Source organism: Tamandua tetradactyla, chromosome 18 (assembly GCF_023851605.1).
Source record: "Tamandua tetradactyla isolate mTamTet1 chromosome 18, mTamTet1.pri, whole genome shotgun sequence".
Taxonomy (NCBI): domain Eukaryota; kingdom Metazoa; phylum Chordata; class Mammalia; order Pilosa; family Myrmecophagidae; genus Tamandua; species Tamandua tetradactyla.
The window spans coordinates 59,985,429-60,259,921 of NC_135344.1; the positions used below are offsets into that span (position 1 = coordinate 59,985,429).

Here is a 274,493-nt window from a genome sequence, read left to right on the forward strand (position 1 = left end):
CCTCTTTTATAGGACTCCAGAAACTAATCAAGACCCACCCAAATGGGTGGACACATGTCATCACCTAATCCAGCTTAACAACCACTCTTGATTAAATCACATCTCCAGGAAGATGATCTGATTACAATTTCAAACACACAGTATTGAATAGGGATTATTCTGCCTTTATGAAATGGGATTTAGATTAAAACATGGCTTTTCTAGGGGACATACATCCTTTCAAACCAGCATAGTATACCACACTATAATGGTGGGCATGTATACCACACTATAAATACACTTTTCAGACTACATGGGACTCTCACTTTAAGATTTGAAAATTGCTGCAATATTTAAATTCAAAGGAGGAGATCTTACCTTTGTAAACAGAAAAAAAAAGTTTTGTTTTTTTTTTTTAAGAAAAAGTGGCAATGAATTATCTCATTGAAGTAAAAATTCTCTCAGAAAGCCACCTTTAATTCTGGTATCTTAGAGTTGTACATATATATACTTTCATAAAATGAGGCAAAACATCCCTGTATTAGTTAGGGTTCTCTAGAGAAACAGAATCAACAGGGAACACTTGCAAATATAAAATTTATGAACGTGTCTCACGTGACCGTAGGAACTCAGAGTCCAAAATCCACAGGGCAGGCTGCGAAGCCGATGACTCCGATGAATGGCCTGGATGAACTCCACAGGAGAGGCTCACCAGCCAAAGCAGGAATGGAACCTGTCTCCTCTGAGTCCTCCTTAAAAGGCTTCCCATGATTGGATTTAGCATCACTAATTGCAGAAGACACTCCCCTTTGGCTGATTACAACAAATGGAATCAGCTGTGGATGTAGCTGATGTGATCATGACCTAATCCTATGAAATGTCCTCATTGCAACAGACAGGCCAGCGCTTGCCCAATCAGATGAACAGGTACACAACTTGGCCAAGTTGACACCTGTCCCTAACCATGACAATCCCTATTTCCACATTTCATGTATTTTTATTTATATTTGATTCTTTATGTAACAAACTAGTATTTTCCAATTTCCTTTCCATTATATGAATAATTTACTCTGATCTATAAGTGAGGAAAACCTGTTTGTAATGTAAAGTAGTACATTTAAGAGTAAAATCTAAATATGAAAAGTTGAGGGAAATAACTGCTTAATATAGTGTGGTAGTTAGGTACAGGTATCTACTTGGCAAGGTGACGAAGCCTATTCTGTTTCTATGGACTTAAATCATCAATCAGTATGTGAAATTTCATCTGTGGTTAACTGGATTTGGGGTGGGCTAGGGGGAGTATCTTCCACAATGAGTAAGGTTTAATTAAATTAGCTGGAAGCTTAAAAGAGAGAGGTCAGAAGAGAGTGTAAAAGCTCAGCATACATACCTCATTTCAGCGTTCACAAACTCAGCACAGACATTTGGAGATGCAGAAAGGAATCACCCTGGGGAGGGCTCTTGGAACCCAGAAGCCAGGAGACAGGGCCAGCAGACATTGCAGTGTGCCTTCTTTGTAACAGAGAGCCTCAGATGAAAGCTAGTTGCCTTTCCTCGGAAAAAAATATAAACTTTTAACTAAGTAAATCCCCTTATTAAAAGCCAGTTCATCTCTGGTGTGTTACATTCTGGCAGCTCTAGCAGACTAAAACAAACAGTCTTGTTCAGTTTTACGCAAATAAAGTGACTTGGTTCTAGGACTTAGTTAATATAAGGAGCAAAAAGAAACCACACAATTCTAAAATGATCTCTTAATTTTTAATTATTTAAAAAGCATGTTCATAGCACACTCCAAGAATGCTGCGCAGCAAGGACTTGCTGCTCTGTCAAACAGAGTATGTTAGAAAACAAAACAAAATTTTAAATAGTTAACGGTTTTAAAATTAGATAGTTCTTTGAAATTTCTCTGCCAATAATCACCCATCATCTAATCTTTGTTTCAGAATAGTAAGCATTTCAGAAATGTAATGAATATCTACCCCAAATTACACTTCTGTGAAATGAAGTTAAAATCTTACAACACAAAAATAAATATTTCTCTAGGAAGAACATATTTGGCATTTTAAAATAATGTTACAGGAGAAGCTTTCAAATCTAAGTGATGTTTAGGTTTTTACTTCCCATTATCAGACATCAAGTTTTGGTTTTAGTGGTTCCAATCTGATTTCAGTAATAGGAAGAGCCATGAAATTGTGGTTAATGGGCTTCAGTCCTAATAAAGCTAGTGGGAAAAGTAAAGTACTTGCTTTTTTCTTAGAAGTAGAGTCCAGCCAGTACTGAAATTATAAAAAATGAGGTCAGATAATTCAAATTAGTTGGTTAATTTGATGCCCAAGTTGCTTTATATAAACTTTTCCTCATTTTTTATTTAATATTTTTTATTAGCTTGCCATATTTCTCTCAAAAATCAATAAATATATAGTCTGAATGAGAAGTAAACTGAACTTTGTTTCTTTGATTTTTCACAAAGATTTATCAAACATGGTTAAGTCTTAAATTCCGTGCTTCCAGAAAAGTTACATTTTCATTATAAATGTAGAGCAACTACATCATGATTTACATCCTAACCATTTTACATAATGTAGAAAAGTTGAACGTTAAATAAAAAAAAATTTGGCTAGTTAGGAATTTCTTACATATTTATCTTTCACAAGCCCATGAAGGCTTTCTTGGATTTAAGTATGAAAAAAGCAGAATTCAGTTCATTTTCACGATGTCCCAATACAACATTGCTTAGCTCTATTTCTGCCTGCTTTTCTGAAATCAAATTTCCATTTATAATACCCACTTAAAGAGAAGAAATTTTTGTCCGGAAAAAGAATTCAGAAGGGCTAACTTTAGGCCAACAAAATATCGGAGGAAAGATGTATTGCAAAACAGGGAGGTGAAATAAGCATATAATTTATAATAAAAACCCTCTCTCATAAACACCTCTGTCCCTTCTTTCCACTTTTGAAAATGTTACCCAAGTTTTAAAAATCTCATCAAAACACTTTATTCCATAAATCATGTAAAATCAGGTCTATTTTAGCTAGATAACCTTTAGCTATTAAAGAATTATATTATTCTGTTCATTAAGATGAGAGGTAGTAACATTCTATTTTCTCAATGTTGAGCTAAAAATTCCACACATCTGGCACATGGGTTTCAAGAAAAAAAAAACACAGAAGCACCACTGTACAGTCTTCATGTTTCCTTTTTTTTGGTATTTCAAGTCACCCATAACTTCATTTGCAATTGGCAGTTGGCAATCTCCATTGTGTTAACATTTAAAGGCAGTGGGGGCTGGTGTTATTCATCATACAGTATTGGCGGACCTCCATCATCTTTCAAAAATGAAGCAGTCTTTCTTCCATTCTTCTGAACATGATCTTCATTCATTTTCTCCAAAGCTTCTATCTACAACATTAATACATTGAATCCATTTGTGAAAATCCTACTGCACAGAAATCACACTTCAGATTGAGCCAGTGCTTCTCTTAAAAACTAGGTCATTCCTAATGATGTTGGCCTTAAATTAGAATTATAGAAGTGTGTGTGTGTGTGTGTGTGTGTGTGTGTGTGTGTGTGTGTAAGAGTATATGTGCTTGATTCTTTCACTAAGGTCAATATCTAGTACAGGCATAGCTGTTATTATTGTGCTTGGCTTTGCCAATATTGCAGCTTTCACAAATTGAAGTTCTGCGGCAACCCTGCGTCAATCAATTCATTGGCGCCATATTCCCAACAGTATGTATACACTTCGTGTCTCTGTATCATATTTTGGGAATTCTCACAATATTTCAAACTTTTTCACTATTATTATATCTGGTACAGTGATCTGTGATCAATGGCTTTTGATGTTACTATTATAATTGCTTTGGGAACTACAACCCATGCCAATACAAGATGACAAATTAACTGATAAATGTGTGTGTGCTGACTGCTCCATCAATCAGATATTCTGTCTCTCTCCCTCTCCTCAGGCCTTCCTACTCCCTGAGATACAACAATATTGAAATTAGGCCAGTTGGTAATCCTATCGTGGCCTCTAAGTATTCAAGTAAAAGGAACAGTCACATGTCTCTCACTTTAAATCAAAAGTTAGAAATGACAACCTTAGTGAGGACAACATGTTGAAAGCTGACAGGCAAAAAGCTAGGCTGGTTAGTCAGGTATTGAATGCAAAGGAAAAAAAGGTTTTTGAAATAAATTAAAAGTGCTAGTCCAGTGAACAAATGAATGATAAGAAAGCAAAACAGGGCGCGCCACGGTGGCTCAGCAGGCAAGAATGCTCGCCTGCCATGCCAGAGGACCCAGGTTCAATTTCCGGTGCCTGCCCATGTAAAAAAAAAAAACAAAAAAGAAAGCAAAACATCTTTATTGCTGATATGGAGAAAGTTTCAGTGATCTGTGCAGAAGATCTAACCAGCTACAACATTCCCTTAAGCCAAAGCTTAATCCAGAGCAAGGCCCTAACTGTCTTAAATTCTGTGAAGGCTGAGAGAGGTGAGAAAGCTGCAGAAGAAAAGTTTGATGCTAGCAAAGGTTGGTTCATGAAATTTTAAGGAAAAAAGATATCTCCATAATATAAAAGTGCTGTTAGAGAAGCTGCAAGTTATCCAGAAGATCTAGCTAAGATAATTAAAGGTGGCTACACTAAAAATAGATTTCCAATGTAGACAAAACAGCCCTCTGTTGGAATAAGATGCCATCTAGGATTTTCATAGCTAGTGAATGCCTGGCTTCAAAGCTTCAAAGCATAGGCTGACTCTCCTGTTAGAGGTTAATGCATTTGGTGACTTTAAGTTGAAGCCAATGCTCACGTACCATTCTGAAAACTCTAGGGCCCTTAAGAATTATGCTACGTTGATTCTGTCTCTGCTTAAGAAATGGAACAGCAAAGCCTGGATGACAGTACATCTGTTTACAACATAGTTTACTGAATATTTAAAGCCCATTGTTGAGACCTACTGCTCAGAAAAAAAAGATTCCTTTTGAAATGACTGCTCATTGACAATGACCCTGTTACCCAAAAGTTCTGATGGAGATGCACAATGAGATGAATGTTGATTTCATGCCTGCTAACACAAAATCCATCCTATTGATTAAGCAGTGATTTCAACTTTCAAATCTTACTATTTAAGAAATATGTTTTGTAAGGCTATAGCAGTCATGGATAGTGATTCCTCTGACGGATGGAGGCAAAGTCAATTAAAAGCCTTCAGAAAGGACTCACCAATATGAATGCCACAAAGAATATCTGTGATTCATGGGACGAGGTCAAGATATCAACACTAATCGGAATCTGGAAGAAGTTGATTCAAATCTTAATGGCTAACTTGAAAGGGTTCAAGCCTTCAGTAGAGGAAGTAACTGAAGATGTTGTAGAAATAGCAAGAGAACTAGAATTAAAAGTGGAGCCTGAATATGTGACTGCATTACTGTAATCTCATGATAAAACTTGAAAGGATGAGGAATTGTTTCTTATGGATAAGCAAAGAAAGTGGTTTCTTGAGATGGAATCTACTCCTGGTAAAGATGCGATGAACACTGTTGAAATTACAATAAAGGCTTTAGATTACATAAATTTAGTTGATAAAGCATCTGTAGAGTATGAGAGAACTGCAATTTTGAAAGAAGTTCTATGGTGGATAATGTTATCAAATAGCATTGCATGCTACAGAGAAATCTTTCATGAAAGGAAGAGTCAATCAATGTGGCAAACTTCATCGTCTCATTTTAAGAAACTGCCACAGCCACCCCAATCATCAGTAACTATCACTCTGACTATCAGCAGCTACCAACATCAAGGCAAAACCTCCATTAGCAAAAAGATTATGACTTGCTGAAGGCTCAGATGATAATCAGCATTTTTTAGCAATAAAGTATTTTTAAATTAGGGTATGTACACTTTTTTTTAGACATAATGCTATTGCACACATAAAAGACTACACTATAGTATAAACATAACTTTTATATGCCCTGGGAACCAAAAAATTCATGACTCGCTTTATGGCAATATTTCTTTATTGCAGTGATCTGAAACTGAACCTGCAATATCCTAAAGCATGCCTCTATCTATTCAAGGTGGCAATTGGAATCAGATATGTATGTGTACTTTATAAAACTTACAAAGAATGGAAAAAAGGAAATTCCAAACATCTATTCAACAACAGAAACACTTATTTACTGAACAACTGTACTGTCCTAGAAGCTGGATTTACCATCTTGCTATTGTGTTTCCTCTGGCCTTAGGTACAGTTGGCCAAATGAGTCATGTTTGGGGAGTTCTGGAACAGATCTTCATAATCATTCTCTGAAGCTACTTGATATAACATTGGGGTTACTTAGCTACTGTTTCAGTGTTTGGTTTTTGTTTCATTTTAAGAGAGCTTCTCTAGAGGAGGAATCTTTTATGCTCTGTAGAATCAATATTGTATCAACTGGACATTTCTAAGGATAACAATTTCTAACTTTCTATGTTCACTTAAAGGCAAGTGTTACTGCTTTTTTTTTTGCATCAACTAGATAGTTCACCAGTCAACTCTGTCATGTATAAAATAGGGAAAATAAAGAGTATATTGGAAATGTTATTTGTCCATCTTAAACTATAAAAGGTTTGCAGATACTGAAAACAAAATCTCAAGAGAAGAAAAATCTCAAATGAATTTTGTTTTTGAAGAGAAGAGAGAATAAAATTATCTCTGGGTTTCAGTTGTCTGCTCTATCTGGTTCCCCATTACCAAAAAGGTGAAAAATGGTTGTACAACACTTACTTCAGCTAAGAAATCAACTTCATTATCTGCTGAGATGTTTAAGCCTGAAACAGCATTGAAGAGTTCTCTTTCACCAAGGGCTTCCTTTACTCCTCCTTTCTGGAAAAACTAGTAAAGAAATACAAGGAAGTCAGTAATAGGTATTAACTAAAACTAAAAATAGGACAGTATATTTGTAAGACTCCACCGAATTCCGTCTATAAGTTTTTAGACCATAGTAATGCCCAGTTCTAGTTAAACTCTGATCAGATTCTACCTGCTTTTTGTCCTCTCTTACACATCACTTTGGTCTTCTGGATGTAGTCTGTCACACTACACTTTCTATATGTATAAAATGAATGGTATGTATAAAGTTACTTGGTATGCTTTGAATTTGTAGAGGCAACACATTCACTAATCTAAGAATTAAAATTTTCAAACAGGTTCAGAGGTTATTTCCAATAGGAAGTTATTTTATCATTTAACAAGATCATACCTATTTGAATCTGTTGCTAACAATTTACTTCCCTTACAGAATTAAAAATGACAAACAAATATGACCCAACACTATGACTACTGAGCTTCAACTCTCCTCATTTCTTTACTCTGCCTCACAGTAACAGTAAACAGACACTGCCTCATTAAGAAGGCTAAACTCTCCCTCCCTTTTTTTAAGACTCACTTCCATTTTGGGTGCATGGCCCAGGAATCAAACCCGGGTCTCCCACATGAAAGGCAGGCATTCTAACCATTGAACTACCCAGGCACCCTAGACTCATTTCCTTTTAATGATAATAACAGTAGCAATGAGTATGCAGGCTTATTCTATATGAGCTGCAGTTTAAGCACTTTGCACAAATTAAAAGTCTACTTGCTTGAATAAATGTTTGGAGTTAAAATGAAAATTTAGTCACCGGGAAACTTAATGCTAGGCATGGAATCAAATTCTTGCTGAAAATGAAATCTAACAAACTGATCTCTGTATCACTATCTTGATAGTAGCTGATGTCCTTTTCTTCAATTTCTAAGAACATGGTCAAGTAAGATGATTAAGGACTGAAAAATATTTGAACCTATTACATCCCACAAAAAAAAGAACAAATTAGTTTGCATGCCTACCTGTGAGACATTCCTACAGTCTCGGAATAAGAACTCCAGGCCGTGGGGATGGGTTGGTTCTACAGACTGACTGACATCAATCAACCACACCTATTAAAAGATAAAGCATAGATTAATTTATTTACATTCAATTCACATTCAAGAAATTTAATGTGAACATTAACAAAATATGCCCCTCACCTTTCCAGCATGCCACAGCATGTTATACTCACTGAGGTCAGCATGTACAAGAGTACATTCATTATATAACTGCTGCATCATCTGGGAAGAAGTAAAATATTAAGGATATGAAGGAACAATTACAATTTAGCTATACAACTTAAAATATATATATATTTTCCAGGAAAAGCAAAACAAAGTTCAACAACTTATTTCCTCTTTACTTTGCACAGTTTAAGACTATGCTTTTTTTTCTTTTTTCTTTTAGGTAGGGTGGGGGAACAATGACACAATGGAGAAAAAAAGCAAATGAGTGCGTGCAACTCAACTTCCTTTCCCCTGTGTCAGGAAGGAAAGTGGGAGGCTAAGGGGGTGGATCTAGAATTCAGCATGGGTAAGATAGCATCTCTGTCTATGGTGATGTCATTCATTCTCATTAGTGGTTTTACAATTCTGAGTCACTAAAAATGGGACCAAGGTAAGCAACTTTCTTTCATAAAAGGACATATGTCCCACTGAGACCTCTATGTGATATAGATACATACTGGGAAAGAGATATTCTTATGAATTAGGTGGCATTATGTATTCATTAGTGATAGTGATTCCTAGCCTTACAGTACTAATCAACACTAATGCATTTCTTTCCCAGCCTTATTAGAGCCTTATAGGAAAGGTACTTCACTACTTCATGTCTTTCCCAGTCGTAACCCCTTCCCAAAGAAGTCATAAAAAGGGACACGAATTTACTTTTAATGTTTTTCTATTAGAGGCAGATAAAGTTGGATTATCTCTCTAGCTATATTTTTTAAAATTAGTTTGTATAACACTTTTATATTCACATCAGCTGCTACATGAAAACTCCATGCAGAGATTACACAAAAAGCATGTTAAGTTTCTTCACTGTTCAATTACAACAATATAGAGGAATAAGAACAAGTATTAGGAGCATTTTCTTAGGCTTGAAAGACTTCAGACTGAAATTCAACTGCAGTTCCAAAGCATGAATAACTTCCTCAAGATCCTGACGCATGCTTTCCAACTCTAATACCTGAACAGATAGAGAAACCATTTCCCAATATCTTTAGTTTTTATCACCACTTTCTCATAAGACCAAATCTACTTCCCCCTAATTTTCCAACAATAATATTAGGTACTTCCTTTGTTGTTACAGCCATCGCATTCAAGGCTGCAAACAAAGTAATGAGTTACTATAGCTGCTAAATGAAGTTTAGTGAATAATAGCCTCGTGCTTCTTTGTCTCTAATGCTAACAATGGAGCCTTCATTTGCCTTGTAAGTCTAAAATTTTTCTAAAACTACTCAAGACATCTACATATTCATATAAAGACAACTTTTCAATATTTACATCCTTCCACAAATTTCAGTTAGTCCTTGTCATATCACCTCAAAATGGTACTATTTTTAGGAAGTTTAAAAAAATTTAGGAAATATTTTTTTTAATTTTGTATGTATGCTTTCAAAGGCACAACTTACATGAAGAGTTTGATAGTAGGCTTCTTTCATTTCTTCACTACTGAGTTTTACTTCTTTTAATTTAGGAGCTGGAACTTGATCATGGCCAATAAAAGACATAACTAAAATGTGTTTCTTGAGCATTACAACTGTTGGGCATGGAATTCCAGCTCTCTGCATTCTATACAGAAAGAAATGATTAAGAATATAGAGATTAGAGGAGAAAATATTTTACTTAGCAAATATCTAGCCAGGGCCTGCAACGAACTGGCAATATGCTCCATCCTTGAGATATGGAAATTCATATGACACAGCCTTTGACCTTGCCCTTAAGGAACCTATGATCTGATGGAAATAACAGACAAGTGCGGGGACAATTCCAGTGTAGTATGGGCACTTACAGAGATGTGGGCAGGAGTTAGGACAGCATACATCAAGAAAAACTTAGCAGGAAAAGAGATTGGAGAACAGGAATTGGCTAGATTAAGAAGGTATGAGGAAAGGTTGGTTAGAGGAAGAGCAGTAAATTCTCTTGAGAAAGACAATTTTAAAAATAGTGTTTAGATACATGAAGAAATTTCTTAGTCAGAAAATGCCTTAATTTTCCTCAGTTTTTTACTTACTAAGGAAAGAAAATAGTCTTTTCATCCTAAAAAGTTAAGAATTTCAAGGATTTTCATTATTTTTATACGTGAATTTAAAAGAAATGGATTTTTTTTTCCTGGCTAGGACTCCTATGACAGAAAAATAATTACCCAGGATTGTTTCTAGCTCAATAATTTACTGTACCTTGTGAGATTGTGCATTTCTTTTTCTGCCCACATGCGGATGATCTTACGTGGATTTAATTTGCTGAAGCGATCTTTAAACCTGAAATCATCTTTAATATACTTGTCACGATTCTTAAACTCATTGAGAGTGGTTTTAAATACCTTGATGGCACATTCTGTAGGTATAACTTTACTATCTTCCTTTGTATCTTCCATGCTGAGTAAAAGAAAAAAAAATTAAGTCAGTATAAGTAGTTAGCTCACAAATAAAACAATATCAAAATTAAAGAGTCATTCTACCTTCTCTGAGAACATCAAGCCATGTGTTTTTTAAGTCTTCAAGTTTTGGATCTTAATAAAGCTTTAGGTTTTTGTTTTTTTTTTAAAAAAAAAACAGTTTCAAATAAAGTACAACCAATTTTCAACAACCCATAATTTAATGTTCTTCATTTAATGGCTCTGGAACCAAACTTGAGAAGAAATAAAAGCATATGAACTTTAAAACGGCCTAGAGTCTACCTGGGATGTCTCAGGTACAAGGTTCAACAAAAGCAACAAAACAGAGCAGCTTTTTATAATTCCTTCGCTCCTAGCAGATATGAAGATTAGTAAAAGGGTCTCTGCCCTGTGTGCATGCATGCAGAGGCAGGGGAGAACAAACCAGCACATGAATAGGCCAGGCCACTTTTTTATTAGAAAGGTCAGGCAAGGCTTCATGGCACAGGTGGCCTCTGAAACAGAATCAGAACAATGAGCAGTATTTGAACATGTGCCTTCAAACAGTAGTAACTAAAGCAGAGGTGGGGTGTGCATGGGTAGTTCAGTAGTAGAATTCTCACCTGCCATGTTGGAGACCCTGCTTCGATTCCGGACCATGCACTCCAAAAACAAACAAAACATTCAACAAATGGTGCTACAATAGGGTTATTCATATGGAAAAACAGAATGAAACGTGACCCTCACCACACAGTATACAAAAAAAAAAAAAGGCAGAGGTGGGAAACAACAGGACATGTCTATGGAACAATGAATACTACAGATTAAGACTTGACTAGAGAGGAAATGAAAGAAGTTCAGAGTGAAGGAATTGGATGGAGGCAGATTTGTGAAGAACCCTGAATGCCTGAGTTAGAAGCCTGGACAGATCTCTAAAAGACAGTGAGGAATCACTCAGGGCTTCTAAGCACAGTGCTTTCAAAGACAAACTTCATGAATATCAAGTGAATGATAAGTGGGGAGAGGCTAGAGGTGTGGAGCCTACTTATGATGCTACTGCAATAGTCCTGTGATAGTGAGACGTTAAAAGGGCTTAAATCATGGTGGTGACAATGGGAACAAAAAGGAGGTGGATGGAATGAGACAGTATTTATCTTTAAATATCAGAAGGAATGTTAATATGGAAAAGAAAGGAACAGAGGGCAGAATTTGAATCAAACTACCAGCCTACCTCCTTCTGTACCATATTCTCCCAGCTGACTCATACTCCTTGGTTTAGTCTTAAAAAGCCAGAGTACTACAACTGGTTCTATTTAATCCCTCTTCTCTTTCTAGAGAAATTTCTCTTCCTGGGAAATTTCATTTAGCCCCATGGGTTTGAATATCATCCATTACTGATCCTCCCACATTTCTATCCCTGGACCTGACTCTCACCAGAACTTTAGGTTCATTTATCAACTGCCTATTGGACACCAACTTGGAGGCACCTTAAATGTAATATGTTCAAAACAAAACTCTTGATAAATGCCCCCTGAAGCCATCCTACTCCAGGCACTGACGCCTGGCTTCCCTAAGCAAGAATCTATCCTCTCATACCCCACAATCAGTCCAACAGCATGTACCACTGAATCTACCTTCAAAACTAACCAAAAGTCTCTATCCTCTGCCTCACTACTACCTCCTTAATCCAAACTTTCATCATCTTCCAGTTAAACCACTGCACAACTTTCTAACTGATCTGGCTGCTTCTCTTGCCTTCTTAGACTTCATTTTCCACAAAGCAGTCTTGAGTAATCTTTTGAAAACAAAAATAAAATGACAGCTTTGCTTCTCGCTGCACATGAATGAACGGCAGATTCCTCCCCTAGCTTACAAAATCCTACATGGCCCAAAACCTGCTCATTCTCCAGTCTCCTCCCTTCATTTTGCACACTAAGCTCTAGGCATACTGGCTTTCTTACTGTCCCTCAAACACATCAAGCTTGGACATGTTTTAAGGCATTAGCAACAGCTGTTCTCTTGTCCCAGAAGGCCCTTCTACCTGATTTTGATACTGATCCTACATGTTATTCAAATCTTAGTTTAAATATCACTTCATCAGAGAAGCCTTTCCTGTCTACCTAATTAAAGGTACTTAATTGGTTACTACATCATCACCTTATTTTAACTATCTGCATAGCACTTACCTGATAAATTTTCTTACTTAATTTACTATTGTCTTGGAGGGGTTTGGGATGGATAGGGTTAGTACATTCTTTAAGAGAGCAGGGACTTTCCTGTACCATTCATTACCGTATTCCCAATACCTAAAAGAGTATCTGGTGCATAGTAGCTGCTCAAATATTTGGTAAATGATGAATCAGTTTTTAGGAAAACAGATGAGAAACTCAATACTAGGAAGGAATTTCCAGTAATTTAAAGATATTATAGACAGAACAGGTTGGATTTTGAAATAAGCTCCCTGTCACTGGAATGGTTTAAGCATAAGGTAGATGAACCCCTATGAAAAACACCAGAAAAGAGATTCCCTAATTGGAAGGTCACCAGGATAAAGTCCAGCTTATCTTATTTTCTACCACAAAACTTCCTTGTTTCTTAGCAAATTATATATCTGTGCTAGTTTGAAACCGTTACATACCCTCAAAAAAGCCATTTTCTTTCAATCCTGATCCAATATTGTGGGACCAGACCTATTGTTTAGCATGAAATCTTTGATTAGACTGTTTCCATGGAGACTGATTCACTCAATTGTGGGTAAGACCTTTTGTTAAGATGGAGATCTGACTCCATCCATTCAAGGTGGGTCTTGATTAGTTTACTGGAGTCCTTTAAAAGGGAAAACATTTTGGAGAAACCTCAGAAGTGGCACAGATGCAGAAATTGGGAGATGTTTGGCATGTTGACACAGAGAGCAGATGCTTAGACGCAGATGTGTGGAGATGCAAAACCCAGCAGACATCACCATGTGCCTTCCCATGAGATGCTAAGCAAGCCAGAAGCCAGAGGATCCCCAGGGTCTAAGAGAGCCATTTGAAACCAGAAGCCAGGAAGAGAAGGCAGATCCCAGCTGCATGCCTTTTCATGTGATAGACATCAGTCTTTCATCTTTCTCTGGATGCCTTAGTTTAGACACTTTTATGGCATTAGAACCGGAAACTTGTAACTTAATAAATCCCCTTTATAAAAGCCATTCTATTTGCTGTATATTGGATTCCGGTTGCTTTAACAAACTAAAATAACATCCTTCTACATAATTTTGAAGACCTTCCTTCAATTCGTCCATACTGCTTTATTTCTTATTACCTTTAAAACACACACTTTCTAATCTCCTTATCATCAATCTCCTCATTGCCTAAACTTTAATCCTCCCATTCTCAATCTCTTTTTTTTTTTAATTAAATATTATAAAGCTGAGGTCCCCTGACTGATACCCCAAGGAGTTTCACTCCCCGCCCCACTTCTCCAGAGGCAATCATTATTATAAGTTTAGTTGTATCTTTTGGTCCGATTAGAAAGATACATACTTAAGTAGCCATATATAGAAGCATGTATAATACATATAATTTTTTATATAACTTTAAAAATGTAAGTAGATGGTACATTATAAATATTCTGCACCTAGCATTTATCACTCAACATTGGTATTTTGACTATTTTAAAACCCAAGTTCAGATCTAACTTCCTCATGACAGTTTCCCTGAATGTGCCTATCAATGACCTTTTTCAGTTCTCTATTCCTATACTGTACAAGGACTCACTTGCATAACCTGTGTATTCCTTAATGTTGACTGCTTGGCAAACCTGAGAGTGAAAGAAACCAGAACAGCTTTGTGGTATCAGGACTCTTTTTTTTTTTGCATGGGAAGGCACCAGGAATCGAACCCGGGTCTCTGGCATGGCAGGCAAGAACTCTGCCTGCTGAGCCACTGTGGCCTGCCCAGTATCAGGACTCTTAAGATGGCTTCCAGGATTCCCATCCCTTTCCCTGAGTAGGATAGGACAGCTACTCCCTTGATTACACGGCAAAAGGGATGGAACAGTCACTCCCATAATTATGTTTCATTATATAAGTCTCAGCCAATTGCAATAAGAGCTTCTCCTACTAGCTCTGAAAAGTAAGCTGCTACGCTAGGAGAGGTCCTGTGAGAGGGCTACCTAATAAGACTTTGCGGGGGCCTCCCTCCAAGTGAAGAGGATCCTGAGCTCCAAATGGGAAAGCATCCTGGGAGGCCCCTCAATCACAGCCTGGTAGAACCTGTGCAGAGAACTCAGCTAAGTCATGCCAGGACTTTTGACCTATAGAAACTATGAGATAAGGTGTTGTTAAAAGTTGCTAAGTTTGAAGCAATTTTTTATGCAGCAAGAGAAAATTAACACAAGCTTTTAAAAGCATTTACTCTCTGAAGAAAATGGAATGTTCTATAGTTTTGCTAACTTTCAAATGCCAACATAGAGATTACGATACCAATTCCACCAAAAGGAAAGAGAGATCATTCATTATTATCCAGGTACCATTAAGTATAACAGTATATGGACAAAAATAAATGAGGTAGTTGGCAAGAAAAGGAAATATAAATGGCCAATAAAGCACCCTTAATCATAATTTTAAAATGCACAATATTAAGATGTTAATTTTTCATCTTTCATGTTGACAAAAAAAAAACAAAACAATAAGTTTGATAATACGAAACCCTGATGAGGATGAGGGAGATAGGCTCACTACTGGTGATAGTGTAAATTGGTTAACCTTCTGAGAAGGTAATTTGGCAATGTCTACTGACATTCAGAATGTACACAATCTGCAGATTTGACTAGTTCAAAGGGAAAACTGCATTGCATTTGCTCTACCATTACAAGATAAATGATTACAAGATAAAAGTAAATTCAAAATTTCTGGCCTTTCAAGCAAACTCACTGCCCTCCCCCATCTACGTGGGACATGACTCCCAGGGGTATAAACCTCCCTGGCAACGTGGGACAGAAATTCTAGCATCAAGGGACTGAGAAAACCTTCTCGACCAAAAGGGGGAAGAGAGAAATGAGAGAAAATAAAGTGTCCGTGGCTGACAGATTTCAGAGTCGAGAGGTTATTCTGGAGGTTTTTCTTATGCACTATATAGATATTCACTTTTTAGTTTAAAGTGTATTAGAGTGACTAGAGGGAAGTGCCTAAAACTGTAGAGCCATGTCCAGTAGCCACGTTCTTGAAGATGATTGTATAATGATGTAGTTTTTGACTGTGTGACGTGAAAATCTTGTTCTCATCCTCCTTTTATCTATGGTATGGACAGATGAGTAAAAAATAAACAAAAATAGGGGGAACAAATGTCAAAATCAATTGAGTAGACGGAAATACTAGTGATCAATGAAAGGGAGTGGTAAGGGGTATAGGAAAAATAAATAGGGGGAACAAAGGTTAAAATATATTGGGAAGATGGAAATACTAGTAGTAAATGAGAGGGAGGGGTAAGGGTTATGGTATGTATGAGTTTTTTCTTTTTATTTCTTTTTCTGGAGTAATGCAAATGTTCTAAGAAATGATCGTGGTGATTAATATACAACTATGTGATGATATTGTGAGCCACTTATGGTACACCAAGTACGGAATATTCATATGTTAAGAATGTTTGTGTTTGTATGTTGTTTTGTCAAAAAAAAAAAAAAAAGATTTCTGATCTTTGTTGCGCTATACAAGGAAAAAAGTATTTTAATTTTATCTTAATAAATAAATAAACTACTGCTTATTAAAATGTCTAGCTCAGTGGCTCAAACAGCAAGCAAAATCTAGAAACTCTTCAATTAGAGTTTCTAATTAAAACTAATTAGAAAGAGGAAAATACATATAATCTTTGACCTCAGCAATTTCATTGTTAGGAATTCAGCTTAAGGATACATTTGTAAAAGCATGTCAAGATATAGGTAGAAGGATTTTTCTGTATATTCACACAGTGGAATGTACTACTATAAACAATGGGATAATACAAGTTAGTAATATGGAAAGATCTAAGATATATTATATGAGAAAACTATGATACTGAGTAAAGCATTTGTGTTCTAAAGTCTAAATGTTTTATATTAATCACAGTATTTATGAATCAGGAAAAATCCCATTTAAAAAAATATATATTACGTTAAGGTCTTTTATCCCTTTTCAAAATTAAAATTTAAACTGAGGCCAGACAAATATTAAAATTCCTTTAAAAATACAATGTTTAGAGAATAGGATTTCAATAATGTCAAAGATAGTATGTTCATAGAAAAAAAAACTGGAAGAGATTACAACAAACTACTAATGTTTACCTCTGAGTAGTAGAATTAAGATGATAGTGTTTTTCTTTATACATCCCTATACTGCCTAGATTTTCAACAATAACATTTTCAAAATTACTCTGATTGCCATGCAGTGCTAATTTAAATTCTGTGTAAATCCATTAACATTGGGGAGAAGAAGCTAAGCTTCTGTTCACATAATGATATTGTATTTTGCTCATTTACCTTCCGCCATATGCATGAAAGACAACAGATTCCTTTCCTGTACTAATACAGCCAGTGATTGTCTCCAACATTCCAGAGTTGATCATTTTATACATAAGTAAACGGGTCTTAGGATCAACTGCTTTTTCCTACAAAAGACAGAGCACTGTAAGTAAAACTGTGTTAACCACAAAACACTTTCTAAATCATTACAAAATCTTATGTTCAAAATAAGTATTTGTTTTCTTTTTTACTTTTATTAGTTAATTTACCTAGAAATATATATAACAGGCCCTTAAAAGAGTGCTGTCAAGATACAATTAATTTCTACAAACTATAACTGATGTCTCTGAAAGAGGGTATCTAAAAGAAGTGTAAAAAGTCAGATTTTAGCTTAATCAAAATCTTATCTCCCCAATTAAAAGAGCTCTTGTATACTTATTCCTTTTTTTTCTGAAGGTTTAGTACGTTAGGCTATTCTTGAGATATTAGGCACTATTTTTTTTAACGTAAAATAGACTACTTACTGTATTATAATTGTACCTATAATGTAACAGGGAACAAATTTTTAAATAAATTCTGGAATTCAATTGCAAAGCAAACGTAACAGTCCGACTTAATTACGATCACGAAGATGTTAGTTTTGATTAAGTGATTAACGGCCATTACGTTAAATCTGGTAAGTCAAATTGTAAATTAGGTTTTATTTACATCTTTGATTTCAAAAGCCAATTTTATGAAAAGATATCAAACATGAAGACTTTTTGAATTTCTCAAACATGAAGTTTTCTAACAAGAATCCAATAAAGAAAAAAAATTAATACTTACAGCAGTTGAATGCTCCTTTTTCTCATGGAGGCGGGCACTTCGACGTTCTTCTGAATAGGCATGTTGTTTTAAAGCATTGAAAACATGGTTTGATAGTTTTAAATCCATTCCAATTCCATCTCCTACCTGAAACCCAGGTGCAAACTACCAAAGGAAAAAAAAAGGAAAATTAGCACTTGACTGCTATAAAACGGATATAGAAACTAAACAGAACAAAACAAACAATGAGAATTACTTGGAACAGATTTCCTATTCGATACATAATCATGCTATAAAAGCAGAACACATGAGTATTAAAGAGAAAAATAACTCACTAATAAACTAAATAAAAAAAGAGCAATACCATCCAAGAAACTGTAAACCAAAGGAAGGCGTTTTCCATAGGACATAAAATTGAACAATTTAACACATTAATTTAACACATTAATCTTATGCCTTGCATAGAAAACATCTAATCATATCTAAAATCTTATGTCTTTTTAGCATATGCTTTCTACCTTGCTTCTACATCAGCCAAAGGATACAATATTATATTTTAAAAGCTACACCAAATCTCACCAAAGACATAAAATTTTAAAATTAATTATTTTTGAGAAGACGGTTATTATAGCTAGCTATGTCCACACCGTGACAATTATCTTACTAGAGCTGGAGTGTCCAATATTGTAGTCACTAGCCATATGTGGATATTTAATTTTAAATAAAATAAAAATAAAAATCAGTTCCTTAATCTTATCAGCCATATCTCAAGTACTTTGAACAGCCAAATATGGCTATTAGTAACCCTTTTGGAGAGTGTAGACACAGAACATTTCCATATCACAGGAAGTTTTATTGGACATCACTGGTCTGGAGTCAGATCTGGAATATTTCTAGAATTTATTTAATTTAATAACATGCTTACTTAACAAATATTTGTGTTCTAAAGTCTGTTTTATATTAATCACAATATTTATGAAGTAAGAAAATGCTTTTTAAAAATTACATTTTACTTCTGATTTTGCAGGAGCATTTTGTACACAGATAAAAAATTCAAAAGGTAGAGGTTTATTCTGAGATATTTTATATTTTCATTAGTAGGTGAGTTTTTGTGTTATTGATTTATTGTCCTCTAAACATTTTTAGAAAGAAAAAAGAATATTTTTAGAAATTGAAGGTACTGTATTAAGAATTCTATTTTATAGGTTTGGGTGGTTCAGTGGTAGAACGCTCACCTGTCATGCTGGAGACCTGGATTGGATTCCTGACCCATGCACCAGCCCCCCTCCAAAAACGATTAGGTTTGGGGTGTTTTTCCATTAGGATAAATCAATGTAAACTAATATAAGTAAGAAAATATAAAGAAATATAGTTTTGAAGACTAAAAAATATGTTTGGCAACGTTAGAACCTTCTAAAACTGGCTTATTATCTCTGTCTCCTCTCCCCCTCCCGTTCCTCCTCTTCTTTTTAATTGGTTCTTTATTGAGATCCTTAATGCTTTTATATGAAATGTCAGAGGAAAATAGAGCCTTTTATAAAAGATGAAAATGTTATTTTTTAGAATTTTGAGAGTTTCACTGATTAAAGGCTTTTAAAACCTAGGGAAAAAAAAAAGAATCCTATTTTAAACTTATTCAAACAAAACTCTAGATTTAGATATACATACTTTCTGAAACTTACATTTTCCATTCTTGCTGTATTCTTTCTCCCACATACTACTTCATCATGTTTGGTGGTGATGTCTTTTCCTTTTCCAATAAAACCCTTTTTTGGAGTAGGAACTGGTTTTGCTAAAAGCAATTAAAACAAGCCAAGAATATAAAAATAGAAAAGACTAAACACATTCAACATTGTCTAAAAAGACATTTGAATCTTGCAGAGTCAATTACCAAATGACAGATTCAAAGATAATATAAAATGAAAAAGGGTTCATAGGAAAATTAGTCTTCCTATATCCCCACCAAAATACAGACACACTGATACCTGGTATGTAGGGATCGTCACGAGTATCCTGCCAGTCAACCTCATCTTCAGAGCTATCACTGTCTTCATAAGGATGCACTTTTCGATAATTTTCAAAGGAAATGGAAACTTAAAAGGGAAAAATAGTTGAAAATCTATTTAGAGCACATTACAAGCATTCTCTACCACCCAATTGTCACAATAGGGTCATAGTACCTTTGCTATCTCCATTGAATTTTTTTTCTTCACGCCTAAGCTGTGCATCATATTCTCTGTCAAATTCCATCTGTAGCATCTGAGCCAGCATTAGGTCACTGGAAGTGTCAACGTTTTCTCCAGTAATAAATGGTCCTTCAGCAACACTATTCAAAATAAGGCGATATAAACTAATATAATGTGCTTATGTAAACAGATGCTACTGATTATGAGAGCAGGATGTGCCTTTTCAGTGTTAAAATTGCACTGAAGAAACAATGGGAAAGAATGCTACCAAACCATTCAGAGTCTCCTGCCCAGCTGCCCTGACCAATGGCACACACCTGTGAGAGCACCAATTAGGATTAAAAAAGCTAAAAGAGACTGCTCTAGTGATTATAACAAGATACAGACTGAGGTCCAGAATTCATTTGTTTGGTGTTCTAGTCAAAGGAGATAAAATCTTATTAAATGATAAACTACAAATACTGGATCAAAACTGTACTACACCTCAATATTTGCTAACTTGGAGATAAGTAATTTAACTGTTGCACTGACATGAAATAACTAAAACCCAGAGAAGTAAAAGTGGTTTGCCCACCGAAAAGCAGTCACAGAAACAGTGACTCAAATATCAATGGATGCTTAGTATGGTGCTTTTTCTCCTGCTCTGTTTTATTAAAAGTATTTCTTAATTATTTGTTATTACAATCATTAATCAAATTCTAAAGCTTTGTTATAATAAGCTGCCAGATAAACAGGTTGTTGGTGAATTTTACTTACGCAACTTCAGGAAAAGCAGCAGCTTCTTCTTCTAACTGCAATTCTTTAGCCAACTGTTCACTCATTACATCAGCCAAGGAACAAGATATTGTATTTTGAGGGATAGCCCATGGACACTGTATAAAAGGGAAGAAAAAAAACAGCTCAGTTATGGACTATACTTAACAGTAATATCTTAAAATTCTTTCATTCACAGTAACAAATGTATCACACCAATACTAGAGGTTCAAAATGGGAGGGGGGATAAGGGGTATGGGATGTTTTCAGTTTTCTTTTATATTTTTATTTTTTAGAGTAAAGAAAATATTCTAAAATTTGACTATAATGATGAATGCACAACTATGTGATGATACTGTGAGCCACTGATTGCATACTTAGGATGGATTGTATGGTGTGTGAATAAATCTCAATAACACAGCATTTTTTAAAAAAAGCTCAGTTAAGATAATAAAATATCTCTTAAACTTGGAAATAAAGTTATCTTTCGAGAATTTAAATGAGTTAAATAGACCCAAAAAGAATGATTAGCTATTTCTGAAAAGTGAAAATATCTCCCAGCACAGACTAATCAAGGATAAATGTAAATTAAACACTAACACAGCCAAAAGCTCTAGAAAGAGCCTGCTTGGTAGATATGTCCTTAGAGTTGAGGGGAAGCAACTAGGATTTCACAGCATGAAATGAATGAATCTAACTCCCATTGTTCTGATTCCATGCTAATTACCAAGCAACCTACTTATAACTTGGTGAACAGGTAGATTGTTTTATAGGAATAGATTATACCTATGAGCACAATTCAAAACCCACTTGGAAGTTATATCTCTTTTTTTCAAAACCTCATTTTAATTTAAGCATTATGGTTTCTATACCAGACTTCTAAATCTAAAAGTTATGTCAGCCCTCTTGTTATACCTTGGGATATGTTAAACCACAATTTTTGAGGGGGCAAGCATTACTTAGCAGCAGCAAATGATTACATTTTATATTCTAGTGTAAGATCATTAATATTGAATATCATGTCTAAGAATCTTGTGAATCTGCCCAGCTTTCTCCATCCTCCCTTCCATAAGTCTAACCCAAAATACCATAATCTTATTACCGGGTACTTTGACAGTCTACTAACTAATTTTTTTACTTTCAGTCTTGCTTGTCTCATTCTCCATACTACAACATGGTGGTTTTTCTAAAATGCAAAGCTGATTGGTTCAGTTACCTTGATTAAAACTCTTTGTTTCCCTTTGCCTTGAAGCCCAAATTCATTTCTTAACATGCTTACAAGGCATGATCTTGTGATCTGGCCTTATGTCTTGCTGTTGTCTCCCTCATTCTCCTCACTGTTTTACTCACTTTTTTACTGCTGAAGTTTGTCATCTCTCCCCAGCCTTTGGGTGTAGAGTCTGGAATACTCTTTCCTACTCTCTCTCCCACTTGGCTTACCTTTTTCTTTTCCTTAAACTTTTTATTTTTAAACAATGTCAAACTTATAAGACAGGTGCACAAATAATACAAAAGCTATACAAGAGAATTCCAACATACCCTCCCCCCAATACCCAGACCCACCCATTTTAACATTCTGCCATATTTGCTGTATGCAAATTAATCCATTAATCCATCAGTCTATATATCTTATTTATATATCAATTTTTTTAAACATGTGAAAGTAGGTAGTATACAGCATCCTCCTTGAACATATAATACTTTCATGTAAAGGGAAACTGCTCCACATGTATTACGAAACTGAGAATGTCACAAAACAAACTCTCATCTACCCCCTGAAACCATGACTTTCTTTTTCAAAAGTTAAAAAAACTTTTCCATTCTGTAACTAGCACTTAATTTATCTATTCCCCCAGGTAGAAGAAGCCTTAGAGCAATCTTTGACACCTCTCTCCTTCATCCCTACACACTCTCTTGATTCAACATTGAGAAATTCTTTTCCTTTCAGTCACACCTTGAACCCACAGAACACATCCTACTTCAAGCCCTTTTCACCTCACATTTATATTCCTATGATAGCCATTCATTTCTAGCTCATTTATTCCACATTTTGCTAAAATATTATTCTCCCTAAAACACCAAATTATATTCCATTACAATTCCCTACTCCAACCAGGACCATGATAGAAATATAACATATTTGTTGGGTTGCTTTAATTTGCAGGTAAAGCATTTTTTACCTGCTAATTAAAGGTAAAAATTAGCTGTCTCTGCCAAATTAGCTTCTTTCACAGACACATTATTAAAAGAAAATGTCTTAATAATATTAATCCTTTGTTTTTATGCAATTACCTCTGTAAAGTCTTCTCATTATACAGATGCATATCATTGTGTAACTTTTACCATAGCCACAAGTTATAAATCAATCTGCACCTTTTTTCTAATTCCTTTCTGAGAATTCTTTCAAGAAACTGAAAAAAAAAAAAAAAGGCCAGGAAGCCTATAGATTCTCTTGTTACATAAAACTGGATCAGTATACTGACTTAGCATAGAAAGTCTTGGTTTGCTCAGTTCTAAAGCCCAGGTTCCAATGAATGTGTATCCTCTACCTTGGAAGTCTCAATCATATTTTGCAATTACTAATAACAGACAACATTTGTATAAAATGTATATTTAAGTCACTTGGCTAAATATATTATCATTTATATAAATTAAGTCATACGACAACTGAGTAGTTGCATTATCACCTCCATTTTATAGGTTCAGAAACTGAGACACAGAGAGGTATTTGACCTGATATAACATTGTATGTGGAAGTGCTGAGGTTTAAATGAAGGCATTAGTACTGAAGAGGCTATACTCTTAGCCATGTTGCTACACTGCTTCCCTAACCATCTTACCCACAGTATAAAATCCAAATTCCTCAGCAAGGAATGCCCTTTACAACTTGTCCTAACCTATTGTTACAGTCTCAACCCTCATACATTTTAGGCACCAGGAATACTAATTAATTACATGTGAAATATGGCAAACTTTTACCCCTCCATCCCTTCACATGTGCTCTTCTCTCAATGGCTTTTCCCTTTTTTATCTTCCCCAATTAAATCCTCTATGAAGGCTTCTCCATTCCACTGTGTAAATACTGTTAACATACAACTAGTCACTGTATATTAGAGTTAATGCATCAGCCCCAACTAAATATGAACCCCTTCTCATCCCAGAGACCAACACAGAGCTGGGGACATAAAAAGATACTCAAGCATTGCTGAATAATATGTGCCTAAAGGAAACACTGGAGATGCTATTAATAGAACTGCCCTATTGTCCTAGGTTTTAGAAATGTGGTACCATTCTACTTCCTACTACTCAAAATTCCTTTCCTCCATCTTGAAGTCTGCCCCTTTGTTCACCCACTTCTAGACTTTTGACAGTGGTCAATTAATTCTAAGGTATAAAACAAAATAGTAGCAATCTGAATAGGCAACAATGACAAGACAATATTTTCTTATTTTGAGGCAGAGATTTACACACTCCAAAAATAGAAATCTAAAAGGGAAGCACAAAGAAATCACAGACAAACACTCCAATTTCCCACTTTCACTGATCTATTTTTCTCCTTAAAGCCTTAGGCTTTAGATGTGGCACTTTTGTTGACCAGTTCAGGAGGGCTGCTTCACGTTGAGGCAGTTTCCTGGGGTAAGGGTAAACAAATAAAGAGTTCAGAAAGTTTGCCAACTCCTGAGCCTTGGATTGAAATCCAAACTCTTCCAAACAGCATCCAAAAGCCCTCCATAGAGTTTATTGGGAGGAACCTTCAAAGACTGACCCATAACAGACAGCTGTCAAGCAGGGGTAAGACCACCCTCTGACTTCCCTGGCTGGTATGAGTGGTGCCCCGGGGGTTGTTTTACCCAAGAGGCTCCTCCAACAATCAGGCACCACAAGGTGCATTTAAGGGAACTCTCTGGCATCATTTGTGACTCTTCGTAAATCAAACATCCCTTGTGAATAAAGAAGGTTTATTAATTAATGTTAAAAGAATAAACCTGAGGAGATGGGGGAAGGGGGAAGCCCTTCATAATACTGCTCTATTCAAGCCATCCAACCTTATTTCCCTTCACTATTCCCTTCCCCCACAGCCTCAAGATCTGATGGGAAATCCCATACATTTCTTTTTAAAGCTTATAACCAGTTCAGGTAGTCCTTTCCTGCTTGCTGAAGAACCCCAAGGCCCACCCTATTTTCTTCTCTGTTGGGAAATCGCTACCACTGAACTGCTTTTTGGGGTTTTTCGCTACTACCATATTGCTCTAAACTTTGTAGAAGGCAGTAATCTCCCTTGTCTTCTAGCTTCTAAAGATGTGCCTCCGAGCTTTTCATCCCACTTTTTATTAAAGGCTTTACTGCTTTCCTTAATGGGGAAAGAATTATGTAAAATAAAAAAACAGCAAACATGAGGAGGCAAATAAACCATCTCACAGGAAGGTCCCCTTTCTAGTAATGCACCCTAAAAATATAATCCAAAGCACATTTAAGGGGGTAATTTTACATATCATGATACGAGCCTCTGAATAAAGTGATCCAGGTCTACACAATAATACTAGTCCATTAAAAAAATTTAATTTGATAATAGTTTTAGATTTATAGAAAAATTGCACAGAGAATTCCCATATATCTCTACCCAGTATCCCTTAATACTAACATCTTATATTAGTATGGCAAGTTTGTCACAATTAATGAACCAATAACACATTACTATCAGCTAAACTCCCTACTTTATTTAGATTTCTTTAGTTTTCTCTCAAAGTCTTTTTAACTTCCAGGATTCCACCCAAGATACCGCACTACATTTAGGTGTCATGGCTCCTTAGACTCCTCATGCTGTGAGCTTCTCAATTTTTCCTTGTTTTTGATGACTATGACAGTTGTGAGTACCTCTAATCCATTTTTTATTGGTCCCTTTCCTACAGAGCTACACTCTGCCGTGCTTTTACCTACAATGTTCCAATCCTCCCTACCTGGAATACTCCCTAAGACTTTTTGCCCATATTAGTACTTCTGCATTTTGTAACTAGCATCCTGGGGACCACCCAAAGACCCATTTAGAGGATCTGCAAGGTCAAATTTATTTTCATAATAGTATGAAGACACTTTCTTTTTTTTTTTAGGGTTTAAAAAAAAAATTTTTATTAATTAAAAAAAAATTACAAGAAACAAACATTCCCAACACATACACTCAGCAATACACAATATCATCACATAGTTGCATATTCATCATCATGATCATTTCCCAGAACATTAGCATCAATTCAGAAAAAGAAATAAAAAGGCAACAGAAAAATATAACAAACAGAAAAAAAAAATTTTACAGGCCATACCCCTTATTGATCCCTTTCATTGATCACTAGCATTTCAAACTAAATCTATTTTAACATTTGTTCCCCCTATAATTTATTTTTATTCCATATGTTCCTCTCATCTGTTGACAAAGTAGATAAAAGGAGCATCAGACACAAGGTTTTCACAATCACACAGTCACATTGTGAAAGCTATATCATTACACAATCATCATCAAGAAACATGGCTACTGGAACACAGCTCTACATTTTCAGGCAGTTCCCTCCAGTCTCTCCATTACATCTTGGATAACAAGGTGATATCTGCTTAATGCATAAGAATAACCTCCAGGATAACCTCTCCACTCTGTTTGGAATCTCTCAGCCATTGACACTTTGTCTCATTTCACTCTTCCCCCTTTTGGTCGAGGTTTTCTCAATCCCTTGATGCTGGGTCTCAGCCCATTCTAGAGTTTTTCTCAATCCCTTGATGCTGAATCTCAGCTCATTCTGGGATTTCTGTCCCATGCTGCCAGGAAGATCCACACCCCTGGTAGTCATGTCCCACGTAGACAGGGGGAGGGTGGTGAGTCTGCTTGCTGTGTTGGCTGGAGAGAGAGGCCACATCTGAGCAACAAAAGAGGTTCTCTTGGGGGTGACTCTTAGGCCTAATTTCAAGAGGGCTTGACCTATCCTTTGTGGGGTTAAGTTTCATATGAACAAACCCCAAGACTGGGGGCTCAGCCTATAGCTTTGGTTGTCCACACTGCTTGTGAGAATATCAAAAATTCAACTTGGGGAAGTTGAGTTTTCCCCCGTTCTTACCATTCCCCGAAGGGGACTTTGCAAATACTTTTCCACTCACTGATCAAATCACTCTGGGATTCATCAGGGCATCACCTGGACAAACCAACAAAATCTCATGTCCTATACAAAGTTCTATGTACTTAAGGTATTCAACCAACTATCTACATAAGTTATATTAGGAGATGCACTAGTCAAAGTATAGATTTGTACCAAATAAACATTTTTTGCTTTAGTCTCACACATTAGTTGAAATTTTAAAATATTAAGTACCATCTATTTTCAGCGCACTGCAGTAATGACATTCTTTTGTTCTTCCTCATGCAAAAACATTTTTTAAATTTGTACATTTAGTCATAGTCACTATCATTATACACTCTAGGCATTCCTAGATTACACCATTTCAATCTTTATTGTCTATCTTTCTTTGTGATTTCATTTATGCCCCATCTTTTCACTCTTATTCTCTTAAGAGGACAGAGTGAAGTTTTCCAGAGTCTAAATAATATATGATGTCAATATCACTCTGATGGACTAATAGAATATATGCTTGTGGAGTCTGTTTTCTAATAAATTTCTAATGTAGTAGGTCTAAGATGTAAATACATGTATTTTTACAGGTTAACTATTTGTTTTCAGTAATTCTACTATGCTTTTATTATCCATCTTTGATTACACTTGCTATAATCAACCTTTATATCATTGTGAGGATGGATGATTTTCTTCATATACTTTAACTAAAACATACTGCAACACTAAAAAGATGAGGGTCCAGCTGTCTTTTATTAAGGCAGACATTAAAGACATTTGCAGAAATACAAAACAAAATCATGACTCTCATTGCTAAATTTTTGTTTTGAAAAATAATTATATTTCATAAAAATGGTATTATGTTAACATATAATGACTAATTTTTATAATCTCTCAGTTTTAATTTCTAATATGATAAATATCAATAGCTATGTCTTACATAAACAAAAGTTATTTGGGGTTATCAATAATTTTAATAGTGCAAGGCCAGAAAATTTGAGAATAACTGGTAATATTCTCTCCATTTTTCAAGACCTTCCTCAAATCCCTACCTCCTCCATGCAGGCTTCGTTAATTACTTTGGTCTTCCTTTAATTCAGTGAAGGAAAGGATTAAGTGATACTTGCAGCCTCTAATTATTTTGCCTGTCAAAATGGTATCTTCCCAGTATGACATCAATAAACCCCAAGACCATCTTATTTGTTGAATGATGAAAATGGAATTTGACAGTTTTTATGCTGTATCCTTAAATGAGAATATAAATGATATCAAATATTATACTAATGAATTTGATTCTTAAGTGAAATTTGTTGTGTGTTTAGGAAGTATCCTGAGCAGTTTGTCCCATTTGACAATTTTATCAGACTTTATAGATGCTTAACTTGAGGAATTTTAAATGTAGAGTATATATTTACCAGTACCAGTCCTATGACTGTCAATCTTAACCTTAAAACAGGGCTTTCACAGAAAAAAATACACAAAAATCACTTGCAGATGAAAGTCCCTTGAGGGATGGGAGAAAGGATATGAAACAATTAAATTTTATCATCAGGGAATCCCCTGATACTATGTCAAACTTTAGGGATACCCAAATCAATAGGCCATACCCTCAATCCTGAGGCTTACTCTGGTGAAGCTTCTGTAGGTAGCAAAGAAGCTTAGACTACCTATAGACATGCCTAAGAGTTACTTCTGGAGGACCTCTTTTGTTGCTCAGATGTGGCCTCAGTCTCTCTAAGCCCAATTCTCCAAGTGAAATCATTGCTCTCCCCCCTTTGTGGGACATGATATCCCTGGCGACATGGGAGATGACTTCCAGGGATGAATCCAGCCCTGGCACCATGGATCAACAATTCCATCCTGACCAAAAGGAGGAAAAGAAGTGTAGCTAATATAGTATCAGTGGCAGAGAGAGGGCAAATGGAGTCAAGAGGCTACTCTGGAGGTTGCTCTTATGCAAGCTTCATTTAGACCTTGCTATCTATTCTAACCGGCCAAACCCCAACCAGGACCATCCCAGCCAATCCTAAAGAACACCTAGGGCAATATATAAGATCCCACAAGGGTTCCATGCACTACAGTAACTTTCCAGAAACCTACAACCTCCAGATGAGTCCCTGGTCCAGATAAGTCCTGAAACCTAGAGGGCCTAGCTTCTCCAGAACATCAGATAGTTCCATCTCCCTACCCCATATTAGTGAGACCCTTCCAACATGAGAAATTTAGAATGGCCATAGCCCAAACACCCCTAAAGAGAGGGATGGAAAGATCAAAGGTGATGGTTGAGTTATACAGTGAAGATAGAATTTAACAAATGAATTTGAATGCTGAATCACTAAATTGATATTTCTTTTAGTCTCCAGTGTCTTAGAGCAGCTAGAAGCAAAAACCTAAAACTGTGGAATTGTAACCCATGTCAAACTCTGAAGTATGTTCTACAACTAATTATGGTGCTGTGTTTTGAAATTTATAGCTTTTTTGTCCGTATGTTATTTTTCACAAAAAAAAAAAAAAAAAAAAAGGAAAAAAAGGTGACTGCGATGATAAAAAAAATTTAAGCCTTCTAGCCTCCTATATTCTGGAACAGCTAGAAAGAAAAAAAATATGAGAAGATTGTATGGTAGCCCATGACAAACTCTGGGATCTGTCCTGTAATTACTTGTTGAAGAGTGTTTTGAAAACTATTGCTTTTTTATTGCTTTGCTTTGTATAAATGTCATACCTTACAATAAAAGTTTTAAAAAAATCACTTGCAGATGCAACCAATTTGCCAATGGAACATCTTAGATTCTCCCTAAAGTTATCTACAGAATAAGAACTTATATAAAATTAATTTTCCTTTATTTAATAGTTAATTATCTCCCCCACACACATACCTTTTCTGTTAAGACCTAGCCTGAAGATCCAGTAAGATTAATTTCTGTGTTAGCACCTAAAGAACAATTACGAAGCGAAAAGAGTGATTCCTTCACAATCATAATTTAAGGAACACAAAATCCCAGTCAAAGTGCTTTTGGTCTCAAGCAAACCCTCAATAAAGTGGCAGAAGAGTCTTCATTTTTCCAACAAAAGTTCATGGAAAGGAGGAGCCTGAAAGCCACCGATCAAATGTAAAATAAATGTTTTCCTTTTGCCATTCTGGGAAAAAGTTTTAAATGTTAAAGCACAGGCAGATAACTGGATTCGTAACCGTTTCACAGTATTTAGTGAACGACTGAGAATTAGCGTGAGGGGAAGGGAGGGTGTGCCTGGTTTTATCTTTTACTACTTACAAAACAAATTACCAACAGGCATAACCACACTTGTCAAGTTAAGGAGACAGCTTCCTAAACCATCTTTCGCCCCAACTTTTTTTTTTTTTTTTTTTTTTTTTGTATTATTGCGCTGACTCATTTGGCCCGTGAAAAACAAGATATGCTTGTTTTTCCTCAAACATAAATATCTGTTGGCGAGGACTGCTTTATGTTGGCGAGGACTGCTCAACACATAGTACAGAGATTCAAAACGCAAGGTGTAGAACTAAAGAAGGATCAAGGACACCCAGAGTGGCCTGTGGGAGTTTCAGACCCCAGTCCTTCCCACTCCGACTTCAATGCTGGCCTGGCAGCCGCTTCTCCCCTCTCTAAGGTAGTCCGGGTCAGTCCTACAACTTCCCCAGTCGCCTGGGGAGCCCTTTCCAGGATCTGCGGCAAAGAACCATCCCAGGTGAATAGGGCAGGTACGTCAAACCCGACCCCACTCACCTTGCTGGGTCCCCAGGCCGCTGCGGGCCCGGGCTCAGGGGATGCCACTCCGACCAGATCCATGGGGGGAAGAAGCCAGCGACAAGAACCGGGCACAGAGGTGGAAGGGCGGGAAGCAGAGTCGGCCGAGGAGGAGACAGGCGGCGGGGCAGGGGCGAGGGGCTGCTGGTGCCGGAGCTGAGATGACAGATGGCGGCGCGAGCCGCGGCGTCCGGAACCAGACCACTTCCCTTCCGCCTTCACCGGTGGGACACTCGTTTCTGATTGGCTGCTTGACTCTCAAGTCACCTTTCCCCACCCCGGCGCGCCGCACTTCCGGCCACCCTTGCACTGCTCGGCAGGGGCCGGGGGGAAGGGGTGTGGCTTCTCTACCCGGGTCCCTGCCCTGTGTCCGGCCTCCTCCTCCTCCTCCCGGACAGCCCAGAGATAGCCGCTGGATCTAGTTCAACTAGATTAGACGACGTGGGCTATAAGCAAACAAATGAGCTCTGGTCATTCATTATTTCACTAGTTAATTCTAAGCTGGGATGATGTGGGAGACCGAAAATGGCAGGTTTGGAGAAGGGAAAGGGACTGAAGACGACTATCGGATTTTGTTGTTAGTGTAGTTGCCTTTTAGGGGCGAGGTCGGAAAGTGAAATTTATAAAACATGTCATATAACATTGAGTGAAAAAACGGACTGAACAATAATAAACGTTTTGATTCTGTATTTTATAGGGAGATTGTTGAGACAGTACGAAAACAGCCAAGACTTACATTTCCCTTGCTGTGTGCCAAGCACTGCTCAGAGTATTTTATTAACTCGTTTAATCCTCAGAATAACCCTGAGGGGTAAATTCTATCATTACCTCCACTTTACTGACAATGAAACCCAGGCAATGAGAGGGAATAAGTAGCAAACCCAGGCAGTCTGGGTCCCAGGACTGCCCATGTGCTGACTATTCAGACATTACAGGAATCGCACTGACCTCCCCAAATTGCAGTTCTCAGCCAGGGCCCTAACTGTCCATACTTGAGATCTCTGGGACAATGACCTTGATTTGCATTAGCTTACCACCCTGTCTCCTTCATATTCTAGATCAGACGTTCTGAATCCTTAAAAAAAAATCTAGATTAAAATAAAGCAAAACTATAGCTACATAATAGGCTACAGACTTACATTTGACAATTGATATCCATATATGGTGAGAAAGAGCTTGGGGAGTGTTATGAGGGGATGACCAGACACTCAAGAAGAGATGTATTTACCTGAGGGGTGGGAATATTATTTTGGGAGTTCCACTGGAGAGAAAGAGAAGAATACTGACCCTTATTCTCTGTCATGGAAACTGAAGGAAGATGAGTAGTCTCAAAGGAAACTACATTTTCCTTGGGGCAAGGAAGTAGAGACGGCAAGCTGTAGAGACAAGGGAAGTTTTATTCACCACAGGTCGAGGGTCCAGGTTGGCACAGTGTTTGTGGGTTAATAATTTTAGTGGTAATTTTCAAACACATGTTGAAAGTTATATATCTGATGCCATCAAATATACACATTTACAAATGTTATTAACAGAAAAAGTGTGGTTTATCACTAACAGCATTTAGTTGCATGTGATTTGACATTCAGTCCTTGAATGGAAAAAAATGGCCATTTGCTGTGATTTGAGATAAGAACAATGTTGAAAGGGTTTTGTTATGGCTTTTACTTCCTTTTTGATCAGCTCACTGGTACCTAGCAGAGACAAAAAAATTCTAGAATTTGCACTGCCCAAACACATAGAATCAGCCTCTATTTCAGTTTCTAAAGAGAACAGAAATAAGGCTCTTTAGTCTTTAAAATTGCAATTACTTAAGTCTATTTTGCAAGTAGTATTTCAGGCAATCCACAAATATGTATTGGCTGCCTCAGATGCCCCTAAAAATCTGTGGGAGAAACAAAAACTATGAGATTACAGTTGAAGAGGTAACATATTCATACAATAACTTTAAATAATAATACAACAATTCTGTCTCAAAACAGTGTATGATAAGTTGCCCAATGAAAGCTATAGACAATAAACCTTTCAGGTTTCACCCTGGGTTGGTGAGATGGAAAGGCTGCTGGAGGCAGTGCACTTGACTAGGCCATGAAAGTTGGAGAGAAGCTATAAAGCTACCTTAGGAGAAAGGAACTATGTAAGACTAAGAACAAAGGCAGGGAAATTCTTTGTTTAGTGATTACTAAGATTTTTCATAAAGTTTCTGTAGTGGAATGTTATGGATATGGTTGAATAAGTTTCAGTCTGGACTCGGGGTTCTTAACTCTATCCAACCTATTGCCATTTATTTTTTGAATTCCAATTTTTTAATTTGTCATTATGTCACATACATCTCCCATGCCATGACAAACTTTTCATAAACATTATTTAGAGTGGCCGAACAATATTCTAATGTATGGATGCACCAAAATTTACTTAAACAGTTTTTATTTCTAGGCTTTAATGTTCAAATATTTTTTAGCATTATAAAAATGCTAGTTATTATATTTTGACTTAAATCTTTGCCCATATTTTAGACCTTTTTCCCATTGCCATTTTTAATCACAAATATTTTGTTTTGCTTCCTTTACTGCATAAATACTTTACAAAATCAACATTATGCTCTAAACGTACTATAAAGGATAAATAAAAGGAAAATATTAGATTAAAAGTATATTTGAATATATAAATATGCCTGAGAATATATTTCTTTTCATTCAGTCTGCTCAGGATTTATTGGCCTTATTGTATCTGAGGATTCATGCCTTAAATTAGATAGGGAGGGGCGGCCCACAGTGGCTCAGCAGGCAAGAACGCTTGCCTGCCATCCCAGAGGACCCGGGTTCAATTCCTGGTGCCTGCCTATGTAAGAAAAAAAAGATTAGATAGGGAGGAAATTGCCTCTCATATTCTTTCTAGTCTTTTTTTATAAGGTCAAATTAGATGTCTGTTGGGCCTTCTTACGCTATCCTCCATGATCCTAAACTATTTTTTCATATTTTCCATGTATTTGTCTTTCTGTGCTGTGTGCTAGGTGTCAAATATAACTTCCAGCTCACTAATTATTTTGTCAGCTATTCTAGTATGCTCTTTAACTTGTCTATTAAATTTTTAACTGCAATTATTCTACTTTTTATCTCTATAAGTTCAAAATTTTCCTCTTTTAAAACTCTGACTCCTTTTCATGTCGTCTTGTCATTTTCTCATATTTTCAATTTCATATCTTTAAATAATTGAGATATACATATCTTTACTCTGTATCCAATAATTCCATGATCTAATGTTCTTGATATTTAATTCTCTGTTATCCATTGTTTCACAACATATCAAAACTTACAATTATATTATTGTGATGCCATCAGGTACTATTGTGCCATCCATTTCTGAATTTTTACAGTCAATTCTGTTATACAATCTGTATTCCTTCAGCACCAAATGCCCAATCTCTACCCTATTTCTATCTCCTGATAACCTGTGTTCTTAACTTCAACTCTCAAATTTCACTTATTAATATTAGTTCATATTAGTGACACCATACAGTATTTTTCCTTTTGTTTCTGGCCAATTTCACTCAGCATAATGTCCTCAAGGTCCATCCACATTGTTACATGCTTCATGACTTTATTCTGTCTTACAGCTGTGTGGTATTCCATTGTTTGTACATACCACAGCTTGTTTAGCCACTTGTTCTGCTAAAGGACATTTGGGCTATTTCCATCTCTTTGGCCAATTGATTTTTTTTTGGGTGGGGGGGCTGTTAGTTAGATTCAGTTGTCAACTTGGCCAGGTGAGCATACCTAATCTTGTTGCTGCGGACATAAGCCAACGGTAGGTGAACCTCATCTGTTGCCAATTACATCTGCAGTCAGCTAGGAGGCGTGTCTGCTGCAATAAGTGATGTTTGACTTAATTGGCTGGTGCTTAAATGAGAGAGCGCAATGTAGCACAGCCTAAGCAACTCGGCATTCCTCATCTCAGCACTTGCAGCTCAGCCCAAGCCTTTGGAGATGCAGAAAGAAGTCACCCCGGGGGAAAGTTGCTGAAACCCAGGGGCCTTGAGAAAAGACCAGCAGAGACCATCCTGTGCCTTCCAAATAAGAAAGAACCTCAGTGGAAAGTTAGCTGCCTTTCCTCTGAAGAACTAACAAAATAAATCCCCTTTTATTAAAAGCCAATCCGTCTCTGGTGTGTTGCATTCCGGCAGCTAGCAAACTAGAACAGGGTGTCTTTATTTAATCAAGGCGACATAAAAGTTTGAAAGTAAATAGAGGAGTTCACATAATTTTTAAAAGACTTTTTTTTTCAAGGGAGGAGGCATTGTCTAAAACAATAAGACAGGAGATGGTCAATATACATATGAATAAGTATATTGATGTGATAAGACATAGAATCTTAGTCATCTAGGCAGATTACTCAGATAGTTAAAAACCTTTTATAGATTCTCACTAAGAGCAAACAAATAATCCAAGAAAACGTTGTCATTTTAACAGAGTGAAAAACAAATTCTTGTTTTGCATGAAGATGTATCTCATAAAACTATGAAAAATTTTATAAAACTATAAAATCTTAGCCAACCTTAACCACAATCAATAAATTTCACTTCCAGCAAGATTTCTTCAACTTTCTATATCCATCCATCTTGTCCCGTACATTCCTGTTTCTCATTCTGCAACAATCAGTTATTTTACTTTAGGGAAAAAATGCTCTTTTTCTTCAAAAAAAACAATTCCTTAATCCTAAAGAGTGAGAAAAAGATCAAAGGTGATAGTGGAGTTATTCAGAGAAGGTCAGGTTTAACAAATGAGTATGAGTGATGAACCATCACACCGATATTTCTTTTAGTCTCCAGTACCTTAGAGCAGCTAGAAATAAAAACCTAAAATTGTGGAATTGTAACATACCAAACTCTGAAATATGTTCTACAGCAAATTATTGTGATGTACTTTGAGATTTATTGCTTTTATGTATATATATTATTTAGAGAGAAGGAGGAGTATAACAGACAAAATGGATTTAACAAATGAGTATGACTGCTGAATCATTATATGAATATTTCTGTTGGTCTCCAGTGTCTTGGAGCAGCTACAAGAAAAAACAAAAATTATGGAACTGTAACCCATACTAAATTTTAAAATTTGTTCTATAACTACTTGTTAAAAAATGTACTTGGAAATTTATTGCTTTTTTGTATGTATGTTATATTTCACAATAAAAAACTTAAACCACTTCCTACATACTTACATATTTAAATTACCAAAAAAAGATCTTGAAATCAATCTTCAAGCCAACATCCTACAAAACACACTTTTTTTCCTTTTTGTGAAAAATAACATATATGCAAAAAAGCAATAAATTTCAAAGCACATCACAACAGTAAGTTGTAGAACAAATTTCAGAGTTTGGTATGGGTTACAATTACATAATTTTAGGTTTTTACCTCTAGCTGCTCTAAGGCACTGGCGGCTAAAAGAGTTATCAATAAAATGATTCAGCAATCATACTAATCTGTTAATCCCAACCTTCTCTGTATAATTCTGCCGTCACCTTTGATCTTTCTCACACTTTTTAGGGATATTTGGGCTAGGCCCATTCTAGCTTTTTCGTATTGGAAGGGGCTGTCGATAATATGGGATGGGGGATGGAACTAGTTGATGTTCTAAAGAGGCTGGGCCCTTGGCATTTCAGGACTTATTTGGTCTGGGGACCCATCTGAAGGTTGTAAGTTTCTGGAAAGTTACCCTAGTGCATAGAACCCTTGTAGAATCATACATAATGCCCTAGGTGTTTTTTTAGGATCGACAGGAATGGTTTTGGATGGGATTTGGGAAGTTATGGTAAGTAGCAATGTCTAAGTGAGGCTTTTATAAGAGTGACCTCTAGAGGAGGCTCTGGACTCTATTTGAACTCTCTCAGCCACTGATGCCTTGTTACATTTCTTTTTCACCATTTTGGTCAGGATGGCACTGTTGATCCCACAGTACTGTGGCCAGACTCATCCCTGGGAGTCATCTCCTATGCCACCAAGAAAACTTTCACCCAAGGATGTCACATCCCACGTAGCAGGGGAGGGCAATGATTTCACTTGCAGGGTTGGGCTGGCCTGCTGACTTTTGACAAGTATGTCAATACTACTGAATGGTGAAATAACAGACTCTTGGTACTGGAAACACTGAATATCCACATGTAAATAATGAAATTTGACTATTAGACCATGTTCTAATTTGCAAGCTGTCAGAATATGTTATACCTGAAACAGAATGGCTTTTAAAAAGGGGAATTTATTAAGTTGTAAGTTTACAGTTCTAAGGCCATGAAAATGTCCAAATTAAGGCAAAGCTATACGAGTGTCCAAATGAAGGCATCCAGAGAAAGATACCTTGGTTCAAGAAGGCTGATGATGTTCAGGGTTTCTCAGCTGCAAAGGCACATGGCCACATCTGCTGGCTTTCTCTCCCTGCTTATTTCATGAAGCTCCCCCACAGGCATTTTCCTTCTTCATTTCCAAAGGTCTCAGGCTTCATGGGCTCTGTAGCTTTTTCCAAGATGGCTCCCTCTTAAACGGATCCAGTGAGTAACCCTACCTTGAATGGGTGGAGACATATGTGGGTGGAAACCATCTAATCAAAAGTTACCACCCACAATTGGGAGGGTCAAATCTCTGTAGAAACAATCGAAAAGGTCCCACCCAGCAATATTGAGTGAGGATTAAAGGACATGGCTTTTCTAGGGTACATAATAGCTTCAAACCGGCACAGACAATTTACAAAAATTAATTAAAAATGTATTAAAAAAAGAAAAAAGAAAGTGCATTAAAGTTGTTAATATAAGAACAAAAGTCATAAACTCTTAGAAGAAAAAAAATAGGTAAAACTTATCATGACTTTGAACTTGAAATGGATTCTTAGAGTTTATACCAAAAGCAGAAACAAGAAAAGAAAAATGGAATTCACCAAAATTAAAAACTTTGTACATTGAAGGACATTATCAAGAAAATGAAACAGCAGCCTACAGAATGGAATAAGATAGTTGCAAATCATAAATCTGATAAGGAAAATTCAGCACATTTAGCACCTCACTTCGTCTTTTCCTATACCGAATTTACCCTTTTTAATAACCCAATCCTCAGTAAAGAAAGTTATATCCACCTGCACAATCTGGACTGGTGGTTTGAAGGAGACTGAAGGGTCAGGACCTGGAGGGGAGGGGTGGCCAGGCCACCCTCCATCTGTCTGCTGGTCCCCTTGGCTGAAACCTGCTGAAAATTGAGCAGAGGCCGGCAGCTAGGAGGAACTGCTTCAAGGGCACTCGCCAACCCCTGTGCTTCCTCAGTTCTGGAGGGGACAGAGGCTTTGAAAAATATAAAGTCTTCCCAAGTGTAGGCATGCCATTTCCTGCTAGGAGGGCCTTAATGTAAACTTATGCTACCCCTTGAGTGACGGTTTCTTGGTATGTAGAATATGGAGGAAACACTTGCACCTTTAGTTACTGACAAAGTCATCAGCGTGTTTTTGTGGACATTTACCATTATTTGCCAGAAGCCTAATTAGGTCAGTTTTACACCTTAGAGACTAGGAATAGAAGTTGCGCTTGAAACTTTACTTTGGGAAGGATTTCTTATTTTATAGAAATTTCGACACAAAGTAATGACTTTTCCAAAAAGAAACAAAACTTCTCCCATTCCAGTACCTTCCCCCTCAGCCTTCTTTCTTTTAAAATAATATCTATTGATGTTGCAAAGATAATGCAGATTCGATGTAGAAAAGTGGAAATGTCAGTCAAGCACAAACCTTATTTTGGTCCCACCATTTAGAGATGACTATTAACAGTTTCATTTACACAGTCCTACGGTATTGGGAGCTGTTTTGTAAGCTGCTTTTTTTTCCTTCCACTACTTTTCAAAAAGACAAGGACTAATGTCCAACCTTTCTCCATCGGGAACTCTGACTTCCCACCAGCCATCCACTCCTGGCTGCAGGCACCCGGCAGCAACCCGCTTAGCTCTTCGGAAGGCTGCGGGGCTCTGGGTGGCGTGGCCCCTTTAAGGAAGCTGGCCTCGGGAGTGGTGCGCGGTGGATTGGCCGAGCTCGGAGTCACGTGGTCAGCCCGAAGCCGCAGCTGCCACGTGGCTCGGGTGGGCGGGTGCAGTAGCTCCCTGGGAAGGGGATCGAGTTGACAGATGTGTGTGAGCGGGTACCCGGTCGGCCCCACCTTTTGTGTCTGCTACTTGGCTTTTTACCTCACGAACAAGGTGAGGGGGACGGGCGTGGGGAGGGATTGCACGTGGGAGGTTGGAGTCAGGTAATCCTAAACGGAACAAATGTAGCCTCCAGCATTTTATGTTCTTTGCCTGGATGGTGAGGGACCAGAAACTGACTCTGTGATGCTCTTTTTAGAAATAAGATTTATTTGATTGTAGTGTCTCTGTTGCACATGCTGTATATCTCCTGGGAAACAGGATATTTTGACCAGCCGATTCTAGTGAACTTAATTTGGGGCTGTGTGGACTACGTTAAAGGAAAAAAAAAACAATTGCGTTCAGTTCCCTTGGGAAAGGAAGAGTGAGGGGAGAAATCAGACACATCCTTCTTTCTTTTGTAAACAAGCCCCTGCCTCAGAATCCCACAAGATTTCAGAAACCTTTAAATATAAGATTAATCCATCTTCCTTCACACCAACTGATTATCAAACTTATTATTTTTTTTAATCTGTCCCCACTCCAGGCACATCCAGTATAGTCAAGAGTTTTTTCAGGGACTTACTTTTAAAATGAAATATAAATTTAATTTTAATTTTACAATAAGTTTATCAACACCTTTTTATGAGGAGACAGAAAAAAAGAGGTGCCATGAAAAGACAGTGACTGAGAAATAGCCTGACAAAGGTTGGGAATCATTGGTAAACCAAAGGATTTTTTTTTTCTTCTTTAGGATGGGGAAGCTGACTTTGGATTTGGTACCCATGCAGGGAAATGCTGGTCTCCTGTCTGGGTGGGGCATTGCCTCCTTCCCTCCATTCAGGGCCCAAGACAAAGAGTGATACCAGACCCAGGACCACATTCCCCAGTGTGAGGTCTCTGCTGTCCCCCTCACCGTGCTCCTCACTAACCCCCCCCCAAAAAAAAGAATTAGAAAAATCCTCTTAATTTCTGCAAAGGAGCTATTAACAGTATTTCATTATACTTTGCATCTTAATATGAGTGTCTGCCCTGAGGATATTAACCCACTGTTTGCTGTTGGTTTTTAGAAATTGTCATAGGCCTTTGAAGATCCATTAATGTAGCCTTTCCGGGCAGAGGTGGTGATTTGTAGGTTGGCTCCAATTACTTGGCTTTGGGACCTGAATATCTCTCAACCTAAGCTTTTCAACCTTTAAAATGGGAGAAAAGTCTCCTTCAAAGAGTGTCGTGAAGATTAATGGAAATAATGTTCCTGAGATGGTGGGCCTGGCACCTCACCTCATAGTAAATGCTCAGTGCAATTAGTGATACCTACTCTGATAGAAAAGAAAGCAAGGTAGGAAGGAAAGACAGTCTTTTTGCTTCTGATATGACGCAGTAATTAGCTTTTAACATTTTTTTTTCCTCATGAGACAGGTGACATGAGGAAAATAAACTGAAAGAAGATAGATTCTTGGCCTTTTATAGTGCCGACTCAGGAATATGTGAATTTGTGAAACCTGGCTCTTTGATTGAACTATTCTCATTTGTCTCGCTATCAGTAAGCCAGTGACATCTTTCTGCATCTTTCATGGATGCTTGGAATGCTTTGACTGAAGGCTGCAACTCTTAGACTCTTCAATCTTCTGTTGCCATGGCTTTAGCTTACTTTGACAGTCAAGGCCCCATACTGCAGTTATCCCAAAAGGGAAATAAATTGAGCCCCAGAAAGAAGAGATCCTTGTGATAGGAACCCCATGAGCAGGTTCTCCCACCTCTGGCCTCTGCCAAATTAATTTTCTTTTGAATTAGTGAAGTTTTTTTTGTGTGTATGCCTACAGTAGAGGTACTTTCTTTCAGTTTTTAGAAGACTCTATGACGGTTTCTTTATTTCCGTATTTATCAGTGTGGTCTTCTTGAACTGTTCTCCTCTTTATTTGTAGAAAGCAAATTCAAAATTTTTTTTTTATCTTTGTGCGCTTTGCTTTCACCCCTTCTACTGTTTGAGGAATGGGTATGTTTTTTGTTTGAAGTCTGAAGCAACAAGGGTGCTGTCAAAGGATGGTTACTTTAGGTGGGGAGTAGAGAAAGCCCCTCACTCTTAAGTTCTGACTTTCGTAGTAGGAGTGACAGAGCCTCGGCTGCAAGCTCCTCCAAGCTGTTGGAGGGCTCAGCTGTTGAAAGGGGCCCATTAGTCCCTCTTCCCATCAGTTACAGCTGTTAAGTCTCCAGCCTTGGTGGCAAAGTCTGCTTCTGTTCTCCTTTCCTGGCTCTCAAGTTCTTCCTTCACTTTCCTTAGAAGTGCTCGCTGCAGGGAACTTGCTGTTCTACCAAATAGTGTGTTTTTTTCTGAGCAGCGCTTCTCAGTGACATAAGGACTTGCCGAGAGGAGACATTTTTAGGAGTTAGATTCAATTTACCTTGCCACCAATTTATTTTTTCATTCTTCTTTGGCAAGGTGAGGTCAGAGGTTCTTGAGTTTTCTATCTCCCTCAGCCTCTAGGACATGGCTAAGCACACAATAAACTAAATAAATATTTGCTATCTCAATCAAGGTTGTTATAGGACCCAGATGCTCACTTAATCTTTTCTTATTTTAGAGTGAAAATTTCAGGGAAAAGTGGAGAGGCATATTGAATTATGTGAGTAAATAGACTTCAGGGAAGAAAAGAAGTTCCATTTCTTAATAAATATGGAGCACAGCACAGGCAGGTAACCATAACTGTGGCATTTGGGACTCATGTAAGGGGAATTCTGAATATACCAACCCATGGAGGAAAAAACCCAGGTATGTAGACTTGTCCATCATGGATCAGCTTAATGCTTGCCTCAAACCGTTTAATGGTTTTAGACTTTTAAAAATTTCTTAAAGTGTTCAATAGTAGAGAAACTAGAAAAAGACACCCAGAAGGACATACAACACAGTTCCCACATTCATAAAAGTGCTGTAATTTGATTAAAAGACATAATAGAAATAAAAGTTGACCTTAGTTGAGTTGGTTTGAAAAGAATCCTTAAAATGCTAAAATATAGCAAAAATTACTGGACATCTAAGCAGAATTGGTGAGAAAATCCTTAGAATACAAAATGCAAATTAAACCCTACATGTTGAAGGGAAAGAAAGATGGAGATGTAGTTCTATTAGAAGAGAAGCAAAGAAGGGGGTTGGATTTTTAGGTAAACTGAACAATGGATCAAGTGGATAGCTTGAGAAAACAGACTATGTCCAGGGGTTACTCTAGGGTTCTCTGGAGTTGCTGGTCTGGTTAGAACACAATGTTTCTGGGGTCTGGTGAGGTGCCGAGTGTTTGAGCATCCATGACATTGGACCCAGCCTCTGTGCCCTCCAGTATCCTCATGATGCCAGCTCTATTCCCCAGCCATTTCCCTTAGGATAAAGCTGGCCAACTTGTCTCGTTGTCTGGTGTGTGATTTTTTTTTTTCCCAGTGGGAATTAAAGGCCTTTTTGAAATGTAAGTGTATTACATCATTCCTCAATAAGGATTTCTTTGATTATGTAATCTATCAATCTCTATAATTTGAAATATCCATTAATCTGATGTTTGTTTTTCAGTATGTCCTGTCTGTCTTGAAGTTTACCTACCCTACATTATTCCAAGGGTGAGTATCCTTTGTGCTCTTTATATGCATTTGTAGGAAATGTCCTATCAGTGTCATTGAAAGTTTTTAAAAATATATATATATTTAAATATTCTTAATTAGTACATAGAGTTTTTCATGAAGTAGGCATACTGTAATTTATTTTACTATTCTATTTGAAGTGATTCCTATTTTTTTACTGTAAAAACAATATTATTAGGCATTTTTGTATTCAAATTTGCCAAATTTCTATTTCTTTGAAATGCATTCCTACATGAGAAATTTGGTTTAAGAGCTTGAACTTCTTTAGTATTCTCCTTGAATATTCACAAAATCTTTTCCAAAATGTTAACCAATTTACATTGCCACCCAAAGCATATATGAAAGTATCTACAATATTGCATTTGAACTGTGACTGGTTTTTTTCCCTCCTTTTTTGTGCCTTCACGAGCAAAAGTGGTTATCTCATTGTTTTTTCTTACAATTCATGAAGTTGGACAGTTTTCTTATGTTAATTATCTACTTGTATCTGTTCTTCTGTGAATTGTCTGTTTTGCCTTTTACTCATTTATTTTTATTGAGGTTTAAGTATATTTTAAAATTGATTTTAATGAATCCTTCATATTTTCAGAATGTCAATCCCTTGTCTATCATGATTATTGAAAGTGTTTTTCCCAATTTGTTTAGTTACCTTTTAATTTTATTTATAATTGTTTTGATTATTTAAATGTCTTATTTTTATCTAGACAAGAGTATTGATGGTTTATTTTGTGATTCCCTCCCTTGCTTCTGTGGTTCTTCTTCCCATCATGAGATCATGTAGCTGTTCACAAAAATTTCATTAAAGCTTTTTTCACGTTCTAATCACTGTCAGTTTATTTTAGTATAGGGTTCAATGTGAGGAAATACTTCCCCCAATGATTACCTAATTTATACTAACCTTATTTATTGTTTTTTGTGTGGGTTTGCTTTTCACCTTTGAGTTGTTGATATCCTACATAAAATTATTTCTCCTAGTCTATTCGTGGGGTAGTTATTTGTCCTTTTTCTTTTTTTTTTGCATGGGCAGGCACTGGGAATCGAACCCAGGTCTCCGGCATGGCAGGCAAGAACTCTGCCTGCTGCGCCTCCGTGGCTTGCCCTATTTGCCCATTTTTAGTGAGGGAGCTAATGCTAAATTGTTTTACTTATTATAGCACTTAAATATGTGGTATTGCAAGTCATCCTTCATTCTTCTTTTTCTAAATGTTCTTTATGTTATGACCGATATGTTATTTCAGGTGAACTGTTTTTATTATTATTTTGGGGGAGGGTGGTGTCATTTGTTTATTTATTTTTTGAAATATTTTTCTTCACATAAGTACAATGCACTTGGTGTACAATCAGTGGCTCACAATATCATCATGTAGTTGTGTGTATTCATCACCATAATCATTTTTAGAATACCTGCATCACTCCAGAAAAAGAAATAAAAAGAAAAAACTCATACATCCCATATCCCTTACCTCTCCCTCTCATTGACCGCTAGTATTTCAATGCCCAATTTATTTCACCCCTTATCCCCCTATTATTAATTTATATCAGGTGAAATTTAGAATCACTTTGTCAGTCCCCCCGTTCCCCTCAATATTTCATAGCAAAACTTTAAAAATATATTTCAGTCACTAAAATTGGGATATTTTTTCTCTTTTGTAAATGGAAAGGCTTTTCTGATCTGAATCGTGCTCCTTTCTGTTAAGGTAGAGAAACCTGCTTATAGTGCTTGGTACTCTTCACGTTAGGACCTTATCACCTTTTATGATAATCATCAGCTAATTATCTTAACTTCCCTCTAGGTCAGGGTTTCCCACCCTCAGCTCTATTGACTTTTGGGTTGGATCATCCTTCGTGGTAGGGGCTGTCCAGTGCATTGTAGTTTAGCAGCATCCCTGGCTATGCCCCACACTAGATGCTGGTAGCACACACCCTTCCCCCCAGTTGTGACAATCCACAGTGTCTTTAGACATTGCCAGCCATCCCCTTGGGGGAAATCGCCCAGTTAAGAGCCACTGCTCTAGACCATACTGAGGGCCTGACCAATGTGTCTGAAAACTGTCATAGTACCAGAGCTAGCCACCTCCTAGGTACTCACTGCTCAATGAATATTGTTGTGAACGATGAATTCTTTACATATACCTTTACACGGCCTTAGAGCTGGTTTTGCTATTTGTAAAAAATAAGTTTGTGGAAAGCCATGGCTTGGAAGCACTTTTTAAAAGCATGTAGCTGGAACCCTGAAGGTCCCAAAGAACAGAATTAAGCCACGCTTGATAGGTTTGTGAACAAGGCTGTGGACTTTTTCTGGAGGCTAGGCAGAAAAAAAACAACAACAACAAAAAAGGTGAATTTAGAGATTCAGACAAACAAAATACTTAAAAAAATATTGCCCTGATCATGTAGCCTTAGGCAGTCTGCTAACTTCTTATAAAATATGAAACGACATATAAATGTTTGTCATTGTATTCTGCATGCAATTTTTAGTTGAACTTCCGTTCAGACCTTTTGTGGGTGAAACAGTTGGCCTTGTTATAAAATGCTTGGCTGTGAGTTTCAAAGCCCCAATATTTTCTTTAAGAGTTACAGACTGTAAAGAGCCCTAAGTAACTCCTAACCTAGTTCTGTAAAAGGCTAAGTTGTGCTTCAAGGTTAGAGACTCATCCAATTTATTCATCCGTTCATTCGTGCAACAGATATTTTTTGGAGTGCCTCCTCTGTTCTGTGTATAGGCACAGTCTTATTCTAATTCTGAGGAATTTTGCAATCCAATTGGCAGTGTATATAAAAATAAATTAATCAATGCAATACTGCATGAGAAGCACCATTGTCCAGATAATTCTGCTTGGCTGGGTCAGTGGCGGCTTCACGAGGGAGACATCGAAACTGGGTCTTAAAGGATGAGCAGGTGTTCACCAGCACCCGGTGGAGACAGGCAGGGCGTGATGGGTCAGAAGGACAAGGTGCAGTGTGCACATGCCTAGAGGCCTGACGCAGCCTGGCCGTTCCTGAGGCCGTGGGCAGGCAGGGAGGTTGGAATGTTGCCGCCTGCCCAGACGGATGGGGTGGCTTCTGCAGAGGGGTGGGTGCCCGCTCCATGTGTCACAGTGACTTCATCCTCTAGTCCAGGGTTCTCTGCTGTAATGACGCAGCAGGCAGGTGTGTGGCAATCACTTCTGGGATGAGGTGTTGCAAGTCATTTGTAAGTTTGTAGAGAGTTTGTTCCGTGTGCTAGATAGAAAAAAGAAAAAAGTGGGCTGGGGATGGGAATTATACACATTCAAAAAAACTACTAGCATAAAAATATCACCCTGACCATGTAGCTTAGCCTACTGGTGGCTTACAAAATATGAAATGGCACATAAATGTATATGATTATGAATGCAAGTTATAGCTGGACTTCCCTTTGCATTGCTTTTGGGTGACACAAGCCCAGATATTGTGAATGATTCACCTAAAATAAAAAAGCAATGAGAGTGGAACAGAATAAAGTTTGCCTAAGGAATGCTCTGATTCATTTGGTGTTTTGATTTGCTTTAATGCGTGGAGAGGAAGGGGCCTTTTTATCCTCTAAGTGTGAGTGTCCCCTAAGCTCCGGATGCTGATGGACACATGTCTCATTGCGCTTGGGATCCCAAGTGTGATGAGGCAGAAAAGAGGCTGAGCTGCTGCCTGTGGCAAAGGGAAGAAAGAAGCACGATTAAATTTGCATTTTAGAATGAGCCCTGTGGCTGCAGGGTGGAGAATGGATGGTGCAGGACAGCCCTGGAGAGGCTGTCCCTAACTATAGGCTCCCTACTGTTAGGGAGTAATGCTGTGACCAGGTGTGAGAGAGTGAGATGCAGGGGAGGGCTCGGATTTGAGAGCTGAGGCGGAAGGAGGGGCTAGGTTGACGTTAGGTGTCTGATTGGACTGATTAGGAATATTAAGAGGATAATCAGCGTGGGGAGGGGGAATTTCAAGTTTATGTTAAAATTGGGAGCCTGTGAGATTTTGGGATGGCGGTATGTGGAGGGCAGGGTTGTGGGAATCGTCAGTGCCCAGGCAGTGGGAGAAGCAGTGGCTGTGAGTAGGTGAGGAAAAGACTGCAGTAGGAAAAGATCATCAATGTCAGCACCCATCAGAACTGGATTCACAGGAATAATAGAGATCGAGAAGGAAGGTCTGAGAAATGGGCTGATAATTAGGAGAGCAGGAAACGGAGTTTTGGAAGGATGAAAGGTGTATGTTTGTGTCAGTCCACAAACCTGCTGGGGCTGGGTCGTGTTTGAGAACACAGCACCCTATTAAATTCACACTGGTACTTCTCCATTTCAGGTGGCAGACTTTAATTGGTGGACTTTTGCTTCATTTGTCATGGAAGCTGGGCTGGGTGGAGATCAACAGCAATTTCAGGTATAACTAACCCCTCCTGCATGATTGTGATTCATACCCTCCTTGTGTTTTATATTATTTACTTTGGTTTGCACAGGGAAACACAGATGGTTGAGTTGTTTGGTCTCCTAGTTCCTTTCTAACCTCAGATAAAGCTCAAGTAGTGTAATCCTGGTTAACAGTGCTACTAATATACTATTAAAATTAACTGGCATATAATTTAAAACACAATTAATTTGGCTTTGTTTTAGAATATAGGATCACTATGAATGAGTTATTAGATCAGCTTTAAAAGTTTTTGACATATTTGTAGTTTTGAAATTATTTCCAACTTTTAGAATAGTACAAAGGACTCCTATACATTCTTAGATTCCCCGGTTGTTATTATTTTACTATATTTTATCACTTATACATCCACATTATTTTTTTTCTAAATTACTTGAGAGTAAGTAGCAAATAAGATACCTCTTTACTTTTAAATGATTTTTATTTCCTAAGAGCAAGGACTTACTCTCACATGACTACAGTATAGTTATCAAAATCAGGAAATTAATATTGATACAATATTATCTACCTAACCCACAGACCATATTTATAGTTTTCCAATTGTGTCAGTAGTTTCCTTTATAGCCTTTCTGCCCCCTAAAAAATTCTGATCCATGGTCCAATCCAGGTCACATTACATCAGATGTTGTGATCCTCTTAAACCATCTTTTCATATAAGTTTAAAAGAAATCTCAAAGGCCATGAGGTTTTTCATCCAAAATTATACTTGAATTGCTTATCCACTCCTGCCTTTACTAGGTAGTTCTTCCTGATTCTTTGAAAACATCCTTCCTAGCCTCAAATGATGCGCAAAATGAAAACAAAATATAAGTCAAGGTTTATATGAAAAAGGTAAACATCCTGACTGAATGGTCAGGCCAAGTGGTTGATCTTGTGGTCCAAATTACTCTGCCCAACTGTTCTATTAATCAGATTGACTAGTTAAATTAGTAAATCACCACTCTGCTTCCACTCTGGAGACTCTTTGAAAATGCATCCAGTGTAAGCATTAATAGTTTTGGCTTTTTCTGAAAATATAAAATTGGGAGACAAAAATCGAGTACTAAGAGGTTTTACAAAGGGAACAGAGGTGTGAATTAAATTACTTGAGTCTTTTACATCATGGTCCATCTTGTGAAAACGCCAGTGTTCCAAGCTTACAATCCAAAGGAATGGTTCCTGTACAAGACTGTGTTTTCCAGAGAAACAACCAACAAGATGTATATATATATATATATATATATATATATATTGTTTGTTTGTTTGTTTGTTTTAAGAAATTTATCTTAAGGAATTGGTTCCCAAGATTGGGGGAGGGGTGCTATAAAGTTTGAAATTTATAGGACAAGCAGGCTGGAAATTGGTGAAGAATATCTTCTTTGGGAAACCTCAGTTCTTTTGTGCTTAAGCCTTCAACTGATTGGATGAGTCCCACCCCCTTTATAGAGAGTTCTCTCCTTTCCTTAAAGTCAACTGATTATAATGCTAATTCCATCTGTGAATTACCTTCATAGGAACACACAGACTAATGTTTAACCAAACAGCTGGACACCATAACCTAGCTAAGGTGACATATAAAATTAACCATCACACCCTCGCATCTGTGGCCAATTGATTTTTAAAAAAATTTTTTTAATTCTGTTCTACATATCCAATTGATTTTTTTTTTTTTTAACATGGGCAGGCACTGGGAATTGAACCCGGGTCCTCTGGCATGGCATGACAGGCAAGCATTCTTGCCTGCTGAGCCACTGTGGCTCGCCCTCCAACTGATTTTTTAAAAAAAATTTATTGGAGAAATTGTGGATTTACAGAACAATCATGCATAAAATACAGAATTCTCATGTACTTCCCCACCACCAACACTTGCGTTGGTAGTGGAAATTTGTTACAATTGATGATAGCACTTTTTTTTGTATTTGTTTTTCAGCAGTAGTTACATTTGTTACAATTGATGAAATGGTATTAAAATAGTACTTAACTATTGTCCGTAGTTTACGCAGAGGTATTTTCCTCATATTCCCAGCCTGTTATTATTACTATTATTTTTCATGTATATCTTTATTTTATTATTTGTCTACCCATACACTGGATAAAAGTTTTTTACAGTCACACAGTCACAAGATTTGATAGTTCTACAATCATTATCAAAGATTAAGGCTCCTGGCTATTCTAACATACTAGAAAGTAGAAAGAAATATCTGTATTAATGAGTCAGTAATCATAATCGTTTCTTAAATCCTAACTTCTCAGTTATACTTCCTCGCTTTCATTTGATCATTCTCTCAGTCTTCAAGGATATCTGGGCAATGACCATTCTAACTTATTCATGCTGAAAAGGGGTGTCAACAATATTGGGTAGAGGAATGAGGCTGGTTAATGTTCGCGGAGAGACTGTTACCTCTGGGTTTGAGGGCTTATCTGGCATAGGAACCATCTGGAAGCTATAAGTTTCTGAAAAAATAAACTTAATAGGTAAAATTTTACAGAGTCTTAGAAAGAGCACAGAGTATTCTTTAGGATTTTCAGGAATACTGTTGGTTGGGCCTTGGCATACTGTGGCAATTTGCAATGTCTGGCTGATGCTTGCATAAGAATTGCCTCCAGAATGACTTCTCAACTCTCTTTGAAATTGGTTTGCCATTGCAACTTTATTTTGTTTCATTTCTCTTTCCCCTTTTGGTTAAGAAGGCGCTCTCAGTCCCACAATGCCAGGGTGAGGCTCATCCCTGGGAGTCAGGTACCATGTTGCTAGGCAGACTTGCAGCCCTGGGAGTCATGGCCAGTTGATTTTTGACAAGGGTGTCAAATCCACTCAATGGGATAAAACTAGCCTCTTTAACAAATGGTGCTGGAAAAACTAGATATCCACATGCAAAAGAACAAAAGTGGACTCACACCTCGCACCACGTATAATATGAACTTTAAATGGATTGAGGACCTAGACACAGGAGTTATAAAATTTGTAGAAGAAAGCATGCAGGAACTTCTTCAGGACCTTGTATCATGTGGTAGATTCTTATCTTAGACTTTGCACAAATGCACAAGCAACAACAACACAATAAGCAAATTGGACTTCATCAAAACTAAAAACTTTATGTATCAGAGGACATTATCAAAACTGAAAAGACAACCTGAGAATGGGAGAAAATATTTGGAAACCATATATCTGATAAGGGTTTAATATCCAGGATATATTAAGTTTTCCTACAATTTAAAAACGAAAAGTCAAATAGCCCAATTTAAAAAGTGGGCAGAGGATTTGACTAGACATTTCTCCAAAGACAAGTGCCAAGAAACACATGAAAAGATATTCACCATCATTAGGCATTAGGGAAATGCAAATCAAAACATCAAGGTGGTACTATTTCATGCCCAATTGAATAGCTGTTACTTAAAAACTGGAAAATAACACATGTTGACTGTGGAGAAATAGAAATGCTCGTTCATTGTGGGAATGTGAAATGGAGCAGCAGCTATGGGAAACAGTTTGGCAGTTCCTTAGAAAGTTACATATAGAATTACTGTATGATTCAGCAATCCCGCTTCTTGATTTGCACCCAAAAGAATTTAAAGCAGGAACTTGAACACATTTTTGCACACTGATGTTTATGGTGACATTATTCAAAGTGCCAGAAGATGGAGGCAACTGAATCCACTAATTGATGAATAAATAAATAAAATGTGGTATATAGGCCATTAGAGAAATGCAAATCAAAACCACAATGAGATATCATCTCACACCCACCAGAATGGCCATTATCAACAAAACAGAAAATGACAAGTGCTGGAGAGGATGCGGTGAAAGAGGCACATTTATCTACTGTTGGTGGGAATGTCAAATGGTGCAACCACTGTGGAAGGCAGTTTGGTGGTTCCTCAAAAAGCTGAATATAGAATTGCCATATGACCCAGCAATACCATTGCTGGGAATCTACTCAAAGGAATTAAGGGCAAAAACTCAAACGGACATTTGCACACCAATGTTTATAGCAGCGTTATTTACAATTGCAAAGAGATGGAAACAGCCAAAATGTCCATCAACAGATGAGTGGCTAAACAAACTGTGGTATATACATACGATGGAATATTAATGCAGCTTTTAGACAGAATAAACTTATGAAGCATGTGATAACATGGATGGACCTAGAGAACATTATGCTGAGTGAGTCTAGCCAAAAACTAAAGGACAAATACTGTATGGTCCCACTGATGTGAACCGACATTCGAGAATAAACTTGGAATATGTCATTGGTAACAGAGACCAACAGGACTTAGAAACAGGGTAAGATAACGGGTAATTGGAGCTGAAGGGATACAGACTGTGCAACAGGACTAGATACAAAAACTCAAAAATGGACAGCACAATAATACCTAACTGTAAAGTAATCATGTTAAAACACTGAATGAAACTGCATCCGAGCTATAGGTTTTTGTTTTGTTTTGTTTTGTTTTTACTACTATTACTTTTATTTTTTTCTCTATATTAACATTCTATATCTTTTTCGGTTGTGTTGCTAGTTCTTCTAAACCGATGCAAATGTACTAAGAAACGATGATCATGCATCTATGTGATGATGTTAAGAATTACTGATTGCATATGTAGAATGGTATGATTTCTAAATGTTGGGTTAATTTCTTTTTTTCCGTTAATAAAAAAAAATGTGGTGTATATATATATATATATATATGCAATAGAATATTATTTCGCCTTAAAAAGAAATGTTGTTCTGATGCATGTGATGATATGGATGAACCTAGAAGACATGTTGAGTGACAAATATTGTGATAAAACTTGTATTTAAATAACTAGAATATGTGAATTCATCGAGTCAGAAATTAGAGTACAGGTTACCAGTGCAGAGATTGGTCTGCGGAATGAGGAGTTAATGTTTAATAGGTACAAAGTTTCTGTTTGAGATGATGGAAAAAGTTTGGTAATGAATGATGGTGACAGCAGTACAACATTATGAGCATAATTAACAGCACTGAATTGTATACTTAAAAATGGTTAAAAATGGAAAATTTTAGATTGTATGTATGTTGCCAGAATTTTTTTTAAAACCCATCGAACTGTACAACACAAAGAGTGAACTCTCATGTAAACTATATAAATATATATAAATATTACATATAAATATTTAAATAAAATATAATGATATTGGTTTATCAGTTGCAATAAATATACCACACCAATGCAAAATGTTGATAATAGGCAAAACTTTTGTGGGAAGTATATATGGGAACTCTGTACTTTCTGCATGATTTTTCTGTAAACCTTTAACTGCTCTAATAAAAAAATGAAATTAAAAAAATTAACCCTCACAGTTAAGTCATAGTTTTGTATTCCCATGGTTTATATTCCTCAGCTTGATAAAGTACAGATACCCTGGGGATTTTATATGTGATAGTAAGCACAGGTTTTACGTTAACTCTCTTGTACTGGACAGTTCAGTGAGAACTGGGGCTTCATTTAAACTAATAGGAACCTTTCAATCACAAGGCCTGTAATCCAGTTTTTACTGTCTTAAACTGACTAAATGTTAGTCCCCCACAGAAGCAGGAGGTTGAACTAGAAATGAGGGAAATGGTTGTCAGGTTTTGGACTGGGTCCACCAGTGCTGATCAGCGTGGGTCTTCCACTCTTAGAATGTCCGTAATTATTTTTATGTTAATAATTCACTTATTAACAATAGTCTTTTAAAAATCACTTTACTCGTATTTCCTTAAAAACAGTGTCATTCTTACTTTTATTGCCTTTTTTTGTTGTTAGTAATGACCAGTAGAACTGGGTGAAATCGGGTTCTCAAGATTGTTTCCCTAGAAGAAGTTTGAGAACCACTAGATGCTTTTGCCACTTGAACTGTTGTGACATGAGATCCCAACCATTCCGTAGGATCGGTGTGTACGTCCCCTTTCACTGTCCTTGAACTTAGAGCCCTTTTATCTCTATCTTCTGGACTTGCCGAGGTGGTTTCACAGCCCTGCATATGATGCCAGCTCTTTCAAGCTTCCTGTCAAAGATCTCAGTGTCTGGGTTTTTTGTGGATCTTGTGGTTAATACCTATTGGCACAGCTCAGGAATTCCGGTGACTACGGGTCCTTGGCAAAGGCATGTTCCAGATGGCCAACAGCAGGGAACCGGCACCGTGCCCTTTCATGTCTACCCAGGCTGGGGCAGTATTTGCTGTGGCTGCTGTTACCTGCTGGGCTTGCTTTCTGGTTACGTCATTAGGGAACTAATTAGCCCAGGCTCTACTAAACATTAAAGGACAGCAGGAAGAAGTTTGGAGTTCCAGAGGTCATTGTGGGGGGTGGAAGGAGGTGGGAACCCGAACTGGTACTGCATAGCTTGGGCCGTGGAGAACTCATTTAAACTGTGCTGATCTGTTGCACTGCAGAATCTTAGAGTCCCTCCCAAACAAGTCTCAGAACTTGGCAACACAGTTGTGAGTTGTGAAGAGGCCATATTTGCTGGGTCTCTAGACATATCAGGGTCCCCACCCCAGATTGTTTGCCCTGGCAATTGCTGGATACTACCTAGTCTTGGATCATGCCCTTGAACCTCTGTCTTGGGAAAGAAAGCATTGTTTTCCGCCACAAGTTGCTATTTATATGGTGGCTACTGCTATTGCCAAGCCATTGGAAAACACTAGAAGTGATTTTTCTAGCAGATGTAAGTCCTTTGCTGAAGTCTTCATGTATTTCCAGAATGTGATACTAACCAAACGTTGTGTCCTATTTTATCTCAGTGGAATCGCTTAGTCCAGTGAGCCCACAGCACTCTATTGGATTCTTTAACCATTCCTGAGGACAGACTCAGGAATGATTTCATTAGAGGTTTCTGACACAGTCCTACAGTTCCTGTATTGCCAGGAGATCGTTTAGATAAAAACACTTTGAAAGTCAATTTTAAACTACTTGCCACATTTTGTCCTTTATATATGAGAGCAAATTTTTAACTCTCAAGTATTCAAGTATGAGACTTTGTAAGTTTAAGATTCTGTGCCATGATGCCTTTGTGACCAGAGGTTTCTAATGTAGTAAATAGATACCCCACCCCTTAATTTTTCCACCGAGGATGTTTGCTGGAGAATATGATCAGTCTTTGATAAAACCACCTAATCAATTCAGTACTTTGCCTAAAGAAACAAACCCTGTAGCCATTTGGTTAGGGTCTATATTGTACTTCTTTTTAATGATTATTTCTTTGTTTTTAAGTGAGATAGCCCATCTTCTTCAAAGGTACTGGTGGGTGGCTTTTCCTTAACATGTTTTTATGAGTTGGATTTTCATTTTGAGTGACTCTTGTAGTTTTATAAACTCATCTTTGTTCACAGAGGAAAGTTAGGGCTCCTGCTCATGAATTTTTAAATACTCATCCCTGTTGTTTTCTCTGAAAAGGAATGCTCTAAGTATATATGTAGAAATGACTCTTCTGTGGATAATGAGACCAACTTTAAAACCTTCTGCAGGACACATATTGAGACCCATGATAGGGACACTGAATGAACTTGGATTGGTGTTGGGGTGGCGACCGTGGGAGTTTCTGGGAGAAGGGAATTAATGTTGCTGACCGATGATCTCACCCTACTGGACAGCAGACAGGGCTGGAATGCCATGTGTTGATCTTTATCGCTGCCAGCGATTCCTGCCTGTGACACCCAGTGCCTAGGAAACTGCAGGACATATACAAATCATAGACCACACCCACATAGCTGCTTCTGGGGGCCCATAAAGCCCATTTCTAAGTCAGCAGTGTTAAATCGAAAACTCCCCAGATCCAAGATCAAAGGCATTTTGTTTTACAGATTAGCTTGGATTTCTAGGCCCTTGTGAACTGTATACAGGCAAGCGCTTGGGCTGGGATTATCTTCTTTCTCATATTTATCAGAAACAAGGTGTACATCCCTTCTTTTTCATTCTGCTTCACTTATTATTCAGCGACCTGGGAGAACCAGGCTTCTTCTTCTTCTTCTTTTTTTTTTTTTTTACATGGGCAGGCACCGGGAATCGAACCCAGGTCCTCTGGCATGGCAGATGAGCATTCTTGCCTGCTGAGCCACCATGGCCTGCCCCCCAGGCTTCTTTTTATTTTTAATCTGTGTGACACTGATGTTACTTCTGTCTGCTGTGCTGTACCTGTCATCCATCTGCTAGTGCTCACCCAGGCCCACAGCCAGCCTTGTTCCTTCCAGGGGACAAGCAGGAGGCAGTGGTGGAGAGAGGCCCAACAGTGGAAGTCCCTACAGCTGCAGCTGGGTAGAGACCTGAGCTGCTGGAGGGAAGACAGCCACAGTCTTTCACACATGGTGGTGTTGGGGCCTGAGAACTGGGCTTCTTTGAGGCTCCTGTTGGCTTTCAGTGTTTGTCAGAAACCTTAATGAAGGTGACGAGATCTTTGTTACCGAATCAGTGGGATTATATGTTGAGAATCTCGGGCTAGTGAATGAAATGTAAAGTGGGAAGAAGAGGTGACTCTGCATGCTAAGAGACCAGGCAAGAACCAGTTAGGAATGCAGATGTTCTAAAAATGATTATGGTTATGAATACACAACTATGTGATGATATTGGGAGCCATTGATTGTATACATTGGATGGACTGTATGTGTGTGAAGACATCTCAAAAAAAAAATTTTTTTTTAAGAAAAGGCAATAGCAAATGAGAGTTTTTTAAAAAATGAGATGCTGGATCACAGAACCCAAGAGGCAGACTAAAAAGTCTGCAGTGCCCTGCAGTAAGTTTTGATGTCATTCAGCGTGAATTTGGATAGGGAGATAAGCTCTTTGGCACATCCATGAAGGACATCAGCCCCCAGGGTAGACACCTCTCTCCACAGAATACATCCCATCTTCCAAAACATTCCCTTAGCTCACTGCTCCTCTCCCCACCAGTGCTAGTTTGAATCTGTTATGTTCCCTTGAAAGCCTATGTTCTTTTTTTTTTTCCTAACATGGTCAGGCACTGGGAATCGAACCCAGGTCTCTGGCATGGCAGGTGAGAGCTCTGCTACTGAGCCACTGTCACACTGCCCTTGGCCTGTGTTCTTTTAATCCATCCCTGTGGGTGCAGACCTGTTGGGGTTGGGACTTTGTGCCTAGATTGTTCCCATGGAGATGCGACCCGGCCTATTTATAAAGGACTCCCTCACTGGAGTTCCTTATGAGAGAGTAAGAAGCAGGGAGGGACATTTTGGAGAGAACTCACAGAAGCTAAGAGAGAAAAATGCCCACAGATGCTCAGAGACATTTTGGAGAGAAGGACCAGCAGATGTCACTGTGTGCCTTCCCATGTGACAGAGGAATCCCGAATGCCATCAGCCTTTCCTTTTTGATGCCTCAATTTGTACATTTTCATTGCCTAAGAACTGTAAATTTGTAACCTAATAAATATGCACTGAAAAAGCCAAAAAAACAAAAAAAAGGAACCAGTTAGGAACCTGCCCTCAAAACAGGACTTTACAAAACCTGGTGGCAGCATGGCCCTTTGTGTATAGCTGGTCACCACCTCATGTGTGAAGACTTGGATACTGGTTGCTAAAAAGTTCCAGAGGGAGCCAAGCTGCCTTCTTCTAAGGGTCAGCAAGCTTTCTGTAAAGAGCCGGAGAGTAAATAGTTTAGCTTTTGTGGACCACACAGTCTCTGTCATAACAACTCAGCTCTGCTGTTACGGTACAAAAACAGCCATAGACAATATGTGAATGGATGAACTGGGCTGTGTTCTAATAAAAAGCTATTTTTGGAAATAAGCAACTGGTTGGATTTGGCCCGTGAGTCACAGTTTACTGACCCTTGCTCTAAATTACACTCTGTGGGAGACAGTATCTTCATAGATTCTTGGGTTCAAGTAATAACAGGGCTGGCCTTTTCAAGGAAATGCAATGCTCTCTGAGTCAGGAGGAAGACTAAAGAGTTAAGAGGAAGGTCTAAGAAAAGGAAGGAGGCTGGAAAAGGGGCTCTTATTCACCAGTAACAAGCCAAAAATAAAAAAGAAATCTGGGGAGCTTCTATAATTAGTGACTTACTATACATAGAAATTCTTTTATATGCAATATAAAGCAAATACTGGCTTTACAGTCGCAGGGTATTACAACTTTAGGCAATGTCTAAATTGTCAATATACAAAACCTCCTGTCCTGATCTCTTATTTTCATGTTTGAAAGTTGTCCCTTGGGTCCACTAGGTGTCAGCATAACACAGAATTCTCAAGAATTCCACTTAAGGAACCCAGCGGGCACTTAAGAGAGTTTTTTTGGGAGCAGATGTTCTCTCAATAATGCATGCTCTATTTGAAAAACAAGTGATTTAATTTAATTAGCTTTCCTCTCAGTAACAACAGTTTTATAATTCGTGCCTACAGACTTTCTTCCTCAGGGTTCTCAGGGACTGGTAGAAAGAATGTGCACAAATAAACAAACAAAAAAAACCAAACAACCCCACAATTCAAACAAGATGCAATATTTGTGCATATAAATCAATTAAGAAAAATGACTTATTACAGTGGTTTTCAAACCAGGAGGAATCCCGCAGCACAGGAGGCCCAGATCATGCCACCGATGAATTAAAGGGGGCGAAAGAGTGCATTAATAGTAGGTGCCTCGTTTTTTACCTAATTTCCAGGCCTCTGGCACACTTAAAATCACAGAGCTAAGTATGGCTAAGTCATTTTAACCTCTCTGGAAGGCGATTCTGGAACCAGTTGCAGATTTTAATGCATGCATCTTTGAACAACAGTTCCACTTCAGGGAACTTATCTTGATGAAAACATCGTGAATATGAGAAGAAAATATATTCAAGGATCATCATGGCATTATTAGAATAGTAAAAATTTAGGACTAATTTGAATGTCCAGCGATTATTAAAATACAATTATTGATAATATTGGGAATGACTTTTTGACATGGGAAGATACTCATAAGATTTAGTTAAGCAGGTTGTGAAACAATCTGTGCAGTCGGATCCCATTTTGTTGAAGGGCTCATATCTACTCATGGACAGAATGCCATTTGGATGGAGACACACCCCGATGTTAACAGAGCTTGTCTTTGGGTAGTGAGATTGTCATTTTAATGCTTTTCTTGATTTTTTTGTGTTTCCTAATCTAGCATGGGTAGGTATATCCATGCTGGAGAACAACTATTATAGAAAAGAAAATAACTGCCTCAACTACAAGTTTGTAACTTCATGGCTATTGCAGAAAAACATGTTAAATTTTTAATGAGTCAGTTTTTTGTTGTCACAGTGGTAAGCTACAGCATGATTGTTAATAAATGTTTACTGAATTTAAAATTGTTAGAATTTCCCATTAGAGCCATTTCGAAGAACAGATGGCAGAATAGAGATATTTTTTTGCTCTCATTTCTGCTTTCAAGAGCTGAGAAGCCATAGCATCAGCAGTCCTATTCCAAGTAAAGTCTCTGAAGGGCTTGAAAAAAGCAGATGAAGAAGTAGAAATTATGGTCAAGACTGCAGTTTTCTGATATATATAATTAAAAAATTTTTATCCAATTTGTTTCTTTGTTACATATTTATTTAAAACAACTACATGCAAATCACTATAGTTTCAACACCATTCTTTTACTTTTAGTGGAAGTTTATTTGAGATTGTTGTTACCTTGGCAAGTGGTGTTAAACTGCCACCAAAAAAAGGTATTGGTTCCAGGGGTGATAGCTAAACTATTAATATAAGATTTAAATACTCTTGCTTATGTATACACAAATACACAAAGTGAACTCCAAGAAGTAAATATTGTGACTGTTAAGTGTGTAGGCTCTGGGCCAGAGTACTCGAGTTTTTTTATTTTTGTTTTTTATTAGAGAAGTTGTGGGTTTACAGAAAGTCATGCAAATGATATAGGGCTTCCATGTATCACACTGTATTGTCAGGGTTCTCTTGGGAAACAGAATTGACAGGATATATATATATACTATAAGATTTTTAATAGGAATTGGCTCATGTGACTGTGGGAATAGGTGAGCCCAGATTTCAGTACGGGAAGCCACAAATTGGGAACTCTGATAAAGGTTTTTGATAGATTCCTCAGGAGAAGCTGGCTGGTTGAAGTAAAGATGTAAATTCTCCTTTCTGACTGCTGAAATCATCACTTCTACTTTTAAGGCTTTCAGTTGATTGGATGAGATTTCTCTCATTGTTGAAGACAATCTCCTCAGGTGATTATAGTTTTACTCGGACATAGATACAATCAACTGACTGATGATTTAAGTCCTCAAAATGTCCTCACAGTAATAATCAGACCCGTGCTTGTTTGACAAAACAACTGGACACCATACCCTGGCCAAGTTGACACATGAACTTAACCATCACAGTCCACCCCTTGTCAACTTGGCAGTTGTACATATCTCTTTAAACCATATTTAATATCGAAATAAAAGCAGTGACCATCATACTTTTGCTTAACAATGCTCAACTGTTCTGCATACGCACTAACTCTCCCCCAGAATAGGGTACAAGTCCTTGAGTGATCCTTAAGTGATGTTCATTCTTAAACTTGATATCCTATAGCTTAAATACTATGAAATGAAGGTAATACAAACCATGTGATAAGGGCATAAGATAGAAAAGAAAACAAAGATATATACTTATGTTTATATACACACATACTCATAACAAAACAGGGAAGACATTTTCATAACCATTACAGACCTCATTTCTGTAGCTGATCATGTGGTTATAGTTCATATTTATCACTGCCTTCTTCCACTGTGCATTCCATGTTCCCTTTACCCTCAGCAAGCACTTCAGCTGGCCTTGGTTCTTTGTCTGTGGGGGTGACCCAAAAGCTCATTCCTAAAGTTTCTGGACTGTTAGTAGTCCTGCCTGGATTTGTTTGTTGCAGTTTTCCATTGACTTTATACATTGGGCATGTAGTAGTAAGAGACGCCCTAGGGTATCTCCTGTAATCCAGGTAAATTCTTCTTTACCTTCATTGTATGATTGTAATTGGAGTCCTATTTCCCCTTGATAGTGAGGATCAATCACCCCAGCCAGTACGGATTCCCTTATTTGCCTGTTGATTCAGAGTCACTTGGAACCCAAAGTGTCCAAGTAGCAGTTTTAACTTCCAGTTCAGTTGAGTCATTTTTATATCTCCTGTTGGAAAGACTCCTCTTTTTGAAACTAAGACCTGTAGACCAGCAGAGCTTAAGGTTGCAGGGACAGGATGCAGAAATTTTCCTAGTGGGTCAGTAGGGGTAATAGTGAGTGGTGTCACTCGTGTTTCTACTCCTTGATTCTTGGATTCTTGAATCCTAGCTATAGGAGAAACAGCACCGTAGAGTGGATGCTGATCTAGAGCATATACAGATTCCTGGACATCATTGTCCCAGCCTTGCAAGATATTGCCACCCAGTTGGTGCTGCAATTGAGTCTTCAAAAGGCCATTCCACCTATTTATCAATCCAGCTGCTTCAGTATGATGGGAAACATGATAAGACCAGTGAATTCTATGAGTATATACACATTCTCACACCTCATTTGCTGTGAAGTGGGTTCCTTTATCAGAAGCAATGATGTGTGGAATACCATGATGGTGGATAAGGCATTCTGTAAGCCCATGAATGGTAGTTTTGGCAGAAGCAGTGCCTGTAGGCAAGGCAAACCCATATCCAGAGTTTATGTCTATTCCAGTTAAACAAAATGCTGCCCCTTCCATGATGGAAGTGGACAATGTAATCAACTTGCCACCAGATAGCAAGCTGATTACCTCAGGCATGGTACCATGTTGGGGACGAGTGTTGGTCTCTGCTGCTCAGCAGTGGCTGAGCCCATGCATAACTTCCATCCCTAACACCATGACCACTTTGTTCATGAGCCCACTGGGCGCTGAGAGGCATGGTTGGGGAAAGAGGTCAAATTGATCATTAAAATTTTCCCCTGCTGGAGTCACCCTCTGGTGAGCATTCACTTGTGACACATATATCATCATGTGTTTTTGGCCATTCAGAAAGGTCTGTCTACATGTTTCTCCCCCAGACCTCTTTGTAACAATTTTCCAGTCATGTTCCTTCCAAGTCCCTGACCATCCAGTCAAACATTTGGCCATTTCTCCTTCCAAGCAAAATGAACAACGTGGTATACTTCTCAAAGTCGGACTTCCTGTCACCATTGTCCTTCAGGGATGTCTCAGAAAGGGGCTGCAGATGTCCACTTTTGAGTGGTACTGCGTATTGTGCAGAACCATCTGTAAACCATTCTCTTCAACTGATTGTAAGGAACTCCTCAAGAGGAGACACAGACTTTGGAACAACTTATCAAAGATGTTCATATAGATTTACTAAATAAAATCAGTGGGACGGCTAATGACATAAGGAGAGCAAGAAGACTCTAGAAGAGCATAAAGAGGAATTTGAAAGAATAAGTAGAAAAATAGCAGATATCCCAGAGATTAAAGATGCTATGGACCAAATAAAAAACATGCTAGAAACACACAACAGCAGATTTGAAGAGATAGAAGCAAGAATAAACAAACTAGAGGATGGATAACTGATTTTGAACACACAAAAGACCAAATGACAAAACAGATGGAAAAATTTGAATTGGTCTCAGGGAAATGATGGACAGAACAAAATGCACAAATATGAGAATATGGCGACCCAAAAGGAGAAGAGAAGAGTAAAGGGCTAGGAAGATTAGTTGAGGATATAATGTGGGAGAACTTCCCCATTTCTATAAAAGACATAAATATGCAAATCAAAGAAGTCCAATGAACCGCAAATAGAATAAATACAAATAGACCTACCCCAAGACACATACTAATCAGTCTGTCAAATGGTGAAGAGAAGCAGAAAATCCTGAAAGCAGCAAGAAAAAACAATCTACTACATACAAGAGAAACCACATAAGATTAAGTTCTGAACTACTCCACTGGCACAATGGAGGTGAGAATGCATTGCTATGATATATTTAAGATGCTGACAAAAAGACTTCCAGCCAAGAATTCTGTACCCCGCCAAATTGTCCTTCGATACTGAGGGAGAGATTAAAATCTTCACAGATAAACAAAGGCTGAGAGAATATGTCAACAAGAGATCAGCTCTACAAGAAATACTAAAGGGAGTTCTGCCAGCTTAAAAAAAAAAAAAAGATAGGAAAGGGAGGTCTGGAGAAAGGCATAGAATTGAAGAGTACCAGTAAGGTTAATTTAAGGATAAAAAGAGAAAGAAGGAAAGAAAGAAAAGAACATGACATAAGGAGATCAAGAAGACACAAAAAGAACATATAGATCTGACAAATAAAATCCAGAGGTTGACATGGTAGATTCTTGAATGTTAACGGACTAAACTTACTAATTAAAAGATATAAGATTGGCAGAATGGATTAATATTCTTTACAAGAGATTCATCTTAGACAGAAGGATACAAATAGATTGAAAGTGAAAGGATAGAAAAAGATTTTCCGTACAAGCTATAACCAAAAGAAGACAAGAGTAGCTGTACTAATATCAGGCAAAATAGACTTAAAATGTAGAGACATCATAAGAGACAAAGAAGGATACTATATATTATTATTAGGGATAATTCACCAAGAAGAAATAACAATCATAAATGTCTGTGCTCCCAATCAAGGAGCTCCAAAGTATGAGACAGACATTGACAAAACTGAAGAGAGCAATAAATGTTTCAGCTATAATAGTAGGAGACTTCAATACACCACTCTCCTCTATGGATAGAACAACCAGACCGAGGATCAAAAAGGAAATAGAAAACTTAAATAATTGATAAGTGAATTAGACCTAACAGGCATATATAGGTCATTACACCCCAAAACATCAGAATATACATTCTTCTCTAGTCCTCATGAAACATTCTCCAGGATAGATCATATGCTGGGGCACAAAACAGGTCTTTATAAATTTAAACACGGTGAAATTATTCAAAGCACTTTTTCTGATCACAGTGGAATGAAGCTGGAAATCAATAACCACCAAAGTAGAAGGACTTTCACAAATATATGAAAATTAAATAACACACTCCTGAGCAATGAGTGGATTAAAGAAGAAATTGCTAGAGAAATCAGTAACTTCCTGGAGACAAATGAAAATGAGAATGCAGCATATCAGAACTTATGGGATGCAACAGAGGCTGTGCTGAGAGGGAAATTTATTGCCCTAAATGCCTGTATTAAAAAAGAAGAGGGTGGTGCAGTGGTGGCTCAGTGGCAGAATTCTCACCTGCCAGAGACCCGGGTTCAATTCTTGGTGCCTGCCCATGTAAAAAAAAAAATAAAAGAAGAAAAAGCAAAAATCGAGGACCCAAATGCTTGCCTGGAGGAACTTGAGAAAGAGCAGAAAACTAACCCCAAAGCAAAAAGAAGACAAGAAATAACAAAGATTAAAGCAGAGCTAAATGAACGGGAGAACAATAGAATCAATAAAACCAAACATTGGTTCTTTGGGAAAATCAATAAAATTGGTGGGCCACTAGCAAGTCTAGAAGAAAAGAGTGAGCATGCAAATAAACAAAATCAGAAATGAGACGGGGTCATAACCACAGACCCTGAAGAAAATAAAAATATCATAAGAGGATACTGTGAGCAGCTATATGCCAACACACTAGACAACTTAGATAAATGGGCAAATTCTTGGAAACACAAACAGGTTACACTGGCTCAAGAAGAAATAGAAGATCTTAACAAAGCAACCACAAGTAAAGAGATTCAAACAGTCTTCAGAAATCTTCCTACAAAGAAAAACCCAGGGCCAGATGGCTTCACAGGGGAATTTTATCAATCATTTCCAAAAGAACTAACATTAGTCCTGCTCAAACTTTTCCAAAAAACAGAGAAAAAAGGAAAACTACACAACTCATTTTATGAGGCTGATATCACTTTAATACCAAAGCCAGGTGAAGATCTATAAGAAAGAAAAACTACAGACCAATCTCTTTAATGAACATAGATGCAAAAATTCTCAACAAGATATCAGCGATTGAATCCAACAGCACATTAAAAAAAACTACACACCATGACCAAGTGGGTTTATACCATGCATGCAAGGATGGTTCAACACAAGAAAATCGGTTAATGTAATATAGCACATTAACAAATCGAAAGGGAAAAATCATATGACCATCTCAGTTGATACTGTAAAAGCATTTGACAAATGCTTTTCTGGTAAAAACACTTCAAAAGATAGGAATTAAAGGTAACTTCCTCAACATGATAAAAGGCATATGTGAAAAAATCATAGCCAGCATTATACTCAATGGTGAGAGGCTGAAAGCTTTCCACCTAAGATAGGGAATGAGACAAGGATGCCCTCTGTCACCAGTATTATTCAACATTGTACTAGAAGTTCTAACTAGAGCAATCAGGCAGAAAAAAGAGAACACATTCAAAGTGGAAAGGATGAAGTAAAACTTTCATTATTTGCAGATGACGTGATACTATACTTGGAAAATCTTGAGAAATCTACAACAAAGTTACTTGAAGAAATAAATTCAGCAAGGTGGCAGGTTGTAAAATTAACGTACAAAAATCAGTAATGTTCCTATACACAAGCAGTGACTTAACTGAGGAGTCAATTAAGGAAAAAATTCCATTGAAAATAACAACTAAAAGAATCAATTATCTAGGAATGAATTTAACTAGAGGCGTAAAAGACTTGTACACAGAGAACTACATTACATGGCTAAAAGAAATCAAAGTAGCTCTAAATAGATGGAAAGACATTCTCTGCTCAGAAATAGATAGGTTAGATGTAGTTAAGATGTCATTTCTACCCAAATTGACATACAGATCCAAACCAGTACCAATTAAAATTCCATCAATCTACCTTGAAGATTTGGAAAAGCTTGTTACCAAATTTATCTGGAAGGGAAGAGAACTTGAATAGCTAAAAGCATCTTAAAAAAAGAAAAATGATGTGGGAGGATTAACATGCCCCGATTTTAAAACTTATTATAAAGCCACAGTGGTCAAAACAGCATGGTACGGGCACAAAAATAGAAGTATTGACCAATGGAAACAAATTAAGAGTGCAGAAATAGACCACCAAATCTATGGTAAACTGATCTTTGACAAGGCCCCCAAACCCACTGAAGTGGGACAAAATAGTCTTTTCAATAAATGGACATGGGAGAACTGGATATCAATAGCCAGAAGAATGAAAGAGGACTCTTACCTTACACCCTATACACAAATAAACTTAAAGTGGATCAAACACCTAAACTTAAAAACCAGTGCCATAAAGCTCCTAGAAGAAAATATAGGGAAACATCTTCAAGACCTAGTAATAGGAGATAGCTTCCTAAATTTTATACCCAAGCACAAACAACAAAAGAAAACAATAGATGTGCTGGTTTGAAAGGATGTATTGTCCCCTAGAAAAGCCATGTTTTAATCAAAGTCCCATTTCATAAAGGCAGAATAATCCCTATTCAATACTGTATGTTTTGAAATTGTAATCAGATCATCTCCCTGGAGATGTGATTTAATCAAGAGTGGTTTTAAGCTGCATTAGGTGACGACATATCTCCACCTATTTGGGTGTGTCTTGATAAGTTTCTGGAGTTCTGTAGAAGAGGAAACATTTTGGAGAATGAAGGAGATTTGGAGAGAGCAGAGAATGCTGCAGCACCATGAAGCAGAGAGTCCATGAGCCAGCGACCCTTGGAAATGAGAAAGGAAAACACCTCCTGGGGAGCTTCAAGAAACCTTGGCCAGGAGAGAAAGCTAGCAGATGACACCGTACTCGCCATGTGCCCTTCCAGCCAAGACAGAAACCGTGACTGTGTTCACCATTTGCCTTCTCACTTGAGAGAGAAACCCTGAACTTCATCGACCTTCTTGAACCAAGGTATCTTTCCCTGGATGGATGCCTTTGATTGGACATTTCTATAGACTTGTTTTAATTGGGACATTTTCTCAGCCTTAGAACTGTAACCTAGCAACTTATCAAATTACCCCTTTTAGAAGCCATTCTGTTTCTGGTATATTGCATTCTGGCAGCTAGCAAACTAGAACAATAGATAAATGAGAACTCCTCAAAATCAAATGCTTCTGCACCTCAGAAAATTTTGTCAAAAAGGTGAAGAGGCAGTCAACTCAGTGGGAGAAAATATTTGGAAATCACACATCGGATAAAGGTTTGATATCCTGTATACATAAAGAAATCATACAACTCAACAACAAAAGAACAAACAACCTAATTATAAAATGTGTTAAAGATATGAATAGGCATTTTTCTGATGAGCCAGTACAGATGGCTCAAGAGCACATGAAAAGATGCTCATTTTTATTAGCTATAAGGGAAATGCAGACCAAGACTACAATGAGATATTACCTCACACCCGTAAAAATGTCTGCTCTTAAACCGGAAGCTATAGATGTTGGCAAGGATGTGGAGAAATTGGAATACTTATGCACTGCTGGTGAGAATGTAGACTATTATAGCTGTTATGGAAGACAGTCTGGCAGTTCCTCAGAAAACTAAATATCAGGTTGCCCTGTGACCCAGCAATAGCACTACTTGGTATATACTCAGAAGAGCTGAAAGCAGTGACACAAACATAGATTTGCATACTGATGATCATAACAGCACTATTGACAAGATGGAAACAGTCGAAGTGCCCATCAACAAATGAGTGGATTAACAAAATATGGTATATGTGTATATATATATATATGATGGAATATTGTGCAGCAGTAAGACAAAATGACGTCCTGAACCACATGACCAGATGGACGAACCTTGACATAATGCTGAGTGAAATAAGCCAGACACAAAAGGACAGATAGTGTATGATTCTACTTTTATAACCATGTTAAAGGTAAAATCAGAGGCTTATTGTGCAGAATATAGGGGACCTAGAGATGCACAGAAGCTTGAGATGGGTGAACAGTTTGCTGATGAGGCTGAACTTAATGGTAAGGGAATAGACAGATGTAAAGGTGGTTCAGTATAAGTGACCATCACTAAAGGTGGTCTATAAGTAATATTACCATATTGAAGTTGAACATGGTTGAAAGGGATTGTATAGAGACCCATGTGTCCCACCAATTAACAAAACAAATATAAATAAGTTTTTGCATGAGCTACTGCAAAGGAATGAATCTTGTACAAAGAGTGTATAATTTGGGGGAATGGGGGTAAATGATATTGCATGTTCTGAACTGTCATTAACAGAAAAACATCAACATTACCACAGCAATACCAGGGTACATAATGGGGGAAGGAACAAGAGTTAGGGGGAGGTTTGGATTTTCTATTTCCTGAGAGTGTGTTTATTGGCTATCTTCCTCTTGGGAACAATGAAATTATCTAAAATTGAGAGTGTTGATGGACTGTTGACTTTGGGCATTATACATGAGTCCCAGTACACAAAAATAGCTGAAAGATGCAATGACTGAGAAGTAGATTGAGGAACGATGGTGTAAACATATGGTTAAATACACTGCTGCTACAAAAAGGAATGAAGTTGTGAGGCATGCAACGATGTGAATGAACCTGTGGGACCTTTGATAAGACAAAATAAGGCAGAAACAAAAGAGCAGATACTGCATGAGCTCATTTAGAACATAATTATGAGAAAACTAGGGCCTAGATCGTAAGCTCTTATAGCAGTCACATGTAGTCCTGAGTGGTAATTGTTATTTTGGGGGACTGTTTTATATATGTATAACCTGATATTTAGAGAAAAGAATGAAGCCAATCGGGTCGGGATTAAGGTGATTCAAAATACAGGGATAAGGAAGACATTGCCTGTATAATAGACCCCCACATACTCCTTGAAACCAAAGGAAGAAAGTTTTATTAGGTCCAGAACCTAGGTTTTCTGTAGCACAAAATCTAACTCAGCCTCTCTCGATGAGAGCCTTTAAGCCTGTATGACTTGATGTAATGCTTGGATATATTCCAGAGTATTTTGGGCAGATAATCAAGAAGTGTTGGCAAAGCCCCTTGAGGAATAGAAGAAAGATTATGGAACTATTAAACTTTACCACCGGGGAAACCCTGGATACTGCACCAAACATTAGGGACACCCAAATCAATAGGCAAAGCTCTTGATCTTGAGGCTTGGTTTTGTGAAACTTATGTATGTAGTGGAGAAACTTAGCCTCCCTGTAGTGTACCTAAGTGTCACGTCCAGAGGACCTCTTTTGTTGCCAGATGTGCCACATCTCTCTCTCTCTAAGCCCAACTCTGCAAGTGAAACCATTGACCTCCTCTCTACGTGCGACATGACATCCAGGGGTGAAAGTCTCCCTCATGGTGTAGGAGTTGACTCCCAGGGATGAGCTTGGCGCTAGCACCGTGGGATCAGCAATGTCATCTTGACCAAAAGGGGGAAAAGAAGTGTAACAAATAAGGTATCAGTGACTGAGAGAGTACAAATAGAGTCAAGAGGCTGCTATGGAGGTTACTCTTACACATGTTCAATTAGACATCACTGTCTATCATAACTTGCCAAACCCCAACCAAAACCATTCCTGCCAATCCTAAAGAATACCTAGGGCATTATATAAGATTCTACAAAGGTTCCATGCACTAGGATAACCCTCCAAAACTTACCATCTCCAGATAGGTGCCTGGAGCAGATAAATCCTAAAATGCAGAGGGTCAACCCTTCCAGAACATCAACTAATTCCATCCCACTATCCCATATTATTAACAGCCCCTTCTAACAGGAAAAAGTTAGAATGGGTATAGCCCAAATACCCCTAAAGAGTGGAAGAAAGATCAAAGGTGATGGTGGAGTTATACAGAGGAGGTAAGGTTTAACAAAGAGTATGAGTGCTGAATCATTATATTGATATTTCTTTTAGCCTCCAGTACCTTAGAGCAGCTAGAAATAAAAACCTGAAATTGTGGACTCATAACCCATACCAAAGTCTGAAATCTGTTCTACAACTAATTGTTGTAATGTACTTTGAAAATTATTGCTTTTATGTATATATGTTTGTTAAAGAGAAGGAGGAGTATAACAGAGAAGATAGGATTTAAGAAATGAGTATGACTGCTGAATCATTATATTGAAATTTCTGTTGGTCTCCAGTGTCTTAGAGCAGCTAAAATTAAAACAAAAAATCGTGAAACTGTAACCTATATCAAACTTTAAAATCTGTTGTATAACTACTTGTTAAACTGTACTTGGAAATTTATTGCTTTTTTTGTGTATATATTTCATAATAAAAAAGTTAAGAAAATAAAAATAAAGGGGGTGCAAGGGTAAAGTGGTAGAATTCTCACCTGCCATACAGGAGAACCAGGTTCGATTCCTGGTCCATGCACTGGGGAAGATTTGGGGAAAAAACAAAGAAGCAAAGCAAACAAACAGACAAATGAAAAATTCAACAAATGGTGCTGCAATAATGAAATACTCACTTGGAAAAATAATGAAATGTGAGCCTGCCTTACAGCATACAAAAATAAAAAAATTAAAATTAAAGTAAAATAAAAAATTCCTTAATTCTGTGGTTTCAGGAAGCATCAAACAAACTGAAATAACATTCTGTATACTTTGTAAAGCAGGAACTAGATTCACATGGTCACCATCCGTGGAACACCCCAAGCAGCTCGTGCTCTGCCCCGCAGCCATAGCCTTGGGACCCTCAGTGGGGTTGGCACACTGAGGTCTGAGACCTCCCCTGAATGTGCCACCAGGGAGCTGGACTTGGGTTTAAGGCATTGTGTCCCCTACTGCTTAGGCCTGGAAAGTCAGGGAACCATTTTGCCAGTTGTTGAGTATGTCTATTCTGATTATATGTTCTGATACCAGGAAAATAACCACAAAATGCATTGGGTGGCCCACGGTAAGATGGACCTGAGTCAAAACTCTATTAATCATCTCACCTCCATAAGCCCCTCCTCTGACTGATGGACCACAATGACATTTTGTGTCTCTTTGAATTAATGTCACTTCTAAGCCAATGTTTATAATCCCTGAAAAGTCTGACCATTTCCTTTTCTCCAGTGCATAGTCAACCCTGGTAAAAGGCAGTAGGTCTCTTTGGGGATGTTTGGGAGGAAGAATAACAGTGTAAATTTTGGGCAGTGTACCAGGGTCCTTCCCCAAAGGAACCTGGTCTTCTATTTATTCAAGGGGTTCTAGGTCTATAAACTGTCTCCAGTCTGGGAATTGATTAAGGGACCATGACTTTCTGTTTTTGTAATTCAAATTAGGCTTTTGTTAACTTCTAAGTACCCCATGTTCTACTAGCCAACATCGTGGGTCTGTGCAAGTTAGACCATTATTTTTTCAGATATTATTGAGATATATTCATTTATCATATATTCCATCCAAATTATATAATTAACATCTCACAGTATCATCACTTAGTTGTGAAATCATCACATTCACTTTTAGACTATTTTCATTACTCCAAAAAGAATATTATCAATACGCATAAAAAAAGAATACCCAAAACACCCTGCATCCCTTCTCTCTCTATTAGTGACCCCTACTATTGGTATGATACACCAGTTACTGGTGATGAAAGAATTTTAAGGTATTAGTGCTAACTGTAGTCCTTAGCTTGCAATAGGTATTTCTCCCGTATGCCACTCTATTTTAACTCTTTGTACCAATGTCATACATTTGTACCAATTTATGCAAGTACTTATTTAAATTTGTAGTGTTAATCGGTGGCATATATGACTTTAAACCACCCCTTTCAGACAAAATCACCTATAATATAGCACTATTAACTTATTACCCACTAATGAGCTACCGTCACCCCATATGTATTTCCAAACATTTTAGGTTCAACCTCATACATTCTGAACAAATTAGGTTGCCACTCCCACTTCTCTAACTTCCGCTATTTCTAGGTATCATATATTCTACATTTTAAGACTTTGTATTTACATATTCTCGTTTAGTTCATATTAGTGAAATCATACAATATCTATCCATTTGTGTCTGACTTATTTCACTCAGCATTATGTCCTCAAGATTCTTCCATGTTGTCACTTGCTTCAGGACCTCATTTCTTCTTTCTGCTGCATAATATTCCATCGTGTGTGTGTGTGTGTATTTATATTTTGTTTATCCATTCATCTGTTGATGGGCATTTGGATTGTTTCCATCTTTTGGTAATTGTAAACAATGATGCTGTGAATATTGGTATGCAAATATCTGTTTGTGACCCTGCTTTCAGATCTTCTCGGTGAATACTGAGTAGTGGAATTGCTAGAATATGCAACCCATATTTAGTTTCCTGAGAAACCATTGAACTGTTCCATGTTTTTCATCACTCCCACCAGCACTGAAAGAGTGTTCCTGTTTTTCCACATCCTCTCCAATACTTGTAGTTTCCTATTTGTTTAATAGCAGCCATTCTTATAGGTATGAAAAGATATTGTGATTTTGATTTGCACTTCCCTGTTAGTGAAGATGAATATCTTTTCATGTGCTTTTTAGCCATTTGTATTTGGAGAAATGGTTATTCATATCTTTTGTCCATTTTATAAATGGTTTTTTTTTTGTCATTTTATTGTTGAGTTGTAGGATTTCTTTGTATATACTGAATATCAAACCATTACCAGATAAATTGTTACCAAATATTCTTCCCATTCAGTTGGCTGCCTTTTCACCTTTTTTGATAAAATCCTTTGAAGCACAAAAATGTACAGTCTTGAGGATTTCACATTTATTGATTTTTAAAAATTTTTAAATTAATTTTTGAATTTTTTTAAAAAGTATGACAAGAAAGAAAAACAAATATTTTTACCATATGATATTCCATTCTACATATATAATCAGTAATTCACAGTATCATCACATGGTTACATATTCATCATCATGATCATTTCTTAGAACATTTGCATCAGCCTATCACTAATTCTTGAAGATGTTTCCATACATTTTCTTCTAGGAGTTTTATAGTACTGGCTCTTATATTTAGGTCTTTGATCTACTTTGAGTTAATATTTGTATAGGGTATGAGATAGGGGTCCTCTTTCATTCATTTGTATGTGGATATCTAGTTCTCCCAGCACTATTTATTGAAGAGACTATTCTGTCCCAGTTCAGTGGATTTGTGGGCCTTGTCAAAAATCAAATGACCAAAAAAGAAAGAAAAAAAATCAAATGACCATAGATCTGAGGATCAATTTCTGACTTTTGATTATGTTGATCAATATGTCTATGTTTGTGCCATACCATGTTGTTTTGACCCCCTGTGGCTTTATAACGAGCTTTAAAGTAAGGAAGTGTAAGAGCTTCTACTTCATTCTTCTTTTTCAGGATATTTTTGGCTATTTGAGACTCCTTTCCCTTCCAAATAAATTTTATAATGAACTTTTTCAGTTCTGCAAAGTAGGTTGTTAGAATTTTGATTGGTACTGCATTCATTGTCTTTAGATCGATTTGGGTAGAATTGACATCTTAATGATATTTAGCCTTCCTATCCATGAACATGGGCTGTCTTTCTGCCTATTTAGGTCTTCTTTGATTTCTTTAAGCAGTGTTTTATAGTTTTCTGAGTACAGATCCTTATTTTCCTTGGTTAAGTTTATTCCTAGGTACTTGATTCTTTTAGTTGCTATTATGAACGAAATTTTTTCTTAATTTTTTCCTCAGTTAACTCATTCCTAGTGTATAGGAACACTACTGATAGTTGCACGTTGATCTTGTATCCCACCGCTTTGCTGAATTTGTTTATTACTCAGATAGTTTGTTATAGATTTCTTGGGATTTTCCAAGTATAGGATCATGTCATCTGCAAATAACGAGAGTTTTACTTCTTCATTTCCAATTTGGATACCTTTTATTTCTTTTTCTTGCTTAATTGCTCTTGCTGGAACCTCAAGCACAATTTTGAATAATAGTGGTGACAGTGGCCATCCTAGTCTTGTTCCTCATTTCAGAGGAGTGGTAACCATAACCTGACTAAGTTACCACATGAATTTAGTCATCACATACCTTATTATTAACACCACCCTGCATTTGTGGTATTTCTGTTACAATCTTGTAATAGGTTTGTTACGGTGGTGACAGTGGGCATCCATGTCTCATTCCCCATCTCAGAGGGAAGGCTTTCAGTCACTCCTCACTGAGTACAATGCTGGTTGTGGGTTTTCCATATATGCCCTTTATTATATTGAGGACGTTTCCTTTGATTCCTACTTTTTGGAGTGCTTTTTTTTTTCAAGAAAGGATGCTGGATCTTGTCAAATGTCTTTTCAGTATCAGTTGAGATGTTCACGTAATTTTCCCCTTTTGATTCGTTAATGTGGTGTATTACATTATGGTGTATTACAAGATGTGTTGAACCACCCTTGCATACCTGGAATAAACCCTGCTTGGTTTTGATGTGTAATTCTTTTGGTGTGCCATTGGATTCAATTTACAAGTATTTGAGAATTTTTGTATCTATATTCATTAGAGAGATTGACCTGTAGTTCTCCTTGTAATATCTTTATTAGGTTTTGGTATTAGAGTAATGTTAGCTTCATAGAATGAGTTAGGTAGTGTTCCATTTTCTTCAATTTTTTGGAAGCGTTTGAATAGAAATGGTGTTAATTCTTCTTGGAATGTTTGATAAAATTCTCCTGTGAAGTCATCTTGCCTTGGGCTTTTATTTGTGGAGAGGCTTTTTTTTTTTACATGGGCAGGCACCGGGAATCGAACCCTGGTCCTCTGGCATGTCAGGCAAGCATTTTGCCTGCTGAGCCACTATGGCCTGCCCTGTGGAGAGGTTTTTGATGACTGATTGATTCTCTTTACTTGTGATTAGTTTGTTGAGGCCTTCTGTTTCTTCTCAAGTCAGCGTAGTATGTTGTGTGTTTCTAAGAAATTGCCCAGTTTCTCTAAGCATTTGGATCCCCTCGTCTATCGTATACCAGGGCAGTTCTGGCATTTGGCCTCAGGCAGTATAAGCAGTCTTTTGGTCCATGCTTCAGCCAACCACCCGAACAAACTGTTAGAGCTCTTTCTAACCCTGCAAGTTTCAACATTGAATCCAGCATCTCTGTTTACCGGGCCCATATCAATAAATTCATCCTGATCTAACTTTATGTTCCTTCCACTGGTATTCCACACCCTTAATATCCCATTCCTGTACCAATTTCCCTGATTTCTGTCTATATAAATTGGAAAAATCAGGTAGTTCTTTTGGACTGTAGCACAACTCCTCATGGGTCACACTTTGCACCTCACCTTTTGAGGTCTGTTGGGATTTCAGTCTAGTTATAGTCTGGAAGAAAAGAGGGATGGTGGGGGTGGGTCATGAAAAGAATTAAATGTGTTTTGTAAGCTAGCTACCTTGGGGCATTCCATTGCAGTTTCATGTAATGAAACAGTATTAATATCTTTGGACAGAGCAATTAAGGCTGTTTCCTCAGGGGATATGTTACAAATTTATTAGGCACTGCAAAGTTAATTTCTTCAGGTGGTGGTTGGGCGGCTGATTCTTCAGGGCAGACTACTGCAGGTTTAGTTGGCAGAGTCTCAGAGGAATCTAGGGTTTCAGTGTCCCCACTGTTATTATTATTAGCCTGTATGACCCCATTCCAATTTTCAGGATCCTATTCCTTTCCAACCAATGCACTCACTTTAACAGCAGACACCTTGCAAGGTTGGGAATTCAGTTTATGTTGTAATTCAGCCACTTGCACAATGAGACTCAGTTGGTTTTTCAGAAATCTCAAGTCTGTGGCTATGTAAAATAAGATCTTCTTTCAAGGTGTATATAGAAACTTTCATGTCCTAAATGCAGTGCTTAAGTTGGAAATTTGAAGATTGAGCTTGTCACTTTCTTTTTTTTATTGTGAAAAATAAAATTTACAAAAAAGCAATAAATTTCAAAGCACACCACAACATTTAGTTATAGAACAGATTTCAGAATTTTGTATGGATTACAGTTCCACAATTTTAGGTTTTTACTTCTAGTTGCTCCAAGATGGAAGACTAAAAGGAATATCAATATAATGATTCAGCAATCATGCTCATTTGTTAAATCCTATTTTCTCTGTTATAACTCTACCTTCTCCTTTGAGCTCAGTCTTTAGAGGCATTTTGACTATGCTCATTCTAACTTTTTCATGTTGGAAAGGGCTGTTGATAACAAGAGATAGGGGAATGGAACTCGTTAATAATCTGGAGAGGCTGGCGCCTCTGAGTTTCAGGACTTATCTGGCCTAGGAACCCCTCTGGAGGCTGTAGGTTTCTGGAAAGTAATCATAGTGCATGGAACCTTTGTTGAATCTCCAGTAGAGCCCTGGGTATTCTTTAGGATCAGCAGGAATGGCTTTGGTTGGGGTTGGCAAACCATGATAAGTAGCAATGTCTAGCTGAAGCTTGGGTAAGAGTAGTCTCTCGACCCTATTTGAACTCTCCCAGACACTGGTATCTTACAATTCTTTCCCCCCTTTTGGTCAGGATGGAATTGTTAATCCCACGTGTCAAAAACGCTGTCATTGAGAGCTATACCTCTTAAAAGTATTTGAGTAGCCCTAATCTCTGGTGATATTTTGGTTATTTCTATTTCCAACTCACTACAACATGGGCTGTGAGTGCCATCTTAATAATTGGAAATAGAGTCATTAGTGCCTTTCCAATCTAATCAATTACAGAGCCAAGTACAAAAGCCTGAGAATGAACTCAGAAATCTCATCTGTAAGATGATTTCTCAAGAACCACTCTCAGCACCAAAATCTGTATTAGTCAGAGTTCATTAGGGAAGGATATATATTTATCTATATGTCTAAAACATTATGAGATTTTTAAAAATAGAAATTGGCTCACATGACTGTGAGGATGGGCATTTCCAAATTCTGGAGGGCAGGCAAACTGAGAATCCCAAAGGTTTTTAATGAATTACCCAGGAGAAGCTGACTGCTTGAAGCAGAGATGGAAAATTCTCCCTTCTGCCTGCTAAAGCCTTCAACTATTGGATGATATTTTTCTCATTGCTGCAGGCAGTCTTCTCAGTTGATTGTAGTTGTAATCAGCCGTAGATGTAGTCAATTTACTGATGATTTGAGCCCACGAAATATCCTCCAGTAACAACTGGGCCAGTGCCTGCTTGACTAAATGACTGGACACCATAACCTGGCCAAGTTGCCACATGAACTTAGTCATCACACACCTTATTATTAACACTACCTTGTATTTGTGTTATTTTTGTTGAAATTGATGAGAACGTATTTTTATAATTGTACTATTAACTATATTCCATGGTTTGACTTAGGATTCACTGTATTGTGCAGGATTTTTAAAATAATTTGTATTCTTGTAGCATATATATGACCTAAAGTTACCCCTTTTAACCACAATCTAATATATAATCAGCGCTGTTGATTCTGTTCATGATGTTGTGCTACCATCACCACTAACCCATTACCAAAACTTTTCCATTGTCCCAAATAGAATCTGTGTACATTTTTAGCCTTAAATCCCTATTCCCTCCTCATCCCCTGATAACCTATATTTTGGATTCTGACTCTGTGACTTTGCTTATTCTAATTATTTCTTATCAGGAGATCATACAATATTTGTCCTTTTGTGCCTGGCTTATTTCATTCAACACGATGTCTTCAAGATACATCCAAGAACTTTGTTACTTTTTAGAGCTGCATAATATTCCATTGTGTGTATGTACCATATTTTCTTTATCCTTTCATTGGTTATGGAACTTGGGTTGCTTCCATCTTTTGGCCATGTAAACAATGCTGCTACAAACAGCAGTGTATAATACCTGTCAGAATTCCTGCTTTCAGTTCTTTTGGGCATCTATCTAGAGGCAGGATTGCTGGGTCATATGGTAATTCTATAATTTTCTGAGGAACTAACAACTATCTTCCACTGTGACTATACTATTTTACAGTCCCACCAATAGTGAATGAGTGTTCCTGTTTCTCCACATCCTCTCCAATGCTTGCAATTTTCTGTTTTATTTTTTTTAATGGTAGCAATTCTAGTGGGTATGAAACGGTATCTCCTTGTGGTTTTGATGTGCATTTCCCTGATGGCTAGCAATGATGAGCATCTTTTCACATGCTTTCTGGCCATTTGTATATCTTCTTTGGAGAATTGTATATTCAAATATTTTGCCCATTTTAAAATTGATTTGTTTGTCTTTTTGTTGTTGAGTTGTAAGATTTCTTTATAAATTTTGAATATTAAATCCTTATCAGAAATGTGGTTTTCAAATATTTCTCCCATTGTGTCGGTTATCATTTTACTTTCATGATAAAACCCTTTGAAATTCAAAAGTTTTTAATTTTGATGAGGTCCCATTCATTTTTTCTTTTGTTACTTGTAATTTGGGTGTAAAATCTAAGAAACCATTGCCTAATACAGGGTCCTGAAGATGCTTCTCAATATTTTCTTCTGAGAGTTTTATAGTTTTGGCTCTTATATTTAGGTCTTTGATCCATTTTGAGTTGATTTTCGTAAATGTTGTGAGTTAGGGATCCATATTCTTTTGCATATGGAGATCCAATTTTCCCATTGCCATTTGTTGAAGAGGCTTTTTTTCCCAGGTGAGTGGTCTTTGCCCCCTTGTCGAAACTCAGTCATCTATAAAGGTGAGAGTAGATTTCTGAACTTTCAATTCAATTCCATTGGTCTTTGCACTTGTCCTTGTGCTGGTACCATACTGTTTTGGTTATTGTGGCTTTGTAATAAGTTTTAAAATCAAAACGTTTGTGTCCTCCCACTTCATTCTTCTTTTTTGAGATGGCTTTGGCTATTCAGGGCCTCTTATTCATCATGTAAATTCCATATAAATGATTGGCATTTCCATTTTTACAAAGAAGGCTGTTAGAATTTTGATTGGGATTGTGTTGAATCTTTAAATTGCTTTGGGTGGAATTGACACCTTGCAATAGTTTTCCTATCCATGAACATGGAATGTCCTTCCATTTATTTAGGTCTTTGATTTCTTTTAGCAATATTTTCTCTGTAAAAATCCTTTACATCCTTGTTTAGATTTATTATTAGATATTTTATTCTTTTAGTTTTTATTGCAAACACATTTGTTTTTAACTTGATTTTTTCTTCAAGTTGTAATTACTGGTGTATAGAAATGCTACTGAATTTTGGGTGTTGATTTTGTAGTTCACCACTTTACTGAATTCATTTATTAGTTCTAAGAGCTTTGTTTTGTGTATATCAGGATTTTCTGTATATAGGCTCATGTCACCTGCAAATAGGGAAAGTTTTACTTCTTCCTTTCCAATTTAGATGCCATTTACTTCTTTTACTTGCCTAATTGCTCTAGCCGGCACCTCCAGTACAATGTTGAATAACTATGTTGACAGTGGGCACCCTTGTCTTGTTCCTGATCACAGAGGGAAAGCTTTCAGCCTTTCACTATTGGCTGTGATGTTCGTTGTAGGTTTTCAACATATGTCCCTTATCATGTTGAGAAAGTTTCCTTCTATTCCTAGTTTTCTAAGTGTTTTACCAAGAAGGGGTGCTGGATTTTGTTAAATGCCTTATCTATGTCAATTAAGATGATCAGATGATTTTTCCCCCTCATTCTGTTATATGGTGTATTAAATTTATTGATTTTCTTTTTAAAAAAACTTTTTTATTGTATAGTATAACATATATACAAAGCAAAGAAATAAAAAAAGCAATAGTTTTCAAAGCACTCTTCAGCAAGTAGTTACAGGACAGATCCTGGAGTTTGTCATAGGCTACCATACAATCCTCTCATATTTTTTCCTTCTAGCTGCTCCAGAATATAGGAGGCTTGAGGGCTTAAATACTTTATCATCACAATCGACTTTTTTTTTTCCTTCTTTTTTGTGAACAATAACATATATACAAAAAAGCTATATATTTCAAAGCACAGCACCACAATTAGTTATAGAATATACTTCAGACTTTGACATGGTATATAATTTTACAAATTTAGGTTTGTTTTTTTTTTAATTTTTTTATTAATTAAAAAAAATTACAGAAAGAAACACAAACATTCCCAATATGTGATCATTCCATTCTACATATATAATCAGTAATTCACAATATCATCACATAGCTGCAGATTCATCATCCTGATCATTTCTTAGAACATTTGCATCAATTCAGAAAAAAACAAAAAGACAACAGAAAAATAAAATGAAAATGAAAAAAAAAACATACACACCATACCCCTTACTCCTCCCTTTCACTGATCACTAACATTTCAAACTAAATTTATTTTGACATTTGTTCCCCCTATTATTTATTTTTATTCCATATGTTTACTCATCTGTTGACAAGGTAAATAAAAGGAGCATAAGACACAAGGTTTTCACAATCACACAGTCACACTGTGAGAGCTACACCATTATACAATCATCATCAAGAAACATGGCTACTGGAACATAGCTCTACATTTTCAGGCAGTTCCCCAAGTCTCTCCATTTCCTCTTAGATAACAAGGTGATATCTACTTAATGCATAAGAATAACCTCCAGGATAACCTCTGGACTCTGTTTGGAATCTCTCAGCCATTGATACTTTGTTTCATTTCACTCTTCCCCCCTTTTGGTAGAGAGGGTTTTCTCAATCCCTTGATGCTGGGTCCCAGCTCATTCTCTGATTTCTGTCCCACATTGCCAGGGAGGTCAACACCCCTGGGAGTCATGTCCCACGTAGACATGGGGAGGGTGGTGAGTTTGCTTGTTGTGTTGGCTGGAGAGAGAGGCCACATCTGAGCAACAAAAGAGGTTCTCTTGGGGGTGACTCTTAGGCCTAATTTCAAGAGGGCTTGACCTATCCTTTGTGGGGTTAAGTTTCATATGAACAAACCCCAAGACTGGGGGCTTAGCCTATAGCTTTGGTTGTCCACACTGCTTGTGAGAATATCAAGAATTCAACTTGGGGAAGTTGAGTTTTCCCCCATTCTCACCATTCCCCGAAGGGGACTTTGCAAATACTTTTCCACCCACTAATCAAATCACTCTGGGATTCATTGGGGCATCACTCTGGACAAACCAACAAAATCTCATGTCTTACCCAAGGTTCCATGTACTTATGTTGTTCAACCAAGCTATCTACATAAGTTATATTAGGAAAAGCACTAGTCAAAATATAAATTTTGTAACAAATAAACATTTTTTGCTTTAGTCTCACACATAAGTCGAAATTTTAAAATATTAATTACCATATATTTCAGCACCCTGCGGTAATGATATTCCTTTGTTCTTCCTCATGCAAAAACATTTTTAAAATTTGTACATTTAGTTGCTGTCATTATACACTGTAGGCAATCCTAGATTATACCATCTCAATCTTTGTCTATCTTTCTTTCTGATTTCATTTGTGCCCCCAGCCCTCCTCCCTCTATCATTCTCACATTCAGCTTCGTTCAGTGTTTTAACATAATTGTATTACAATTAGGTAGTATTGTGCTGTCCATTTCTGAGTTTTTACATTCAGTCCTGTTGCACAATCTGTGTCCCTTCAGCTCCAATTACCCAATATCTTACCCTATTTCTATCTTCTGATGGTCTCTGTTACCAAAGAAATTCTCCAAGTTTATTCACTAATGTCAGTTCATATCAGTGAGACCATACAGTATTTTTCCTTTTGTTTCTGGCTAATCTCACTCAGCATAATGTCCTTAAGGTCCATCCATGTTGTTACATACTTCATAACTATATTCTGTCTTACAGCTGCATAATATTCCATCGTATGTATATTCCACAGTTTGTTTAGCCACCGGTCTGTTGATGGATATTTTGGCTGTTTCCATCTCTTGTTAATTGTAAATAATGCTGCTATAAACATTGGTGTGCAAATGTCCGTTTGTGTCCTCGCCCTCATGTCCTTTGAGTAGAGACAGCATATACATGGGTCCCGTTCCCTAATCCATTCTGCCAGTCCATGTCCCCTGACTGGGAAACTTAATCCATCAACATCAGTGTTCTTACTGCCCAGGCTTTTTGCCTTTTGGCTTTTATATGTCCTTCTAATTTTCCTTCTTTTTACCTTTACTCATAGTCTTCCTTTCTACACTCTTCTCCACACCTCTCTCTTTTGCCTTCATATCTGTCTCTAGTTCTCCCTTTAGTATTTCTTGCAGAGCTGGTCTCTTGGTCATGAATTCTCTCAGTGATTTTTTGTCTGAAAATGTTTTAATTTCTCCCTCATTTTTGGAGGACAATTTTCCTTCAAAATTGGAGGGAGAAATTAAAACATTTCTTAATGTTTTAGATATAGAATTCTTGGTTGGCAGTTTTCCTCTTTTAATAATTTAAATATATCATCCCACTGTCTTCTTGCCTCCATGGTTTCTGTTGAGAAATCTACGCATAGTCTTATTGGGCTTCCCTTGTATGTGATGGATTGCTTTTCTCTTGCTTTCAAGATTCTCTCTCTCTTTGACCTCTGACATTCTGATTAGTAAATGTCTTGGAGTACTTCTATTTGGATTTATTCTCTTTGGGGTACGCTGCACTTCTTGGATCTGAAATTTTAAGTCCTTCATAAGAGTTGGGAAATTTTTGGTGATAATTTCCTCCATTAGTTTTTCTCCTCCTTTTCCCTTCTCTTCTCCTTCTGGGACACCCACAACATGTATATTCGTGCACTTCATATTGTCCTTCAATTCCCTGAGTCCCTGCTCATGTTTTTCCATTTTTTCCCTGTATTTTCTTTTTCTTGCCAGATTTCAGATGTTCCATCCTCCAGTTCAGAAATCCTATGTTCTGTCTCTCAAAATCTACCATTGTAGGTTTCCATTGTTTTTTTCATCTCTTCTACCGTGCCTTTCATTCCCATAAGTTCTGTGATTTGTTTTTTCAAACTTCCCATTTCTTCTTTTTGTTCATTCCTTGCCTTCTTTATATCCTCCCTCAGTTCATTGATTTGGTTTTTGATGAGGTTTTCCATGTCTGTTCATATATTCCGAATTAAATGTTTCAGCTTCTGTATCTCATTTGAATTGTTGGTTTGTTCCTTTGACTGGGCCATATCTTCAATTTTCCTAGTGTGATTTGTTATTTTTTGCTGGTGTCTAGGCATTTAATTACCTTAATTAGTTTATTCTGGAGATTGCTTGCACTTCTTTTACCTAGGGTTTTCTTGCTGGATGAATTTGTTGTCTCTCTGTTCTTTGACATTCAGTTCAGCTTTTTCTGGACCTCTAGCTTAGGTTTTGTTTACCAGAGGAGAATTTTTCAGTTCTTGTTTTCATGGTTCTGCCCCTGCTTGTATGGTGCCTTTTTCCCCCCACCCTGAGGAGGGTCTACACAGGTATTATAGACCCCAGCTGGATTTTCCCAGACCAAACTGTCCTCCAATGAGGAAGAAAGGTTCACCTGTGTTGGTTTTCCCTGAGGGTGAGACCCAGCAGGTTGACAGACTTTCCTGTGAAGTCTCTGGGCTCTGTTTTTCTTATCCTGCCCAGTGTGTGGTGCTTGGTCCCACCAACATAAGATGATAAGGTACCTTTAACTTTGGCTGGGGGCATGGTAGAGACAGAGGAGAGGTTGTAGGCTGGTTTTAATTGCTTCAAATTACCAAGCCCTGGTGTTTGAATTCTTTGAGAGAGGGATTCCACCTGAGTTGGGCTTCACCCCTCCCCTGGGGAAGGCACAGGTTCTAGACAAGCCCTCAAAATGAGTTTGTTTCTGCCTATGCCTGGGTAGTTGCAGCCTGAGAAGCCCTGCTGCTGTATCCAAAGGCAGTCAATCCTTTGTAGAAACACAGCCACAAAGACCTCTGTTTCCTTCTCTTTTTTTCCTTTTTCTGTCAGCCCTGCCCCCTTGGCACCAGGGCAAAAATGAGTGACCTCCGCTTTGACCAGGTTCACCTGAGCTGGGGGCCTATTTTTAGTAGTCAGAATTTGTTAATTAATTCCACAATTGGCATTTGGTTTGGCTCAGCCCCTGCTGCTGGTAAAGTCTCTTTCCTTTCCCCTCTGGGAAGCAGCTGTGGGGGAGGGGCGCCGGCTGCTGGCCACTGCGGCTTGGGGAATTCATGGTTCTGGGGAAGGCTCGCAGTTGGTCCAGCTGGTCCAGACTGGGGTACGCTGTGTGTCCAGCCACTGACATGGCCCCAGGGGCTGTTCTGTATTGTTTCTGGTTATTTACTAGTTGTTCTGGAGGACGAACTAAAATGCACACATTGCTAAGCTGCCATCTTGGCCCGAAAGTGATTTTCTTATTTTAAACCAACCTTGCATACCTAGTATAAATCCCATTTGGTTGTGGTATAGAATTCTTTTAATGTGCTTTTAGATTCAGTTTGCTAGTGTTTTCTTGAGGATTTTTGCATTTATATTCATAAGGGATGTTAGTCTGTAGTTTTCCTTTCTTACAGTATTTTTATCTGGCTTTTATGAGGGTGATGTTGGCTTTGTAAAATGAATTACAAATGGGCGGGCCGCGGTGGCTCAGCGGGCAAAGTGCTTGCCTGCTATGCCGGAGGACCTCGGTTCGATTCCCGGCCCTAGCCCATGTAACAAAAAAACGGAAAAACAAAATACAATAAAACAAGAAAATGTTTAAAGATGTTTCCCTTTCTTCCTTCCTTCTATCCTTCCTTCCTTCTCTCTGTCTTTCCTTTAAAAAAAAAAAAAAAAAAAAAAAAAAAAAATGAATTACAAAGTATACACTCCTCTTCAGTTTTTTTTGAAGAATTTGAGCAGAGTTGAAGTTAAGTCTAGTAGAATTCACTGCTGTTTAGCAGAATTCCCTGCAAAGCCATTTGGTCATGGGCCTTCCTTTGTTGGGAGGTTTTTTTTTTAATTACTCATTCAGTCTCTTGACTAGTAATTCGTTTGCTACATTTCTGTTTCTTCTTGAGTCAATGTAGGTAGTTTGTATGTTTCTAAGAATTTGTCCATTTCATCTAGGTTATCTAAGTGGTTGTTCATAGAATCCACTTATATTCATTTTTTTTTTACAGTGGAGTTGGGAAACTTCCCCTTTTGATTTTTGATTTAATTTGTGTCCTCTCTCATTTTTTGTTCCATCAGTCTAGCTAAAGGTTTGTCAACGTTACTGATCTTTTCAAAGAACCAACTTTCGGTTTTGTTCATTCTCTCTATTGTTTTTTTTTGTTCTCTATTTCATTTATATCCAGTGTAATCTTTGTTATTTCCTTCGTTCTTCTTGCTTTGGGCTTAGTTTGCTTTTGTTTTACTAGTTCTTCCAGTTTTGAGGTTAGGTCTCTGATTTGAAATCTTTATTCTTTTTCAGGGTAAGAGTTTAGAATTATAAATTTCCTTCTCAGCACTCCCTTTGCGGCATCCCATGTGTTTTGGTAGGTTGTATTTTCATTATCCTTCACATCAAGATATTTTCTAGTTTTCCTTGTGATGTCCTCTTTGGCCCACTTGTTGTTTAAGAGTGAGTTAATTTCCACATATTAACGAATTTCCATTTCTCCCTCTGTTTTTGATATCTAGCTTCATTCTATTGTGGTTATAGAAATACATGATATGATTTCAGTATTTTTTAATTTATTGAGGCTTGTTTTGTGACCTAAGATATGATCTATTCTGGAGAATGATTTATATATACTTGAAAGGAATTTGTATTCTGTTATTAATCTTCTGTCTAGATGCTCTATCCATTGTTGAAAGTGGTGTATTAAAGTCTCCTACTGTTAATGTAGAACCATCTATTTCTCCCTTCAAATCTGTCAATATTTGCATCATATATTTAGGGGGCTCTTCTGTTAGGTACCCATGTATTTATAATTTTTATGTCTTATTGAAGTGATCCCTTTATCGTTATGTAATGATCATCATTGTTCTTTATTACAGTTTTTTACTTGAAGTTTGTTTTATCTGGTAATAGTGTAGTTACCCTAGCTCTCTTTTGCTTACTACTTGCATGGTATTTTTTCCCATCCTTTCACTTTCCACCTATTTATGTCTTTTGATTTAAAGTGAATCTCTTCTAAGCAGCATATACTTAGGCTATGCTTCTTTTATCCATTCTGCCAGTCTTTGTAATTTGACTGGTAAGTTTAATCCATTTATATTTAAACTCACAACTAATAATGTAGGATGTTCTTCTGTTTTATTACTTAGTATTTGTAAGTCTTATTCTTTTTTTTTTGCACCTCAATTGTTCTCTTATTACCTCCTTTCATATTTATTTGATATTTTTTGTACTGTACCATGATAAATCCCTTCACATTTCTATCTGGATATATGCTTTGTAAACTTTTCCTTGTGGTTACCATGGTTAGAATATAAAATCCTAAATATGTAATAATTGAATTTAATTTGATACCAACTTGACTTCAGCAACATATACATACACTGTCCTGTACCTCTCTATCCCCCCACTTTTTTTTCTGTTCTACACATAATTATTATAATTATTATAATTTCAATAATAAATTGAAATGATAATTCTCAATATCATCACTTAGTTGCATATTCATCAGTTTTTAGAACATTTGCATCAATTCAGAAAAAGAAATAAAAAGACAACAGAAAAAGAAATAAAACAATAACAGAAAAAAAGATTATACATACCATACCCCTTACCCCTCACGTTCATTTATCACTATCATTTCAAACTAAATTTATTTTAACATTTGTTCCCCCATTCCTTATTTTTTTAAAAATTTATTTATTAATTAAAAAATTAACAAACCAGATAAAACATCAACGTATATAATCAGTAATTTACGATATCATCACTTAGTTGCATATTCATCATTTCTTAACATTTGCATTAATTCAGAAAAAGAAATAAAAAGAAAAAAAAAATTATACCTACCATACCCCTTACCCCTCGCTTTCACTGATCATTAGCATTTCAAACTAAATTTATTTTAGCATTTGTTCCCCCATTATTTATTTTTATTCCATATGTTCTACTCATTTGTTGACAAGGTAGATAAAAAGAGCATCAGACACAAGGTTATTACAGTCACACAGTAACATTGTGACAGCTGTATCATTATTCAATCATCCTCAAGAAGCATGGCTACTGAAACACAGCTCTACGTTTTCAGGCAGTTCTACATCTTGAATAACAAGATGATATCTACTTAATGCATAAGAATAACCTCCAGGACAACCTCTTGACTCTGTTTGAAATTGCTCAGCCATTGACATCCTCCCACCTTTTTTGTTCCTGTTACAAATTATATCTTTTTGCATTGTATGCAAAACTGTAGATTGATTATTACTTCCTACACATACTCAAATGAATTTTCATTTAGCACGTGTAGGAAATAAGAAGTGGGGTTACATACCAAAGTATAATATAATACTGCTAGCATTTATAATTACCAAAATGATTACTTTTACCAGAAGTCTTTCTTTATGCCATTTGGAACTGCTATTTCACGTCCTTTCCTTTCTGTCTGAAGAACTCCCTTTAGCATTGCTTGTGGGGCAAGTCTACGGTAATGAACTCCTCCAGCTTTTCTTTATCTAGGAATGTCTTAATCTCTCTCTCATTTTTGAAAGTAAGTCTCTCCATATACAAAATTGTTGGTTAGCAGTTGTTTTCTCTGGGTGCTTTATTTATGTCATACCTTCATAGTTTCTAATGAGAAGTTGCACTTTAATGTAATTGGGATCTTCTTGTGCATAATGCGCTGCTTTTCTCTTGCAGTTTTCAGAACTCTCTCCTTGTCCTTTGCATTCAACAATTTGATCAGTTGTGAAGGGATGCATTTTTCTTTGCTTACCCTTTTTGGAGTTCTCTGGGTTTCTTGGGTGTACATATTCATGTCTTTTGCTAAGTTTGGGAAATTTTCTGTCATTTTTTCTTTGAATATCCCTTCTGCTCCTTTCTCTGTTCTCCTACTGGGACTCCCGTAATGAATACACTGGTACACTTGATGGTGTCTCAGAGATCTCTTAGGCTGTTTTTGATTTTTATATTTCTTTTCTCTTCCTGCTTTTCAGCTTGACTCACTTCAGTTGCAGGGTGAATGATCATAGTATATGTACTCTAGACCTTAAGTTGCTGTATGAGAACAAAGACAGAGGGGTTTATTATGTCCAGAACCTAAATTTTCTGTAACATACACTCTAAATTAACCTGAGTGGATAGCTCATTTAAACAGCAAAAATAAATAAGTAAATAAATAAATAAATATTTTTTATAGTTTAGCTATTCAGCTTTCCCGTTTGGGAGACCCTGGGTACCCTCTCCACTTTTGGGGACTCCCAAGAAATTTGACCAAGCCCTTGATTTTGAGGCTTGCTCTTATGAAACTTATTTTTGTACTGGAGAAGCTAAAACTACCTATAACAAGGCCTAAGAGTTACTTCTAGGAAACCTTGTTTTTTGCTCAGATGTGGCCTCTCTCGAAGCCCAACTCTGCAAGGAAAATCATTATCCTCCCCCCAACATGCATGGGATTTAACAAATGAGTATGGCTGATGAATCACTGTATTAATAATCCTTCTAGCCTCCAATGTTTTGGAGCAGCTAGCAGAAAAAATCTGAGATGTTGGAATGGTAGCCCATGACAAATTCTGGGATCTGTTCTGTAACTACTGCTTGAAGTGTGCTTTGACAATTATTGCTTTTTTCTTTTTTGCTTTGTATATATGTTATATTTTACAATAAAAAATGTCTTAAAAACTGAAAAAAGTTCTTGTGTGGTATATATGATACCAAACAGATGCAGAGTTCTCTACCTGATGCACACAACAGCCAATCTATGACACCAGGGTTTCAAAGAGAGGAAGAGTTTATTACTATTTGTCGAGCAGGAGATCAGATGGCCTATGAGATCAGCCCCCAAATCTGTCTCTCCTATTCTAAGGAGTTCAGGGTTTTTATGGATTTAGTCATTATGGAGATGGAGTCATTATCATTGCAATAGTAAGTATACACAGGGCTGAGACTAGTTAAGTTTCAGTAATAGCAGCTATTAACTTCTGCCTGTTCTACAATGTAGAAAGAAAGAACATGAGTTTAATGATTCAGTTATCACAATCATTGTAAATTCTTCATTTCTTGGTTGCAGTTCCTCCCTTTTGTTTTTGTTCATTCCTCAATCTTAAGGGATATCTGGGTGATGACCATTCTAACTTCTTGCTGAAAAGGTGTGTCACATTATGGGTAGATGAATGAAACTGAGTATCATTCTTGAAGAGACTGGTACCTCTGGATTTCAGGGCTTAACTGTCTTGGGAACTGTCCAGAGGTTTTAAGTCTCTGAAAAATAAACTTAATAAGTAAATTGAGAGTTATAGTATGCTGGTTTGAAAGAAAGTATGCCCCCTAGAAAATCCATGTTTTAATCAAAATATCATTTCATAAAGGTAGAATAATCCCTATTCAATATTGTATGTTTGAAACTGTAATCAGATCGTCTCCCTGGATGATGTGATTTAGTCAAGAGTGGTTGTTAAACGGGATTAGGTGATGACATGTCTCCACCCATTTGGGTAGGTCTTGATTGGTTTGTTGGAGTCCTATAAAAGAGGAAATATTTTGGAGAATGAGAGATTCAGAGAGAGCAGCACAATGAAGCAGAGTCCACCAGCCAGCGACCTTTGGAGATGAAGAAGGAAAACACCTCCCGGAGAGCTTCATGAGACAGGAAGCCAGGAGACAAAGCTAGCAGATGACACTGTGTTCACCATGTGCCCTTCCAGCCAAGAGAGAAGCCCTGACTGTGTTTGCCATGTGCCTTCTCACTTGAGAGAGAAACCCTGAACTTCATCGGCCTTCTTGAACCAAGGTATCTTTCCCTGGATAGATGTCTTAGATTGGACATTTCTATAGACTTGTTTTAATTGGGACATTTTCTCAGCCTTAGAACTATAAACTAGCAACTCATTAAATTCCCCCTTTTAAAGGCCATTCCGTTTCTGGTATATTGCATTCTGGCAGCTAGCAAACTAGAACATATAGGTTTAAATAGGAAGTGATTTATAACTATTTTACATTGGGGAAGTCACTTTTTATAGATTTTTGGTAGAACCTTGAGTGCTCCTTAGAGTTTTCAGTAATAGTGCTTGCAATATCTGACTGACACCTGCATGAGAGTAACCTCATAAGAGTGACTCTCTTTTCTGGGGGTGATTCTTTGGCAGTATGTCATATTAGACAGGATTCATATATTCTAGAGCAAATTTAGGGGTCCCTATTGCTTCAGAGAATAGTAGGAATTCCCCAAGTGGAGAACTTTTATAGTTCCGTGCTTTCTTTCCCCAGTTCCTCACAGGACCTTGCACATACTTTTTCATTCTATGCTCAGAACACCCTGAAATGCATTACAGTATTACATCAAGTTGTATAGTATACTGAGATCTCATTCCCTGTTCTAGGATCCATGCCACGTAATGCTGAATCAGGTTGTTTAAATAAATGGACCAGACAAGTTAAATTAAACAGTTGTGCCTCAGAAAATTTAAGTTTTGGACAAAATAAACCTCTTCTCCTTTGGTCTCACACAGAATTAAAGCCTTAAAATACAGACAATATAATCTTTTACCCTGTTTTCTGATTTACTTTAGTCCTAACCACATAAGCCTTATTTACATCCCTAATTGAAGTCTATTCTTTTTCAGCTTCTTTAGTGGTTGCTGTGTGGTGTAATGTTGCTCCTTTAATACTTCTAGAGATGGAGACCTCTCAATCTGAATCTCAGGTGTCATGCCAGTACCCAGAGTTCCAGGGAGCTAACAAATTATACACAAAGAGTAGAACATCTCAGAATTTAGAAATAACAGTTAAAGCTCAGGAATAAATTTGACTGCTATAAGAGCTTGTAACCTAGGCCCTAATTTTCTTATAAGCATTTTCTAAATGAAGTTATTTTCAGAAATAAAAACATTTGATAATTGACTTATATTGGGGTCAACCACAAACCATAGCAGATGTTCTGTTTAAGAGCAGACCAACAATCTGCATTATTTTAACAGCGAGAAAAAACAACTCCAATTTTGTACAAATGCACTGTTTGATGCAAAAAGCTCTTTAATAAGTATTATAAAATTTATTAAGCCAAGCCCTTGATCTTGATCATGAAATCTATTTCTGTAATGATGAAGCTAAGGCTACTTATAATTATGCTTCAGAGTCACCCCCCAGAGAACGTCTTCTTGCACAAATGTGGCCTCTCTAAGCCGAATTGTGTAAATAAACTAATTACCCTTCCCTCTACATTGGACATGACTCCGGGGGTGTAAGTCTCCCTGAAAACATGGAATGTGACTCCCAGGGATGAGCCTGGCCCTGGCATTCTTGACCAAAAAGGGGGAAGAGAACTGAAGCAAAATAAAGCTGCAGTGGCTAAGAGATTTCAAATTGAGTTGAGATGTCATTCTGGAGATTACTTATATGCAAGCTTCAGCCAGGTATTGCAAATTGCCACAGTATTTCCACTCCCAACCAACAGTGTTCCTGAAAACCCTAAAGAGTACCCTGGGCTCTTTCTAAGACTCTGTAAAAGTTTTTTTTCAGAAGTTTTTTTTTCTAAAAAAAAAAAAGATATTTTTTCAGAAACTTAAAGCCTCCAGATAGCTCCTTTGCCAGGTGAGCCCCGAAACCCACGGGTACCAGTCTCGCTAAGAATATCAACCAGTCTTATTCCTCTACCCAATAGTGTCGACACCCCTTTTCTGCATGAAGACATTAGAATGGTCTTTGCCCAGATATCCCTGAAGATTGAGAGAATGATCAAATGAGAGGGAGGAGGTATAACTGAGGAGTTAGGATTTAACGAAAGATTATGATTACTGACTCATAATATAGAAATTTCTTTTTAGTTTCTAGTGTATTAGAATAGCCAGAAGGAAACACTTGAAATTCTTGAACTGTAATCCAGTAGCCTTAATCTTTGACAGTGATTGTGTAACGATATAGCTTTTATCTTGTGACCAGGTGATTATAAAAACCTTATGACTGACAACCCCTTTATTCAGTGTATGGGTAGATGAGTAATAAAATAAAGACATACATGAAAATAATAATAATAGGCTGGGAATATTGGGAAGAAAACCCCTATTTAAACTATGGACAATAGTTAATAGTACTACTTTAACAATCTTTCATCAATAGTGACAAATGTAATTAGTGTTAAAAAAAATAGAATTACCAAAAAAAAAAAATGCTGTCATTAATTATAACATGGTTCCTGCAGCAATGCAAGTATTGGTGGTGGGGAGGTGTGTAGGAATCCTGTCTTTTATACATGATTGTTCTGTAAACCCACAATTTCTTTAATAAAAAATTTAAAAAGTATTATAAACAAGCCTGTCAAATTTTAGTCAGCATTGACTATGACAAACAAAATTTGCTTCCGCAGCTCCCTATATTCACCCAGACTTTGTCCTACACATTTGTGAGGACAAAACTATAAAGCACATTTGGTATATAAGTAATCTGGAGACTACTTTTACGCAAGCTTCAGCCAGATATTGCAGATTGCCGCAGTATTTTCACTCCCAACCAATAATATTCCTGAAAACCCTAAAGAATACCCTGGGCTCTTTCTAAGATTCTGTAAAAGTCTTCAAATTACCAGAAAATACTTTAAATTACCAGAAAGATCTTTGATAATGTCTTTAAACATCCTACAAAACATAATTTTTCACATGGTTTATCAAAATAATTTAATTTCATTTAAAGATCTAATAGATTTGCCATTGCAAAGGTGTTATTGGAAAATACATTTTTAATTGGAGAATTCTCTTAGAACATGGCTTATGCTACAATATTCATCTGTGCCACCGTTTCTAATCTCCAGACCCAGTCGAAGAGATTTTAAACCAATTCTACCCTCTCCCATCTTTCTGCCCCCAAGCCATGCGGCATAGCTGCCTTAGCTGGTTAGGTCTTGGGGTCAGGGAAAGGTGAGACAGAAAGAAAGAGCCCTGGTTTTAAAAGTTTTTAAATGAAGGTGGTGGGAGTTAAGACGCCTAAGGTTGCCTTAGTGTTGAGAGCGTGCCTGGGCCCTTCTTTGAATTGTTTTCAATGATTAGATCTGCTTTGCCTAAAGCTGTGACCTGGACAATTGGAAAAGTCTTTGCCATTTCCTTAGGGAGCCCTCTACTGCCTTGGGGAAATTTCAGAGGATGATTTCTTTGCAATGTCCAGGTTTGGTTACAGTAATTACAGGTACTAAGGCTTTGAACCCAGGTGCCTAGAAGGTACCCCCCCCTTTGTTTTTTCACTTTTTAGGCCTCCAGGAGTACTAATTTTATGTGTACACACACACACACACACACACACATAATAAGCTTACTTATCTTTAAGCAATTTGAATAGAACTTTTTAAAGAATTTTTGCTTGCCAGTTTGGTGTTACCAACCAGAGATAGGATAGTATACATTGCATAGACCCAAAAGAAAATTCAGACGCACAAAAAAACCCAGAAACGTGGAAATATAAAACTTACTAATTTGGACCCTACTTTTTCATCCCCTCTGCGTGCTTGAGTATTTGCCCAATTTGGATTATAGATTGAACTAAGCTTTCTGCTTTCTTTGGGCCTTCTCTATAGAGGGGTGTATTATTTTCCCAATTATATAAATCCAATGTGGAGAATGGGTCATGCACATGTCCACATCCTCTCGATCCTCCCTGTTTGTCTACTCCTCTAAGCACTTGCCAGAGGGTAGAAATTTTGCTGTTGTCTCTGCTGCTGGTTTCAGAGAGCAGCCACAGCCAAACTGCCTATGTGCGTAGGTATGGGCGGGTGTGCGGGTGGGGGAGACCATTTCCATCTCAGAATCTTCTCCCTTTTATAAGGAAGGATACAGAGGAGGAGGAAGAGGTGGGGAAGCTTCCTCCTTTTCTGATCTATTGGCCCTTCAGTTACATGGTCCAGGTGGAGTATATGAAGGAATTAATAAAGGGTCTATTAGATTGTTCAGATTGGAATCAGGGAGGACATTTTTCTTTTCCTCATTAATCTTTACAGGTAAAATTTTGAATTTTCTTATCAACATTGAATGTCAGGATCTAACAAAACCAGTCAGACCTAAGCAAAAAAAAAAGCCTTTTATCTTGTTTGCAAATTGATTTTGCATGGACGGGTGCTCTCTATCAGAGCTTAGCCCTCCTATCAGGAAGGTCAGGCCAAGGTAAAAATAAAGTGTGGGATCCCCCTGTCTTCTCTGGGCCTGTCTTTCCCTGGGCTTGTGCTTGCTGGTGACCTTAGGAATTCTTCTCTTTAGAGGTGTTTGATGGGCCCCTCTACTTCCCAGGAAGCAGAGCTTCTCCCTCTCCCAACTGTTCCACTGCGGATCTTAAAGCAGATAAGCCCTTGTCCTAGGCTGTCTGCCTCAGTGGTTTCTTACACTTTTCTCATTGTCTCCTGGAGCTTTTTCCAGGAGAGCAAACCCTGGGAGGGGCAGCACACTCTTAGAGAGGAGTTTCTGAATCCAGCCTTTCGCAGCCAGATAAGAGCAGGGACCTGCCAAGGAAGTTAATAAACTGCCTGGGGAGGGGATGAGGAAGAGGTCATGAAGGAGGCTGAGAGCATCTTCCACTGCTCCCCAAAGCCACATTTTCTTGACTTGGCACCTGCCCAGCAGATGCAGCCTTTCACCTGTCGGCCGTGGCGCCAAGGGCGCATTCTGTCTTGAAGTCTCCTCTGCCACCTTTGCCTGGGGCCGGTTGGAACAGCGTCTGCCCTCAGAGCCAGGCTTCCGGTGGTCAGTGATTGGACCACACCGCACCCCCCCCCCCCCCCCGGACCTTGTGAACTGGGTTTTTATATCCCTGTCTGTCACCCGCTGGCTATGCCAGGGGCCAGTCACCCCTGCTGCCTGCTGTGGCAGTGGGGGATGGGCAAGAGTAACCGCAATGCAGAGAGCAATTCACTGGGTATTTACTGTTATTTACCAGCTTCTTTCTCCTGCTGTTTCCTGGAGGCTGCACAAGTCTTCTGCTGGACTCCAGAGTTTCAAAATAGTTGATTCAGGCAGTTCCTGAGTGTTCTTACGGATAGGCTGGTTCGTGGAGCTTCCTCCTCTGCCATCTCCCCACCTTTCCTGCTTCATTTCCTGATACATTGTGTTGCTGGTATCAATCTAGAGAGAGATGGGAGACTTTTTAAAAAATTTTATTAAAATAGTATATATTTGGGGGTCTGCTATATGGCAGGCTTTGTACTAGGTGCTGGGGCTAGGCAGTGCACAAAACAGCAAATGTTACTGCCCTTAAGGAGCTTACATTCTAAACGAGGGAGACAGACAAGAAACCCCCAAAAAGTAAGTATGTAACGTTCTAGGCATGATAAATGTAGAGAATAATGCCAGGTACAGAATCGGGCATGCCTATTTGTGTGTCTGCATGGATGCCAGTTGGTGGGGGGGAGTTATTATTTATGTAGTATGAGAGAGGACAGGCTGATAGGGTGGCTTTTGAGCAGAGATTTAAACATGAGACAACAGACCCTGCACATATCTGGATAGAGACACTTCCAGGCAGAGGGGAAGATAGCAAGCCCCGAGCTGCTTGGCATATCCGATGAACAGCGAGACCAGTGGGCAGGTTTTGTCCCCACTTGTAAATGCCCACATCCAAGATGAATTTTCAAGGATAAAGCAGAAGTGGGTTTTTTTGGCTAAAGCATATGCCTATGTGTAAGCTTTTGATACACGTGGGGAAGCAGGTGCACACGCCCCCCAGAAAGCTACTCCTTACAGCTCACAGCGCTGCCAAGGCCCCTGTTCCATGATCCCCTATATTAGACAGGAACTTTAAAAAATGGTTGATTTCTTGGGAAAATTGGTATATCATTGTTTTCATTTGGAGTTCTTTTATTATTAGGGAGGTTGAATAACTTTTCTTGTTTATTGGCCATTTGTGTTGTGTGTGAGTGTGTATGTGTATGAGAGACAGAAAGAAAAAGTCAGGTGGGGAATAGAGAGAATCTGCATGAAAATCACCTTTTTTGTCCACTGGCTGTTTTTGTTGGGTATTTCATCTCTCACTGATTTGTAAACATCATTATGCCTTCAGGATATTAAACTCCTGCCTGTTTTATATATTGCTAATATTTTTGCATGGCTAATTTGTTCTCTCTTCGTGTTCTTTACGATGTTGTTGGGCCAGTGCATTGCATATTGGCAGGTCTGTCCATCTTTCCCTTACTGGCTTCAGTTCTTGTCCCTTAGAAGTATTGGTTGAATTTAGTCAGCCAATTGCTGGAAAGTTCCTCGCGGGTGAAGAGAATTGATTATAATTTTGAAGTATTTGGGTAGATTTCCAACCAGATGGCAGAATGGGAGAGGCTGAGTTCACCCCGGCTCCTTGCAATAGGAGTAAGGACTGATGAACGACTGGGACAGCAGTTCCAGGGTATGAATGACGAGAGAGGGTCTTCATTTCTACCTAGGGGGATGCCCACAGCTGGCCAGGGAGATTTTCCCTTATGGCTTCACAAGCTGGAGTTCCCGGGAGGAACTCAGAAGGTAACAGACTTGCTTTCCTTGCATGCAAAGACCAGTTAGTCAAGTCCAGTGTCTGCTTCCCACCCCTGAGACTGGCTATTCCAGGCTCCTGGTTTATTTCATTAGAGACTACAGGGCCTTCTCCCAGGGAGGAGGAAGTGATGCACTGGCCAGTGAGAGGGAATTGTTTTGGGTCCCAGTACCACTCCCTTACCCCCATGGAGGGCCAGAGACCTCTGGTATTCGTGGACAGAGAGGCAAGGTTGAGGAAACCCTTGAACTTTGCACCATGACCACCTGCTTGATCTTTCTGAATTGACTGTGAGCAGGGAAAGTTGAAATACCCACTCCCACAGCCCAAAATACTCTTAAGTGAGAGTTTTGCCCCAACCATTGGGCATGCAAATGATGGGCCCTGGCTGGAATTCATTGGGTTTTTAAATGAGTTTAGCCAGCATGTGTAGCCAGAGACAGGTGGGCCTGAGGGGAAGAGGTGGCTCAACAGCGCCATCTGCTGGGAAGTATTGGAAAGTGCACTCTGACAGATTGCCTATCTGCTTAGCTCTCTATAGAGCTTTAAGGAGAATTGCAATACCCACATGAGATCTGGGACTTGGTTTGGGGGGAAGAACTGACAAACCAAGTCCAAAAGGGGGTCTTCAATGTAAATATAAATACAAAACTATAGATGTGGGAAGAAAATTAACTTACAAAATGATCTCATTAAAACATTTAGATGCCCCATGAGCAACAGAAAACCATAAAGCACGTTAAGACTCATTCAGATAATGGCTCAGTCAAATGAGCTAATTAAATCACTGGAGGGGACACAGAATCTGGAACAACTAATTGAGGATAGTCATAGCAACATAAAAGGTATTAAAAAGACACTGAAAGAGGATCAAGAAGAATTTGAAAGAATAAATAGAAAAATAGCAGATGTCATAGAGATGGAAGATACTGTAGACCAAATTAAAAGTATACTAGAGACACACAACAGCAGATGTGAAGAGGCAGAAAATAGACTAAGTGAATTAGAAGATAGGACAATTGAACTTGAACACATATAAGAACAAATGGAAAGAAAGATGGAAAAAATGGAACTAGATCTCAAGGAAATGAAAGATAACATTGTGCTGGTTTGAAAGAAAGTATGCCCCCTAGAAAATCCATGTTTTAACCAAAATCCCATTTCATAAAGGTAAAATAACCCCTGTTCAATACTGTATGTTTGAAACTGTGATTGGATTGTCTCCCTGAATGATGTGATTTAGTCAAGAGTGGTTGTTAAATTGGATTAGGTGACGACATGTCTCCACCCATTTGGGTGGGTCTTGATTGGTTTATTGGAGTCCTATAAAAGAGGAAATATTTTGGAGAATGAGAGATTCAGAGAGAGCAGAGCAGAACGAGAAGCCACAAGAAGCAGAGAGTCCATCAACCAGCGACCTTTGGGGATGAAGAAGGAAAACGTCTCCCGGGGAGCTTCATGAAACAGGAAGCCATGAGAAAAAGCTAGCAGATGATGCCTTGCTCGCCATGTGCCCTTCCAACTGAGAGAGAAACGATGACTGTGTTCATCATGTGCCTTCTTGGATGAGAGAGAAACCCTGAACTTCATCGGCCTTCTTGAACCAAGGTATCTTTCCCTGGATGCCTTAGATTGGACATTTCTATAGACTTACTTTAACTGGGACATTTTCTCAGCCTTAGAACTGTAAACTAGCAACTCATTAAATTCCCCTATTTAAAAAGCCATTCTGTTTCTGGTATATTGCATCCCGGCAGCTAGCAAACTAGAACAAACATGAAGCGCACAAATGTAAGAATTATCAGTGTCCCAGAAGGAGAAGAGAAAAGCAAAGGGAAGGCTAGTTGAAGATATAATGGGAGAAAACTTCCCAATTCTTATAAAAGACATACATATACAAATCAAAGAAGTCCAACGAATCCCAAATAGAATAAATCCAAATAGGCTTACTCCAAGAAACATACTGATCAGAATGTCAAATATTGAAGAGAAGCAAAAAGCCATGAAAGCAGCAAGGGAAAACTGATTCACTATTTATAAGGGAAAGCACATAAGATTAAACTCAGACTACTCAACAGCCACCATGGATGTGAGAAGGCAGTGGTATGTATGATATGTTTAAGATCCTGAATGTGAATGATTTCCAACCAAGAATTCTTTATCCTGTTTAACTGTCCTTCATAATTGAGGGAGAGATTAAAGTTTTCACTGACAAACAAAGGCTAAGAGAATTTGCCAACAAGAGACCTGCCCTCCAAGAAACACTAAAGGAAGTTCTGTCGATGGGGGGAAAAAAAAGGCAGGAGAGGGAGGTCTGGAGGAGAGTACAGAATTGGAGAGTAATAGTAAGGGTAACTTAAAGGATTATGAGAAAGAGAGGGAAAAGAATATATAGATCTGATAAATAAATACTAAATTGATAAGATGGTACATTCAAGAGCTGCCTTTACAATAATTACTCTGAATGTTAATGGACTAAACTCTCTAGAAGATACAGATTGGCTGGATGGGTTAAAAATATGATCCATCTATATGTTACTTACAAGAGATACATCTTAGACTAAGAATATAAATAGATTGAAAGTGAAAGGATGGAAGAAGATGTTTTATGTAAGCTCTAACCAGAAAAAATCAGTAGCTATATTAATATAAAATAAAATTGACTTTAAATGTAAAGATAAGAGACAAGGAAGGATACTATATATTAATAAAAAAGGGCAGTTCACCAAGAATAAATAACAATCATAAATGTTTATGCTCCCAGTCAAGGAGCTCCAAAGCACATGAGGCAAATACTGGCTAAATTCAAGGTTGCAGTTGACATTTCAGCAATAATAGTGGGAGATTTCAACCCTATTGAAATCTCTCTCCTCTATTCATAGAACAACCAGACAGAGGAACAATAAGGAAATAGAGAACCTAAACAACGTGATAAATGAGTTAGGCCTAATTTGATAAATATATGCATCATTACACCTATATTAGCTAGGGTTCTCTAGAGAAACAGAACCAGCAAGAGATATCTATAGATATAAAATTTATAAAAGTGTCTCACGTAACCGTGGGAATGTAGAATCCAAGGTCTGTAGGGCAGGCTACAAGCTGGTAACTCCAATGAAGTTCCTCAGTGAACTCTCAGGAGAGGCTGGCTGGACAACCATGGAATTGGAAGAGTCCGAAATCTGTAGGGCAGGCTGTGAAGGTGGCAACTCCAATGAGGGGTCTGGATGAACTCCATAGGAGAGGCCCACCAGCTAAAGCAGGAAGAATGACTGCCTCTTCTGAATCCTCCTTAAAAGCCTTCAGGTGATTAGATTTAAGTGTCACTCATTGCAGAAGACATTCCCCTTAGCTTATTACAAACACAATCAGCTGTGGATGCAGCCAGCATAATCATTATTTAAGTCCCTAAAATGTGCTCATGGCAACAGACAGGCCAGCGCTTACCCGACCAGATGACTAGGCACCACCACCTGGCCAAGTTGACACATGAACCTGCCATATCAGAACTTGTGGGATACAGCAAAGGCAGTGCTAAGAGGGAAATTTATTGTCCTACATTGAAAAGAAGTATGAGCAAAATAGAGGGTCTAACTGCTCACCTGGAGCAACTAGAGAAAGAACAGCAAACTAACCCTAAGTAAATAGAGGAAGAGAAATAACAACGATTAAACCAGCATTAAATGGATGGGAGAACAACAACAGCAACAAAAAACAATAGGAAGAATCAACAAAACCAAAAGTTGGTTTTTTGAGAAAATCAATAAAATTGATGAAACCCTAGATAGACTAAGAAAAAAAAAAAAGAGAGGATGCAAATAAAATTTGAAATGAAAAGGGAGTCATTTCTATGGATCCTAAAGAAATTTTAAATATCATAAGAAGATATTATGAACAGCTATACACCAACAAACTAGACAACTTAAATGAAATGGACAAATTTTAAAAAACATATGAATTACCAACACTGTCTTAAGAAATAGAAGATCTTAACAAACCAATTACGAATAAAGAGATTCAATTAGTTATCAAAAATCTTCCTATAAAGAAAAGTCTAGGACTGGACAGCTTCACAGGGGAATTATATTAAATGTTGCAAAAAAGAACACCAATACTGTTCAAACTCTTTCAAAAAATTGAGGAAAAAAGGATAATTACCTAACTCATTTTATGAAGCTAATATAACTTTATTACCCAAACCAGAGAGAAATGTTACAAGAAAGGAAACTGACCAATTTCTCTAATGAACATGGATGCAAAAATTCTCAATAAAATTCTAGCAAACTGAATCCAGTGATACATTAAAAGAATTATACATGATAACTAAGTGGGATTTATACCAGAAATGCAAGGGTGGTTCAACATAGGAAAATCAATTAATGTAATACAGCATATTAATAAATTCAAAGGGGAAAATCATATCATACTGATTGATGCTTCATATTGATTGAGAATGCATTTGACAAAATTCAGCATCCTTTTCTGGTAAAAATGCTACAGAAGGCAAGAAGCATAGAAAACTTCCTCAGCATCATGAAGGGCATACATGAAAACCCTCAGCCAGCATTATTCTCAACACTGAGAGACTGAAAGCTTTCTCCTTCGGATCAGGATCGAGACAAGGTGCCCACTGTCACCAGTGCTGTCAGCATTGTGCTAGAAGCCCTAGCTAGGGTGGTTAGGCAGGAGAAAGAAAGAAAAGACATCCACATAGGTAAGGAAGAAGTAAAACTGTCATTATTCGCAAATGACATGATCCTATACTTGGAAGATCCTGAGAAATACATGAGAAAACATACTTGAGTTCAATAAACAAATTCAGTATAGTGGTGGGATACAAGATAGATGTACAAAAAAATCAGAAATATTTCCGTATACAAATAATTGCTTAAATATAGAAACAATTAGGTGAGCAATGGTGGCTCAGCAGGCAGAGTTCTTGCCTGCCATACTAGAGACCCGGCTTCGATTCCTGGTCCCTGGTCCCGCAAAAAAAAAAAAAATCTGTATCTATTTATCTATATCTATATCTATATCTATATCTATATCTATATCTATATCTATATCTATCTATCTATCTATCTATATATCTATATATATATATATATATAGATAGATAGAGAGAGAGAGAGAGAGAGAGAGAGAGAGACAATTGACGAAAAAATTTCATACAAAATACCCACTAAAACAATCAAGTGTTTAGGAATAAGCTTAACCAGAAATGTCAAGGACCTTTACACAGAAAACTACAAGATATTGTTTAAAAATACTGAGAAGTTCTAAAGATATTATGTGTTCGTGGATAGAAGGGTTGAATGTTGTTAAGATGCTGTTCTAGTTTGCTAGCTGCTGGAATGCAATATACCCGAAACGGAATGGCTTTTAAAAAAGGGAATTTGATAAGTGCTAGTTTACAGTTCTAGGGCCGAGAAAATGTCCTAATTAAAACAAGTCTATAGAAATGTCCAATCTAAGGCATCCATCCAGGGAAAGATACGTTGGTTCAGGAAGGCCGATGAAACTCAGGGTTTCTCTCTCAAGTGAGAAGGCAAATGATAAACACAGTCACGGTTTCTAAGGGCACATGGCGAGCACGGCGTCACCTGCTAGCTTTCTCTCCTGGCCGAGGTTTCTTGAAGCTCCCCGGGAGGTGTTTTCCTTCTTCATTTCCAAAGGTTGCTGGCTCGTGGACTCTCTGCTTTGTGGTGCTGCAGCATTCTCTGCCTTTCCAAATCTCCTTGATTCTCCAGAATGGTTCCTCTTTTATAGGACTCCAGAAACTTATCAAGACCCACCAAAATGGGTGGAGATATATCATCACCTAATCCAGCTTAACAGCCACTCTTGATTAAATCGCATCTCCAGGGAGATGATCTGATTACAGTTTCAAACATACATATTGAATAGGGATTAGAAGAGGTGGCTGCCTTTACAAAATGGGACTAGGATTAAAACATGGCTTTTCTAGGGTCCGTACATCATTTCAAACCAGCACAGATGCTGATCCTACCTAAATTGATCTATATAGTCAATGTAATACCAATAAAAATTCCAACAACCTATTTTGAAGACTTGGAAAAGCTAGTTATCATAATCATTTGGAAAGGAGAAAAATCTTGAATAGCTAAAGATGTTCTAAAAAAGAAGAGTGAGGTGGGAGGATTAATACTTCCCAACTTTAAAGCTTACTACAAAGCCACAGTTGTCAAAACAGCATAGTATTGGCACAAAGATAGGAACATTGATCAGTGGAACTGAGTCAAGAATGTGGAGATTGACCACTAAATTTACAGTCAGTTGATCTTCAACAGGGCTCCCAAATCTACTGAATTGGGACAGAATAGTCTTTTCAATAAAGGGCATTGGGAAAACTGGATATCAATAGTCAAAAGAATGAAAGAGGATCCATATCTTACACCTTATACAAAAATGAACTCAAAATGGATTAAAGACCTAAAGAGCCAATACTATAAAACTCCTGGAAGAAAACATAGGGAAACATCTTCAAGACCTAGTAATAGAAGGTAGTTTCCTGAACTTTACACCCAAAGCGCAAGCAATGGAAGAAAGAATAAATAAATGGGAGCTCCTCAGAATCGAAAGCTTCTGTGCCTCAAAGTATTTTGTCAAAAAGGTGAAGAGGCAGACAATTCAGTGGGGAAAAATATTTGGAAACCATATATAAGATAAAGGTTTGATATCCCATGTACATGAAGATATTATACAATTGAACAACAAAAGAACAAACAACCCAATTTTAGATTGGGCAAAAAATAGACATTTTTCTGAAGAGCAAATACGAATGGCTAGGAAACACATGAGAAGTTGCTCATCTTCTTTAGCTATGGGGAAATGCAAATAAACTACATTGAGATCTTACAGCTGTAAGAATGGCTACTATTAAATAAGCAGAAAACTATAAATATTGGAGAGGATATGGAGAAATTGGAATACTTATTCACTGCTGGATGGACTGTATAATGATACAGGCGCTATGGAAAACAGTTTGGTGTTTCTTCAGAAAATTAAACATCTATTTGCCATACAGCCTGGCAATACCACGACTTAATACCCAGAAGAGCTGAAAACAGTAACACAAAGAGACATTTGCACACCGATGTTCATAGCAGCATTATTCACAGTCGCCAAAAGATGGAAACAATCCAAGTGCCCATCAACAGACGAGTGGATAAACCAGTGTGGTATATACATAACGACGGAATATGAATGCAGCAGTAAGAGGAAATGAGGTCTTGAAGTATATGACAATATGAATAAACTTTAAGGATATAATGCTAAGTGCAATAAGCCAGACACAAAAGGCTCTCCTGCCCACATTACCCTCCCTCCTTCCCTCCTCTCTTTCTCCTTTCCTTTTCGTCTTTTTCTGTCTCTCACTATTTCTCTTTTTCTTCCTTCCTTCCCTAAAAAAAAAAATTATAATTAAAATTCAAAGAAATCCCTATAGCAAGATGACCCTGGGAAGAGTTCTGGGTGAGGGAATCTAGAACAGCAGATTTCCTTATCTTCCTGGTATTGGGTTGTTGTCTTCCCTGCTCCTTGCCGGAGCTGGAAGCATCTCGAATTAGGTCTGTTTTACAAACAGGAGCGTAAACCCTAGAAATAGGAGATGGCACACCTCGGGCCCCATTGTGGGAACCTGAGACCCATCGGTGAGATTCTTAGAAAGAAGGGGCCACTGGGAGACTCCAGCCCTGAAAGTGGAAGGCTTGGTGGGAGGGCAGGAAGAGGGGAAGGGTCTCCCTGCTTCTATGAGAAGCAGAAGAGCCTGCCCTCTGGCGGCCAACAAGTTCCTCTTGTATTCCTCGAAGTCTGTAAAGCACTCCTTGGTGTTGTCGTTGGGGATGATCAAGAATGTCTCATCGTGACTGAGCAGCACCTCTGGTCTTCACAGTGGGAGGGCTAGAGTGGCCCATCGCAGCCGATCTGCCATCCTTGGGGCCCAAGACCACTCTGCCGCAGCCTGTCCAAGCCTCTGCTTTGATCACCATCCCCTGGGGGTATGGAACCAGCTGAGCCTGGACACCCAAAGGCAGCTGCCAGCCTGGGGCCTCAGGGACCCCCTCCCACACCTCTCCCTAGCTCACCTTTTCTCCCTCTTCGAGGGCTACACCTCTGGTGTCCGTGGTCTTTGCCCCTTCACTTGACTAATGCTTATTCACTTTCCTTCCTTCCTAGCATAGTCTACCCTGTTTTATTATATTCTCCTTTATTTATTTTTATTTTCTTTATCTTTATTGAGGTATGATTAGATGCACAACAAACTGCCCACCTTTAAAGTCTGTAAAGAAAAATACTTGGGTAACCATGTAAATGTTATAAGACGATACTTTTTAGTGCCCAGAACCAGGTCCGATTCCATTACCCATTACTGTTTCTCCCTAGAAAATAATCCTCAGTTAGAGCAGAGCTAATTGGGATTTTAAAATTTCAGCTTTGGGCGGTGTGATGGTGGCTCAGTGGCAGAATTTTTGCTTGCCATGCCAGAGACCCGGGTTCAATTCCTGGTGCCTGCCCATGTGAAAAATGAATAAAATAAATTACAGCTTTGTTTCTTCCTGAAGAAATGATTTTAAAATATTTCAAGCAGTGACAAAGCACAAAAAACACCACATTTGTAGTTCCTATCTTCACCTTTTCTCCAGATGAGCAGCAAAGTGTGAAAAAAATCAGTTACCATGAATTTTATCTGCATCAGGTAGCTACTGAAAGGTTTGTCCCTCTGTGTTTTGAACATAAGCCGTCGTGGATCCAACTTCTTATTCCTGAAGCAGCTGCCTGTGTAAATAATTCTTCAAATTATGTGAATGGAAAAGGTGTCCAAATGTATTGCCTAGAAATGTATTGCCTGCAATAAGGATCACTACCCTTGCTGCTTTTGCCCTGGTCCTACTGACCATCACCTCTGGCTTCCTCATGGTTTTGCTTCCTGGTTTGCACCTCCCACCCCCCAGTCTGTTCTCCAGGGTATGGAAAGTGAACCATTGAAATGTGAATCAGATCTGTGCCCTCCTAAGTCCAGCGTAAGGCATTGGCTTCCCTGCGCTCTTGGGAAGAAGTCTCTATCCTTTCCATGGCCTCTAAAACCTTGAGGGTTCCAGCTCTCGGCCAACTCCTTGAATTTATCTCCTCCATCCCCTTTTCCTACTGCCTCCCCCGACCCCTACCCAGTGTCTCCCACCATCTTCTGTGCTGTCCCTCCAGTACCCCAGACATGTTCTGAATCTACTTTGAGGTCTTCCCTGATGTCACTACTTCACATTCTCTATGTGTAGCTCTCCACTCTCCCGAGAGGTTGATGCTGTATTATGTATTTATCTGATCAGCTGTGGATCAGTCTGTGTGTCCAGGAAGCAGAAACCAAGAATTAGAGTTGAAAGACTTATTGGGGTAAATGCTTGTGAAAAATAAAGGAAGAAGGAGCAATAGGAGTTGGGAGAACCTTCAGATAGCCGTCGGCCTCATTCCTGTGAAAGAAGGTGTTAAGGGAATGAGGACCGGGGTAGGGGGGTGGTGGAAAAGGTGGGGGGGTGTTTATACTATAGCCAGAGAAATCTTTTCAAAATGCAAATCAGATCACATTGCATCTTCCCCACCCTTATGTTTGTTCCTCCATCTTCTTACTTTCCTTCCTCCAATCTCCCCCGCCACAGGGCCTTTGCACAGCTGTATTTATGTCTGGAATGTTTTGTCCCTTCCCCAGCTCTACCCCTGTCCCGTATATCCAGCATAACTTTGCACCTCAGGTCAAATACTGCTTATTTAGGATAGCTTCTGTATTCTCCGATTAGGTCAGATTACTGTAGGATATAGCATTATCCTTTATAGTCTCCTTTGTAACATTTTTCAATGTAATAATTGTACACTTATTTATATATGCAAAACAGACATTTTTCTTACCTTTGTAAAGCATCAGGTATATTGGCAGAGGGGAGACAATAATATATGCAGAAGTTCTGTCTGATAGTCACACACAATTAAATGGCAGGTTAATTGAAAGCCCTAACGTGGGGAAAAATGTATTTATTTTAAGATGTATAATTAGGCAGTAATTTGCCAATCTTTTGTTGTAGGCCAAGGCCTTTTTCTTTGCATATGGGTTGTTGACTGTTATTCCCTCCGGTGGCTTTTTTGTATAAATTGCACTTAATATATATTCTGTGACTTTTAAGTTGGAGTATATATTCTTAATAGTGGGAGAGATCTCTAGTACCTTGGGGCAGAATGCAGAGTTCTCGATTTTTCGTCTTTCCCTTAACTGCTTCCCCTTGCCTTGCACACACCTTTCCTGGCAGCAATCTTCCTGGGGAGTTGCAGGCTCCGCCCTAAGTGGCAGTGTGCTGGTGTGAATCTGTGGTGGACCCCAGAAAAGTCATGCCCTTTAATCCTCATTCAATATTGCTGGGTGGGAGCATTTTGATTATTTCCATGAAGATGTGACCCACCCAACTGTGGGTGGTAACCTTTGATTAGATGATTTCCATGGAGGTGTGTCTCCACCCACTGAAGGTGGAGTTGCTTGCTGGAATCCTTTCAAAGAGGGAACATTTTGGAGAGAGTCCTTTTTGGTAGAGCCATGAGAAAGCCAGTAGACGCCACCATGTTCGCCATGTGCCCTTCCAGCTGAGAGAGAAACATTGAATGTCGTTGGCCTTCTTGAACCAAGGTATCTTTCCCCGGATGCCTTAAATTGGACATTTTTATAGACTTGTTTTAATTGGGACATTTTCTTGGCCTTAGAACTGTAAACTAGCAACTCATTAAATTCCTCTTTTTAAAAGCCATTCTGTTTCTGGTATGTTGCATTCCAGCAGCTAGCAAACTAGAACAGGCAGCTAGAGTGTGAGGTGAGTGTGGGGTGGAGGAGGGCGACCAGCTCACTGACGAGCACACCCTGTGCCGAGAAGGGCCATGCAGGGGTCTGACGTCCACCTTTAGCACCCATCGCTTTGGTGCCCTCCCACCAGTGCCCCCCCCCCCACTCCCCGCCTTGAAGTGGGCCCTGGGTGGATGGGCTGGGTGGAGGAGCTGTGGGGAGCACCATCCGCGCCTGGGTTTGGAGCAGTTTGCTCCACGGCTGCCCGATAGCATTTCCCAGACGTCCCTTGGGTCCCACAAGACCTGCATGTAGTTTTTTCTAGTTGAAGCCCTTTCTTTGTGTTTTAGGGTGGAAGGTTAAAATACAAGATGTTCTGGAGGAATGTTTTCTTCCCGTTCACCGGCTGCTCAGGCTTGGAGCACATCACTCGGCAGGAGTTTCCTTTGCTTATTTTAAGAGGGGATGGACTATAAATATTTGGGGCCTCACTGACATTACATTCCAAAGTCCTAGGCTGGCCCTGCCAGCTGTCGTCTTAGCTGGTGCCCCCCCTACCCCCTCCATCCTCATTGATGCTTTGCCTGTGGTATATATGCTGGTACCTTCTAGTACCTGACAGGCCGAGGGTCTGTGTCCTTCTCCTCTCCTCCATGTGAGTTCAGGCTCTACTGTGAGAGCCTGTCCTTAGAAGAGCAGAATTGACTGGGGTTACTCCTCACCCCTTGGGTTGGAGGATGGGTCCTTCTTTCTCTGTTCACTTTCTGACTGGGCTTACACACATCTGTTACTGCAACAGGACTGGTGAGGACAGGGAGGGGTCCTCAGATAATTAGCAGCTTGGGTGGCTGCCAGAGCAAAATCATGCTGTGTTTCCAGCTCACCTGTTTAGATTTGTTAGCATCTCCCATTAGATTAAAGTTCTTTGAGGGCAAAGTAAAAAAGAATGGTTAAAAGCTTGGACTTTGATTATTCACAGTAGCCAAAAGTTGGAAACAATCCTTGACCTACTCACAAATAAATGGGCCAACTAAATGTGGCACACATATATACAGTGGAATATTATTCAGCCATAAAAAGGACTCAAGTTCTGATACATGGTGCAATGTGTATGAACCTTGAAAACGTTATGCTTGGTAAAATAAGCCAGAACACATGAGTCTTCTAATATGAAATACCTAGAATAAGCAAATTCTTAGAGACAGAAAGTAGATTAGTGGTTACTGCAGGTTGGGGGTGATGAGAAATAGGAAGTTATTGCTTGATGGGTACAGAGTTCTTGTTTGGGAGATGAAAAATGTTGATAATGTATGGTGGTGATGGTAGCACGGCAATGTGAATAACTGAATTGTGCACTTAAAAATAGTTAAAATGAGAAAATTTGTTACCACAATTAAAAACAAACAAGGGTTGCGTAGGACCCAAATTCAGATTCTGACTTTGCCATTTACCAGTTGTTCTGACCACAGACGATTGTCTTAAAATCTTTGTGCCTCAATTTCTTTATCTGCAGAGTGGGGAAAATAAAAATACCTTCCTCATAACTTTGTGATGCAGGTTTTTTTAAAAATAAGGCATTTGAACCATTTAGCACAGGGCCTGGTTTGTAGCAAGTGCTCAACAAATGTTGACTGCTGGCACTCCTATTAATAATTCTTGTGCTCTCAACACTTTGCAATTTTCCTTAAGCATTTGTGAAGAAATTTTTACTATGTGGCAAGCAGGGTTTGGAGGCCTTACTAGCGTTCCGGAGCATTTTAATGCTAGGTTCCTTGGAAAGTTTTACAAAAGCAGGTTTGATCATGGATAGTGTACCTGCCCGTGCTAATAAAACCAACTAAGACATTTATTGGGTAGACATCATACAGGAAAGCGGTTCATTAAGTTGGCCGGAATTATGATGCTAAATCTTGCTGGGATGGTTTCTTTATTTATTTCCATTCTTAGAACAACTCTAGGAATTTAAATTAATCATTCAAATACATTTGTATTGTTATACAGATGGGGGAAGCGAGTTGCAACCTCAGTGATATTGCACTGTATGTAAAAACTGAGATTTTGCTTTTCTCAAAAAGAGAACAAGATTCGAAACTGTAATGAAAAAGCGGTTCCTGGGGTGGCCACTAATTGAATCCAAGAAATGTGTCCTTCGGAAATCCTTGAAGATTCCCTGAACCGGTATCCTGGCAGTGCCAGGTTAACGACTGGAAACGTCACCATGTGGCCATCCAGCTGAAGCTCTGGCAATTTTCTTTTCTCTGGATTCCATCCTCTGGCTTTGTAGTTCCTTTTGTTGTGGCTCCATGGAGCTATTTTATATATTGCCTGGGTAAAATATCCTCTTTCTATTTTTAATAATTGGGCATGAATTCAAAACAACTGGCCTATTTAAAATCCAAACAATAGTGGTCACTGCCATTTTTTAAAAAAGAGAGCGATCTTTGTTCTCTCTTCCATCCTGTGGCCAGGCTTTTTCAGCTTTCAGCCCCTTTGTGCTCTGTCTGTGGGGTCCGGAGTGGCAGGCCGTTGGCACAGTTCCAGCTTCACAGGGAGGATGGCTTCGCTTGCCTCCAAGGTGGGTGAAGGGCCACGTTACACTCGGCTATCCACTCCGGGATGGTGAATCACCACGGCCACAGTGCTTGGTGCACCTGAAGGGTCAACTCTGTCCAGTCAGGTCTTTTTTACATGATGTGGTGAAAGAATTATGGCTTTTCCCCATCTTTGCAGGTCTAATGTTTGGGCGTGGCTTCCTGCTTCGGTGCTGTTTGTGGGTATAATCTATGCCGGCTCCAGAGCGCTGTCCAGACTGGTAAGTGTTGGAGGATTTTGGGGATTGCTCCCTCATTATTCCTCCCCCTTGCCTTGTGATTTATTGAGCTTTGGATGGATAGTATCAGCTTTAATGATGGTGAAAGTAGAATTTATATGGTGCCTTTTATTCCCTCTCTCTGAATTGAAGATACCCAGGTGTATTAGTTTGTTAAATGCTGCAGGGATACAATATACCAGAAATGGAATGGCTCTTATGAAGGGAATTTATTTAAGTTACAAGTTTATAGTTCTAAGGCTATTAAAATGTCCATACTAAGGTATCCAGAAAAAGATACCTTGACTCAAGAAAAGCCAATGGATCCAAAATACCTGTGTCATCTGGGAAGGCACATGACTGTGGATCTGCTGGGGTCTTTGGCTTCTGGTTTCAAACAGCTTCCCCAGGGGCATTTTCTTTCTGCATCTACAAACGTCTGGGTCTCCTGTTGGCTCTGAGCTTTCTGTAAAATGTTTCCCCTTTTAAAGGCCTCCAGGAAACTAATCAAGGGCCTCCTTGAATGGGCGGAGTCACATCTCCATCTAATCAAAAGGCCATGCCCACGCTTTTGCATGCCACATCTCCATGGAAGTAATCTACTCAAAGGATTCCACCCTAAGCGATATTGAATAAGGATTAAGAGAACATGGGTTTTCTGGGGGTACGTATTATTTTCAAACCAAAACACAAGGTAACAAGAAAGGGCCAACTTGTTTTACAAGATGAAGCAGCACAGATGGAGAAGCCAGAAAGGAGAGCAGTGATATTTGGAGCCAGCCACAGAGAGGCCCTGCCCAGCTGCTTCTGGGGAGGGCAGAACCAGTGATGGCCTTGAATGCAGGCTGTCCCTGCCCTTTGCTTCTGACACACCATAACCCTACCCATGGGTAGCATGGCCTGGTGAACACAGGGCTCTGCCATGTGTGTGAGGTGCCTGGCTGAGAGTTGACGCTCAGTTCATGGGGACTGTTAATAAAATGAGCTGTCTATTCTGCCCTCTTACCCCCTTCATCTCCAGGATTAGACTCTGCAAAAGCAGTGAAGAGCAAAGCTGCTTCCAGATAGATTATTCAAAACTTCAAAAAGCTAGCTGTTTTGCCATCAAAAGAGAATCCATTAATACCACCAATGACTGAAGACAGCTTAAAAATCAGGAGCAACTTGAGTACACTGATTCTTCTCCCAGACTTGTACCTTGACCATGAACTGTTTTTAATCTATTGGTAAATGGTTGCATTGTGACTTCTGGAAACATGCAGAATTTGCATAACAACTTTGGTCTTTTTATATAAAGTTTGTTATTACATTCATCCCTTAGATCTCATGTACAAAAACAAACACACCATGAAAATCCGCATAACTGGATAACAAGATTACTGTTAGGGCAGCAACCCCAAAGTTGCAAAACAGCAGCTGAGAATGTAATTTTTAATTAAATCATCATTTTTCTCTCATGATTCATAAGCTTGCCTGGATGGATTGATGTGTGCAATGGGGAAGAAACGTCCTGGGTGGGCCTGAGAGATGACCCACAGCCTCTGTTGGTGTCCAGCCCAGAAAACCAGGCTTTTGTGGGGTTTTGGCTGTCTCTTCATGGTTCTCTCAGGCTCCTGCTGGTCTGCTGCCTCTCTTTAGATGTAATTTTCTGCCTTGAAGAGGGTGTTTCCTCTCCTGTGGTATAGAGTATAGGATTGGTTGAAAATGTGTCACTCAAAGGTTTTTTTTAACATTTTTTTTCTAGATTCTGGATGGTTAGGATGCCAAAATTTTGAAGTTTGAATGAGTAAAATATTATACTAATAATATTAATCCTTTTTGTTTGTACAGTGCTTTCTCCTGTGTTTCTAAAGTGATTTGCTCTGTCTTCTTATGAGAGTCTCACAGATCACCAGAGAGGTGACATGTGAGGCAGATGGCACTCAGCTGACAAAGGATATAGAGTCTCTGTTACCTGCCTCTGGGTCCAGGGAGTGGCAGCTCTTCTGACCCCTCACATTTTTTCTTTTTTTTTTTTCTTAGTTCTTAATATTTTAATTAGAATGGGGAAAGATGTCAAATATTTTTTCCTACTGCAAAAAAGTTTTTTAATTTGTATATTTAATCACTATCATTGTACACTTTAGGCATTCCTAGATTAAGCTACCTCAGTCTTTATCGTCTGTCTTTTCTTCTGCTTTCATGAATGCCCCAGCCCTCCTCCCTCTATCATTCTCATATTCAGCTTCATTCAGTGTACTCACATTATTATGCTACAGTTAGGTAATATTGTGCTATCCATTCCTGAATATTCACATCTGTCCTGTTGCACAATCTGTATCCCTTCAGCTCCAATTACCCCATATTTACCTTATTTCTATATCCTGATGGCCTCTTTTCTTAACTGAAATTCTCCACATTCATTCATTAATGTTAGTTTATATCAGTGAGACCATACAGTATTTGGCCTTTTGTTTCTGGCTAATCTCACTCAGCATAATGTCCTCAAGGTCCATCCATGTTGTTATATGCCTCATAACTTTATTCTGTCTTACAGCTGCATAATATTCCATCTTATGTATATGCCACGGCTTGTTTAGCCACTCGTCCATTGATGGATATTTGAGCTGTTTCCATCTCTTGGCAATTGTAAATAATGCTGCTATAAACATTGGTGTGCAAATGTCCGTTTGTGTCCTTGCCCTCATGTCTTCTGAATAGATACCTAGCAATAGTATTTCTGGATCATATGGCAATTCTTTACTTGGGTTCCTGAGGAACTGCCAAACTGCCTTCCACAGAAGTTATACCATTTTGCATTCCCACCAACAGTGGATAAATGTGCCTCTTTCTCCACATCCTCTTCAGCACTTGTCGTTTCTGTTTTATTGATAATGGCCATTCTGGTGGGTGTGGGATGATATCTCATTATGGTTTTGATTTGCATTTCCCTAATAGCCAGGGAAGTTGAGCATCTTTTCATGTGCCTTTTAGCTGTTTGTATTTCCTCTTCTGAGAAGTGTCTGTTCATGTCTTTTGCCCATTTTGTAATTGGGTCATTTGTCTTTTTGTTGTTGGGTTGAATAATCTCTTTATATATTCTGGATACTAGACCCTTATCTGATATACCATTTCCAAATATTGTCTCCCATTGTGTAGTCTGTCTTTTTACTTTCTTGACAAATTCTTTGATGCACAAAAATGTTTAATTTTGAGGAGTTCCCATTTATCTATTTCTTTCTTCAATGTTTGTGCTTTGGATGTAAGGTCTAGAAAACTGCTTCCTATTATAAGATTTATAAGATATTTCCCTAATTTTCTTCTTAAAGTTTTATGGTCTTAGATCTAATGTTTAGGTCTTTGATCCGTTTTGAGTTAATTTTTGTATAGGGTATGAGATATGGGTCCTCTATCATTCTTTTGCATGTGGATATCCACTTCTCCAGGTATCATTTATTGAAGAGACTGTTCTGTCGCAGGTGAGTTGGCTTGACTGCCTTATCAAAGATCAATAGTCCATAGATGAGAGGGTCTATATCTGAATACTCTATTCGATTCCATTGGTTGGTATATCTATCTTTATGCCAGTGCCATTCTGTTTTGACCACTGTAGCTTCGTAATATGCCTTAAAGTCAGGTAGTGTGAGACCTCCAACTTCATTTTTCTTTCTCAAGATATTTTTAGCTATTTGGGGCACCCTGCCCTTCCAGGTGAATTTGGTTATTGTTTTTTCTATTTCTGAAAAGTAAGTTTTTGGGATTTTAATTGGTATTGCATTGAATTTATAAATCAATTTAGGTAGAATTGACATCTTAATTATATTTAGTCTTCCAATCCATGAACATGGTATGCTCTTCCATTTATTTAGGTCTTCTGTGATTTCTTTTAGCAATTTCTTGTAGTTTTCTTTGTATAGGTCTTTTGTATCCTTAGTTAAATTTATTCCTAAATATTTTATTCTTTTGGTTTCAACTGTAAATTGAATTTTTTTTCTTGATTTCCCCCTCAGATTGCTCATTACTAGTGTTATCTAGTTAATTAGCATAAAGTTGTTCATAGTATTCTCTCATTACCTCCTTTATTTCTGTGGGGTCAGTAGTTATGTCTGCTCTTCCATTTCTGATTTTATTTATTGGCATCCTCTCTCTTCTTTTTGTCACCCTTGCTAAGGTTCCATCAATTTACTGATTTTCTCAAAGAACCAACTTCTGGTTTTGTTGATTTTCTTGATTGTTTTCATGTTCTCAATTTCATTTATTTCAGCTCTTCATTATTTCTTTCCTTTTGCTTGCTTTGGGGTTAGTTTGCTGTTCTTTCTCTAGTTCTTCTAAGGGAACAGTTAATTCCTTGATTTTTGCTGTTTCTTCTTCCTTTTTTTTTTTTTTAACATGGACAGGCACCTGGAATTGAACCTGGGTCTCTGGCATGGCAGGCGAGAACTCTGCCAGTGAGCCACTGTGGCCCACCCTCTTCTTTTTCGATACAGGCATTTAGGGCAATAAATTTCCCTCTTAGCACTGCCTTTGCTGCATCTCATAAATTTTGATATGCTGTGGTTTCATTTTCATTTTCCTCAAGATATTGACTTCTCACATTTTCAGATTTGTCTCTTTCGGACGAATGCATGTGGATTTCAGAATGAGCCCAGGGTATAGTAGTCATGCAGAGCTGTGTAACTACGGACTCTTGTTTGCAAGGGTTAGAAAGCCCCCAGTTGGCCTACACAAAAATAAATTTTCTTGGTTCACATATCTGAAACGTATAGAGTGGGTTCCTTCTTCAGGCATGGCTGGATCCAGAGGCTCCAGTGACATGCTCAGAATCCTGGTTCTCTTTCTCCATCTCTGCTCTGTTCTCTGTTTATGCTCCATTTATCTGCCAGGCTCTACCCTCATGTGTGTGCTAACTCCAGGTGCACATCCTACAGCTTTAAGTCTAGTGGAAAGAGACTGTCTTCCTGGTAGCTCCTCAATGAGTTGAGGATTCACACTGGATTTGTCGGGGCCCCTGCTCATCCCTGATCTGAGAACTAATGGGGATGTGGTGGTGGTGGGGTTATGTTGGCTGTCTGGCCCTGGATCATGGCCTCTCCGAACCATTCACTGTGGCCAGAGAGACTGAGAGCACTCAGTGGCCAGCCCTGGGGATCCCCACTGAGATCCTATAAACTAAGAGAGGGCGTGATGGGTCCTCAGTCTAGGTGGGCTTTACCAGAAAAGGGAGAAGGCGACTGGCTGGGAGGAACAACCTCAGAAGTCCGTCGTAAATGTCATTCTAGTAGGCTGTCAGGTAAATGAGGGTTCTGTCACCTAAAAGAGTGCTTCTCAAAGGGTGGTCCCCGGCCACGCCACACCTTACAGAAGGAGGGTCACATCAGCTGTAAACGCACTATTTTGTTGAGCTGACTTTTTAAAAAAATTTCTGGTAACAAGATTTTTTGAAGAAAGAAGCAGTGTGCTTTGGTGCGAGCTCTGTTCCTTCTCCGAGACCAGCACTTTGAGGAGCCCTGACCTTCTTTAACAAAGAAAAAGAAGCCGTTGCTCTCTAGACTCCTTGAACAAAAGGAAACCAGTCAAAACCAACCATACCAGATTAGAGTGGAAGGAGACACATTATTGTTTTTTAGAGAAATATCTTAACCCAGCAGCTTTCCTTTGATTTCGGAGTTCTTTGTTTTGATAGAGTTCCTTAAAAATTATAAAAGTGAATCAAACACGAGGCTCTCGTACAGCTTGTGTTGGATAAAAAACAGGCACCCTTATGAGGTGCCAAGCTGTCAGTTTCATGACTCCAGAAGGAATTGGGGGAAAGTGCTTTGTAAAAATCTGTGGGTATATTGTTATGCAGAGTACTTTCTGCATAACAGAAAGCTGAGCCCAGTTGAGGTCGCCTCAGTCTCACAGGCCTTGGAGGGCTCTACTCCAGCTGGGCAACTCAGGAGCAGAAACTGGTTGAACTCTGCAGAGGCTCTGTGGAAAAAGTTCTTTATTGACTTTTCCACCTCAGACTCACAACTGAATGATTTGCAGGATTAAAGGAAAGGAAATTATTCCTGTTGTTATCTACTCAGCAAGTATTTGTTAGGGATCTACTATGTGCTAAAGGCTTAAGGACAAATAAAACATGGTGCCTGGCCTTGAGGAACTTGTAGCGGGGACAACAATGAGGGACACGCAGCTCACCACAGGCTTGGCCATCACAACTGTTAGGTGCCGGCATTTTCTATTGTCAGTCCTCATGATGTGAAGTTGGACTTATTGCTCCCATTTTCCAGATGAGGAAACTGAGACACATATTATTTGGTGAAGGTCAACAACTACTACATGTAAAAACAGAGATTCAAAATCCCTGTTTTGTCCAATAATTGCAGTTCATCTCCCCAGCTTACCCCCTTTCCTTCCTGAATCACAGCAATCAAAGGAGATGAATCTGTAGGGATTGGCTGGGGAGGCGGGGAGCAGAGTGGTTTAGCCGCTCTTGCTGCTTCCAGGGCTATTTCTGGACTGCTTCACCAACTTTCCTACATTGGAAGAGTGCACAGGAATGATGCCTCCGATGGTGTGCCAGCTTTTGGAGAGACAGTACAACCTGGATAGGTCTTTCCTGGCCTGCAGCCTTCTCAGTTAGACACCTGTGCTGATGTGTCCAGAACACTTGTGCAAATTCTGTACATTGGTGAGCTTGCCATTGACAGGCCATCCAGGTAATCCTTATGACTTGGCTGCTGGAACCATGCTGCTTCCTTGCTTGGGGCAGCCACGGTCAGCAGCTGGAGGGACTGTGCTGCAGACCTTGCCAGGACTGGAATTGGTTTCCTTACTGAGGTCTTTGACCTTGATCCTCCCTAACTGCTTGTCAGGGTTTTTTCTCTTTTATGAGCACAACACTCCCTCACCATGTTGGGCATTGTTTTAGTTACGAGTTTGTTAAATACTGCCAGAATGCAATATGCCAGAAATGGAATGGCTTTTAAAAAGGGAATTTATTAAGTTACAATTTTCCAGTTCTAAGGCCATAAAAATGTCCAAACTAATGCACCCAGAGAAAGATACCTTGACTCAATAAAGGCCAGCGTCTGTCCAACGTGGGTAGGCATGTGGCAGGTGTCTGTTGATCCTTGTTCCCGGTTCCATTGCTACCGGCTTCTGATGCCAGTGGTTTCTTCTCTAAGTCTCTGTGGGCCTTCACTTGGATCCTGTTGGGCACAGCTCTGGGTCCTGGCTTGCTTAACATCTCAAGGGAGGCACATGGTGACATCTCCTGGGCTTTGTGTCTCCAAACGTCAATGTCTAGGCATTTTCTCTCTCTGCTGCACTCCAGCCATCTCCAGATATCGGCGTCTGTGTTGGCTCTGAGCTTTCTCCAAAATGTTTCTTCTTTTACAGAACTCCAGTAAACTAATCAAGACTTACCTTCACTGGGCAGAGTCATATCTCCATCTAATCAAAAGGTCACATTTACAATTGGGGTGTCACATCTCCGTGGAAACAAGCCAAGGTTTCCACCCCATAATATTGAATTAGGATTAAAGCCAACATGGCTGGCCCCCTAAGATTGGATCAGGAAAATAGACATGACATTTCTGGGATGCATAACAGCTTCAAATCGGCATAGGCGTAGAGATTGGATAGGGGAGGCTGGTGGTTGAGGGAACACGTGTGGATAATTAAGTACATTTTGGGGAAAGTTACTCCGTTAAGCAACCTGGAGCTCCTTGGTTCCCCTCTTCTTTTGTTTGGCTCCAGTATTGTGTAATGGAACTTGGATCTGCAAAGGAAAAGAATGTATATGATGGTGTAGAATGGGGAATCGTCCCCTACTATCTTCCTGGTTACTACTGAGTAGAGCTCTAGCTAATTAGAGACAGGTCTCCTTCACTTTTAAGGTGTTTTCTTATCAGAGGTGGTTAAAGAATCGCTACAAGGAGCAGGCTCAGTGGAAAAATATGACACCCCTCCTCTGGGTTTTAGTTGTCTTCTTGCTGCATCTAAACCTATAACCCTTATAAAATGGTTTATTAAAATTGGACTCATACAGAAGTCATCTTGAGGATGAATGAGAGGAGGGGATAATAAGGTGTTCTCACTTGTTTCATGGCAAACTCCTCTGGGGTCCTGTGTAATGTGCATATTTAACTTCACTGAACTGTGTTTTAACCACTTGGGAAAAAAGTGCCAGAAAAATAGCAGTTCACCCAGAGCAGACAGGTCTGCCTGCTGTTTGCTCCAGTCCCTGACAGCCCCCGAATGAGTGAGCTGTCGCACTGAATCTGCTTCTTAGGCCTTTTCTTGTTCCCATGCATCTCTTCTGCTGCTAGTGGCTTGCCAAGTAACAGGAGCTTCTGGTGTCTGAAGGTACCTCCTTTTCATACAGCCAGGCCCCTAAAAACAGGTCAGCTGCTTTGTCTGATGCTCCAGTGAAGGACAGAGGTGGCCTCCAGGCTTGGTCCTGGAGATCCATTGGGAAATAGGGGAGTCTGGGCCCCTATTCTCAAGAAGTTTTCCATCTAATGACAAATTAATACAGCTAAAGTAAATACACATTAAGTTATTCCATGTAAATCAATTTATGCATGTACTCATTTATGTGTACACATAAGCATATTGAAATACTCCAAGTTGTGGAAAGGTTGTGTGAGTACTTATAAGCGTATCTGTGATAAGAAAATAATTTTGTGTGTGTTTGTGTGAATAGGATTTTAGAAGAAATCTAGGTTAAGGGTAATAGAAGCAGACAACAGAGAGAGTCAACCCATAAAAATTTATGCTGTAATATCTTAGACAAATAAAATAAGGCTTTCAGCTTTCTGCAGTCAGATACAAAAGTTACAAGACTCTGAGTGCCTATAATAAAAAAGCAGAGTGTGGCTCAAGAGAAACAAAGCTCTTCCTGGCTCCCAGGCCTAAGGGGAAGTTTTTCTGAGTCTTCATAAGGGGAAGATTGGGTGACTTAGTGGGGCAGGGTTTTTTAATAATGTCCTTATATAACAAAAAAATGTGCATTCTTATCTAGGATTCTTTGAGCATTTTGGAGGCATAATAATATAGTATAGTTCAGTAGGAGCAGTTCTCTTGGGAGCTGCTCTTTGGGTGCCCAATCCCATTCAGGGGTGGGCACGCTCTTCCTAGGCAGTCCTCTAGTTGCATTATTCCTTGCATGCACAATTTTGAGAAAAGTTGGGCAGCAAAATGTTCAAAGTTACAATCTTTGGCAAGAGCCTGGAGTGCTGTTATTCTATATTGTAGATAAAGGACATGCCCACATATATATTTTTTAAATTTTATTTATTAATTAAAAAAATTTAACAAACGTAATAAAACATTAACATAGATAATCAGTAATTCACAATATCATCACTTAGTTGCATATTCATCATTTCTTAGAACATTTGCATCCATTCAGAAAAAGAAATTAAAAGACAATAGAAAAAGAAATAAAATGAAAACAGGAAAAAAAAAAAAGATTATACCTACCATACCCCTTACCCCTCGCTTTCACTGATCACTAGCATTTCAAACTGTTTATTTTAACATTTGTTCCCCCTATTATTTATTTTTATTCCATATGTTCTACTCGTTTGTTGACAAGGTAGATAAAAGGAGCATCAGACACAAGGTTTTCACAATCACACAGTCACTTTGTGAAAGCTATTATCATTATTCGATCATCCTCAAGAAACATGGCTACTGGAACATAGCTCTACATTTTCAGGCAGTTCCCTCCAGCCTCTCCATTACATCTTGAATAACAAGGTGATATATATTTAATGCGTAAGAATAACCTCCAGGATAACCTCTCGACTCTGTTTGGAATCTCTCAGCCATTGACATTTTGTCTCATTTCACTCTTCCCCCTTTTGGTAGAGAAGATTTTCTCAATCCCTTGATGCTGAGTCTCAGCTCATTCTAGGATTTTTGTCCCACGTCACCAGGAAGGTCCACACCCCGGGAGTCATGTCCCACATAGACAGGGGGAGAGTGGTGAGTTTGCTTGTTGTATTGGCTGGAGACAGAGGCCACAACTGAACAACAAAAGAGGTTCTCTTGGGGGTGACTCTTAGGCTTAATTTTAAGTAGGTTTGACCTATCCCCTGTGGGGTTAAGTTTCATATGAACAAACCCCAAGACTGGGGGCTCAGCCTATAGCTTTGGTTGTCCACACTGCTTGTGAGAATATCAAGAATTCAACTTTGGGAAGTTGGGTTTTCCCCCGTTCTCATCATTCCCCAAAGGGGACTTTGCAAATACTTTTCCACTCACTGATCAAATCACTCTGGGATTCATCAGGGCATCACCTGTACAAACCAACAAAATCTCATGTCCTATACAAAGTTCAATGTACTTAAGGTGTTCAATCAACTATATACATAAGTTATATTAGGAGATGCTCTAGTCAAAGTATAGATTTGTACCAAATGAACATTTTTTGCTTTAGTCTCACACATTAGTTGAAATTTTTAAATATTAATTACCATCTATTTTCAGCGCACTGCAGTAATGACATTCTTTTGTTCTTCCTCATGCAAAAGCATTTTTAAAATTTGTACATTTAGTCACTATCATTATACACTCTAGGCGTTCCTAGATTACACCATCTCAATCTTTATCATCTATCTTTTTTTGTGATTTCATTTATGCCCCAGCCCTCCTCCCTCTATCATTCTCATATGCAGTTTCACTCAGTGTTTTAACATAATTGTATTACAGTTAGGTAATATTGTGCTGTCCATTTCTGAGTTTTTATATTCAGTCCTGTTGCACAATCTGGATCCCTTCAGCTCCAGTTACCCAATATCTTACCCTATTTCTATCCCCTGATGGTCTCTGTTACCAAAGAAATATTCCAAGTTTATTCACTAATGTCAGTTCATATCAGTGAGACCACACAGTATCTGTCCTTTTGTTTTTGGCTAGTCTCACTCAGCATAATGTTCTCAAGGTCCATCCATGTTGTTACATACTTCATAACTTTATTCTGTCTTAAAGCTGCATAATATTCCGTTATGTGTATATACCACAGTTTGTTTAGCCACTCGTCTGTTGATGGACATTTTGGCCGTTTCCATCTCTTTGCAATTGTAAATAATGCTCATGCCCACATATTTACATTGCAAACTGTGGTAGGTTTAACATTCTTTTACCAAGACTGAAAAGACTATACAAGACATATGCTTGGAAAAGGGGGGTGCTTCACACCTTTGCAGAGCGAGCCAGAGATGTACCCGTGAGTAGGGCCAGGATTTTCCATAGAAAACTGTTCAAGTCAGGCCCAGAACCTGAATAAATAATGAACAAGGCTTCAGAGTTCCACTCGGGGAAGCATGGGAACCATGAAACATTTCTAAGTGCTAGTTACCAATTTCTCATTATAGCCATAGAAAAATTTCTGTGGTATGTGGATGAAATATTGAATTTTAAGCTATTGGACCTGCAGCATAAATTAGTTGCAAACTGCTCTAAGTTGTTAAATAAAGTGGACTGCAGTAAAGTTGAATTTGGTCAACTACATTTGGTCAGACTTGTGAGAAAAATAATGATTGCACCTTTGTTTCAGTTTGCTAAAGCTGCCAGAATGCAGTATACCAGAAATTGATTGGCTTTGCAAAGGGGATTTATTAATCCCCTTTTACTAAATATTATAAATTTATAGTCCTAAGGCCATGAAAATGTCCAAATTAAGGCATCAACAAGAGATACCTTCACTCAAGAAAGTCCCATCGTATCTGGGGTTTCTGTGTCAGCTGGGAAGGCACATGGCTGGCAGCATTTCCTGGTCCTTTGCTTCTAATTGCATTGCTTTCAGCTTCTGATTCCAGTTGCTTCCTATGTTGGCTCTCCAAACATCTCCAAACATCTGTGTCTTGGTTTCATCCTTCTGCTCTCCAAACATCTAAACTCTCTGCTCTCTGTGTGAGCTCTGAGCTCTTTCTCTTTCTGTAAACTCTTTTAAAGACTACACTTAACTATTAAATCTCACCTTGACTGGGTGGGGTCACCTCTCCATGGAAGCAATATAATCAAGAGGTCCCACCAGGTCTGCCCCTATGAAATTGGATTAAGAGAATATGGTTTTTCTGGGGGCACATAACCGTTTCAAACCAGCACAGGTTTTGTACTAGTTGACCTTGGACTGTTCTTCCTGGCGATAGATGGGAGAATCTTTTGTTGTTGAAGCCATCCCTAGAGTCTTGACTGTCTGGAAGAACATACTTGTCTTTCTGTTCTCTTGAGCAACAAGCAAGCACCCAGATTATCTAAAAGCAGTTTCACTTTAGTAAGATGCATGTTAAAAAAGAGAACCAGAACATGCCCCTTGGTTTTCTTATCTGTAAAACGAAGATCCTAATTGTATCTGCCTTACAGTGAAGATTAAATGTGGTAAAACTTGTAGAAGCAGTTAGAAAAGTACTTGGCACATCGTAAGCACACGTTAACTCTTACTTCTTATTATTGCTGTTATTGTTTCTTAGAACTCCTGTCTAATTTGACAAAAGTAAATCCTCCTAACCCCGATTCCACATCATGGGTGGGTCGTGAAGGGTGGTCCTCCAGGAGTAAAGCAGCATCCTTCTTGTCCTCTATAACTTAGGGTCTTGTTTGCAGAGTTTACAGGCTGAGGAAATACCAATAATTACAGCTGTAAACGGTCTTAGAAATTGATAGATTTCTACACAGGCTGGTGAAGAGTGTAACTGGTCCTCCTTTGTAGAGTAACTATCTTTAAGGCTTACTAGGTTGTGGACTAGGAAAATGGCCTGAGAAACTCAGATTTAAAATTTTTTAAGTACAAGTGGAAGATAGCTGTTTAAAAAATGACATAGATATTAATCTGAGTTTATCCGTTGTACGGCTAGAGTAGACAGGTGGGCAAGGTTTCAAACACACCGATCATATTGAACTTTGGACAGTGGTAGGTCCAAGAAGTTTTCACTTGCTACAGGTTTTTGCTTGGTGTGACTTGAGTACTGTAGCGTGAGGCTAGGAGTGTGGGCTTTACAGTGAGACAGGCCAAACTGGCGTCACGGATCTGCCCTTCAGCCAGCAGTGAATACTAGAGCACGTTGCTCCGTCTCCCTAAGCCTCTGTGTTCTGGTCTGCAAAATCACAGTAGTTGCATCTGCTGATAGAGTTGGTGGGAAGTTGAGATAAGAGAAGGCAAATAAAATAATTAGAACTGTACTTGCAACATTGCAGGTGATTGATAAATGTTAGCTATCAGTGAATTTTTAAATCAATTCTGCATATGTAAATAACTATTTTCCAGAATCTGAATCTTTTTCCAGGTAAATCTGATCAGAATAGAGCTTAGGGCCTACAAAGAGTGTGAAAACCGCCTATCATTTAGAAAATTGAGAAAGTTGAGCCTCCTTTGAGGACTATGAGAATCTAGAGTTCCATAATCTCAGGCCTAGATCTGGTCTCATTACTAGTTATAATCAGGAGGGGCAAAAGCCAATTTAAGATAAATAATTTGATAGGCTCCAGGTCACCCTTTCGTATTTACTCTCGAGTATCATATGATTAACCTGGCCAAGATTTTCTTGCTACCTTCTCAAATCAAAACTACAAGTCCAGGGCTCAAGTTTGCCAGACATGGGCCTAACAGATAGCCAGTTTTAAAGAAAATGTAAACAATCTCCTTAATAATCTTAAAACATGCAAAAATAATTTAAGATATAGAAATTTCAGAGAAATAAAAAGAAACATAAAAAAGAAATGAAAAAAATAATTAAAATGGAGAAAGCATAATTTTAAAAGGAAAAAAATTGAGCTCGTAATGAAAGATGTAGTAAAAGAAAACTTTAAAAAGATAAGAACAGTGCAAAGATAGAACACAAAAAGAAATAAAAGTGTAAATAAGGACAAAATACATAAAACAAGGCAGAGCTATAAAGTTATCAGTGTTTATAAAACATGGTAAAAAATATATATTATCCCAAAAAATAAAGAATTAATATAGCTGGAAGTAGACAAACAGCATCATCTTTAAGTAGGTCCTCTGAAAGTGGGGTTACTGGTTGCTGATAGCATGCATGGAGCCAGAGCCTTTATTGACATTTTTTGGTCACTCCTAACAACAGCTTTAGGTTACAGGTCTTTGTACATTGTTTTGTTGTATTTTTTTTTGGCATGGCAGCCTTTGGGATTCGAACTGGGGTCTCCCACACGGCAGGTGAGAATTCTGCTACTGAGCCACTGTTGCACCGCCCCCAGGTTGCAGGTCTTGTTATCCTCATAGTGCAGACAAGGAAACTAAGTTTGGATAAGTGAACTGCTTTGCTCCAGTAGCAGATGGGGGAGTTGTAATCTGTTCCAGCCTAATATCAAAGCCCATGCTTTTTATTCTTTATCTCTGTCTGCCTTCCAGGAAATATCATTATCATCATCATCAACAAAAACAATAACAAAATAAATGCCCTGTCCCGTAATTCTGCCCCCTCACCTTGTCAAGATTATCTATCAAATTAGGACAGACTGCCATTCCTAGCCAACAATTTAGCCACCGTAAATGCAGTGGTTAATCCCTGTATCAAACAGCCCATTGGAATGACAATGTGTATCTTCTCCCTTTTTATCTTTTATCTTTTTTTTTTTTTTTTTTTTGCAAAACGGGTTACCAAACCTTCCAGTTCATCTCTACCTATTTCCTTAATCTAGCTACTTTTCTCCATCCTCATTGTCACTACCACATTCTGGCCAGGATCTCGTTGCTGCTTGTGTTAGTTTTCTATGGCCACCTTAAAATAATTACTAGAGACTGGGTGACTTAAAGTTATTCTCTCAAAGTCCTGGAGGTCAGAAGTCCTAAATGCTTGTCAGCAGGCTGAAGTCATGGTGTCCGCAGAACCACACTCCCTCCGGAGGCTCTAGGGGAGAAGCTGTTCCTTGTCCCTTCCAGTTCCCGGTGTTGCTGCCACTCCTTGGCTTGTGGCTGTTTCACATCAGCCTTCAAGACCAGCATCTCCAAATCTCTGCTTCAGCTTTGCATTGCCTTCTCCTGTGGGTGTTACATCTCCCTTTGCCCTCTTCTTATGAGGGTATGTATGGTTACATTTAGGGTCCACCCAGTAACCCAGGGTAACCTCCTACCTCAAAATCCTTAACTTTACACATCTACAAAGACCCCTTGTTCTGGTTTGCTAGCTGCCGGAATGCAACACACCAGAGACGGATTGGCTTTTAATAAAAGGGGATTTATTTTGTTGGTTCTTCAGAGGAAAGGCAGCTAACTTTCCACTGAGGCTCTTTTCTTACGTGGAAGGCACAGGATGGTCTCTGCTGGTCTTCTCTCCAGGCCCCTGGGTTCCAACAACTTTCCCCCGGGGTGACTTCTTTCTGCATCTCCAAAGGCCTGGGCTGAACTGCTAGTGCTGAGATGAGGAATGCCGAGCTGCTAGCTGTGCTACATTGCTATCTCTCATTTAAGCACCAGCCAATTAAGTCAAACGTCACTCATTACAGCAGACACGCCTCCTAGCTGACTGCAGATGTAATTGGCAACAGATGAGGTTCACGTACCATTGGTTTATGTCCGCAGCAACAAGACTAGGTATGCTCACCTGGCCAAGTTGACAACTGAATCTAACTAACACACCCCTTTTCTGCCATATGGGGTAATACTCATTGATTCTGGGAATTAGAGCATGGAGATCTTTTGCTGGGCCATTTTTCAGCCTGCTATACTCCTGGACTTTTGCAGCCAGAACTTGGGCTACCTGTCCTCTTTCCTGCAGCTCAAGTTCCTTTAAGCATGCAGATCCAATGTATCACTGTCCAGTGGCTGCTATGGCCCTTGGGACCAGGTCCCAGTTCCCTGACATGGCCTGAGATGACCTCTTACCTTTACCTTCCCATGCTTTTCCTTCCATGTTATTTTGCAACTATGCTCAACTTCTTCCACTTCCTTGAAGGAGCCACATTTCCCTGTCCTCCTCAGCCTGCCACTCTTGCCTCTCTTTTCGTTTGACTCTCTCCAGAGCAGCATTCAGTTCTCATTTAGACTTTGGGCTTGACTTGTTCAGGAAGGCTGGCACTCCCTTCCTGGGTGAGGCCACCTGCTGCTTGTTCCTGTCATGGCACTTACCATAAAACATTATCATATGTCCACCTGGTTCACAGGATGCATCCCTGCACCTAGCATGGTGCCAGGCACACAGTCGGTGCTTAACAAGTATTTGTTGATGAGAATACCCACAGAGGGGAGCCTCCCCACCCTGCCCAGAATACTGCTGCAGCAAGGAACACTTGTCCACTCTCGTTGGAGAGGATTGCTTACGTGAATGCCCACAGTTCCCGGAGATGTTCAATTTTAAGCAAAAATCAAGAATTATGTAATTATGAGATCAAAGAAAAATTTTCATGCCTATTATTCTGCTTTCTTTCAGGCCATTCCTGTGTTTCTCACATTGCATAATGTAGCTGAAGTTATCATCTGTGGGTACCAGAAGTGTTTTCAAAAAGAGGTAAACAATGGCACAGAAATGCAAGTTTTATCCCTATTGCTTTAAATTTCAAAGAAGCGCTATTTTTTGTTTGTTTGTTTGTTTGCTTTGGTTTGCTTTTATTTTTATGATCCAAATTAATGTCTACGTCTTCCTGCCACCTATTTCCCAGTGGGACTAACTGTCAGTGGTTATATTTTAGGGATGACCATTTTGAAATCTGTGCCAGTCAGGGTTTTCCAGAGAAACATATATATATATATATGTATATGTATGTGTGTATGTATGTGTATGTATATATGTGTGTATATATTAAGAGATTCATTCTAGAAATTGGCTCATGTGACCATAGGGATTGGGAAGTCTGAATTCTGTAGGACAGGCCACCAATTGGAAAGTCTGATGAAGGTGAAGTTGAATTCCCTAGGAGAAGCTGGCTGGCTGAGGTGGAGATGGAAATTCTTCTTTCTGACTGCTGAAATCCTCAGTTCTCACTTTAAGGCTTCCAACTGAATGGGAGTGATTTCTGTCATTGCTGAGGGCAGGTTCCTTTGTTGATTGTAGATGCAACCATCCATAGATGCAATCAGCTGGCTAATACTTTATGTCCATCTATAAAATACCCTCACAATGACAATCAGGGCCATGCTTGCTTGACCAAGCATATGGACACCATAACCCAGCCAAGTTGACACATGAAATTAGCCATCACAACATCCCTCCTGTTCTAGTTTGCTAGCTACCGGAATGCAATATACCAGAAACGTAATGGCTTTTAAAAAATGGAATTTAATAAGTTGCTAGTTTACAGTTCAAAGGCCAAGAAAATGTTCTAATTAAAACAAGTCCAATCTAAGGCATCCAGGAAAAGATACCTTGGTTCAAGAAGGCCGATGAAGTTCAGGGTTTCTCTCTCAAGTGAGAAGGCATGTGGTGAACACAGTCAGGGTTCCTCTCTCATCTGGAAAGGCACGTGGCGAACACGGCGTCATCTGCTAGCTTTCTCTCCTGGCTTCCTGCTTCGTGAAGCTCCATAGGAGGCGTTTTCCTTCTTCATCTCCAAAGGTCACTGGCTGATGGACTCTCTGCTTCTTGTGGCTAATCGTTCTGCTCTCTCTGAATCTCCAGCTTTCTCCAAAATGTTTCCTCTTTTATAGGATTCCAGTAAACTAATCAAGACCCACCCGAATGAGTGGAGACACGTCTCCACCTAATCCAGTTTAACAGCCGTTGTTGATTGAGTCACATCTCCAGGGAGATGATCTAATTACAGATTCAAACATACAGTTCCGAATAGGGATTGGAAGAAACAGCTGCCTTTACAAAATGGGATTAGGATTAAAATGTGGCTTTTCTAAGTTACATTCATTCTTTCAAACTGATAACTCCTCCAGACACCCATGGGGATGCTTGTTGACCTGAACAGAACTCAACTCTAGACCGGGTTGGAGCCAATCCTCAGGGTACAGAGGAGAGTTGAGCTAGTGAGGGAAGCAAACCCTCTGACAGCTAATCTCAGTCTACTCGTTCATGTTATGGTAGGGGTTGACCCAGCGTGCTAGGAGCGTTAGCCCACCCTGGGGGGTCAGCTTTTCTTTCCATCCCCAGCTCTACTTCAGCCCAGCTAGTGAAGTTCCTCCACCTCCCGAGCCCCTGTCTGTGAAGAGGTAATGATGGCACTGATGCATAGAGCTGAGGGAACTCAATGAGACGCGGGTGTGAAGTGCTGTGAACAGTCTCGGGCTCATCCTAGACTATTATTATTATTTATATTTCCCTGCTCTCTGCCCATTTGAAATGGTTTCATACCGGCTTTGGAGGACTTTTAAACTAAAGAGAGGCTGGTTGGCGCTTCAGGAGGGCCCTTGCGGGTGTTCAGGACAGGTGTCCTTCCTGGGCCGAGGCCTCTCCTGGCACGTGTGCTGCCTCGTGTGCTCCCCGTAAATGCACTCGGGGCTGTCGGGAGGCCGACTCAGCTCTGGGAAGGTGTGTCCACCTTTCCATAAAACGAACAGCCCGACAAAGCAGGAGAACCAACAGGCCCCCTTTCCGCTTGCACAGGTGCCTTCATCTGTGTGGCTTTTGCTGGCACCTACACCTTTGTCACTCCCTTCCTAGACTCCCTTGACCCTGGGGCTTTGTAGCCTGCTCCCTGCCTGGCTCCCTTCCCCGCCTCACTCTCCCTTCCCAGCCTCCTGTCCTCCTCTTCGGTTTCCTTTGTCGGCCCCGAAAGGCCTTCGAGGACTCCACCTAGAAGTCCCTTGTTCTCAGGCCACACCACGGTCTCAGCTTCTTTTGGCTTATGGTGACGCCCTGTCCCCTCCTGCAGCCCAGTCCTTTACCTCTCCACCTGGCTGCTCTTGCTGCCTTCTCTCAGCCCTCATGAGTCCTGGGCTAGGATGAGGGTTGTCTTCTCTGCTGCTGTGGCCTGGACGGCATGGGAAGCCCCAAGCTGCTGGGCAGATGTGCCGCAGTGCCCTGCCCCGTCCCCTGCTCTGTTTCCTGTGACCCATCAGCAGACCTCTTTACACCCTTCCTTCACTCTATGTGCACCCCTTTTTACCTCCATGTTCCCATGCCGCGTGGAACTGAGATTCCTCAGAGACTTCCTATTCATGAAATGGAGCCTTTTATATGAATTTAAACACCAAGATTATAGGGACAGGGTCCAGGCATCTCCACAGTGTTTCTTCCTAATGGGCCAATCGATTCAGGAAACCAAGTTGTGAATCAGACCAGGGTGAGTGTGAGATGCAGGGGCTTGGAGGGTCCTCAAGGGGTGTTTTCACCGGGCAGGGGACCCTCCTCCACTCTGGAGACTGGGCCAAACACTAAAATATTTCCAATCTTCAACTCCATTTCATCACTGACAGAGAGCAAGATCATTTCTTGTCAGGGAAAGTTCAAAAACAGTTGAATAGGCTAACTTTTTAATTATTAAAAAATATATTTTTCCTTTATGAATGTAATGTAAGTTATATAAAATGCCGAGGGAAAACAACCACCCCAGAAAGCAACTGTGATTCTATGTACCAGAGTTCGCCACTCTATTCTCTTCAGACGTTTTTCTGTGTACATCTATAGACATATTTACATAAATGATAGTATACATCCTATTGTTCCATTTAACAGTTTATCAGTTCGTGTCATCATTCTACTGAGGTCAACACAATTTGTTGACCAGTCTCTACATGTGGACTTTAGGTGGTTTAGCCCTGAACTCTGCCCTGCAGTAGAGAATCCTGTGATGTGTTCTTGGCAGACATGACTTACATTCCTGAGCAGACAGCGTGGGGTCACGAGGAACAGGTGACATGCCGTCTGACAGGCTACTACCTGTTAACCTCCAGCAAGGGCTGTTTTGATCTCCTTTTGTGTGTGTCAGGTGCTACTCGAGTCAAGTTTGCACCGTAATGTTGTGACCTCATTCCAAGAATGTGAGAATAGGTTCCATCTGGAGCATCTGGTTCATTTTTACCCTCCATAACTAGTTCTTTGGGTATTGCACATGTGTGCACAGACACGATTTGGCCTTACCGTAATGTGTGGCTTGTGGAATTCACCTTACTATTCTGTATTTGTTTATCAAGTTACTTTGCATATAAATTAATATCCACATATTGTTATTTGTTCATTCATTCAATTGTTGAACAATTATTATTATTTGTGATCTGAAGCTACAGAGATGTAGAAAACACATTTATTACCCTCTCAAAACTGCAAGTTGAATGAGTTTAAGAAACACCTTGGGGTACCCATAATACGTCACATGGACTGAAACGGAGTCGTGAGTTCTAGACCGTGAGTCTGTTCGGGAGGTCAGCGAAGGCTTCTGCAGGGGCTGGCTTGAGCTGAGTCACACTGCCAAGTAGGAATTTCCAAGGCGAAAGAGCACCCCAGGCAGAAGAAATGACAGGTGAAGATCTGTGGCCTGAAGGGGCCTGGGGCGGTTCCTGCGGGAGTAGAGAAGAGTACAGTCAAGCCAGAACACCTGGGCCCTGACCCTGTGGCCTTGGGTAACTTACTAGTGCCTCAGGTTTTCTCATGTGCCGAGTGGGGGAGCCACGCCCCTGGCCCCGATGATGACGTGGGGAGCACTCAGCACAGAGTAGCCCTCAGAGTAAGCAAGCTGAGCTATGGGGACGTTAGTGAGTTCTTTTCATTAGTACTTATTACTTGTTATTTTTGAATGAGGGGCCTGGAAAGGGGAGTGCCCTGGCGGGGTGATGGAGCTCAGGAATGAATATGGTGCTTGTTTTTACTCTCCACTTCTCAGGTTCTGGGCTCCTGCAGTCAGAAGCAGTTTAAAATAAGAAAAGAATCCAAGAGTCTCCTCGGTGGGGTGGATGAACTCTTGCAGGCATGGGAATGCTTTCCGGAAATGCAAGCCCTGGACCGTTAGTAGTTCTAAGATATTCATAGAAGAGTTTGCCTTTGTCTTTCTCCTCTCCACACCCTCTCTTCCACTAGACTGTTGAGAGCTCAGTTACCTGGAGCTTGGAGTCTTTTAGTGGCATTCTCCCTGAATGGGGGCAATTATTCAGGTATTCCAAGCCAAATCCCTTTTGCCCGCCAGCATCTCTTGTAGTTAAGGGATAACTGATAATCCCCACAAGGTGGCAGTAGAGTCAAGGATGGCCCTACCTGCTGTGCTCTGCGGGAGCAGGGTTTCACCGAGATAAAGGATTGGATTCTAGTGTCAAGCCATAGCTTTGGATACAAATAGAATCTGTTCATTAAAACAGTTAAAGGTGGTTATTTAGCAACACATGAGAACCTAAGATAACCTTTATAGCAAACCGCATGTTTTTCTGATCAGCTGTTTACTTTTTAACAATATGTTTATACTTCACCCTAGCTGAATTTGTTGTTTGTCCTCAGCTAGCCAAATAATTCATCTGAAATGTTTAGAAATAATCTGTTATACTGCCTGTCCATTTTCCTGATTCAATATTTTTAAAATCTGTGCTATTCTCTACTATAACTGCCTTCCCGAGGGCAAAGGACTAATGCCCTTAAACGCACTAATTTAAAGGAATGGACGAGGTGCGAGTCCAACATTCCAATCTCTTTATTTCTGGAAGCTTTAAAGATCAAGTTCAATCTGCCGTTGTGAAAAAGAACCTTTTCTTCTCTCTAGGATGGTACAAAGTGGCCCTTCTTTTTTCTGTTTCGTAATTTACACATCATATCAGATAATTAATAACACTGTTCAGAGTCAGAGCTGGATTAATGAAAAGAATATTTAAAGAGACAGGACTGGAATAGAAATTGAAGAAGACCTTAAGCACGTTGCATCAATTTCTCACTTTCTTTTCTTCAAATATAGTATGTGTATTTGAAACTTAGTTTCGAGGGTGCTATGAGAATTGCTAGGCAAGAATGGTAACTCTGCACATCCAGTGGGCTTTGCTGAAGTGACTCAGCTCTGGAACTGAGTCATCCTTCATTTGGGCCCAACCAAGTGAAAGCCTCAGTAAATAAAGTGCAACAAGCTGTTAAGCCCCTTAATACACTTACTCATAATTTATTTTTCTCCTGATTTAAATGTTTTCTTTTAAGGAAAAAAAATATTTAAAGACTAATTGTAAGTCTCTTTACTTTCATACAGAAAACTTCTCCTGTGAAGATTTGTAGGTAAGTTAAAAAAAAATTCTAAAATATAAGGTTTTACCTTGTTTTAAACTCTGATGACAGACCGTTGAAAATTCATACTCTGGGAGCTGACAGAGGAATTTATTATAAACATCCCTATTTTGTGTCTTATTCAACAATCTCTCCCTTTTTTTCTGGAATATTTTATTCCTAAGGGGAAAACAAAGAAAACAAACCCGTGTCGGATTGCAGCTGTCAGTGCCCAAACCTTGACTTACAAGTAGTTGTGCAATACTGATGGAGAGTGAAAATGAAAAACATGAAAATGTCTTAAATTTTTTTCCTTTTTTTTAGTTGTAGAACATATTTCAGTGTTTGACGTGGGTTACAATTCCACAGTTTTAGGTTTTTACTTTTAGCTCCTCTAAGATACTGGAGACTAAAAGAGATATCAACTTAATGATTCAGCGTTCATACTCATTTGTTAAATCCTATCTTCTCTGTATAACTCCATCATCACCTTTGCTCTTTCTGTCCCTCTCTTTAGGGGTGTTTGGACTATGCTTATTCTAACTTTTTCATGTTGGAAGGGTCTGTCACTAATGTGAGATAGGGAGATGAAACGATCTGATGTTCTAGAGAGGCTGGGCTAGATTTCAGGACTTATCTGGTCCAGGGACCCATCTGGAGGTTGCAGGTTTCTGGAAAGTTACACTAGTACATGGAACCCTTGTGAAAATGACTTGAATTTTTTAAAATAGTTTTTGCAGTTTATTGGGGTTTTAAGGTTCTCTGTATTGTGAAAAGCCCTGTCCTACAAGTTAGGGACTCTACATTGCAGCCCCAAGCCATAGCAAAAACGTTCATGGGCAGGTTTCATAACCCTGCAGGTTTGTTTCCTCAGCTGAAGCATGAGCTGGGCTGGACTCCCTGGAAAGTCCCTCTGGTTCCAATATTCGAATCCCAAACTGAGAGCCTTGTTTTCGAACTGCTTCCTGCTTCCTCTCTAGCAGCTAAGAAACTGAGTCCTGTAGATAGAAAACCAAAAGAGGCACTTTGATACGTGGATTTAGGACTTTTTGTTTCGTATATTTCTGGGCTTTCATCCAAAACTTTTTTTTTTTTTTTTACTTTTATGACTGGCTGCTACTTCAAGAAACAAACTGTTGGAACTCATCATCTTGTTTAAAAGAAGATTAGCTGATGTAGAGGAGAGGCATTTAGGCCACTAATCCCTGATATAATCAGGGATTGTGCAGGGCACAGTTTGGTGGGAAACCCAGCAGCTCTCTCATACCACGTGGTGTCTTCCCTCCCTCCCCAACCCCAAGGACTTGTCTGTGTGAGGGACATGCTCACACCCATTCCCTGTGAATGGGGACCGGAACTATTGTCTGTAAAGCCTTCTGCTACAGGTAGACACTGGATCCATTACCATTCTCCTCTCTCTCCCCTGCCTAGTCCTCTTCAGTCCCAGGAAACCCCGACACACTCTGTCCTGCTCAGCCCTCCCCTCCCGTGCCTTTGAGCATCCCGCAGTCCAGTCCTGGTCCCTGCCGAGGCCATTTGCCTGTGTGCCTTGGCGGCTGGTGAGGCCATGGGAGCAGGGTGGTGGGAGCGGGCGGGGCCTTGTGTCCTGTGCACAGGCTGCCCCGTGCCATCCTGCCCCTTGCAAGGCTGTGGATCTCAGCTCTGAGGGTTCTGCAGGGTCAGATCTCCTGCCTCGGCCCCAGCCCGCCATACACTGTGTTGGGAAGGCCCCTACTGCAATTACACGTGAGGACGTCAGAGGCGTGGGCACAAGGGACAGAACTGACTAGCACGGTCTTTTCAGTGTATCTGGTTATAAATATGGGGTTGTTGTATATTACAGATATTTCATATATATGTATATATAAAATATCTATAGAACATGGAATTTTATATCTATATATACAGACTGTGTGTTGGTATGAGTGTTAAATGACAAAGTCTCCTGAAAGTGAAAATGCTATATTCAGTGTTTTCGTTCATGCCTTTGACCCTTTGCAGTGAACTGCTTGATGGGATGGCGAGGGGGGCAGGGCCCAGCAATATTTATGTTGCTGCATTTATAATACGGAAAAGGAGAGAGAGTGTGTGCTGGTTTGGGCATTGTGTTTCTGGCACCTTCTTTAAGGAGGAGAGGATGATTTGGGAAAACTAGAGGGCAAGATCTTTTAGTATTCGAGACTTAGAAGAGACAGATTAATCCTATGTAAGATAATAGTATCATCAGATGTTAAAATCAGAACCAAAAGATAACTCCAAATCGACTTTCTAATGAATTGAGGGCAGCTCTCTGCAAACATCCATGATAAGCAATGTTTCTTTTTTGGACAAGATTTTTCATTGTGGAAATTTCTAAACAAGTATATGAGTAGACAGCAGAGTGTGACGAAGGCCTGTCCCGCTGCCCAGTGGCAGCAGTTATCAACTCACGGCCCCACCTACTTCCTCACGTCATTATTATTTGGAAGCAAAGTCCAAGCATCATAGCATTTCATCTGTAAATATTTCATTATCTATACGAGGTTTCTCTAATAACCCTTTTTATTTGGGGAAAAAACAGATTTAAACCTTCAGAAAAGTTGCAGGAATATACAATGAAGTCCCGTATACTCCTCATCTAGATTCACCAGTGATAACATTTTTTTGTCTTCGCTTCGTCTCTTTCTCTCTAGATAACAGATAGATGAGATACACACAAAATGTGTAAGAATATGTACATTTTATTCTTATTTTTTTCTGAACCATTTGAGAAGAAGTTTCAGAGATCACACCCTTGACATCTGGATACTTCGAAGTGTATCTAAAAAAAGCAGGACAATCTCTTATATAACTACTGTGCAGTCATGTCATTTAGAAATTTTAACGTGTGATAATACTCGTATCTGATGTACGATCCATGTTCAGTTTTGCACGTTATCTCAGTATTGTCTTTTATAGCAGTGTTTTTCCTCAAAGGTGCCATACCCCTTCCGTAACCTGTCACCTGGAACGGCTGCTCAGCCCTTGCCTTTGATTGCATTAATGTTCTTGAAGGGCCCTGCCCTGTGGTTCCTGAATTGGGGTTGATCACATGATTCGATTCCGAGTCACTGTGCCTGGCAGGAAAACCGCCTCTGGGTGCCGGGTGCCTCCGCGTGCCTCGGGATGGGGGAGGGGGGCGCTGGTGTGGCTCCCCCGTTACTGGAGGCACCAAGTCCCGTCATTGGGGGCGGTGTATAGAAGACGGGAATATGTGTTCCATGATGTTTCCTTTTTGTTTCGGGCACCACTGTGATCTGATTGCCCAGTTTTCTGCTAATGTACTTTTCACAGGCTGTAGTTAAAAAAAAGAACAAAACTCCTTTTCTTTTGTGTTCAGCAGGCACGCTATTTTTCTTGACTGACCCAGTTTGGGTTTTGCAGATGCCCTGCAAGTACCTCTGTCTCCTCCGGGGCCCGCTGAGCAGGGAAGGAGGGAGCCCCTGGGTATCAGAAGGGCACACAATTGAAACTTACCTGGTGGTCGGTCCTTAGAGGATGAAGAGAGTAGCCAGGCTGGGTTTTGCAGGGTCGTTGCCTCCTCCGAGTTCCAATCCATGTATTTCCGCCTCTGCACTCTGGGTGGAACCCTTTGATGTGGGAAAGTAAAGTCTTGGTGTTTTATCTCCGTCCCCTAGTGCCTTCTTCCTCCTGGCTGCGGCAGGATGCCTTCCCTTCAGCGACTCCCAGGTAACTTCAGATAAACTTGTTTTGCCTTTAAAATATCTTTTACCCTCTGGAGCCTATGTGCCTGCGTAGAATTATCCAGTCCTTCCTCTTAGAAGCAGGCTAACCCTGGCCTTGGGGAAAGCATTCAGCAGCTTCCAGGCGGGTGCCTCCCGGCAGCCTCGTACCTTCTCCCCGGCCCTCTGCCTTCTCCCCACGGCAGTGAGGGCCTGGAGCTCTTCCCTCTGGGTGCTGGGTGGCACGCAGGCTGTGCACTGCGATCGCGGTCAGTGAACCTGACAGCAGACCAGGAACCTGCAAGCCAGCATTGCCCCAGCTGCGGGCCCTGAGGCCACGTTGTGTTTTCTCTCCTCCCGAGGGCTTCTGTGGGAGAGGTTTTCGCTTTGTTTTCCTGAGCCCAATTTATGTTTTTCTCTAAGGATCCACCCCCACCCCCAGAAGGTATCCCATTCCTGGATTTCTTTTCTTCCTTTTTTCCTCCCTCTTTTTCTCCATCAGCATGTATTAGTCCCCACTGAGCTTGAGGCATGGAGCCAGGCCCTGGGGGCTCCAGGAAGAGGACCTGTCCTTGTGCAGACAGAAGTTGGAATCTAACTGAGAGTAAAGGAGAGGGAGTCAGCCCAGTAAATGCATGATAATCACATAGCGAGGCTAGGTCTGTGACCAGGGAGGGGTCCCTCTGAAGACTTGGGGGACCCAGGAAGTCAGAACAGCTAACAATGATAGGGCGCCTTCTGCAACCAGGCTCTGCCCATTGCCTTGTCTCATTTGCAGTCTCACGACCATTCCCTAAGGGTAGGGTCTGTTATCTCCATTTCACAGTGAAACAGTAACAGGTCCAGAAGGTCACCAGCTAACCAATAAGTGAGGATTTTAGATCTTAACCCAGATCTTTCTGACGCTGGAGCCAGACTCTGCTTACTGGACTTAAGAGGATGAGGAGGAGTTGGCTGGGAGAAGAAGGGAGGCATGGACAGTCTTGGAGGGGTCATGAGAAGTCTGTGTTTCAGCTTTGTGGAGCTCCCACTCATGTCTCCCTGAGCTAGCACCTGCCCTCCTGGGGGTGGGGGTGGGAGGTCAGAGACAGATAAACAAACAGTAAGGAAAATAGAGGGCATCAGATAATATAAGTCCCAAGGAGAAGATTCAGGAAGGGCAGAGGAGGATGAGGTTGGGGGGAAGCACTGGTGCTTGGGGCAGTGTAAGTAGTCCCCTTTCCCTGGAGAGGGGATGGCGGGTGCCGCTGGGCGGGGGCTTGCCATAGGGGCCCTTCATCGTGAAGTGGCTGGAGGACTGTTGAATGGTTTTAAGGAGCAGATGACATCATCCGATTTGCCTTTTAGGGACATACTCTGCGGTGTGGGCAGAGGGGTGGGGCTGGAGGCAGAGTCTGGTGGGGAGATGCTGGAAGCACCTGGGTGAGGACTGAGGTGGGACCACCAAGGCCCCAGCAATCCTGTTCACGCCCCCCTTCCCCCTCCCGTCAGGTGCATTGACTATCGGGGTTTACTGTTGTGGCCCTTGATCCTTGTTTGTCTGTACTTATCGCCATTTCTTTCTTTTATCCTGTCTTCCAGTTTGATCCAGATGGATATTTTTGGGCTGTAATTCACTTTTTCTGTGTAGGTAAGTTTTAAAAGAATGTCGGTTTAAATAAATCAGGTGATCATTTTGACCTTAGAGTTCATCCACTTTTCAGTGACCCTGGACAACGGGAGAATTAAATTCATGGTGCCAAGATCCAGACGAAATGGGCATTTTCTTGTTTGATTTTTCTGTTTGGTGCTTTTCCTCAAGTGTTTCCACCTCCTGCATAGTTTCCTCTTTTTGGCGCCTAAAATGAACTCGTGGTGGCTCAGGGTTGCTTTAAATGGTGGGAGTACATCCAGGAATTTACATCGTAAGCATTTTCTTTCATCAGTATAACCTCCCAAATTTAAGCGGGTTAAAAATAAAAACATCTGGCTATTACAAATCATATATTAAATGCTTCCTGTTTGTAGTCTTAGGGGAAAACTAGAGCACCCTGACTGTTATACACTGTGCAGAAATCCAGGGGTGCTTCCCTTCTCATGCGCATCTCGTAAAGGAAATAAAAACCTCCTTTAGTTGCATCCTTCCAAGGATCACGAAGCATCTCTTGCCCAGCACTCTCCATGAGCCACTGTAAGTACTGAAAAGCATCACGACTGAGGATTGTGGAATTCTCATCCTTGCAAACCTCCCAAAGCGCTGCTGTCTGAGGGATGGGTGTGGCCCTGTAGGACAGTGGGGCCTTCTGCTCTGTGGACGTGGCGCTTCCCGTGGACACGCGGGATACTGTGTGACAGTGACACCTGCTGTTTCCTTTTCAGGGGCTTATAAGATACTGCAGAAGACCCAGAAACCTACCTGGTTAAGGTAAACCACCCAAGTTTTGTGAGTTGTTACTTGGTCCAGGGGCAGGAGTAAAATCTGTGAAGGCGTGAGATTCCTCCATTCAACTAGAGACTCCAGCACTGGGGTGTACTGGGGGTGGCAGACCCTGCATGCATAGCCACGGAGGGCTGGGGTGCACCAGGCTGGAAGGTATCTGCTGTCAAGGATTTGTGAGGAAGTATGGGAGTCTTGAGCTCCTTCATCCAAGGGCAGCAGTTTAGATGCCATTTTATGACATCTATGTCAGCTCCTTTGGGCCCCAATTGATGACATTTAGCTCACAGCTACTACAACTTTTTTTTCCCCCTATTTCTCCTATCCCTTCCTAACTTCATTCAGTTTCAACCCAGACATCTCTCAGTCACTAGCTCTGTTTCTTGGGCAAAATGGGATGTTGGTTGCCACCAGTCCATGGAGTGGCCTTGGGGACTGTGAATGATAAAGGGAGGCTTCAGGCCCTGGGTGGCACTGCAGGATGCCCTTTCTGCCCCGCTTGTAGCTGAGTCGAGGGGTGCTGACCTGCCTGAGACCTGAATGCAAAGATCCACAGGGTACGACTTCCAGGAAAAGTTTGTATGCTTTGACAGTGTGTTCTTTCCGTCCCGTCTCCTGCCTTCGGTTCTTCTAATAAAGTGTTTTTGCAGTAAGAAGCCAGATAAATTTGAATTCGAATTTGAATTTCAGTTAGACAACAAATAATATTTTTGGTTTAAGTTGGTCCCATGCAGTATTCGGAGCATACGTATATGTTGTCCTTTATCTGAAATGCAAATTTATTTGGGCTTGTATTTTTTTATTTGTCCTGTATTTTTACTTATCAAGTGTGGCCACCCTCGAAGCCAGTCCAGTGGCCTGCGATAACTGGCACTCCTCTAAAGTGGCACCAAGAGCCATGGGAAGTAAGCACAGAGGGAAATGTGTTTGATTGTACTAAACTAGGAAATGCTTTTTGAAAATGAGCCAGGAACTGGTTTTGAATATAAAATACTCTTCATACTATTGAATAATAATTTATAAATGCCATCACTTATACATAGATGTAATTCAATAGAGGATAATTATTATTTTATGTATGTAAAACACTTCCAGTATTTCACGTTTTATCTTTTATTTTTTTCTCTCTCGTTCCTTAGTGACATTGACCAGCAGTACTTGAATTATATATTCAGGTAAAATATAATTTACGTTTTTCAAAGAATAACTCATATCTTTCTTGAGCTAATGGATTTTTATTTGCCACTGATATTCTGATTGGGGAGTTTTGAGCCAATATACTTGCCGGGAAGGCAAGTTAAATATTTGTGAGCTGACCAGAAGTTGAAGAAACCAAATAGCAGTCTTACCCTTGGACCAAAGGGGCTACTGCCTACAGAGAGATGCACCCCTCCCTATGGGGCGTGGAGTCTGTAAGAAAAGGGGGCATTTCCTCCCTGAACCCACATTTTCCTTTTGGATTGTGCCCTGGAATTCCCACCCAAGTGGCCCTGAGCTCCACTCCTGACCCTCCCAGGGAGTGGAGCTTTCTAACTCATCTCCAGGCCCAAGGGGTATCCAAAGAGAGGCTGTTAAGGGGAGGGGCTGGCAGGCTGAGATGTACACACACATGTGTCTTGGGGTGCAGGATGGAGACTGGGGTGGAAAGAGAAGGGGGGGGTGCATTGGGAGCCAAAAACCAGGGGGTGGATCTCCTCATCCTGCCACATTCTGCCATGAAGCTCCAAGGACTCTAAGAATTCTAAATTCTTAGAATTTAGACTTCCTCCCAGACTGGTTTTTTGTTTTTTTAATGTGTTTGCTCTAAAAGCTTACAATCTAAGCCCATGTTTTCCTTTTTTTTTAACATAATAACAAACAAGCACAAACATTCTTAACCATATGATCATTCCATTCTACATATATAATCATAGTTGTATATTCATCATCATGATCATTTCTTAGAACATTTACTTCGATTCAGAAAAAAAATAAAGAGAAAACAAAAAAAATTCATACATACATACCCCTTACCCCTCCCTTTCATTGATTACTGGCATTTCGATCTACTAAATTTATTTTAACGGTTGTTTCCGCTATTATTTATTTTTAATCCGTATGTTTTACTCCTCTGTTAATAAGGTAGATAAAAGGAGCATCAGACCCAAGGCTTTCACAGTCACACAGTCATATTTCAAAAGCTAAGTCATTATACAATCATCTTCAAGAAACATGGCTACTGGAACACAGCACTACATTTTCAGGCAGTTCCCGCCGGCCTCTCCATTACTCCTTAACTAAAAAGGTGATATCTATTTAATACGTAAGAGTAACCTCCAGGATAACCTCTCAACTCTGTTTGGAACCTCTTAGCCATTGACATTTTATTTTGTCTCATTTCACACTTCCCCCTTTTGGTTGAGGTTTTCTCAATGAGTCCCAGCTCACTCTAGGATTTCTGTCCTACATTACCAGGGATGCTTACATCCCTGGGAGTCATGTCCCATGTAGAGAGGGAGAGGGTAGTGAGTTTGCTTGTCATGTTGACTGAGAGAGAGGCCACGTCTGAGCAACAAAAGAGGTTCTCTTGGGGGTGACTCTTAGACCTAATTTTAACTAGGCTTAGCCTATTCTTTGTGGGGTTAAGTTTCACAGGGGAACAAACCCCAAGATTGCCTCCCAGGTTGTTTTGAAGGCAAATTTTTATGGTGGGATGGAGTTTTTGGCCTGGTATATAACTTAGAAATATTAGACACATGGTATATGGGCTTTCTTTTGTTCTCTTGCCCTAAGCCCAGCAAAAGGTGGGTTGGGCCTGTCAAATAGAATAGCTGAGGAGTGTGCTTGGCTTCAGGTTATCTCAGCCTGTGCACTGCAGGGACCTCAGTGAGAAACAAGTGAGTTTTTTTTTTTTACATGGGCAGGTACTGGGGATCGAACCCGGGTCCTCTGAGAACCCGGGAACTCTGGTCCTCAGGCCACCATGGCCTGCCCAGCAAGTGAGATTTGCTATTGGAAACCCAAGTTGACCTAATGCAACTGCATTAAATAAAAAGAACCATGGGTGAAGGCATACTTTTCAGCATTTGGTCATGCTTGTTCCTGGAGGAAGTTACTTGGCCTAAAACATTCAACATGAGCTATATTGTCCGTTTGGAGGTAAAAAACTAATAAATAGTTTGATATTTATTAAAACACCCTTTTGAAAGCAGGATTCACCCCAAGCATGGCAGTGTGCCTTTTTGGTACTCAGCTGAAACCAGTCATTAGTTCCATCTTGCTCAGACCCAGCAGCTAGCTGCCTTTTCAGGAGGCTTTTATGAACAAGGCTCTTGGTTTTTCAAATGTTTCTATGATATTGGGCCACTGTCCTTTTTCTCCACAGTATTTCTGGCCAATCCATGCAGCAAAGGAATAGGGCTATGGGAAACTCAGCCTTTATGACCCACAGCTAATTTTTCTTTCCTCTCCTCCCTCCCTCCTGCTGTTTTGTTCGGCTGCAAGGGTATTTTTTGCCTGTGAGCCTGAGGCTTGTGGCTTGCTGGCGGAGACTGTGGCACAGCCTGCTAAGCCAAGATTCTGCTTCCAAGTCTTCTTTCAGTACAAATGATGGAGCTGTGTGAACCACGGCAGGACCACTGTTCCATCTCTCCCTGGCACTGAGCACTGAGGGGCTCGGCGTCCAGCAGGTCCAGTCTGCTCTAATTTATGGGTCAGCTCTGCTCATGTGTGCCAGCCCAGAGTACCACCTGCCAGGGCGAGGCATTAGTCTGAGCTCAGTTTTTTGAGAGAGACTGGGAGTTGGAAGGTTGTATACCTTTGGCCCACACTCTTGTTTTCTTGAGGGTATATTTGCTCCCTGACCCTAACTTGAGCCTTGTTGGTGCTTCTAATATAGACTGAGGTTTTGGTGCAAGATGGGAGGGGGGGCGGGGGGGAGGAAGAAGGAAAGAATAAAGGGAAAGGAAAATAAAATAAAAACAGAAAGAATAAAGAAAATGATTGTCTATGGGGTTGAAAATAAGTGGAACTTCTAAAATTGGGTATGGCTTTAATTTTCATTTGGAGGCATTTAGGTAATTTATAAAGAATGAATATTATGGGGTGTACACCTCGCATCTTTTATTTTTAATATGAGGCAGACACCAGTCTCACTTAGTCCGTTAAATAGAAAATTACCAGAATGTTGTCTATTCACATACCACCTCCTTATTTTGCAGATGAGATTTTTTCCCCTGTGTCAAGGGAAATAGTTTAGGACTTTCCTCCAGGATATGATGTAGTGAGACAAAAGAAAACTATATTGGAGTTTAGCACATATTTTCCCATTGTATTTACCATGAGAGTAGGGATTTTTTTAATTTCATTCATGTGGTATCCCTAGATCTTAGAATTATACTTGGCACATAGTAGGCACTCAAGAAATATTTGTTGAATGAATGAGCTTAAAAGTCTGCTGTTTTTCTACCATGATATGCCTTTCATTTTAGTATAATGTCTTTGTTAAGTTTATTTGTAACTTAGAACTGTAGGGAGCTTCAGGTTACATTTCTCTTCAAAGCTAGTTCCATTGTAAGCACACTTAGAGGTTACTGATTGTAATTCAGAAAACATATTGAACACCTGCTCTCTCTTTCTCTCTTTATGCATATTGTATATATGTCTATGTCTCTATATCTGTATCTATATTTGTCTGGTCTTTCTAGGCACTTGGGATCCAAAGATGCTTAAAATATGGCTTTTGCCCAGAAGAATATCACAGTGTAGGAATTAGGAAGGGTTTAAAACTGTATTTGCAAAATTTAAACAGGGCCCAGAGAACAGACTTTCATTTCATTATTCCTTCTTATTTTTGCCCTTTTGTACTTTATTTTAGGGTCACCCTTTGGGGTGGTTCCCATGGTGGGATTTTAGGTACATGGCAGGCCTTTGGAGGTATTTTGGGATGGGAAGGGCCCCTCAGTTCCTGCCATCCAAGCAGTAACTTCTGCTCCTGAAGTTTAACCAAAAATTTATCCCCAGGGGATAAATAATGGAGTATGTACAGGGTACATGTTTTTAGAGAAAGAAGAGATGGCAAGCAGAGGCTTTCAGAGCCCCAAACTAAGGACTGATCATTGGAGTGTCTCTGAAGCTTGTTTGAAGGATGTAGATATATTTTTACAGCTACATGTCAACCCTGCCTTACAAACCTCTATGACTTCAGCATGCCCTAAACACATGGCTCTTCTCCTTGCCCTTTTCCCCAGCCTCCTCGCCTCTGCTTCTTTCCAGGGTTGTTGCCTCTCTGGGAGCCTTAAGAGAACCTGTGCTTTAGAGGTAGAGAGAAGAAAGAACCTAGCCAAAGAGAAGAGGGCAGGGAGGTGACTGCAGGGCAGGGCAAGGACTGACCAGCTCACGGTGGTTTGCCTGCTCCAGGCTGTTCCCCTCCACACTGCCTAGAATATCACCAGCTTGAGTCCTTGCAGGGACTCCATCTTCTCAGTCTTCGTGCATGTCAAAAACCCCTGGGTGGGGGGTATGATGGAGTTCTGACTCCTGCTTTTGTATTATTTTTGCAACTTTCAGTTATTTCAAAATGAAAAGTGAAAGAAAAAAAAAAAGTTAAAATGACAGATGCCCGGTCTATACCCTCAGCGAGTCTAAGTTAAGCCGGCTCTTTTAATCATGTAACCATGGCTGGGGGCAGCCCAGCACTTTTTTTTTTTTCGGTGTGTCCCTGGGAGGCTTAATCCCCTCCCATATTTTATGATTAACCCCTAACTGGACCAGCTGCCTCGATGGCATGAGAGTTTTGATGGAGGAGGATGTGAGTAACTGGGGAGGGGGCAGAAGATAGGGGGGCTTAGGGCAGCCTGAAGGGCGTGTTAGTGGGGCGCTGGGAGAGGCGTCCAGAGAGCAAAACGGGATTCACCAAGGACAGCTGTGGCTCGTGTCACTCAGGCTCTCCTCATTCTTCTTTTCATCCTTTCCCAACTTTAGTACCCATTGCAAAGCAATCCATCCCAGTTGTATTCAGCCACAAGGTAGATGGGAGGGGTCATTTTGTGGGCCAGCTTCTTGGGAATTTTACTACTTTCTAGACGGTTTATTTTGTGGCAAACAAACAAACATACATCATATATATTTAGCTCACACACAACAGCTACCTTTTGAATTGCAAGCTATTTTCAATTAGGAGCTTGCTTTGTATCACTTACAAATATTCTTTCTTAATTAGGCAAATTTGATAATTAGGATAAACTGGGGCCAAGAGAAATGACATGATTGACCTTCAGAGTGGGACATAGGGACTTCCTCAGTCTGTCTTCCATCCTCTTCCCAAAACAGAGACATTTAAAGAAATTCTCAACTTTTTTACAGAGGAGTCAGATTTAGGCAAACTGAGACAATCCATTCAAGTAGATAATTGCTTTTAGGCAATTTTAACTATTTTCACATAGAACAGGTAGAAAATTGTTTGTTTCTTTTAACGTATGGGGGAAGCATTCTTGACTCCTTTACTATATTGTTTTGCAGTGTGGTACTCCTGGCCTTTGCATCTCACCCCACAGGTAACCTTTATGTCAGCATTATTTATTCTATTTTCTAAATTTCTGCTTAAATACCATGCTTTATTTAATAATAATCAATATTTAGGCCTATATCAAAAATATTAACCCCGACGCTTCCCAGAACATTATTCCCAACACAAAACGTAAAGCCAGGTTTGAGGATCCACTGAAAGTTGTTGAACAAGACTTAACCTTTATCACTTTGGATTTCTTGAAATCTTATGTTTTCCATCTTCCATCAGAAGCATTAGTCCAGCTTCCTCTACAGTTTGGAAAGCAGAAGTTTACCCCATAACTCACCACACTCCAGGTTTTTAACAGTGACAAATGTTACTTGTGCAAGTCAGAATCTGGTATCAATTAAATGGTGACAGCTTTGCCAATAAATAAGAACACACCCATCCATGGCTAGGAAGGGAGACTGCCACAGCTGACAATTCCCAAAGATAAGTGGAGACCTCTACGTTATTTTGTATGGTTGTTGTACATTGTGCATTCAATCCAGTGCTCCAGTCCTGGTTGTGTCTTGAAGGGACAGTTGTAAGAGATCATAGTTGCCTTCCAAGATGTCAAACTCAGAGGCTAGGAACGACCCACATATTGGAAGCTCCTCTTAATATCCCATTATGGATTTATTGCCCATGAACTTTATTCTTATCACTTCTTGAATTTTGTCTTCTACGTTTTCATGTGGTGCCATTTCAAGTATTCAGACAGGTTCATTACCTATCAGGTGAACTAGTGCTTGCTTTGTCTTCTGCTAACATTCCTTTTCAAGCATTCAGAATTTCTCTTCAATTCTAGTGCTAAAGGATTTGGTGAAAAAGTTCACATTCATTCTATTTCTACCTGGCATAATTTTATACCTCTTTATCACATTTTGCCATCTGATGTTCATAATTCCAGATTTAAAAAGTCAAACTTATTCTCATCCTGTTGCTGCCTCAATTATGCTATAGTTACTCTTCAGATCCGAGAATTGCCCATTATACTCTGTTTCATGTGGTGTTTTATACCTTGAAAGACTTTGAACTTGATGCCAAAGATAGAACACTAATATCTGGTGTGGTATGGCTGAGAAGATGTGTTTTATTGGTACTGCTCCTTGGGGCATAGTGGAGTGTGGTGGAAAGACAGTGCCTCAGAAGGACTGGAGCTTCCTTGGCTCCCTTACTAATTGGCTGTAAGCTTTTTTCTCCACTAATTAATGTTTATGGACCACTTACTATGGGTAAGGCAGAGTGAGAGAGTTTCCTACCCAAATTGTCCCAGCCCTCCAGGTCTCAGCTGTCTCATCTGTAAGGTGAGAATGTGGAATGGATGATTTCTAAAGCCCCTTCTAATTCTCATACTATGCTGAATACAACAACAGCTTTCTATTGGGGTGTTTAGCTGCTGGTACCCTCGGGGAACTGTCACTAGTGACTCCTGGATAATGCTTCTAGATCGTATGTAACGTATCCAAACCCAGGTCTCATAGGGATAATTTGAATGATTTTTTTCTTCATGCATTTCTCTACCCTCACCCTCCCTGAAATAAGTACAGTTGCCCATTTCTCCCCACTCCACAGCCTGGTGTCATTTCAGAATTTGGAGAGTTACTGTTGTATGCATTCTCCACTATCATTTGCTGAAAGTCTCTCCATCGTAAAATCATAATCCTACAAATTCATGTTGTTAACCCTAATCAGCCTCTGCTTAGCCATACGGCTGGTTGTCCACCTTGTCAGGGCCCTCGTGACACCCTCCTACAGAGTGGCTCTCACCCAACAGATATTTAAGTGTCTGCTAAACCCTGCCCCCTTGATGTATACCTTTGTCAAAGCCTCTGGAAAATTATATTCACTGCTTCCCTTTGGTTAACATTTTCATTTACTTCCTGAATGGTTTCTGAGTGGCTTGGGTGACTAGTTCTTACCTAAAGAAATCACTTTGACCTTCAACTGGGAGGTTATGCTCTTTCATTTGTTACACTCAATTCCAGACATTTTTTCCAGCCAACTATCCGATTACCCCCCCCGCCCCCAGTTTTACAGATGAGGAAATGGAGCTGAGTGACAGGAGGTGATGCAGTGCAGGGGGTAGGGGGCACGGTGCAGAGGGAGCCTGTAGCTCAGGTCTCTTGACCCGCTTTCCAGTTTTCTTGTTTTTTGTTTTAATGCTTCTTTTTTGTTGATCTTCCATTTTATTATATAGTCTCCCAAGTGAATAAATAATTCCTTACTATGTTTCTAAATTCCATTCTGAAGCATCTCTAGGTTTGGGGGACATTTGATCCACTTATTTTCAAGCATGGTGACTGCTGGTAACAGTTGAGACATTTTTGCCAGCAGTCCCACATTTGACCTTGAGTTATTGCTAAACTTTTGGGTCAGTGCAAGAAGATCACAGCAGAAACTATTAACTGTCTTTTAACAATACAATCTTGAACACATTTGACTTAATGGAGATTTTGCTTTCCCTAGCTTACAGAGATACTCAGTATGTTTCAATTACAAATACACTCAGATGATTGACGATTTTTAAGAATCTCCCTGTATGTAGCAGGGTCATCTGTAAACGATGTGTTGAATTAATTTTACTCTTTGTATTTGATCTGATGTATAAGGATAGTGAGGAAAGGAAACAACAAACACTTTATCATGTTTTAGAAAATATATTTTGCACTCATCTTCAGTGAATGGTAAAATGGTAAAACTCAACAGTAAACCTGTTGTCAAGAAGTGCTGTTGTGTCCGCAGGTACTCACTGCAGTGGAAATTCTGTTCTTTACACTGAGTGCCTTTTAAAAAGAAAGCAAAAAATGCCTTGACCTAGAATCCTAGATCACTTACGGTGTATGCATTACTGGAATAAAATTAAAAAACAAACCATATGACGGCAACAAAAACAGGGACTATAGTTGATAGTACGATTAATATAATATTCTTTCATCAGTTGTAATGAATATACCACATTAATGCAAGGTGTTAATGGAGGGGTGGTTATATGGGAACTGTGTATTTTCTGCATGATTTTTCAGTAAATCTACAACTTCCCTAATAATAATGATAATAAAAGTAAAAAGAATGAAAGATGTAAAAAAAAAAAAAAAAAAAGAAGAAGAACGTGGGCACTTACTCTCTGGGAATGTAAATTGTCAGCAGCCTAAGGTTATAGGGTGGCTTGGGTAAAAAATAGTTGAAAACTAAACTTCGGTTTCTTTTGGGGGTGATGGCAGTGTCTGGAATTAGATAGTGGTGCACAACAATTAGATAATGATTGCACAACTCTGTAAGTATACTAAAAACCACTGAAGTGTACACTTTTTTAAAAAGGGTGAATTTTATAGTATGTGACTCATATCTCAGTTTTTTAAATGTATAGGGGAAAAAGGAAATTTCTTTGATTTGAGAGTCAGCTTGAAGCTCAGTTATACCAGAAAAGGATATTTGTAAGGACTCCTTTTCCCTTAAATTATAAATTTTTGAGTTTGAGAAAAACGTTCACGCTGCATTCCTTCTCCTGCAGGCTTCAGGTCTGTTGCGGGTGAATTAGTGAGGACAGGTCTAGGGTGGCCGCTCCGGGGGTTGTGGCGCCTGTGGAGCCAGAGTGAACTTGGCACAGTTCCCCTCACATCCTCCTGGCTGCGATTTTGGTATGTTGAAGTTCTGAGCAGGCTGAGGGAGCATCTTTGAAGCCCCTGGGATAGGAAGCTGGGTTCTGAGGAATTTCCCCAGTGAAGGATGCCCCGAAGCCGTAGGGTTCAGGAGGCCTGTGAGCCCTCGGTGGCCATCGTAGCAGGGCTCCTGCCACAGCGCCAGGGGAGGTGGGTGTGGGTTTTGTGCAGGCTGATGACAGCCTTCCAGAAGAAGCTGGAACCTTTCATCTATACCAGTACCCAGTTCAGTGTTTCACACGTTAGCACCCCAGTGAAACACTCCCACCTCTGTGTGCACTAGGCAATGTAAGGGCACCCTTTATAAAGGTGCTCTGTGCGTCAGCATGACCATGTTTGTGTGCCCAGGTGCCATAATAAGGGGTGCGTCCATTTTCCCTTCCACCTATCACTGGAATGCCATTTACTTAAAGCCTTGGCAGCATGGGTTTGTCCTGTTTGTCCTTGAGTGCCAGACTGGATAAGAATTGTTGAGTAACAAAATAATCTTGATTAGAGTAGTGCAGCTGCGCTCGTGAGATCCAAACTGAGAGGGACCATCCAAAAGTCCTTTAACTTTTTTTATTTGGCTTTAACTTTTATTATTGCTCAGGGAGACTGCCTGTGGTTATGGTCTATATAACCAGTGCCTTACCCTCTGACATTGGGCAGTACACAACCTGTGTGGCTGTAAGCAGCAGCTCATTGCTTCAGAAAGTGCTCAGTTGCAGTATAGCCCTTGTATTTTTTGGTTAGAGCAGATGGCTAAGGCAGATAGAGCCTCAGATCTACTTACTAAGATAGGAATTTAGTGTGAGAGATGGTGGAATCTCAGAATCTAGAAGATCCCTTGGAGATCAATTTTTCCAGCTTTATAAGCCAAGGCCAAATGCCCTAAAGTCTTTGAAGAGTCCCAGTAATGATTCTCATAGTTGTATATACTTGATTACAAAGTTTGAGCAAAATGAAATATCTGAGGACCATTTCTGTCCTCCAGAACTATTCAAGGACTGCTCTGATTGGGTAGCTCCGATTCCTGCCTGCCAATTTGTTAGTTTTCCTATGAATTCATGAGTAGTTTACCCCCCCCTTGGAAAAAAAGTGCACTTGCTTATTACCCTTATGTTTTAGTTTCCTAGCTCCTGATACATATACAATACAACGACAGGAATTTATTGACTCATAATTTCAGATGCTAGAAAGCTTGCTTCCTCCTGGGGTCAATATCTTCTGGCTGGCTGGAAATCTTTGGGGTTCCTTGGCTTTTCTGTCACATGGCAGTGGATGTGTCGGCACCTTCTCCTTTCTCCTCTGGGTTCTGTTGACGTCCAGTTTCTGGCTATTCCCCATGGCTTCTCTATGGCTTTCTGTGTAAGGCTACTGGTAATGGAATTTAGACCTCTCTTGATTTAGTTGGGCTCTACCTTAACTGAAGTAGCCTCATCCAAAGGTACTGTTTACAATGAGTTGGGATTACAAACATGTTTTTCTGGAGTACTTGGCTCCGAGAAACCCTACCTTCCATTTAAAATGCCTGCCTCCGGGCCTGGGTGTGGGTTGGGAGCACTGTTTTCCCGAGTCCCCACACGATACAAGTTGGGACATACTGAGCAAGCACAGTAAGATGCAGGGTCCCCAGGCACAACCTTTCTTTGAAGGTTCTGTGAATGATTTCTAACATTTTAAAGCAGGGCTTGATTCTTTTTGGTTTCTTCTCATCCATTCTTTTTCTGTTTGTATCTTGATGTTTGGTAGTACTTTAAAAACATTTTTAAATTGAGGTATAGTTGACATATATGAAATGGATGTGAATTAAATGAAATGTCTGATCAATTTTGACAAATGTATACATTTGTGTAACTCACACCCTGTTTTGGTTTGCTAAAGCTGGTGGAATGCAATATACCAGAAATGAAATGGCTTTTAAAAAGGGAATTTATTAAGTTGCAAGTTTACAGTTCCAACGCATAGAAATGTCCAAACCAAGGCATCCAGAGAAAGACACCTTAACTCCAAAGAAAGGGCCAATGGCGTTCAGGGTTTCTTTCTTGGCTGGGAAGGCACAGGGGAAACATCTACGATGTCTGCTAGCTTTCTCTACCGCCTGCTTCAAACGACTTCCCTGGGACATTTTCTTTCTTCATCTCCAAAGGTCTCTGGCTGTGTGGGCTCTGAAGCGTTTTCCAAAATGATTCCCTCTTAAAGTACTCTAGTAAGCAACCCCACCTTGAATGGGTGGAGACTCATCTCCATGGAAGCCACATATTCAAAATGTCCCACCCACACTTAGGTGGGTGACAGCTCCATGGAAACAACTTAATCAAAAGCTCCCACCCAGCAATACTGAATCAGGGTTAAAGAACATGGGTTTTGGGGGTAAAATTTCTAACTAGCACACATGCCTATCAAGATATAGAATATTTCTGTTACCCTAGAAAGTTTCCTCAGGACTTTTCTTACTCTTTCCTACCCACCACCAAAGGCCACTACTGATCTGATTTCTACTACCATCTGTTTCATCTGTTATTTTGTATGGAACCATACAGTAGATATTCTTTTGTGTCTGGCTCTTTTGTTCAGCACAGTGTTTAGAGATTCATCCATGTTGTTGGGCAGATTACTAGTGTGTTCCATGTTATTGCCAAGTAGGATTCCATTGTATGAATACACCACATTTTGTTTATCCGTTCACCTGTTGATGTGCTCCTCGGCTGTTTCCACTTTGGGGCTATTGTGAATAAAATTGCTATGAGCATTTTTATACAAGACTGTTGTGTACTTAAGTTTTCATGTCTCTTGGATAAATACTCAGTTGTAGAATAGCTGGGTCTTCTAGTAGATAGATGTTTAACCACTTAAGCAGCTCAGTTTTCCAAAGTGGCCATGCAATTTTACATCTCACCTAGCAATGTCCAGGCATTCCAGTTGCTCCACCATTTTGTGTGATTGGTCTCACTTGAGCTAATCTAGTAGGTGTCTAACAGTCTCTCGAGCATCCCTTCTCATTCACCCATGAATGGCGCGAAGAAAAGCTTTCTTATAGAAGCAGATAGTGTAGCTTTAGGTCACAAGCTTTGTGGTGTGGGTATTGGTAGTAGAGCTTCTGCTAGACAGTTTTCCATGTCCTAAGCACAGGCCCTGCCACCTTCTTCTCATCAGATACTGGGTTTTCTTCTTGGGTAGGTAAAATCTACCTCCCCTCTACCCTTTTAACCTCAAGATTCATGTAGAGGCTCCAAGAATTTTGGAGCCTTGCTTGAGAAGAGTAATCACCTTTCTTAGCTTGTTTTAAGCAGCAGTAGAGCAGAGGAAATTTTCCCGTGTTTGAAAGTTTGTGTTTGGCATTTGTAGGCGGTCCCCACAGCTGTGCTGTTTGAGAGAGGGAGAGAATTTCAAGGAACAAGGAGAGCAGGAGCGCCTACAGGAGTCTGACCCAGAAGTGAACTTGTTACCTGGTATACTGGTTTGAATCTCTTGTGGACCCCAGGAAAGCCATGTCCTTTAATCCTCAATCAGTATTGCTGGGTGGGAGCTTATTGACTGTTTCTATGGAGATGTGACCCACTCAATTGTGGGTGGTAACAACTTTTTTTTTCATTGGGCAGGCACTGGGAAATGGCATGGCAGGTGAGAACTCTGCCTGCTGAGACACTGTGGCCCGCCCGAGTGGTAACTTTTGATTAGATGGTTTCCGTGGAGATGTGTCTCTACCCATTCAAGGTGGGGTTGTTTACTGGAGTCCTTTAAGAGGAAACCCTTTTGGAAAAAGCTTTGGAGCCACCAGAACCAACAGAGCAACTAGCAAAGTTCACACAGTCAGAGACCTTTGGCTTTATTTGGAAATGAAGAAGGAAGGTGCCCTGTGGGGAGCTTCATGAAACAAGAAGCCTGGAGAAAAAGCTAGCAGATGTTATCATGTTCACCATGTGCCTTTCCATTGAGAGAGAAATTCTGAGTATCATCGGCCTTCTTGAACCAAGGTATCTTTCCCTGTATGCCTTAGGTTGGACATTTCTATAGCTTTGTTTTAATTTGAACGTTTTCACAGCCTTGGAATTGTAAACATGCAACTTAATAAATTCCCCCTTTTAAAAGCTGTTCCATTTCTGGAACCTGCATTCTGGCAGGTGTGTCTGTTGTTTGAGTGTGAGGTAAAATAAGCAGACTCCTTACTCCTTGGAACTGATCCTTCCATTTCTCTGCCAATTCTGAGGTCTAAAATGTGGTGAGAGGAAATTGTCTTGATGTTCAAATATCATTAGTCTTGAATGTGGTCATATTGTGCCACACTTTCCACTGTAGTAGTTTCATGCTCTGATATCTTCAGAGATACCACAGTCAGCAGAGTTTGAACTCTGGAAAACAGGCATAAAGACTCAACTCAGACTTTATTGTATAAACTAAGTTGATGCCACAAAACATGCTTTCAAATCATTTAACCACTTAATTTGTGCTTAGGTTGTGCAGTTCTGACTAGATGGTACAAGAATGTTGCTTTTTGAGTATTTTAATAAGCTTATTTCATCCTTGGATTTAGTTCTCACCTGGCTGGGGCCAGCCAGTGTCACACCACAGCATCTCCAGAGGTATCTGTAGCCTGGAGGTTAACATTTGCTGTTCAGGGGTTACTGTGCACCCTCCACCTTAGTACAAGAGTAGGTAGGTTGCAGGCAGCAGGATGGAAGGATTTGGGGCTGATGTAGAATTGAGGACCAACAGAGCCAACTGGAAACTGGAACATTCTCTGCAGGGGAAAGAAGAGGTATTTAGGTCTTTTGGTTACTCACACTCCAGCAGGGCTTGTGACGTGTCAGGTGTAGTGCTGGCTACAGTGGGTACAAATGATGACCAGGATTGAGTCCCTCACTCAAGGACTTTATAGTTCTTGGAGGAAATTCAGACATGAACCCAACCAGTGCTGCGTGAGAAATGAATGGAGGTCTAAGAAAGGACCCAAAGATAAGAGTGCGCTATTCCCTTTCCCTCCCTCTCTCCCACCCCCTTCACTTCCTCCCTCCCTCCTTTTCTTTCTCTTCCTATCTCTTTTTTCCCTTTCTCCCTCTCTCAATAATTTATGGGATCAGTTTTCAGGACTTGAGTGGCAGTTATTATTTAAATGGAAAATTATCCAGGATCATGCTTTTTTCTTTATTTTCCTCTCTCCCAGTCTACCTTCTGGCCACTCCCTGCTTTTTAGATCCCTCCAAAGCCTGAGCTGGGCTCTGAGAAGAGCTGCCACACCTGCGAGTCCATTTCACCACTTAGCAGCATTTGTGTTGAGAGATTTGCTGCTAAGAGGCAGAACCTGAGGGTTACATATCACTTACCTCCCTCTTTTTCCATTCCTCATTGTCATTTGGGGCCCTCACCCTTCACTAGGACCAGGGGCCTAAGGCTGCCTCAGCTGTCACCCCTGTGGGGAAAGGGACTGCAGAGTAAATTGTATTATTCATGCACGAGAAGCCTGAGCCTGAGGTTTTCGTTTGCAGGGTCCCTTCCCCAGCGTGGGTCCCAAGAGGCAATAGAGGGTCTCAGTGGACTCATGACCGAGAGAGAGAGCAAAAAGGCTGAACTTTCTTGGTTGGGCTCTATGAAAACCCAATCCCCAAGAAAACCCCCTCTTAGTTAAATCAAGACGGAATAACAATAAGAAGCAAGAGAAATTCCAGAGAAATGGAATTCAGAACTTCCTTTCCCAGTAGGTGGCTCAGTCATTTGGGATCACATAGGTCTCTGAGGAAAGGCAGAAATCCATTGTGTCTTTTGTTCCAAAACTCTTGATTAGTAAGTGCAGCAATGGGGAAAATACTTCGGTCTGTGCCACTGCCCACCTCACATGCTTTGAACACTTAGGAAAGTCAGTCCTTCTCCCTTCCATCCAGGCAGAACTTGGGATAGAGCAAGGAATGGGGGTCTGGAAGGCCAGGTTCCTCCAGAGCCTCAAAAAGTCCGGATTTGGGAGGATAAAGCACTCTGCTGTGGAAAATGCTTAATTCCTTTTCTCTGGACATTTTTGGAAGGCTTTCTGCTTTTTTAATCTCCTGATGTCTTGTTTGTGACCAAGTTCAAATTCCAGAGAGAGAAGCAGCCAGTATGTGTAATTATTTCCTCTTGCACCAAGTGAAACTAAAAGAATGAACTTACTTCATTAGAAATAAATGTACCCTTTGGACCTTAAAATAAAACGAGTATGCACGGTTGGTCTGTGCCTTTTGTGCAGTAATTAAACAAAAATGAAAAAGATGTCAGAGGGATGTATCATGATTTTCTTTTTTTTATATACAAGGCAGAAAAGAACACAAGCATCTGAAAGAATATGATTTTTTCCAGTGCTTGCCCTTCTGGGGGTGGCTGTCCCGTGATGAGGCAGGACCCCAGATTTAGATTGACTGGGCTCATATTTTGGGCTCCACAGTTCAAGAGTTGTGCAATCATAGACAAATCTTGTGACTTCTCTGGGCGTCTGTTAAAATGGGGGCAGTAAAACCCTACAGGGTTGTTAATGCGATGGAAAGAGATAATATACCTAAGGTTTTTAGCACATGGTGGAGGCCAGGGCAGGATGGCACTAACTGGTCATGATTGACCAGGCCAGGCCAGTGGGACCCCTAAAGTGGATTAGATGCTGGGCCTGTCACACTCAGGGGCCCGCTTTGCGGAGGACCCTCCCCCTCCATTTCCGGGCACGGTGGGAGGGCTTGCGGGGGCTGCTGTCTCACCGTTGCTGTGTCCCCAGGTGATCTCCTCGGTTTCCTGGAGTTTCCGTTCCTGTATTTCTACAGATTCCACAGCAGCTGCTGCGCCAGGTAATCTCGAACTCACACACCCCCCTGCGCGGGGATGACCCCGCACGTTTTCTGTCCTGCCGCCTGTGCCGTGGGCTCAGCGAGGCCCCGCCCCGGGGCTGTGGGAGTGACGGGCGGGAGGGAGCTCGGCCCGCCCTCGGCGCGTGGTCGCTCCCCCTCCGCGGCGGCTCGCGGGCCTGCTGGGCTCCGGAAGACCCCTGTCCTGGAGAACGTCCTCGGGCCGAGCTGTGCTGAAGGCTAGAATCCACCCACCCTTTTCTCCAAAGCAAACCTTACACAGAACTTCAGTATATAAAACCGAGGGGAAGGCTTGAACTCCCACCCTCACAGCTTCCACCTTGCCTCTTTCTGCTGCCTGAAAGCAGCCTCCACAACCCTCCACAACCTCCACAACTCTCCACAAACTCCACAACTCACCACAACCCTCCACAACCTCCACAACCCTCCACAACCTCCACAAACTCCACAACCCTCCACAACCTCCACAACCCTCCACAAACTCCACAACCCTCCACAAACTCCACAACTCACCACAACCCTCCACAACCTCCACAACCTCCACAACCCTCCACAACCTCCACAACCCTCCACAACCTCCACAACTCACCACAAATCTCCACAACCTCCACAACCCTCCACAACCCTCCACAAACTCCACAACCCTCCACAACCTCCACAACCCTCCACAACCTCCACAACTCACCACAAATCTCCACAACTCACCACAACCCTCCACAACCTCCACAACCCTCCACACCTCCACAACCCTCCACAAACTCCACAACTCACCACAACCCTCCACAACCCTCCACAACCTCCACAACCTCCACAACCCTCCACAACCTCCACAACCCTCCACAAACTCCACCCCCACAACCCCCACCCACACACCCTCCCAACACCCAACTCCACAACTCACCACACCCCCCCCACCCCACCCCTCCACAACCTCCACAAACCCTCCACAAACTCTCACCCCTCCACAAATCTCCACAACCCTCCACAAATCTCCACACTCACCGCAACCCTCCACAACCTCCACAACCCTCCACAAACTCCACAAACTCCACAATCTTCACAACTCACACAACCCTCCACAAATCTCCACAACTCACCACAAATCTCCACAACCCTCCACAACCCTCCACAACCTCCACAACCCTCCACAACCTCCACAAACTCCACAAATCTTCACAACTCACCACAACCCTCCACAGATCTCCACAACTCACCACAACCCTCCACAATCTCCACAACCCTCCACAACCCTCCACAAATCTCCACAACTCACCGCAACCCTCCACAACCTCCACAACCCTCCACAAATCTCCACAACTCACCACAACCTCCACAACCTCCACAACCCTCCACAACCCTCCACAAACTCCACAACCCTCCACAAATCTCCACAACTCACCACAACCCTCCACAACCTCCACAACCCTCCACAACCTCCACAAACTCCACAAATCTTCACAACTCACCACAACCCTCCACAGATCTCCACAACTCACCACAACCCTCCACAACCTCCACAGATCTCCACAACCCTCCACAAATCTCCACAACTCACCACAACCCTCCACAACCCTCTACAAATCTCCACAACCCTTCCCCGAGGCGATGAGACTCTGAAAATCACAGTTGGAAACCAGTGCCGAGCAGATGTTTCGACCACACCACCACACCGTGATTGTTGATGTTTGTCCTCGGGAAGTACTCAGGGGTGTGGTTAGATGGACACGTTCAGATGCACACTCATTCGTGTCCACCTGTCCTTCCCCGCCGTGACTGGCACGTAGTTGGCTGGGAAGGGGAGGCTCTGCGGAGAGCTGAAAGCACATGCTCTGATGCTGCGGGGAGATCAGACCTCAGTTGAAGCCCGGCATCCCTACTTGCTGGTTACGTGGTTTTTGGCCAAGTTTTCCACATTCTCCCAAGCTTTAGTTTACTCATCTCTAAAACGCGATGCTAGTGCAGGGCTGATGTGTGCATTAAATAAGCTACATGGAACCTTAAGCATTGTGGCTGGCCTGATAAATGGTGCTCATTATTATTATCTGCTCAAATTGATTGGAACTAAAATGTCAGCACAGCATGAGCAATTCCTCCCTAAAAGTCAGGCTGTCTCTCCCCACACGAGTGGAGCAGTGCTTCTTCACAGAGGGTTAAAAAGCTGATGTGTGGTTGTATTGCTTCTGATGGGACTGTGTCTTGCCCCTCAGATATGTGAGGTCAAGGAACAAAAAAGAATATTAGTTTCTTGTGCATTTGAGCCTCAGAATGATTTGTCTATCACCCTCAGAAGGTGTCAGGAAAACACTAACTGGATCCGCCCGCCAGCACCTCTGGGTTTGCTCGGGCTGGGGGCCGGGCTGCCCGCTGGGCGGGACGCGGTGGTGCGTGTGGGCTGCGGCGGTGCGTGTGGGCTGCTTTTCTGCGTGTTGGCTGTTTGCAGGCAGGGTGGGGAAGGGAGGTCAGCAAATGTTTGTTATTTGAAACAGAGCAGCACAGTTCATGGCACGAGGGCCTTGTGTAGCGATGTTCTGGCTGTGTTTCTGCCTCCTTTAATCTGCAGTTTTCCTATAAAACAACAGGAAGAATCAGATTTTTCATTTTAAAGGTTGGAAACCTTTATTTGGATTGATTTAACTCTCTTTTATGTCTTACCACATGGCTGCAGTACGAAGCTGAACCTCTTTTAAGAATATTCTACTTTCCCCCCAGGTCATTTCCTGGCTCCTCCATGACCAGATCTCACGTGGAGACTTGTCAGTTTCAGGAGACCTGGGGGAGCTCAGGAGGGGTCATGGGGACTCCAAACCATGCAGGAGCCCTGGCCTGCAGACCCCAGTAACAGGGGGCCTCCGGCTCCTTCACCCTGGGACCCTCCCTCTGCTTTTAAGGTCTGAAAATCAGAGGGGCAGAGGAGCTGCAGGTGGGAGGAGAAAGCTAAGGGGTCCATGAGAAATTAAAGAATGATTCACACGTAGGCATGTCAAGTCCAGCAGTGGGGGAGGGTTATTGGCTCTCATAAGCAGCTCAACCACCACCCAGAAACAGCTTAGTTCTAGCCCAGAGCCCTGAGTCAAGGAGAAAAGGTGGAGTGGAACCATCCCCTTCCTCTGACTGGAGAGGAGAGGAGGCGATGGAAGGGTAGGAGGGGTGGGAGATGGGGCAGGCAGTGAGAGGAGCCCCCAGGGCATTGGCTGCCTCCGCACTCCACAGCCTCCCCTGCCTATCTCCCACACCACACACCAATTTCCTGGTAGTCCCAGCACAGGGGAGGTCCAGGGCCCATTTCTGTGGTGAGGTGGAAATAGAACTGTCTGAACAGCCCCCAAATCTGGATTCTAATTGTGCCTGTACCTCGGTTTCCTTGTTAATAAAGTGAGATTTGGGGGCATAGGAATCGTTCTATTCTACAATCTCTGATTTCCATAAAGTAGGATGAGGCGGTCACTCTTATTCCTATTTTAAGAAGATAGAACCTGAAGCAAAGAAAAAAAAAGGTAGGGGGGAGACTTAGTCAAGGTTTTGAGGGTCAGCAAGCACAGCCAAGAGCAGAGTTCCAGGTCACTTGATGTCCAGCCTGCTGCCCACCCACTAAGGCCGCTCTGCCTTTCGGGTGTGAATGACTCAATGTCTTAATCCCTTCCTGTCCAGTCTCCCATAGCTGCAGATGCAATTCTGAACAAACTGTGCAGATCGTCAGGGCCAAACATGCTGAAATATGCACAGTGGAGACCTAATGCCCGCCTCTGATCCTGCCCCAAGAATGTGGCTGGAAACTAAATCTAATGAAGTGAAGGTACACATTTCTGTGAGGCTCAGTCGGAGGTGTGTTTAATTCAGCTCAACCTGTCATCAGTTCAATCTGGCAAACATTCCTTTAATACCTGATGATGATGAAGGTACCATATTGGATAGGCTCTGTGGGAATCACCAGAGGTTGGATCACTAGAGATTCTGGGGTGCAAATGAAGTGTAGCTCGCATCACTGCCTCTCTGGCTTGGGGGTCCAGCTATGATCATATCTCTTACTTTTCAATTTTCAATCTCACATCAAAGCTATACTGCAGTCCCCATTTTCATGCATCTGGAGGAAGTCGGCCTCTCTGCCACACCCTCTTCCCCAGTTGTCCTGCCTCTAAATGCTAGGAGGAGTGACCTTTCTATTTGGAGCTCCCTTTGCTTTGGCCTTGACCACCCAGTGACACTTTTGAGAATGGTTCCAATGCAGGCCACTACTTTCCTGTGTGCTGCTGTGCCAGCAGCACGTTGGCTGGTCCCAACCTCTGAGTAGCCCCAAAGGTGCTGCCCCCTCCCCCAGCCCCATGACTTGGGCTCTTGGAGCTGGCCACATGTCCTTAGGCAGCATGTCCAAAGCACAGCTTCCAGGGAGGTCTGCCTGGCTTGGGAACCTCTGGCCTTAGCCATGTGTGTTCCTAAAGCCAACCTTTCTCTGCTAAGCCTTACTTTGAGCCTAGGGGCCAATCCAGACCCTCTGTTCTCATGTGGGGAATTTCCCTTTGGAGGTCTTTTCCTGGAAGTTTGTTTTGCCCAAAGAAATGTGAAGCTCTGCCTTGGCAAGCACCGAACTCCGAAAGTAATATGGGAGGAGGCATAATTTCTTTCATGATTTAGCCCGAGACTTCCCACACATCTTCATCCTCTCCCCACCTCCAATTAAATGCTCTCATCATAGCTCCTTGGAAAAGTAAGCCTAATACTTTGGTGGTTTTGTTTTGTTTTTTAAATTTTTGTTTGTGTTTTATCTAGAACTCACTAGAAAACATGAATAAAATAGAGATCGTGTAATAATTAGAACTTGGTAAAAATGTAGCAGAAAAGAGTCAGCTATTAGCTAAAGTAATACAAGCTCACTAATAGCAGAATGTTTTCTCCTTGCAGTGGATTTTTAGGATTCTTCCTCCTGTTCAGTACACAGAAGCTAAAAAGCAGCATGGCCCCAGGGCAGTGTGCCGCCTGGCTTTTCTTTGCTAAGGTAAGAGAGAGGGGAGGCGGGAAAAATCTATCTCAGGAGCCTCTGTGCCCATTATTCTCAGGGGCTGTATAACATAAGGATTGATCTTCATGAATTCATTTCTAGTCACTGGCCCTGAGCCTGACCCTTCATTAATTCACAGGCTGCGATTTCTGAGACCTTCTGCCTCTTTTATCCTCAATACATATTCAATCCTTGTGACCCTCTTGGAAGGTGACCCTGAGTAAGCCCCTTAACTTCCCTGAGCTTAATTTCCCCATCTAGAAATGAGAGGCATTCCAAGGAATCTTGAAGGACCCTCCAGCTCTGAATGTGAACTCTATGCAATTCTTACTTTTCTTTTCTGGGGGATGTGAAGGTAACCAGAGCTCTAGAACAGCCTGCCAGATGTGACAAAGAAAGGAAAATAGGAAAAGGGCCAGACTGAGGTCTTTGATGAAGGCTTCAAAAACAAGGATTGTTATAAAAATGCCCATCGGGTATCTGAGTGACCATGGTTAAAGTGTGACTAGAAAGGTGGGAAAAGCAGGATGGAACAGAAGAAATGGGGAGGCAGCGGTGGAGTGTGCAATCTTAACTGAAATACTTTGGGGCTCATTCTTTCTATTGGATTATTTGATGTTTTTAACGTCTGTAAAGGAGTCAACTGTGGGGCCCCAGGTACTGCTCCCAAGGATTGAGATTTCTTAATGAACTTAATTTAATGAAATAATTATTTAAACTCACATCTTTAGTCATCTGTATGCTTTTTGATTGATTTTTTTCCCCCTAGAAAACAAATTTTTCTTTGAAAATCAGACATAATAGTCATTTTAGTAGCATTAGTCATTCTCATCCCAGCAGAATGTCAAAGCGGTTGGGAAGTTAACTTCCAGCATGATGGAGTGAGGAGGTTGGCAGATCCTCTCTCCCAAAAGCAACTAGAAAGCTGGACAAAACCATCAACAAACAAACAAAAACAGCCATTCCGGCCCTCTACAAATTGACCAAAGGCATACAGCAAGCCAAGAAATGTATATTAATGTGGACTACCAGACTTTGGGTAGGAACAGCCTGAGATCGTGTAGTCTTGCCTACGGTTGATCCCATTCTCTCGCCAGCTCTGCCAGCAAGTAGTTCAGCCATAGCAGGGCAGCCAGTGAAAACCAGCAGGCTTGGAACATTGTCAATTAAAGCATCATCAATTAAAATGGCAATCTCATTGGTGATCGAATAGGAAGGACCCATGACTCCACTAACTTGAGTTTATGGCCCTGTTTGGGGCAGGCTGTGGACCCCTAGACTGTTTATTTAATAGGTAATTCTGGGAGGTGAGACAGCAGTCGGGGTCTTGATAACTCTCCATATATCCTTAGTTTGTGCAGGATAGAGCACTTTCACATCCCCCAGAAAAGAAAAGTAAGAATGGCGTAGAGTTCACATTCAGAGCTGGAAGGTCCTTCAAGATTCCTTGGAATGCCTCTCATTTCTAGATGGGGAAATTAAGCTCAGGAAAGTTAAGGGGCTTACTCAGGGTCACCTTCCAAGAGGGTCATAAGGATTGAATATGTATTGAGGATAAAAGAGGCAAAAGGTCTCAGAAATTGCAGCATCTCTGACCAATGGAGCCTGTGTGCACACACAGAGGAGATGCAGGAGAGCCCAGCAGAGAGTAAAGGCTACAACAGACATAGAGACAGCCTGAAGTCTGCATGTGGCTCCCCAGCCAGCACTCAGATTCAGAAGCAGAGAGGAGAAGTCTCACAGGCTCAGAGTGTTTGAGCATAATCTCTGACGCATCTATTCCAGAATACTAAGCTATGCAGACACAGGAATGACCCCAGAGTTTAAAAAATAAAAGCAAGGAAAAAATTGAATACAGGCACCAGCAACAGTACATCGCATGGGATACAGATTTTACAGGCTTAGTCCAGGCAAGTTACTAAACAAACCTAACAACCACAGCCCTCAGGAGGAAAAGTCAGAATCAAAAGTTGCTACCATATATTGTCTAAGATATCCAGTATTCAACAAAAAGTTAGACACATTCAAAGAAACAGCAAAGTGTGATCCCCTGTTCAGGAATGAAGAAGTCAATAGAAGCTGTGTCTGTCCTCAAATGTTGAACTTAGTAGGCAAAAACTTCAAAGCAGCTATTATATATTCAGAGATCTAAAGGAAGCCATGTTTAAAGAATTAAAGGAAAGTCTCAATGGCTATAGAATCTCAATAAAGGAACCAAATGGAAATTCTGGAGCTGAAAAGTACAACACCTGAAGTGGAAAATTCTCTAAAGGGTCTCAACAGCATATTTGAGATGCCAGGAGAAAAAAAGCAAACTGGAAGGTAGAGTCAGAAAAATTACCCAATTTGAAGAATGAAGATTTTTGAAAATTGAAGAAATATGAACAGAGCCCCAGAGACCTGTGGGACAGTATCAAGCCTATCAACCTATGTGCAATAAGAACCCCAGAAGTAGAGGAGAAAGGAGTAGAAAAAAATATTTGAAGAAATAGTGGCTGAAAGCTTTCCCAAATTTCATGGAAAACATTAATTTGCAGGTTCAGTGAACCCCAAGTAGAATAAACATAGAGATCTACACCTACATGATTCTTGTGTGCTTGGACAGTGTTGGCTGTGTCTGATATTTAAGACTAAATTCTGATGACCATTGCATTAAATAGCAGTATTATGTAGTGATCTGCTAGGAACCATATCATTAATTATCAGTGCCTACTTAATAAAGCATTTGTTAGATTTAAAAATTAATCATTTAACAGAACTGATCTGAACAAAGTAGGAAACGATTCAGCAATCTGACCTTCTTCCATCCTTATCACCAAATTCCACCTTCACTTGATCATCATGTCGGTGCTACAAAGCAATTAATTTGCCATTTCCTCTTTGAGTTTGGGCAGTCAGAATTCATGCCTGTGGAGTGTCGTTTCCTTCTCCATTGCTACTTGCAATAAAATATGGCTCGCACAGTCCAGGTGGAAGATGGTAAAAGCCTTTTTAGAATTGAGCCCATGTGAACCTTCAAAATTGGAGTGTGTGGTGGGTGCAGAAGTGGGGTGAGTAGACAAGAACTGAGTGGGGAAGTGTGGCAAAATAAAAAAATGCTAGAACCTACTTCCCAATTGTTCAAGATAAAAGCAGAACATCTGAGATAAAGTATGTCCAAATAGCCAAGGAGTGGCAAAGTACTATATAAAAACACAGAGCGTTACCTAGAGTCACATAGACAAGACTTAATTTTGACCTGGATTTGAGTCTCAGGTCTGTCACTTTCTAGGTGTGTGCCTCAGCCTCAATTTCCTCAACTGTCAACAAGTATAATAATGCCCACCTTGTTGGTAGACAACCTCAGCCTCAGTTTCCTCAACTGTCAACAAGTATAATAATGCCCAGTTGGTAGACATAACTAGATTAGTAAGGGACCTGGGGTTGGCAGGTCTGCATGGCTCTGTCAAACCACTAATTTAATTCTTTGAAATCATCTAGTGATTTTCCAGGTCTGAATTTACCATTTGTATTCACTAGTTCCAGGGTGTGAATTTAGTTGTAGACTGGCAGACTGTAGACACTGCTCAGAATTCAGCATGCATGAAAATGAGGTCTCTCACCCACTGCATATTTAATCAGACACCATCTCACAAAAGAAGCAATTGATACACCATCATGATGTTTTTAAACCTGTATAGAGTCATTGATTTAAACAGTTGCTGTCAGTTTGAAGATGTATGTTTGATGGTTTCCATGGAGACCATCCTACTGTCTGTTCGTTAGCCTTAATTATACACTGGAATTGCCAGGGAACCTTCAAAGTTGTCTCCATAACAACACATCATTGTGTGATAACATGACTGCAGTGACTGTGTTTCCATGTAGGATTTTCTCTTAAAAGAGGTGAGAAGATTCCGCTGGTAAATTCAGCCTCCATTTAATTTATCCTTGGGAAGGACTCTTAACTGGGTAATGTTTCGGAGTTTCAGTTCTCTCTCTCTGTCTCTCTCTTTCAAGTTATTTGCCAGGTCTCAGGAGCTTGGATGAAGATAATAGTGGGACCTAATGTCTTGCTTTTTAGTGACATTCTCTTGACCTTTAGCTAAGATAGTGAACTAAGATATTGAACGATTGACTGCCAGTTTATTAGACAAAACTGAATCTGCTTTATATATAAAATGATCTTTTAAAAGTGCTAGGGTTTGACGTGTGGGATTTAAAAATATCTCCAAGACCGTTGGTGAAGCTCTCGCCATTTCTGATGGGATTAAATTTTTAAAAGAGCTTAGTCTCTTTTTAAATATGGAATCACATAGATTTAGTGATCTCTAAATAACATAATAGTTTACTTCCCATCTAGTTTTTGGGACATATTTGCAGGAAAGTTTCAAGTCTTAGTACTGAATCATACCTTGAACTTCTGAGGAGGTGACACATTAACAAAGTTTGCAGGATTGGTATTAGACTTCTTAGGTTCAGTTTCTGGCTGTGTACACACACACACACACACACACACACACGTCAGAGCACAGACAAGATCCTAGAAGTATAGTTATAATGTCTATCACAGTTTGCTCTCAGTAGGCCAAGTCTGTGCTGGAAAGTTGGTTCTCTTCCTCCTCTTCCCCCTTCTTGTTCTGTTACTACTCTTTTTTCTTTTTTATGATGATCTCATTACTGTCATCATTACTCCCCGTCTCTTCAGTGCAGAAACACTGGTTTTGACTTTCTGTGCTTCATGGCTGGTAAGAAGTAATCATAGAAGAGGAGCCCGTTTCCTCCCGTATTCATTGTTTGTCTCTCTTCCCATCTTCTCCGCTGCCCAAACCTCCTCACCCCTCTTCCCATCACATTTAAAAGCTCACCTGAATATAAAATTTTCTGTTTAGCAGGTAAATATTCCTTTTATTTTCTTCCTTCTACTGTTATTCAACACCTTAACGCATCTGAAATGGTCGGTGAAAATAAATTGTTAAATCTGGTGTAGGTGTGCTGCAGTGTAACATTTATGTTGAAAGAGCTTGCATAAAAATATCTAATTATGGCTGTTTCCTAATTAAATCATTTTTCTTGTTCACTGTCTGAGCAGCTGTAGCAATGGGAATAATTTTTCATGGAAAATTAGAACTTAGAAGCAGCAGCATAATTTCCGCTGTAGTCTTTAACTCAGCAATCATAACAGCATGTCGCTGTCTTTCCATTACATCACCGATGAGGTGACAGGAACATCAAGTGGCAAGCTAGGGAGCCACTCTGTTTTTGTGGAGCTGGATGGAAACAGTCAGCAAAGAAGTAAGTTATCTGGGGGAATCATTTGTTTATGAACAAGGTTTTCCCATAGGGCACGTGGAAGGGGAAATACAGTTTGGGATTAAAGAAAAAGAAATTAATTCCATTTTCTGTTGTCAAAATGATTCATAGCAGAGTGAGTGACGCTGATGGACATTTTGCTCCTTTGAACCGGGTTTTTGTTTTTCTTGTTTCTGATTATGTACCCTTAATTTTTCTGGGCTATTTTTGGTGCCATTGATCATCGCAGTGTTCTGTGTTGCAAAAAATGTGTAACAATTTTGGGTGTCACAACTTTTCAACTTAATGAATTTGGATCATTTCATTCACTGAGAAAATACCTCTAATTTCATTAGTTTCCAGACTACAAAGTTTCTGTGGGTGTTGTTAGTATCCAAGATAATTTAAAATAATTTAAATTGAAGTAATTTTTGCAACATAAAGACCAGTTAATTGGGGAAGTTTTCAAGGCCTCCCTTAGGGATGCATTAATGGGTACTTGCTCTTGGTAGGAGAGTGTTTAATAAATCCTTGTCAGGTGAGTGCTTAAATATTCTGACGTTATTTTACATACATTTGCATGTTTGTACACTCTCATCGGAAACGGAAAGACAGAATTCTGCACGTGTGTTGTAAAGTACCTCCCACTACCCCTTGTGCTCTTTTTTCTTTAATTTTTTATTAGCGAAGTTGTTGGTTTCACAGAGCAATCGTGCATAAAATGCAGGATTCCCATTCACCTCCCCCACCACCACCAAAACTTGCATTGGTGAGGAAAATCTGTTCCAATCGATGTTAGTGCTTTTTTTTGTAATTCTACTTTTTTTTTTAACAGTAATTGCATTTGTTACAATTGATGAAAGATTATTAAAGTAGTACTATTAACAACTGTCCTGGTTAACATAGGGGTTTTCTCCCCCATATTCTCAGCCTATTATTATTATTATATTTTTTCATGTATGTCTCTATTTTATTACTCATCTACCCATACGCTCAGTAAAGCAGGTGCCAGTCACAAGGTTTTTAAAGTTACGTGGTCACGAGATGAAGGCTGTAGAGTTATATAATCATTATCAAAGACCAAGGCTACTGGATTACAGTTCAACAGTTGCAGTTATTTCCTTCTGGCTATTCTAATACACTAGAAACTAAAAAGAAATCTCTATATCATGAGTCAGTGGTTGTAATCATTGTTAAATCCTAACTTCTCAGTCACAACTCCTCCCTCTCGTTTGCTCATTCTCTCAGTCTTCAGGGATATCTGGGCAAAGACCATTCTAACTTCTTCATGCTGAAAAGCGGTGTTGACCTTATGAGGTAGAGAAATGAGACTGGTTGATGTTCTATGAAGAGACTGGTACCTGTGGATTTCAGGGCTTATCTGGCTGAGGAGCTGTCTGGAGGCTCTAAGTTTATGAAAAGATAAACTTAATAGGTCAAATTTTTATAAAGCCTCAGATGAACCCCAGGGTATTCTTCAGGGTTTTCAGGAATATTGTTGGCTGGAGCCAGGCGCTCTTGAGATACATATTACTTTCTTTGTGCCATTTATTATTTGAATTCACTTTTCTTTATTAAGATCCTTTCTCTGTAGCCCAGAGTGAAAGTTTTCCAAGGTGTGGCCGAGCCTAGGATAATTAGCAAAGAGCTGTCCAGATCCAGTACATGCCTCGACCAGAGGTCAGATGGTTGAAAGAACTGAGTGGTGTTGACTGCGTCGTGGGAGAGCAAGCTGCAGGAGTCAAACCTAATAAAATGAAGCAATCCTTGGGAAATTTAGAGGAGCAGATTTTTATTATGGGAAAGCTAAGTTGTTTTTTTTTTTATTAACGGAAAAAAAAAAGAAATTAACACAACATTTAGAAATCATACCATTCTACATATGCACTCAGTAATTCTTAACATCATCACATAGATGCATGATCATCGTTTCTTAGTACATTTGCATCGGTTTAGAGGAACTAGCAACACAACAGAAAAAGATATAAAATGTTAATATAGAGAAAAGAAATAAAAGTAATAATAATAGTGAAAAAAAAACAAAACCCTATAGCTCAGATGCAGCTTCATTCAGTGTTTTAACATGAGGAAAGCTAAGTTTTGACGCATGAATGATAGAAAGGAATGACCTGTGGAATTGGAAGACTCTTAGTTGATCCTTAACTTTGTGCAAGGTTGTGAAAATAATGGTTCTGTCCCACTGTGCCTTAGGATGCCTTGGTGGCCTGTAACCCCTGGGCTCTAGGTACCCCCGGCTGCCTCCCCATACTTGCTTTCCTGTTTTCTCCCCCCAAATGAAACTTGTTTAAAGATAGTCATTCATTCATCTCTTTTTTTCCTGTTTAAAATTTCTTTCTTCTCTTACAAAAAGTTGACACTTGCTTTTTCCCCTTCCCGATTCTTAACTTGGTGCTTTGAACCCCAGCCGGGTTGTTCTTTAGGTGGAGAGGTTTGCTCTTGTTTTTATTTTTATATAAGTAGATTGTAAGTAACTTTGAGGCCATACATTTAAGTGTGAGCAGATTGTGTTTTTTTTTTTTTTTTTGAGCCCCAAATAGTTAGTCACATATGTAGCAAGAAAAGTTTTTTTAAAGTCAACAACTAACAGCCTGGTACTATGTAAACCCAAGTAGCTGTTAGATTGGATTTGTCATTTTATTTGGTTGTCTCTGCACTTTTTGGGGGTCTGGAAGGGAAAGATTGTGGGGAGCAGGATCTCCCTGTCTTCTTGCTGCCCCACTTCTGAAGTGGGGGCTGCACAGAGAAGCAACCCCATGGTGCATCTTTGTTCCAGAATATTTCTATCCTGTTTCTTCCCTGCCTCCCCCCCCAGGCTGTGGCTCCCTGTTTGGGATTCTGTGTATTTTCTGCACAGTTTTCCAGGCATGTAGTTACGTTTGGCCTGGATATAATAGCGGATCGGTCAAGATCTGACAAATAAAATGCCCACCGCTTTCCTTCACGTGGCAGGAGAAGAACAGTGAGGGTAAGAGTCTTGCTAATTAAAATATAATAATAGCAGCTGAGCCAGGTAGCTGCACTTCCCCCCCCCCAACCACCTGCTGTGTCGGCATGTGAGCCCAGGGAGGGCAGGCCATGTCCCAGTCCAGACTGCAACCCAAAACCCCAGCAGGTTGCCCAGCAGTCCAGAGGCGGCGTCAGGAGGATTAGTGAAGGGTAGTGGCTTCCTGATGCATGATTTGGACTGTAAAGGATTTGGTGACTTTTTAAGTACCTCTGACATTTTTTAGCGAAAATAGAATTGAGTCTTTTTTTTTTAATCGAGTATCCAGTTAGTCTTTTGTGGCTAGACATCCCTCCCCCAAATGATTTTACTTTCTTTACCCTGCATTAGATGTATCATCTTGGCATTTAAAATCTTTTTGGTTATAATGGACCAACCAGCTATTGTTACCTGTGCCTCTGCATAAAAAATGTGGGATTTCTCCCCTATGAAAACATATTTGTTCTTCAAGTTAGAAGTATGGGGTGCTCTCATAACTTCGGGCTGTACTGCGAGCAGTATTGGTTTGCTGCCATTTGGCCATGACATTCTGCTCTTTTGTCCCCTTAGGCTTGGGGAGCTCAATGCTTTGGGAGGGAAAGGTTTTGCAATTTTGGGATTTCTCCTTTCATTGGAATATACTTTATATATTTTGTCCTTCACAGGTAGCTAGAACACTTGAGAAAGTAGAAAAGGAGCCCACTCCAAAGGGCTGTAAGGAAGGCATAACACCTGTATGTCCTCCCCCTGCCCGCCCCCCGCCCCAACCCACCTCCATTCTGAGCCCAGAGTCAGTGAACAATAGATGCTTATTTGAATTATTCTTTGTCCTGGCATTTGAATTTAGCTACTGCTGTTTGAACCACTCATATCTATGTCCTGGTGGTTCGAAGCCTGTTTCTATGAAGTCAGCCGAGGTTATTATTATTTCCCTCAAGTTGCGCTTGAGCTGTTGATGGTTCATGCTAAGATTTATGCTTTTCAATACATAACCTGGTTTCAGTTCTCATGCTCCTATGAGAGTTTTCTTTTCTTTGAAAAAAATTTCAAGTTGCTTGTTTTATTCAGCAAATCTGTTCAGAAGAGATTTATGGAGTTACCTGTCTATTCCAGGCTAGAAATACGAAGCCATCTAAGGAGTGATAAATAGCCCTTTGTTTTGGAGGTAGAAAGATCTGGGTAAGCATCCCATCCCCTAGCAGTGTGACTGTTCTAGTTTGTTAGCTGCCGGAATGCAATATACCAGAAATGGAATGGCTTTAAAAAGGGGAATTGAATAAGTTGCTAGTTTACAATTCTCAGGCCGAGAAAATGTTCCAATTAAAACAAGTCTGTAGAAATGTTCAGTCTAAGGCATCCAGGGAGAGACACCCTGGTTCAAGAAGGCCAAAGAAGTTCAGGGTTTCTCTCTCAAGTGGAAGGGCACATGGTGAACACAGTCACAGTTTCTCTCTCATCTGGAAAGGCACGTGGTGAATGAACATGGTCAGGGTTCCTCTCTCATCTGGAAGGGTACATGGCAAACACAGTGTCATCTGCTAGCTTCCTCTCCTGGCTTCCTGTTTCATGAAGCTCCCCGGGAGGCATTTTCCTTCTTCATTTCCAAAGGTTGCTGGCTGGTGGACTCTGGTTCTCATGGCTATGTACTTGTGCTCTGCTCTCTCTGAATTGCTCTCATTCTCCAAAATGTTTTCTCTTTTAAAGGACTTCAGAAACTAATCAAGACCCACCCAAATGGGTGGAGACACACCTCCATCTAATCCAGTTTATCAGCCACTCTTGATTAAATCACATCTCCAGGAAGATGATCTAATTACAGTTTCAAGCATATAATGCTGAAAAGGGATTAGAAGAAATGGCTGCCTTTACAAAATGGGGTTAGGATTAAAACATGGCTCTTCTAGGGTGCATACATCATTTCAAACCAGCACAGTGACCATGGATAAGTTAGTAGCTTCTCTATGTATCAGTTTTCTCATCCATAGAATGGGAATAATTGTACATGCTTCACAGAAATGGACAAGGGTTATATGAAATAATGTGTGTTGAGCAGTTAATGTCAGCTATTATTATTACTTGGAAAGATGAGCTTTTCTTTGCAGAGGGAAATATGTTTCAAAGGCAGTTTGCATTTTGGGTATCACTACAGCTTGAGAGCTGTTGATCTGTGAGGATGAGAGGCTTCACTTCTTCTTTCTTTCACTTTGATGTTTTGTTATCAAGAGGGATTTAAAATCGCCAGACTCAGGTGGCATCGTAGGTGTTACTGTTTTCAATTTTGCAATTAATTCAAGAGACCTGATTTAACATTTTATTTATCATTAAAAAATACACAAAGTATCAGACTAAAGATTTTTGTGTGGGTCCTTGGTAGGGAAATCGCTGTTTGCAGTTTGTACTAGGTTAGTGGCAAGAGAAAGATAAATTTTGACAGAGTGGCATTTAATCTGATGTGGAACCGCACACCCACTAGAACAGCTAAAATGAAAAAGACTGACAATTTCAGTGTTTGTGAGGATGTGGAATAACATTTTGGATGTAGAAAACTGTTTGGTAGTATCTTCTAAAGTCTGCCTACTAATGTCTACCCAATGACCCGCTATCCCACTCCTAGGTATGCACCCAAGAGAAATGAAGACATACATCTACAAAAAGGCATGTTTGCGGTTATGGAATTAGATAGTACTGATGGTTGCACAACTCTGTGAATACACTAAAAAAAAAACACTGAATTGTACACTTTAGCAGAGTGACTTTTATGGTGTCTGCAGTATATCTTAATATTAGTAAACACATTCAAGAATATCCATAGCAGCTATATTCCTACAGGCCCCAAACTGGAGGAGCTAGGCCACATGTCAGTCAAGGAGAAATGAATTGTGGTCTTTCCATGCGGTAGGATACCACACAGCAGGAGCATAGGTAGTTGATTGGGAAGGAGCATGAGGGAGCCTGTGAGATACTAGAACGATTCAGCATCTTTGTCTAAGAGATGGTTACCTGGGTGTTTATGTTATAGGATGCAAATGTTTGTCAAGCCCGTGTGCTTAAGATTCGTGCACTTTATGCACTCCACTGTATTTGTGTTATCTTTCAATTAAAGTTACTCTGGTATGGGTGCTGTGTTGGTGCCATCCTCAGAAGGCACAGCCCAAACCTACGCTGGAAGGGTGAACAGGTGTTGGGTCTGCATTCCTGGAGCAGACCCCTCATGTCCCTTGCTTTGATGATTACCATACATTTGCTTCCTGTGACCATTGTAACACATTAACACATAGTGGGTGGCTTAAAACCACAGAAATGTATTTTCTCCCACTTCTGGAGGCTGGAAGTCCAGAATCAAGATGCCGGCAGGCCATGTTCCCTCTGAAGGCTCTCGGGAAAAATCCTTCATCGCCTCTTCCTCACTTCCTGTAGTGGCTGGCAGTCCTCAGGGTTCCTGCCCTTGTAGCTGCATCACCCCAGTCCCTGCTGCAGCCCTTGCATTGCCTTTTCTCCTGTGGGTCACTATTTCTTTTCCTCTTTCTATAAGGACATGGGTCACATTTAATTAAGGGCCCACCCTACTCCTGTGTGACCTCACCTTAATTCTAATCACATCATCAACAATCCTGCTTCCACATAAAGTCACACTCTGAGGTTCTAAAGGTTAGGACTTCAGCGTGGCTTTTCAGGGGGACACCGTCCAACCCACAACAACGTATGTGGGTGTTGGTGGGTGTTGTGCATCAGTGATAATGAGGAGGGGGGGACTGTGTCAGTTTTCATACTGGTGTAGAGAAAGGGACCAGACTCCCAAGGCCTAGGGGTGGGGCCCAACCCCGGCTTAGCCAAAAAAACTAATTCAGCCTCCATTTTGAGGCTGCATCCTGCAGACTGTGGACTCCTGCTCTAAAACGAAGGTGAGGAGGCACCTTTGGCCTTCTCTGCTCTGTGCAATGAGAAGGCACCTTTCTTGTGTTTCCTAGCAAATAGCGACCCCAGGCTTATTTTCTCATGCAATTGCCAAAATATAATTTTCACTCCCTAAATAGCAGTTTGTTAGCCAATCAGATTTTAGATTTAGGGCCACTCAGTGAACATTGCCAGATATAATAGAAGTAGGAACAACAGTTGCTGCTGACATTGATTTCCCTTAGTATATGCCAGGCAGTGTGGTAGGTTCTTTTATATACATTTTTTTCTTATTTAACTTTCATAATAATCTTGCATGGTTCAAATTTTGTGTTTCTCTTTCCCTTTTTGACATGATGAAACAAGCTCTAAGATGTTTCATCACTTGTATAAGCTAAAGTAAGAGACTCGACCTTGAACCAGGTCTTCTGATCTCTTTTCATTGGGTCCTTTTGAGAAATACTCAGTTATGCTGGTTCTCCTTGTAGAGTGTGTGATGTCTGTGAGACTGTTTTAGTTTTCTGGCTGCCAAGACAAATACTGTACAGTGGGTTGGCTTAAACAATGGGAATTTACGCTGTGGTTTTTAGACTGAAGAAGTCCAAATCAAGGCGTCATCAAGACAATGCTTCCTCCCAGAAGGCCGTGGCATTCTGGGACTGGCCACTGGTGAGCCTTGGTCCTCAGCTCTGCAGTGCACCGGGTGGCCCCTCCTGGCTTCTCCCTTCTCTTCTGGCCCCCATTGACCGTTCAGCTTCTGGCCACTCCCCCTGGCTCCCCCCCCCCCCCCCATAGCCTTTCCTGTAAGGCATCCATTAACAGGATTAAGAGCCATCCTGATTCAGCAGGGCCACACCTTAACTAAAGTAACCTCATCAAAAGATCTTATTTAGAAGAATTCCCACGCACAGGAGTGGATTAAGTTTAAGATCATATTTTTATGAGATAGTTCCAAACCACCACAGAGACCGAGTCTGAATGTAATTGTCATTAGCATAATCTCCCAAACCAGGCTTCATTGTTATTGGACTACCCACATTTGGTTGCTCTTGCAGTTCTCCTTAGTGTGTAACTGCATGGTATATCAAACACCTCCAGGCAACGGAGAGGCTGATGGAGGCTAGTGGAAACAGATGGAAGTAAGGGCAGTCATTAGCCGCTGCACAGGGAACCCAGCCTGCAGCCTGTGCAGGGCGGAGTGGAGCCCTGCTGCCTGGAATGTGTCTTGGGATGAGCCACAGCCGAGCTCACGGGACAGCTCAGTGCCTGCTGTGTCCCGATGTGAGCGGCCACAGGGCAGAGTGTGGGGATGGAAGTGTCAGGGTTCTGTGGTTAGATTTTAGATTTTTCTGTAGATGTTCAGCCGTAGGTTGTGTTTACCATTATTGATGCAAAATAACTTTTCCTCAATTTGTGAGTTCAGATTTGATCCATGACACCTCTAGAAAAGACTGTAGGAGTAATTTCATCTAACTCCCTTGTTTAAAACAAAATCTAAAAGGCTTGTTAGAGAAAATAAGGAAAAGTGAAATGAAAAGGAGAAAAACTATATACAGTCCCTTCACTAGAAGCATTTGGGAGTATATCCTCGGGACTCTGTATGCACATACCCAGTTTTGTAGATCATTCTCTCCCTGTCAGTTTTTAAGTAACAGTATTGGAAACGTTTTCCCCTTCTTGGGGCAGGTGAAGAATTCAGGTAGGCCCAGTGAACTGAGCCTGGGCGAGGCAGCCTTGTACAGCTGTCCAGGCCCATAGTTTCTTTGCCTGACACGGACCTGAGAAAGGGCTGTAGGCCAGGACCCCAGGCTTGCCAGCACCCATGGTGTTCAGCACTGTGTCTGACCTGTGATAGGCCCTTAGGAAAGGGGGAAAAGAAAACAAGAAAGAAACGACTTCAGCTGCTGAAGTCTCTTTCCCACTCTTCCCTGGCTTCCTGTTCAGGTTGCGCATTAGTTTGTCTTTCACAGCTGCGTTACTCATTTCCAAAGCCACGTGCAGTAGCTGACTTTGGGGTGAACTCAGAAGTCTCCAGTGTTGAGTCTGCAGGAAAGGTGGGGTCTTTCCTCTAGCAGCGATAGAATGAAGCAGTACACATGTTCTAGTCAGTAAAGTCCTGGTTGTAGGGGCGAGAGCGTCTGAAGAAAAGACGCTAGAAGTAGCAAGGAGGTGGGTCTCTTTAGGGGAGAGAGAACCGTGTCCCAGGTAATGTGACCTCTTGAGGGGACACGACCTTCGAGACCACTAGAAAGGGGGCGGGTACCTGCAAATGGCTCTGTTTGAAGCACCCCCAGAGCTCTCTGATCTGACCAAGAGGCGGTCAGTGAGCACTCCTGAATATAAGTTTCTCAGTGGCTGGAGCCACAGAGCCTCAATCTTGGTATCACACAGAGCAGGGCTTAGATGCCTCATCCTGAGCAGATGCCCCATTGGTGACCAAGGGCAGCGTGGCAGGGCCATCCAGATACAGGGCTGGTGGCCTAATGTTTTGGAGACGGTAACACAATGAGGCAGTCAGCAAATTCCTACTGTATAGATGAATAGACCAAGTTACTTGGAGGTGCTGCAAGAGAATTCTGAAATGAAGACTTAAGCCTTCAGAATATTTGCATGTGCCTGGGGTCCACAGGCTTTCACATTTCTTTGATACAAGGTAGTCATGAATTAGGCATTGTACTCTTGTTGATGGATGACACTTGCTGGGTCCTCATTGCCCCCAGCCCAGGGGTGGGCCCACACCAGCATCCCAGGCCTATGCTTTCTGGTTCCTTCCATGGGACCCAGGAAAAGACCACAATCAGATTTCTATATTTTTAGCTTTCAGAAAGGGGGCTATTTGCAGATTGGATGGGGGAGAGACAACATGTTTCTTCTCTCTGGGTCGTTACACTAGGCTTTATTGTGGCAGTCAACAGTTTTATTAAGTTCTTTGGTTTTTTTTTTGGAACATATGTTTGAATGTAACAATTTTTGGGTTTTAAATAGGATACAGACTAACATTAAATGGGTTCTCCCAAGTAATTGGTTTGCCTGCATTTTAAGGACACTTGCTTGTGCGACTGATCATGTATCTTCTTTTCTTTGGCTATTACAAATCATGAAGCCAAACTTAGGAACTCCATTGTCCCTACTCACATAGCCCCCAGTCCACCAAAAATGTAGACTTTCCTGATACAGATTGTGTAATAGCCTCATTTTTTTGTTCCCTGTCTTTGTTTCCCCCTTCCCTTCATCTATCTTATTTACTTCTGATCAATATTTTGTATTAGTATTGATTTGTCTATTTAAGACTCTTGAAATTCTCACTGGAATAAGTCAAGGAATGAATAAAATCTCCTCTGCCTTCTCATAAGAGATTAAGTGAAAGGACAAAATTGACCCCTGGGGGATACTTTAGAGATGACAATTCCTTGATTTTATTGCGGAGGAAATTGAAATTCAGAGGGGAGTTGGCCCACCTGAGGTTATTCAGCGAGTTTGTGACATAGGAAGGGAGCCTCAGGCCTCTGAGACAGTTGTACATGGCCCTCACGGACGTGGGCATGAGATGCTTCTGGTGTGATGATAGGACCACACGCCCAGGTCGTGCTGAGATCAACCGCCTCTTTTCTTCTCTCAGTCACTAGAATTCTTCATAGGAGTTTTCAGCGCCTTGGTAGGAAAAGGGGTTACTAGCTACACTTTTTTCTCTCTCTTCAAAAAGTTTTCTTTGGGCTCTGACTGTGACCGCTGCCCTCTTCACATCCTCGTTTCCAGAGTAGGTTCAGTACTTTCCCTCCATGGAGAGACCCTTCACACCCTACCTCACTGGTCATTCTGGTTTGTCCTTCAAGGCTTAGCTCAGAAACTATAAAACTCTTAGAGGAAAACACAGGGAAATGTCTTTAGGATCTTTTAATAAGCAGTGGATCCTTAGACTATGCCAAAAGCATGAGCAGTGAAAGAAAAAAATAGATAAATTGCGCTCCATCAAAATTTAAAACTTTTGTGCATCCAAGGACAATTTCTAGAAAGTGAAAAGGCAGCCTGCAGACCGAGATATTTGGAAACCAAGTATCTGAAAAGGGTTTAATATCCAAAGGGTATAAAGAATTCCTGCAACTCAACAACAAAAAGGCAAACAACCTGATTAAGAAATGGGCAAAGAGCTTGAGCAGACATTTCTCCAAAGAAGATTTACAAATGGCCAATAAGCCACGAGAAGATACTCAGCATCGTTGGCCATTAGGGAAATGCAAATCAAAACACAGTGAGGTACTACCTCACACTCACTAGATAGCTATTCATAAAAAAAAAAAAGGAAGATAAGTGTTGGCAAGGATGTGGAGAAATAGGAGTCCCTATACATGGTTGGTAGGAATGTAAAATAATGCAGCCACTGTGGAAAACAGTTTGGTACTTCCTAAGAGAGCAAGTACAGAATTACCATATGACCCAGGAATCTCACTCCTAGATGTACACCCAAAAGAATGGGATGCAGTGATTCAAACACATATTTTTGCACCAGTGTTCTTAGCAGCATTAATGAAAATAGCCAAAAAGTAGGAACAACCCGAGTGTCCAACAGATGAATGGAAAAATAAAATGTGGTATATACATCTCTTGAATATTATTCAGCTATGAAAAGGGATGAAGTTCTAATACATGCTGCAACATGAAGACATGTTGAGTGACAGAAACCAGACACAAAAGAATAAGTATTGTATGAGCACACATATATGAAATGCCTAAAATGTGCAAATTTATAGAGACAGAAAGTAGAGTACAAGTATCAGGGGCTGAAAGTGGGAGTGAGGAACGGGAAGTTAATGCTTAATGGGTACAGAGTTTCTTTTGGGGTGATGGGAAAGTTTTGGTAATGGATGGTAGTGATGGTAGCACAACATTGTGAACGTAATTTCTACCACTGAATTGTGTATTGAAAGCCATTAAAGGGGATATTTTGTATAGCATATATGTTACCATACTAAAAATTAGAAGGAAAAAAGACAGCACAGGTACCTTTTCTATGTGGGGCTTATTCTGATAACAAAGTATCTTAACACTTACCATGCTGCATTGAAATGATTTGTTTAGAAACCTCCAGAGTTGGTTCATCTAGTGTGGGATGCTGGGAGGGCAGGTTCTTGCCTTCTATTTTTGTACTTGTCATCTGTGGTGTGGCGCTTGCATGCTGTCACTGCTCAGTAAATGTCATTTGGCCTGAACTTCATCCCAGCAATGACTCAAAGCTCTTTTCCCTTTTCAATTCTAACTCAGTGAAAATTTCTTCTGAGATAGATAGTTTTTTAACTTTCACTTTTTTTGAAACTTTCCCAAACAACAAGAGATGGGTTCACCAGTGACTCATTTATATTTTGCAGTAAATGCTGGGAGTTAGGTGGCAAGAGCTGGAAGGTCCTCATGGTTTGTGTAATCATTCAAGTAGAAGTCTGTCAGTGGAGGGCATCTTGTATAAGCTTTGTATTTTCCTAAGGAATTCTCACTCTCTGGTCCTGTGAAGCTGGGTGTGGCCAGACTTGGAGCCAGGCACAGCCCTTGATATCATGCAGGGGGCTCATTTCTACCAGTTGATGCTTCTTCAGGAATTGGCAGGTTAATGAAAGGAGGCAGGTCAAGTAGCAAAAGGGTTTTTACCAAATGGGCACCACATTTCCTACCTTTGAACATTGCAAGGAAGTGTCACAATCTGTTGTCTTGATGTATATCTTTTGGCAATCTGTTCTTTCACAGGCGTTACTGCTAACTATAAAACATTACATGAACTGAAGTTATTGTTTTATCAAAAGGAGATAGGAAAAAACCTCATGGCCTTGGAGTAAGTAAGTGTGATTATGGTGCTTTTATTTAAAGTCCCTTTGAGCTCAAATTAATCTCATTTCTAAGCATAGCCTGTAGAGATTACATCTATGCTTTGAGTGAATCAGACAACTTAGAAAATAAAAACACTTCAGCCATATATGCCTTCCTTTCCAGAAGCAAATAGTATTGCTTAACCTGGAAGACTGCTAAAACTTTTTAATCCACAGAACCAAAGTTTAAAAAATTACTTTGGCAGAAACCCCTCATTCTAAGAGTAAGTCTGACAGTAGATGAGCACATTTACTGAGAAAATAAAATCCAGCAAAGTACTAGAAAAAAGGAAAAGAAACAGAATAAAGAATTAAGAGACCCCAAACCAGATTGTTGCTGAATTGCATTTGAGGGAAAATTAGGGCAGTCTCAAATTCCCCATTTGTCTTCTAGAATTAGATGTTCTAATTATGTCTACATTATTTGTTTTTTATACTAGTTGGTGAAGAAGCAGTGTTTGTCAAATTTATAGTCCCTTTATTTAAGAAAAATTATAATAGCTAATAAAACAAACAAAAAACAGGTCAGGTGTTTTAGGATGAGCGCAAATGGAATGTGCAGGTGTTTTAGGATGAGTTCAAATGGAATATCCAGAAAGAAAGGCAAAGAAAGAAGCCCTCCAAAGATACCATGAAACACCACTTTAGCAGACATGAGCTTTACAAAGCCTTCTGAGAAATTTAAGTACTGAAGAGAAAAATCTGACACTGAGACTGAAGAAGAGCTTAACACCTTCTGCATAATTGTTCCAGGAAGATAACAAGACTGAGAGAAAACGTCCACAAGTTTCTGAAGTTATAACCAAATATCCAGTGTAACCTAGTGTGAAAAAGACACATGCGTCTTTTAAGCACACAGCTTGTGTTAAAGAGATCATGGTTTTGGTACTTGAATCTTATTACCCACTCCTCCTCACTTCTTGGGATATAGACCAAGAGAACATACAGATAAGGAATAGTAGGCACATGGGAAACCGAGTTGAGTTGAAAAACTTAACCTATCCCAGAGGCTTAAGGTTTTCCTTCCCATACCCCATCCCCACCATCAATACATGGAGACAAAGAATCAGTATTGTTCAATATACAATCAAAAGACATGTGAATGTAATTAATATCACCAAATTGTACCCATGAATGTGATTAAAATGGGGAATTTTTTGTTGCATATACATTACCACAATAAAAATTAGAACTAAAAATATAGAGACATATGAAGAAGCAAGGAAATATGACTGATATTCAAGAGGAAACAATAAACAACTGGAGCAAAACTACTAATGACCAGATATTTAAAATCACTATAATTAATATGTTAAAGAAAATGGGAGAGAAAATAAATAAAATGATGAGAGAATTTCAATGCAAAAGTGGAATCTTAAAAAAAAAAAAGATCGAATAGTTATTATAGAACTGAAAAAAAGTATACCTTAAATTAGGGTACATGGGTGGTTCCGTGGTAGAGTGCTCAGCTCACATGCAGGAGGCCCGGGTTCGATTCCTGGGCCATGCACCCCCCAAAAAAGTATGCCTTAAATTAATATCTTACTCGATGGATCTAAGAGCATACTGGACACAGTGTGGCAGGGTTAGGGAACTTAAGGTCAATAGAAAATACCTGAAGTGAAGCACAAAGAGAAAAAAAAAAGAATGGAAAGAATAGAGCATAAAAGATGGTGAAAATGATCAAAAGGTCTAATGTATGCATTACTGAAATTCTAGAAAGGAGATAGAGATTGGGTGGAAACAATGTTTGAAGAGATAATGGCTGAGAATTTTCTTAAAACTGCTGAAAGGTGTCAACCCTAAATACACAAATACAAAGAAGACCACACTTAGGCATACCTTAGTCAAACTGCTGAAAATCAGTTTGACTAAAATATTAAAAGAAAATCTTACAATCAATTAGTGGGAAAAAAACTAATTTAATTTATTACCTTAAATCAAAGAAGCAACCATTAATGGTTAACATTTTAACTAAAATTATGAATACCGGAAGACAGTGGAATGACTTTGAGCTGAAATAAAGTAAGGAGGAGAGATGTGATAATCGCAACACTCCATTCTTCTGCTTCTACTTTAAAGAGCTGGTCATCAGCATCTTCCAAATTACCATGAAGACATTTGGAGAATTACTGCATGAGGTTTTAAACTTTTTCATTATATATATATATATATGCTTATTAGATTTCCTAATGCTCAGATGTCTACTGAATCACAAAACCTCAAATTCATATCACACAGCATGGGATCTGCTTCTTTGCTAATATCACATAGAGTACTTATTAGAAATTAAGTGCAGTACATGATTTGGATAGATAGAATACAAATGCTTGAAGATAGAATGAGTGAATGAGTCTATAAAAATGATATAACTATACATGTATACTATTAGTTGAGGTGTAGGATAGAAGAGTGATTTAGAATTCCTTGCTACTGAAAATGTGGCCCATGACACCAAAGATTATCAACAACAAAAATAGATAAATTGGGTTTTAATGTGTGCTGCAAAGGACAACATCAAAGTGAAAATACAACCCATAGATGAATTGTATATCTGAGAAGGGATTTGTATCTACAATATATAAAGAAATTTTACAAATCAGTTATAAAAAGACAGAACCCAATTTAAAATGGAGCAAAGATCTGAATAGGCAGTTCTCCAGTGAAGATACCCAGATGGCCAATAAGCACATAAGAAGAGGCTTAGCATCATTAGCTATCAGAGAAATTCAAAACAAAACAATGGAATACTCTTCATACCCACTATGATGGCTATAATCAGAAAGGTAACAAAGATGTGGTGAACTTGGACCCTTCATGCATCTCTGGTAGGGATGGAAAACAGTGCATCTGCTGTGGAAAAGAGTTACCATATGACCATATGACCCAGCAGTTCTACTTCTGGGTATATACCCAAGAAAATTGAAAACATATGTCCATACAAACACTCATACACAAGTGTTCATAGCAGCATTATTCCAAAAGTGGAAACAACCCAAATGCCCATCCCCTAATGCTTGGATAAATGCAATATGATGTATCTACCAGTAGGATATTGTTCATCAATAAGAAGAAATGAAATACTGGTACATGCTATGACATGGATGAATCTTGAAAGACGCTAACTGAAATAAGCCAGTCACAAAAGACCACATTATATGATTCTATGTCTATGAAAATGTCCAGAATAGGCAAATAGAGATTGAAAGTAAATTAGTGGTTGTTTAGGGCTGGAATGGGAATGGGAGAAAATGATTGCTAAAAGTGTATGGGGTTTCTTTACCGAGTTCTAAAATTGATTGTGATAATAATTGCACCCCTCTGTGAATATACCAAAAAGCATCGAATTGTACCCTTTAAATAGGTGAATTATCAGGTATGCAAATTAATAAGAGCTTTTAATAAAGCTCTTATTAAAAAAAAAAACTATGGTCCATAGACCAGCAGCAACAGCATCACCTGGAAGCATGATGGAAATTTAGAATCTTGGACTACACTGGTTCGTATGCATTTTCCAGAATTTCTCAAACTTTCATTGTGATCTTGTTAAAATGTAGGTCCCCCCTTCAGTAGGTCCAGGGCGGATCTAGATTCTGCATTTCTAACAAGCTTTCAGCTGCTGCCAGGGCTGCTGGTCTGTGGACCACACTTTGAATAGCTGGGAATTAGATCACAGGCTTGGTGTCAGGTTGAGCTGGGACTGACTGCCACAAAATAGTTGAGTTCTAAAGGTTACCTTCTGTGCTTCTCTGTTTCCTCATTTTAAAGATAGCGATCTTAATTCTGCCCTAGTCAACAATCTTCTACGCGCATAGAAGTAGAACTCACTCGACCATGTTAAGCACAATAATGATTTCTTGGAAGGCCCTTGGGATGACTCATAGAACTTGAAGGTTGTATAGTTGGGCCTCAGGAATGAAAGAGAGGAAGAGACTTCGGTCAGACAAGTCCAGCCAGGGGAACTTGGTCACATAATACAACTCTACAAACTGTATGGGGGTAGGGGAAAGGAAATTGCTGAGAAGCAGGGCCTGGTCTGATTGTTCAAAGTTTTCTTCCAAAGTTACCAACCTCACTGGGTTGTTTTGGCAACTAAGGGAGATTATGTCTATTAAAGTGCTTAGCCGAGTCTTAGCCCGATAATAAGTGTTAGATAAATGAGAGCTGCACTGATGATGATGTTGATGTTTTATCAGGTTCACAAAGTTTGGCAGTTTGGCAGATGCTTTTCTTTTTTTCTTAGCCTTGCAGATGGACATTTATTTCTTCAAATAAGAAACAGAACTAATTCCACTTATTTCATCTGGGTATTGTGGTCAGGAGTCATAGCCTGGTGTGACTATGAATTCAGTGGTTAGACCTCCAAATCTGTTAATTGTCTTTGATGGTTAGTGGCTATCTTCTTTTTTCTTTTTAAATATTTTTTTTGTTGTGAAATATAACCTATATGCAGAAAAGTGATAAATTTCAAACTGCAGTTTAACATGTAGATATAGATAAAATTCCAAAGTATAGTATTAGTTACAGTTACACAATTTCAGATATTTCCTTCTACCTGTTCTAATACACTAGAGACTAACAAGAAATATCAGTATAGTCATTCAGTAGTCACGCTCATTTGGTAAATACTACATTCTCTGTTACAACTCCTCCCTCTTATTTCATCCTTCTCCTTATCTTCAGGGATATTTGAGCACTGATCATTCTAACTTCTTCATGTTGAAAGGGGGTGTTGATGTTATGGAATAGGGGGATGCAACTGGCTGATGGTCTTGGAGAGACTGGTACCTCTGGGTTTCAGGACTTAACTGGCACGGGAACAATCTGGAGGTTTGAAGTTTCTGAAAAATAAACTTAGTGAGTGAAACTTCTACAGAGTCTCGAATAGAACCCTGGGTATACTTTAGGGTTTTCATAGAGACTCTATTTGAAATCTCTTAGCCAATGAAATCTTACTTTGTTTTATTTCTTTTCTCCCTTTTAGTCAAGATGCTATGTCAATTTCATTATGCCAGAGTCAGGCACATTCATGGAAATCATGTCCCACGTTGCCAGGGAGACTTATACCCCTAGAAGTCACGTGGTGGCAGATGCTTTTACTCAAACTCAGTAATATATCTGTAATCAGGGATCTGACCCTAGCTTCATATGAAAACTGCTAGGGTCTTTTAACAAATGCTGGTCACTGGGCCTCATTCTAAGGGATTCTGATTTGATTGTTATAACAGTACATTAGTATTAAAAAAAAAAAAACAACAACAACTTCTCAGGATATTCTGATATGCAGCAGAGTTGAGAACTCCTGAGTCAGTTTGACATCTCCAGGGTTAAGCAAAGGCACTGTGAAGGGTTACTCTGAAATTAGAGAGGAGGATTGGCAAAGGAATCAAGAGACCTGGGTTTTTGTCCCAACTCTTCCCTTATTTTAACTGTGTGCTTTGATTAAGATAATTAACTGTGTGAGCTTCAGTTTCTTCTTTGAAATGGGGCTGTTTACCCTCCTGTGAAGGGGGTTGTGGGGATTGCATAAAACCATGTATGTGACTCTGGTTGAATATTTTATGCCCTTGTTGAATACTTGTTACTTTCTTCCCTATCTTCCATTAACTGATATTTATGTCACGTTCCATTCTAACTCCATTCTTACTCTCTTGTTTCTTCTTCTATAAAATACAAGAGTTTGTTAAGTCATCTAAGGTCTCTCCTGATTTAAAAGTTCTTCTTTCTTCACATGACCCTAATTTCTTTTTGTTCCTTATCTATTTTCTGAAATCCATGGTGCTTATGGTAAATGTTGCTTTTTGAATTCCTGGCAAAATTAATGGCTCATTGTATCTTTTAATGTGGTCATAAATACTATAAATAGTCATGCCTAGGGTTCATCATGAGTTATCTCTCATTAATAATTACACTCATCATTATGATAAATCATAGACGTGATAGTAAGTGTTAATTGAATTGAGTATTTAAAATATGCCAAATAGAGTTCTCAGCCTTCGTTGTGGTTTCTAACTAGTGGGCTTGGAATAGTTCCTTGGATCCTGGGGGCAAAAGAGAGTTTACTCTCAGGTTATAAATGTTATAAGATTCACTCTAACCTAAAAGAAAGGCCCGGTTAGTAATGTTATATGTGAGGCTATGACACAGACTCTGAGACAGGCTGACACATGCCTTCAACTCCAGTCACATAAGAGAGCTGGAGTCTACCCCTCCTGGACACCTGGCCGTGCGGAGGGTTTGTGTACAGCTGCCAGAAGTAGTTCTTGAGCCTTGTTGCTGGAGTTGGAGGGTATAGAATAGAATGTCTCAAATTTTGATGTATGTGCATGTTACCTGGGGATTTGTGAAAATGCAGATGCTAGTCAGTAGGCCTGGAGTGGGGCCTAAGATTCTGCATTTCTGACAGGCTCCCTGGTGATGCTGCTGCTTGTCTGTGAACACGCTTTGCCCAGCAGAAGTACACAAGGCATCTGCTGTTTCGTCTTCCCAGCACTTCTCCCTACCCTCCACTAGGGAAATGCTCCTCCGTTCCAACCATGAAGTTCAGGGTAAACTTCCATGTTCTTACATTATTCTGCCTCCCAGACCACAGTCACTGGCCCTTCCCAGCATTTTTGCATTTGGAACCAGCAAGAGCCAACCCCAGGTCCTGTCTGTGGAGCTGTTTCTGGCCCCAAGGAGGTGATTGTCACAGGAGCAAAGATAAGGAGTGCAGAGAATGTGCAGTGGTTCTCAAGTCCTTGGTTCCAGTTGTCCCTGATATATGAAAAGGGACTTTAAAATAAAAAGTAGTTTGACATTTGGGTTTATATGACCAGCTCTAATGATCCAGTGTGGTTGTATAAAATTTATCAGACTCTTACCATTCATGGGTCTTTGTTGTTCAACCCCAAATGTTACAAGATAACCCACAGACTGACCCTTCAGGAGAGGGTGGCACCCGCAGTGGAGGAAGTGCCAGACCCCGTCGGGTGTGTGGGTAGGGGCGGGTTCATTAAACGTTTTCTAGATATGGATTAAAAAAAAAATCATTGTAGTAATATGTATACAAATAAAATTTCCCATTTTAACCACTTTCAAGTGTATAATTCAGTGGTATTAAGTACCTCTCTAGTGTCCTATCATCATGACCATTGCCTTTACCAAAACTTTCCCATCAGTTCAAACAGAAACCCTTGTATCCTTTAAGCAGTCACTCCCCATTCCCTGACCCCACCATTACCCCCTGGCAACTCGTATTCTAGTTTCTGACTTTGAATTTGCCTATTCTGGTTATTTCATAAAAGTGAAATCACACAACATTTGTCCTTTTGTGTCTGGCTTATTTCACTCTGCATGATGTCTTCAAGGTTCGTTTAAAATGGCTTTTTAAAGGTGATTAGGAATTGCGTGGGGAGGTCTGTGAAATTATTCCAAGCAGAGAGAGCTAGCTGAACAAAACTATGTTTGAGAAACTACACCCAGCCTAAGTGGGAGGTTGGTGGCTGGAACAGGGTCTGTAGCGGCCGGCCGAGGAGGCCTGGAGAGCAGGCCCAACTCACTTTTTTCTTAACGACAGCAGCAAAACAACAAACTTGCATCTCTTTCTCCCCCAAACACCTGACTCTTGGGCGGGTGCCCACTAGCGACTGCCTCCCTATTTTCCCCTTAGAAAATTTGATTTAGGATTGAAATGGATGTTTAAAAAACAAACCTAATCTGCTTTAAATACCAAAATCTGTTTAAATAACACAGAGGTCAGGACATTGGTTGACAAAGCCAGGAAGTTCAGAGCGGCGCTATTGACACATTGAATTGAGTTCTGCTGTTATTGGCATTTCCCCTGCAGGGTGGCAGGGCCTTGGTGTTTGTTATTCAAATCTGCGCGCAAGGAGACATTCCTAAGAAAGACATTCCTAAGAAAGAAACTCGTTCTTCTTTGGGGGAGGCGGGGGGAGAATTGTATTTTCAAAAATGCTTTTAAAAGCAAGCACAACAATTGGTAGTAGTGGCCACATCTTAGTCTCTTGAATGGCAAGTTCCAAGAGTAAAACTCGGTCTTTTTCATGGGTAGATTTTAACCTTTTTAAAGGTTTTGGTTTTTTTTTTTTTTTTTTTTTACATGAGCAAGCACCGGGAATCGAACCCTGGTCCTCGGGCTTGGCAGGCAAGCATTCTTACCTGCTGAGCCACCTTGGCCCTATTGTGTTTTTTTAATGTTATGCTTTTACGGACGTTGTTGAAGGACAAAAGGTATAGTTGTGTTTCAGGGGGGTGTAGAAGGGGCCGGAGCACTTCAGGGCCCCACAGGTGAATGAGCTGTAGGGTCTCAAATGACCAGGACCCACTGTGGGTTCTGTGATGTTGGGAGCTTGATTTTACTCCAGTACCAAGGAGTGAGAGGCACTGGGGTTGATTTCTATCACTTAGGTGAAAAAGACCAGCAGTGGGCCAGACAGCAGCGCAACTAGAGGCTAGGGCTTTCACTCTCTTCCAAAGCTCAGGATAAAGAAAGGGGCAAGATGGCTGGGATTTGGGAGACCCTCCCCACAAGGGATGTCCAAGCCTAAGAGACTCTGCATAAAACAGAAGCCGCTTCTGGAGGTCAAACCACACTGAGTGTCCATTGGGGCACAGCGGTTTATGTCAGCTCTGAGAGTGGCAGGCAGGACACAGGGCCACAAATGCAGGCCATGGTCAGTACTGGATGGAGCTCCCCTTCTGGGAAATAAGGCTCTAATGATCGGAGCCAGGTAGGATAGAAAGCCCCCAGCCCGGAGGTGGAGACCCCAGCCGAGTCCCCTGGAGCTGGAGCACTAAGGAGGGTAACTAGAGCAGCTGGGCTTGGGCATTGGGGTACACCTGGGGAGGGGAGAGGGTTCCTCTAGGGGTCCAGCCTCAGTGCTGACACCTGAGAGCCCTGAGCTCTGGGCTCCATCCCAGGATAGTCACTCAGGAAGCCCCCGGTGAAAGCAAATGTCCAAGTCAGCGCATTCCCAGAGCAAGAGCTTAGCCAGCATGGATGGAGGTGGCAATGAAGCCATTTGTGGGTGAGGCAGGAAAATCTAAGCTGAAATAGGTTTCATGTCTGCATGGTCTTGGTAGAATTTCTGCTGTGTGACCTAAGTTTTGCATGTGGTCACCTTGTCATCAAGGACCTGGAAGTTAGAAATTAAAGTTGTTTCTGCTCTCTCTCTCTCTCTCTTTGTCCCTGTCTCTCTCTCTCTCACACACACACACACACTCACATACACTCACACCCATCCACACACCCACACACACACAAGGTATTCCAGAATCACAGGAGACTTTTTCTTTTCCTACTTAACATTTTTGTATTTAAACACTTATTTTGTGTTTTAATAATGAGATTTTTTTTTTCTAGGTGGAAACCCTGCTTATGAATTTGAGCTTTCAGCACCTAAAGGCCTCTGTCCTCAGGGCAGACTATGAATGAGCACAGAGAAAGTCAGCACCAAGCCTGCTGCATGCCCCCTCTCCCAACAGCACTGCCGAGTCGGCAGGAGCGAGAGCTACTGTTCAGGGGGGCAAAGCGCTGGAGGGAGGGTCAGGGTGTCGGGGACAGGGCACCTGGGGAAGGCCCCCTGAGGAGCCAGTATTTTGGGGGGTCTCACCAGACACCGTGACAATTTAATGTGAGGAAGAAATTTGGGGTTGGGAGCGGGGAAGTGGAAGCAATTAAGAGTTCAGACAGGAAGAAATGGATTCCTTTTTTTAATATGAGCTGTGTGGAGCTCGTGGGGGCTCTTTCCAGGGCTTCTGGCTGAGAGCGCACTGCCCTTGCCTCTCCCCTACCTGCCCTGGACTCGGAAGGCCGTGGGCAGGCGTGAACTGTGCTGGGGTCGTGGTTTCCCACGGTGAGCTTCAGGAGCCCCTCCCACCTCTCAGGCGCTGCCCCTCGATGGCTATGAAGGCGCCTTGTGTGCCCAGACTTGCACAGACAGCCCCCCACACACCCCCAGACCCCCAGCTTCTCTCTCTTCCTCGGTGGAGTGAGAAGGACCCCACCCTTGGCATTAGCAGATCTAATGCCAAGGGTGGGCTTCACACTTTCCATTGTTCCTGAGCTGTCCCCAAGGCAGCTTATGTGGGCCTGGGAGACATGTGCAAGTCCCTTAGCGGGTAAGTCCTGCTCCCAGCTGCCCAGCGCCTGCCAGGCTTGGAGGCTTCATCCACTGCTACTCGAGCTTTCTTATGCAGAGACTTTGGTGAACTGGTAGGATTTGGGTTTGTGTGTGTGTGTGTGTGAGTGAGTGAAAATCCCTCCAAAAAGAGAGCTGACTTCTGGGGTCAGTGATGGAAGAAAAAAGAAAGTGGAGAAAACTAAGAAACCAAACAGATTGAAAGGTGGCCCATCTGCCTCCACGGTAGCTCACAGCATTGAACAAACTCACTACACACTCTGCGGAAATAAGATGCAACTATTTGTGAAATTTCACTGCATGTCCCAGCCAGGAGAAACTTTGCCCATCGATTAGGGATAAAACTTTAGAGATGTTTGAGAGAGGGGCTCGGGAAAGGCAGGGGAGTGTACAAACAGTTCCAGGAAGCAGCAGAGGGCGAAGGCACCAGTGTGGCTACCAAACTAGCCTTATTTTCAAGTAAGGGCTGGTTTGAAAATTTTAAAACATTTTTCTTGCCATAAGGTGACGTTAGTAGGCATAAGCTGAGCAGCTGTGTGTATCGCGGCCGGCATGATTCCTCCTAAGCAAAAGAAGTTCACAGAAGGGCAGAGACACAAGTTACAGTCTGTGAGAATTTCAGGGCATGTGGGAGGTGACAGCTTTCCAGGCTAGACAAAGTCACGTGAAAAGTAAGCAGGGAGCGAGGAGGAACGGATCAAAGAATTCCCTAAAGAGCTGATAAAGGGAGGCAAAGAAGATGAAGACAATGGTGAAGAATTAGAAAAGGCTAGCTGAGCTGTTGATAAATTTCAAGAGGTGTTCCCACAGCCAAGCTGTTAACACCAGTAACATCCGTCAGTAGCCTGGAGCCTTTTTCAGCAATTCCAGTCCCAGAAATTGCTAAAGGAAAGAGGAACATCGACATTCATCATGCTCTTTAAAAAGGAACCCCCACATTGAGAAGTCTCTCCCTTTATTCTTGGGTCTGCTTTGCCATGGTCTCTGTCCCAGTTTCTACTTTGTCAGCCCTGAAGACAACACACAGGGGTATTTTGTCCTAAATGTTTGGCTGCAAATCAATAAAGGGAGGCAAACAGGAAAGTGGCCCCAAAGGGATAAATCACAACGGTTCCAAAATCTCACAATGTTTATGTGCCTAAGGTTCTAGGTTTATAGCTTCAGACTTTTTCCTGAGATGATAAATGTACTTTCCCTTGGCCTTCAGCCTTTCCTTTTCTTCCTGAGAATGGAGCCGTGGAACATGCTCCTTCCTTCTGGCCAGCTGCTTGCTGCCTTGTGCCCAGCTTGGTGTCCCCCTTAGCTGAGAGGACCGTTGGCATTTCTGAGGACCTCCAGCCTGAGTGACACTCATTCCAACACAGCTGCTTCCTGCTGCTTCTTACTGCTACCCAAAAAAGCAAGTCCATTAGGAACCCAAAACGTTCCTAGCGGAAGCTGTTTTGACCCGCTGAATGCAGAATTCCAGAAACAAAAACTGTCTTTTCTGAAGCAGACATTCCAGGTGTTAACCAAGTTAGGTCTCTGGTTCTCACAAACCCTTTTGTGCCGGCTTGTAGAGGCACCTCTGAGGTCTGAGTCCTGTTCTTGCCATGCCTAGGTCTGAGAGATGAGGAGGTAAGTAACCGCTTCCCTCTCCTGTGGCCTCTGGGTATTTGCAAATAATCAGTTAATGACTTAATTGCTCCCTTCCTCAGGAAGCCACTGGTTTCTTAGTATGTGTTTCATGGACAGGAAAGGCAGGCTGACGGGGATGTTTGTATCTGGAGGATATGGGAACAGGCAAAGGGACCCATGGACGTTGGAGATTAATTCTGCTTCGCTGAGACAAGGTGGAAATGAGCATTCTTAAATTGCCCCTTCCCTGGAGAAGCGTTGGCGGTTGGCTGTGTGCCGCCTCTTTTGAGGGCTTCGCGACTTAAATGCATCTTTGAAGATTCCCATTCCCAAAATAGATTAAGACTTGGCATTTTCAGCACCGCAGGCTTTGCGCTCAGAGGCAGCGCTAAATCGAGGGAGCTAGAATGCATGAAGAAAAGAAGCACATAAAGTGGAAAGAAATGGCTGATGTTGCGGGTCTGAACTAATAGGAACTCAGTTTGTGAAAAGAAGACTTTGGAGAAGGTTAGCGAAGTCTCACTACTCTGACAGCCTTTTGTTGAAATTTCCTCCGCAGGTGATCACAGCTGGTTCATCGGTATTGCTGTTTGACACGCTCCTGACCCGTGCAACTGTGGGCTGGTAAGTCTTTTGCATAGAGAGGAAATGCAAATTAGTTATTGTTTCACCAGGATACTATTTTTTTTATCTCAAATGTTCAAGAATGGCTCTGTGGGGGCGGGGGGTAGGGGGGAGGCTGGGTATAGGTCTCTATCCAAATGGAATTCCTATGTTAAAGAAGACCTTTAAAAAAATACAAAAAACACAACTCAATAAAGCCACTTAATTGAAGTACAAGTAAATATTCAGGAAAGTACATATATTATAGGTATACCACTTGAATTTTCACAGACTGAACATGCTGTACTATAAACCAGTACTCACATTAAGAAACAACCTCACCAATAAGCCTTCTGGTCACTAACCCATGCAAGAGTAGCCACAACAGCTGGAGCTTTTAAAAATGTAGCTATGTTTGGGTTTCTTTCCTTTTCTTTGGGTCTTCAGTTCAGTTTCTTTTAGACAAGCTCCACATCACCCTAGTTTAGAATGTGGCCACCCATTTGCCTCTCCATACGGTTTCTGAGCAGAGACCTGAGGGGAGTGAAGGAGCAGCCACGGGGTATGTGCGGGGACAGCAAGTGCAAAGGCCCTGCGGTGGTGGTGTGCTCGGTCTGTGTGAAGAGCAGTGTGGCTGGGGCAGAGTGACAACGGGGAGAGTGGTAGGAGATGAGGCCAGAGAGGTGGTTGTGCGGACCACGTGGGGCCTCAGCTGTTGTAAGGCTCCACCCAAGTGAGGCAGGAGGTGATTAGAGGGCTTTGAGCAAAGGAGATGTTGCCTCTGTGTTAAAATGCATCCTCTATGTATTGTGTGCAGAACAGGCTGTTGAGGGTAGGGAGGAAACAGAATATAGAGAGGGGCTCTCCCAGAGATGCAGATGAGAGACGATGGGTGAGACCTGGGGGTGGTGAAGGGAGTGGCAACAAGTTGTCGAATGCCTGCGATGTACTGAGGGTAAATGCAATAGGATTTGAGGGGAGGAGAGTTGTCAAGGATAATGCCTAGGTTTTTGGCCTGAGCGGTGGAAATGAAGTTGTCTTCTACTGAGACGAAAAATGGTGTGTGAAGAGCAGGTTTTTTGAGGTCGAGCTGGGGCATTAGGAGTTGGTTGGGGTATTCCAAGGTCAAGGTGCCTGTTAGACTCCAAGTCCAGGTACTGAGTAGGGAGTTGGCTGAATCAGTCTGGAGGCCAGGACAGAGGAGAAACTTTCTGGTCCTGGACCCATTCCCAGCTCAGCATCCTGGCTTGACCGCTCTGCAGGAAGCCTCTTCTTCCAGCTTTCTATCTGACCATTGACTTTTCATCCTCTGGGTCTCAGCTTAAAGATGACCTCCTCAGAGAGGCCTTCCCTGGCCACACCCCATATGAACACCCCTGCTATTTCCCATGATCTGGTGTGGTTCATTTTCCTGCTCGCTAGGCTTTGTGCACCCCGCCCCCCCGTGGCAGGTAGTTCCCCCACACTGAGGAGTCTGGACTCTGCAAGGACTGCAGGAAAGAGCTGATGGCAGGTTTTAAGCAGGGGGTGATTTGAGCAGGAGGCCTTTTAGGAAGACCACAGAGGCAGGAATGTGGAGAGGATGCCCGGGAAGCTGCAGCTCCAGGACGTGGTGACCTGTTTCATGCGTGGAAGGAACCTCTGAGGTGGAGGTGGGGGTGGAGGTAGCTTCAGAGCACATCTCCTGGAAAGGGCGGGCCATGCAGCGGGGTGCCATCACCCTTTGAGCCTGGTGACTCGTAGAGGGGTTTGGCCAGCTAGTATAAGGCAAGGAGAGTGTGGGGGCTTTGTGGAAGTATGACCTGCTAACGCAGTGGCTCAGACGTGACCAGCTCTACGAGCTTGCCCTTTCCAATTGGGTGCAAAGCCTCCATCCATGATGGATGGAACCGGCTGCTTTGGCCCTGTTACTGGCGTGCCCTCATGTAGCTCTGCTACTAGCTGGGGTGGGTGGGCGTGGCCAGGGCCTGGTGGGCGTGGCCATGCCGGGAACAGAATGAACACAGAAGGAACCTACCACATGGGTCTCCCCTCTGAACCCTTTACCCAAAACGCCTCCCATCGGAGAGCTGACCAAGTTAAGAATTTGCTCTCTCCTGGATTACTAACATCCAAAGCAGCACATGTGATCACTGCAAAGGCTTTTGATTGTGGTTTGGAGGGGAGGTGAAGGTGAGGGAGGAAGTAGTAGTGTGCTTTAAACTGTTAAAACTGCTCATTGCTTCCCTTATCAGTGTACATGCTTTAATTATTATTATTATTTTTTTTTTTTTTTGGTGGAGAAGGGTTACTTATGTAATTTTAAGCTGGGTAGTAGATACTTGTTATTTGTAAAACATTTAAGCAATACAGAAGTACATGATGTTAGGAGTAAAGGTCTCAGTAGGAGGAACCGTTGGGGATGGGGTGGAGAGGGGATATAGGGAACTCTGTACTTCCTGCACAATTTTTCTTTAAAGCTAAAACTGCTTTAAAAAATAAAGCCTATTAAGATGACAGCAATGAAAACAAAGTACAGCATATATAAAGTCTTGCAAAAAGAAAATATAAAGGTCTCTCCCTCCACTCCTTCACTCACCTCTTGCCAGAGGGCAGCACAGTTTGGTTTATGAGCAAGAACGATTCAGTGTCCAAGGAATATACAAGTCTATTGAAAGTGAGGGGCACTCTTGTCAATGTATGGAGAAATCTGATCTGGGGGCCCTCGCCAGGACACTGTCTCCAAAATGAAACCATATCAAGTGGTGTTTGCCAAGAAAGATGAACTTTCCATCCTGTGTGAGTAGTTTGGTCCTGGGTGAGGTTCATACCACCTCTGCAGCGCCAGCCTGGTGCTGCCCAGTTTCCTGTCTATGGCCTCGAGGCTGTGCTGGCCTGCCTGCGGGCTGCCCACCTGCCTGGAGTATTAATGCAGCATATTATGTAAAATAATTCATGTTTTTTGTGGCTATTTACTGGCTTCCTCTCCATCATTTTGAAAAGGCAAACAAGCCCAGGGTCATTTTTTTTTTTAATTTTTTTAATTTTTAATTTTTATTTTTTTATTATTATTATTTTTACATGGGCAGGCACCGAGAATCGAACCCGGGTCCTTGGGCATGGCAGGCAAGCACTCTTACCTGCTGAGCCACCGTGGCCCGCCCAGCCCAGGGTCATTTTAAGAGTGTGTTTATTTTCATTCCAGTTTTGATTGTTTGGTAGATTAATTTTTTTTCACGAGTAGCACTCTAAAATGGCAGTGTGGACAAACTTTAGGTTTTTGCATTTCCTTACCAGGTTTACCAGGAAGGAAAAAAGCAGAGCCCTGATTAGCTTTGCTTGAGTAACCATGTTTTGCATGGTTGTGCTGGTTTGAAAGGAAGTATGCCCCCTAGAAAAGCCATGTTTTAATCAAAATCCCATTTTATAAAGGTAGAATAATCCCTATTCAATACCGTATGTTTGGAACTGTAATCAGATCATCTCCCTGGATGATGTGATTTAGTCAAGAGTGGTTGTTAAACTGGATTAGGTGACAACATGTCTCCACCCATTTGGGAGGGTCTTGGTAAATTTCTGGAGTCCTATAAAAGAGGAAACATTTTGGAGAATGGAAGAGATTTAGAGAGAGCAGAGAAGAACGACATAGCCATGACAGCAGAGAGCCCACAAGCCAGCAACCTTTGAAGATGAAGAAGGAAAATGCCTCCCGGGTAGCTTCGTGAAACTGGAAGCCAGGAGAGAAAGTAGCAGATGATGCCGTGTTCACCATGTGCCCTTCCAGCCGAGAGAGAAATTGTGACTGTGTTCACCATGTGCCTTTCCAGATGAAAGAGAAACCCTGAATATCATCGGTCTTCTTGAACCAAGATGCCTTAGATTGGACATTTCTACAGATTTGTTTTAATTGGGACATTTCCTCAGCCTTGGAACTTTAAACTAGCAACTTATTAAATTCCCCCTTTTAAAAGCCATTCCGTTTCTGGTATATTGCATTCTGGCAGCTAGCAAACTAGAACAGTGGTTCTCAAAGATAAGTATTTTTTCCATGCCTGGGATCAGAGTAATCCTAAAAGCTGGCCACTTCCCCCACCCCCATTTTGCATTTGTTTGCAAGTTGGACCTGCAAAGTCATCTTCTTTTTGACTCAGGGACCACAGTGCTGGTTGGGGAGGTGTGGGTGCCTGCCACGGGTTGTACCCTTGGCCATCTCCCGCTCGCAGGACTACTTGTGTATAATCCCTCGGGGGCTGTAGCCACAGATTGAGAGGTGGTATTTTTTAACTCCAGTAGGAGATTCCTATGGGTTAACAATGAGAGGAACAGTAGCCTGTAGAATACCAAGGTGGGGAGGTGTTTCCGTTTGCTAAAGCTGCTGGAATGCAGTGTACCAGAAATGGATTGGCTTTTACAAAGAGGAATTTTTAAGTTACAAGTTTATAGTTCTAAGACCATTAAAATGTCCAGATTAAGACATCAACAAGAGGATACTTTCACTCAAGAAAGGCCCATCATGTTCAGGGTTTCTCTTGTCAGCTGGGAAGTCATGTGGCTACATCTCCCAGACCTTTGCTCCCAGGTTGCATGCTTTTAGCTTCTGATTCCAGTGGCTTTGTGCCAGCTGTCCAAACATCTGCAGATGTCTGTGGCTAGGCATCTGCTCTCTGTGTCAACTGTTTTAAGGACTCCCGTATACTAATGAAGACCTATGTTGAATGGATGGGGCCACATTTCCATGGAAACAATCTAATCAGAAGGTCCCACCAACAATAAGTCTGTATCCCCAAGTTTGGATTAAAAGAGCATGGCTTTTTGGGGGGTTCGTAGCAGTTTCAAGCCAGCACAGGAGGTTTAAGAGGACACTTTGCATACTGGGCTGGAAGGGGTTCTTTCCATAAGCAGATATTTACTGAGCGCCTAATATACGCCGGGAATAAAAACTCAGTGCCCCCCTGTTGTCTATCGTTGCTCATTTCCTGCCCAAAAGCAAGCCCATATCTTACCCATTCCAAAGGGACAGAAATGCATATTTTTGTTCATGGCATTCAGGAAAATGCCATCCCAATCTCTCTAAGGAACTCCCAATGGGACAGTTCCTGTCCCAAGAAGAAAAACGGTAGGAAAAGAAAAATTAGCAAATAGTCCTACCTCGTCTTCATCTTCTTCCTCCTGCTCTTGCCATCCTTTTCCTTTTTTTTCTTTCACATGGGCAGACGCTGAGAATTGAACCCTGGTCTCCAGCGTGGCAGTCGAGAACTCCGCCAGCTGAGTCACTGTGGCCTGCCCGCTCGTCTTCCTTTTGATAATATTAACTAACCAATTATTGAGCAGCTTCTATGTTTCAGACATTTTTACATCCGTGACAGCTCATTTACTTTTTAAAGCTTTCCAAGTTATCCCCTTTTTAAAGATGAGAAAGTTGAAGTTCAGAGATGTTTAAGTGATTTTTTTTTCAAGATTTTGTAGCTACTGAGTGATTGGGCCAGGAGTCGAACCCCAGGTCTTTGTATCTCCAAAGCCCCATAACCTGCCGTACTACCTCCCTTGAGCTGTTTTGGAAAATGCCAAAAGTTTACCAGCAGTGTGGAGAGCAGATAAGGACAAGCAGGTCCTAGGGAAGCTGTAAGGGAAATTGGCCTGAATATGCCTCTTCCTACCAGTGTAATCATCTATAAAAGAATATCAAGATGATTTGACAGCAAAACAGAGAGAGGGTTACCCAGGACAGGACATTTCTATTACTTGCTCCGAGGCTGACATGTGGGTGAACTAAGAATGTCCAGTGGAACACTTTTTAGGAAAAAGATCTCATTGTCTTAGCTTTTTTATTACTATAAGCTATACTTCTGTCAAGCAGTTAAAATAGTTCAGTGACTGATATATGCAAAGTTTATGGAAACCATGAAGAAGTATAAGGTATCATCCCACTTTCAAGGAATTTTCAGGGTAAGGAGAAGTCAAACTGATCATTTATGGGATAGGAGAGTAACTTTTTACATGCCCTGTGAATGTAGACACTGGAAGAGGGAGAGAGGTGGGCCTTGAACCTGGCCTGGAACCTTTTTGTGGAAGGAGAGAGGCTTAGCTAGGCTGAGGCCTGGAGGTGGTCTTGGCCTCTGGCACCCCAGGAAGACAGGCTAGGATGGCGGGGCAGGGGGCACCCAGGGTGAGATTTAAGGATTTGTAACTGGAGCTGGAGCTATGGGGCAGAGCCTCATCTTATGCTCCATTCCTCTTTCTCTGCATCTGTCCTTCTGGGAAGGGTGACACAAATGGTGGGCAGGTGGACATCTGGAAATTCCACTGCCAAGAGAAGAAAAATTTATATACTGGTATGTTTCGATATTCTTTCCCTTCCCCAAATTTCTGTAAACTTGGCCTTCATAATGATAGCCTAAATTCTTGATGGTATTTTTCTTTCTTACAAATTAGCCTTCATGCGGCCATATTTTGTACAGATATTCAAAACAAACACACCAAAGGCCAGTTGTTGAGCTGAGTATGGGAAATAAGAGTAAAACAGCTCTCCAATGGTGAGGAAATGCTAAGTTATGTATATGAAAATAGCAGCTGCCAGTAAAAAGTCTCTCCAGGCTGTCTCACATCCTGTGAACTTTCTGGTATGCCCTGAGCAGAATAGAAAGAAAGGCTGTGGGGCTTATGTACCCAATTCAAGGAAACAGCATGTGTGATTATTGCAAAAGGAACCTTGACTTTGGAATTTCCTGATTTTTGAGAATGCTTGAGTTTAAGGATGGTGTGTTTTCAGTCTCGGAGAATTTTCCAGCCACAAAGGAACCACCAGAAGAGGAGCGTCAAGCTGTTTTTCAAGAGTTTCTGTCATTTGCACAGAGCTGTCCTGCACTGCACATACATGCTGAAAGTGTTCAAGATTCTGGGCAGGGGATGATACAGCTGTTTTCTGTGGTCTGGTCACAAGTTGGGTGGGGTGGAGGCAGCGTGCAAGCCTGTTTTGTTTGGACCTGCAGTGTTTGCCTCTACACTGTACTGTTTCTTCTTCTTCTTTTTTTTTTTTTCACTTTTCAAATTTTAAATCACTTGTCAACACTTGGAAATTGGGTGGTTTCTCATAAAAGTCCAGATTTCCAGATTCTTTGGAATGCTGGGCAGCAGCTGCCAGGATGGGCGGGTGCTCACCAGTTCAGTGCAGCCACCACCACCCTTGGGCTGGCTGAGGTTGATGGCCCCAAGCCAGCATATGTCCTCTTATCCTTTTGTTTGTACTTCAATTCATTCCACCACAGGGTTGGATTGGGCTGGGCTCTGAGGCCACAGAGGTAAGCAAGACACAGCCATGACCCAGCGAGGTCACCTTCCAGAGGTTCATATGCATATGTCATTATTAACCTTCTTGGGTGGGCAACAGCTTAGCTACACAAAACGGGGCATCCAGGGAGCATTTCTCAGACCCAGTCTATTGACATGTGGGGCCAGATAATTCTTTGTTGTGGTTGCTGTCCTGTGCCTTGTGGGTTGTTTAAAAGCAAACCTAGTCTCAACCTAGTAGGCTTCCATAGCACCCTTCAGCCCCTCCAGCTGTAGCGAATATGCCAGATGTTGACCCCTTGGGGGGCAAAATCACCCCCAGTTGGGAATCACTATTCTAGATGTTTGTGGTGGTTAGTGGAGAGAGTGACATTTGAAATTTCAGCAAGATCTTAAGGAACTTGCTTAATTCTTTTTTTTTTTAATTATGTTGTATGGTGGAGATCACATTTCATTCTTTTTCCATGTGAATATCCCATTATTGGAGCACTGTGTGTAGAGGTTTTTTTTGAAAGCTCACTGGCTGGGAATCAAACTTGGGTCTCTCGCATGACAACAAGAATTCTAATTAGAGATTAGGATCCACTCAAGGGTCAGGTCCTCAGTGATCCCTCCTGCCCGCTTTGTGTACCCATAGCTCCGCGTGCAGCTTCTGTGAGCCCTTGGCACGCAGAGGGGCTGTGCCGGTGTGAGCAATCCACTTGCCCCTGAGGCCAGGAGCACCTCTGGGAGAGGGACCACTTGCCTTTCTTTCCATCTCTAGTTCTAGCTAGATGTAATAGTGCTTGCTGAATAAATAAAAGACGGGCAACCTTCTAAATACTGTACCCAAGAAAAATTATAAACCTAAGTACTCAATATTGGCCAGTTTTAAATGTCTGTGCTTTAAAAGCAACCACTCTTGGCTAGCTAATTACACTGTTTGAAAAAAAATTATGCTGTTTTTATTGATAACAAAATATTTCAAACCCAATAATTTAAATATCCAGAAACAAACTTAATCATTCGTTTTTTTTAATTAGCAAAGTTTTTGTATTTTAAATATGGTGTATATTGATATTAATTCCCACAATTCCCAAATTTTAGTAAAAGAGATCCAACACATACAAAAGAAAGTTTCTGAACTGGGAGCATTATCTCTAATCAAATAAAATTAGGTGTGAGTGCTCCCTCTTTGAACCCACTTGTTGAGTGGAATAGGTTAGATTCAAAGAAAGGAAGGAACAATAAAAAAACTACCCCTTTGTTTTTAGGATTCCATAGTCACCTTCTCCCCTGTGTCCCTCTTCTGAGCCTGCCACTGACCCAACAGGTTACCAGCTCCAGGATCACTTTTAGGTGTCGGAGCTGCCCAACACCACGGGTCTATAGGAGAGGACCTTACAGCAGCTTTGAGTAAAGATGTTGTATCCCTTTAATTTTAGGAGACTGCCCAAGCCTATGCACAGGAAGAATTAATTCTGGGATGACAGCCCCCCGCCATGCCTCAGAATGCCTCTAGGATCACAGTGTCTGACATTCCCATATACATTTTCTCTTTAAATTAAAAATATGAAACCCCCCTCTTTAAATTGCTGCCTGAAAGGGTCCTTCTAAATAATCATTGCTCACTACTTCTCAACATAGATTAATTTATCAGATTATGAACTGCCACTTGGCAAACCCAGAGGGGATGGTACATTGGGCAGATTAGTTCTGGTGGTAAAGAGGTAAAAAGCAAAAATAGTTTAGAATACCTGTGGGAGAAAGGGAGACAATATAGCGATTCAAGCATCCATTGAAAAACATTTACTGAGCCCTGCGTTAGAGCTGCGTCTGCAGCCAGGAAGAGGGCAGAGTCTCTGTCCACTGTTTAGTGAGTCAAATAAGAATCAAATAGCCACTTTAATAAATGTGAAATGAAGATGGGGCCTTTGGTACCTGGTAGGAAGAAGAGAAGGGCTGGAGAGGCACTGAAAATAAATTAAAATTAAAAGATGAATATTTTTGGCTGAGTGCGCTCTGTAGTCTGATGTTTATGCCTTAGTAACATGAAGTTTATTCACTTCAGGAATGACAGGATTAGGGGATTTGCAAACAGTTCAGTAAAGCTCTGACTTAAGTAGTTGTAATGCTATTAAGATTCCCGCAGCCCGTATCAGCTTCACCCGCTGTTGAGAAAACAGCATCAAAGCGTACCCCCCTGGCTCCTGTAACAGTAAACCCAATGAAGGCTTGTTTTCCCTTTAGCATTCACTAAGCTGCTTTGGTGTTTCATGCAATAGCTAAGCCAAGGGGATGGAGTGCAAGGTTATTATGCTTCAGCTTTGTTCTAAGGCTCGTGGGAGTAAAAATGGCAACGGGCCAGCCACCCTTCAGTTCTTCCCCTGGGGATTAAGGAGGATTAGTGGAAACTGTATAAAATGACTGAGCCCCCAGTTACATTTGCAGAAGTAAAGCCCTCCTTAACCCAGAGCTCCGTGTAGCCTGTGGGTCAGGTCACAGTGACCCTACCCTTGCCCGGGGGTTAAGGGGACAGTATTGGCATCCTTTAAGGATGTGAGGAGTTCAGCAGGTCTGCTTAACAGGGAAAGCCAGGTCTTTAGAGGTGAGCCTGTGTACTAGAGAATGGCTTCCCCTTCACAATCACCTCCTTATCCAAAAAGCAGAGGAGACAGCCCAGCAACTTCTGGGGACCTGAACCACACAGGAGTCAAACAGATCCCCAACTTCACAAATGGATCTTGTTTCCAAAATTGGTCTTTTGGAACTTGAAACATAATTTCTCATAGAAACCATCCTATTAAATGATGATTATAGAGCTAGAAAAGGCCTCAGAAATTTATTTAGTTCATATTGTGGACAATTATTTCAGCTACATTATTATGAATTAAATAGAACTTATCCATTTATTCTCACTCTTTATTGGAATATTTCTGTAGGAAAGAGGAAAGTACATTCCAACTAAGACACCAGGACATGTCCCGCCCCTATTCCCCATTTTCAACCCAGTGGTTAGCCCCATGGTGAGGATTAGCATTTCTCTGCCCTCCTTCAAAGGAGCTCACCGAGGCTCTGGGAGGTTTCCCACTCTCTGGCTGACTGGCAGGTAATGAGGGAGTAGATTTGTTCTCTGTTGCTCCGGAAAACAGAACTTGGATTTACAAAGGAGGTAGAGAAGCAGCTGTTGGATCAGCATGAGGAAGGGCTCTCTCCTTGAAGGAGAAACCACGACTCGGCCCATCCCCAGCCCAGCCACAGTGCTGGCCCCAAGTGAGATTCCCAGAGTGCTTGCTTAACTCCAGTTGACTACAACTGTTCAATGTGGGATGGGCTTATTTAGCACAACAGGACTCGCCTCTCACCAGAAGGATTGAAGGAGGGGTTGGGTGAGCAGCCGCTGTGAGGGCGCTGAAGGAGGTTTTGCTGCCCTGGGAGGGCAGTCAACTAGAAAATAAGAACATATTGATTGTCCATTATAGGCCAGGCACAGTGGTAAGTTGCTTAATGTATATTATTTCTAAAACCTCATGGTAACTGTTAGATGTGAGTATCTCCCATATCACAGATGGGGAGCCTAAATCTAAATGATGTGCACGGGTTACATAGCTAATAATGTTTGAGCCAAAATTCGAATTCAGGCCTAATTCTAAAGTTTGTTTTTATATTGCCACACATATAGTCAATTCATTTTTATATTCTGTGTAAAAGTGGTAAATGGTACAAACTACCCATATGTCATAACCACCCACTTGGGTGACCTTTTTCACTGGAAATTTAATAACAGTGCTTCATATATTCATCATCAAAATATAAAGCCACCATTGCCTTAAGTTATGTGTGTTGTGTGAGTGTACAGGAGGATCAGGATATTGGAGGGCTGGGTGGAAAATGGAGGGAACAATAAGATAAAATTGAAAGCCACCTCTGAAAAAGAGCATTTCAGATTGTCTCCTGAGAAATTTAAAACTGAAAATGTAGAGACCTTTGGGTGTCTTAATGTTTAGGCTTGTGAAAATAGTCAACTCTTCCCTTCCTTGTAGACTCCAGTTCTCCCACTACTTTTTCATTTTCAAATCATTGACCATGTTTCATTTTGCATTGGGGGGAAATTGGTATAGCTTTTTCCCCACTTGTATTTTCATCTTTAAATGTTTATCAGTTTGAATGAAATGAAATGATTCAGAGATTGTTTCCTTGATGAGGATGAGATGCTGGGTATCTGCATGATTTTGTATCCATCAGCCACCCTTAACAAAAAGGGCTGGAAGAGCTCCTGGGAAATTCTCCTCTGATCTGTCTGCCAGAGGGTGTTAACCTCAGCAGTCAGTCACCGGCACCTGATTAGAATGAGTGGTTGAGTAGAACATGTCACCTTCTCCCCTGAGGAGAAAGTATCAAAGCCCACTCTCCTCCCACCCTATATGCAGAAGTTTGCTCCAGAGAGCTGATGAGAGTCACAGCTGCACAATGCGGGGAGACATTCCTTGACCTTTTGTATGGGGGACTGGCAGCTGAGAGCCACAGCCTCCTGGCTCGAGAGAGTGCAAAGCTGACCTCTTATTGTTGTTTTCAGCCTCCTGCTCTGTGGACTTGGTGAGGCCCTGTTGGTTTTCTCAGAGAAGAAAAGCTCATAAAGAAAATGGCAAGAAAATAAGACTTGCAGATGGCCAACTGGAGAACACAGCACCCTTGCTTCACTCCTCTTTGTTGAATGGGCTAGAAAGAAGAAGGCAAGGACAGTTAAACTGAGCCAGTATCCCAATGACCTGTTCATTCTTTGACCCAGTTGAATGTGGTTGTAGATGATATGAAGGCTCCAGCTGCTTCTCACTGCTTCAAGGAGAACTGTTTCTGGGGGTCTCTGGGCTTCTGCAGAGCAGTGGACTTCGTTGTATCTTCCCTTTTTGAGACTTCTCTCAAGTCCTGCCTGACTGTGCTGAACCAGTTCTGCAGAAACAGGAAATGCAGGATTTCCCTGGAATGGCTCAGCTCACCTTGACTGAAGTGCTGGACTCGGACTCTTTGTGTACCAAATATCCTTCCCTAAACGGTGTTTTCAATACAGGGTTGTGGGTCCAACGTGGTGTGTTAGATTTTTTTTGTTGTGTGTGTGCAATTTTGGAAACTCCTCTAGGAACTTCCTTTCCTTCCTTGCCTGGAGCTCATACCCACCTACCCATGAGAATTCCTTGGAAGGGCTTTGAGTTGGGAGCAGGGATAGAGATAGGGGTCAGGTGGTAGTTCTGGGCCAAGTATAACTTGGTAGTGAGTTCTGAAACCTTTTTTGTGTGTGTGGTTGATGATGCTTTTTATTTTCTGCTTCTAAACTTCTCTTGGTTCTTATAAACTTGTCAGGATGTGTGTTGTGCTTAATTCTTTGTGCTCTTTTTTACCCACCGGTTAGCTTTAGTAGTACTAAAGAATCACCATAGAATACTGTTATAAGTAGGACAGATGGATGTCTTCCCTGGGCAGGTGAAAAACAAAGGAAAAGCTTCCTTAAAGCTTTTAATCCATTTAATTCTTTGATATCTCAGAGGAGGCTTCAAATCATTGAATACTGAAGAACGTTTTCCAGGCCACATTAAAAATTGGATTTAATCCCTATGCTTTGCCTGTATGAGAGTCTTAAATAGATTTACATGAAATAGTAGTTTGATCTTCAATCCACAAAGAAGGTTTAAGAAAAGATGGCTAGCTCCAAATATTTCTGCTCATAAATTTTTCAAATACCTTACTACTCTGCCAGGTGTTAAACTTTTGGTCATTTTGAGATGAAGGAGGTAATAAAGTCCAGCGAGTCTCCACCGGGAAGCCAGGCCTTGCAGTGTTGCCCACTGCATCATTGATGGAGACCCCATTCAGACTCTGGGAATGGCTTAGCATATCTGGGTCTTAAATACCTTAAATTCACTTCCTTGTGTTTCCCTGGTCTCTGCTTGTCATTTAAGGTCAAGCTGACCTTTATACGTATTTGTTCTTTATCTGAGACATCAAACTTTCTATGTAAAGTATGAGAATAAAGTAGGAAATCTGGGTTTAGAAATTTCTGGATTCTTTTGCTTGTACAAAATTCTGCTTATACAACTGAGGGCTTGTTCTTCTCCACTTGCAGAAAGTGGCATCTGCCCAAGTCTCGTAATGCCTGACTTTCCATGTGCTGTTTAAACATATAGAGAATCCTAAGGCTGGGAAGATCCATGAGCAGTTACTAAGCCCAGGCTCCTGTTCCCAGGAGGACTGACCTCAAAACCTTTAACCAATGAGTTTTAGACCTCCCCATACCCCTGCAATCACCCACTCTCCCCTTTAAGGATCACTGGCAAAGGCTTTTTGTTTTCTTGTTAATTGCATTTCAGAGTCCCAATGTTTTAAAAAATCTCAGGTCTTTTCATACAGCAGCAAACAGTAACCCATAAGGTGTTTCTTCAGTATGCCTATCCTTTTCCTTCAGCTTCCATCTGTTCTTGGGCTTTTGCCTTCAGCTTTAACCACTATCTTTTTATGTCCAAGTTCACATGCTCAGATCTAAATGCAGGATGAGTCCTCAGACTTGTGAAGCCAGGGGCTGGGCCACACCGTTGCCATCTCTCCTGCTCAGTTTTGATGGCCTCTGTGCCCCAGGCCCAGGCAAGGAGTCCCCAGGCTACCCCAGCACCCCCTCCTAACCTGTACAGATTCATTTGGTCGTGGCCTTTTCTGGTCCTGATTACCTTAGTCCTCACTGGTCTCAAGTCAATGGCAGGTTTATTATTATTATTAATTATCATTATTAGTAGTACAAATAAAGATATGCTTTCTGTCCAGAGAGGGAAGGTTCTGTATGATTGTATACTGTATTATTACTATTCTGCTATGAACATAAAGAGAAACAAACCGTTTATTTTCTTGGAAACTTGCCTTTCTTTTCTCTTCAACCTTGGCAAGGGAATATTGCAGAAGGTTTGTTGTGATCCTTGGGGAGAGAGCTCCTACATCTTAAGCTCAGGCTAACTCCTTCTTCCACCTGCATCTGGGCCTCTTAGCTCGACCCACCCAACTCCTCCTTCTAGGCCTTGTACCATCCAGTGTTGGGGCCACCAGCCATGTGTGTCAACTGAGCCCTTCAAATGTGGTTGGTCCAAAGTAAGATGTGCTAAGAGTATAAGTTCACACCAATTTCAAAGACCTGGTAGTAAAAAGGAATGTTAACTAACTCATTCACTGTTTTTACTGATGATGGGTTGCAATAGTATTTTGGATATATTGGGTTAAATAAAATATGTTTTCAAAATTAGTTTCTCCTAATTTTGTTGGCCAATGCTTGTCTAAGCAACGCATCTACACTAGGAGATGGGTGTTGGCAGCAGCTCCTGGGGCTACAACCCGATAATATATCTAAGACGGGTAGTAGTGAGGGCTGACTGCATGCCAAGCACCGTGCTAGCTCTGTTCCTTGTCGTTCCTATTCCCAGTGGTAGGGTGGGGAATAGTCTCCCCTTTAATGACTCTCTCCTTCAATGAGATTTAGAGATTCAGTGACTTCTCTAGTTAGAACTCAAACCCAGGCCTTCCCGACCTTAAAGCCCTTTTTTAAATGTTTACTTGTGAGAATTCTGGAGAAGAGAGTTGTCAGTTTTCCAAGAAGTGCTCCAAGCATTATGTTTGTGTGTCCTCCCTGGAGGCCTCGTGCCCTCCCTTTGCTGCAGGTCAGAACCTGTGACCCGAGTTCCTGCTGCCTTCCTCAGTATCCCACTCCTGCCCACCAGCCGCGAGCCCTCAGGCTGTGTCCGAGGTCTGCCCTGACTTTGTTGGGAGCCGTCAGGCGCGCTTTGGAAACGGTACTGGAAAGGAACTCGAAATGTTCCCAGAACACAACAGCTAGTTTGACTTCTCGAGCTTGGTCTCTCGGCCATAGGCACATTCAGCTGGCTGAAGCGCTCGGAGGTTGAAGGGAGAGCAGCAGCTTCTGGAGCCTTAGAGACTGACCAGGAGGGGCCCATCGCCACAGCCACACAACCAAGCTGCCTGGGCACCGTCTCGTTGCCCCTCAGGACGTCGTTAGCTTACTTTGCACATAAGACAGACACGGAGAAGCTGAGCTACTCCTCTAAGATAGAGGGGAGTGTGGACTGGGAGGCTGGGCTGACCCCACAGCTCCCTGCTCCTCACGGTGGGCTCCTGCCTCCCCCGTAGGGCTGGGATTTGGGCAGGCTGACCAGAGAGGAACCCCGGGCCCAGGGCCATGGAGTGAAAGCCGGAGGGCAAGGTCTGTAAGAGGGGTGCGCTGGCCAGTGAGGCTGGGAGGGTGAGCCAGCCTGGGGTGACTGGCATGGAGGGCTGGGATGTAACAAGTGTGAGTGCCGATGTGTGCAGGACACACAGACAGCCCCTGCATGCTGTACCATCTCCTCTTCACAGCCCATCCTGCAGACAGGCATCCCAGGCCTGACACAACAGGAAGCCATCCTGGGATCATGCACTGCTCAGCCAAGATCCAAAGGCCATTTGTATCACTGATAGATTAGGATTCAGGGGATGCTTATGGTTACTGAATCATCATATAGATATTCCTTTTTACTTTCTGGTGTACTGGAGTAGACAGAGGGAAATACCCGCAGTCTCTGAACTGTAACCCAGCTGCCTTGATCTCTGACAGTGATTGTATAGCTTTTATCTTGTGCACTCGTGACTGTAAAAACCTTGTGACTACCCTCATTTGTAACCTATATTATCTGTTTTTTTTACTTTGGAGTCTTGTGATCACTAAAGATGGCTCCTAATGTTTATCAGTGAAGGGCTTTGGGTCAACTGAGAACTAACGCACCCCAATTCCAAAATTATCTTGAAAACCAAAACTGAATCCAACCAGAATGGGCCTGCCTGACATGCACAGTAGCTTAAACTTTAACCTGTAAGTGACTATACCAAATTATAATACTAGAAATCACACCCATCAACATATTAAGGTCATTATTTTCTTAGATACATTCTGTGACTTAGCATGTAATCAGTGTGTTCATGCTCGACAGTCAGATCACCTCTAATTACATCACCTGGAACCATTGTGCTCATTATCCTAAACCTGCCCATCTTTTGATACAATAAAATGATCAGAATTACTGCAGTTTAGGGAGACAGATTTTGGGGCCAATAGGCCATCTGATCTCCTGCTTTGTGCCTAGCAATAAACTCTTTCTCTCTTTGAAACCCCCATGTCTCAGAAATTAGTCATTGAACACATTCAGCAGAGAACTCACTGCCTTTGTCCAGTAACAATTTGGCAACCTAGATAAGACAAGGATTCCTAAAGAATCTGACTGTCCGACATTGTAGAACCCAGTGGAACAGGTAAACTTTTCTGGCCACTGGACATTATATAGTCCAGGGGCTCAATAATCAGATTTTCTCTGTTCTTCTGGCACCCCGAACCCTTTTGGTACCTTAAACAGCTTCTAAGAAAGAAACCATTTCAGTTCCAAGTCCGGACAACTTACTGGGTGAGAGGTCATCTGGGTAGAAGTGGACCAGGAAGTCAGTTTGCTGATTCAGGTCCCTTAGGCTTGTGATTAAGGCCTGGGTCTTGCTTCCAGAACGATTCCCCTTTGCTCTGACCTCTACACATTTTTGCTTTCTGGGTACCGTTCTGTAGGGGGCTTGAACCCTGACCTGGAAGTTGTCTGTCGCATATACTCCTGAAAAATAAGTAATCCAACAGTAAATTGGTGTTCAATGAAATTAAATATGCCTGTTTAACTGTTAACTAGTGTGTTTCAGAGGTATAGTATGTATTTAATGCTTGTTTAATTGTTAATTGGTGTGTTACTTAATAGTGTTTAATGCCTGTTTAATTGTTAATTGGTGTATTTGGTCTAGTTATTAATGGGTGTGTTACTTAAATATGTAGTAAGTGTTAAGTATCTTTAAATTTGTTAGTTGGTGTCTTACTGCATTTGTTTTGGTTTAGTGTTTCTAATTCGTTACTGATTACAGAAATTCTTTAGAATGGGAAACTTTGGGGTATATTGAAAAATAAGAAAGATTTTAGTTATGAGTCTATGAGAAAAAGATTTGTTTCTATAACATAATTTGGCCTCAATATGATTTAGAATCAGGAGAGAAGTAGCCTGAAAATGGCTCTATGTAAAGATACTACCATCACAGTTAAAAAAATTCTGCAAAAGAGAGCAGAAATGAATGAGATGATGTATATTCAATCTTTTATTTGACATTCTCAAAAGTATTTCTGTGTTTCTGTCTCTTGTGTAACTTTTTGTTTGTGTCTGACTGCCTACTCAGTGTATGTTCTCATACCGCCAGATGGTAATAGCAAATTAAAAATTTGTAAAGGGTTCTATTTGAATTGCTTAAAGATAAATAAGCACTTTTATATAAAAATTAGTACCCCTGGAGTCCCAGAGGGGGAAAAAAGAAAAAGCCCTCTGGGCAGCAGGATTCAAAGTCTTAACTTTTTTTTTTTTTTTAATTTGTACAGTTTGTTTATTTAGCTGTTTGTTTTCATCCTTGCCATGTACGTTTATCATACTGCTAAGATGCTAGTTAAGAATCATAATCTTGTTTTCTAAATGTTTGAGTTAACATTCAGTTATTTCTTGATTGATTCAAATATTTGTGTTTAGACCTGCATAAAAAGAAAACTAGAATGTGAACAATGTTTTAGATTTTCAGCAATAATATGTGTTTCTTACATATATGCAAGTCCTGGTCTATTAAATAATCTCACTTCATATTACTTCTTACAGAATTCATCATTCAGTATATCCATGTAACTTCAAAATCCTTCATTGTTGTCCTCCATAATTTCAATAGTAAATCTTATTAAAAACTCTGACTCTTTGATGCATTCTATACTAAAGGGCTCAAACAGTGTATTTTGTTTTCCACTACGAATTTTCTGATGCGAAATATAGCTGAAGAGTTTTCTGAATTGACTTTAGGATGGTTGCTTCCTGAGCATAAGAATTATGCTAAGCAAGGAGTGATCATGGAAGACATGACTTCATTCATGAAACTGATGAGAGTTTTATACAGTGGAATTCTCACTTGCCCTACAGTGTTGCTCTATTAATAAATAATTTTTGTGATTTATCATAAATCATGTCTCCAGCATGAATTATCTGGCACTCTGTCAAGGGGTTTAATCCTCTGGTAAAGACTTGTCTCTATCAGGTGGATCAGTGGATGAAGACTCTTTGACTTTCATTACATGTATAGTATGACTTCTCTCATGTGGTATATCAGATCGTCTACTAAAGGCTTTGCTACATAGATGACATTCATCTTGATTCTCTCAAGTATGAATTAACTTAGATTGATCAAGTAGACAGCATGACATATTTAGCATTCATAGGGTTTCTGTCAGTTTGAATTTGTCATGCTGTCTAAATTTATAAAAATAAACCAAGGTTTCCCCACCTAGATGATTTTCTTATGATATATCTCCATTGTGAGTTCTAGCTTGTCTTCCAATGTCAGAACAATGAATGAAGGCTTTCCCATAAAGATGGCATTTGTAGGGTTTCTCTCCATTTTGAATTCTGTCATGCCATGTAAAGCTAGAACAGTGAGTGAAGTCATTCCCACATGTGTAGCATTTACATGGTTTCTCTCCAGTGTGAGTTCTCTCATGTACAGTCGGGGAAGAAAAATGAAGGCTTTCCCACATAGGTGACATTTTTTGGGGTTTTCTCCATTGTGAATTCTCTCACGTGTAAGAAGGCTATGAATCTGTTGATGGCTTTCCCACATAGATGGTATTCATATAGTTCTTCTTCAGTGTGAGCTCTCTCATGTTGTCTTAGGGTAGAATATTGATAGAAAGCTTTCCTACATTCATAAGGTTTCCTCCAGTGTGACTTCTCTCATGTCTCCTCAGGGCTGAACAGTAAGTGAAGGTTTTCCTGCACAGATGACTGTTATGTGGATTCTCTTCTGTATGAGTTCTCTCATGTAGACTAAGGTTATATGTTCTACTGAAGGCTTTCCCACATAGGTGGCATCCATATGGTTTCTCTCTAATGTGAATTCCATTGTAATGTGTAAGGCCTGAGCTTTGAATGAAAAATTTACCAATTAGAGAACATTCATATGATCTCCTTTTAGTGTGGTTTTGCTTATGTTGACTGAAAGATGACTGACCGGTCACTGAGGACGGTTCACATAGATAGCTGGGGTAGGGTTTCTTTCTCAGGGGAGTTAACGTGTTGAATCACTCTGGCTCTGTGAGTACATCATCTGGAAATTCACCATCTGTAATGCCATTCTTTTGGGTATGAGTTCTCTTCTTCTGAATACTGCTTTTGGAAAAATCCTATTCCTTCTCCCCACAGTTCTCCTTGTTCCAACTTGGAATGTACATCTGATTTTCAAACCTAATGTGTTAGGGACATCACTTGAATCATTCTGCAGGTGATCCCACTAGTGAGAATGTAGAGAATGAACTACATGGGAACAGCACAGAAAATGAAGGGGTTTTTTTTGCTGGGTAGATGCAGCCTGAGTAGTTTGCACAGATGCAAACTACTGTTCTGTGCTGGGTAGATGCAGCACAGAAAATGAAGGGTTTTTTTTTTTTTGCTGGGGAGATGCAGCCTGAGTAGTATGCAGGACTGCAGGCAACTCTTCTGTGAGTCCTGTGGGAAGCCAAAGCCTTAGTTTTTAATTGAGTGTAAAATTATAAAGAATCTACCCCTAGAATTTCCCTAAGGTAGCAGAGGGCTACCAGAGGGCTGCCTGGAGGAAAAGACACAGAGCTTTACCAATTGTCTGGGTAACAGCTCTAAGTGAAGTGGCTCTATAATGGGAAATAATTAAAAGAAGGGCACAGGAACTCTCATTCCTCTCTCTGCCCTCATTTAAAACTTTTAGGACCGAGTTTAATGGGTCCTAAAAGATGGGGGAGGTGTGGTTTAGAATTCTTCCAACTTAGCCTGGAGATTAGAAATGGTAGGCACAGAAAAAAATCCTATGGAATATGCCATGTTTGTTAAAATTTTTTTTCCAATAATACCCTTGCAATGGTAACTGTAGTAATCAAATCATTATTAAAATATAAATAGCCTTAGGATAGGAGTAACTGAATAAATCTAATTCCTGAATTTCAGTATGTAAAATGAAAGGTCCTTGAGATCTGCAGAAAAGTTTTCTTGGATTTAGGTTTGGGACAAAATAAACAATTGTAGTGTATTTTCCAGAGCCTGATAGATAATGTACTTTTGAAGTTCATGATTTTAGATATTATGAAAACAAAGAGACTTTTTAACCTCCAATAGAAGGAATAAAAATGCCAATACAGCTGCAAAAAGTTTCATTGAGAAAGTCTTGCCTGATTATAAGCTGCTGCTTCAAATATATCCTATTTAAGAAATCAGTTAAGTTTAGTAAGAAATATAAATGAGATTTCTGTAACCTTGATTACCTGGATTTCAAAGAATCTGGCTGTTTAATTATTTTGCCACTTGTTATCTCAGTAAGTGAAAGAATTTGAATTTGTAGTGGCTTTGTTAAATGTCGTTCAGTATATTTTTGTTAAGTAAGTGCTGTCATTTATGGGAAATATATATGCTTAGCTTCAAAGATTATAAGACAGTAGTAATAAAGGAATAAAAGTGCTGAAAGAATTTTAAAAAACAGATAGATAAAGAATGACTTAGAAGACCTCAGAAGAGATGACATTTGTAAGCTCTTTAAATAAGAAAGTAGCATTCGAATAAATAGAGCTCTGAAGTTGTTTTTTACAAGCTATAACTTAAATATGTTAACTAACATATTCCTGGTATTATTTAGTACTTGGGAATAATGTTGAAAAGTTTTGAGTTTTTTTCTGGATAGAAATCTCTTAGTTATTGAGAAACTAATTTTATTTCAAACTTGGGCTCTTCTGTCCTTTGAAGATAGTACTGTATTGGACTGAGAAATTTAGGCATATTGTGATGTAATTATTTGTGTGTTGTGAGTATAAAGTATATAAATGTCTGACTGCATTCTAAACGCAAACATAAAATTTTTTCTTCTAATACATTGTAGTATCTCTATCTCTTCTCCCCTTCCTGAATACTGTTATTGGAAGGAAATATGCATGTTCAAAGAGCTTTGTGAATTTGTCATAAAATTTATTTCTAATTATATACAATCTGGATAAATAAAAACTATAGGTAGGATGGGTAGTATTTTTATTATTTCCCATACTAAGATGACCTTATTTTCTGATTAAAGTGAATTTTGTTTGTAGCTGACTACAAGCCCTGAATGGGTATGGAGAGTTGTAGAAAGTTTGAGAAAGTGAATTTTATTTGTTGTAGTCATTGCTTACTGCAAGCCCTGAATAAATATGGAAAGTTATAGAAGGTTTATAAAAGTAAATTCTGTCATAGTCAATGCTGACCAAAAATTTAATAGGGCTGTTTATAATATATATATATATATATTTTAAAAGTCTTTTTTGTCAAACTGTTATTCACACAAAACTAAAGTTTAGTTTTTTCTGTTAAAATAATGTGTATTGTTAGTCTGCTCTTAATGAAAAGTTATAAAAAGTTTTTTGTAATCATCCAAGTATTCTGTTTAGAAGACAAAGATTTTACATCAGAATAATATCCTTGTTAATGTTTATGTTGACTTATCAGACCTTATTTCAGAAGACAAGTCTCACTTTTAAGGAAAACTGTTCCAGAGGATTTGTTCTTTCACCTTGTAAATCTGAATTGCTAAAATAGTTTGACATAATGCATAGGAGTTGTTTGGGAAGTATTATGGTGGTTAGAGGGAATTTTCTATCCTTTTGTTAGCTAAATTTGTATGGGTGAAATGTTATTCATATGTTTAGAAATTGTATAAAATTCCTAAAGACTTGACGATGTTCTCACTGTCCATGTTATATCCTTATACTAATTTGTATGATATTAGACAATGGTTTGATGTTATTATCCCTGGTTTTAGTTATTCTTAGAAAAAGACTACAGATCATGGAAAGAATCAGATTTACTTGCCAGTCACATAGCTTTGCTCTGATGCTTTTCTAAAAGTGTATGTGGTCATCCATAAATAAGAACTTCACCTGCAATTAAAAAGGCTTTAAAGAAGAAGCAAGACAAATATATAAAGTTTTACCTGTTAATTAACATAACCCTGGTAAATGTGCAAAGTTGAAACAGGACAAAACCTCTGATATGGTTAGTGGTTGAGCCTAATATAAAAAAAAATTGTAAAATGTTTTTAATTTTGAAAGTAACTTCATTTAAAAATGCTTTAAAGAAAATTAAGGCTCAAATTGTAAGCTTTTAGCAATAGTCACATTTAAGCTTGAGCTTTAACTGTTATTTCTAAAATCTGAGATTATTTGCTCTTTGTATAAAGAGCAAATAATTGGTGGTTCCCTGGCACTTTATGTGTATGTGTGACACCTGAGACACAGAATTAGAGACCCAATTTACTAAGCCAAGCCCTTGATCTTACAGCTTGGCCTTATGAAACTTATATCTGTAATGGCAAAGCTAAGCCTAATTATAATTAATGCCTAAGAGTTACCCTAGGAAACCTCTTTTGTTGCTCAGATGTGGCTTTCTCAAAGCCAAACTCTGCAAATAATCTCACAATCTTCCCCCTTATGTGGGACAGGACTTTCAGGTGTGTAATTCTCCCTGGCTACATGGGACCTGATTCTCATGGATGAGCCTGGCCCTGGTATTATGGGATTGGTTGACCAAAAAGAGGAAAAGAAAAGAAATTCAGTGGCTAAGAGATTTCAAATTGAGTTAAGAGGTCCTTTTGTAGGTTACTCTTATGCATGTTTCAGCCAGATATTGCAGACTGCCACAGTATGGCAAGCCCCAACCAAGAGTATTCCTGAAAACCTAAAGGATACCCTGGGGTCTATAAATGCTTTAAGTTTGTTTCTCAGAGACTTAAAGCCTCCAGAATATTCCAGGGCCAGATAAGCCCTGAAACTGAGAAGTACCAGTTTCTCCAAGAATAACCAGTTTCATCCTTCTGCCTCATAATTTTGACTCCCCTTTTCAACTTGAAGGTGTTAGAAGAGTTGTTGCCCATATTTCCCTCAAGATTGAGAGAATTACCAATTGAGAGGGAGGAGTTATAACTGAAAAGTTAGGATTATGATTACTGAATCATTATATAGATATTCCTTTTTTTCCTTCTGGTATATTAGAATAGACTGAGGGAAATACCTGAAATATCTGAACTGTAATCCAGCTGCCTTGATCTCTGATGATTGTATAGCCTTTATTTTATGCCCTTGTGACTAACTCTCATCTGTACCCATTTTATCTAATTTTTCAACTTTGGAGTATTGTGATCACTCAAGACAGCCCCTAATGTTTATTAATGAAGGACCTTGGGTCAGCCCAGAACTAACCTCAATTCAAAGGTTATTTTGATAATCTAAACTGGATCTAACCAAAATGGGCCTGCCTGACATGTACAGTAGCTTAGACTTTAACCTATTAAGTGATCTATATATTATAATATTAAAAATCATACCCATCATCATTTTAAGGCTGCCATTTCCATACACACATTCTGTGACTAAGCTTGTAGTTCATCTGTGCATGTTCAGTAGTTAGATCACCTCTAATTGCATTATCTAATTATAGCTACGGTGTCCAAAATCCTAAAACCTGCCCATCTTTTGATACTATAAAATTATCAGAATTACTGCAGTTTGGGGAGACAGATTTTGGGGCTGATAGGCCATGTGAGCTCCTGCTCTATGCCTAGCAATAAACTCTTTCTGCTTTGAAACCCTGGTGTCTCAGGAATTGGTCACTGAGTGCATCGGGCAGAGAATGCACAGCCTTTGTCCAATAACACATGTGCCCCCACATCCCATGGCTCTCACATGAGGAGAGGGTGCCCAGGGCTGTGCTTCCTTCTGCCTGTTGGGTGGGCTGCCTAGGCCCCATGAAGCAGGTGCCTGCAGGGGCCCCTCTTTACCCCTGACCCGGGCAGCAAACGGGTGGGGAGGCAGAGCCCATTCTGGAGCCCCCACAAGTCTGGCTCTGTTCTGGAAACATTTCTGACACGGCGGAGGCTCTGTGCTCCCTGGTGAAATGACAGTGGAGCCTTTGTTCCTGCTGTGAACAGATTTTCGGTGACCTGGCCACAGTGCTGTGTCTTAGTAAGTCTTATAAGCCTCTGGAGCTGTCTTTCCATCCAGGATCAGTGGGGAGTGGTCTGAAGAAACCCCCCACTGTCCCCCACTCCACCCCAGGTCCCCCTTCTTTGTTAGCTGGGGGAGAAACCTCACTGAATTGCCTGAGTCAGACAGAACATTTGAGTCATTTATTTTCTGCTGTCTGTGTGAAAAGGCCAGTAAGATTGGTAGAGGCAGGGTCTGCAGGCCCATTTGTCTTCACTCCCTTGCTCTGATTGAGCCTTGGGGAGGGCCATGGAAGCCCTCAGGAATTCAAGGACTTAACCTAGGCACCCAGGCCAGTGGATTTGCATGACAGGCAGAAGTTAAGTGAAGTTGTTTAGTGGAGGGAGCTCTCACTGGGAGATGGAACCCTGGGTTCTGTCCAGGGCGTCCCCAGGACCCTGGCAATTAATTCCAGTCCGTGTTCAATTCCTTCATTTTTCCCTTCATTCCTTCATTCATCAAATGCATTTTGGATGCCTCCTGTCACTGGTCTTTGTTAGATGTCTCCGTTTTCTCTGGCAGAGTTTGAAACTGGCCCCCTAAAGAAGCCAGCCCCTCCTGTTGCTGGAGGTGAAACTTGGCTTTTCAGACTGAGGCAGAGGCTAGATTCCACATCCAGCGAGGGGAGCTGGGATTTATCCTCAGGGTAGAAGAATCTGTGCATTCTTTTAAGAGCAGCTCTGGTGACTTTCTTCACATCTGCTTTTTAGAAGCAAATAAATACACACTCCCTGCTCCCAGGGAAGCCCTGAGTCTACAAGAAGACATACAAGCTGGAATTTTTTTTTTAATAACAGTTTTATTAAGATTTGGTTCACCTGCCCTAAAATTCACCCATTTAAGGTATGCAATTCAGTGCTTTTTAGCTATTCACAGAATTGTGCAACCATCAGCACTAATTTTAGAACATTTCATCACTCCCAAAAGACACAGACCCATCATACCCATACTCATTCATTTCCACACAGCTCCTCCACTCCCCGCTGACCTAGGTAGCCCCGTCTGCTTTCTGGCTCTGTGTATTTCCCTATTCTGGATATTTCATGTGAACAGAATCATATCGTATGTGGTCTTCTGTGTTAGACTGAGGTTTTTTATTTTTGTTTTTAATTTTTAAATTTTTTTTAAAATACCAAAAAACACCAAACAAACGCTAACATTCCTAACCTTTGATCATTCCGTTCTACATATATAATCAATAATCCACAATATCATCGCATAGTTGCGTATTCATCATCATGATCATTTCTTGGAACATTTGCATCTATTCAGAGAAAGAGATAAAAAGAAAACAGAAAAAAATTCATACATACCATACCCCCCACTCCTTCCCCTCATCGATCACCGGCATTTCAATCTAAATTTATTTTAACATTTGTTCCCCCTATTATTCATCTTTATTCCATATGTTTTACTCGTCTGTTGACAAGGTAGATGAAAGGAGCATCAGACACAAGGTTTTCACAATCACACAGTCACATTGCGAAAGCTATATCATGATACAATCATCTTCAAGAAACATGGCTACTGGAACACAGCTCTACATTTCCAGGCACTTCCCTCCAGCCTCTCCAACATGCCTTAACTAAAAAGGTGATAGACTGAAGTTTTTTGAGTAGTTCATGTAATTCTATAAAAGCCTGCCTTTCCTAGCAACCTGAAGCAGCCCATCCTGAACCTGGGGCTTGGAAACATTGGGGATGAAGGACTCCAGGCACATGGGAGATAAGGGAGCTACGAAGTGACGAGTTCAAGTTTTATTTTCCAGCCAGTGCCCTTAATTTCCCTCAAGCCACCAGTAAAGCCTGTCATGTCCCGCAGCCCTGGGACAGGGGGGGAGGTGGGGTGGGGTGGGGGGAGGGGAGGAGAAGCAATGACGGCCATCCGGTGGCACTGATTTGAGCTTCTGCCCCCTGCAGCTGTCCTCTTCTCACTGTAGATCCAGGAGAGGCAGTGGAGTCAAAACGGTGCCTTGTGTCTGTGTAGGCCGACTCGTTATGGAATGTCTACCCTAAGCAAAGCACCCTCTCCCCCGAGGAAGGAGAACTATACACACGGCCATTGGCGTTTGCAATGCGAGGGGACAGATTCCTGCGGGCACATGCTGTGTGACAGTGGACAGTAAAAAGCAGGAGTGGCAAGTGCAATGTGTGCCGCCAGAGTCTCAAGGTTCCAGGCCACAGTCTGGTCTCAGGTGTAGGCCGCTGGGATCTCAGCCCTGGGTATGGGGAATTGACCCAACGGAGGAAGGGTCTGGGAAAGCAGTCTGCTCAAAATTTCTGCTTCTGCAGTCCTCCACACTCACCCAGCTGAGGCCAATCTGACCCTGCAGTCTCACGCTCAAGACCAGCCCGGCGCCTGCAGTGAGGTGCAAGGGGCTCAGATGCCCGTCTCCAGGAATGGGGGTGTGGGCTGCTCATCTGATGGCTTTTCTAACATCCATTTCCTTTCCTTCCTTAGTAACAGAAATCTGATTTGGTTTGAGTGTCTGTGTACAGTTAACAGATTATACCCCCCAGCTTCCCTTGCAGCCCTGTGTGGTCAGATGACTGATTTCTGACCAGTGAGGTGTAAGTAGAAGTTAATGGGTGACGCTTCTGGGATAGTTCCTTCAGAGAGGGTCAGATGGGTAGAAGAGGCCCTTTCTGTCATTTCTGCCTTCCTTCTGTTTCTTGTTGGATTAAGGACATGATGGCTGCTGCATCCATCTTGGATCCTGAGGCATCGTGGTCTAAGGAAACCATGGTCTAAAGAAAGATAGAAGGAGTGTGTGTCCCTGATGAGATAATGGAGCCTCCAAACCAGCCATAAGCTGTCCACTTGCAGGTTTTGCTTTAGGAGAGAGAAAACACTAATCAAGTTGTCCTTTGTTCAAGCCACCATGATTTCCAGTCTCTGCTACTGGCAGTCAAAGGCAACCCTAACTGAAACAGATTCTGAGAAACCAGTATTGTGCAGTAGAAAAAGCATATACTGATACTTTGTAGTGGGACAGACCTGATTGCATGCCTTCCGCTGTTCTCTTTCTACCCAAGGTTGCCACACAGTATAGCAATGACCTCTTACTTGCTTGTCTTCCCCTCAGATTGTAAGCTCCTTAAAGGCAGGGCCCATGCCTATTTACTTTTGTTCTTGCAGTGCCTAGTACAGAGCCTGCACATAAAAGGTGCTCAATAAACGTTGACCCGATTTTAAATCCTCCTCACTTACTAGCTCTTTGGTCTTGCACCCTCACTTTCCTTAATCATAAAATGGGGGTTGTAATACCAGGAGTGTTTTAAGGACTAAATAAGATTGTGTAGCATTTAGCACAATGCCTGGCACATGATGGATGGCCAAGAAATAATCGGGATTGGAAATGTTATTTTATGTTTTCCAATAAATCTCTTTGCTAGTCCTTGCGTGACACTCCACTTACTTCTGACAATCTTCTAAGTCTCTGACTTAGCCCCAGTGGGTTCCTTAGGTTCCAGTGTTCTTCCCTCTGCTTTCTTTCTGGTCACGAGAACCTCATCAGCACCCGCAGTCTTTAGGTTGCCTGGTTTCCAGTCCTGGCCCCTTTTTGTCTGCCTCTTATGTTAGTAGATAAGTCAGGATAGAGGGTCTGTTTGGGCTTTGAGTTCTGCATGAGACTCTAGGTCTTCCCATGAAGAGAGTGGGAAATCAATTGCAAAAACGGTCCCAGTTTCTCACTCTTTTCTGTATGCATGCCATTTACAACATGGCTTTGCAACTCTTCCCTTCAAAAACTGGAGCCACATTCCCCACTCTTTGAATCTGGGCTGGTCTTTGTGACTTGCTTGGCCCACAGAATGCTGCCAATTTTGTGCCTAAGCCTTAAGAAGCCTTGTACACTTCTGCTTGTTCTCTTGAACTTTATATATATATATATATACACACACATAATTTTATTCACACACCATACAATCCACCCAAAGTGTACAATCAGTGGCTCTCAGTGTAATCACAAAGTTGTGCATTCATCACCTCAGTCAATTTGAGAACATTTTCATTGCTCCAAAAAAGAAAAATCCCAGACGCCTTATATCCCCCTGTTATGGACGCTTAGCACTGGTATGGTAACTCTGTTTCAATTGATGAAAGAATACTATAATTTTACTGTTAACTAGTCCATAGTTCATTAATTATATTTTTTCCATATGTCCCCCTATTATTAATATTTTATAATAGTGATGTATTGTTCTAGTTTGTGGAAGAATATTCTTATATTTGTACTATTAATCACAGTCATTGTCCACCACAGGGTTTGCTGTGTTGCACAGTCCCATGTTTTTATTCTCTAGCTTTCCTTCTAGTAATATTCATGACCCTAAACTCCTTTCAACTACAGACACACCCATAATTTGGCGCTGTTAATTACTCTCACAATAATGTGCTGCCATCACCTCCATCCATTTCCAGAGCTTTACCATCAACCTTATTAAAAATTTTGTACAAATCAGGCATCAACTCCCCATTCTCTACCTTCATTCTATCTCCTGGTAACCTATACTCTAGATTTTAACTCCATGAGTTTGCTTATTATAATTACTTCATATTAGTGAGGCCACACAATGTTTGTCCTTTGGAGTTTGACTTATTTCACTCAATATAATGTCCTCAAGGTTCATCCATGTTGTCACACGCTTCAGGACTTCATTCTTTCTTACTGCTGAATGTATATACCACATTTTGTTTATCCATTCATTGCTTGATGGATCCTTGGGTTGTTTCCATCTTTTGGCAACTGTGAATAATGGTGCTTCTGACATTGGTGTGCAAATGTTTGCCTCTGTCCTGCTTTCAGTTCCTCTGAGTACATACCGAGTCATGGGATTGTCAGATCATGCAGTAATTCCATACTTAGCTTGATGAGGAACTGCCACACTGCCTTTCACAGCAGCTCCACCTCTCTGCCTTCTCAGCAGCAGTGAATGTGTGTTCCTATTTCTCCACATCCTCTCGAACACTTGTAGTTTACTTAAAAAAAAAAAAAGTATGGAGTAGTGCGATGGTGGCTCAGTGGCAGAATTCTCACCTGCCATGCTGGAGACCCAGGTTTGATTCCCAGTGCCTGCCCATGTCCCCCTCAAAATAATGGCCATTCTAGTAGGTGTGAAATGATACCTCATTTTGGTTTTGATTTGCGTTTCCATAATAGCAAGTGATGATGAGCATTTTTTTCATATGCTTTTTGACCATTTGTATTTCCTCTTTTGAAAAATGTCTGTTCAAGTCTTTTTGTTGTTGTTATTGTTGTACAGTCTCTAGTTTATTAGGAAAGTGTTCTTCCACTATGTACAAAGGAACCCAAAATATCAGTATCTTGGTCTACTCAACCTCACTGTCAACCCCAAAGGTATACCAGCAACAGCAGTGCTCCTTAGAGAACTGCCTGGAAAAACTATCTTGTCCCTAGGCAAATGGCTGTAAGAATCAAGCTAAGTTTAGCTTTTACACAGAGTGATGCAGGCAAGGAAAGGGGAGGGCCTCTCATGCAAGCTTAGAACTGGCACCAAATCCTTGCTGGCCAGGGTCATTAAAATGTGTAAAATGAAGGGAGGAACCTTCAACGGTAAATTCAAATTAGTTAGGCTATCCAGATAGGCTGGAGCCTCTGGAGTATGCAATCAGGGGAGAAACAGTGGAGGGTCTACAAGCTAGGCGCAGGTATAACCGTTTTGGCATTCTATTGCTTGGTACGCCAGCCACCATTTTGTGTTCAGCTGGGCACCCGCTCTTGCGAGATCATGAATAAATAATTTTCTCCTTCATCGTCGCATGAGCATTTGTTCTCCTTCAGGTACAGCATTCTTTCTAACATGGCTATTCACAAGACTGCTGAGGTTAGAATATACTATATTTATATGTTTTGAGGCAGTGAGATAAAGCTACTTCAATAGCTTTAAAGTCGTAAGACCAAATACCTGCTCCCATGGTTTAGAGAGACTCTCATCTCACTCATTCTCCACTTTATGGCGAGGATATTAAGACCCCAGACCAAAAAGCCTGGGCTAGAATCCAGGTCAGCAGTCCTTCCGCTACACTGGTGGCACACAGCATTATTGGAGAGGTTCTAAATATTATTCTTGTAGGGGCTGACCCAAATAGGAAGGTCTGGGTGTAGCCGGGCACGAGTGTCTCCAAAGAGCTGCCAGGTAAGACCCTGCTGGGTGACCTAAATTACAAGGGAAGTTGAATTGCTCAGATGGCACTGAAAAGTAAGAGGTTAAATAATTCTCTTTCTTCCCTTTTTTATAGTTGTTAGAACTAGATACAAACAAAGAAATCCAGATACATACGAACACATTAGTTCATTTTTAAAAATAATTGTGTGGTGCTATATTTTCAAGGGCCTGATTCTCACTTTAAAACTTCATGATGGAGGCAAATAAAGACTCTGTATGCACAGAAGGTACTTAGCACAGTAGCTAGCACAGAGTAAATACCCAGTAAATGCTACTGTTGCTATTGTTATCATACAGGGTGACACACTACCGTGCTTTGCTCTAGAGGGCAGGAGACTCAGGGAGTCCAGGTAACTGGAATGTGACAGTGAGATAAAGTGACTTTAAAATCTATTAGCAATTACATGTCCAAACAGTTTGGAATATGTCCAGAATTCCTCATTCATTCATTCGGGAGGTTACAACAGGGTGGAGTGCTTTCTTTAAAAGTTCAATAGTACCAATCTCAAATGGTTCTCCCTTCCCATGGAAATTATTCTGGTTTTTGGGCTGTTCACTTTCCCAATTCCCACAACTATTCCAAACACTTTCCACTGTCTTAAAATCCCCTGTGCAGACAGGCCTCACCTATTACTTAAAGGGAAAACAGAAGCTGTCTTATGAGAAGTCTTTTACCTCTCCACTCTCTTCCATACAAATCTGCCCACCTCTTCTCATCTCTTCTCGCCTCTTTTTTTTTTACCATTGAGGAGTAGTTCCTCTCCAAATTAACTTGAATCTCTCTGCCTGTGCTCCCTTTGATTCCCACTGCTCCTGTTTCTCAGGAACCTGGCAGTCTTTCTCTTTGGTTATTTATCCTTTCCCTCTCAATTGGCTTCAACACCCCCAACTCTTTTTTCGTTTAACAACAACAAAGCAAAAACACGTGACTTGGTTCTTCATCCACTTTGTCTCTGGTAGGTCCCTGCTTTCCCAAAGTAGAGGAAAAGCACCTCACAAAGCTTTGGCAGCTCTCGGAGTGGGGGAAGACAAGGTACGAATGTATTAAGAATTGAGGTTTGGCTTGAGGCAGGCTTTTGATGTGGGGATTTAGGATTGGGTAAAAATCACAGTACAATAGTCCAAGATTGGTAGAAAGTGCAAGATTTTGAGACCAACTATTCAAAGAATTTCAGGGAGCAAACTAACTGTTGATGCTTTTCATTGAAGATTGATAGGACTTTGGGGATATTCCCGTGGTGAACAATCCAATCTGTTTGGAGAGGACAGTCCCCAAAGACTAAAGAAATGTCAATGAGACAGTGGAATAACAAAGTCATGTTAATGTCAGCAATAAGGCTTGTTTGGGGTTCTCAGTGTCCAGGATGAGTTGGAGATAAAAGATTTTGGTTTTCAAGCTTCCTGCTTCTACCCTGACTCCTTCCTGCTACTCATAACTAAACTTCTCAGAAAGGTTGTTTCTGCATACGGATTCCATTTCCTTACCTTCCATTCATTCCTTAGCCCTCCAGTCTGACTTCAGGCACCTTCTAAAGCAGGGCTCATTACATTGTTCCATACTTTCAAATCCAGTTGATGCTTTTTAGGCCTGTTCTTATATGGCCTCCATTTTGTCTGCCTGCTTGAAGCCTCTTCTTCCTTGGCTTCCATGATGCTGTACTCTCCCTGTCTTCCTGCTACCTCTCACGCCCCTTTTTTCGTTTTCTCCTTTGTGAACTCATTCTCTTCCATCCTGTTATTATATAGCATAGTCCTTCAAGGCTTAGTCCTAGGTCTTCTCCCCTTTTCCCTCTCTACTTTCTGTTTTGACAGTGTCACACATTCGTATCGTTTTAGCTACCACCTGTGCACTGATGATTTTCAAGCTTAAATCTCCAGCCCATCCTTCTTTGGAGCTCTAGACCCACATATTCAATAGCCTATATGAAATCTCCTTTGAATGTCTTCAAGGCATTTCCAGTCAAGTTTTCTATAGTAGTCAAGGCAGTGCTGGCTCTGTTAATAAGCAAATCCCAAATTGCAGTGGCTTAATACAATGAAAGCTTATTTCTCACTGATGTAACAGACCAAAGTGGAAGCTCCTGGTTGACTGGTTACCTTCTTTCCACATGGTGAATCAAATACCTAAGCTCCTTCCATCCTGTAGCTCTGCTACTTCCTACATCCCCAGATTCCTTTGTATTTTTCCAGTGGATTGAGAGAAGGAGGGTATAGATGCTATGCCTGATTTTTAAAAGCTTTGGCCTGGGAAATGATGTGTATCACTTCTACTCACTGGCAAAAACCAGTCATGTGGCCATGCCTGAATGGAAGAGGGGTGCTGGGAAATGTTCCATGTTCCAATAAAATCTCTTTTTACTAAAGGGGTTTCTGCTGCAATGTCCAGGACTGAATTCATGATCTCTCCTAAACCAGAACTTCTTGTAGTGTGTCCCATCTCAGTGATCAGTATCACCCTCCTTCTAGTTGCCCAAGCTAGAAACTTGAGTTCACCTTTGACACCTCCCTCTCCTTCACCTCCCATATCTATCACCAAGTCCTAAATATCTCTGGGGTCTATCACTTCTTCCATCTCCATCACCACCATCACCCCAAGCTACCATCTAATGTCCAGGTCATTGCAGAAGCCTCCTGATGTGCCCACCCTTGTCCATTCTGGCCCTTCTCTGATCATTTCCCCAGAATTAATTTTTAAAATCTCAAATATGCTTAAGTCACAACCAATTTAAATGCTTCAAAGATTTTCTACTGTCCTTAGTATAAATATACAACTCCTTAGTGTAGTCTACACAGCCCTCTTAGTGTGACCTTACTTGCCTTTCTGGTCTCATCCAGAACCATATCCCGCACTCCTTCCTGAGGCCAGGTTTTTGCCTAAGCTCTCCCCCTAGAAAAATCTTCTCTCCCTCTTGCCCGGTGGACTCCTAGTTGTTCTTTAAATCTCAGCTCAAGCATCACTTCCTCTTCCCTATTTCCCTATCCAGATCAAACTTATCAACTAGGTGTTCATCAAAGGTACCATGACCCTCCTCTGTGGGACTTGTCAAAATTTGCAGCTACTTGGTGAATGTCTGTCTTCCCTGCTGGCCTGGGAGATCCAGGAAGACGGGAACCCTGTTTTCTCACTGTTGTGTTCCCAGCACCTAGCTGGGTGCTTGGCCAAAAAGAATATGTGGATTGAGTTTAATAGCCAAAGCATCTACTTGGGCACATCTGTCAGGCCTGACACACAGCTGTGGAAGGTGGTGTCCCTGTCCTGGGGGGTGGGTTGACAAGGTGGGAGCAGGCAAGGAATAGGCTTTGTGCAGGGGTCTCTATGGTGACCTTTTGCCTTCCCAGTGGGGCAACCTCTCGGAATGGAGGCACAAGGGAGGCTCGAGCCAAGTCAGGAAGGCCACCACAGTCACTCTATTAACAGTGCCCATTGCTCAAAGCCTTTTTGGAACGGATCTATGAAATGACCCACTTTTCTCTCTGTGCGGATAGATTTTATTCTTTGAAAATGTCAGACGTCATTGGGGGCGAACAGTGAGTGAAGTCGATGGCAGCTTGGAGAGAGAGTATTTCAGGTCGAATCCGAGGTGAAGGTGTGTCGTGATGAGGCTGATTGCCCATCCTGCTGATGAATTGACCCTCAGTGCCAGGCCTGGAAGAGGCACCCTCCCGCCCAGGGCTTCATGCTGTGAACCAAGGCTCCCGTGTGGGTACACACAGAACGCCAGGCCCAGGCTGTGTGCTTTCCATTCATGATCTCATTTGGTCCCCACCTCCTCCCTCTGAGAAAGGTCTGGCGTTAACCCCTTTTAGAGCTAAGGTCTGGCGCTCCCTCAGCGAGTTTTCATAACTGGCCAAAACTCACACAGCTCTTCCACCTGCTCTGAGAAAATCCTGTATCTCTGCCCTTAGAGCACTTGCACTTTTTTTTTTTAATTTTTTTTATTGAGAAATCTTCATACACAAACAGTCCATCCACAGTATACAACCAGTGGCTCGTAATATCACACATAGTTGTGTATTCATTACCATGATCATTTTTAGAGCATTTGCCTCACTCCAGAAAAAGAAATAAAAAAGAAAATGAAAAAACTCATACATCCATACCTTTTACCCCCCTCTCATTGACTGCTAGTATTTCAATCTACCCATTTTTCTTTTACCCCTTATCCCCCCTATTGTTTATTTTTATCCTTTTTTTTTTTATTCATCTGTCCATACCCTGAATAAAGGTCGCACCAGACACAGGTTTTCACAATCACACAGTCACACTGTAAAAGCTATATCTTTATACAATCGTCTTCAAGAATCAAGGCTGGTGGAACACAGTTCTACAGTTTCAGGTACTTCCCTCCAGCTACTCCAATACACCATAGACTAAAAATCTTGACTCTGAAATCTCTCACTACTAACACTTTATTTTGTCTCATCTCTCTCTTTCCCCTTTTGGTCAAGAAGGTTTTCTCAATCCCATGATGCCATGTCCCAGCTCATCCCAGGTGTTTTATCGCACATTGCCAGGGAGATTTATACCCCTAGAAGTCACGTCAATGTCTTTCCTTTAACCATTCTTGTGTGCTGCCTCCCAGTTGACTACTTGAGAAGTTAGTGATTGTTTATATAAGGTTTAGAATCGTTATTAAAAGAATAGCTTTAGGGTGATAGAATGCTCACTTTTCACATGGGAGACCCAGGTTTGATTCCCAGACCATGCACTACCCATCCCCCATAAAAAGAATAGCTTTATTATATTTTCTTAAGTGAGATAAACCACATGAACGTGCTTTGTTACTTATTACTTCTGTGATACGTCCACCAACATACACACCCTGTATGGAAGGAAAATGCATCCTCTGTTCATTTGCTATTAAAAATGTGGCTTGCAGACCAGCAACACTGGCTACCTAGAATCTCACGCCCCATCCTAGACCTACTGACTGAGCACCTGCATTTTCACAAGTTCCTGTGCATGTTAACGTCTGAGCAGTCCTTCTAAAATAGGTATCAAATATTTGACCATCTCCCATATGTCACTTACTACATCACCTTAATACCCTGAGGGCTATGACTCTCAAACTTTCAAATTCAGAAACAATCACATGGGGAACTTATTGCCATGTGGATTACTGGGCCCTACCCTAAGAGATTCTAGAAATCTTAATGGTTCTTATTTGTAAAAGGCACCCAAGGTGATTCTGATATATCTGATCCTTCTAGGATCACACTTTGAGGATCATCAAATACCTCTTTAGTTTTCCAGCAAAATAAGTGGTCTTGGAACACAGCAGGTCTCTAGAACCTACTATTGGTAACAACCAGAGTCATCGCTCAAAGCCCTGGTTTTGGCCTAACAGGAATCAGAAGGAGAATTGTCTAAATTCCAAAATATCTATAGAATGAAACCCGCTTCTCTTTCCCTGACTCTTCACATACAGGTTTCTTTTCAGTTCTCAGTGGTAGCTGGGACCCATACTCTATTTAGAGCTGTGGTTAGAGGTTTCCCGAGAATCCTTTTATTTGCTGTGGGGAACAAAAAAAAGCTTGCTTCCTCTTTTTCAGGGTGGTGGAGTTGGCATACCGTTTTGAATCCCTTGGTGAGGCTGTGGCAGGCAAGTTCTGGGAACTCTGCAAAGCAAAGTGTGTCTCCCAAAAATGAGGCCTCAGAGCTTAAATGATGGGACAGCTTTGGAAAATACCCATCCCCGGTATTTTCCAAAGAGAGAGGATCCGGTGGAAAGAGACTGGAAGGAAGAAAGGCAGGGGTGGGCCATGCTGGCGGGTTGGAAGTGCAGGGAACGGAGCCTCCTGAAAGCCTCCGTGAAATGAGCTGGTGAGAAAAGTGACGACGTGGCTTCAGATGACTAGGCATCCTGGGAGAGGAGAGAAAAGCAACTCCCTCCTGCAAGCAGAAGACTGGGCTGGGGTGAGGGAATGCAAAGCAAGTGAGGACCTCTGAAGACCCACCAAGGGGACTGACATGAGGGCCAGTTAAAGGGACCGGGAAGCATCCAGCACGGCTTGCTCTGGTTTTGATGGACACCTGGTATAACCTGAACAGACCTGGCGAGGGGCCTTGACTTGGCAGCGTGTGACATGTAACCTCCACTTCGAAATTCGCTGCGAGGCAGCCGAGTCCTGAGGCAGGAGGCTGGTCAGCCAAGGAGGCGGGACAGGCGGGAGGGGCCGGCCCTCTCCCCCCTTGCGCGCGGGGCAGCGGCTCTTTCCGCACAGCGCCGGGTGCCTCGCGGCCGCGGGAGGAACCCCCAGCATCTCCCGCCTGCGCTCGGATGGTCTGACCCGGGGAGGCTGTCACTTCTTGGGAGAGTGGCGTCGGGCCGCGCGCGAAGGCCCTCTGCGGCGGGAGCGGGGGCAGCTTCCTCCACTGGGCTTGGAACATCCCCCTAGAGTGCCGCAATTGGGTACTTGTTGAGTGAAGGTAGCAGCGAAACACCGAAGTTCTTTTACTGGCCGGCAGGCCCGGGCGCCGCCGTCTCCTTGGAGAGACCTTCGCGCCTGTTTGGGGACATGGACTCTCCCACCGCCGGAGTCCTCGAGTTGCAACCTCACCCTCTGTCTGCCCAAGCAGTGGGGACAAGGAGAGAAGGGGGGCTTCTGGGGACCCATGGCAACTCCCCTGGGGCAGGGCGGGGGTGGGGGCGGGGAAGGCAGGCCGTGCAAGAGCAAGTTGGAGGCGAATTCGCAGCCAGACCCAGAGCAACCTCCTTGGGGTAGGAAATGCAAGTCGGGCACTCGGAGGTTGGCTGTGGGAAGGCACTTCTTGGTCACCTCTTTTCTGTCACCTGATACCCCGTTCTCCGCGTGCAGGTCAAGGTTCCCTCACAGGGCAGGGACCGTTAGGAGCTCCAACCCCCAGCTCCATCTGCACAGTCGGACTCCGGAGGGAGGGACCACGGAGGCTTCCCCACACGGCACAGCCACAGCCCCAGGTGGGAAAGTGGAGCCGGGACTTGGGTCCTCAGGCTGGCGCGGGCCCTTTGAGTGTCACTGTACCCTGGGGCTCAGTAGGAAGACGTGGAGCCTGCCGTGGCCACCTTAGTGTACTGCCCCCAAAATGCATCCTCCTGTTAGGAACCCCATGTAGGACCTCAGCGACCTTGCCTGCTGCTGGCCCAGCCCTCAGGGTAGTTCCTGAGCCAGGAGAAAATGGCATCAAATGCAGTGTATATGTGTATCAGTGAGTGGGATTGTGTGTCCTTGTGTGTGTGTATGCCTCTGTGGGTCTGTTTTTATCTGTGAGTGTGACTGTGTCTATGAATGTGGCTGTATACCTCTGTGTGTACCTGTGTGTCTGGGTATTTGTGTTTCTGGGTGTAGTTGTGTGAGTGTAATTGTGTCTGCGAATATGACTGTTTATGAATGTGACTGTGTATGTATCTTTTTTATCTCTGTGTGTAGTGGGGTGTGTGTGTATGTCTTTGTGTGTCTGTCTGTATCTGCATGTGTGTATCTGTGTGTGTACCCATGTCTGTGCTGTAGCTTTGTGTGTCTGTATCTGTGAATGTGAGTGTGTGTATGTGTCTCTGCATCTGTGTGGAGGCAGGAGGAGTGTCTGGTCCCAGTGGTGGGTCGTGGGACCCGGCTGACCTGGCTAAGTGGCTGCCTGGGCACAGCTCTGGGAGATCTCAGGTGGCAGAGAGGTGGCCCTGGCGGGACGCTGCAGTCAGGCCGCACCTCCCCAGTCAGGACTGTGCTGTTTCTCTACTTCCAGAGCCAGTGACGATTGCTGAGGCTCCCTCTTTGCTCGGAGAAAATTCTGGGCGCTCTGCTCCGCCATCACCCAGACACATTCCCGTTTTTTCATCGTACCAACTGTGGGCCCGGGCGCTGCAGGCTTCTGGGTCTAATTCTAGCAGTGATTTTGTTCTCTTCATGTACTGCCTGGTCCCCTTGGTCTCTTGCAGGTTTTACCCTGGAAACTTCAAACTTCCTATCTGGGCCCCTCAACAGCTTCCAGTTTCCCGTCAGTGTCTGTGGAGTGCTTTCTGGGAGGCCGAAGACAATGCCCCCCTGCCCCCATCCACCCGCTGCTCCCCCTGGATCGCAGTCCAGGCTCGTGGGTGAGGCCTGGGACTTCATACGCAGGGAATCCAGAGGGCGTGTGTGATTCCAGCTCTCTTAGGAGTTTTCTTGGAAATAAGGCCCTTCTCTTGGAAATGTAAGGGCTGTAGCTATAGCACCCGCTGTGGGAAAGGCCCATGCCCGGGCATGTCGACCCTGCACAGCCATCGGGTTTTTGCATGAAGCTCAGCGCAGGGCCCTCTGCTGGGTTTCCCCACTTGCCAACACTGTCCCTACAGCTTAGCCTGCAGGAAAGGAATTTTGTGGGGGATGAGTGGGAGGGGAGCTAGGAACATGTTTTGGAAATCAATGCTAATGGCTTCCAGGTGTTAGTAACCTGTTAAAAACCCGGACACTGCGCTCTAAGGGAAACCGGCTGGGTGTCCGCAGGTGAAGGTGGTGAGAAGTGGGACTCCCCCAATCACTCCCACCCGCCTTGCCTCTGGCCTCTTCCACACCAACTCTTTTCTCCCTGCCTGCGGCCCGGGGCAGTTGGGGCCCTGCTGCCTTCCTTCCCTGGAGCTCAGACTGTCCCTGTTCATCCTGCACAGCACCTGTCTGCTTTCTTCTGGAATTCTAGGGTCCTGGCCATAGGTAACAGGGCCTATTAGTTTTCTGGCAGTGAGCCTGCCCTCTGGGATACTGCAGGGAAAGGGAAAAGTGAACGAGTCCCACTGAGATCAGCTCATCTCACTGGGCTCCAAGGATCTCAGACATTCCCTGGAGGACCGTGCCTTCTGCCCACACTTCCTCCCTCCCTCCAACCTCCGAAGCTTCCGAAAATGGGAGACCTTCCTCAGGCTGCGGGGCAGAATGTCAGCCCTTCTGGAAAGAACAAGCAGAGAGGTGCCCCTTCGTCCAGGTTTTCCTGGGGGCATGTTGTGGTGGATGTCAGCCCACTTCCCAGCACCCCCTCAACCCCAGTTGGGTGCCTTGGCCAGGAGCCACAGCTCGGCTGGATCATACACTGCACAGCAGCTCCAGCCACCAGCCTCCGTGAACCCCAGTGAGGTATGTTATCTCCCCCGTTTGGTACTTAATGACAAATCTGTGCTTCAATACCATTCTCTTTAGCAGGATTTATTTTACTAACTCACGTTCAATGAGGGATGATAGTAACAGTTGTTTCTATTTATTGAGCACTTAGTATATCCCAAGCCTGGGCCGGGGTTGATTATCTTATTTGACCCTCCCAGAACCCCTCTGATGGAGAGGTGCTCCTAGCCCCTGTTCCCGCCCGGGCTGGCTCCGAAGCCTTTTTCTTTCCTTCTCTGTCTGCCTCTTCCGGGCTCAGCAACCTCGGAAAGACATAAATGCTGATCCTGAAAAACCATCCCCTGGGTTCCCTGCCCTCCTTCCCCGGCTTCATGGGCTTCCCAGGAACATGTTTCGCCCTGAAGCCTCCCTTGAAAATGGTTTCTACCACTCTCTTTAATAGGTAAGGGAGAGGGGATAGTGTCCTGTGTCTTGTTTTTTATTTTGCAGAGAAAAATGAAAGTTGTTTTCATGGGAGAAGGCAACTGCCTTAAATCTCATAAAATAGTCCAGGATTAATCCACCAGGGGCTTCCAGGGACACCTCAGAAGGGATCTGCCTCCTTTATCTTGAAGCCAGGGTTTTTGAAAAATAATTTATGATGAGTGGTTCTGGCAGAATATGCCATCCAGCCCCCCTCAGGACAAATTGGGTTTCTTTTGTGTCATCTTTAAGAGTCCATTCCTGCTCAGAGGCCCTGATGAGGGGGCTCCCAGGGACGCCAAGGTTTCAAGAGACTCTGCACAATAGGGCAACGAGAATGTCCTTCCTTGAGCGTGTGGAGGGGAGGCCTGGGCAGCACGGGGCTGCAGAGGTTTGCTGCAGGGTCAGGCACACTCCAGTTGACCAAACAGGCCCATGTAATCCGGGGCATTAGAAGTGACTTCAGTGAAGGAGCTTTGTGGCAGTGTGGAGACGTTAAGAGGTCAAGCAAGGAAGAGTGGTGAGACCCCCCGGGGCCAGCAGGGTCCATTGGTTGGGGCTGGGGCTGTGGAGCTCACACCTGGACCTCTTCCTCCTCTCTGATTTTCTGTTGTGCCTCTCTTGGCAGAACTGCCCCAGAAGCTGGCGAGCTGGGCACCCTGGGGGGTGTGGTCTATTGAGTCAGCTTCCAGGGTTCCAAGCAGAGAATGGATTCAGCGATGCCAATCGTGGATAATCTACCTGATGGGGTTATTGTAATTGAGTTCATTCAATTCAACCAAAATTTATTTGGTGAATTCCCCATAAAGGCATGGGCAAGGTGCCTGAGGATATGATGATAGATGCCACTCCTGCCCTCTTGAACCCTATGGTATATGGTGAAGAGTAGGAGTTAGTGACCCTGGAGGTGCCTCCTGGTGCATCTGGCAAGAGCTGGTGTTCTGCAGGTGGAGGAGATTTTAATATGCATACAAATCACCAAGGGATCTTGTAACTGCAGATTCTGCATTTTTAATGAGCCTATAAAAGTGCTGCTGGTCCGTGGCCCACACTTCCAGTAGCAAAATGGTAGCACAAGATTTGTGAGTGTATATAGGGAAGCAAAGTACTCACCAAGAGTATCTTTATGGTTTAACGAGCCCTATATTTGCAGACTTTTAGGGGAATACCTATTAGAAGCCTTTAGAAGTCTGAATGGTCCTTTATGGGGGGTGGAGGGCTGAGATAGTACTTTCTCCGATTCTGGACTAGACCCTTTGTGCTTGATGTGAGGAACAGTTCCTTTACAGCATACCTTGTTTTATTGTGCTTTGCTTTATTGTGCTTTTTACAAATTGAGGGTTTGGGGCAACCCTGCACCAAGCAAGTCTGTTGGCACCATGTTTCTAACACCACGTGCTCACTTCACACTGGTGTGTCACATACTGATGATTCTTACAATGTTTCAGACTTTTTCATTATTATTATTTTATCTGGCATGGTGATCCGTGATCAGTGATCTTTGTTGTTACTACTGTAATTCTTTTGGGGTGCCATGTACCACACCCATATAAGACACCAAATAATCAATAAATGATGTGTATGTTATGACTGCCCCACTTATCAGCAGTTCCCGTGTCTCACTGCCTCTCCTTGGGCCTCTCTATGCCCTGAGATACAGCAATACTGAAATTAGGCCAATTAATATCCTTATAATGGCCTGTAAGTGTTCAAGTGGAAGGAAGAATCACACCGGTCTCACTTTAAATCAAAGGCTAGAAATAATTAAGCTTAGTGAGTATATTAGCTAGGTTTCTCTAGAGAAACAGAATCAGCAGGAGATGCCCGTAGATACAAAATTTATAAACGTGTCTCATGTAAAAGGGTCACATTCCAGACCCTTGGAATGTGTAAGGGTCCAATGTCTATAGGACAGGTTGCAAGATGGCAATCAGTGAAGGTCCTCAACGAGCTCTCTGGAGAGGCTGGCTGGGCAACTGTGGGAATATAAGGGTCCAAGGTCTGTAGGGCAGGCTGTGGAGCTGGCAATTCCAACAAAGTGTCTGGATGAACTCCACAGGAGAGGCTCACTGCTGAAGCAGGAAGAGTGACTCTCTCTTAGGAATCCTCCTTAAAAGCCTGCTGGTGATTAGACTGAACATCACTCATTTCAGAAGGCACTCCCCTAGTTGATTACAAATGCAATCAGCTGTGGATGTAGCTGATGTAATCATGATTTAAGTCCATGAAATGTCCTCATAGCAATAGACATGAAGATGCTGTGAATATTGAATATTGTTAAAATGACAAAGGATTTAGAATATTATATAAATTTAGTTGATAAAGCAGGAACAAGGTTTGAGAGAATTGGCTCCAACTTTGAAAAAGTTCTACTGTGGTTAAGATGCTATCAAACAGCATGGCATGCTACAGAGAAAAAATTTTATGAAAAGAAGAGTCAGTCAACACCTTGACTGGTCAGCAGCCATCAGCATTGAGGCAAGACCTTCTACCGGCAAACCAGGTGTCAATTCCCTGAAAGCTTAGATGATGGTTAGCAGTTTTTAGCAATACAGTATTTTTTGTTAGTTTGTCTTTGTTTTTGATGTTTTTTTACTGTAAAATATAACATATATAAAAAAAGCAATAGATTTCCAAGTACATTTTAACAAGTAGTTATAGAACAGATTTTTTATAGTTTTTAATTTTTTTTAACATACAAGCACTAACATTCTTACCATATGATCATTCCATTCTTGGTATATAATCAGTAACACAATGTCATCACACAGTTGTATATTCATCACCACGATCATTTCTTAGAACATTTGCATCAATTCAGAAAAAGAAATAAAAAGAAAAAAGAAAAAAAACTCCTACATACCATACCCCTTACCTTTTCCTCTCATTGATCACTAGTGTTTCCATCTACCCAATATATTTTAGCCTTTGTTTCCCCTATTTTTTTCTATGTCCCTTATCACTTCCTTTCATTGATTACTAGCATTTCAGTCTACTAAATTTATTTTAACATTTGTTCCCCCTATCATTTATTTATTTTTAACCCCTATGTTTTAGTCATCTGTCCATACCATAGATAAAAGGAGCATCAGACACAAGTTTTCACAATCACACAGTCACATTGCAAAAGCTATATCATTATAATATCATCTTCAAGAAACATGGCTGCTGGGACACAGCTCTAAATTTTCAGGCACTTCGCTCCATTCTCTCTGATATACCTTAACTAAAAAGGTGATATCTTTATAATATGTAAGAATAACCTCCAGGATAACCTCTTGACTCTGTTTGAAATCTCTCAGCCATTGACTTTTTTTTTAACTTTTTTTTATTAATTAAAAAAATTAACAAACAAAATATTTAGATATCATTCCATTCTACATATATAATCAGTAATTCTTAATATCATCACATAGTTGCATATTCATCATTTCTTAGTACATTTGCATCAATTTAGAAAAAGAAATAAAAAGACAACAGAAAAAGAAATAAAATGATAATAGAGAAAAAAAAAGACTATACAAACAATACCCCTTACCCCTTGCTTTCATTTACCAATATTTCAAACTGAATTTATTTTAACATTTGTTCCCCCTATTATTTAGTTTTATTCCATATGTTCTACTCTTCTATTGATATAGTAGCTAAAATGATCATCAGACATAAGGTTTTCACATTCACAGAGTCTCATTGTGAAAGCTATATCATTGTTTAATCATGATCAAGAAACATGGCTACTGGAACACAGCACTACATTTTCAGGCATTTCCCTCCAGCCTCTCCACTACATCTTGAACAACAAGGTGATATCTACTTAATGCGTAAGAATAACCTCCAGGATACCCTCTCAACTCTGTTTGGAATCTCTCAGCCATTGATACTTTGTCTCATTTCACTACTCCCCCTCTTTGTCGAGAAGTTTCTCTCAATCCCTTGATGTTAATTCTCAGCTCATTCTAGGGTTTTTCTCAGTCGCTTGATGCTGAGTCGCAGCTCATTCCAGGATCTCTGTCCCACGTTGCCAGGAAGGTCCACACCCCTGGGAGCCATGTCCCACGCAGAGAGGGGAAGGGTGGTGAGACTGCTTGTCGTGTTGGCTGGAGAGAGGGGCCACATCTGAGCAACAAAAGAGGCTCTCCTGGGGGCGACTCTTAGGCCTAAATTTTAAGTAGACTCGACCTATCCTTTGTGGGGTTAAGTTTCATGTGAACAAACCCCAAGACTGGGGGCTCAGCCTATAGCTTTGGTCGTCCACACTGCTTGTGAGAATATCAAGAATTCAACTTGGGGAAGTTGAATTTCTCCCCACTCTCACCATTCCCTGAAGGGGCTTGCAAATACTTTTCCAGTCACTGATCAAATCATTCTGAGATTCATCAGGGGATCACTCTGGACAAATCAACAAAATCTCATGTGCTACCTGAGATTCCAAGTACTTATGACATTCAGTCAGACTATCTACATGAGTTATATTGGGAAATGCTCTAGTCAAAATATAAATTTTGTAACAAATAAAGATTTTTTGCTTTAGTCTCGCACATAAGGTGACATTTTAAAGTATTAATTATCATCTATTTTCAGCACCCTGCAGTAATGACATTCCTTTGTTCTTCCTCATGCCAAAACATTTTTAAAATTTGTACATTGTATGTTTCACTATTATTATACACTCTAGGCATTCCTAGATTATACCATCTCAATCTTTAACATCTTTCTTTCTTTCTGATTTCATTTACGTCCCCAGCCCTCTTCCCTCTATCATTCTTACATGCAGCTTCATTCAGTGTTTTAACATAATTACATTACAGTTAGGTAGTAGCCATTGACATTTTATTTTGTCTCATTTTTCTCTTCTCCCTTTTGGTCAAGAAGGTTTTCTCAATCCCTTGATGCTGAGTCCCAGCTCATTCTAGGATTTCTGTCCCATGTTGCCAGGAAGGTTTACACCCCTGGGAGTCATGTTCCACGTAGAGAGGGTGAGGGCAGTGAGTTTGCTTGTCGTGTTGGCTGAGAAAGAGAGGCTACATCTGAGCAAAAAAAGAGGTTCTCTGGGGGTGAGTCTTAGGCCTAATTTTAAGTAGGCTTAGCCTATCCTTTGTGGAGATGCGTTTCATATGAACAAACCCAAAGACTGAGGGCTCGGCCTATTGCTTTGGTTGTCCCCACTGCTTGTGAGAATATCAGGAATTCTCCACATGGGACACTGAATATAGAACCAGATTTTAAAGTTTGTTATGGGTTATAGTTCCATGAATTTTTTATTTTTCTTCTAGCTGCTCCAAGACATTGGAGACCAAAAGAAATATCAATATAATGATCCAGCAGTCATTTCTCATTTGCTAAATCTTATCTTCCTTGTTATATTCCGTCTTCTCTTTTTATTTTCTTTTTGTGATAAATAACATATATACTAAAAAGCAATAAATTTAGAAGTACATTGCAACAATTAGTTATAAAACATTTCAGAGTTTGGTATGGGTTACAGTTCTACAATATTAGATTTTTACTTCTAGCTACTTTAAGGTACTGGAGACTAAAAGAAATATCAATATAATGATTCAGTGCTCATACTCATTTGTTATACCCTACCTTTGGTATAACTCCACCTTTCTTCTACTCTTTAGGGGTATTTGGGCTTTGCCCATTCTGACTTTTTCATGTTGGAAGGGGCTGTTGATAATATAGGTTAGGGAGATGGAACTAGTTGATATTCTGGAGAGGCTGGCCCCTCTGCATTTCAGGACTTATCTGGTCAAGGGACCCATCTGAAGGTTTTAGATTACTGGAAAATTACCCTGGTGTATGGAACTTTTCTAGCATCTTATATAAATGCGCTAGGTATTCTTTAGGATTGGCAATAATGATTTTGGTTGGGGGTTGGCAAGTTATGATAGGTAGCAATGTCTAACTAAAACCTGCGTAAGAGCTAACTCCAGAGTAGCCACTGATACCTTATTTGTTACACTTCTTTCCCCCCTTTTGATCAGGATGGCATTGTTGATCCCCCGGTGCCAGGGCCAGGCTCATCCCTTGGCGTTATCTCGCACACTACCAGGGAGAATTTCACCTCTGGATGTCATGTCCCATGATGGGGGAGGGCATAGGTTTCACTTGCAGAGTTGGGCTTGGAGAGAGAGAGAGGCTATAACAAAGCAACTAAAGAGGTCCTCCTAAAGTAACTCTCAGGCATACTTGTAGGTGGTCTAAGCTTCTCCACTACGTATATAAGCTTCAAAAAAGCAAGCCTCAAGATCAAGGGCTTGGCCTATTGATTTGGGTGTCTATAGTGTTTGACACAGTATTCAGGGTCTCCCCGGTGGTAATGTTTAATAGTTCCATATTTTCTCTCCCATCCCTCGAGATTTTGCCAATACTTTTTTTATTATCTTCTTAATATATTCTGAGATGTATCCAGGCATTACATTAAGCTATACAGGATTGAAGGACCTCATTCTTATTCTGCACTGTGTTTGGATTGTTTAAATGATCTATCCAGATAGGTTGAGCTAGATTACATGCTACAGAAAATTTAGGTTCTGGACAAAATAAACCTTTTTCTCCTGTCTCAAAGAGTAGGTGAAGTTGTAAAATACAGACAATGTCTTCCTTATACCTGTATTCTGAATTACCTTAATCCCAACCTGACTGGCTTCATTCTTATTTCTAAATACCAGGTTATACGTATATAAAACAGCCTCTCAAAACCCAGAAATAACAGTTATTGTTCTGGACTAAATGTGGTACTATAAGAGCTTACAATCTAGGCCCCAGTTTTCTTATAAGTATTTTCTAAGTGAGATCATACGATATTTGCTCTTTTGTTTCTGACTTATTTTGCCTCACCACATGTCCCACAGGTTCATTCGCAGTGTTGCATGCCTCATAACTTCATTCCTTTTTGTAGCAGCATGATGTTCGATCATAATGTACACTGTCATTCACCAGTTTACTCCTCAGTCAAGTGCATCTTTCAGCCACCTCCATCTGCTATGCTTCATGTATAACATGCAAAGTCAACAGTCTATCAACACTCTCAGTTTAGATAATTTCATTGTTCCCAAGAGAAAGGTAACTCCAAAATACACCCTCATCAAATAGAAAATCCAAGCCTCCCCCTAATCTTGTCCATTATGTATCCCTGGTATTCCTGCAGTACTGTTGATGTTTTCCTGTTAAACATAGCCTAGAACATGCAATAGCAGTTTTCCCCCATACCCCAAACTCAGACACTCTCTGTACAAGAGTTATACTTTTGCAGCAGTTCATGCAAGAATTTATTTATATTTGTAATGTTAATTCGTGGAACACATGAGTACATTCAACCCCTTTCAATCATGTTCATCTTCAATGTGGTAATATTACTTATAGAACCACTAGTGAACTGCCTTCACTTCTATCTATTCCCCATAAGTTCAGCCTCATTAACTAAATATTCACCCATCTCAAACTTCTGTGTATCTCTAGGTCCCTTAGATTCTGTATTTTAAGCCTCTGATTTTACCTTTACCATGGCCATAAAAGTGGAGTCATATAGTATCTATCCTTTTGTGTCTGACGTATTTCACTCAGCAGTATGTCCTCAAGACTCGTCCATCTTGTCATGTGCTTCAGGACATCATTTTGTCTTACTGCTGTATAATATTCTATTGTATGTATATGCCACATTTTATTAATTCACTCGTCTGTGATGGGCACTTGGATTGTTTCCATCTTTTGGCGACTGTTAATAGGGCTACTATGAACATTGGTGTGCAAATATTTGTTTGTGTCACTGCTTTCAGCTCTTCTGGATATATACTTAATAGTGGTATTGCTGGGTCATAGGGCAACTTGATATTTAGTTTTCTGAGGAACTGCCAGACTGTCTTCCATTGTGACTGTACCATTATACGTTCCCAGCAGCAGTGCATAAATGTCCCAATTTGTTCACATCCTCTCCAACATTTGTAGTTTCCTGTTTCTTTATTGGCAGCCATTCTTATAGATGTGAGGTGGTATCTCATTGTACTCTTATATGTTCTCCCTTATAGCTAATGAAAATGAACATTTCTTCATATGCTTTTTAAAAAATATTTTTATTGACAAAACAAAACAATATACGAACACGAACATTCCTATCATATGCACATTCCTAACATATGAACATTCCATACTTGGTGTACAATCAATGGCTCACCATATCATCACATAGTTGTATTTTCATCACCATGATCATTTCTTAGAACATTTGCATCACACCAGAAAAAGAAATAAAAAGAAAAAGGAAAAACTCATACAAACCATACCTCTTGCCCCTCCCTCTCATTGACCACTAGTATTTCCGTCTACTCAATATATTTTAACCTTTGTTCCCCTCATTTCTTTCCTATACCACTTACCACTCCCTTTCATTGATCACTAGTATTTCAATCTACTCAATTTATTTTAACATTTTTTCCCCTAATATTTATTTTTTGTCCCTATGTTTTATTCATCTGTCCATACCATAGATAAAAGGAGCATTAGACACAAGGTTTTCACAATCATGCAGTCACATTGCAAAAGCTGTATCATTTTGCAATCAGCTTCAAGAGACATGACTACTGGAACACAGCTCTACAGTTTCAGGTACTTCCCTCTAGCCATGCTAATACATCTTAAACTACAAAGGGGATATCTGTATAATGTGTAAGAATTACCTCCAGACCCAGAAGCCAGGAGAGAATGTCAGATGTCACCATGTGCCTTCCATGTAATAGAACCTCAGGTGAAAGCTAGCTGTCTTTCCTCTGAAGTAGTATAAATTTTTAGTCAAATAAATCTCCTTATTGAAAGCTGAAAAAAAAAAAAAAGAAGAACCTCCAGGGTAACTTCTCGACTCTGTTTGAAATCTCTCAGCCACTGACACTTTGTCTCATTTCTCTTTTCCCTCTTTTGGTAAAGAAGGTTTTCCCAGTCCCCTGATACTGAGTCCCAGGTCATTCTAGGATTTCTGTCCCACGTTGCCAGGGAGGTTTACACCCCTGGGAGTCGTGTCCCACATAGAGAGGGGAAGGGCAGTGAGTTTGCTTGCCGTGTTGGCTGAGAGAGAGAGAAGCCACATCTGAACAACAAAAGAGGTTCTCTGGGGCTGACTCTTAGGCCTAGTTTTAAGTAGGCTTAGTCTATCCTGTGCAGGATGTTTCATATGAACAAACCCCAAGATTGAGGCCTATTGATTTGTTGTCCCCACTGCTTGCAAGAATATCAAGAATTCTCCAAATGGGGAAGTTGAATTTTCCCTCTTTCTCGCCATTCCCCCAAGGGGACTTTGCAAATACTCCTTTATTCACTATTCAAATCACTCTGGGATTTATTGGGGCATCACACTGGACAAACCTACAAAATCTCATACCCCATTCAAGATTCCATGTACTTATTGTGTTCAATTAAATTGTCCATATAAGTTAGACTAGGAGATGCACTAGTCAAAATATAAATTTTGTATGAAATAAAGATTTTTTGCTTTAGTCTCACACAGAAGTTGAAGTTTTAAAATATGAATGATGATGTATTTTCAACACCTTGCAATACTGACATTCCTTTGTTCTTCCTCATGCAAAAACATTTTTTAATTTTTACATTTAGTCACTGTGCTGGTTTGAATCTGTGGTGGACCCCAGAAAAGCCATGTCCTTTAATCCTCATTTAATATTGCTAGGTGGGAGCATTTTGATGGCTCCCATGGAGATGTGACCCACCCAATTGTGGGTGGTAACTTTTGATTAGATGATTTCCATGAAAGTGTGTCTCCACCCATTGAAGGTGGAGTTACTTACAGGAATCCTTTAAAAGAGGAAACATTTTGGAAAGAGTTCCTTTTGTAGAGCATGAGAAAGCTAGCAGATGCCACCATGTTTGCCATGTGCCCTTTCAGCTGGGAGAGAAACATTGAACTTCATCAGCCTTCTTGAACCAAGGTATCTTTCTCAAGATGCCTTAAATTGGATAGTTCTATAGACTTGTTTTAATTGGGACATTTTCTCAGCCTTAGAACTGTAAACTAGCAACTTATTAAATTTCCCCCTTTAAAAGCCATTCCATTTCTGGTATATTCCATTCAGGCAGCTAGCAAACTAGACCAGTCACTATCACTGTATACTCTAGGCATTCCTAGATTATACCATCTCAGTCTTTATCATCTATCTTTCCTTCTGGTTTCATATGTGCCCCCAGCCCTTCTCCCTCTATCATTCAGTGTATGTGCTACAATCATGTAGTATTGTTCTATCCATTTCTGAAGTTTTACAATCAGTCCTGTTGCCCAATCTGTATCCCTTCAGCTCCAATTACCCAATATCTTACCCTGTTTCTATCTCCTGATGGTCTCTGTTACCAACGAAATTCTTCAAGTTTATTCACTAATGTCAGTTCATATCAGTGAGACCATACAGTATTTGTCCTTTTGTTTCTGGCTAATCTCACTCAGCATAATGTCCTTAAAGTACATCCATGTTGTTACATACTTCATAACTTTATTCTGTCTTACAGCTGCATAATATTCCATCATATGTATACACCACAGTTTGTTTAGCCGCTTATCTGTTGATGGACATTTTGGCTGTTTCCATCTCTTTGCAATTGTAAATAATGCTGCTATAAACATCGGTGTGCAAATGTTCATTTGTGTCCTTGCCCTCATGTCCTTTGAGTAGATACCTAGCAATGGTATTGCCAGGTCATATGGCAATTCTATATTTAACTTTTTGAGGAACCGCCAAACTGCCTTCCACAGTGGTTGTACCATTTGAAATTCCCACCAACAGTGGATAAGTGTGCCTCTTTCTCCACATTCTCTCCAGCACTTGTCATTTTCTGTTTTAGTGATAATGGCCATTCTGGTGGGTGTGAGATGATATCTCATTGTGGTTTTGATTTGCATTTCTCTAATGGCCAGGTGTATTAGTTAGGGTTCTCTAGAGAAACAGAATCAACAGGGAATACTTGCAAATATAAAATTTATAAAAGTGTCTCACGTGACCACAGGAATGCAGAGTCAAAAATCCACAGGGCAGGCTGTGAAGCCGATGACTCTGATGGAGGGTCTGGATGACCTCCTCAGGAGAGGCTTACCAGCCGAAGCAGGAATGGGGCCTGTCTCCTAGGAGTCCTCCTCAAAAGACTTCCCGTGATTAGATTTAGCATCACTAATTGTAGAAGACACTCCCCTTTGGCTGATTACAAATGAAATCAGCTGTGGATGCAGCTGACGTGATCATGACCTAATCCTATGAAATGTCCTCATTGCAACAGACAGGCCAGTACTTGCCCAATCAGATAAACAGCTACCACAACTTGGCCAAGTTGACACATGTCCCTAACCATGACACCAGGGAAGTTGAGCATCTCTTCATGTACGTTTTGGCTATTTGTATTTCCTCTTCTGGGAAGTATCTGTTCAAGTGTTTTGCCCATTTTGTAATTGGGTTGTCTGTCTTTTTGTTGTTGAGTTGAACATTCTCTTTATAAATTCTGGATACTAGACCTTTATCTGATATCTCGTTTCTAAATATTGTCTGCCGTTGTGTAGGCTGTCTTTTTACTTTCTTTTTTTTCTATTTTTTTTTACATGGGCAGGCACTGGGAATTGAACCTGGGTCCTCTGGCATGGCAGGCACGCATTCTTGCCTGCTGAGCCACCGTGGCCTGCCCTCTTTTTACTTTCTTGATGAAGTTCTTTGATGTGAAAAAGTGTTTAATTTTGAGGAGTTCCCATTTCTTTCTTTCTTTCTTTCTTCAATGCTCTTGCTAGGGGTGTAAGGTCTAGGAAACCACCTCCTAGTATAAGATTTACGAGATATTTCCCTATATTTTCTTCTAACAGTTTTATGGTCTTAGATCTAATGTTTAGGTCTTTGATCTATTTTGAGTTAACTTTTGTATATGATCCTCTTTCATTCTTTTGAATATGGATATCCAGTTCTCTAGGCACCATTTATTGAAGAGACTGTTCTGTTCCAGGTGAGTTGGCTTGACTGCCTTATCAAAGATCAATTGTCCATAGATGAGAGGCACTATATCTGAACACCCTATTTGATTCCATTGGTCAATATATCTGTCTTTATGCCAATACCATGCTATTTTGACCACTGTAGGTTCATAATATGACTTAAAATCAGGTAGCATGAGACCTCTGACTTCATTCTTTTATTTCAGGGTACTTTTAGCTATTTGGAGCACCCTACCCTTCCAGATAAATTTTGTTACTTGTTTTTCTATTTCTGCAAAGTAAGTTGTTGTGATTTTAATTGGTAGGCATTGAATCCGTAAATCAATTTAGGTAGAATTGACATCTTAACTATATTTAGTCTTCCAGTCCATGAACATGGTATGCCCTTCCATCTATTTAGGTCTTCTGTGATTTCTTTTGACAATTTCTTGTAGTTTTCTTTGTATAGGCCTTTTGCTTCTTTAGTTAAATTTATTCCTAAATATTTCACTCTTTTGGTTGCAGTTGTAAATGGAATTCTTTTCTTGAGTTCCCCCTCAGCTTGTTCATTGCTAGTGTATAGAAACACTACAGATTTTCAAGTGTGGATCTTGTAACCTGCCACTTTGCTCAGCTCATTTATTAGCTCTAGTAGTTTTGCTGTGGATTTTTTGGGGGTTTTGACATACAGTATCAACTCATCTGCAAACAGTGAGTTTTACTTCTTCCTTTCCAATTTTGATGCCTTGTATTTCTTTTTCTTGTCTAATTGCTCTGGCTAGAACTTCCAACACAATGTTGAATAACAGTGGTGATAGTGGACATTCTTGTCTTTTTCCTGAACTTAGGGGGAAGTTTTCAATTTTTCCCCATTGAGGATGATATTAGCTGTGGGTTTTTCATATATTCCCTTTATCATTTTAAGGAGGTTCCCTTCTATTCTTATCCTTTGAAGTGTTTTCAACAGGAAAGGATGTTGAATTTTGTCAACTGCCTTTTCTGCATCAATCGAGATGATCATGTGGTTTTTCTGCTTTGATTTGTTGATATGATGTATTACATTAATTGATTTTCTTATGTTGAACCATCCTTGCATACCTGGGTGAATCCTACTTTGTCATGATGTATAATTCTTTTCATGTGTTGCTGGATTTGATTTGCTAAAATTTTTTTGAGGCTTTTTGCATCTATATTCATTAGATTGGTCTGTAGTTTTCTTTTTCTGTAATATCTTTGTCTGGCTTTTGTATGAGGGTGATGTTGGCTTCATAGAATAAGTTAGGGAGCTTTCCCTCCTCTTCAGTTTTCTTGAAGAGTTTGAGCAGGATTGGTACTAATTCTTTCTGGAATGTTTGGTAGAATTCACCTGTGAAGCCATCTGGTCCTGGACTTTTCTTTTTGGGGAGCTTCTTAATGACTGATTCAATTTCTTTACTTGTGATTGGTTTGTTGAGGTCGTCTATTTCTTCTTGAGTCAAAGTTGTTTGTTCATACCTTTCTAGGAAGTTGTCCATTTCATCTACATTGTTATATTTATTAGCATAAGTTGTTCACAGTATCCTGTAATTACCTCCTTTATTTCTGTGAGGTCAGTGGTTATGTCTCCTCTTCCATTTCTGATCATATTTATTTGCATCCTCTCTCTTCTTCTTTTTGTCAGTCTTGCTAAGGGCCCATCAATCTTATTGATTTTCTCATAGAACCAACTTCTGGTTTTATTGATTTTTCTCAGTTGTTTTCATGTTCTCAATTTCATTTATTTCTGCTCTAATCTTTGTTATTTCTTTCCTTTTGCTTGCTTTGGGGCTAGTTTGCTGTTCTTTCTCTACTTCTTCCAAGTGGACAGTTAATTCCTTGATTTTTGCCCTTTCTTCTTTTTTGATATAGGCATTTGGGGCAATAAATTTCCCTCTTAGCACTGCCTTTGCTGTGTCCTATAAGTTTTGATATGTTGTGTTTTCATTTTCATTTGCCTAGAGATGTGTACTGATTTCTCTTGTAATTTTCCTTGATCCACTGCTTGTTTAAAAGTGTGTTGTTGAGCCTCCATATATTTGTGAATTTTCTGGCACTTTGCCTATTATTGATTTGAAACTTCATTCCTTTATGATCTGAGAAAGTGTTTTGTATAATTTCAATCTTTTTAAATTTATTGAGACTTTGTGACGCAGCATATAGTCTATCATTGAGAATGATCCATGAGCACTTGAGAAAAAGGTGTATGCTGCTGTTGTGGGGTGTAATGTTCTATAAATGTCTGTTAAGTCTAGCTCATTTATTTTATTATTCAAATTCTCTGTTTCTTTATTGATCCTCTGTCTAGATGTTCTGTCCATTGATGAGAGTGGTGAATTGAAGTCTCCAACTGTTATGGTCGATGTGTCTATTTCTCTTTTCAGTGTCTGCCACATGTATTTTGGAGCATTCTGGTTTGGTGCATAAATATTTATGATTGTTAAGTCTTCGTGCTGAATTGTTCCTTTTATTAATACATAAAAGTATCCTTCTTTGTCTCTTTTAACTGTTTTACATTTGAAGTATAATTTGTTGGATATTAGTATAGCTACTCCTGCTCTTTTCTGATTGTTATTTGCATTCACGCAAATATGTTTTCCTAATCTTTCACTTTCAAGGTATGTTTATCCTTGGGTCTAAGATGTGTTCCCTGTAGACAGCATATAATGAGTCCTGTTTTTTAATCCATTCTGCCAGTCTATGTCTTTTGATTGGGGAGTTTAATCCATTAACATTTAGTGTTATTACTGTACTGATAGCACTTTCTTCTACCATTTTGCCTTTTGGATTTTATATATCATATCTAATTTTCCTTCTTTTTCCCTTTACTCATAGTCTTCCTTTCTACACTCTTCTCCACACCTCTCTTCTGTCTTTTCATATCTGTCTCTAGTGCTCCCTTTAGTATTTCTTGCAGAGCTGGTCTCTTGGTCACAAATTCTCTCAGTGTTTTTTTGTCTGAAAATGTTTTAATTTCTCCCTAATTTTTGAAGGACAATTTTTCTGGACATATAATTCTTGGTTGCAGTTTTTCTCTGTTAGTAATTTAAATATATCATCCCACTGTCTTCCTACCTCCATGGTTTCTGCTGAGGAATCTGTGCATAGTCTTATTGGGTTTCCCTTGTATGTGATGGATTTCTTTTCTCTTACTGCTTTCAAGATTCTCTCTTTCTCTTTGACCTCTGACATTCTGATTAGTAAGTGTCTTGGAGTACGTCTGTTTGGATCTATTCTTTTTTGGGGTACGCTGTACTTCTTGGATCTGTAATTTTAAGTCTTTCATAAGAGTTGGGAAATTTTCAGTGATAATTTCCTCCATTAGTTTTTCTCCTCCTTCTTTTCCCTTCTCTTCTTCTTCTGGGACACCCACAAAACATATATTCATGCGCTTCATATTGTCTTTCAATTCCCTGAGTCCCTGCTCATATTTTTCCATTTTTTTTCCCTATAGTTTCTGTTTCTTGTCGGATTTCAGATGTTCCATCCTCCAGTTCACTAATCCTGTCTTCTGCCTCTTGAAATCTAACATTGTAGGTTTCCAGTGTTTTTTTCATCTCTTCTATTATGACTTTCATTCCCATAAGTTCTGTGATTTGTTTTTTCAAACTTTTGATTTCTTCATTTTGTTTATTATTTGGCTTCTTTATATCTTCCCTCAATTCATTGATTTGATTTTTTTAAAACTTTTTTTATTGTATAATTTAACATATATACAAAGCAAAGAAAGAAAAAAGTAATAGTTTTCAGAGCACTCTTCAACAAGTAGTTACAAGACAGATCCCAGAGTCTGTCATGGGCTTTATACCATCATCTCAGATTTTTTCTCCTAGTTGCTCCAGAATGTTGGAGGCTTGAAAGAATATATAGAGACCTCCGGGTCAATATGGTGGCTTAACAACGTGCACGTTTTAGTTCGTCCTCCAGAACAACTACTAAATAACCAAAAACAGTACAGAACAGCTCCCGGAGCCACGATAGTGACCAGACACTCAGCGTACCCCAGTCTGGACCAGCTGGACTGGCTGTGAGCACCCCCCCGAACTGTGAGTTCCCAAAGCTGCGACGGCCAGTGCCCCTTCCCCACAGGCCGCTTCCCAGATGGGAAAGAAAGGACTTTACCAGCAACAGGGACTGGGCACAATTAAATGCCAATTGTGGAACTAATTAACAAATTCTGACTACTAAAAATAGGCCCCCAGCTTAGGTGAACCTGATCAAAGCAGAGGTTGCTCATTTTTGCCCCGGCGCCAAGGGGGCAGGACTGACAGGAAAAGGGGGGGGGGAAAGAAGGAAACAGAGGGTTTTGTGGCTGTGTATCTACAAAGGCTTGACTGCCTCTGGATACAGCGGCAGGACTTTTCAGGCTGCAACTGCCCCAGGCATAGGCAGAAGTGAGCTCTTCTGGGGGCTTGTCTGGAGCCTGTGCCTTCCCCAGGGGAGGGGTGAAGCCCAACTCAGATGGAATCCCTCCATCAAGGAATTCAGACACCAGGGCTTGGTAATTTGAAGCCATTAAAACCAGCCTACAACCTCTCCTCTGTCTCCACCACGCCCCCAGCAGGGAGAGTCTGCCAAAGTTAAAGGTACCTCATCATCTTATGCTGGTGTGACCTGCAATCAGACAAGCACCACACACAGGGCAGGATAAGAAAAACAGAGTCCAGAGACTTCACAGGAAAGTCTTTCAACCTGCTGGGTCTCACCCTCAGGGAAAACCGATGCAGGTGACTCTTTCCTCCTGATAGGAGGCCAGTTTGGTCTGGGAAAATCTGCCTTGGGTCTATAATATCTAAGTAGACCCTCCTAAGGGTGTGTGTGGGGGGGAAGGCACCACACAAGCAGGGCAAGAAACAAGAAAACAAGAACTGAAAAATTCTCCTCTGTTAAACAAAACTTAAGCTAAAGGTCCAGATAAAGCTGAACAGAATGTCAAAGAACAGATAGACAACAAATTCATCCAGCAAGAAAACCCTAGATAAAAGAAGTGAAAGCAATCTCCAGAATAAACTAATTAAGGTAATTAAATGCCTAGACACCAGCAAAAAATAACAAATCACACCAGGAAAATTGAAGATTTGGCCCAGTCAAAGGAACAAACCAACAATTCAAATGACATACAGGAGCTGAAACAATTAATTCAGAATGTACGAACAGACATGGAAAACCTCATCAAAAACCAAATCAATGAATTGAGGGAGGATATAAAGAAGGCAAGGAAAGAACAAAAAGAAGAAACTGAAAGTCTGAAAAAACAAATCACAGAATTTATCGGAATGAAAGACACAATAGAAGAGATGGAAAAAACAATGGAAACCTACAATGGTAGATTTTGAGAGACAGAACATAGGATTTCTAAACTGGAGGACGGAACATCTGAAATCCGACAAGAAACAGAAACTATAGGGGAAAAAAATGGGAAAATATGAGCAGGGACTCAGGGAATTGAAAGAAATATGAAGTGCATGAATATACATCTTGTGGCTGTCCCAGAAGGAGAAGAGAAGGGAAAAGGAGGAGAAAAACTAATGGAGGAAATTATCACTGAAAATTTCCCAACTCTTATGAAAGACTTAAAATTACAGATCCAAGAAGTGCAGCGTACCCCAAAGAGAATAGACCCAATAGCCATACTCCAAGACATTAAATAATCAGAATGTCAGAGGTCAAAGAGAAAGAGAGGATCTTGAAAGCAGCAAGAGAAAAGCAATCCATCACATACAAGGGAAGCCCAATAAGACTATGTGCAGATCTCTCAGCAGAAACCATGGAGGCGAGAAGACAGTGGGATAATATATTTAAATTATTAAAAGAGAAAAACTGTCAACCAAGAATTCTATATCCAGCAAAACTGTCCTTCAAAAATGAGGGCGAAAGTAAAACATTTTCAGACAAAAAATCACTGAGAGAATTTGTGACCAAGAGACCAGCTCTGCAAGAAATACTAAAGGGAGCACTAGAGACAGATATGAAAAGACAGAAGAGAGGTGTGGAGAAGAGTGTAGAAAGAAAGACTATGAGTAAAGGTAAAAAGAAGGAAAATTAGATATGACATATAAAATCCAGAAGGGAAAATAGTAGAAGAAAGTACTACCCATGCAGTAATAACACTGAATGTTAATGGATTAAACTCTCCAATCAAAAGACATAGTCTGGCAGAATGGATTAAAAAACAGGACCCATCTGTATGCTGTCTCTACTCAAAGGACACAAGGCCAAGGACACAAATGGACATTTACACACCAATGTTTATAGCAGCATTATTAACAATTACCAAGAGATGGAAACAGCCAAAATGTCCATCAACAGACCGTTGACTAAACAAACTGTGACATTTACATAAGATGGAATATTATGCAGCTGTAAGACAGAATAAAGTTATGAAGTATGTAACAACATGAATGGACCTTAAGGACTTTATGCTGAGTGTGATTAGCCAGAAACAAAAGGACAAATACTGTATGGTCTCACTGATATGAACTGACATTAGTGAATAAACTTGGAATATTTCCTTGGTAACAGAGACCATTAGGTGATAGAGACAGGGTGAGATATTGGGTAATTGGAGCTGAAGGGATACAGATAGTGCAACAGGACTGAATATAAAAACTCAGTAATGGACAGCACAATACTACCTAACTGTAATGTAATTATGTTAAAACACTGAATGAAGCTGCATGTGAGAATGATAGAGGGAGGCGGGCTGGGGACATAAATGAAATCAGAAAGAAAGATACATGGTAACAATTGAGATGGTATAATATAGGAATGCCTAGAGTGTATAATAATAGTGAAATGTACAATGTACAAATTTTAAAAATGTTTTTGCATGAGGAAGAACTAAGGAATGTCATTATTGCAGGGTGCTGAAAATAGATGATAATTAATACTTTAAAAGGTCACCTTATATGTGAGACTAAAGCAAAAAATGTTTATTTGTTACAAAATTTTTTATTTTGACTAGAGTGTTTCCTAATATAACTCATGTAGATAGTTTGATTGAACGCCATAAGTACTTGGAATCTCAGGTAGGACATGAGATTATGTTGGTTTGTCCAGAGTGATGCCCCGATGAATCCCAGAGTGATTTGATCAGTGATTGGAAAAGTATTTACAAGCCCCCTTCGGGGAATGGTGAGAACGGGGAGAAATTCAACTTCCCCAAGTTGAATTCTTGATATTCTCACAAACAGTGTGGACAACCAAAGCTACAGGCTGAGCCCCCGGTCTTGGGGTTTGTTCATATGAAACTTAACCCCACAAAGGATAGGTCAAGTCTACTTAAAATTTAGGCCTAAGAGTCGCCCCCAAGAGAGCCTCTTTTGTTGCTCAGATGTGGCCTATCCCTCCAGCCAACATGGCGAACAGTCTCACCACCCTCCCCCTCTCTGCGTGGGACATGACTCCCAGGGATGTGGACCTTCCTGGCAACGTGGGACAGAGATCCTGGAATGAGCTGAGACTCAGCATCAAGGGACTGAGAAAAACCCTAGAATGAGCTGAGAATTAACATCAAGGGATTGAGAGAACCTTCTCGACCAAAGGGGGAAGAGTGAAATGAGACTAAGTGTCAATGGCTGAGAGATTCCAAACAGAGTTGATAGGTTATCCTGGATGTTATTCTTATGCATTAAGTAGATATCACCTTGTTGTTCAAGATGTAGCGGAGAGTCTGGAGGGAACTGCCTGAAAATGTAGAGCTGTGTTCCAGTAGCCATGTTTCTTGATGATGATTGAACAATAATATAGCTTTCACAATGAGACTCTGTGAATGTGAAAACCTTGTGTCTGCTGCTCCTTTTAGCTACTATATCAACAGAAGAGTAGAACATATGGAATAAAAATAAATAATAGGGGGAACAAATGTTAAAATAAATTTAGTTGAAATGCTAGTGGTAAATGAAAGAGAGGGGTAAGGGGTATGGTATGTATAATCTTTTTTTTTTCTCTGTTATCATTTTATTTCTTTTTCTGTTGTCTTTATTTCTTTTTCTAGATCGATGCAAATGTTCTAAGAAATGATGAATATGCAACTGTGATGATATTAAGAATTACTGATTGTATATGTAGAATGGAATGATATCTTAATGTTTTGTTTGTTAATTTTTTTAATTAATAAAAAAAGGTAAAAAATATATGTATATATTTTAATTTTTTTATTAATTGAAAAAATTACAGAAAAGAAACAAACATTCTTAATATGTGATCATTCCATTTTGCATGTATAATCTGTGATTCACAATATCATCACATAGTTGCATACTCACCATCATGATAATTTCTTAGAACATTTGCATCAATTCATAAAAAGAAATAAAAAGAGAACAGAAAAAGAAAATGAAAACAGAAAAAAAAATTATACATCCTGTGCTGGTTTGAAAGTAGGTATACCCCCTAAGAAAAGCCATGCTTTAATATAAATCCCATTTCATAAAGGCAGAATAATCTCTATTTAATACTGTATGTTTGAAACTGTAATGAGATCATCTCCCTGGATGATGTGATTTAGTCAAGAATGGTTTTTAAACTGGATTAGGGGGCGACATGTCTCCACCCATTTGGGTGTGTCTTGACTGGTTTATTGGAGTCCTATAAAAGAGGAAATATTTTGGAGAATGAGATTCAGAGAGAGCAGCACCACGAAGCAGAGTCCACCAGACAGTGACCTTTGGAGATGAAGAAGAAAAATACCTCCTGGGGAGCTTCATGAAACAGGAAGCGAGGAGAAGAACCTAGCAGATGACGCTGTGTTTGCCATGTGCCCTTCCAGATGAGAGAAAAACCCTGAACTTCATTGGCCTTCTAGAACCAAGGTATCTTTTCCTGGATGGGAGGTTTTGACTGGACATTTCTATAGACTTCTTTTAATGGGACATTTTCTCGGCCTTAGAACTATAAACTAGCAACTCATTAAATTCCCCTTGTTAAAAGCCATTCCATTTCTGGTATATCGCATTCCAGCAGCTGGCAAACTAGAACACATAACATACCCTTACTTCTCCCTTTCATTGATCACTATCCTTTCAAACTAAATTTATTTTAGCATTTGTTCCCCCTATGATTTATTTTTATTCCATATGTTCTACTCATCTGTTGACAAGGTAGATGAAAGGAGCATCAGACACAAGGTTTTCACAATCACACAGTCACACTGTTAAAGCTATATCATTATACAATCATCATCACGAAACATGGCTACTGGAACACAGCTCTACATTTTCAGGCAGTTCCCTCCAGCCTCTCCATTTCCTCTTGGATAACAAGGTGATATCTACTTAATGCATAAGAATAACCTCCAGGATAACCTCTCGACTCTGTTTGGAATCTCTCAGCCATTGATACCTTGCCTCATTTTACTCTTCCCCCTTTTCGTCTAGAGGTTTTTCTCAATCCCTTGATGCTGAGTCCCTGCTCATTCTAGGATTTCTGTCCCATGTTGCCAGGAAGGTCCACAACCCTGGGAGTCATGTCCCACATAGACAGCGGGAGGGTGGTGAGTTTGCTTGTTGTGTTGGCTGGAGAGAGAGGCCACATCTGAGCAACAAAAGAGGTTCTCTTGGGGGTAACTGTTAGGCCTAATTTTAAGTAGACTTGACCTATCCCCTGTGGGGTTAAGTTTCATATGAACAAACCCCAAGACTGGGGGCTCAGCCTATAGCTTTGGTTGTCCACACTGCTTGTGAGAATATATTGATTTGATTTTTGATGAGGTTTTCCATGTCTGTTCGTACATTCTGAATTGATTGTTTCACCTCTTGTATCTCATTTGAATTGTTGAATTTTTCCTTTGACTGGGCCATATCTTCAATTTTCCTAGTGTGATTTATTATTTTTTGCTGGCGTCTAGGCATTTAATTACCTTAATCATTTTATTCTGGAGATTATTTTCACTTCTTTTCTCTAGAGTTTTCTTGCTGGATGAATTTGTTGTCTGTCTGTTCTTTGACATTCAATTCAGCTTTTTCTGGACATCTAGCTTAGGTTTTTCTTAACAGAGGAGAATTTTTCAGTTCTTGTTTTCTTGTTTCTTGCCCTACCTGCATGGTGCCTTTTTCCCCCCACCCTTAAGAGGGTCTACTTAGGTATTGTAGACCCCAGCCAGATTTTCCCTGACCAAACTGGCCTCCTGTCAGGAAGAAAGAGTCATTTGTGTCAGTTTTCCCTGAGGATAAGACCCAGCAGGTGAAAGACTTTCCTGTGAAGTCTCTGAACTCTGTTTTTCTTATCCTGCCCAGTTTGTGATGCCTGTTTGCCTGCAGGTCGCACCAGCATAAGATGATATGGTACCATTAACTTTGGTGGACTCTCCCTGCTGGGGGCGTGGTGGAGACAGAGGAGAGGTTGTAGGCTGGTTTTAATGGCTTTAGATTACCAAGCCCTGGTGTCTGAATTCCTTGATGGAGGGATTCCATCTGAATTGGGCTTCACCCCTCCCCTGGGGAAGGCACAGGCTCCAGACAAGCCCCCAGAAGAGTTCACTTCTGCCTATGCCTGGGGCAGTTGCAGCCTGAAAAGGCCTGCCACTGTATCCAGAGGCAGTCAAGCCTTTGTAGATACACAGCCACAAAAACCTCTGTTTCTTTCTTTTTATCTTTTTCCATCAGCCCTGCCCCCTTTGCACCAGGGGCAAAAGTCAGCCACTTCCACTTTGACCAGGTTCACCTGAGCTGGAGGCCTATTTTTAATTGTCAGAATTTGTTAATTAATTCCACAATTGGTGTTTGGTTGGGCTCAGCCCCTGCTGCTGGTAAAGTCTCTTTTCTTTCCCCTCTGGGAAGCAGCCTGTGGGAGAAGGGCACTGGCTGCTGCGGCTTCGGGAATTCATTGTTCTGGGGGGCACGCAGCTGGTCCAGACTGGGGTATGCTGTGTGTCCGGTCACTGACGTGGCCCCAGGAGCTGTCCTGTACTGTTCCTGGTTATTTATTAGCTGTTCCGGAGGATGAACTAAATCGCGCACCTTGCTAAGCCGCCATCTTGGCACGTCCTCCCTCCTTTTTACTTTCTTGACAAAGTTCTTTGATGTGTAAAAGTGTTTAATTTTGAGGAGTTCCATTTGTCTATTTCTTTCTTCAATGCTCATGCTTTGGTTGTAAGATTTAGGACACTGCCTCCTATTACAAGTTTTATAAAATACTGTCCTATACTTCTAAAATTTTTATGATCTTAGCTCTAATGTTTAGGTCTTTGGTACATTTTGAGTTAATTTTTGTGTAATGTGTGAGATATGGATCCTCTTTCATTCTTTCGCATGTGGATATCCAATTCCCCAAACACCATTTATTGAAGAGACTATTCTGTCCCAATTGAGTTGGCTTGACTGCCTTGTCAAAGATCAATTGTCGATAGATGAGAGGGTCTATATCTGAACACTATTCAATTCCATTGCCCAGTATATCTATCTTTATGCCAGTACCATGCTGTTTTGACCACTGTAGCTTCATAATACACTTTAAAGTCGGGTAGTGTGAGACCTCCCACTTCAATTTTCTTTCTCAGGGTATGGTTAACTATTTGAGGCACCCTGCCCTTCCAGATAAATTTGGTTATTGGTTTTTCTATTTCTGCAAATAAAGTTTTTGGGACTTTAATTGTTATTGCATTGAATCTGTAAATCAATTTAGGTAGAATTGACATCTTAACTATATTTAGTCTTCCAATCCATGAACATGGTATGCCCTTCCATTTCTTTAGGTCCTCTGTGATTTCTTTTGCAGTTTCTTGTAGTTTTCTTTGTATAGGCCGCTGTCTCTTTAGTTAAATATATTCCTAAGTATTTTATTCTTTTGGTTATAACTATAAATGGAATTTTTTCCCTCTCAGATTGCTCATTCTATATAAATACTACAGGTTTTTTTTTTGTTTGTTTTGTTTTGTTTTTTTTTGAAATACTACAGGTTTTTAAGTGTTGATCTTGTAACCCCCCACTTTGCTGTACTCATTTATTAGCTCTAGTAGTTTTACTGTGGATTTTTCTGGATTTTTGACATATAGTATCATATCATCTGCAAACAGTGAGAGTTTTACTTCTTTCTTTCCAATTTTGATGCCTTGTATTTCTTTTTTTTTTTTTTTTCTTTTTTTGTCTAAGTCTGACTAGAACTTCCAATACAATGTTGAATAACAATGGTGACAGTGGACATCCTTATCTTGTTGCTAATCTTAGGGGGATCACTTTCAGTTTTTCCTCATTGAGGATAATGTTAGATGTGGGTTTTTCAAATATTCCCTTTATCATGTTGAGGAAGTTCCCTTCTACTCCTATCCTTTGTAGTATTTCAACAGAAAAGGATGTTGAATTTTGTCAAATGCCTTGTCTGCATCAATCAAGATGATCATATGGTTTTTCTAATTTGTTGATATGGTGTGTTATATTAATTGATTTTCTTCTGTTGAACCATCCTTGCATACCTGGGATTAACCCAATTTAGTCATGGTGTATAATTCTGTTAATGTGTTGCTGGATTCGATTTGGAAGAATTTTGCTGAGGATTTTTGCATCTATATTCATTAGAGAGATTGGTCTGTAGTTTTTGTTTCTTGTAGTATCTTTGTTTCGCTTTGGTATGAGGGTGAAGTTGGCTTCATAGAATGAATTAGGTAGCCTTCCCTTGTCTTCATTTTTTTTTTTTTTTGAAGATTTTGAGCAGGATCGGTACTAATTCTGTCTTGACTGCTTGGTAGAATTTACATATGAAGCCATCTGGTTCTGGACTTTTCTTTTGGGGAGCTTCTTAATGACTGATTGAATTTCTTGTGATTTGTTTGTTGAGGTCATCTATTTCTTCTCAAGTCAGTGTTGGCTTTTCATACCTTTGTAGGAAGTTGTCCATTTCATCTACGTTGTCTAGTTTATTAGCATAAAGTTGTTCATAATATCCTCTTATTATCTCCTTTATTTCTGTGAGTCAGTGGTTATGTCTTCTCTTCCAATCCTGATTTTATTTATTTGCATCCTCTCTCTTCTTCTTTTTGTCAACCTCTCTAAGGGTCCATCAATTTTATTAATTTTCTCAAAGAACCAACTTCTGGTTTTGTTGATTTTCTCGATTGTTTTCATGTTCGCAATTTCAATTATTTCTACTCTAAACTTCACTATTTCTTTCCTTTTGTTTGCTTTGGGATTAGTTTGCTGTTCTTTCTCTAGTTTTCCAAGTAGACAGTTAATTCCTTAATTTTTGCTCTTTCTTCTTTTTTGATACAGGCATTTAGGGCAATAAGTTTACTACTCAGCATGGCCTTTGTTGCATACCATAAATTTTGATATGTTGAATCCCGTAAATTTTGATATGTTGTGTTTTCATTTTCATTTGCCTTGAGGTATATACTTATTTCTCTAGTAATTTCTTCCCTGACCCACTGGTGGTTTAGGAGTGTGTTGTTGAGCCTCTATAGATTTGTGAATTTTCTGGCCCCCTGTCTGTTATTGATTTCCAACTTCATTCCTTTATGATCCAAGAAAGTGCTTTGTATGATTTCAATCTTTTTAAATTTATTGAGACTTGCTTTGTGACCCAGCACATGCTCTGTCCTTGAGAATGTTCCATAAGCACTTGAGAAAAAGGTGCATCCTGCTGTTGTGGAATGTAATGTTCTATAAATGTCTGCTAAGTCCAGCCCATTTATTATATTATTCAAATTCTCTGTTTCTTTATTCATCTTCTTTCTAGATGTTCTGTCCATTGAAGTGAGTGGAGAATTGAAGTCTCCAACTATTATGGTAGTTGTGTCTATTTTTCTTTTCAGTGTTTGCCTCATGTATTTTGAAGCACTCTGGCTCAGTGCATAAATATCTATGATTGTTATGTCTTCTTGTTGAATTGTTCCTTTTATTAATACATAGTATCATTTTCCTGTCTTTTAAAATTGTTTTACATTTGAAGTCTAATTTGTAGGATATTAGTATAGCTAATCCTGTTCTTTTTTGATTGTTGTTTGCATGAAATATCTTTTCCCAACCTTTCACTTTCAACTATGCTTGTCCTTGGGTCTAAAATGAGTCTCCTCTAGATAGTACTTAGATGGGTTCTGTTTCTTTTTTTTTTTTTTTAACTTTCTTTATTGTGAAATTTAACAAATATACAAAAAAGCAATAAATTTCCAAGTACTTTTTAACAAGTAGACATAGAAAAGATAATATGAAGTTTTTTGTGACTAGCTTCTTTCACGTCTCATAATGCTTTCAAAGTTCATACATATTGTAGAACATTTCAGTACTTAGTTCTTTTTTTAAATTGCTGAATAATATTACATTATATGGATAGAGCACATTTTGTTTATTCATTCATTTGGACATTTAGGTTGTTCTCAGTTTGGCTGATATGAATAATACTATGAACATTTGTATACAAATTTTTGCATGGACTTGTTTTCATTTCTCTTGGATATGTAACTAGGAGAAGAATTGCTAGGTCATATAGTATCTCTATGTTTAACATTTTGGGGAACTGCCAAGCTGTTTTCCAAAGTAGCCATATCATTTTACATTATCACCAGCAATTTATGGAGGTTCCGGTTTCTTTACATTCTTGTCAACGCTTGTTATTATCTGTCTTTTTTTATTATAGCCATCCTAGTGGGTGTGAAGTAGTATCTCATTGTGGTTTTGATTGGCATTTCCATAATCACTAGTGAGGTTGAGTATCTTTTCATGTGCTGTTTAGTTATTTTTATATCTTCTTTCAAGAACTTTCTGTTAAAACCCTTGTCCATTTTAATTTGCTTGTCTTTTTATTGTTAAATTGTAAGAGTTCTTTATAAATTCTGGATACTAGACCCATGTCAAATATAAGATTTGCAAATATTTTCTTCCCTTCTGTGAGTTGTTTTTTCACTATCTTGATAATAAGGTATCCTCTGAGGCACAAAAGTTTTAATTTTTTTTTATTAATTAAAAAAAATTAACTAACACAACATTTAGAAATCATTCCATTCTACATATGCAATCAGTAATTCTTAATATCATCACATAGATGTATGATCATCATTTCTTAGTACATTTGCATCGATTTAGAAAAAAAAATAGCAAGACAACAGAAAAAGAAATAAAATGATAATATAAAGAAAAAAATAAAAAATACAAAAAATATATATAAAAAAACAAACAAAGTATAGCTCAGATGCAGCTTCATTCAGTGTTTTAACATAATTACATTACAATTCGGTAGTATTGTGCTGTCCATTTTTGAGTTTTTGTATTCAGTCCTGTTGCGCAGTCTGTATCCCTTCAGCTCCAATTACCCATTATCTTACCCTGTTTCTAACTCCTGATGGTCTCTGTTACCAATGACATATTCCAAGTTTATTCTCGAATGTCGGTTCACATCAGTGGGACCATACAGTATTTGTCCTTTAGTTTTTGGCTAGTCTCACTCAGCATAATGTTCTCTAGGTCCATCCATGTCATTACATGCTTCATAAGTTTATTCTGTCTTAAAGCTGCATAATATTCCATCGTATATATATACCACAGTTTGTTTAGCCACTCGTCTGTTGATGGACATTTTGGCTGTTTCCATCTCTTTGCAATTGTAAATAATGCTGCTATAAACATTGGTGTGCAAATGTCCGTTTGTGTCTTTGCCCTTAACTCCTTTGAGTAGATACCTAGCAATGGTATTGCTGGGTCGTATGGCAATTCTATATTCAGTTTTTTGAGAAACCGCCAAACTGCCTTCCACAGTGGTTGCACCATTTGACATTCCCACCAACAGTGGATAAGTGTGCCTCTTTCTCCGCATCCTCTCCAGCACTTGTCATTTTCTGTTTTGTTGATAATGGCCATTCTGGTGGGTGTGAGATGATATCTCATTGTGGTTTTTATTTGCATTTCTCTAATGGCCAGGGACATTGAGCATCTCTTCATGTGCCTTTTGGTCATTTGTATTTTCTCTTCTGAGAGGTGTCTGTTCAAGTCTTTTTCCCATTTTGTAATTGGGTTGGCTGTCTTTTTGTTGTTGAGTTGAACAATCTCTTTATAAATTCTGGATACTAGACCTTTATCTGATATGTCATTTCCAAATATTGTCTCCCATTGTGTAGGCTGTCTTTCTACTTTCTTGATGAAGTTCTTTGATGCACAAAAGTGTTTAATTTTGAGGAGCTCCCATTTCTTTCTTTCTTTCTTCAGTGCTCTTGCTTTAGGTTTAAGGTCCATAAAACCGCCTCCAATTGTAAGTTTCAAAAGATATCTCCCTACATTTTCCTCTAACTGTTTTATGGTCTTAGACCTAATGTTTAGATCTTTGATCCATTTTGAGTTAACTTTTATATAGGGTGTGAGATACGGGTCCTCTTTCATTCTTTTGCATATGGATATCCAGTTCTCTAGGCACCATTTATTGAAGAGACTGTTCTGTCCCAGGTGAATTGGCTTGACTGCCTTATCAAAGATCAAATGTCCATAGATGAGAGGATCTATATCTGAGCACTGTATTCGATTCCATTGGTCGATATATCTATCTTTATGCCAATACCATGCTGTTTTGACCACTGTGGCTTCATAATATGCCTTAAAGTCCGGCAGCGTGAGACCTCCAGCTTCGTTTTTTTCCTCAAGATACTTTTAGCAATTCGGGGCACCCTGCCCTTCCAGATAAATTTGCTTATTGGTTTTTCTATTTCTGAAAAATAAGTTGTTGGGATTTTGATTTGTATTGCATTGAATCTGTAAATCAATTTAGGTAGGATTGACATCTTAACTATATTTAGTCTTCCAATCCATGAACACGGTATGCCCTTCCATCTATTTAGGTCTTCTGTGATTTCTTTTAACAGTTTTTTGTAGTTTTCTTTGTATAGGTCTTTTGTCTTTTTAGTTAAATTTATTACTATGCACTTTATTCTTTTAGTTGCAATTGTAAATGGAATTCATTTCTTGATTTCCCCCTCAGCTTGTTCATTGCTAGTGTATAGAAACGCTACAGATTTTTGAATGTTGATCTTGTAACCTGCTACTTTGCTATACTCATTTATTAACTCTAGTAGTTTTATTGTGGATTTTTCCGGGTTTTTGACGTATAGTATCATATCGTCTGCAAACAGTGATAGTTTTACTTCTTCCTTTCCAATTTTGATGCCTTGTATTTCTTTTTCTTGTCTAATTGCTCTGGCTAGAACATCCAACATGATGTTGAATAATAGTGGTGATAATGGACATCCTTGTCTTGTTCCTGATCTTAGGGGGAAAGTTTTCAATTTTTCCCCGTTGAGGATGATATTAGCTGTGGGTTTTTCATATATTCCCTCTGTCATTTTAAGGAAGTTCCCTTGTATTCCTATCCTTTGAAATGTTTTCAACAGGAAAGGATGTTGAATCTTGTCACATGCCTTCTCTGCATCAATTGAGATGATCATGTGACTTTTCTGCTTTGATTTGTTGATATGGTGTATTACATTAATTGATTTTCTTATGTTGAACCATCCTTGCATACCTGGGATGAATCCTACTTGGTCATGATGTATAATTCTTTTAATGTGTTGCTGGATTCGATTTGCTAGAATTTTGTTGAGGATTTTTGCATCTATATTCATTAGAGAGATTGGTCTGTAGTTTTCTTTTTTTGTAATATCTTTGCCTGGTTTTGGTATGAGAGTGATGTTGGCTTCATAGAATGAATTAGGTAGCTTTCCCTCCGCTTTGATTTTTTTGAAGAGTTTGAGGAGGGTTGGTACTAATTCTTTCTGGAATGTTTGGTAGAATTCAGATGTGAAGCCGTCTGGTCCTGGACTTTTCTTTTTAGGAAGCTTTTGAATGACTGATTCAGTTTCTTTACTTGTGATTGGTTTGTTGAGGTCATCTATTTCTTCTTGAGTCAAAGTTGGTTGTTCATGCCTTTCTAGGAAGTTGTCCATTTCATCTACATTGTTGTATTTATTAGCGTAAAGTTGTTCATAGTATCCTGTTATTACCTCCTTTATTTCTGTGAGGTCAGTGGTTATGTCTCCTCTTCCATTTCTGATCTTATTTATTTGCATCCTCTCTCTTCTTCTTTTTGTCAATCTTGCTAAGGGCCCATCAATCTTATTGATTTTCTCATAGAACCAACTTCTGGTCTTATTGATTTTCTGTATTGTTTTCATGTTCTCAATTTCATTTATTTCTGCTCTAATCTTTGTTATTTCTTTCCTTTTGCTTGCTTTGGGGTCAGTTTGCTGTTCTTTCTCCAGTTCTTCCAAGTGGACAGTTAATTCCTGAATTTTTGCCTTTTCTTCTTTTCTGACATAGGCATTTAGGGCAATAAATTTCTCTCTTAGCACTGCCTTTGCTGAGTCCCATAGGTTTTGATATGTTGTGTTTTCATTTTCATTCACCTCGAGATATTTACTAATTTCTCTTGTAATTTTTTCCTTGACCCACTCGTTGTTTGAGTGTGTTGTTGAGCCTCCACGTTTTTGTGAATTTTCTGGCACTCTGCCTGTTATTGGTTTCCAACTTCATTCCTTTATGGTCCGAGAAATTGTTGTGTATGATTTCAATCTTTTTAAATTCGTTGAGACTTGCTTTGTGACCCAGCATATGGTCTATCTTTGAGAATGATCCATGAGCACTTGAGAAAAAGGTGTATCCTGCTGTTGTGGGGTGTAATGTCCTATAAATGTCTGTTAAGTCTAGGTCATTTATTGTAATATTCAAATTCTCTGTTTATTGATTCTCTGTCTAGATGTTCTGTCCATTGATGAGAGTGGGGAATTGAAGTCTCCAACTATTATGGTAGATGTGTCTATTTCCGTTTTCAGTGATTGCAGTGTATTCCTCACGTATTTGGGGGCATTCTTATTCGGTGCATAAATATTTATGATTGTTATGTCTTCTTGTTTAATTGTTCCTTTTATTAGTAGATAGTATCGTTCTTTGTCTCTTTTAACTGTTTTACATTTGAAGTCTAATTTGTTGGATATTAGTATAGCTACTCCTGTTCTTTTCTGGTTGCTATTTGCATGAAATATCTTTTCCCAACCTTTCACTTTCAACCTATGTTTATCTTTGGGTCTAAGATGTGTTTCCTGTAGACAGCATATAGAAGGATCCTGTTTTTTAATCCATTCTGCCAATCTATGTCTTTTGATTGAGAAATTTAGTCCATTAACATTTAGTGTTATTACTGTTTGGGTAATGCTTTCCTCTACCATTTTGCCTTTTGTATTATATATATCATATCTGATTTTCCTTCTTTCTACACTCTTCTCCATACCTCTCTCTTCCCTCTTTTCGTATCTGACTCTAATGCTCCCTTTAGTATTTCTTGCAGAGCTGGCCTCTTGGTCACACATTCTCTCAGTGACTTTTTGTCTGAAAATGTTTTAATTTCTCCCTCATTTTTGAAAGATAATTTTGCTGGATATAGAAGTTTTGGTTGGCAGTTTTTCTCTTTTAGTAATTTAAATATATCATCCCACTGTCTTCTAGCTTCCATGGTTTCTGCTGAGAAATCTACACATAGTCTTATTGGGTTTCCCTTGTATGTGATGGATTGTTTTTCTCTTGCTGCTTTCAAGATCCTCTCTTTCTCTTTGACCTCTGACATTCTAACTAGTAAGTGTCTTGGAGAATGCCTATTTGGGTCTTTTCTCTTTGGGGTACGCTGCACTTCTTGGATCTGTAATTTAGGTTTTTCATAAGAGTTGGGAAATTTTCAGTGATAATTTCTTCCATTAGTTTTTCTCCTCCTTTTCCCTTCTCTTCTTCTTCTGGGACACCCACAACATGTATATTTGTGCGCTTCATATTATCATTCAGTTCCCTGAGGCCCTGCTCAAATTTTCCCATTCTTTTCCCTATAGTTTCTGTTTCTTTTTGGATTTCAGATGTTCCATCCTCCAGTTCATTAATTCTAGCCTCTGTCTCTTTAAATCTACCATTGTAGGTTTCCATTGTTTTTTTCATCTTTTCTGCTGTGTCTTTCAATCCCATAAGTTCTGTGATTTGTTTTTTCAGACTTTCCATTTCTTCTTTTTGTTGATCCCATGCCTTCTTCATGTCCTCCCTCAATTTATTGATTTGGTTTTTGAAGAGGTTTTCCATTTCTGTTCGTATATTCAGAATTAGTTGTCTCAGCTCCTGTATCTCATTTGAGCCATTGGTTTGTTCCTTTGACTAGGCCATATCTTCAATTTTCCTGGTGTGATTTCTTATTTTTTGCTGGCGTCTGGGCATTTAATCAGATTTCCCTGAGTGTGGGACCCAGCAGGTTGAAATACTTTCCTGTGAAGTCTCTGGGCTCTGTTTTTCTTATCCTGCCCAGTATGTGGTGCTTGTCTGTCTGCGGGTCCCACCAGCAAAAGATGTTGTGGCTCCTTTAACTTTGGTAGACTCTCGCTGCTGGGTGTGTGGTGGAGACAGAGGAAAGTTCATAAGTTGGTTTTAATGGCTTCAAATTGTGAAGTCCTGGGATCTGAATTCCTTGAGAGAGGGATTCCACCTGAGTTGTGTTTCACCCCTACCACCGGGAAGTTTCAGGTGGTAGAGAGCCCTGAAAGCAGCCTGTTTCTGCATTCGGGGCAGTTGCAACCTGTGTAATCCCAGCGCTGAGCCCAGAGGCAACCAAGCCTCCGCAGAAACAGCCGCAGAAGGCTCTGTTTCGCCCCCTTTCCTCTATTTCAATTAGCCCAATCGGGGACTTACACTTTGATCCATTTCTCCTGAGCTGAGGGCCTATTTTTAGTAGTCAGAAGTTGTTCATTAATGCCACTATTGGTGTTAGGTTCAGCTCAGTCTCTACTACTGTTGGAGACTCTTTCCTCTCCCTCCGGGAAGTCGCCTGTAGGGGAGGTCCCCAGCAGCCGCTGCTTGGGGAACCGCTGTGCCGAGGCTCCCAGCCGGCCCAGGAAGCCGCGTGTGTGGAAGGGGCTGCGGTCACCGGCCACCGCGTCTTGGGGAACCGCTGTTCCGAGGCTCCAAGCCGGCCTGGGAAGCTGCACGTGGGGGAGGGGCACCGGCCGCTGTGGCTTGGGGAATCGCCGATCCAAAGCTCCCAGCTGGCCTGGGAAGCTGCGTGTGGGAGGGCCGCCGCGGCTTGGGGAACCGCCGTTCCGAGGTTCCCAGCCGGCCTGGGAAGCCACGTGTGTGGAAGGGGCTCTGGTCGCCGGCCACCGCGACTTGGGGAACCCCTGCTCCAAGACTCCCAGCTGGCCCGGGAAGCTGCATGTAGGGGAGGGGCACCGGCCGCCGCGGCTTGGGGAACCGCCGATCCAAAGTTTCCAGCCGGCCAAGGAAGGAGGGAGGGAGGGGCTCCGGCCGCCAGCCACCACGGCCCTGAAGCACGCACCTCTCGGGGACTTCACTGCAGCGGAGTCTCTTAGCTGGTCCAGCTGTTCCAGAATGGGGTACGCTGTGTGTCTGGTCTCTGTCGTGACTCCGGGAGCTGTTCTGTACTGTTTCTAGTTCTTTAGTAGTTGTCCTGGAGGAGGAAGTAAGACCTGCGCACCTTACTAATCCGCCATCTTCTCCGGAAGTCGGATCCTTTTTCTTAATCCATTCTGCCAGTATATGTCTTTTTATTGGGTAGTTTAATCAATTAACATTTTGTGTTATTACTGTAAGGGCAGTATTTTCTTCTACGATTTTCTGTTTGGAGTTTATATGTCATATCTAATTTTTCCTCTTTTTACCTTTACTAGATAGTCTTCATTTCTATGCTCTTCTCCACATCTCTCTCTCCTGTCTTTTCATATCTGTCTCTAGTGCTCCCTTTAGTATTTCTTGCAGAGCCAGTGTCTTTGTCACAAAGTCTCTCAGTGATTTTTTTGCGTGAAAATATTTCAGTTTCCCTCTCATTTTTGAAGGACAGTTTTGCTGTATATAGAATTCTTGGTTGGCAGGTTTTTTTCCTTTAGAATCTATATCATACCACTGTTTTCTTGCCTTCACAGTTTCTGCTGAGAAATCTACACGTAGTTTTATTGGGCTTCCCTTGTATGTGATGGATTGCTTTTCTCTTGCTGCTTTCAAAATTCTCTTTTTCTCTTTGACCTCTGACGTTCTGATTAGTAAGTGTCTTGGAGTACATATATTTGGAACTATTCTGTTTGGGGTACGCTGCACTTCTTGGGTGTGTAATTTTAAGTCTTTCATAAGAGTTGGGGAATTTTCAGTGATAATTTCCTCCATTAGTTTTTCTCCTCGTTTTTCCTTCTCTTCTCCTTCTGGAATACCCACAATACATATATTCCTGTGCTTTATGTTGTCATTCAGTTCCTGCTCATAAGTTACTGCTCATATTTTTTCCCTGTATTTTCTTTTGCTTGTTGGATTTCAGATGTCCCATCCTGCAGTTCACTAATCCTTTCTTATGCCTCTTGAAACCTAACATTGTAGATTTCCGTTGTTGTTGTTGTTTTTTTTTTTCATCTCCTCTACTGTGCCTATCATTCCCTTAAGTTCTGTAATTTGGTTTTTCAGACTTTCAGTTTCTTCAATTTGTTCACCCATTGCCTTCTTTATGTCCTTTCTCAATTTGTTGATTTCCTTTTTGATGAAATTTTCCATGTCTGTTTGAACATCCTGAATTAATTGTTTCAACTCCTGAATCTCATTTGAATTGTTGGTTTGTTCCTTTGACTTGGCTGAATCTTCAATTTTCCTAGTATGTCTCATTATTGTTTGCTGGTGCCTAGGCATTTAATTTCCTTAATTAGTTTATTCTGGAGATTGTTTTCACTGTTTTACTTAGAATTTTCTTGCTGGATGGCTTTGTTCTCTATCTGTTGTTTGACATTCAGTTCAGCTTATTCTAGACCTCTAGCATTGGTTTTGTTTAACAGATTAGAATTTTTCAGTTCTTACTTCTTGTCCTGCCTGTATGGAGCCATTTTTTTCCTAGGAGGGCCTACTTAGCTATTATAGACCCCAGTCAGATTTTCCCAGATCAGACTGGCCTCCTCTCAGGAGAAAAGAGTCACCTGCATCTGTTTTCCCTGAGGGTGAGACCCAGTAGGTTGACAGTCTTGCCTATGAAGCCTCTAGACTCTCTTCCTTTCCTGCCCAGTATGTGGTGTTTGTCTGCCTGTAGATGCCACCAGCATAATGTGATGCAGTACCTTTAACTTCAGCAGACTCTTTCTGCTGGGGGCATGGATGAGACAGAAGAGAGGTTGTAGGCTGGCTTTAATGGCTTCAGTTTTCCAGTCCCTTGGATCTGAATTCCTTGAGGGAGGGATTCCACCTGAGCTGGGCCTCTCCTCTCTGCTGGGGAAGGCACAGCCTCCAGGGAATTATCTCCTTTCACTTGGCCAGCCTCTTTGTCTCAGACAAACTTAATTCTGCCCTTGCCTGGGGTGGTGGGAGCCTGAGAAGCCTTGCATTTGTATCTAATGAGTAGTTAAGCAGTAGAAACAAAGCAAAAAAAAAAAAATCTTTTTCAAAGCAGGACTCCCATTCTGCAGGTTTGTTAATCAAGAGTTGAAGTTGTTACTTTGCTTTGTGTCTCTCCAGGTCCTATTTGCCCCATCTTTTTTTTTTTTTTTTCAGGGTCTAGACCTTTTCAAGTATTTTATCCTGTCCAATCAAAGGAACCTGTTGTTCCCTCCCCACCCCCCCATTCAGCCTTGCCCACTCTGTGCCAGGGCAAAAACTATAACTTTAGCTTTTATTAGAGGTTTATGTGAGCTGGGGCCCTATTTTTAGTAGACAGAATTTGTTAATTAATTCCATAATTGGAGCTTGGCTCAGCTCAGTCCCTTGCTGTTAGTAAAGTCTCTTTCCTTTCCCTTCTGGGAACCAGCCTGTTGGGGAGGGTTGCTGGCCTCCACAGCTTGGGGGACTCACAGTTCTCAGTGGGATCACAGCTGGTCCAGCTTGTCCACACATGCTGTGTGTCCTGTCATGATGTGGCCCCAGCAGACAGTGATGTGGCTATTTACTAGGTGATCTGGAGAACGAACTAAATTCCATGCCTCACTAAGCTGCCATCCTGGACCATCCACCTCTTCATGTGATTTTGAGCCATCTTTATTTGCTCTTCAGAGAAATGCCTATTCACATCTTCAGCCCATTTTATAGTTGGGTTGTTGGTTGTTTTGTTGTTGAGTTGTATGATTTCTTTATGTATACAGCATATCAAATCTTTGTCTGATATGTGGCTTCCAAATATTTTTTCCCATTGAGTTGGCTGCCTCCTCACCTTTTTCAAAATCTTTTGAGGTACAGAAGCATTTGATTTTGAGGAGTTCCATTTATCTATTTTTTCTTTTGTTGCTTGTACTTTGGGTGTAAAGTTTAGGAAGCCACCTCCTATTACTAGGTCCTCAAGATGTTTCCCTACATTTTCTTCTAGAAGCTTTGTGTTAATGGTTCTTATATTTAGATGTTTGATCCATTTTGAGTTAATTTTTGTATAGGGTGTAAGATAACGGTCCTATTTCATTTTTTTGGCTATTGATATCCAGTTCTCCCATGGCCATTTATAGAAAAGACTATTTTGTCCCAGTTCAGTGGATTTGGGTACCTTGTCAAAGATCAGCTCACCATAGATTTGGCAGTCTGTTTCTGCAGTCTTGATTCAATTCCATTTGTCAGTACTTCTGTCTTCATGCCAATACCATATTGTTTTGACCAAATGAAGTTTTATAATAAATTTTGAAGTTTCTTTTGTTTTTGTATGCTGTATGTATTTTCATATGAGTATCCCATTATTGCAGCACCATTTGTTGAATTTTTGTTTGTTTTATGGGCGGGGCATGAACCAGAAATAGAACCTGGGCCTCCCACATGGAAGGCATGAACTACCCTTGCACCCCCTCTATAATAAGTTTTGACGTGGGGAGTGTTAATCCTCCCACTTTGTTCTTCTTTTTTGGATGCTTTTAGCTATTCAGGGTCTCTTTCCTTTCCAGATGAATTTGGTAACTAGCTTTTCCAAGTCTTCAGAGTAGGTTGTTGGAATTTTGATTGTTACTGCATTGAATCTGTAGATCAATTTGGTTAAAATTGAGATCTTAACTACATTTAACCTTCATATTCATGAGCATGAAATGTCTTTCCACCTATTTGCATCTTCCTTGATTTCTTTTAGCAATGCTATGTAATTCTCTGTTTACAAGTCCTTTACAGCCCTAGGTAAGTTCATTCCTAGATACTTGATTCTTTTAGTTGCTATTTTGAATGGGATTTTTTCCTTAATTGTCTCCTTGGTTAGGTCATTGCTTCTATATAGAAGCATTACTGATTCTTGCACATAAATTTTATAACCTGCCACCTTGCTGAATTTGTTTATTAGATTAGGTAGTTTTGCTGTAAATTTCTCAGGATCTTCCAAGTATAGTATCATATCATCTGCAAATAATGATTTTTACTTCTTCCTTTCCAATTTTGATGCCTTTTATTTCTTTGTCCTGCCTGAGTGCTCTAGTTAGAACTTCTAGCACAATGTTGAATAATAGTGGTGACAGAGGGCATCCTTGTCTTGTTCCTGATCTTAGGGGGAAAGCTTTCAATCTCTCTCCATTGAGTACAATGCTGGCTATCAGTTTTTCATATATTTCCTTTATCATATTGAGGTAATTACCTTTGATTTCTAACTTTCAGAGTGTTTTTATCAGAAAGGAATGATGAATTTTGTTGAATGCTTTTTCAACATCAGTTGAGATGATAATGTGATTTTTCCCTTTTGATTTGTTAATGTGCTGTATTGCATTAATTGATTTTCTTCTGTTGAACCATCCTTGCATTCCTGGTATAAACCACACTTGGTCATGGTGTATAATTCTTTTACTGTGTTGTTAGATTCAATTTGCTAATATTTTATTGAGAATTTTTGTATCTATGTTCATTAGGGAGATTGGCCTGTAGTTTTCCTTTCTTATAGCATCTTTATCCAGTTTTGGTATTGAAGTGATGTTAGCCTCAGAAAATTAGTTAGGTAGAGTTCCTTTTTCCTCAATTTTCTGAAAAAGTTAGAGCAGGATTGGTGTTAGCTCTTTTTGTAATGTTTGATAAAATTGCCCTGTGAAGCCATCTGGTTCTAGGGTTTTCTTTGTAGGAAGAGTTTTGATGACTGATTGAATCTCGTTATTTGTGACTGGTCTGTTGAGATATTGTATTTCTTTTTTTTTTTTTTTTTTTTTTTTTTAAAGACAGAGAGAAGGAAGGAAGGATAGAAGGAAGGAAGGAAGGAAGAAAGGGAAACATTTTTTTTCTTGTTTTATTGTATTTTGTTTTTCCGTTTTTTGTTACATGGGCTGGGGCCGGGAATCGAACCGAGGTCCTCCGGCATAGCAGGCAAGCACTTTGCCCGCTGAGCCACCGCGGCCCGCCCTGTATTTCTTTTTTAGTCAGTGTAGCTTGTTCGTGTGTTTCTAGGAATTTGTCCATTTCATCTAAGTTGTATGGTTTGTTGGCTTATAAATGTTCATGGCATTCTCTTATGATTTTTCAAATTTCTTCAGGGTCTGTGGTAATGAGCCCCTTTCATTTCTGGTTTTGATTATTTGCATCCTCTCTTTTTTTGCCAGCCTAGGTAGTGGCCCATCAATTTTATTGATTTCCTCAAAAAACCAACTTTTGGCTTTATTGATTCTTTCTATTGTTGTTTTGCTGTCCCATTCATTTAACTCTGCTTTAATCTTTATTTCTCTTGTTCTGTTTCATTTGGGGTTAGTTTGCTGTTCTTTCTCAAGTTCCTCCAGGTGGGAAGTCCTTAATTTTTGCTCTTTCTTGTTTTTTAATATAGGCTTTTAGGGCAATAAATTTCTCAGTACAGCCATTACCACATCCCACAAGTTCTAATATGTTGTATTCTTGTTTTCATTTGTCTCCAGATAGCTACTGATTTCTGTAGGAATTTCTCCGTTGACCCACTGGTTTTTAAGAGTGTGTTGTTTAATCTCCATGTATTTGAGAAAGTTCTCATTCTTTGGTGGTTATTGATTTCCAGCTTCACTCCATTGTGATCAGAGAGAGTACTTTGAATAATTTCAGTGTTTTTAAAATTATTAAGAAGACCTGTTTTGTGCCCCAGCATATGATCTATCCTTGAGAATGTTCCATGAGCACTAGAAAAGAATGTATATGCTGGTGTTTTGGGGTATAATGACCTGTATATGTCTGTTAGGTCTAATTAATTTATCAAATTGTTTAATTTCTCTATTTCCTTGTTGATCTTCTGTCCAGTTGTTCTATCTATAGAGGAGAGTGGTGTATTGAAGTGTCCTACTATTGTTGTTGAAAAATCTATCACTCCCTTCAGGTTTGCCAATGTCTGTCACATTGGAGCTCCTTGATTGGGAGCATCAACATTTATGATTTTTATTTCGTTTTGGTGAATTGTCCCTTTTATTAATATGTAGTGTCCTTTGTCTCTTATGATGTCTTTACATTTAAAGTCAGTTTTGTCAGTATAGCTACTCCTGCTTTCATTTGGTTACAGCTTGCATGGGACATCTTTTTCCACCCTTTCACTTTCAATCTAGTTGCATCCTTTTATCTAAGGATAAGTAGCATATAGCTGGATTATATTTCTTAATCCATTCTGCCAGTCTGTATCTTTTAATTGGTAAATTTAGTCTGTTAACATGCAAAGTTATGGCTGTACAGGCTTGTCTTTACATCTTATCTTTTGGATTTTATTTATCTGATCTGTATGTTCTTTACCCTCTTTCTCTTTTAATTCTTTAAATTACCCTTACTGGTACTCTTCAATTCTGTGCCCTCCTCCAGATCTCCCTCTCCTGTCTTTTTTTTTTTTTCAGCCAGTAGAACTAACTGCCTTTAGTATTTCTTCTAGGGCTGATCTCTTGCTGACATATTCTCTCAACCTTTGACTTTTTGAAAATTTTAATCTCTCCCTCAGTTTTGAAAACAGTTTGGCTGAGTAAAGAATTCTTAGCTGGAAGTCTTTCTCTTTCTGAGTCTTAAATGTAACAGATCACTGCCTTCTTGCCTCCTTAGTGCCAGCTGAGTAGTGTGAACTCACTCAGCCTTATGTGGTTTCCCTTCTACATAGTTGATTATTTTTCTCTTGCTGCTTTCAGGATTTTCTGCTTCTCTTTTTTTTTTTTTTTTTTTTTTTTTTTTTTTTTTTTTTTTTAAAGAGAGAGGGAGGAAGGGAAGGAAAGACAGAGAAGGAAGGAAGGATGGAAGGAAGGAAGGGAGGAAGAAAGGGAAACATCTTGTTTTATTATATTTTGTTTGTTTGTTTGTTTTTTACATGGGCTGAGGCCGGGAATCGAACCGGGGTCCTCCGGCATAGCAGGCAAGCACTCTTGCCCGCTGAGCCACCGCGGCCCGCCCTTCTGCTTCTCTTTAACACTTGACAGATTAGTATATGTCTTGGGGAAAGGCCTGTTTGGATTTATTCTATTTGTGTTCATTGGGCTTCTTTGATGTGTGTGTGTGTGTTTAATATGTATGTGTGTGTGTGTGTTTTTGGCATGGGCAGACATCAGGAATCGAACCTGGGTCCTCGGCATGACAGGCAAGAACTCTTCCTGATGAGCCACCATGGACCACCCTTGATTTGCATATTTATGTCTTTTATGAAGGTAGAGAAGTTTACCCCATTATGTCTTCCACTAATCTTCCTAGCTCTTTACTCCTCTCCTCCTTCTGGGACATCTGTGATTCTTTTATTTGTGTGCTTTGTTTTGTCCATCATTTCCCTGTGATCCAATTCAAATTTTTCTATCTTTTTTGTCATTTGCTTTTTTGTACGCTAAAAATAGTTGTCCTTTTCTCTAGTCTGCTTATTCATTCTTCTGCTTCTTCAAATCTGCTGTTGTTTGTTTGGTCTACAGCATCTTTAATCTCTGTGATATATGCTATTTTTCTATTTATTCTTTCAAATTCCTCTTTATGCTCTTCTAGTGTCTTCTTGATCTCCTTGATGCCATTAGCCGCCCCGCCAATTTTATTTATTAGTTATATGAACATCTTTGATTAGTTCCAAAGTCTGTTTCTCCTCTGGTGTTTTAATTTGGTCATTAGACTAGGCTATATCTGCTGCATCTTCATATGGTTAATGATCTTCTGTTGTCTTCGTGGCATGTAGATATCTTGATAGGGTTACCTTGGAAGTTGATTTCCTTCAGTAGTCTAAAGCTTTGTATTTGCAGGATGGGTTTAGAGCAGGATGTGGGGCTTTTGGGGGAGTGGCACATATTGTGGCAGCAGGTTGTGGTGCAGATTTATGCATGGGTCGGGGATGCCTTGCTGGTGCCTGTGAGCATGGGGTGCAGGTCACGGGGCTGTGGAGGTGCGGTGTGGGGGCCATGGGGTGAGGTGCAGCTCAGGCAGGCCTTGGAGCACAGGAGCAAGGTATGGCATGGAGCACACAGAGGTAAGGCACAGCAGGAGGTGGCTGGTGGGGGCTGGGTAACTGTGCTGGGGCTGGTATGTGGGCAGTTTGCGGGTGGGTATATGGAGTGTGTGGGTCAAGGTTGTGGGGTACAGGGCCCAGAAGTCAGGGTACAGAGAGGGCAGGGTGTGGGTGTGTCCTTGTGCAGGCGGAGGGGTCCATAGGGGCCGGGATGTGGATGTGTGAGTGTGTAGGAGTAGGAAACAGGTTGTGGAGTTTGCAAGATGTGTGTCAGTGGTGAGTGATGTTGGGTGGGCAGGGCCCTGGCTCCAGTGCACTAGCATTGGTGCACTGGTGTGTAGGGGTGGCGGTGGCGGTGGTGATCATGATGGGGCATGTGTGCCCGCTTGTGCAGGGCAGGGGCTGTGTGGCACAGATGTGCATGAGAGCACCTGCAGGTGTGGGAGAAGGGCACTTGTGCTGGGGGGTGGGGCAAGGTGTGTACATGTGCGGGCAGGGGGGTTCGGGTGCAGAGGTCAAGAGGTCAGTGCACAGATATGTTGGTGCCTGGCAGGGAGGATGTAGCTCTGTGGGAGCGTGGGCCTGGGTGCCGGGGGCCTGGTATGAGCATACGCAGAGCTCAGGGCGGGGCAAGACTGCTTGTGTGGCCTGGGAGTGGGTGTGGTGGTCCGGATACACAGGTCGGCGCTTGCCCAGAGCTGAGGGGGTGTAGTGTGGGTGGGCGTGTGTTCGTGCCAGGGTCTGCTGATATGCAGAGCTGGGGGTGAGGGCGGGGGGTTGCGCTACTGTATGGGCTGGGCATGGGTGTGTTCCAGGTATGAAGGTGAGCGCCTGCAGCTTGGGTGCACAGGGGACAGGGATGGGGAGGTGCAGGTGGAGGGGCTGGGCACGGGTACTCAGGTCCCGGGAGGAGGGGTGGGTCAGGCTGGGACAGACTTGCACGCATGCACAGGGAGAGGATGCGCGGGTAGGGGGTCAGGGCCTGGGTGCTTGAAGTGTCGTGGGGGGCCAGGTGATGGGGTTCAGGTGCGTGGGGTGGGGGCAAGCAAGGGTTTTCAAGGAACCCTGCTTGGCTTACTTCCTAGTTGCCTCACAGTGCGGTGCAGGAGACCCTCCCAGGTCACTTCCACCCTGGAATTGCTTTCCTGGTCATTTTTCTGTCCCTTCTCTAGCTATTCCTTGGAGCAGGGGTGAACTCAGCCTATTCTATTCTGCCCTCTTCCCTGAACTCCAGTGATACAGTATTTTAAAATTTATGTACCTTGTTTTCTTAGACATACTGCTATTGCATACTTAACAGACTACAGTATAGTGTAAACATAACTTTTAAATGCACTGGGAAACCAAAAAAATCCGTGACTCACTTTATCGTCATGGTCTGGAAGTGAGCCCGCAATATCCCTAGGTAGGTCCTTACCTATCGCTGGCCGTTTTTCCTCCTTTTCACAATTCTGCCCTGAAGTTGTACTAATGGAAGCCACGTTTTGTTGTTTAAGTTAGTGTCAATGCCATATGGCTCTAGATTTATACTCTTTGTGTTTACAACTTGGTCAGAGCTGCCTCTGGGAAATATGAGCCCTTAGGGTTCTCCCTGCTTTTTAAAAACCCCTCACTTTGAAGGACTTCCACGGACCAACAAATAATTCCCAGGTAGCAAATGACCAGGTTCAGAGTTACTTTGTTCTCCAGCCCCTAACCCCTCTCATTTGCAAATTGCAAGGGAGGGAAGGACTGTTTCAGGTTGTAACCAAGTTATCTGAGGTGCCCTGGGCGAGCTAAGGGCCCTGCAGTTCTGGATCGGAAATGTCTGAGAGCAAGATAAAGAATTCAGCAGCAGAAACATTGAACAGTTTTATTTGCTGTTGGGGAACAGAGGGGCAGGAAGTAACCAGAAGGGAAACCACTTCAAACCTCCCCTGCTCCCCCATCAGTAAGGGAGGGACTTGGTACAGAGTGATTTGTGGAGTTAAGTAACAGCCTACACTGAGTCTGCTGGATGGGAGGGGAATTTTTCATCACAAGAGTTGAGGAAGACAAACAGCATTTGCATTTGGTATGGATTTCCTGTTTTTATCTATGGTTTTATTGGGCTGGAAAAGATAAAGTTGTGACTTCTATCTACCTGCATGTCACTGGGCTGGCCAGGGCTCAGCCCACGAGGGCAGTACACTGGGCGGTGGAGGTGGATCACAGCCTGGCCCAGGTGGGGGCTCCCAAGGGGCACCCTGAGAGGAACAGGATTTGGAAGAGCCAGACCTACCACCTGGGGTGGAGGGCCAAGGGGTTGAGCCTGAGAATCTTCTAGAGCCAGTCTGAGTGTATTCACTGATTCCTTGACTCCTTGCCATCAGGCTCCTGAAAGCCCCAGGCTGGAGAAATTGTCTGAAATGGGAAGCTCGGGACATGACTTACGCCCATCACCCTCCACATCCCCCACCCTCCTTCTCCTCCAGCTATCAGAAAGCACCTGCTATAGACAAGCAAAAGGAACCCTCTTAAAATGCTTTCATTCTTAGCTCCCCTCCCTCCATCTCATAAACTCCCCATTCAACAAATTCCCAGATCAAAATATATTTTTAAATTGTCTTTAAAAATATTAAAAAAAAGCTTCCTGAGTCCATCCCATAAATGCTAAAAACCAAATACTCACTTCCAAATCCAAGAACATTGGCCTGATTTTTAAGACACAGGTTTCCCTCCCTATGCCAGGGCTGGTAGCCTCTAGTAACATCAGACATCCTCTGAGCTTGGCAGGAGACTCAAGGCAAATGGACAGTGGACAGCTCTACAGGCAATTTCTGCAGGCCAGAGGCCAGGCTGTTCAGTCTCCACCTGCCAGGCACTCACCAGGGTGCTGAGTGGGCTGAGCAGCCAAGGGGGCTCAGCTGAGAAATGCAAAGTGACAGAGAAGGTCCACTCTGTCTATCTGAGCCAGAAAACATTAGAGGGAGGTCAGGGCATTTTGTGGTTCGGGACAATGGAGATTCTTTAAGCACTTTATCCTTCCCAATTTGCCTTTTGACCAGTTGGTGCTCCTTAAATACTAGTTGATTTAGCTTTAGGTCTAAGAGCTCAAGTTGATTACATCCCTCCAACCAAAAGCACAACTGATTCTGGCTAAGGAAATGTGTTAACAAAATACTGAGGGCTAAACTCAGTTAAATCTAAGACTGAAGAAGCCAAGTATTCTGTTTTTTTTTTTTTATTTCTCTCACCACCTGCTGCTTGAATTTCTTCATCTGATGATCAGATTCTTTCAAGCTCTGCAAACCAAAGCTGTCTACACTGGGTTTCCATCCCCCTTTCTCTAGGGTGATGTGAAAAGCTCTGAATCTGGGACCTAACTTGAATGTGTGTTAAATCTGAAGCAGGGTGTGCGGTGGCAGATGCATTAGCAACGCAGGCAGGCCAGGGGGGCTGCTGGTGAGATATATGCATATACACACACATACGCACACACATGTACATACAAAACCATAAAACATTTTAATTATCTTTTTATACAGCCCCAGAAGGCTTCTTCCAGCAGGTATGCCTCCCCTGCCCCCTCTCTCATGGTGCCAGGAGGCGGTGGTACTGTGAAATGTCCCACAGTGTCAGTACAAGTCACGCCTACCGCTGGAACCAACTGATTAAAACTTCTGCACGAGGAGCCCTGGACACGTGGCAACCAAAGTAAGAGCCACTACTTCCTCAGTCAACTCAGAGTCAGCTTAAAACCCAGTTGGTCTCCAGCTGTGGACCATCAATCATATGTCTTATCCCCACTCTTGATTTTTATAAAACCTTTTTTTTTGTTTACACATATAGCACAATAAATGTGCTTATTATGATCTCTAACATAGAGCACACTATATCCACTATGGAATGTACCCCAACCATCAGTGGGAAAAGTACAAAGGTTAATCTGTGCACACGGCGCAACGCTGGACAGCAGGAAGGTGACAGGGCGCGTCCCACATGGCGCCTCTGCCACGCG

General features: G+C 40.6%; 2 protein-coding genes, 1 long non-coding RNA gene and 1 other non-coding gene across 6 annotated transcripts; 2 read left to right on the forward strand and 2 right to left on the reverse strand.

Annotated features, from left to right (window-relative positions):
• Nucleotides 1-1,723: 1,723 nt before the first annotated feature.
• RIOK3 (RIO kinase 3) lies at nucleotides 1,724-30,774 on the reverse strand. The gene is made up of 13 exons (XM_077135797.1): nucleotides 30,526-30,774; nucleotides 20,676-20,791; nucleotides 19,914-20,059; nucleotides 19,719-19,826; nucleotides 19,416-19,525; nucleotides 17,755-17,898; nucleotides 16,948-17,075; nucleotides 10,256-10,453; nucleotides 9,488-9,647; nucleotides 8,016-8,096; nucleotides 7,836-7,925; nucleotides 6,738-6,845; nucleotides 1,724-3,378 (listed from the first exon to the last, which is right to left on the reverse strand). Exons 1-13 carry the CDS (start codon nucleotides 30,586-30,588, stop codon nucleotides 3,271-3,273), a joined length of 1,560 nt encoding a protein of 519 aa, XP_076991912.1. The 5' UTR covers nucleotides 30,589-30,774; the 3' UTR covers nucleotides 1,724-3,270.
• Nucleotides 30,775-38,647: 7,873 nt separating this feature from the next.
• Nucleotides 38,648-209,397, forward strand: SLC35D4 (solute carrier family 35 member D4). 3 transcript variants are annotated; one of them, XM_077135798.1, is made up of 15 exons: nucleotides 38,648-38,770; nucleotides 42,252-42,298; nucleotides 46,628-46,705; nucleotides 108,572-108,653; nucleotides 125,015-125,092; nucleotides 130,683-130,708; nucleotides 134,353-134,404; nucleotides 135,979-136,027; nucleotides 136,756-136,801; nucleotides 137,953-137,988; nucleotides 143,312-143,346; nucleotides 153,720-153,789; nucleotides 158,704-158,797; nucleotides 189,140-189,204; nucleotides 201,005-208,164. In XM_077135798.1, the coding sequence occupies exons 1-15, from the start codon at nucleotides 38,699-38,701 to the stop codon at nucleotides 201,063-201,065; spliced, it is 891 nt and encodes a 296-aa protein (XP_076991913.1). In that variant the 5' UTR covers nucleotides 38,648-38,698; the 3' UTR covers nucleotides 201,066-208,164. The 3 variants fall into 3 exon arrangements, with proteins under 3 accessions (XP_076991913.1, XP_076991915.1, XP_076991916.1); XM_077135800.1 differs by lacking the exon at nucleotides 46,628-46,705 and having other exon boundaries at nucleotides 201,005-209,396; XM_077135801.1 differs by lacking the exon at nucleotides 108,572-108,653 and having other exon boundaries at nucleotides 38,712-38,770; nucleotides 201,005-209,397.
• LOC143662846 (small nucleolar RNA SNORA24) lies at nucleotides 143,672-143,802 on the reverse strand. Its single transcript, XR_013165615.1, has one exon. It is a non-coding gene; the product is annotated as a small nucleolar RNA SNORA24 (small nucleolar RNA).
• Nucleotides 209,398-226,464: 17,067 nt separating the features above from the next.
• On the forward strand, nucleotides 226,465-232,212 carry LOC143662241 (uncharacterized). The gene is made up of 3 exons (XR_013165233.1): nucleotides 226,465-226,496; nucleotides 226,594-226,715; nucleotides 227,691-232,212. It is a non-coding gene; the product is annotated as an uncharacterized LOC143662241 (long non-coding RNA).
• The last annotated feature ends 42,281 nt before the right edge of the window (nucleotides 232,213-274,493 follow it).

Coding starts and splice junctions, on each gene's coding strand:
- SLC35D4 (XM_077135798.1), top strand. CDS start 38,699: ATGTGTGTGAGCGGGTACCCGGTCGGCCCCACCTTTTGTGTCTGCTAC. Junction 136,802..137,952: donor CAGAAACCTACCTGGTTAAG/GTAAACCACCCA, acceptor CTCGTTCCTTAG/TGACATTGACCAGCAGTACT. Junction 143,347..153,719: donor CTTTGCATCTCACCCCACAG/GTAACCTTTATG, acceptor CTGTGTCCCCAG/GTGATCTCCTCGGTTTCCTG.
- RIOK3 (XM_077135797.1), bottom strand. CDS start 30,588: ATGGATCTGGTCGGAGTGGCATCCCCTGAGCCCGGGCCCGCAGCGGCC. Junction 10,454..16,947: donor TTTCATGCATATGGCGGAAG/GTAAATGAGCAA, acceptor TCTTTTACTCAG/CATGGAAGATACAAAGGAAG. Junction 7,926..8,015: donor TGCTGTGGCATGCTGGAAAG/GTGAGGGGCATA, acceptor ATCTTTTAATAG/GTGTGGTTGATTGATGTCAG.